The sequence below is a fragment of the Lates calcarifer genome, linkage group LG3 (genome assembly GCF_001640805.2).
Source record: "Lates calcarifer isolate ASB-BC8 linkage group LG3, TLL_Latcal_v3, whole genome shotgun sequence".
Lineage (NCBI taxonomy): Eukaryota > Metazoa > Chordata > Actinopteri > Centropomidae > Lates > Lates calcarifer.
In genome coordinates this window covers 22240900-22464849 of record NC_066835.1, presented here as the reverse complement: position 1 = coordinate 22464849, position 223950 = coordinate 22240900, and the positions used below count along the sequence as shown (strand labels likewise).

The 223950-nt window shown below is 43.2% G+C and overlaps 3 protein-coding genes and 2 long non-coding RNA genes across 6 annotated transcripts in view; all 5 read right to left on the bottom strand.

Moving 5' to 3' along the window:
- The window catches only part of LOC127142298 (uncharacterized), a 9538-nt gene extending 6991 nt beyond the window's left edge, over positions 1-2547 (bottom strand). The window contains exons 1-2 of the long non-coding RNA XR_007812828.1: positions 2384-2547; positions 731-909 (exon numbers count right to left, since the gene is read on the bottom strand). This is a non-coding gene — a long non-coding RNA (uncharacterized LOC127142298). The remainder of the gene's footprint in view (positions 1-730; positions 910-2383) is intronic.
- A 557-nt stretch (positions 2548-3104) lies between these two features.
- LOC108891784 (uncharacterized) lies at positions 3105-7405 on the bottom strand. Of its 2 annotated transcripts, none has more exons than XR_007812831.1 (3): positions 7213-7405; positions 6671-6877; positions 3105-3467 (listed from the first exon to the last, which is right to left on the bottom strand). It is a non-coding gene; the product is annotated as an uncharacterized LOC108891784 (long non-coding RNA). The 2 variants fall into 2 exon arrangements; XR_001962364.2 differs by lacking the exon at positions 7213-7405 and adding an exon at positions 7039-7163.
- A 2287-nt stretch (positions 7406-9692) lies between these two features.
- Positions 9693-164167, bottom strand: LOC108891786 (glutamate receptor ionotropic, kainate 5). The gene is made up of 21 exons (XM_018689104.2): positions 163457-164167; positions 150475-152421; positions 65895-66053; positions 53980-54144; positions 51329-51426; positions 49638-49803; positions 46959-47137; positions 44289-44342; positions 40286-40447; positions 37139-37291; positions 34926-35030; positions 33053-33160; positions 32733-32936; positions 27614-27727; positions 23003-23112; positions 22375-22548; positions 19498-19663; positions 18596-18821; positions 15656-15784; positions 14029-14150; positions 9693-12923 (listed from the first exon to the last, which is right to left on the bottom strand). The coding sequence occupies exons 3-21, from the start codon at positions 66001-66003 to the stop codon at positions 12150-12152; spliced, it is 3318 nt and encodes a 1105-aa protein (XP_018544620.1). The 5' UTR covers positions 66004-66053; positions 150475-152421; positions 163457-164167; the 3' UTR covers positions 9693-12149.
- A 35705-nt stretch (positions 164168-199872) lies between these two features.
- Positions 199873-208160, bottom strand: LOC108891785 (GATA zinc finger domain-containing protein 14-like). The gene is made up of 4 exons (XM_051069258.1): positions 208002-208160; positions 201527-201602; positions 201122-201194; positions 199873-201033 (listed from the first exon to the last, which is right to left on the bottom strand). Exons 1-4 carry the CDS (start codon positions 208158-208160, stop codon positions 200343-200345), a joined length of 999 nt encoding a protein of 332 aa, XP_050925215.1. The 3' UTR covers positions 199873-200342.
- Positions 208161-218836: 10676 nt separating this feature from the next.
- The window catches only part of LOC127142154 (prestalk protein-like), a 12750-nt gene continuing 7636 nt past the window's right edge, over positions 218837-223950 (bottom strand). The window contains exon 4 of the mRNA XM_051069254.1: positions 218837-219085. Within this exon, the coding sequence (XP_050925211.1) occupies positions 218837-219085 (249 nt within the window). The remainder of the gene's footprint in view (positions 219086-223950) is intronic.

Sequence of the window (223950 nt, the reverse complement as noted above, 5' to 3'; positions counted from 1 at the left end):
TTTGATGCCATACTATACTATGACATTTTTATGACCATTTTTGACTGCCATACTATACTATGACATTTTATGACCATTTTTGACGCCATACTATACTATGACATTTTTTGACCATTTTTGACACCATACTATACTGACATTTTTTCATGTTTTTTGACGCCATACTATACTATGACATTTTTTGACCATTTTTGCCGCCATACTATACTATGACATTTTATGACCATTTTTGACGCCATACTATACTATGACATTTTTTCATGTTTTTTGATGCCATACTATACTATGACATTTTTTGACCATTTTTGACACTTTACTATATTATGACATTTTTTGACAATTTTTGACGCCATACTATAATATGACATTTTTTCATGTTTTTTGATGCCATACTATACTATGACATTTTTTGATTTTTGATGCCATACTATACTATGACATTTTTTGATTTTTGATGCCATACTATACTTTGACCCTGTTTTTGTTTTTACATTTTTTGACACCTTAGTATGACATTTTTTGACCATTTTTGACACCATACTATACTTTGACGTTTTTTGACCATTTTTGACGCCATACTATACTATGACAGTTTTCGATGCCACACTACATTTTTTGACCTTTTTTTTTTAATGTTTTTTGATGCCTTTCTATACTGTAACATTTTTAGATGTTCTTTGACATCATTGCTCTCTCTTGGACAGTTGATGTAAAGGTATTTGTGAATTACATGGAGGCCTCTGTCCTGGCCTCAAAGAACTTCTTCATTGTACCAAGACACTCCGTGATCATGGACTACATCTCTGTGATTGTGGACGACGTCTCTGTGATCATCGAAAACATCTCTCTGATTGCGGACAATGCCGTCAAATCAGGGAACTCCGTCACTACCGACTCAAGTGGTGATACCTGGAAGAAATCAGAGAAATTTACAAAGGAAAAAGGAAAATGATCAATACACTACTACCTATTCCTCATCAACAGTTTAACCATGAAAAGATAAATGTTCAACATTACACCTGAACCACAACATTTAACAAACATTAGAGGCTGTTTCAGAAAACCAACATCACCTCCTCACCACCAAAAACAAATATTTGGGAAAAAGTAAAATGATTATCAATTGTGTGTCAATCAACTCATCATTGGATGTTACTGTGAACTGCACAACGAGAAACACAATCAGTAAAGTCAATTTTGAATGCAGGATTTTAACTTGTGTTGTTTATTATACTTCAGCAAAAAGTAATTTTTTCCACCACAGATGGTCACATACAGAATCATTATTTCATATTTCGACCTTCTTCTTATTAACACATATTTAAAATGTCTTTGTTTTGTGTTTTGTTTAATGAATAACAACCAAATTTACAAATGTCTTAACGGCAGCTTATGTGAAAAAGTTTATGAAAATACAGGGGATGACATTGGCTCTCCAGGAACATACTTTTAATTTGGCAAATAACAGTAAAAAAAAATACTCTCTTAATGAAGGAAATGAAATGATCTCATACAAAAGTAATTTATTAAACAGTGGGAGGTGCAATCAACTGGCCCAGAGTCCTTAAATAGTGCATCCTGGCCAGCAGGACAGTTTATAATGTCAAGCTGTGAAGTAAGTGTAGAATTGGCTGTTATAAACTGATATTTATGACAGATATAAAGAGATTTTTAAATCACCCTCTGACCAACCATTAAAATTAACACACTTATGAACAACTCACTCCAATATTTAGAACACTTGATATTGTTTTGCATGGTGTAGTCTAGTGTGTCTCGCACATGCACATAATTAAGAATTTCCAATCATGTCCAACCAAACTGAATTTTTCAGTTCAGTTCAATTCAATTTTATTTATATAGCACTGAATCACAACAAGTCATCTGAAGGCACTTTTCATGAAGAGCAGGTCTAGACCGTACTCTTTAAAATATGTTACGGTATTAATAAGATATTTTTCAATCCCATTTTGACTGATCCTGAACAATAACAATCCAAAACAGAACATTTAGCGTTTGTTGGTTCTGATGTGTTTGATATAGTTTGATGAGAAGGTGAGGAGAGCTACAGTCACTTTGTCCACAGACAAAACACTCAACAGTCAGAATGTATTTTTCCAGCCTTTAACACCAAACTGTGCTCGATGAAGCATCAAGTCCAAACAAACAAATGACTAATCACTGATACACACAACAGGAGACTGATAGATTACTACAAAAACTCAAGGAGACGCAATAAGACTGCAAAACAAGACACAAAAAGCTGACCATAAATGTTTAGAGCCAGGTAGAGACGCAGACACAGGCCCAAAACAAATCATTAACAAGGAAGGCTAACGCTGCCCGTGATGCTAATAATGATTAGTTAGCTCGTTAGCCTTACCTTTGCTCAGCGTCCAGCTCAAAGGTTGCTTTTAACATCCCGGCGTGAACAGTAATAGTCTCACAAACCAAAGCGACGATCTGACCGTTGTTTTCTTCCACATTTACACTCGTTTTTCCGGCGTTGCCTGCCGCTCTGCTCTGCTTCCCCTGCTGCCGCCGGTCACGCTCAATGACGACATGCGTCGCGACCAGTGACGTGACACTGAAGCCAACATTGGCAGGCAAACGCTGATTGGTCGGCTCGTTCTGCTCCGCCTAGCAACCGGTTGTGATTGGTCAAATATATTTGTTGACATATTTTCAAGCTGGCTCCATTAAAAGGTTTTTTTTTTTTTTTTTTTTTTTTTTTGTAATATTCCGGTATTCTTTGTCCAGTTTACAGTAGTAATAATACTGTATGCCATAGTAAAGTAAGGCATAAAAACATCATGAACTGAGCGATGTTTAGTTCTGATAAATATGTTTTTAAACATAATATAATAGTAATATTCAGATTTTAATGCTTTAAAAAATGATTTGTGTTATTATCACCTGTATTGTGTATGAACCTTTGTACTGCAGTGTATTGAGTGAGTTTGAGGTTCGCCTCAGTCGGAGCACTGTCCTGTAAAAAATGAGTTTTGCAGGTGAGTGAATGACTTCTGTGGTTTCTATAAACAGAAAGCAGAGCAGCCACACTCAACACACACACTCACACACACACGGAAAAACATTGTTCCTTCATTTAAAGCTTTTTCTTTTATTATCAATCCACTTTATCCAATTAAACCATTTTATTCTATTGATCACTGTTGTTTAATACATATTTCTTCCATTCTTTTGCCCCCATCTATTATTTTGCTTTGGTAACACACATGCAACATGAACCATGACCTGGTGCCAGGTGTCAACAAATTCAGTGTGAGATTAGAATCTCTCCGACAGGTAAATCCTGCTCATGAATAAATGCAGGTCTGTGTGAATATTTTTTTATCATCAGGGAGATTCTCAGCATCTCGAAACACTTCTTGTTTTTTCCTGGAGGCAGGGAGGCATGTCGCGACGTCACAGCTGGGTGAGTTTTCTTCATGGTGATAAGTTTTCTGGGGAAATATGTGAGATAAAAAAGGAGTTCAGTGCAGGAGAAGCACCTGTTTCCCTTCATGATATCTGTGAGATAAGGACAGAAATCCAAACACAGGCAGGACTCCTCACTACACAACACTGCATGTCATCTGTAGGCTGGCTCAGGATGCAGGAGGAAAAAACAGCAGGTGTGTCAAGTCTGAATGTTTTATACTTTTACATTCTTCTGTCCAGACTCAATTCAGTTCATTATTATGTGACTTTCAGTGGTGGAAGAAATATTCAGACCCTTTACACGAGTAAAAGTGCCACACAAAAATAGAACTTTTTATTAAAGAGGAAGATCCTTTTAGTTCAACCAGAAACATCTCTATACATCACTACCAGACTCCATTGACAAAAACAGGGATTTTACTGAGCAGAACACAGGAGCTGATATATAGAGATGTTTCTGGTTAAACTAACAGGATCTTCCTCTTTAATAAAAAGCTCTGTCTCTGTAGGAATCCTCTCATCATGTTGTCAGACACTAACACATCTAAACACATTTTACACCTGTCCATCTTTTGTACTGATTATTCTACGAGACTTTCATGTCCATCAAGGTTGTGGCAGAGCTTCAACTGTCAGTCATGTAATTGTCTCTAGGGGATCTTTTCCACAGCACCTGGCCTATGTTTTCAAGTTCAAGTCTTAAAAACAAAGATGAGGGCTCAGTGAAAGGTGTGTTCATCCAATCAGGTGTCGGAGGAGGCGGCTGCTTGAACGACCTACTACAGTTTAAATAAGGTCTGTTTTGCAGGAAGATGACATCTTACAGGGATGACACTCATTTAAACTTAAATCGCCTCTGAGCATCAAACCTGCACAGCCACACAAAATGATACCTTAAATAAACCTACAAACCTGAGGTGAAAAAGCAGGAACGTCCCTCCTCCACTTTCCTGCACTATGTGTGTGTGTGTGTGTGTGTGTGTGTGTTGGATCAGGTGTAGCTGACAGGACTGAACACGCCCGCAGCATTTAGTCAGGAATGTGTGTTGCCTCTGTTTGAGTCAACAGGGAGGGGGGGGCGGCGTACACCAGCCCTCCATTTTCAGCTCCTCAGGATGACTGTTCAATGAGATCAGACCTTTAACTAAAAAACACATCAGATCAGACACTGTTTCTTAAAAATGTTCATTGCTCTCAGGACACTTTGACCTAATTATCTCATCTTTTGAGACATACCTACTGCTAAGGTCGTGACCTCTGTCAGGTCTGCTGTTAAACACACAGGTTTGGTTTTAAGGCTGACTCGGATATGTTTTTAGATTTGGGAAGAGGTCGGACTCTGAGACAGCTGCCTGAAGGACCAACACCTGGAGGTGCAGAGAAACACATTTTAAAATGTAGGGAAATAATATTTACACAAGATTTAACTGTTGAGAAAAATGAGAAAATAAAAAGTGAACTTTTATGATTTTATTCTTTAGTTTTTTTGGTCAGATAAGGACCAGTATTAAAACACCAAACCATTATTACTCAGTTTTTTTCCCTCATATTCATAAATAAATCTTTTATTTCATATGATGTTGAAAAGATAAATAAAAGGTAAAAAAATGTCTGTTTTTATCCTCAGGGGTCATTTTTAACTGAACAGGATGTTTCAGTATCTTTATCGCCCCCTGCTGGTGGTGAAGCAGTTTACAGACTCAGTTTGACTGGAGGTGGTTTGGTGTGTGTTTGCTGTAGAAGCAGAGAGCGACGTTGAGCTGTAGTTAGTGTGTGACTGACTGATGTAAACACACTCTGAGTGGAAACTGATGAGTGTGATCCTTTTACACTGCAGGAGGAGCAGCCTGTAAACCAGTACCAGCAGGTTACACTCTACCTGTGTGTGTGTGTGTGTGTGTGTGTGTGATTACAGGGTAGAGTAATAATGGCCTTGTTGGGTGGAATGGCAGAATGATGACTCCCAGCTAAATCTCTGAACATCTTTTTTTTTTTTCCTTTCTATGGAAGTTCACTGAGGCCAAATTTAATAATTTCATTTAATTTCATTTTTGTTATATAGACTTTAGGCATTTACATTGCTCACAACAACTGACCCAAAAATCAGCTTTTTCCCTAATAGAGTCCTGCAGTGATGATGTGTTTCTGTAGTCCAGTTCTGAAGTTAGCATCAGCCTGGTTCCTCCACAAAATGTTATAGTGCTATAAACCAACTCCACCACGGTCACATGACGTCAACGTCTCCACCACTAAGCTTCCAACTGGTCATTTCATTTAGCTCTGAGCTCTTCTACAAAAGCCTTTCTTCTTAGAAAGTTAGTGAGAGTTTGAAAGAGCGTGAGTAGAAACACAACGAGGCTGTAAAGGTGGACTGGTGAGTAGATGGGTTTTCATGTTAACGTCCCCGACAACCTCTGTAGTCTCATTTAGACACTCGTTAGCAACCGCCTTTTTTAAGACACGGAAAAGCTTCAAACATCAGGAGTGGGGGATTTACTGACCCATTTTATGTCCGAGAATAAAACCTGAAAATGTCTTGAGCTTGTGTTAAAACCACAGACCTTATTTCAGACATTTAACCAGAAACACACTGACTCTGGGACGAGGGAACAGGAAGAGCTAACATGCTAACATGCTAACTTACTTCCTGGTTCTAGGATCAGTCCTGGACAAGCTGTCTCCAATTAACTGGTCTTTAGTCTGAAATTTGTCCCCAAAAATATCCTGTAACACACACACACACACACACACACACACATACACACACACACACACACACACACACACACAGGTACATCTGCATGTATATTTACAGGCAGGTAGATACATGTGTATGTGTTTAAAATTATTGCATTGATTTCACAATTCATGTGACTGGCAGAATCACTCAGTTTATCTCCATGACTGGATTTTCCTCACATACTGTCAAAGGTCAGCCCTCACATATTTGACATGTTTGGAAACTCTGGGACCTCCAGAGACGTTTATACTGAACCTCTGCAGGTTTCAACAATCCAAATATGCAATAAGTAAATAAAAAGCTCAGAAATCAAATCAAATATTCCAGGAATGTATTTAATCTCCAGGGTGTGAAAATCTCACCTGGCACAGTGAGAGCGGAAGATTTGTCCTGACATGTTATTTTGTGACTGATGGGAGTGAACAACAACAACAACAACATGGGGATAATTAACGCAGGTTAATCTGCACGTATAAATATATTTACCTTCAGTGAACTGTCACGGTTGTGGAAGTGGGGATCAAACATGAAACAGCAGGCACGTCTCCAAACCCAGACTCAGCAGGAGTCGGGATGTCTCCTCAAGGAGCTGATAGAGGGATCGGAAGGAAAAAGGGACTCCTGCTGCCAGGTTCGGTCTAATTGCTGGAAATATTTGGGCAATGACTCATCTTCTGATTCAAATGTCAGCATCTGTGTCAAAGAGGAAAAACATTAAGATGGGTTCCTTGGTTTGAATTTTATTATTATTGCTGCACAGTCATTGGTGTGACTAAAAACACATTTTATCTCTTTAATGTTCTTAATTTCTGCAATAATTAATAATTAATTGAACACAGGACTGAAGATTTAACCTGGAAAAGTAAAGAGTTTTATTCAAAGAACAAGAATCCAGGACAAAAACAGTTTCAGATCCGATCCCTTCTCCTCGGCATGGATGTGAAATGAGAGAGAAAAAGCTTCAGAAGTGCTGAATAAAGTGCTGGTGGTGATAGAAGACAACCACCTCTGATCAGAGCTCCACCCACCTCCAACCTGAGCAGACGTCCAATCAGAACCACTGAAGACACCTGCGCACTGTTCTTATATTTCGCTCTCGATCTCACTGACCCTGACTCCATGTATGCTAAGAATCATGGGATACAAACCCCTCTCCTGCCTGTGAACAGTCTCTTATCAGGTTGCTGTAACAGTTTGTGGTGGTGATGACAGGTCAGAGCTGATATCACTGTGTCTGTTTAACTGAGGAGACTGAGAGGAGCCACAGAGAATCTGCATCAGTCTGTTATTTACATACAAATGAAGAGATAGAGGCTGAGGGAGCGACTGGATCTGACTGCACTGTAATAAAAACACACTGAGGTTTGAAAGATTTAGGTCTCCGGACTCTCTCAGTGTAAAGGATTTTAAGATCCCAATTTTTCCTTTTTTATGCCAAAAACCTGAAATGTCTACCATGTTCGTTCCTCTGTAACTTTGGCTCAGTGCCTCTTCTTCTTTTTAGTTTAGTTTTAAAAAGACACCAGGGTTAAGACTGTAACTTAAATCATGAGCTGATCAAACCTATAGTGGTGTTTTAGTGTCTTTTAACTTTTTTAAAAGAATTTTTTTTAAAATTAACACGTCATGCCCTGATAGTCAGTCTATCAACCTGTTGGTATTTTGCAGAAATTGTTTTATTTTTGAGCTATTAAATAAGAAAAAAAAGGAAATAAAGTCATCTTCTCACATATAACAGAAAGTTGTCTGGGTTAAAGTTATGTCACTGACCACAAACCACAGATTCAAGTGAGGATCTGAACTCCAGGATTAAACAGTCATATATGGAGGCTCATTTCTGACAGAAAAAAAGTTGGTTTGGTTTGTTAACAGTGTGAAAAACTGTTTAGGATGTTTTAAACCTTGAGACCAAACACAAGAAGTTGAAACTCAATAGAAGAGTAGAGAAGAAGAGGAGATTAAATATTTAACTGTAATTAGTAAACTGGTTTGTCGGAGAAATGAAAAATCAACTTGAAAAACAAAAGTTCTTTTCTGAGAAGATGAGACAGAGACAGATTGTTCAACTGAATCTGTTACGATTTTGACTCAGTGTTAAAAGACTGATCCAATATCTTATAATTTTAAATGTCATTACTTTTACAACTGTAAACATGTTAACTTATATATATATACTTTGTCAAAATGTTGACTCAACATGAGGATTTTTCTTTCTATCACGTCTGACTTTTCACCCATTTCTCTTCTATTCCTGGCACGAATTGGCCTCCATAGCCACGAGTCACATCAGCACCTGTTTACCAAGAAAAGGATGAGGTTCACACTGACTCGACTGATGCAACAAGATTATTTCCAAAAGTGGATTCTGTGTAATCTGAATCAGAGGACTCAAGGCTGTGGAATCATCAGAGGGAGTGTTTGTTGATGAAACGTTGGCGTCACTTAAACCTAAAGACAATGATCCTGACGCCAAGATTCCTTAAATATTTCACTGCTCCTTTAAATGTGACCCAGTTGTTTTTTGTGTGTCGGGTCGAAGGACATCGCTCAGCCTTCGGTCAGATTCTGTGGTTCCACGTATCTCTTATTATCAGGATTATGAGCAGGAAATGAGCTGCGTCTGTGTTCAGGAGATACATGTGTGATGCAGCAGCAGCTGATAGGTGTGGACATTTTGTTCCTTAATGAACAAATGACTTCATGTGTTCATTTTAAACTGCTGAGAAACTGTGTCTGCTCAGAGTGAATCACATGATTACTGACATTTCAAACTTGTCAGTAAGTTGTATGAACTGTCTTGAGATGATTCATTAGTCTACACTTCCTGTTTTATTGGCCACATTCAGTTTTCAGATGTTTAGACTTCACTTGGAAAATAAACAAGCTGAATTACAGACTGTAATTGGATTTAATAGATTGTAAATCAGCTGTTTATCTCGGTGCCATCTGTGCCTCTTATTCACTGTGATGTGAGAATTGGCCTTGAAGGGCCAAATTCAATCATCTTCATTAGGTCAAATTAACAAACAATTCTTATTAAGAGGTGATATATTCGTTCTGCTTGAGTGTTAATGGAATCTGTGTCTCACAGGTGAAATGTTAAAAGTTGCAGGTTTTACTAAGAAAGAAATCAGCTGGAGTCTGTGTAAAGTCAAATAAACTCAGTTTCTTGCCTGTGCTGTTTTTCCTCTGGCCTACAGCGCCCTCTGTTGGTTCTTCAGTGGTGTTACAGCAGCGAGTCCTCCTGACTTCTTCTGTGGTGTTAAATAAAGCTTTAAGAAGATTTCAAGCTGCAACAGCTCAGAGTTAGTCTGATTAAAACAAACAAACAAACAAAAGATTAAAAAACAAGTTTAAATCAATAAAATTAACAACCAAACAATCTCTAAACTTCCAAAACCAAACAAAAAACCTGCAACAAATGACAAAAACATTCAAAAACAAAAACTAACAAACCAACAACGAGGTGAATAAAAACAAAACCAGCCTGTTTTTGGCACATTGACTGTTTTTTTTTTTTTGGTTTTTTATTCCAAACGTGTGTCTATATATTGAACATCAGAGGGCAGGTTCCCTCCTACAGTCACCCCACACGTCAATATCAATAATAATGATAACAACAGAATCATCAGAATAATATCCATCTGTCGTCTCTGTCCTACTGATCAGCTGAGCACTGCTGGTACAAATCTGAGAGAAGGAGCAGAAAAAACATGAAATAAACAGCTGACGATATGATGAAACGCACAACACACATACTCTCTCTCACACACACACACACACACACTCACACCCATTTAAAGTCACAGTTTACATCAACATTCCTGTGCGTTTTTGTTTATCATAAACGTGTTTTTCACCTCGGCTGCTGCTGCCGTCACTTCTCCACAGTTTCTATGCAAAAACATAAAAAAACAAAAACTACAGGCACTGATCTTCAACAAAACAATGTTTCATTAGTGTGTGGTTACTGAAAAAATGTGTAGGAGTTGATTTATATTCGGCTCCTTTTCGTTTTGTACACTGCGACCAGGCGACTGTAAAGCAATCACATGTGGAGCTGACGATCAATAGTTGTGTTATCGGTCGATTCTGATTTGTTGATGTGTGTGTGTGGATCTGGGAGTTTGCCGGCAGCTGAACTTTAAACCTCAAAGTGGTGAATGAATCATTATCATGACATCGATTTAAAACAAAGAAAAAAAACCTCAGAGACTCAAGTTTCCCATGAAAAAGAAAAAATAAAGAAAACGAGTCAGACTCAGATCAGACAGGAAGGAAAGTACAATCACAAATTTTGTTTTTTCTTCTTTTGCAGTTCACCCTCCAAAGTTAATGTGTATGTGTGTGTGTGTGTGTGTGTGTGTGTGTGTGTGTGTGCAGCTTTAAAACTCCCTTATTATATAGAAAACTACTGTAAATGTTCTTCTGTTAGGGACTGTATAAAAAACATTGGATTTGGACTTGAGAGGGTTCAAACCCGACAGTCAGCTCTGAGACCAAGGTTTCTATTCCTAACTGAGATTCTTGCAGTTGTTTGGTCAGTAGTTAGGCTGATAACAGGCAGCCATGTTGCTAATGCTAATGCTAGCTGGCAGGAACAAACAGATGTCTGTTTGATAATCTGAAGAAATAACAGGTTTCCTGGTGGTGACCTTTCTAAATGAGAAGTGACAGCAGCACCAACATTAATACCAACCAAAAACACAACAAACAGAAATAGTAAAAATATAAAGACCCAAAGAACCGAACCTAATAATTTTCATACAGTCCCTTCCAGTCCATGTGTGTAGCAGTTTTTCAGACCTGAACTCTTGGCCGTGCTCTGGTTCTGTATCTTTGAATATAACCTGATCTGGACTGGGTTTGGGGGTAACTCCAATTAGGAGCTGCACCAGTACTTTAGCCGTTAGCTGGAATAAATTTTTTAAGGGGACTTTTACTTTGAAAATCAGCGCAGTAGATACTTCCTGGCTCCGTTCACTCTGTTCAAACCTTTTAAAGAACAGATCAGCATTTTGGAAAAATATGTTTGTTTTCTTCTGTTTCTGAGAATGAGATGTCTGGGTGTAGTTAGCCTAGCTTAGCATAAAGACTGGAAACGGGGGGAAACAGCTAGCCTGGCTCTGTCCGACCGTCAGTAATGCACCTACCAACAGCTACAGCTCATTAATCAGTTCTCTTTGTGGCTTTCAGGGGGAGTTATGTGCTGGAAACGGTTAGTTACTGATCTCATGGTCACATGGTCGAATGAACTTGGCGTTTTTCATTTTGTCTCCTCCCTGTCGGCCCCGTCATGCCTCGTCCTTTATTTGGTGAATCGGACGCTACATGTAAAATAAGAACGACGTCAGCGCGGCCTTGTGGATCACAGCACCGCTCAGCAGGAGTCTGTACAAACACCAACAAGAGCTACATCCTCCACTGACGTCCAATGATTGACAGATGACCGTGAGAACTGTACAGCTGCTCTGCTACTGTGTGTGTGTGTGTGTGTGTGTGTCCTTCTGTACAAACACCTGGTTCAGTATTCAAACAGTAAAACTCAGTCTGTCTCTCAGTGTCCTCCTCGCTTGGCACGGAGCGTGATGATTGGCTGAGGCAAGAGGTGGAGGACTGAATGTGGGGTGTGACAAACCAGACCCCAGGGTGGCGGCCATTTTGGCAACCATTTCCTGTTTGTCCGTGCTCTGCAGACAGCGAACACCTCAGCTGGTTTAATCCAAAGTGTCACGTGTGTTTTGTTCCTGTTCAGCCAGAGTGGTTTAATCCGTCCACCCCTGTGGAGAGGTCACTGGTATGATCCGTGGAGCTGAGGTGGTGCTGTTCTAGTCAAAGACCCTGCAAACGGGTCAGAATGGTTTCTTCCCTCCACCCCTGCGGACAGGCCAGTTTGGACCGGTCCAGCTGTGTCGTTGGGGCTGAGATATAAAGTTCACCGACCCCTCTGACTCCGTCCCTCAGCTCAGTCGTGCCCCCCAAGTAAGTCCGTTGGCGGGTGTGTCGGCGTCTTGGTGGGGGGCACTGGTCTGGGCGGAGGAGCCGGTTTGGTTTTGCCCCACTGAGGACTTGCCGTGCCCCCGCCCCCGTCACTGTCGGCTCTGTCGGTCGACAGCGGGGGAGGCGGTGGCGGAAGGCGGGGCAGCGACATGGAGCCGTGGTGGTAGTGGAGGTGGTGGGGGTTGTGACGGTGGTGGTGACCTGGCGTCGCCACCAAGGGCGGAATCCTGGAGCAGGAGGAGGCGGAGGAGGATGAGGAGGGCGGAGGAGGCGGGGGAGGAGTGAGCGTGGCCGGCCGCAGGCTCTGGATCCGCCGACACTCCTGGCAGATCCGCACGTGGCTGCAGCTCTGCAGGAAGCTGCGCGGCGGGGCGGGAGGAGCCACCAGGGCCGACCCCGGCGGAGGGGGAGGAGTCGTGCTGGTGGTGGTGTTAGCGCCCAGCGGGTCCTCCAGGAGCCTCTGTGGCCCCGGGCCCAAATCGGGGCCTCCACCCATACCCGCCCCCAGCCCCGCCAGCCCGCCCGTTAGTGGGCCGGCGCCGCTGTACAGTTTGCCGTTGCTGAGGCGCATCTCGCGGACCAGACGGATGGGGCGGGGCGCGGCCAGAGCCAGGCGGGACGGGTGGCGCAGGACTCCGCCCCCGGCACTGCTCAGAGGCCGGCGGCGACGAGAGCGGGAACTCTTCTTACAGGAGACGGCGTTCCTAAACTCTGTCAGCATCTCCTGACAGACTGACACCTGGGAGACACAGACACACTCAATACATCACATCAGCAATAAAAACGACTGTTAATACGTGTAATTAATGTGCTATGCTCTGTTTTCATTGGTTATTTATTATTATTCATTCTCTACACATTTATCTCATGATCTGTTTAATTCTACAGGAACGGCTCTTTCTCTTCACAGAAACACAGTCAACTGAATTTGAAGAGGAAACTGTAAAATACACGATGAGGGGAGAGAGTGTGTGTGTGTTTTTATCTGAGTGTGTGTGTCTATGCTCTGCAGCTTCCCGCCTCAAACCAGTGTTATCTGTAAACATGTTAGTGTGTGTGTGTGTGTGTGTGTGTATAATCTGTCCTATGAAGAAAAAGCAGCGGGGGTAGAAAGTTCAGTAAATGACAGATAAATAAAGAGCAAATCAAAGTCAGAAACAAAGTGAATGTTCAGAGGATGAACAAACACAAACAGACTGACTGCTGAGAGATGCGTCTGTTTGCAGTGATGAGTCTCTCAGGTTCACATTAAGCTTCTTCTTCAAACTAATCAATATTTTCACATTAAGCTATGATTTGTTTGTCTGTATCTAGTCTGTTGTATCAAAACTCCAGACTCACTCACAGCCAAAAACATGGAAAATAAGACCCAGGTCAAAACATTACATTTCCAGCAGTCACTGCAATGTTCTCATGTGGCCAAGAAATCAACTGAAATCAGCCAATGAAGGGTTAAAAAAACAGTGGTTCAGTGGTTTGGGTGGGAAGACTCAGGTTCAGCTGTAAAGTCTTCAAGCCCATGAACCTGTTTCTTATGACACCATCTCATTCACTGTCATTTTATACACATTTACTTCAAATTCAGTTTGACTCCACCAGAACTGTCGGGTCTGTGGGTTTGAAGACAAACAACAACAACATGATTCTAATGGTGGAGGTTAAAATGTGATTTTTCTGAATGAACTTTTGAATGAAGCTCATTCTGAGGACACTGGACAGACACACAGACACGCAGGCGGACGACCTACTGAGGTGTTTGAGCTGAGGTTGAGGCCGGGGGCGGGGCAGGAGGAGGAGGAGGACGAGAGAGGAGGAAGAAGAGGAGGAGGAGGATGAAGGTTTACCTCGTCCGTCTCAGCGGTTCGACGCGTCGACCACACAAACTCCATGATGGCCACAAAGACGGCGATGATGAGGCCGCAGATCAGGACCACAAAGATCCCGCCGATGTTCTCCATGCCCAGACCTAAAACACACACACGACAGCACGACAAGTCAGATATTAAAGTTCATCCTGAGGGGAACGTGGATGATGTGCTGACCCCTCCCAGGTCTCAGGTCTCAGGTCTCAGGTCTCAGGTCTCAGGTCAGGGTACAGTCTTAAAATCATTGCATCAGTCTGAACTGTGATGAAGCCTCCTGCTGCTCCCACGATCCTGCTCGATGCCTTTATAGCTGCATGTTTAAGTCACAGTGAAACAGCAGTTATTCTAGTCCACCATCATTCATCTTTGCTTTTGTTTTCTATACAAATAAATCAGTTTATTAAGATAAGATAGATAATCCTTTATCTAACAAGGTTCCTACCTCAGTGTGGAAAAGGAATAATTGATCAGCAGCCTCTAGTTTCCACATGTTTACTGAATAATCAATGAAGATAACAGATGTTAGCGACTCGTCTGTAAGACCTGAGCTCAAACCACCACACATATATTTATTCAGAGAACAGACTGAAACGCTCTTCATTTGGGGGATTTTCTTTGTGGTTTCTTTCTATCTTTGTGAGGACATGTAGAGCATACAGTAACACACACACACACACACACACACACAAAGCTGTGAACAGATGACAGAGGGCAGTGGATCAATACTCAGACAGGACTCCTGTTATGATCGACTGCTGAAAACATGATCAGAGTCGATGAAGACAAACGCTCTCGTCTAGTAACAAGTAAAGGAAAAGAACAACATGTTTGTGGGTCAATAAAGGAAACACTGAGGGAAAAACTCAGTCATCGGAATCAATTCAGGACCAAAGGAGGAGAGTCGACAGACGCAGACAAAGGCAGAAAAACAAGACGTGGATTTAAACAATAAACATATTAAATGTTTATTGTTTAAATCATAAACTGCAGTGCAGAGATAATCAATCAACTGGAGATGAATCAAGAATCCAGAGAATCCTTCTTTAAGTCATTTTTCAGGCAACTTGACCTTTGACCAAAATCTAATCAGTTTATTTTTGAGTTCAGGTGAAAGTGTGTGTCAGATCTGAAGAACCTTCCTCCAGGTGTTACTGAAAGACTTCATATCATCAGAAATGAAACAGTTTGGGATTTTGGACTGTTGATTGAACAAATGAGATGTTTGAAGATGTTGCTCTGGCTCTGGGAATATGATGGACGTTGTTGTATTTTCTGACATTTTATGGACAAAAACATCAATTAATTTAACAGTCGACAGATTAGTCGATAAGGAAAATAATGTCTGTGGCAACAAGTCTCACACCTGTCCTGATGTTAAGATTTTAACATTTGAACCTGAGGCAAAATGAGACACAAGCCTCAACCCAAAAATAATAAAATAATTCCTTCACTTAGAAGCTTCAGTATCTGTCACTGTAAAGGAAGAAAAAGCCTCATTGACTGTCTTGCTGAGAGTTAGATGTGGAGATCAATACGAGTGCGACAGTGAAAGGACAGAGCGCAGCCTTTGTTCTCCTGACGTGAAGAAAGGTAAAGTGACACCCACCTTTGGCTCGGTGGTCCTCCTCTTTGGGACACTGTCCTCCCTCCCACCAGCGTCTCTTCAGGATCTCCAGCCTGTTGCTCTCCTGCAGCTGTAAAATCCCCAGAGTGATCTCATCTCTGTACGGAGAGCCTGAGGAGGAAGAGGAGCTGAGTGAGTCACTGTCCTACTCTCAGATTCAGCCAAGACCAAGGTCAACACGTTGGGTTTACACAACTGAAATCCATAGCTGTGGATTTGACCTTTTTCAGATGATTGCTGCTTTTTCTCTGCTGTCAAACAGTGGAAGTGAAAGTGAAGTGGGGAAAGCCTACAGGAGAGTCTGCTGACTTTATTTCAAACAAACCAAAAGCTGTAAGAACAATGGCTCAGTGTTTAGTAAATGTCCATGTTGTCCTGCCAGTGAGATTACTGAACACCGACTTAAAATCACTGCATCACTGACTCTGTTTGTTAATGTCCTCAACCAAATTATCATCCAGGCTGTGCCTCTCTCTCTCTGTCCTCTCTCTTCATCATTCTCTCATGTTGTTTTGTGCTTTTCATCTCTCTCTCCTCTTCTCCTGTCCTTTACTGCAGGTGGTTCTGCCTGGAGCTGCAGAGTCTGATCTGTGATGAAGCCTCCTGCTGCTCCCACAATCCTGCTCGACAGCTGTTCTTACATGGCCTCCCACCCTGAGTCTGGTTCTGCTCGAGGTTTCTGCCTCTTAAAAGAGTCTGGTCTAGACCTGCTCTGTATGTACGGTGTAACCAAACATGAAGAGACAAACTGTGTGAGATGTTACAGAAGAAGAAAACCAGTCAGTAAAAGCCACAGTTTACCTGCTCACCTCTGCTTTGTTAAACATGTGTGCTGTTTAATATTGTGCTGATAAAGTCAGACATGTTCAGAGAGCAGAGGAAGCTGAGCTCTGTGCTCAAACTAAACACAGACCTCTGCAGCAGCAGCATGTCTCTGATTTTACTAATATACCACAGCAAATATGTTCTGGGGAGAGACGCAATATGGTTTAAAGAGAGTGTGATGTTCACATGATGAGAGATGACGGGGATGAGAGAGGAACACCTGAATCCTCTCCCAGTGAAATGGCCACATGACGTCAGAGAGAGAAGGAGGTTTCTGATGCTATCTGACCGTCCAATGAACACACATGCCACAGTTTTAAACCTCTCCACCTCCACCTCCACCAACAGGATGTTAATGACACGTGAAAAGATAAAGTTGTGTAGAAATGACTCATGAAATGTCCTGATAGTTGTGTGGGTTTTGTTCAAAATCCCACGAGATCACGTTAGTTAAACAGTTCAGGTTAAGTTTAGGGAAGGTTTGTGGTTCAGTGAATTGAAGCAGGAGATATGATGTATTTTTACTTTATTGACATTTATCTAAATCCACCATCTTTCTTTTCTTAAACGAGTTCATGTTCATCCTCTCTCCTTCATTCATCCTGTGTTTTATTCCATTAAAATGTGACACTGACTCAGAGTGACAGACAGCAGGAAGTGCGTGGCTGTTTTTCAAGCTAAAAGATAAGTGAAGTCTTTGACACAGTGACACTTTTACTGCTTAGATACTCCATATTTTACAGATACAGACTGAATCATTTGTCACCTTTCTTTTTTCTTTTTGCCTTTTTTTGGAAAGATAACTCAAACCCTTGAAGCCAAGTTCCTCATTTGACAAGTTTCCAAAAGAAGAACGATCAAGTTCAGCTTCAAAATACCTTTTTACACTCTTCAGGTTTGTTCTTTCCATAGTTTCACTTTCCTCTCTCCACCTTTGTCTTGTCAGTGTTTCACTTAGAACTGGAGAAGATCCATCAGGAGGAGCTGGACGAAGCAGTTCCTCTGGACCAACTGGACTTTCAGCTCAGAACACAAAATGACTCTTTACTTTTAAAGCGGCTGCACGTTTCCCATGTTTTTAACACTAATCACTCACTGTCAGTCAGCACAGTTAACATGGGAGACGACCGCCTCACCGGGGCACCCGGGCGACTCTGCTGCTTTTATTTGCATCACTTAACGGGTGGAGGCTGACTGACAGGCCGCTCTCCCCAAAACTCCTCATTTTCCTCCCTCAGTCTCCCTGCTGCTCCCCCCCTCCATTAACTATGCTAATCTATGCACTAACACTTATCAACAGAAACAAGTCTGAGGCAGACGACAAGGTGAAGCCCGGCGTCGGCAGAGGCAGACCGACGCCAAATTGGAATCAGGATGGATTTAATTTGCCAAGAACAGCAGCTGCACAAAGAATATGACCTGGTTAACGGCTAAAACAGAACCGACACACAAGGTGATGGACGAACCGCAACACGGCCTCAATATATTACAAACAATATGTGATGTGACAGCAGACTAAACACAATTACACTTCACATCAACACAGTACAATGAAAACACACAAAGACAGGTTAGTGTTTCCTCTTTTTCTCCAGGAGGAATTAAAACATTCAGGTCTGGAAAACACTCGTTGAACATCACTTCAGGCCGTTCATGAGGCTGACAGACAACAAACCAGTGTTTGTCAGACCAGCAGGCAGCTGTACGAGTTGTGTTACAAGCTTTAAACCTATCCCCAACACAAATTTGCAAGTGAGCAGCACAAACAAATAAGTAGCATGCGTCAATATGCCTCCAGGCTTTGTGTTGGTTTTCAGTAAAGCACCAAAACAAACAAGACTTCTGCCCAGAACCCTCCAGGATAAAAAATCCATCTCCACAAACACAAACTGAAAACTAAAAAATGTCATTTTCAGCCATCTCATCAGGTGGATCCAACACCGGAAAGAGTCGACTGCAGTCGCCCAAACATGTCTGTATCACAGCTCATACAGTACGGCATCCTGTGCCCTTACACCAGAGTTCATGCTACAACTAAAACTGCTCATCACGTACTAACTGACCTCCTGAACTGACACTATATTATGGTCTGCTCACCCAGAGGCATGCCGATGCCGTATCCTTTGGTGTCCAGCAGTCCTCCGATCTGCGTGAGGTTGCAGTTGAGGCTGCGGTAGTACTCGTTCATGGTGCTCTCCATCAGGAAGGCGTACTTGGAGTTGAGGACGCGGGCAATGCCCTCCTCGGTGCTCTTCACGAACACGCTGGGCTGCTTGGAGTACATGTAGTTCCACATCCGCTGGTACGTCTGGTACCGCGAGTTCTGGAAGAAGAGGAACAAGAAGCCGAAGAGGAGAGAGAGTCACAGTCAGTGGTCTCGTGATGAACACGAGTGAGTGGAGGATTTTCAACTGATTCACCCCGCAGTGAAAAAACCCAGTGAGATCCAGATACTAATGGAACATTCCTGGTTCCAGATGTTGAAATCAAAGAGCTGATTTTCAGATCTCACTGATTATGTTTAGAGCTCTTTACAGTCTCTCTCTCTGTTATATTTATTACCTTGGAGTAGTGTGCAATCCGACAGAAACAGAGCTTTTTATTAAACATCACTACCAGACTCCATTGACAAAAACAGGAATTTTACTGAGCAGAACACAGGAGCTGCTGGAACACCACTGCCTCCACCTGTTAGTTTGTGTTGTTGTGTGGTACATGTAAAGTATCTGATTACTTCTTCCACCACTGAAAGTCCCACAGTAACACAGACACACTAACAGATGGAGGCAGTGGTATTCCAGCAGCTCCTGGTTAAATCCCTGTTTTTGTCAATGGAGTCTGGTAGAGATATATAGAGATGTTTGTGGTTAAACTTTAATAAGAAGCTCTGTCTCTGTGGGAATCCTGTCATCATGTTGTCAGACACTGATCAGTGAGAAATACTTTACATAAATAAAATCAATAGAAATGAATGACAGTAAAATCTCTCCCAGTCTCACCATGAAGAAGGTCATGGTGGATCCTCCGTGGATGGTGCCGTACTGGATGTTGGTTTGGTCGGCCAGATCGTCCGCAGACTCGATGGGAACCTCCATCCTCTGGACGGTGAGAAACGCCGCCAGGTTGGCCGTGTAGGACGAGATGATGATGAGGGTGAACGCCCACCTGAGAGGACCAGAGAAGAAGAGCAGCTTTAACCTTCATTTAGCCCGAGGAGCTTCTAAACCCTCACTCACTCCTTTTTTCCCTGCTTCTTTCCTTTCATTAGGAGCTGTGAGCAGAAAGCAGGAGAGAGACAGATGGAGAGCTCTGCAGGAAACGTCAGGACTTTTAGGTAAAAATCATCAACCTAAAGATGAACTCTGAGACGAGCGGGGCGCCTCCGCTGCAGAGGAAATGAGACGGAAGTGATGAGCAAGGGAAATTAGGAAGGGAGGAGCGTTTGAAAGAGAGGGAGATGGAGGCAAACAGAGAGATGGAAAGATGGAGAGGAGGAGCATGGCAGGTGAAAGTGGAGAGACGTGAGGAAGCTGACAAATCAGACAGAGAGCAATTATCCTCGCTGACAAGTATATTCACATTGAAACCAGACTCCATCGACAAATACACTAATTATACCAGGAGCTGCTGGAATACCACTGCCTCCATCTGTCAGTGTGTCTGTGTTACTGTGTGACTCTCAGTGGTGGAAGAAGTAATCAGATACTTTACTGCAGTAAAAGTACCACACAGTAACACAGACACACTAACAGATGGAGGCAGTGGTATTCCAGCAGCTCCTGGTTAAATCCCTGTTTTTGTCAATGGAGTCTGGTATAGAGATATATAGAGATGTTTCTGGTTAAACTAAAGGATCTTCCTCAGACAGACCGACTCACTGCACACCTTTATTTAAACAAGTCACTGGTGTTACAGTTGACGTCAGGCCACCAGTTCTGTCAAGTCTAATGTCACCAGATTCATCACTCGAGTCCAAGTCATGTGACAAGTCCATCATCCTACAGCTGCTGCTTCATTTATACTCATTCATTTTCAGTAAATGTGCAGCCCCACCACAGCCAGACAGACAGACAGCCAGACAGACAGACAGACAGACAGACAGACAGACAGACAGACAGACAGACAGACAGACAGACAGAGAGACAGACAGACAGACAGACAGACAGACAGACAGAGAGACAGACAGACAGAGAGACAGACAGAGAGACAGACAGACAGAGAGACAGACAGGCAGAGAGACAGACAGGCAGACAGACAGACAGAGAGACAGACAGAGAGACAGACAGACATCAGCATGCTGCAGTCTATGCCACAGCCATCATGAGTTTTTATGGGGCTAAGAGCCTGGAGAGGCTGAGAGCTGTCAGAGGAAAGATGCTGATGGCCCCTCCAGTCCCTCCAGTATCAGTCCACCATCTGTCTGACTGCAGCCACTGGGACTGAGGGAGGGAGGGAGGGAGGAGAGGTGAAGGAAGAAAGCAGGAGAGAGAGAGAGGACAGGTTTTGGAGAGTAACTGTAGTTTTCATCAGCAGCTGCTGCTTGAACTAATGGAAACACTTGGGAGAGTGACAATGAAAAAATGACAAGTGGTAAAATAAAAGTCTGCGATAACAAAATGACGTAAAAAAAGGCTGAACCTTCAACCAAAGAGTGAAGTTAAAGGCAGAAGAAATAAAAACAAAACGAATGGTTTCTCTACATCAAGCATCTGAGTGCTTTTAAAAGCACTGTCTAAATAAAACATATTATTCAACATACGTTTACTTGGGTTTAAATGGGACATAATGTACCTATAATCTGAAAATAAAAAGCTGAAAAGAGAGGGGAGGGTCAGGGCAGAGGAGCGTAAATAAAAAGGGAAGAGAAACCAACATCATTGTTGGTCATGAGGGCCACTTCACCATCTGTTCACCTTCAGCTAATCTTCCTGAGGAGCGAGGGATGGACAGAGAGGAGAGGAAACACTGTGGGGGGTAGCTCCATCCTACATTTTGGTTTCTATGCCTTTATGTCTTAAGGTTCAGTCAGGTCAGTCTCCATGCATCAGTTAAGCTCAGTATTTAGTACCTGTTGTCCATAACACTGACTCTGTTGGTTCTGCCTGGAGCTGCAGAGTCTGATCTGTGATGAAGCCTCCTGCTGTTCCCACGATCCTGCTCGACGGCTGTTCTTACATTTCAGATGTGCTGGTGTTATTAGCAGTCTTATTGCTATTGTCTCTACATGGACTCTGTATTATTCTGTGTTTTCTTTCTCTCTGTATCTTCGAGCCTCCACCTGCACTGACTCCACTTTTATGAACCAGTTTCCTGGTTCTGATCAGACCCTCTCAGGTTGTGGTTCAGGGAAGGATCCTGGTCTGATTTAATACAGAAAATGTTCACAGTGACTGTATATTTATACTGAACCAAAGCCACCATCTCTCCCTGAAGCCGAACCACAGTCCTGCTCTCTGTACACCCACCATCCACCTCAGCTAACCCCCAGTGACTCAGCTTCAGGTCACAGATGTAGCTTCATTCAGTCAGAGATTAGTCACCACAACATACTCAGTGAAATCATTTAGTAACAGATAAACATCATTTCTGGGACTCAGGGTTGCAGCTTTATCCTCCAGTCTTAATTCTGACTGATGAATTACTAATCTAATAAACTATGCTTATGTTTTTCTTCCACACATTCCCCCATTGTTGCCGTGGTTTGTTCAGAATCTGACCTTCTCCTCTACACCCACACTTCATCTGCTTAATTTCATCTCACTGATAAATTGAGCAGGTGCACGGGACAGATGGACACTGTGCACGAGTCAGAGGCGAGTGTACGAGCCTGGAGAGACAGAGGTACGACTGTGGAAGATGGCGCTTCGGGTACGAACCAGACTCCGCTGACGCAGCGGGTGGACAGCGCCCGGGGCATGATCTCTGAGCCCTGCTGCATGAAGCCGCCCACCGGGAACCACAGACTGTTCCCCAACGTGTACTGGTTCTCCAGGACGTCCCGCCGCTCCCGCAGACACGGGTGAGGGTTGTACCATTCATAGGGACTGAGCCTGGAGAGGGGGGAGGAGGAGGGGGAGGGTGGGAGACAAAAGGCATGATTTTAGATTTGTTTTTTCTTTTTTTACGCCTTAAAAAACTGGTCAGTCTGCATTTTTATTGGACTTTTCAACCTGTCGTGCATCACAAAGAGCTTCCCCTCCAACAGTGATTACTCTCAGACAGACGAGGTTTCAGATAAACGGCTGTGCACATACCGCTGAGATGTTAAATGTGTGTTGGTGTAGGAACAGGAAAAGGTGTGAGATAAATTCAAACCTTACACACAAAAGGAAACAACATAATGACATAAATATGTGTTTAGAGGCTCGACTGGAGCCTGGAACAGTCTGACTGAGTCAATTTTATGTTATTCTGAGCCACTAAATTACAGATGGAAAAAGAAAGAGACAGAAAACACATCTAGTGTTGAACAATCGCACACACACACAGAGGCAGGTGTGTTACCTGGCGGCGAGGAAGAGGACACAGCTGACGGCGAGGTAAGCCAACAGCATGAAGAGCCAGACAGCCGGAGAGAAGGGATCCAGGAAGGAGAAGTAACCTGGTTTACGACCCTGAAACACACACACACACACACACACACACACACACAGTTATTCTTAAATGAAGATTATTCATGTTTAAAAGGTTTCTGTAAAGTTAGTTAGACGTTTTCTGCTGATTCTCTAAAATTCAACATGTCTGGAATCAGAGTTTTTACTTTTAGATTTGATTGGTGACTTTACACATTTATTATCACTGTATCCTTTACATTATTATGATTCATATTATTATTATTAATATCAATTTTCCATTGAAAATGAATGGGAAGTTGTTGCAAAACAATCAATCACCCCTCACTCTCCACCACCGTCAAAACACCAAATGATTATCTTGTGAGATGCTGGTGTTTATCGCTCCAGTGGAGTCAGTGCCAAGGAGGACTGAACTACCTTACTACAACACGGTTTTCCTTAAACATCCATCTGTATGTGTATTTGCTGATTAGGTCTAGTTCTGAACGTTAAATTCAAGTGGAAAAACATCAAGTGCAACATCAGTGGAAGTTCTAATGTCTCCAGCTGGCAGGACTGAGTTGTGATAATGACCATCTGCCAGTCACAGCCCACAGAAAACTGTCAGAGTCTCAGGCTTAGAAACACAACCCCTGTCTTTCAGATTGACAGCTGTGCATTTTGGAAAATTACACTGTTGGAACTGGATTGTTTTCCTTTTTGTTCCTGGCTTGTCACATTTACTCAGCACGTGAAACCTGCAATTGCAATAAAGCAACAAAAACAGGATAAAAGTAGTAAATTGCAGTTACAAGCTTTTAAGGTGTTAATGACGGTGAGTTCACGTTCCACGGTTCCACCGTCCCATTTCATCACTGCCCCTCCCTGCTGTTTACGATGCTGCCCCCCCGTCGACTGGAAAAAGGATTTGGCAGCGGAAACAGCGAAGGAACTCCCAGATTGGATCAAATTAAAGCAGACGACTGGAGCTGTAATTGAGGCAATCAACTCATTTAAAAAGACACCACGCGAGGTTGGCGAGAGGCTGAGAGAATTATCTGATGTGAGGCTACTACATGTTAAAGGCAGGTGACAGCAGGTACGTCCAATCAACTCCCATCAGTCTCATGGTTCTGACTCCGTAAAACTTCTTCCTGCTGTCTCTCAAAACATTCAACAGTGTTTTTTGTTCTATCTGCCTCTAACGCCTGACTTAGCCTAGCTTTGCACAGAAATCGTAAGCAGGAGGAAACAGTTAGCCCAGCCCAGAAACACAAAAACACACATACAAAAATATAAAATGTTAAAGGGGCCTTAGCCTACTGTTGGAAGGCTGAGGCTAGTTTAAATGCTTTTTGGCAAGCTACAGCTGAAGCTAACATGCTAAGTGCTAAACATGAAATCAGTGAACCCTTGGCACTTTAAACATTGTTATATCTCAAGATATAACCAAGATTTGGGAGCTAGCTACATCACCGACTGATGGTTAGCTGTAACACCCCCCCCCCCCCAACCACACACACACAAAATCTCGTACCATATATACTAATATAACATACAACAAATGCAGTGCATGGTGCTGAGAGACGGGTTTGACTCTGTTCTCTCTCTCTCTGTTCGTTCGATTCATTTGCTTTGTGTGAGTCTCTTTTCAAACTGTACACAGAAGAAGAAAAACAACATTACAAAGTCTAAAGACAGTGGTAGATGTCTTTTAACTCGACAGCAGAAGGTAATCTGTAGACAAACACTATGTGTTCTTCCTCAGCTGGTGGTGACGTTTCCTCATCTCTCTTACTTTTGTACATAATGAAAAACAGACGGAGGTCAGTCGACCACAATCCTCAGAGTCTGTTCTAACCTCATGAGGTTCACTGCATCAGGACGTTTCAGCTGAGCATCACTTTCCCTGTAGCTGTCTGAGCTTTAAAGTTTTCACTGCAGATCAATTCAGGTGAACCAGAGAAAGAGGAAGCTCCACATGAAAGGACCAGTAGCACTAAATCTCAAAGTTAAAAACAAACCTTACATGTGCCTGTAGTGATGAAAAAGTAAAAATACTTCTACAAACATCTATTGTCAATATATTGATATCTGAGATTTATAAAATCTCACAGCAACAACTGGGTCAGTATTCATTTTGAAAAAGTAATTTTTAAACTTTTCTTCCCCTGTGATTTCTACCAACTCTCTGCACCTGGTTCTAGAAGTAAACATCCTACAACTCCCAAGGTGCATTTCACCAACAACATAAATAAAACTTGACTTTTGTTCACTGTTTGCTGTGAAGACAGTGTGTTCTCACCTCACAGAAACACAGCTGAATAAACTGGTGACGTGAAAAATAACTAATAACTGCTTGTTATGTGACTGCAGCATTAACAGACACCACAGATTCATCGATCAATAACTGAAGCATGAATGATCTGTCAGCCTGATCACATCCTGTGAGTGACACCTGTTTACAGTAACAGTAACAACAACAACAACAACAACGCCGTTGCCAGCTGGTATCTCCTCGCCGATGATGTCAGAGCTTCTTGTACGCGCCCTAATAAACTGCTGTGCCTCAGATGCAGTGAATAGCAGAGTGATAATATATTGAGTCCTAATGAATTGGGAGCAGCAGCAGACATAAATTTACACCGTTCAGCACCGGGGGGCAAGAACACTGATAAACACGATGGCACTTCACTAATGTGTGTGCATAAGTCAACAGCTTGAGCAATTAAATAGATTACCATCTTTAAGTGTGCTCGCAAGCTATTTAGATACATGGTGCATGTGTGTGTGAGTGTGTGTGTTTGATGATGTGCATTAAGCTCCTTATACTTCCATACATGACTGCATTGTTTACCGAGCTGCTCTGAGTCACAGAGTTGCTGTGTGCTGGTGTGGCTGTCCACGAGGCAATTTAATGTGTCGATACACGTTTCCATACAACTACAGCTGCAGGGAACAGAGTGTGACGGTGATGTTCAGAGGTGGGCGGGGCTGGACCGTACTACAGAAACAGATGCAGGTGAACACTGACAACATGTCGCCGTCTGTCCATCAAACCCTCGTCAGTAGATCCAGGCTAACCAACTAGCTAAGCAGCTACGAGCAGCTTTGGAGACCCGGGTCTCACTGGACTCTCTATTATTCTCTATTAGTCTCAGTATTATGGGCCCAGGTTCACATCCAGGTAGTAGTTAGTGAGAGTCAGAACGATCCTCCAATAAACACTGAGTCGATCCGGTTCTGACAGAGGACTGGATCAAACATGGAGGACGGGTGGTGGAGGTGACACATCGTTACTGACGACAACAGATCAATAAATGTTAACATTTACTGTTAGCTCCAATAATCAGTTGCCTGTGGCATTCTGGGAACTGAAGTCAAGAGAACAGATTCATAATAAAAATAAGATTTAACCCTGACGTGTATTACAGCTGTGGATTCAGCTGCTGTGTGTGAGGAGCTGGTCGACTTCAAAAACTGTTTTAATGTTAAAGTCAAAGACTGAAGCTGAAACCTGCAGAATCTGCATGTTTGATATCTGATACGTCGGGAACCTGCAGGATTAAAGAACCCGACCAGATTATCAGATAATCAGATTTATTTTCATGAATCAGGCCGCTGGCTGAGACCTGTGTCATCTTTAAACACAGTCACTGACAGCAACAGTTTACCCACACAATCACAATCACTTCCTGTTTGGTTATTTTGTCTACAAAATAAAAGTGTGTGAGTTTTCTTTTGAACTTTTATTCTGAAAATGAAAAACCTTCCAACCAGCAGGTAAGCAGTGATCTACAGATTCACACCTGTCGTCCACACACACACACACACACACACACACACACACACGTGATTTTTCCTGGCAAAGCCTTCTTTCATCTTAAAGACTCGGACAGATGAAGATGAAGCTGCAGCAGCTTCACAAAGCTTCTTGCAGAATTATTGTTTTGTGTTGCATCATATTCTCAGGTATTCGTCCGTCACCTTTCTGTTTTCACACAGCAGGAAGTGGAGAGACAGGAAGTCCACGTTTCTTATTCCAGTCAGGGAGGCCGAGTCACAGATCCTCCCTCAGAGGCTGTAAAACTCAAACCTCCGAAACATGGCCTCTAACCCCCCCATCAACCCCACCCCACCCCACCCCCGTCTCTCCCGAGCGGTCGGAGGACGGTTGTTGCCTCCAGCAGCAGAGCGAGAGAGAGAGAGAGAGAGGGAGAGGGAGAGAGAGAGAGAGAGAGAGAGGGAGAGAGAGAGGGAGAGAGAGAGAGAGAGGGAGAGAGAGAGAGAGAGAGAGGGAGAAAGAGAGAGGGAGAGAGAGAGAGAGAGAGGGAGAGAGAGGGAGAGAGAGAGAGAGAGAGAGAGAGAGCTACAGGCGTCTGTACGTCTGTAAAATCACAGACGGACAGACAGAGACCACAGACGACCCAGACTCAGAACTAGGTTTGGTTCTGGTTTGGGTCAAACTGCAGAACCAGGCCGATGTGTAAAATCAACACCTGTTCAAAGGTAAAATATTTTTTAATAATAATAATTATAATAATAAAATCTAAATAATTACCAGATGGACTCGGTACAGGATGCTGATCCCCAGAGTCATGAAGGGTTTGGAGAAATCGATCACCTTCTCTCTCTCTGAGGTGATGGTGAAGCCGGCCACAGCCAGGTCTGCTTTCTGCAGGGGGGGGGAGAGGGGGAGGAGGAGGGAGGGGGGGGGGGGGGGGGGAGGAGGAGGGAGGGGAGGGGGGAGTTGATGTTATTAACAGTAAATGTTTTCATTTTAGCCACAAATGTCACTTTAACATGAACCTGCAGAGAGAGGAAGATGGAGATAGATGGATAGATAGATAGATAGATGGATAGAGGGAGGGATAGAGGGAGGAAGCGTGAGAAAAACAAGACGAAAGAAAAGAAATCAACATCAAAGAAGAGAAAACTGGAGGAGCTGAGAGGAAGAGGAAACAAAAGGAGGTGGAGTGAGGTCAGAGGTGAAAGACAGGTGGAGAAGAAAAACAGAAAGACAGGTGCAGATTAAAAAAGAGTTTATTTCTGAGCTAATGTTGAATATAATCTGATTAAAAACCACAAATATTCCACATGAGAATAAACAGAGTGAATAATAATGTGAGAGCAGCTCTGAGATCACAGAGGGACAGACTTTCATTTCTTATTCTGTTCCTAATGGCTCCTCATTTACTCTGTAATGAGCTCAACCACCTCCAGTGAATTACAGTCATGTTCAGCTATTCTGCATTAACAGAAAACACTGTGAGGGAAACAGAACGCCTTCAGGAATAATGTTCTCCTGTAATGATACATCCCAACACCTCGTCCCAGATCACTGAGCGCTGTTTGTTTGTTTGTTGGTTTGTTTGTTTGTTCACAGTGAAATCACTGAGATGTCAAACTGGATGAGTCTATTAATCATTAACTATCAGTGATTATTCTTCTTTATCTGTGAGTGAGGACTGTAGAGTTATGAAGGCGTTTCCCATGTAGAGGAAACGGCGGTCGGTAACTATGGAAACGAGCCCCGTTGTTAGAGGAGGTGAAGAAGGTAAAGAGGGAGAGAAAAAACAAGAACCTCGGGCTACATCCATGCTAACGTGCTAGTTTTAAAATGCATCACTGTTAACAGAGCTGCAGGATCCTAAAACCAGGAAGTCAGTTAGCATGTTAGCATGTTAGCTCTTCCTGTTGTCAGTGTGTTTCTGGTTAAATGTCTGAAATAAGGTCTGTGGTTTTAACACAAGCTCAAGACATTTTCAGGTTTGATTCTCCGACATAAAATGGGTCAGTAAATCCCCCACTCCTGATGTTTGAAGCTTTTACGTGTCTTAAAAAAGGCGGTTGCTAACGAGTGTCTAAATGAGACTACAGAGGTTGTCGGGGACGTTAACATGAAAACCCATCTACTCACCAGTCCACCTTTACAGCCTCGTTGTGTTTCTACTCACGCTCTTTCAAACTCTCACTAACTTTCTAAGAAGAAAGGCTTTTGTAGAAGAGCTCAGAGCTAAATGAAATGACCAGTTGGAAGCTTAGTGGTGGAGACGTTGACGTCATGTGACCGTGGTGGAGTTGGTTTATAGCCTAACATTAGCTTCTTACTTCAAACATCAGAACAGTGGTGTTCATCTGTGAAGATGATCTGATCAACCTGAAGTTAGCTTCACTTCAAATCCTACAATTTTTCAAAGGTGGAAAATCAGAAAACATTAGTTGTGTTTTGCCTTTTTCAGACCAGGGTTTCGAGTTCAAACTGTCTGCATTTTTTGTCGTGTTTTCAAGGTTAATGTCGTCTCTGCTGCAGCGTGAGCACAGATGATGATAACTGTCTGTTCTGACTGAACTCTGATTAAACAGCCGTCTCTTATTATAAGGTTGGACGGCCACAGAGGCTGCAATTAAAGGCATCACGTTTGTTCCAAATGTTTGAACCTTTTTGCAGAGATTCTGGGCCTTTTAATGAAATATTGATTTTTATTGTACAGGAGTCATTGTGGAGGACGCCGCTCGCTGCCGAACGCTTTACAAGTTAACAGTGAATTGTTACTGTGCGGCTCCCGGGGGGGCGGCACTAAACCTGCCAGATAAAAGCTTTTGTTTCTGGTGGTGCACTATGGGTAAATCGTGGAGCTCATACTGGTCCCATTTAATTTAGACAGGGACTCACACCAACACATTAAATGATGTAGTGCGGTGAAGAAACGGACGAATAGGAGGTCAGGAAAAGACCTGCACGCCCTCTGTTTCTCATTCAGGAGCGTCAGGACTTCATATCCCCGCGCTCTGAGGGAGCTTTTAAAGAAGGTTAACTTCAGGTAAACACTGAGATTCTCAGTGAGCTGAGGACTTTGCTCCTCATTACAGCAGGACTGTTCTTTGTTGTGTGTTTCACTGTCATAATGAAAATCCAAATGTTTCTTTAATTTCCCCTGGCAGTGCCGGCGTCGCTCCGCTGCAGCAGCTGCAGGGAGAACGCCTTCTGATTTTCACTGAAACACCTTCCTGGACCTTCATAGAATTCAAAGCGAGCAAACAGAAGCAGAGCGCCGGGTTTAACGCCGCTGCACGTGAATAAGGAAGCTTCACGTTTGGAGTGTGGGTTTAACCTTGCTGCGTAAACACGGCAGAGTGGATTTAAAGTTGATAATCTCATTAAGGTTAAAGTCAACAGAGAGACACAGAGTGGATCCATAGTGGAGCGTTTATCTGGACCCCAGACACCTCTCCGCTCCTTAATTAACACTTAATTGATTAACGAGTAGACACTTGTTAAACGAATTTCACCCACTTTCATCAGACTCCTGGGCCTCATGGAGCGCACAGCCTGAGTGTGTGTGTGTGTGTGTGTGTGTGTTTGAAAGCATCCGGCTGTTTTAAGAGCTTCCACGCCTGAGAGAGAGAGACGGTGGAGCGAGGTAAGACAGCAACAGAGAGAGAGAGAGAGATAAAGAGCATTTGTGACTTTTTATGCTTTTATATAAAACACATGAAGAGGCTGCAGATAAAAGTGTGTGAATACCTGCTGGTCCGTGTGTGTGTGTGTGTGTGTGTGTGTGTGTGTGTTCGTGCTGTGTGTGTGTGTGTGTGTGTGTGTGTGTGTGTGTTCGTGCTGTGGGATCCCGCAGTGTAATTGAAACAGCTCTGTATAATTAGTAAGAAAAAAGACAGTTGATTAGCCTCTTAATGGTCTGCTTGTGTTCCCCATTTTCTCCACACACACACACACACACACACACACACACACACTCTTGCAATCATCAGCGACCATCACCATTATCATCACCATTATCATTATCCTCTGTGTGTGTGTGTGTGTGTGTGTGTGTGTTATTAGCAGTATTAGACAGGAGCACCAACGTGACAAACAGCAGTGTTTTTTATATCAAACATGGAGTAGCTCTACACACACACACACACACACACACACACACACACACGGGTTGGTCTACAGCCGCTGATTGAGCCTCAGGGCTGAGCCACCTTCACACAAACCAACATCGCTGCTTGGTTTTTAGGTCTCTGATCCTCTCGTGCTCTGGACGATGGTAATCATGTGACCGGTGTGATTATCGGTGCTGTGCATCTTTATTGATCTCACGATTCGATTACAGTTATCCTGTCAAATACGTTTTAAACATGAACTCTAGAAAAGAGCTTTAGACTCAGTGTGAACTTATGTGTTGATGTTGTATGGAGTCACAGAGAGCTGATAAAGAAATAACCAATGATCTCTACCTGTGTCCCACAGGGAGGCACCGCAGGCAGCTACTGTATCTGAACAGAGCTGAGGAGGCAGGTAGAGAAACACTTGGGTTTAGCTTAACTTTAGTTCACAGCTAGTCTAGCTAGTCTCGCCTCGTCACAGACGTGGACGTCTCCGGATGATCTGACAAACAGACGCAGAGTGGAGACACTTTCCTTAACCAGTGAACACACTGCAACAGCTGAGTTTTATCTGTTGTTTCATTGTTCACTGAAGCAGAATATCACACACACACACACACACACACTGGCGCTCTTCCATGATTGGAATCACACTAACGTTTGGTTCTGCGGTTGTTGTTATGGTAACAGGCGGCGGCGGCGGCGGGTAGGCGCGAGCAGTGCAAGACATGGGCTCCGAGCTGTTGACAGTGACGGCACCCTTAACTGCAACACAAGAGTCGGCCAATTACACAAGTGGTGGAGCGTTAGGAAGCCGCTCGGCCCTGAGCAGCAGAGACACACGGAGACGCTGAGGACGTATTAAGTGGCTCAGCTGAAGCCCAATTTCCCCCATTAGTTGTTTTCTCAGGGAAAGTGGCTCATTTTAAGTCAAGTTGAGTCTAATTAAAGCTGTGCAGAGAATTGCCTGCGACAAGACTGCAAGAGACAGTAAAGACGAAATGTGGTTAAGTATGTGTGTGTGTGTGTGTATGTGTGTGTGTGTGTGTGTGTGTGTGTGGGTAATGATGCAGTTTATTTTTGTGAGGACCAACTTGATTTTAAGACCTGAAAACCAGGGACATGTCCTGTCCTCACCTCTTCAGTGGGCTGTTTAAGGACGATTCAGCTGTTTTAAAAAGTGGGGACATGTTTGAAAAGTGAGAACGTGACAACAGTTTTTGTTAAGTGAGGATGTTGTAAAAACATTTTAGGAAAGTGGAGACATCTCAGGATGGAGAGGACGTTTTTTACATTTGAGGTGAGAGAGGAGATTGAACATGATGGAAAACTGTGGCTCCATTTAGAAGAATAGAGGCATTTCAGAATAGTTGAAGGAAGAACATTTTTGGAAAGTGAGAAAGAATTTTGGAAGGTGAGGAAATTGTTGTCCAGTTGTGACGTCTTCAAACGGCTGCTTCAGGGTTAATATCTGATTCTAGGGTTAACACTAGGGTTAGTTTATGTAATGAGGGTCCTAATAAGTATAGAAATAACAACACTGAATTATTTAGATCTGATGTTTGTCATCACATAAAAAAGTAAACTCATAGGAAATCAATGAACTTCTGACCATTTCCTGAATCATCAGAGTTTCAGTTTCTTGCTTGTATTTCTGACTCTGTGCATCTGTCTGAAATATGTATTGATTTTCTAACAACATAGTTCTTGTCCTCCAGTCCTAACTTTTCTTGTGAAGTTGCTCATCAGTGTGTTGTAGTGTGTGTTGTTCCTCCTCCTCCACTCACCCTGTTGATCAGCTCTCCCACCATGCCGGTCCAGCTGCCGTTGGGCTCCGGGGCTCCGTACAGGCCGTCGTCCACCAGCTTGATCTTGAAGGAGAACTTCAAGATGTCGGCTAACTCCCGCAGCATGTCCACACAGAAACCCTTGTACTGGTCATTGCCCTGGAAGTCCTGGTAGTTGGCCTTACGCATGACGTACGGGTTTTCCTGTCAGAACAGGATGCGAGAACATACAGCTGATTCAAAGAAGGAGGAACATGAACCAGAGATATTTCACACAACAATACAAACACGTGAAAGCTTTTCCTTTTCTTTTCTTTTACCAGTATTGTGGTGACGATTAGCGTCTTGTTAGCCAGCGTCTCTGATGCGTTGAGGTCCAGGGAGGTGGAGTTCATGGCCAACGTGTTGTTGGAGTACCAGATACCAATCTGTTCAACCAGGAAGAAGAGGAGGACAAAGATGAGTGAGGAGGAAAAAGAAGAGGTTAAGGTAGGAGATTTAAAGCAGCAAGCCTCTCAAATTTGTTATCTGTTGTTGTTATCTGTGTGTCCAGGTTTGGCCCAATCCGCTGAACGATGGTCAGCTGTTTAATGGTGCATTCAAGCCTTTTTAAGAGACTCATAAAATCAGTAACGACTGCACAACCACCATATATTTCCTGTGGTGTTGTTAGGTGGTCACGTGTCACAGGGACCAGGCCTCCGATTTTATGACACAGATCCTCGACCAATCACCACCAACAGCACAGCCGGCAGCAGCCTGATAGAGCCTGAAAGTGGCATTTAGTATCAGTTCAAGTTCCCAGAGAAAAAGGGATATTTGTCAACCTTTTAAGGTCGACATCCTGAGGAAAGAACCTGACCTGAACTTCAATGCCTCTGTCGTTTCCTGCGTTGAGACTCAGATATATTGTTTGCTTTAAAGTGGCCTAAACGGTGATAAAACTTTCTGCATTCAGAAGTTCTCTTAAAAAATATGGATGTGCACAAACAAAGAGAGCCGGAGGGAGATGAATGAATGCCAAAGAAAAGATCAGAGAGATAGGAGGAGGTAGGAGAGCGAGGACAAAGGGCAACAAACAAACAGATAAAAATCATACACGTGTATAATAAAAGGCAGAAACAGAGGCAGAGGAAGCTCCACAGTCCTCTCTGCAGAATCGATGCTGAAATCGATGAGGGAGGATCCTGCTCCTCCCGGCTCATTCAGCAGGTTATATAAGGTCATAAATACAAACTGCAGCATGTTAATGCCCATCTGCTGACCTAACACCGACCCCATCGCATCTCCTCACGCCCTGACCTTACCTGACCTCTTGTTTGTTGTTTGTGTATTTATTAGCTGATAAAGAGCCGGGGCCACTCCCTCCACAGCCGTCGTCCTGAGGTGAAAACTCATCTAGGTCAGGAAGGTTTCGTCCGTCCCACCATCCTCCGCTCACTTAAATCATTCCCACTGTTTCCAGTCTGTCTTATTACCTTTCCCCTGACTTGTTTACCCATAAATCCAAGTTTTAACCAAGGCCTCAGCACGCAGGACTTCCACTTTTTCTTTTCTATCACTCAATCAATTTGTCATTTTCCGGTTGATAAATGTTATTCTTAAGCTTTCACATCATTCTTACGGTGGATTAGACCACACAGTTTATATGTTTAAAGAAATATTTCAGTGCTTTGTAAAATGTGATCTATGTAATGAAGCCAGCAGAGATTAGAAATGGAAATTTGTGCAGGTAAAGATAAAGCAGGTCAATCTGCTGGTTAAGATCATGTGATGTGATCGAAAAGCTCCAGAACAACCAGTAAATGGACCCTGGGGTGATAAGATCACTCTGAACAGAAACACTTAACCCTGAGGCCTGAGAGCCCGTTTGACCCTGTGGTGACCCCAGTTGATCTTTGACCTTTTAATGTCGATCTAAGGTCATAAACCGACACTCAGCCCACATGGACAAAGTCTGTTTGTATTGATTTCATCGACAGAGCAGTGAGAGAACTGCTTACTGTGGAGCCACAGTCAGTGAACACAACATGACTGTAACCCTGAACTCACCACACCTCTGTTACACTAAATTAAGCACATTATTCTTTCTACTGCTTCTTCTCTTGGGCAGTATTGTCAAAACAGCTGCAGCTGATGCTAACTCAACCTCTGGCCTGTCTGCCTCCCACTTGACCCCATTTGACCTCTGACCTCTTTATGGCCCCCGGGGTGTTTCTCCAGGATCTTCAGGGTGTAATTGGTCCTCTGGCCTTTACTGTTGAACTCAATGTGACCCGTCAGACCGTCGTACTCAACCTGAGGAGACAAACACAGAGAGAGAGAGACCAGAATGCATTGTTAGATGAGCCAAGGCTGCTCCTAAAGCAGATCCCAGTGCAGGTGATCCTGTTTCCTCTCAGTCCAACAAAGTTCTTGTTTTTACCACTGACTGTTATTCTAAGTGTCTGACAACATTATGGACAGAGATAGAGCTTTTTACTGAAGAGTACAATCCTTTCTGGTTAAACTAACAGGATCTTCCTCTTTAATAAAAAGCTCTGTCTCTGTAGGAATCCTCTCATCATGTTATCAGACACTGAGAAGAACAATCTGAGTCTGTCAGTGGTAAAAACAAGAACTTTATCCTGGCGTTTTCCTACTACAGCTGCTACTGCAGCTACATGCTAACGCATGCTAACATGCTAACGCTGTGACTGTACTGGAGTAAATCCACACAAAGTTTTCATGTAATTTAATTACATTTTGGTGAACTCTGACACACAAGTTCACAGCAGTGATCAACAGCAAACTAAAGCTATGGTAGCTCATTAGCTGCGTTGCTCCTGCTAACTGTGTTAGCATGTCCCATTAGCAGCCGAGCTATCGAGTTCACTGGCCTCAGTCTGAGCTGCTGCAGTTTAATGTGACTCAGAAAGAAAACGACAATTATTGATTCAGAACGAGAAAAACAAGATTCATATTAGAAGAAGAAACTGAGCAGACAGTCGATCAGATCACAGAGCTGCTGCTGCTCAGGGTGTGTGTGTGTATGTGTATGTGTGTTTGTTTGCAGGATTGTACAAATGAGTGTGATGCATGTGCAGTCAAGCGTGCATTTTTTGCCTGAGTTCATATGAGTAATGTGTAATTGAGTGTGCGTACAGTACTAGTGTGTGTGTGTGTGTGTGTGTGTGTGTGTGTGTGTGTGTGTGTGACTCAAGATGAATTACATCCCAAAAACTCTGCGGCGAGAGAGACAGAGAGACAGAGAGAGAGACAGAGAGAGAGACAGAGAGAGAGAGAGAGAGAGAGGTCTCTGGTTGCTGCCAAAAACAGTGTAGAGATGATGAAGTGATCCACTGAGAGCAACAAAAACAATATGGAGGGAGGGAAGGAGCGAGAGAGCGAAGGAGGGAGGGAGGGAGAGGGAGAGGGGGAGGTGTCCTCAGTGGATGGCAAAAACAAGAAGTGGCAGACAGACAGAAACAGACAGAACAAGACGAGAATAAATTAAATGAGCATGGAAATGAAAGAGGAATGAAGGAGGGAGAAAGGGAAAGAAGCTAGAAAATAAAGAGAGAGACAATAACACCCCCTCCCTCCCTCCCTCCCTCCCTCTGCCCAGTCTAACCATCAGCTCAGATCTGCCGCAAGAAGGAGACGACTCCAACAGTCCAACATACAAACCTCCATGAAGACTCTGGGATGTGAGCAGCAGAGTCACAGTCAGAGTCAGTTTGTTGACCCATCCATCCACACAGGGTTTAAGCCTCTATAGCACTTTGTTCCTGACAGACTGCAGCACGGCCACTAGAGGTCCCTGTCAGGTAAACACACACCTGAGTGTAATGTGTTCCTTCCAGCTCATGGCAGAGAGGAAGGAGTGTGTTCTGTTCTCTCTCAGGTCATCACTGATGGACCGACTCTGCTGCTGAAGCCTTAATGACTGTTGTGAGTGTGAAGGACACTCGTCCCCGCCTCTCACAGTGAAGCCACTCGTTCACTTTAGCATCTAAAGTTATTAGAGACCAATTTCTGCTGTTTTATGTAATATCCTACAGCACACAGGCTTTGATTTACACAGTATTAAAGGATAACTCCAGTATTTTGAACCTGAACTGCTTTGTTTAAGCAGAAACATCACTATATATCAGTACCAGACTCCATTGACAAAAACGTTAATTTTACCAAGCAGAACACAGGAGGTGCTGGAATACCACTGCCTCCATCTGTTAGTGTGTCTGTGTTACTGTGTGGTACTTTTACTGCAGTAAAGTATCTGATTACAGCTCCTGTGTCCTGCCAAGCTAAAATCCCTGTTTTTGTCAATGGAGTCTGGCAGTGATATATAGAGATGTTTCTGCTTAAACTAAAAGGATCTTCCTCCTTATGGTCTATGTCACATGTTGAATATGTGTGTTTACCATACGCAGGTAGTTCATCAGGCTGGTTCCGTGCTGCCAGATGAGCGGGGAGGTGCAGCTCAGCGGCTTCACTCCGATCTCCTGACTGCGGTTCAGCTCCCGCACGGCGCTCACCACCACATGAACCGCATCGAACATCAGGGCCGACGACAGCTGCGACAAAAAAGATTAAAATAAAAGAGTGGATTTTCTTTTTTTTGTGAATTCCTTAAAGATGTTTGGAAATCACAACCTCCATTTTTGTCTTTTGTGTTTTCATTAAAAAAAAAAAAGAACTAATTCAAAGACTACAACATAAAACTCTAATTTGAAAGGTGAGGTTTGGAGTTGACAGTGCTATGTAAAAAAATCACACACAAATTCACAATTTCACAAAAAAGGAAAAACTCAATGTGATTGAACAAATAAACAAAAAAATGCTTTTCTTCTAAATTTTTCAATTTGCAAGTGCTAATTCATAATTCAGATTGTCGAGTCTGTGCACAATTGAAATGCATGAATTCTTAAAGTAATTTTATGGCTGTTAAAATATTAAAAAGGACATGGAGGAAAAAAAATCAAAAGGTTGAAAAAACAAAAACAAAAATAAGGTTTCATGAGACCTCGAGATCTTGCAAAAATTTTTCAAGATATTGATAAAGTTTCTTGAGATGTTGCAAATGTTTCTCGGGGTTTCTCTTAGTTCCCAGACTCCGTAGTTTAGAGAGAGAGCAGACAAAAAGATTTTAATTATAAACCACAAAGTGAACTGTGTCGTGCAGTTAGCTTGTGCAATGCTGACAATAATTAGATAAGAAATCTGTGGTTATTTGGCCACTAGGGGGCAGAAACACACCAAAACAAGCAGCAACACAAGCAGCACTGCTTCTCCTGTTTATAATTACTAACCAGCTATCAACTTCCACCTCCAGCAGACAGACCAGCTTCTCTCTGACTGCAGTGGAAACACTGAGACTGAACCAGACGGTCAACGACCACAAAACCAAAAGCAGGAGCTAAAAGAGGCTGAAAAGCTCTGAGGATTTTTAGCCTCTGACTGACCCCCTTTCACAGCACACTAGTCATCTGATTGCATGCTGAGTTGTAAACAGACAATAGAGAATCATGTTTATTGGTGCTTCTACAGGCGAGGACGTCGGGGAGTGATAGCAGAGAAAAGAAGCTCCTGCTATCGGCGGCGTTCAGCATGCAGCTCATCGATCCTATCACAGTCTGATGTTCTGGTCCACTCGGTCAGCTGTCAGTCAAACCCAACACTCTGAGGGAATCAGACAAATTGTACAGAGGCAGAGCTGCACAGTCTGTCGACGGCTGATAAAAAAGACGGATGTATGACTGCGTGTGATTGGACTTGTCTCCGAGTCGATAGTTTCAGGGCTGGACAACGATGACTAATTATAGTTTGAGGAGAGAAAGATAGACGAGGGAGACGGAAAGAGGGAAAAATAATTGGTAGCTGTGATAGTTTGGTCCTGCAGGTGTTTCCTCAAGTTCAACTGATTTAACATTATGACGTAGCTGTGTTGTGCTCACAAATCAGCTGCCAAAGTCCAGCATTTATTACACCCACCACCTCCTTACGACGTCCATTTGGCAATTTCTAGGAGAGTTTTCCATTCGAGTTGTACAGGAACAGACTGTGGCAAAACAGACAATACTCAGGATAAATTCACTTTTTAATTAATGATAAAATATATAAAATATGACCAGCCTCCTCTTCAGGGAAACATGAAGGCCACAGGGTTTAAAATGTTTTGTCACATCGTTCATTTCAGGCTGAAACTCTTCATCTGATCCTGAAATAATGGCAATAATCATCACAAACATGAAGCTCATAATGTTCAAAAAAACCTCCATATTTATGGGTCATTTCAGCTCCTCAAGTGAAGAACTATGAGTAATAAACCCTGAGAGGAGGCTTATCTGCGTCTTCAGTTAATGGGATGAACTCTATTGTCATTACGATTATCTTTATTAAAGCCATCTGCTCAGGTGTTATTATTCTGTTGATATCAGAGCTGTGAATGTGGAAAAAAAGCTGTGAAGAGACTGATTTGTCCTGATGGGTCTATTCATTATGGAGGAGGAGCGAGACACACAGAGATCGTTAAAGATTAGAGGAGAGAAATAAGACAACAACACAGCTGCACAACATGTAATCAAACCTGAACCTGCAGAGGCTCTGATTTCTGTTTAATATACCATCTTCTTTTATAAGTTATGTCATGATTTTTAAACGTTTTTATCAAGAACGTGACCTAATTATTCTTATCTGAGGATGAGAGGTGATCCTCAGGCCTGATTTAGTTTCCTCATTATCACCAGATGTAAAAAACATTGTCATGATCACAATTAATCATTATTAATGTCATTAATGATTCATTATCCAGAGATGTGGAGACCTAAGCCTAAATCCAACCTCCAGCAGTAAGAAGCTAATGTTAGGCTATAAACCAACTACACCACGGTCACATGACGTCAACGTCTCCACCACTAAGCTTCCAACTGGTCATTTCATTTAGCTCTGAGCTCTTCTACAAAAGCCTTTCTTCTTAGAAAGTTAGTGAGAGTTTGAAAGAGCGTGAGTAGAAACACAACGAGGCTGTAAAGGTGGACTGGTGAGTAGATGGGTTTTCATGTTAACGTCCCCGACAACCTCTGTAGTCTCATTTAGACACTCGTTAGCAACCGCCTTTTTTAAGACACGGAAAAGCTTCAAACATCAGGAGTGGGGGATTTACTGACCCATTTTATGTCCGAGAATAAAACCTGAAAATGTCTTGAGCTTGTGTTAAAACCACAGACCTTATTTCAGACATTTAACCAGAAACACACTGACAACAGGAAGAGCTAACATGCTAACATGCTAACTTACTTCCTGGTTTCAGGATCAGTCCTGCACCACTGTATTATTCAAATAAAATAAGAAAAACGATCACTTTCTGGTTGAACTGGTCAGACCCAGTGTCAGGGGCCTCCTCCAGCAGGACAGTGCTCCCATCACACCACAACAGCTGCTCAGAAATGTCTCGAGGAACACGACAAAGAGCCAAAGGTGTTGACCTGGCCTCAAATACGTTGTGAAATCAACATAACTCTCTGGTTCAACACTGTATCAGTGTGTATCACTGTGGAAATGTGTCTCACCGCTGGTCCGGGGTACGGGCTGATGAGGCAACCCTCCATCCAGGACAGGTTGAGGCTCCTGATGAACTCCAGGTAGAAGGGATGGCTGCTGTTCAGCATGGAGAAGCCCACAATGTTGGACTGACCGTCCACCACGTCGTCCAGCCGCAGCAGAGGGAAGTCCTGAGGACAGACAGAAAGAGAGGAAGAGGAAGGGAAGAGAGAAAAAAAGGAAGTTATATCTCTGGCCTGTCTTGTGTGATGTGTGTTAACAATTTGTTTAAAAAGCAGCAGTTGTGAGATGCAGAAGCAACGATCACATAAGATGACAGCGGGGAGAAAATCCTGAATGAGTGAAGGATGAAAGAAAAGCAGAGGGAGGAGGAAGAGAGAGACAAATGGAGAGAGTTTGATTGGAGTTTTCTTTTGCGGGCTGCACAACGTCAAGTTGAATTTTTAAATTCTGAGCAGGGAAGCTGGGAGAAAAAAGGTTTGGGGGAAAAAAAAAGATGGACATCAAACACCGGGGAATTTCAAAGAACTTCAAATAGTCCTTGAAGGCGAGTCGGTGTCACGCTGAGCTCTGCCGCTGAAACAAACCAGAATCAAACTGTTGCTCGGCCCTCGGAGGGTTTGTGTTTGCTCTGCAACAGATGCTGACGATGAAACATTTAGCTTTAGCTGTTAAGCGTTGAGAATCCAGGCAGGTTTCTGTTTGGAACAGGCTCTGCATCCTTCAGATTCAGACCGACTCAAACCAAACATTTCACCAGCTGCTTTCACCTCGTACCTCCTCCCAGCTCCAGTTGTGTTGTATTAATTATGCTCATTCATAAACCAGCTCTTATTCTCTTGCTTCAGCTTCAATTATATAAATACGTAAAAACACTTCCTCGCACCAGAGAAGTTAAAACGAAAGTATTTGACCTTTTTACTTTATAAACCACTTCAACAATTATCACCTAAATCAAATAATCATTTCAGTTTTACATTTGTTAACAATGTGTTTGTCTGTTTTGTCGTTTGATTTCTGAAACTAAAAACTCCCTCCAAGTTTAGACAGAGATGTGGTCTGTAGCTGTGGACCACAGCGCTGGACAGACGAGTGTCATCATCGTTATTTGGCGGCGTTTCCAGAGGGGTAAAAATAATCTGGCACAGAATCTCTCCAGTCTGCAGAAACAGTATGAGGCAGTATTTTTCAGCTCCGTCGAGATCTGAACTTCAGTCAAACACCCTGAGAATATTCAGACCCAGGAACCTTTCCCTGCCAGCTGCTAACCTGTATGTGAGGTTAATTCCCCCCTCCTCCCCCACCTCCCAAATCTCTCCGACACTTATTTACTTAGCCACGCTCCGGCCAGTCGGGAAGCTGCTGCTGCTGTTGTTGCTGTTGTTGTTGCTGGTGTGGTCGCCAGTTGCCAAATCAATTTCAGCTACAGCCAAGTCTGCTGTCAGACTGTAGGCCTGCCAGCCTCGACAAAGAGCAGTTGGCTGGAGGAAGTCGCAGCGAGCCGGCCAGCTCTGCTGAGGGAGGAAACACTGCGACAGCGTCCCAGAAGGACAACACGCCGCCGCCAACGCTGCAACCGCTTCAGACAGGATGTTCATTTACAGAGAGGCAGGTTCTGAGCGTCTGAGGAGGCCGGCACAAGGTCAGCCCTGAACGCTCTGAAGGAAAGATGCGACAGTCTGAACATGGCGCAGATTTGTGTCAGTTTGAAAGAGCAATAAGTAAGATTTAGATTCTTCCCTGCTCTGCTCTGGAGAACAGGACCATCATAGATCTTCAGGGGTTTGATAAGGATACTGATCAATACCTGTGAGTCACTGATTACTTCACAGAGAGCAGACAGAGTTCTGGCTTTTGAAACTTCTTGGTTTGAAGTCACTTTGGGACACACTGACCCCAAACTGGATTCACCATCGTCCTTCTTCCTACGGTCAGCGTTCATCCTCAAAACAACCACAAAACAACCAGCTCATATGACGTGTTGTCTGACTTTGTTGGAGAGAGAGTGTTGAAAGCTTTTCCAAAGGCCACACTGGAAGGCGGTGTGAAAAGCTTGTCGTCACAGTGAGGAGGGAGATTTTTAAATGTCATTTAAATGTGGAGATAACGGGGATGAACTCTCCTGGAGGACATTCAGTGTTGTCACGTGAAAAGAGATCAAAAAAGAGCCTCATAGAGGAGTTTAAACGCTGCGTCACCTCCTCACAGCTCGGATGAAACGTCATCAAAATTCATCCTGAGGGGAACATGAGTGTTTATTCTCATGGTTATCTGTTCAGCTGTTGTCAGGTGGAGCAGCTGACCCTGACTGACATACAGCAGGCACCTGACAGGACATGGAAACAAATAAAGGAGGAGGTCCAGATGGTGTCGCTCTGGAGAAAACGTGCGATCCTGCAGGCGATTAGATGAAATTTAATGAACTTTATCTAATGTTTGGTTTGACCCTCATTATACACAGCTACTTCTGTATGATCCAGTGTCAGTGCAGCTGTTGATAAGAGAGCCATCCATCCATCCATCCATCCGTCCATCCGTCCATCCGTCCATCCATCCATCCGTCCATCCGTCCCAGGCCAGATGAGATATAGAATCTCTCCAGTGAGTTCTGGGTCGACCCTGAGGTCTCCTCCCAGTTAAACATGCCAAGAAAACTTCCAAAGGATGGAATCACCACTGTACCATGGTGGGGGGGGTTTGGGTGCCCCCATTAACCTGGGAACTGATACTGTTGGGAACATTAGCCCCACATAAGGCCTCCTAAAGCAAGGAGGAGTTTGAGCTGAGATTAGTCTGATATTTTAACAGTGGTTTGAGGGATCAGTGCAGCATCCTGCTGCTGTGTCTTTCACCTTCCTGTAAATCCTGTTTCTCCATCGTCACTGAACTCAGACGTCTCGCAGCCAAACGGCGGCGGTGAACTCTACATAACGTCTGTCATCTGAAACCTGCCGGTCTTGTCGCAGTCAGCAGAGCGTGTTTAAAGCAAAGTTAAAGGTAGGTCAAAGACAGCGCTGCAGGTGTGTGAGTGTGTGTGGAAGTGGTGGAGCGGAGGAATAATTTTGCTTTTGGTCCCCATCCAGGGTTCTGCTGTGGGGAGGGGGAGAACGGCGGTTTCGCCCTTGGTTTGCGAGCACTGCGTGAAGTGCCCTTGTGAACGGCTCAGTTAAAGTCTGTGACACGACGGTGTTTAGAGACGAGGCGGAGATCGAGACGAGTTATTATCCACGCAAAGTCTCTTCGCACAAGGGCACGGTACCGGACAGGGAAATTATAATGATGACAAACGGCGGCGGGACCAGCATGCATCTCTGATGAGAGGAGGAGGAGGGGGGGAGTTATGGGTGAGGAGGAGATACATGAAGACGGGGGGAGGTGGGGGGACGAGGGAAGAGAAGGAGAGAGGAACGGGTGACAGAGAGACGCTGGGGGAGTTTAGTTTTAGGACATGACCCAAAAACAATCTTAAAGGTGCAACAAAAGGAAGAAAGATGGGGATGGTGGGATGAAGGAAAGGAAAAGAAAGGAGAGAAAGGACAGAAAGGAAAGGAAAGGAAGGGAGAGGAAAGAGAAATTAGACAAAGTAAGAAGACGTGGGGTTTAGGAAAGAAAATGAAAGAAGAGAAGATGGAAAAAAAGACGGAAAAGGAAAAAAGAAGAGAGGAGAGGAGCGTATGGATTTAGGAAAAGAAAAGAAAATGAGAATAGAAAAAAACAGGAAAGGAAAAGAAGACGTGGAGGAAAACAGAAGCAGAAAACGGAGTGAAAGAGGAAGTGAAGAAAGGCTATAAGAGAAGAGGAGGAGGTTGGCGGGAGAAGGCTAAGCGAAGCAGTGCAGGAGAGGAGAAGAAAAAAGGATGAAACCTATCTGCAGAGAAAAAAGTCAAGGATCATCGTCTTTACGAGGAAGGATGGAGGGAGGAGGAAAGAAGAGGATTTTAATGGACGATGAGTCTGAGTGGAAGGAGAATCCAGGTGAGTGGATTTGAAGACGGGGCCTGAAGCTCTCACCATGGTGGTGAGGATGTACTTGTAGAAAGCCGACGTCATCCCCAGCTCGTTCGCCTGCAGGTCAGAGAGAGAAAGAAAAACTCAGTCAGCGCTGCGAGAGCAGAAATAAACATCCTCAAACTTTCTCTGAAGAAACATGAGACACAGTTTATTAAAAAAGAGGAACCACCTGCTCCATATTTTCCACCCCACACACTGTGGATTGTCCCAAATTGGAGACGATTATGTTTCACTCTGACAGACTGTCGGAGCGTTTCCTGCTTGTTGAATAACATGAAACAACCTTGAAACAGCAGCTTCGTCTCAGGATCCAGCTGCAGCGATGAAAAGACGTCGAGACATCTCGATTTAATCTGCAGCTAAATTTACCTCGAAACATCACGTTCCCTCAGTGTCTGGGTTACAACCGCTGGGGGGTTTTATGGTCGTATGTAACACAGACATTTGAGCTTTTAACCCAGACGTCTGCGTCGATTTTCACCATGACGATCTCGTCAGTTTCACAGCACACTGTGCAGCAGTAGGTGGTAGTGAGCTGTTTTCATTCAGTTTGTTTGGATTTCAGCATCAAGGTGAATTACTGTGTTTTACAGGAGTGGCACTTGTCAATACAAGTGCTGCTGCTGTTTTTCCATGTGCAAACCCATATGTTCCACTCACTCACTCACTCATACTGAAGAGAGCGTTTGGCCCACATTCATTCACATACCAGAGTCAGACAGCAGAGACTGTTTGTCACCTGTACAGGTGACTCCTACAGTTCAGATTAGTTTTGCACACTGACAAATAAAAACAATAAAAGATTCACTGCGTCATTTCTTACCTCTGTTATTGTCACGTTAAAACATACAAGTGAAACATGTAGCATCAGCACAGTTACCATCAGTGAAGCAAAACGTGTTGATTTCACAAGTCTTCAGCTTCATGTCGTCGACAGCTTCATATTTTGGAAGAAAGAAAAATTGTAAAACAAAAAATGTTTGTTTGTTTGTTTTATGTTAACACGGGGAAAATTGAGAGATCAGTGCATCACCCAATGAAGACAGAATCCCCGTAAGCTAGCACAGTCCTTTTCTTTGCTGCCCTGCTAAAGCGAATAAAGCTAACCTTAGCTAGCTAAGGTGAAAATAGATGAGCAAGAAACACCCTGCTAGAACACACATCTTCGTGTTTCAGTGGTCAATCCTTTTCTGTGCTGCTCAAAAATAGCTAAAGTAGTTAGCCGAGGTTTTTCTATTAGCTAGGAGAAAACAGCTAGCTAAGGTTAGCTTTATTTTAGTTTACGGGGATCCTGTGCTAGCCTTGATTGGGTTTTTAAACCCGTAACCGAGTTCTTATTTTCCCTGTGTTAACAAAAAATAACATAAAATTGTTTTCTGATTTGTTCCAAAATGAAAATTGGAAAACAGCTTGTTTTTTGTTTCCAGTTTCTTATTCCAAATGAAAAATCGACGGGCCGTTGTGTACGTGGAGCAAGCATAAATTGCTTTTCTTCTACTTGATATATGTCGTTTTGGTGCCCTGTGGCCTGAAAGGTGAGCAACACCCAACACTCCTGAAATACTCTAAAGATCATGAGATTTAAAGGTCTGCATGTAACAACGAACGTCCTGAGATGACAAGATACGACTAAAGGCAAACGCTGGTCACTCTCGACACCGTTATTTGAGCATCACATCGAATCAGTATCAGGTCTGGATGTGATGGTGTGATGTGCAGATTTCCTTTTGTTTCCTAAACCTGCTAAAGCATCACATCCAGCATCCAAACAAGTCAGGGTTTCAACTCCTCTCAGAGAGGAGCCTGGGCTTCTCAGGCCTCCCAGGTTTCTGAGCAGCGAGTGAAGTTACAACATGCCAGGAGCTGGTGGATTTAGTTTGGGGCCAGTTTGGCAAGAAAGCAGTGTGTGTCTGAAGGTCCTGTTCTGCTCTGTAAACACCACAGAGGAAGAAGAAACACACAAACAAAGCAGGAAGTAGAGACAGAGGAGCAGGACTGTTCAGTCCCAGCTGAGACTCTTTAAAAGCCTGTTTCAGTTAAGTGCATCAAACAGCGGATCCTTCAGCTGCGTCTGCTCAGTAAAATAAGCTAATGTTTGCTTTGGGACACTCGTCAACAGGAGCTCACTGCAGAAACACAAAGACTGCAGGTTACATCTGAAACTCTGCAGCTCAATAATCAGGCTAAGTATAAAACATTATGTCCTGATCTGAGTCCTCTGAATCCTGTGGAGTGGGTTTTTCTACTCAAGCTTATGGCATCGTCACTGTATGTCTGTATGGTTTTCTACAAGTGCACACAATGTCCACAGAAGTACAAGTCATCCCATCTCGTGTCTGTAGGTCCAGATTCAGGTTTCTACCGGGAGCCGAATAATCCTCAGACGTTTCAGGGCGTCAGTAAGAGGCTGACGGCTGTTAGCTGAGCTGCCGCTAACGTTAGCGTATCGTACATACAGTGACAGTGACGGGAGGAGCGGTGAGGGACAACACTTAGTTAGGCTGTGAGCAGCACTGTACATATACGAGAACTTTTTCCTGACACTGAACGTCTCAGGGCTCCTCTCAGCTCCCTTCTTTAAAATAACCCTCTGTCTGATCACTACTTTTCTGATAATGCAGGGAGCGGTGAGGTAAAAGTGTGGAGGTGGTGTAGAACCCTGGCCCTGACCTTCCTGAGGATGTGGTAGGAGATGGAGGCATTGGCGTCGATGATGATGGTGGCCACTTTGTCGTCTCGGATCTCCTTCAGCAGAGGCGTTGGGTCCAGACTGTCGTCCAGCATCCGCACCGACAGCGTCTCCCTGGAGATGAGGAACCGCCGGACCAGCTCCTCCAATCGCAGCAGGCCTACAGGGGCAGGAAAGAACCAGAACCAGAACCTCATTAACCAACATCAATAAATATGTCCGGTTTTCATAAAGATGGAATTCTGTTTGCGTTAAAACTCTCAGGACGTCTGTGGAGCTGAAACGGAGACAGGAGTCCAGAAATGTTTCTCGAGTGTTTATCTTGTTTACTTGTAAAATTATTGCTTTGACTTAGAAAAAAAGGGCCCAGGAATTGATGGGACTCAGAGTCATTAGAGAGACAAATAACTGTTGCTGCTCTAAAAACTTCCAAGCCTGAAAAGAGGCAATAAACACACACAGGGATAATGGCGATTATGTGGAAAGTCCATTAATTTTCCCCTCAGAGAATCAACATGGACCCATGAGTCCTCACAGAGGAGACTGGATTCACTTTAACTGCCCATTAATACAAAGTGACATTTTTAAGCAGAATATAAAGTTTCATTTCATGTACTATTTAAAGGATAACTCCTGTATTACTGAACCTGGGTCTCTGGATGTAAATGATCGATTGGGACAAAACTCGGTGCAGTAATCTAAAGCTGCTGTAATGTGTAGTCATCACTGTCAAAGCCACTGACACTGACAGACTCAGACTGTTATTCTAATCATCTGACAACATTATGAGAGGATTCCTACATCTTTTTTAATAAGGAGGAAGATCCTTTTAGTTTAACCAGAAACTGTTAGTGTGTCTGTGTTACTGTGAGACTTTCAGTGGTGGAAGAAGTAATCAGATACTTTACTGAAGTAAAAGTACCACACAGTAACACAGACACACTAACAGATGGAGGCAGTGGTATTCCAGCAGCTCCTGGTTAAATTCCTGTTTTTGTCAATGGAGTCTGGTGGTGATATATAGAGCTGTTTTCTGATAATAACAGAGTAACAGAGAAAACTGTTCCCATCCTGCAGGTTATAAAATCCCCTCATGTAACACTGGGACTACTTGCAGGTTTCACAGTATTGGATCTAGTGGTGAAACTATTGATTAGCTGATCGTTGCCTAATATATCAGCGACAGTTGCAGTGATGGATTATTGGCTTCATTCATTTTTCAAGCAGGTTCCAGTTTCTCAGATGTGAGGATTTTCTGTTTTACATCAGTGTTTCACATGACACTGAGCTCTGGGACCTGATGATGAAACCTTTTTCAAATCTCATCAAATTCTTTGGACCAAAGTGGTTTGAATGCGTTTTCCTTCTCTGCTGTTGTAACTGTTTGTCTAAGACACAGGAACATGATGAGTGTGTTTTATTGAGTTGATGGTACAAATATGAAAATATAAATACATTTAACGGAGGAGAAGTAGTTTTTAAAAAGATGTGGAAGTTTCATGATTAGAATATTTCCTGAGTCACTTTTAGAAAAGGCTGCTGCGCTTGCATCATCTCGGTGTTAACATTCAGAGGCGGTCGGCCTTGGACTCGTCTCCTCGTCGTCCCTGACAGAGGCAGCAGGCGTGTCTCCACTAATCGCCGCCATAAAGCGTTCATCACGGCTCTGCTGGGTTTAACTGGCTGACAGCACCGCCTGCCGCAACAATACAGGCCCGTTAAACGCCGCCGTTAACGGGCCGAGGATACAGCTGAAGACTGAGGGAGCAGAGGAGCATTAAAACAGTCAGCCGGGGCAGCCCAGCCGGGTGGAAAAACAGGGGAGGGGGGTGGAGGAGGAGAGGAAGTAAGGGAGGGAGGGAAGGAAAGTAGGAGATGAGGAGATGAGATTACTGAGGAAATAAATAAATAAATCAGCATCTTTACACGATCGACCCTCAACAATCCAGCTCATCAGAGAGACTCTAATCCAGTCTGAGGACTCTGCTGATCCACAAACTGGTTTAAGGTGCTTCTTATGTGCTGGTTGTAGAACAAAAGCTCAGAGAAGTCCATCTCCTCCTGAAATAAATGATGCTGTTTTTTCTGCATAATGTTAAAACACCCGCAGTGTGTGAAGGCAGAAATCACATCTTTGAACAGTATTGATCTAAATGAATCAAACCTTTTCTCTGCTGATGCTGCTGTCTGCAGATACCCAGTATTGATCCCATACAGATAATGTGGATTGATCTGACTAATATACAATCGACGACGTGATCAGTCACACTTTATATTTACAGTCTGCTTTTACAAAGTGTTTCCCTCATTTAGTTCACTGTGTCCAATCAGCCCAACACACCTTAACAAATCAAACTGCAGTTCTTTTGAAAGACAAAACTCATTTTCACGTTTCATCTTGAAACATCAGGGAAGTGCAAATGAACTTTATCCTGTCAGACGAGTCCAGTTTCCAGCAGAAAACACTGCACAGACTCAACATCCGGAGCGGAGCAGATAAACAGGACTAATCAGACAGGAGCAGCAGAGAAGCTGCAGCGGCTCCAGAATCAAACGTTTTCAGCCTTGAAGTAGACGAGGCTGTGCTGTCGCCACCGAACAGAGGAAATAAAGAGATGCGGAGGAGAAAATACAAACGCACTCTTCACAGACTGACTCACACTCTGCTTTAGCACAGATGAGGCTGGCCGTCGGGTAGCCGAAGGAGCGCAGGATGGATCCGATGGCCAGACTCAGGTCCTCGTTGCTCGGGTAGAGCGTCACCGAGGCGAAGCGAAGGTACGGCAGCTTTGGGGTTTCCTCCGGACCGATCTTCACATGAGGGATCTGAGGGAACGAGGGAGGAGGAAGAGGAGTTATTGGGAAAAGAAAAGAAAGGGAGAGAAGGCAGCTCAGGGGTTTAATTCAGGTCAATCTTCATGTCAGGAGAGGACAAGAGAGGAGGAGTGAAAAGAAAAGGAAATGCACATAAATCAAAAGAAAAGAAGAAAAGAAAAAGGGAGGTGATGACATCAAGGGAACAAATATTTAAAAAATCATCAAACCACACAAGCTTTACAGGAGCTCAGATAACAGAAATGAAAGTTTTAATCAGCCTGACACTCGCTGATAATCGAGTCTTTGTTCTGTTTCAAAAAGAAAATGTGAAATCAGAGCGAGGCCCCGATCATCAGCGATATTAGAAAAGTGTTTCATGCAGAAATCAATCACAGAGAGAGTTTGAAGTTCACCTGCACACAGAGAGAAACATTCATATCAAAGGATTGATGGGGAGGATTATTTTGGAGGTTCGTCAGATTGGAGAGTTTGTCCTGATGGAAAGATGATGAGTCTCCCTCTGGTGACCATGAACCTTAACCTTAACTGCATCTTGTTTTCATTTGACCGTGAGAAGAGGCTGAGGAAGCCACAGAAGTTATTTCAGTAAGAGTTTAGGAAGCTGCTGACTTATTTTGTTGTTTAATTCGAAACCAGAGGCCCAGGAACCATTTCAGGGAGTTCAGGAACCGTGAACCAGAGCAAAGGTCCTGTGACTGACAGTTTCTGTATTCAAGCTGAAAAATTAATGACAAATTGAAAAATTAATCACATCAGTGATGAATGAGAAACAGGGTCAGAGGCCAAATGTCCTGTGTGATCCAGCGCTCGGTGCTTTTAACCTCAGTTCACACCTGCAGAGCTTCAAACGTTAAACTGTAATTAGCTCAACTGGGCTTTGCTCTGATCTGCACAGCTTATTTTAAATCCAAGCTGAGAATTCAATAATATGAGACCTGTCAGGGAAGAGGAAAAGGATATGAGGACGGTTAGAGGCTTAAAGAGAGACGGACGTGGACTCATGTAGATTCACTCAGGCAGGAAAATGGTTAAACAGAAGTTAAACCCTTTAAAAATCCATAAAGACATTTGGCACCTGCTGCCTGAGAGGTGAAGGGTTTGTCTTTGTCTCCATACCAACACGTCTGAAAACAGATCACATGATCCTTCACGTACACTGGACACATGTACCTCAGTGTAAACAGGAAGTAGATATTCTGTTGGTTGTTCAGTTGCAGAAAATACTACAAATGAGAAACAGCAACGGTGAAAAGTAAGAGCAGAGATTTCTTTGCTTGGATCGAGATGATGCATCAGTTAAGCTCAGTATTTAGTAAATGTTGTCCTGCTGACGATATTACTCTGAACTGTCTTAAAATGGCTGCATCACTCTGTTTGTTGTGCGTCCGGAGCTGCAGAGTCTGATCTGTGATGAAGCCTCCTGCTGCTGCCACGATCCTGCTCGACTTACATTTAAAATGTATTAGTAGGTAATGGTAAAAACTGACTTAACTTGAGGCCAGATGTGACTCACCTCTTTCTCCCCACAGATGTGACTGATGGTGGACCCGGAGGCGGGACTGGAGGCGGGTCCAATCACTGCGACCACACCTTTGGGCAGAATCTGACACACTGACAAAGAAAAAACAAAAACACAGGTTTGCATCAGATGTTGAAATAAATTTGACGTCTTTGTGTTCGGGGGGTCGAGCCCGAGAACATCGTCCTGTCAAACAAACCAAACCAAGAAGAAGTCACAGCTGCCTGTAGAGAAATAATGTCTGGTAACTCTGAGAGACCAGCAGCAATAGAAAACAAGTAGGTTTATAAACACAGTAAATGTGATGAGGCAGCGTCCTTTGTCTGTATATAATGAATAAAGGTGCTTGGATGAGGCAGGTAAACAGTGAAAGTGCAAACAGTGCAGTATGAAGTGTAAAGCTGTACCCTGTGAGTGTACGGTAATATTTCACTTAGTCAGTGATGTGATGTAGTTACCACCGGGGAGGTTTCAAGTTAATGTTGAAAACTTTATTTTCCAGGTTCAAAGATCTCGATCTTTGGTTACAGGTACAGTTACAGTTACAAGAGAAACGAGAACAGGTGAGTCAAAGATGAGAGTGACACAGAACGAATGTTCCTGTCGTCATTAATTCAAACAGCGACTTGATGTTTTTCTGTAGCCAGAAGCTCTGGTTTCCTTTTGTTCTGATCTACAAAGACGAGAGGACTCTGAAAGATACACCCACTCAGCAGGCGAGAGACAGAAAAGCTTTTAGGCAACAGAACTGATTCAGTCTCATTTAGACTGGAACATCTGCTCACATCTGTGCTTTTTTTTTTAGACTGAAATAATAAAATAAAAATTAAAGAAAAAAAACAACCTTGTTTTTCTTGGATTTAAGAACAGAGAGAGAGAGAACAGAACGTACGTGGACCTGACTCAGTGTGGATGATTTTATAACTGCACTGTGGCTCTATTACTTACTGTCTGTCCATGACTGTACTGTACACTTTGTACCAGCTTCCTCTCAGTTTATATCTGTGTGTGCTGCTCTGCTCTGACTTGAAAACATTAACTGTCTCTCCATCTGGAAGTCTCTCTCTCTCTCTCTCTCTCTCTGTGCCGCTGGCAGTTCATAATCAATAACGTCCTCAGCAGCTGCTCGTGCAGAACGCCGCGAGCTCTTCGGTCACGATGACCCCGCTCCACACTCTGAATCTGTAAAACACCATCCGTCTGTCCTCCTCTCTGTCTGTCTGTCTGAGCAGATATGAACCAGTTCTGGTTTGATCTGTCACTGCAGTGCAGTCAGGCGTTTTCTGCCTCCATTGTTTTGTCTCTGTTCTCGTTCATCCTAAGAACTTTTTGTGACCAGTTCAGGTTTAATCAGCAGCCTCACACCTGTGCTGTGTGTTCACACACTAACAAGGACGAACACAAGAGTGTGAAATGAATCGAGTCAAAATCTGGAGTCAAGAATTCATCAAACATTAACATCTGTCTGTTAACAGTGTGCATGGAATAATAAGTATGTAGGGGGAAAAGTACATTTCTTGATTTTGACTCAGCACCTTAGCAAACCTTTCTCACAGCAGACTGAGAGCAGGACAGGAGGAAAATATCTGATGCTTCTTTACAGCTGAAGTGCAAACGTAAATCTGTTTTGTCTCCCAGTGTCAGCTGAGATCATCTGCTCGATGGAAAACGTCATGGAAAGACGTGAAGGACTGATGAGGAGTCAGGAAAAGAGAGAATCTGACTGTACTCACACTAGGTGTTTTTTTAAACTAACTTTATTTATATCACTTGAAAGACACACAGGCTACAGTTCAATGATGTTTCCTGTCCAACACTATAACAATACGGAGCTCCGTTGTGTCTACATGTTGGTGGATCTGCAGCAGTGCGTCGCTTTAAACGCTGCAGCCGCATGGAATGAAAAGGAAGCTCCAGTGTCTCCTCTGCTAAAGGAGATAAGATAGGAAGCACTGAAGCTCCTTTCCTTTGACATTTAGAGACCTGGACCAGCTCTGATCATGGCTGACACTCAGAGACTTCAGGGTCATTTCCTGGTTCAGGTTAGAGAATGACCCACAGAAAACATTCACAGTGACTTTGGACACAACCTGAACCACAGACTGGACTCAGGATGTGAACCTGGTCTCTGGTGTCAGGTGGTGTGTGGCTGGTTTGTACAGTACAGGTTGTATTTACAGAATAACAGCAGAGCTCCCACATTATGTTTTCACCAAGCACCGACACGTAACTGCTGCGACGGGGTTGTTAATTACACCTGTACCTTTTCTGTTGTGACAAGTCAATTATCAGGTGCTGGTACAGATTAAAGGATCATTAAGGTGTTTTTCAGAACATTTACCTCCTAATTTAATATATTTGAAGGCTTGTTTGCTCCCTGGTGTGCAGCTCTGTCGAACACATGATATTTAAAGTGCAGGTTCACTGAGTGTAGAACAGCCATTTGCACCCCCTGCACTATTGACCTGCCTTGTTAAATAAAGGTTGCTGCTTTATCGCTGTGCTCTGCCTCCTCACAGAGAATGCTTACTGAAGTTTAGCTTCGCTGGAAATGTCAGGAGAGCAGACTCAGCTGGAGGGGAAGCTCGGCGCCACCGCGTTCAGGGAGATGAGGAAGAGACAGAGGAGAGAGGAGAGAGACTCACTGGTGTCGGTGGTGTCGTACTGGGAGTCCTTCTGCAGCTCGTAGACATCCACCTCCACCCTCGCCTGGGAGGAGCCCTCCATCAGACTGTTGATGTTCTCCCTCGCCAGAGCCAGCGCCAGACGCTCGCCACGACCACACGCTGACTGGTCGTCCAAGATGGCCGCTGCAGGGAGCGAGAAGGGAAGAGATTAGAAAATGTGTTTGCTTTGGGTCATGTAGTTCACTTTTCCAATTCTGCCTGAGTTCAAAATCATAGAGTTAAAATGGCTTCAGATCCACTGTGGAAACTAAAACACTTTATTTTCAGACAGAAAACTCTTTTTGCAGTAGTGAGGTGGAGAAACTTTTCACTTCACACCCACCTCTCCATTTGCATTTTCTGTTTGACTGAAGAATATCGCCCCACAGCTACGATACGTTGACAGCCAATAGGGCTATTTATACGCATCCCCTTCATCCCAAAGACAGGCTCTTCAGATGCCATTTGTCCTCAGTTCTTTCTAAACTTCCTCACTAAAACACACATTGACAAGTGCCATTGTTCTGATGGTATTTTTGGACAGAAGATTACCGTTTAAGATACTGTTTTTGGAGGCTGAGGAAACAAACAACCTGAATTCTAGTGTGAAAAATGTGGATTGTAGCGATACTGATGAGAGGATGATGTTGACTCTTACATTGAGTCATGAAGTCATGAAAAAATCAAATAAACAATTTGATATCTCAAAGTAAACTGTCACAAAGTAGAGGAATTATCAGTATATGTAGCCTGTGCGCTAACATACTGTAATATATACTATTTACTGTAATAACACTTTATAATTTGCAGCATTTTCCCACACATCATCTTACATGAGAAGAAATCACTAACATTAATGTGGGGTCTGAAAGCAGCAAACCCCATCTGTTTATATTAGCTATTTGAGCTAGCTGTTAGCTATTAGCTAACATTAATACTTCACATTCATAAAACAAGCATCAAACGCTATGAATGAGAATCAGCCTAAAATAACTGCATATGGTGCCTTGTTACAACTGTTACAACTTGTTCTGACAGTAACGGATTCCGACAGTAAAGCTGGTACTGCCATCTACTGGCAACAAAGAGTACAGCACTACAAATATTTCAGGTGAGTCTTTGCCTGTTTAACAGTGACACAAGCATTTTAAATAATAATCAACAAAAAATAATACGGGCACCACAGCTACCTGCAGCTGAATATAGACATCATTTATGGGTTTGTTGTAAACATATAAACACCAGGGGGCCAAAACCTTTCCACTTAAACTGTGTTAATGCACAAAGACAGAAATATTCAGACACACTCTGGTCATCAGATTTGTATTTGTATTTACACCTGGTTCTGTTTGAACAAGTCTCGTTTCTACTCCAGCCATTAGACAGAAATGGGTGAAGACTGTTGGTGGTGGTTGAAACAATTGAAATTAAAATGAAAAGATAATTATGGGGAATAACGGCTCTAATCTAAATAAAAACAATGATAACATTCTAATTTCTTCCTGCAGATATTTCTAGAAAAGTGTCTGGTCTGAGGTCTGTTTTAGTCTTTTATAAATACCAGCTTATATGTAGGAAACAGAGTACCAACTGGGGCAATGATGCTTGGATCTCATCCAGGTGAAACACAACCTGTGCACAGCGAGAGGAGAAAGCAGAACCAGAACCAAAAACAGGTTCTTCACTCAGAGGCAGAGCAGAGTTCACAGCAGCTGCAGTGAATAAAAATCACTCGTCATCATTTCTATTTCCAACGTACTAGAAATGGTAAAGAAAAGAGAAGCCGCTGGCAGCGTACAGTAACACCTGCCATGTTTATTTTAGTTGCCCCCCCCCTTCCTGCTGACCCGCCTGTTTTGCATATTGAGCAGAAAAAAGTGAAGGGTGCGATCGGAGAGCGCGCAGAATGCAAACGATGAGAACGCTCACAGAGAGCAGATGGAAATGCAGGAGAGAGTGTGATCAGGTAGTTTATTCATCCAGAGGCAGATCACACTCTAATACCAGGAAGTAAATAATATCTGCTGCTGCAACCTGAGCTGAATAACACACCTGAGCAACACTTGTTTACACAGAATTCCAGGCTTAAGACTTGATTATGAGCCTTAAGATGGATTCTGTTTCCAGTCTAATTCATCCTTCATTTCCCTGTTTGGGTGGACACTGAGCTGTAGTGCTGCAGAGCAAAGACGCTGCACAACAAGACTAAAAATCAAAGTGAATGTGCTGCTGAGACTCAATAACAAGCAGAAAGTCTGCTGCTGCTGCCGGGGTTTGCTCGGGATTTGATTTGTGTTTCTTAAATAATTAACGCCTCTCGGGGCGAACTAGGAGGCGATTTATCGTGTCCTTCCTAAAAAAGACTGTTGTGGGTTTTTTGCAGTTTAGGAAAACACAAAGAGAGCCAGATGGTTTGTGCTGAGCAATCTGATGCTCTGTGAATCACTGTGGCGTGTTCAGCTCCTCAGGATTACTACTACTAACAGGATAAACAAACAAAGAAATACGATCAGGAACCGTCAAACTGACACAGACAGATCTGAGTCTTTTAATGCAGTTATAAGATCTTCAGTGGTAGAACAGTATATGTATTTAAATCCTTACTTATGTAAATGTAGCATGACCCCAGTGTAATAAAAACGTTCTGAGTAGGTGAAGAACTAGATGAAGAATAAAAGCTGGCTTTGCTGTTGAGCAGAAAACTCAGCCTCCAGTTTTGGGGAGTAGAAGAAAAGGCAAGAACAACAGAAGTCAAGGTTCTCTCTCATGCAGGCCGAGTAAATCCTCTTTTCTTTAGTTAATCCCTGATTTTCCTGAACCTACATGTCTGTAAAGGTCTGTGTAACTTCAACATCTGCCCACGTCTGCGAGTCTGTGAACAAAGAGTTCACTTAGTGTTTTCCTTTTTAAGGGGTGGGAGGAGGTGGGGGATGTTTCTGACTGCTTCAGTGTTTTTGCGTAGAAGTGATGGAGCAATGAGCTCAAACAGGTGACCTCCGATTTGTTGTTGGCACCTGTTGACTCGCAAAAAACCACAAGAGTCAGACGCAGACAGAAAGGACTGGGCAGGTTTATATCTGAACAAAGATTGAACACTGTTTGAACTACAAAACGTTACAGCATGACTGCACTTGTGTGGAAAATGCTGCCGGACGTAGGAACCCAACGAAGTACACTGAGCCCTGAGAACGTCCAATGAACGTCAGGGACTTGGCGAACTTTAAGGCCATTGGTGTTCTGCGACAATCAGAGTCTGGACTCTCAAAATTCCAAATCTCACACGGTCACACATGACTTCAGAGGAAACAAACATGGCGGAGGACGATGTCTCTCGTTTGCTGTTCTTCTGTCTTCAGTCAGCTGCTTCCTGATTGGCTATCGTTCCGTTCCACAGGATGATCCACAGAGAGCGTGCTCGGCTTTCCTCTGTGTTTCCCCCACACAACAGGATTTCTGATCAGAAATATTGAACATCGATGGTCTTCAGAGCAGATCAGGGAGAGTAAAATCACTCTGAACACACCTCACACTACAGGAGAATCTGAGAGCATTTTGTCTCATGGATCTCATGGAATCTTTGGTTTCCTGTATTTGTTTGCCCAGCGAATGGATGAAGTCATGTTGAATTGGACCAGAAGCTGAGGCAGGTTTTGGCTGGACGAGTCAGTGCTGGTTTGCCAGGCCCTCCAGCTGCAATGATGAACCACTGTTTTTCTCAAAGAGTTCACGTCAAAGAAACAAAACTACAATATTTTCTTTTGGAAGAAGAAATGAAAATATTGAAGTGCTCAGGTTTCATTTCTGAGTAAATCTACTTTGTTATTTCCTCCTTTTTTTGTCTTTATCGTTCTCTGCTCTGTGCTGTTCTGCACAATGTTCCCACTTTATTTGGAAAACTCCAGATGATGTTTGTCGGTGCCGAGACACAGCTCAGTATTCTCCCAGAATGCCCTGTGCTCTGAGGGATGGAGGGGGAGGAGGGGGAGGATGAAGATGAGAGGGGAGATAAAGAGTCTTCTTCAGCAGCCTCAGCAGCGTTCAGACACTATCTCTGTTTACACAATATCTGGTTCTCTGGGTCACTGCGACCACACACACACACACACACACACACACACACACACACAGGCTTGTTAACGCAGCGAGCGAGAGAGGAGGAAGATGAAGAGAAGTAATCACACAGGGTCAAACACTTGAACTCTGTCCTAAAAGTTTCTGGAGCGGAGCCACTCTCTCGTCTCTTGGTGTTTTCTGTAATGTGAGAAGCTCCATGGCGGCCATCTTTGTTAGCAGCTTGGCGCTCATTAACATTTAACTATCAGGAGACAGAAAGAGCTGAGACACACCAGGAAAGTCTGAGGGGAAGAATGGGCTTGAATTATTATTATCCATTAAAAATAAAGCAGTGCAGGGACTTTGACCATTTCCCTGAATTTTCCTGAATATGAGTTCTCTGAAGAAGTAGTTAATCTCTCCTCTCTGCTCCTCACAGTCTGACAGAGGTAATGAAGCTGCCATGATAACACTGAACTGTTATTGGTGTTTTTATGGTGTGGTGATGTCTGGTTAAGATCAGAGATAAAGGAGGAAGTTGTATTGATGAATCTGACAAAAAAACCCACGACACAATGAAGTTGCAGAGGTGTTTTCTTAAACTGTTCGCTCATCGATAGAAAATCAAGATAAAACACCCTCAACTTGTTTTCGTTACAAAAGATATTTGTGAAACAAAAGCAAGACTGTAAGTCATTATTTATGTTGGTTTCAGATGGAATATGGTGGCACGAAGGTCAACACTTCAGCATGAAACATGAGCTTAGTTTGAGGTTTAACGAGTCCAATTCCTGAATATACAGAGACAAAGGCAGAAACTAGAGGAAATGAAAAAAGAACAAGAGGCCTTCCCACGTTTTAAACATCAGTGTGAGTGTGAGCTGTCACACAAACATCAGCCTGACTCCACACATTCACACACTGTGTGAACATCTGTAACATCACATGGTAAATTGGATGTTTTGGCCGAGTGAACACAAACTGCAGAATCAACACAACAGTCACATCAGTGTAAATAATAAGAGACAAAACAAATCATGTTTGTTCTGGACACAGCAACATGGCTGCTCACATCAACCACACATCACAGAGTCCATTCACACCTGGAATTAAGACATGTCTCGTATCCAGACTGTGTCTGGAGATGATTTTAACCTGATTGACAAACACCTAAAAAAACAGACTAGAATAGAGGAAGATGGTGGCTGTGTTTACTGGCTAACTCAATATCCTCCCTATCTTCCCTTCCGTCTCTCTTCAGATGTACAGATGAGGTTGGGAGAAAGTCTGGATGTTGTATGTGTAACAAAATGATCCACCTTCTACATTTCCAGAGCTTTCAACCACATCTCATGGTCCTCTTCAGTGAATGGATGAAATGAATCTGTCTTAAACTCTCATAAAGTGTTCATATTCTACCATGAAGGTCTGTAGTAGACACTGATTTAACTCGAATACAGAGAGTAAACCCCAGGAGCGTGTTTGACTTTTTCATAAAAATCGATGTAGGAAATTCTCAGTGTGTGACTGTGCTCAGTTACAGAGGAGACACCAGGGCTTCAGGACTATAAATACAGATATATCAGCTGGGGTGAGTTGAGGACATTTTCACAGTAAATGAAATTAAAGAAAATGTTTCACTAAATTCAGACTCAGGGCTTTTAAGTTTTATTCCTGCCTGCTCCTGTCACATCCACTCATGTACTCCAGCTCCTCTGTGTCATGTAGAGTAAAAACTCCTGCTCTGACCCCATTTGTTGCAGTTTGTGATAAACTTGTTCTTCCTCTGTTTTTACTCCTCTCTTTGTGTCTCCTTCTGTTTCGCTGTGAATTACCTGCTGACAGCCCTGTTTACTGACTGAGCTGTAAAACAAGCTCTGCTCAAATTTAATATCAAATTATGCTGTTTCAACTTCCCCTTTTTTTACCCTGGTGGTGAAACGCCTTCGCTCCCGTTTTCCTGCCTGCTGGTGCAGAAACGTCATCTTATATTTATGTAATGAGGTTGTAGAGTGAGTCAAACTGCTGCCGCCGCCGCCGCTGTGCGTTTTGTTCCAGATTTAACCTGAGACACAACGATAATCCTCCTTTTATATTTCACCCCTGGAGGCGGTGTAACTTCACTAAAAATTGACTAACAGGTTTTCTTGTCACTTCCCACCTCTGAGCTCCATGCATTTGACATTCTGTGATATGAGCGTGGATGTCTGGACTCTGGGGGCTGCAGGTAGGTCGACAGATTCAACGAGACAAGACAAAAAGCAGAATAAAAACAACAAATCGCTCTGTCGGCTGGTGGGTGGAATCACAGCGCTGCAATCCTCCGGTGGCCGCTGTCCTTTCAGAGGCAAACAAGATGCCTCTGTGCACACGTCGTCGAGTGTTCGTCTGTGTTTTTACCAGACGTATTGATTTTCAGGCCGCTCTGATGATATAAAAGTTTAGGCGAGGAAGTGCGATGTGGCGGGAAAACAGTCCCGTGGTGAATTCAGTTGTTCTTGCAGGGTAAACTGAGAGGTGAGAGCTGTGGGACCTCCATTACTTCTTCATCTGTCCTTTAGTGACAGAGTCCTGTCATTTTAACATTAAATCTGGATGTTCAGCTCTGATTTTTCCAGGGATGGTAACTTCAGTTCAGACTGAAATATCTCAACAACTGTTGGATGGATCATGATGAAATTTGGACATTCATGATCCCCTCAGGATGAACCATGATAACTCTGGTGATCCTCTGATTTTTCCTCTAGTACCATCATCAGGTCAAAGTTTTAATTCGTCCGGTACTTTGGCACCTGTACAACTAATGACACTCCCATCAGCCTCAGCTGTTCTTGCTGTTCAGTGCTAATTGGTAAATGTTAGCATGCTAAAATGCTAAATGAATTTATTTATTGTCTTGCAGCCGACTAAGAAACAGTCCATACATAACTATGCATGTTGACATTATACTTCAGTTACTGTAATGTTGAACCAAAAGAGACATAACTGTATTGATCAGTGAGCTTTAGAGTTGCTGGTTGGTGGAGCCAAGCTACATCTTTCCCCCAGTTTTAACTCTTTATGCTAAGCTAAGCTACCTGGCTGCTAACTGTGGCTTCACAGTAAACAAACAGATCATCTAACAGGGCAAGAAAGTCAATAAGCATATTTAAAAAATGTCAATTTATGCTTTTAAAACCACCCAGACACTCAGCTGAACAGAGCTACATTTACCTTAATGGTTTCTGCCCAGTTTCTGACCAGTTAGTCCATGTGATCCAACAACCTAAACCCACTTTATATCAATAACAAAGAATGACACCATGGAAAGACTATATGACATGCAGAATATACTCTGCAGATCTGTGTTTTAATGAATTATGGAGAGAAATCCCAGTTTCCTGCGCTGATATAATCCAAACAAGTGATCATTTTTAAAGCCACAAGAAAACATTCAGCACTATCAGACACAAAGCCTGGAGTGTTAGTTTGAGGGTAATTTAGCAGAGATACTTTGTTAAACTGGAGCCGCAGGGTGTGTTTGTAAAACTTTGGTACTTTTCTCAAAACAGCAAAATCCTTCAGACTAAAGCTGCAGGCCAATGAAGGATCTGTTTACTTCTCATTTCTCTGCTTCAACTCTCTGTCGTCGTCTTCTTCTTGTTTTTGTGTCCATATTCTATAAAGTTTCTGACCTGTGACATTGAGCTTTAGGCTCCAACACTAGTTTCCTCCACTAGATGTATGAAATTTATATTCAGCTTGAGTTTTTCTCCAAAATGAAAAATTTGCTTTTTGGAATAAAAACTGACACCTTCACTTATAAAATGACTTACACCCAAAATTTGAAAAATGTACTTTGCGTTAATTCTTCAGAGAACTCTTAGAGCCGTCCTGCGGTGACAAACTACCTTTTACAGAAGCAGCTCCTCTGTAGTTTAGAGATATTTAATGATGAAAATAAGCTAATGATTCCTTCAGAATGACTGATAGCACAGGTAGAAATAATTCATGGAGGTTTTTATCTGCAGCTGAAGGACATTGATGCTACTGAATTGTTAAAATCCTTCACTACAATATTTATGTACTGGACTTGATTTTCAGTCGTGCTGGGGGAGAAAGTATCTGCATGATGATGTCACTTTAAAAGATTTATTTCATGCTCTTTTTATTTTGTAAGTCACATTTTACATCAGTGCAGAGGGTGGACATAATAACATGATTTAAAGGACTCCATCATTCTTACACATATTTGAATTACAGAATCCACATAGCTTGATTATACATTATAATAATAATCTTTAACCAGATGAAGGATTTTAGTCATTGGATGTCTGGATCTTAGGTTATCAGAGAAACTAGCTGAGCAAACAGCCTCTCCTGACAGCAGAAGCTGTTATATTGTTTGTTTTTACTGGGTTTAATCACCTGGTCCATTTGTCGCCCTCTGTGAATAATTCAGCTCCCAGTAGAAACCTTGTGAACAACGAACACTGAAGGAATCCTAACCTAAAAACAAGCTGAGCACTTAGAAACAAGCTTAGCTAACATTAGCGGCAGCTCGGCTAACAATCTGAGAAACACTGATGTTTAACGTCAAACCGACTGATTTAGTTATCAGGTGTTTTGAAGAGGTGGAGACGTCTCTTCAGTCTCCAGTACAGACTCCAACCCAAACTCCAAATAAACACAAATATAGGAATAGAATGATTGGTCTGTGAAGTCTTTCTGGACAAACAGGAATGTGACTGACAGGGAAAACTAGGGTCAACATCAGCAGGTGTTTGTTTCCTGGCCAGTTAATGGTTTCATCTTTGTGTACATTAACACTGTCTGAATCAACAGTCTTCTGTTTCTGTGCAGTGATAACTTTGTCAACTTTCTGATTGATCTCATATTGACTCCAGTTTCTGTTTCTCTGAACACTAATTGGCAGAGTAGCTGGGATTTATTGACCTGTGAGCTGGTGTGGCGGCTCGGCCGGAGACCTGAGACATAAACACACAGTTCCTCTAATTACAGCCGTCATCTCTGAGCTCATCTAGGTCGTTTCTCAGCGTGACGGCGATGAATCTGCTCATTAAAGGTATGTGTTTGATAATTAGAGCTCAGTCATTGTTCTGTGATTTGATTGCTGCTCATGTGAAGGGCTGGTTAGAAAAGAAAAGGTTTGTTTCTGTGGATAAGACGAGGTACTGACGGTTTGTTCCTTCAGCTAATGGCGTCAGGTTCTCTGGTTCTGACCATTTGTGGCTGAAGCCTCGACTTTACCATGAAGAATAAAAGAACTGGAGATGAAATTAGCACCTGATAGATGTTAATGCACCTCCTGATGTTTGGTTACCTGCCACAGCCGCAGGTAAATCTGCCCTTCAGTGTCCATCACAGGACAAACTGTACCAGCATTCGACTGCTGCCAGTTTCCTAAAACTGTTCTTGAATGACAACACTTTCACACAGTCCTTTTTTTATTCCCAAGTCAGTGAATCATGAACCTTAAACATTTGGTTATAGCTGAGTGTGTTGGAGTGGAACTAAATTAGATTTTCCACCACCTGAAGAGAGAAGTGCAGCTGAAAGGAAACATTCATGCACCTGAACACAGTCGAACGGTAGATTTGGCTGAATTTAAACAAGCAGCAGACAGTCTGAGTTTTTTTTTAACACAACTGATGTCTTTCAACAACTCGGAAAAAGCATGAGGTTTAATTTTGACCTTCAGCTGTCTAAGGGACGGCAGCTGTGACCCACTGCGATGATTGGTTCGTAGTCGGCCAATGAACAGCTTTGAGAGAAATATCTTGCTCACAGGCAGCTCAACAGAGGTCACTGAGAGAGGGAGAACATGGATTATAAACTGTCACGTATCTAGTTGAGTTAGCAAGTTAATTTTAATGCACATAACAAAATTGTTAACGTTCGTCTTCATATCTGAGAGGTAACGATGGACTGTAGATGACTTCTGGTAAAAATAAATAGATTTCTTTCATAAGAGAAATTAATGAGGGAATTTATGATGTGTTCGAGAGATGTGCACAGCAAGAACTTTAAGTTAAATGAAGGTGTGACTTTTTTACCCATTGAAAAGGTTCTGAGGTTCTACAGACAGAAAGTGTCAAAGGCTGTGTGGTGTTTAAAAATAAAACTGGTATGACTTTTTTCTTTATACACAATATGTGTCTTATCAATATTTAATATTAACTTTTAGAATGGGCCAGTCTCACTGATGTGAGATGCAAATAATTATCTGATTGCCTCTGATCAATGCTACAAAAACAATCAAACACTGAACACTGAATGTCTCCTACTAACAAACATTGTGTGAGTCCATTGTGTCCAGGTTTATTAAAACTACTAAACATATGGAATCATATCGGGATCATCTTAATTACATGTTTAAGTCTTTTTCTGCTTCATAAATAGGCAGTGAGGACGGAGCTTTCTGCTCGTTGCTGAATTCAGTCTGTCTTCTCTATAATGTCACCTGTGAAGGTGAAAGTGTGACCTGTGTTACTTTCAGCCACTCCACTTATCAGACTTGAAAGAAATGGTATATGTGTGTGCGTTTGCATGTGTCAAATATAAGTGTGTGTGCGGGGCTCAGTCAGATGTTATTAATGGAAGAGTGAAAGGTGAGCCATTACACATTGCCAGGCGACCCCGTTGCCATGGCAGCCTGGATTTAAGTGCCCGCCGGTTTTTGCCAGTCCCACGTGATAAAAGCAACAGGGATTTGAGCTCCAGGGCCATCGGGCGGCCGGGAGACGAACAGGAAGAAAACCCTTATCTGCTGCGAGGAGAGAGTTGACCTTTTGCCTCTGACGTTAAGTCTCTGCTGTTATTGGAGTTAATCTTCCTCTGCGGGGCGCGATGAGGAGCTGATAGCAGAGCGGCGCTCGGGCCCTCGCCGCAGATCACGAAGGGAAGTCACGGAGATGCTACCTGATCTAGTTTCAGTGGAGTTTATTTGCGCTTACAAATGATCCTACCTGGGATGGAAAAAAAACTAAACGAAGACGGAAGAAGAGAAAGAAGAAATGGAAACACGGAGCGAGCGGCAGGGAGACAAAGGGAAGCCTCGAGGGGCTCGTAAAAAGACAAACAAAGCAAAGAGATAGTGTGAGAGGAATCAAGATGGCAAACAAAGACAGCAGTGGGTGGTGAGAGGAGAAACAAAACGATACGGAAACACAAGAGAGAGGAAAACAAAACGGAGGAGTAACGAAGGAGGAAGGAGAGTTTAAAAATAGAGGTGATGCAGAGGAAGAGTGTTTTTGTCTGGTAATATGTTCAAACAGGAGACAGAGGATTAATACACAGAAGGTGTTAGTGTGTTTTTACTCATAGAAACAGTTGGATTCTGGGTAAACAATGACACTTTCTACTAGGAGCATGGGCGTATTTCTATCATCGGGCTGCAGCCGCCATTTTTTTTGTTAACAATTTGAGACCGAGGATCACGTGAGTAGACCTGAGACTAGTCTATACACAGAAATCATATTTTGGCTGTGAAGTCCTGTGTCAAGTCCCAGTCAATTTCCAAGTTCCAAAGCATGTTCCAGGTCAAGAGCCACAGGTCCCCCCATCAAGTTCCAAGTCAAGACCAAGAAGTCCCACGTCAAACCCCCTAGTCAAGTCTCAGGTCAAGTTCCAAGAGTAACATGTCCCAAATCAAGAACAAAACGTTCCAAGTCAAGACCAACAAGTCCTGAGCCTAAAACTGTAAATACCAATTCATGCCCAAGTCAAGACCAACACCAACAGGTTGCTGCTCTCCATCCCTTCTAATCTGTAACTTAAAGTGGAGGCAATGTGACATGATTAAAGGGGAGGAACCACTTCCTGGATCTGAGAGTACTCACCCATCCGGACGGCAGAGAGGGTGTTGGCCTGGCTGAAGGAGAGCGGTGCCATGGTCAGCAGCAGGACGGCGATGTAAATCGACAGCAGCAGTGCTGGCAGAGCCGGCATCTTCCACTGCTCCTCATGGAGAATGGTCTGCTGGCTGCCTGTACCGCCACCTGCAGGACAGGAGGAATCATTATCACTCAATCTGGAACATATATTATGTCTTAATCTCCCACACGTTACACATTAAACGCCGATTTTAATGGTTGGATTTAACTGCTGCTGTTCATTTACAGGGTCATTTATTACCAGCCACAGGCTGTAAAAAACATCCAGACATACAGTCAACATGCAGCAGCTGCTCAATGAACACACAACTCATAACACAGAAACACTCTTTACGAGCTCCACGGCATGTTGTCATTGCATTTACTGGCTGCAGTGGAGGGCAGAAACAGCAACATTATCAGCCGTGAGGAGTTTAAGGGAAAATCTGACTTGTTATCCGTATCCAGTAAATTAGATTTGTTAACGACTAAGCTGTGCTGTCAAAATAAGACTCTTGGAAGGAAGAGAAGGCAGTCTCTGAGACAACAACCACAACCAATGGCAAGGAATGGATGATAAATGGATTATAAAGAGCTGGCTAAATTTGAAAACATCTCATATCTCTGTCTTGTTCCTCCATCCACACTAAGCCAGTGTTTTAATCTGACCAGTCCAGCCTCGCATGGTCTATTCACACACATTTAACTGTCCCACACACAACTCTAACACAAACCAACAACATCAGTGCTATCGTTAGCGACACAGCTACGTTTTGAATGTCAATTTTATCTTTTGTCTGTTCCAGTGCATCTTGATTTTTTTGCTGTTTCGTCCTGCAGCAGTTAAAAACCTGAACATTACCACTGAGGCAGATCATGTCAGTTTTCAACTGTATTCTATTTAAAGGTAAAAGTGTATACTGTAGGTGTGTTGCTGTCTGTGATTTCTTTTGTTTAAAAAAGACAAGATTGAGGCAATGAGGCAGTGTGGTGTGAATGTAGCCTGAGAGGAAAACAAAGGAGACAGAAAAACCTGAGAGAATATGAGAAGGAGAAACAAAGAGAAAAGAATATGTACACGAGACAGAGGAGGGAGAAAAACAGAAGACGAGACAGAGAGGAAGAGAAAAAGGCAAGACAGAGAGAATCAGACGGAGGGGAAAGAGAAAGGAGGAGGCTTGAAAGGAAATATTAGAGAACAAAAGTGAGGGTGAGAGATCAAGAGACTATCACATGTTGCAGAGAGAGAGAGATTTAAAATGGCTGAGTGAGGGAGCATGACGAAACGAGTCCAAATCTTCAAGTAGATTAGAGCGACTGAAGCGAGATTTTTTCATTAGTATGTGTGTGTGTGTGTGTTTGCATTTAACTTCTCAGAGCAACAACACAGCGAGCGCAGATCCCCAACGACCATCTGACACTGTTCAATCCCATCATGCAACTGCTTCATCTTTTCATCTCTGTGTGGACAGTTATGTTCCTCTAACCCTCCCCCCACCCTCCCCCGTCCTTCCCAAAAACACACTCTTGATTTGTTTTACCCGCCCCTCGCTAAATGTTTATCGCCACCCTGCCAATGAGGCGTCCCACATGAATTTAAATGAGATTCACAAATGGAATTTAAATTGGCTGGAGTCGATCGGGACGAGCTCGATGGCAGAGAGCGAGACACGACCCGCCGACGCCGAGAGATGGAGAGCGAGAGATGAAAGCCGTCGATGGAAGAGGAGAGAGAGGGAGAGTTTCTCTTAAGAGCGACACAGACGATGATGATAATGATGATGTAACTGTTTTCAAGCTAATATAACACACAGATTATTATCTGCTGCTGTGATGACGGTTCCTGAGCTCTGTCTCTGTGCAGACTGATCACTGGCAGAAAAATGTGTTAGAGAAGCAGAAATAAAACACAATGACAAACACACTAACAGATGGAAGCAGTGGTATTCCAGCAGCTCCTGGTTAAATCCCTGTTTTTATCAATGGAGTCTGGTAGAGATATTTAGAGATGTTTCTGGTTAAACTAAAAGGATCTTCCTCTTTAATAAAAAGCTCTGTCTCTGTAGGAATCCTATCATCATGCTGTCAGACACTTATAGACAGACACAATAATCTGAGTCTGTCAGTGCTTTAGTGGACAGTTGTCCATTGGATTACGTTGCAGCAGCTGTTGGTTGCCTGGTTCACTGTTCCTAATAAATACTGCACTGTCGCCAACGATTTCTATCCTTATTAATCACTAACTGCCCAAATACATAGAAATAAGACCCAGGTTCAAAAACAGCAGACTTATCCTTTGATGGGAATTTGCTAAAATCCACCTCCTCTAGTTGCCACCGGATACTGCAACCAAATTAGACTTAGACTAAGACAGACTTTTATTGTCATTCAGTATGCAGCAAGTGTATACAGAACAACATTTCATTTGCAGCATTTAAGCAAAACATGGTTTACCTCTTTGTGTTACTGTTCTCCACGTGGAAACTGAGAGAGGGACTTCTGCACTGAACAGAAGGAAGAAACCCGTCTGATTTGTCCAACTGAAGCTGTATATTAGCTCCAGATGAGCTCTGTGAACAAAGTGATTTTGTCTCCATCTCTTACACTGAAACAGGCTCAGGGAGGGAGGACAGACAGGTATGACAGCTATCTGCAAGTAAACTGAGATCGATGTCTTGAGAAGAAATCATTCCACACAAAATGTCCAACTGTCCCTTTAATCTCGTGCTGAATAAAACTATCCTAAGCTGCACGAAACGAAACGAAACGAAACGAAACGTTAGGCTGGTGCTAACCGAGCTGCCCAACAGACTGATGGAGATAGAAATTAGAAATTAACCTTCACTCTAAACTACCAGCTACTTTTAGACTTTAGCCTCTAAAATGAAAAACCTGATGTTTGCCAACAATCACGCTGGCAGAGCAAATAATTTAAACGGAGAGAAAAAATGATCAAGAACAAAGGAGAAAGTGTGATGGAAAAGAAGACAGAGGAGAAAGCATGAACAGAGGGAGAAAAATAAAAACAGAGAGATAGAAAATGGCAAATGGGAAAGTGACAAATGAAAAGAGAACGGGGAGAATATGGAGGCAACGATCTGAGTGACAGAAAATTGGGCAGAAAGAGACGTGATGTGGAGATGAGACAGGAAATGAGGAATGGCTGCAGGCAGGAATAAACAAATGATGATAACAATTAATTAGGGTCTTTCCTGCAGGAAGTGCTATCATGTCAGCGAGCAAACAGAGCCGACGGGACCCCGCTGATACCAACCACCACTGCAGTTCACTGCAGCAGCTCTGAGGCTAATCACAGCCGCAACTCTATTAACTGCTTTCAATGCCATTTTACATCGGAGGCATTTAGCTGACACTCATTCACAGCAACTTTACAGCGGAGAGCGGCAGAGCAGGATGCTTTAAAGTCCCGGTTCATCAGCTTTACAAGTGAAGACGGCGACGGTCAGAACAACACACCAAACAAATATTCCCTGAGACGTTGGAGGCCGTGTCTGAGTGATACGTGATTTTAAGATCTCAAAGATTGTGGTTTTCCAGACTGGGACTGTCAGGGAGAAACATCCTGGACGGACACACTGCTGCTAATATCTCCTGGTAAAGTGAGGTTCTGATAAGCATCTGCCGAACAAACCCAGTCCAATACTTGTTTTTATAGTTTTTTTCCTGCATGTAAGAGCTCCACACTGAGGCCACAGGAACCTGTCATTTAAATACAGTGAAGAGATTTAAACCACGACAGCAGAAATCAGTCGGCGTTTAAAAGCCATTTCAGCCGTTTGAAGGTTTCCTGGAATATTCGTGTGACATCTGCAGAGGCGCTGTCTCCTCACATGGTTGAATACTTAAAAATCTAACCCCTCAAACACAAAGCTGGGAGATCAGCGTTGATTCATCTGTCCACCACCACGCACAGACACCACAGCACGCTCCATAAACATGACACATTTTCTGTTTTGGGCCTCACTTCAACCAGTCAACAAAAATCCGTGAAGAGGAGCAGCTTTAGAGGTTTAGCTCAGCAGGACAAAAGGATCTCCAGCATTTTAAACCAAACCGAAGCCACTTCGGTCAACATGAATACATTTTCCAACACAGAAGGTTAGAAAACACGCCTTTTAATCTTCAAAAACCCAAACTCTCCCTCCCCCTCCCGTCTGCAGCTCCGACATCACAGCAGTGCCTTAAAGGTTATATCGTAAATTTGACTTTCCTGCTGCACGCCCTGACCTGCTGTTAGCTCATCTCATTCAGCTGAAAAATGGGAAACATCAGAGCTGGCTGTGAGCTTTTCTGATGTGAAGGATGATACCTCCTCTGCTTCTTTTCAGTTGTGATAAAAGAGAAAAAAAAGCCTCCCACCCAACAAAAGAGGAGCGCTCCACATAAAGCACTTTGTCTGTCGGGTAATGGCCCTTAATGCTCATCTAAATATAGGATATTAGCTTTCTCTTCCTCCGGGGGATAAGGAGATTTTGTTTTGCAGCGGCGGCATCATGAAGCGCAGAGTGTTGCTGACTCAAACCACTATAATGACATGGTAATCCTCTCATTTAGCCGCTGACACACGATACATTTCTGACTCTGAAAACAGCAGGGGAGGCGAGAGGAGGGAGGGAGGTTCGATTCCTGCACATAACGTCACCCTGCTGCAGGATTTCACAGAGCGAAGGAAGGTGTGCTTTTATTTGATCAACTATAAACTGTGGTTACAGCCTCAGTGAATGAAGGGAGCTCGTATCCACCCAGGCAGCACCAGCTTCTTCTTTCAATAACAGGAGATATTTTGCCACTCAAATAACTGCAGTGGTTGAATTTTTAAAAAAGTTATGAGCGATAAAAAGACGTCCTCTAACAATGCAGCAGGTGTCAGAAATCCTCAGAGAATTTTGCTTCTCAGACAAAGATCTTCCAGTTCTTCTTTGGTCTGAACCTTCCACCACACTTCAGTGTCGGACAATGAACAGACACGAACCCTCTCATTAAAGGTGAGCTTCACTTTGTAACGCTGCTCATTCATCAACAGACATTTCACTTTGCTCTGATTCAGTTTCTCTGAGGCTGTTTTCATTTTGAGTTTCGACTGTCTGTTTTCTGATCCACACTCTGACTGTGCTGTGTTCTGTATCTTTATTTATATTAACATGGTGAGACAGTTACAAGTCTGACACCACCCATACAATCTGCAAAGAAGAACAAAGTAAGTGCCCCTCAGCAACCACCACACATGGTTTAAATTAAGGCTGGAATATTACTCTCACAGAGAAGTTTGATTTGAAATCACACCTGCACGTCCAGGTGAGGCGGCTTTATTCAGGTGAAAAAACAAAAATGTTCACATCTTTAAATTCTCAGTCAAACTGCTGTGAGATCTGGGTACAGAGCCAGGGTGAAAGCGACGTGAGATTTCAGAGGATGCTGTCCACAAATACAGGAGCCAGTTCTCTAATTAAACAAGTTCTGGCAAAGTGAACAGTGCTGCTGGTTTGTTTTTAGTTTGCTGGTGCTGCAGTTCGTACTGAACTGTACCTGTACTCAGGTACTCTCAGAGACATCGACCAAAAACACATTTTAGTCTCAACTTGCCACAGGTTATTTAACAATCTGTTGTCATTTTCCTTTTTCACTCAGGATGACTCAAATTTAGTTTAATCCTCCTCCTCTTCCCCATCTGAAAATCTACATTTAAGGATTCCAGTTTTTCCCAAGAGGCTTTGGGAAATCACTAAATATTCCCGTTTTAAATCTGTGGTGCAGAAATGAACTGCGAGCTCCTGATGTCGCTGCAGCCAGTCTAAATGCAAACTGTCAAAATATCCAGGAACCAGTGTCACCTGTAGCAACGTATTTATTGAACCTGCAGAATTAATTAAGTCTGATTGTGATGAACCTGCTGAACTGTGAACCAGGCAACAATGAGCGCACGTAATTAGTCATTTAGACTCACATTTGCATTTAATTACCTCAGTATGCCTCCACATGATCACAGTTCATTCACACTTATGAATAAAACAAGACTAAATACAGAAGTGACTGGGACCTTGAATGCAAGATGTCCGCTGGTCTGGTTTTCTAAACCTCTGTGCTGCTGCCGAGGAGCCAGAGATGGAGGGATGATGATGACAGAGAGGGAGGAGAGAATATGGGAGGAAGTACCGACAGGTAAGGAGGAAGCGCAGCAGCAGACGAACAAAGTAAAAGAGCTGATGTGAAGAGGCAGAATGAAAAGTTGAGTTTCCTGCTGTGTGATGGTTTTTATCCACGTCGTGGAAGAACAGAGTGAAACATCATCCAAAGCTCATCACTCAGCAGCAGAAGAAAAAGCAGAGGAATCTGTCTTGGTGGCACCGGCGCCGAGACAGTTATCGACAACCCAAAGAGTTTCACGGCACATTATTCATCAGATAATTTAGAAAACAGCAGCGGGAGGTATCGACAGAGGAGGCGGACGCAGAGAAGAAAAAACAAGGAGCGAGGAAAAGATTTCCAGAGATGTTAAACTGAAAGCTGTTTGTCTTTTTTTTTTTCCTTCTTATGACTCGTTTTGATGTGTGTGTGTGATGGATGCTGAGAGGTCGAGATCTGCTGACTGAGTAGTTGAACTTGATGAGTATTAGAGGGACGTTTCTTATAGACCACAGCAGCTGCTGCTGATTGAAGGTGCATTTGATGTTCAGTGTTTTAGCCCCAGATTCACAGCAGACGGACTGAATGTATTGATTTATTGATTGTGTTCCCACACACAGCTCCACACTGTACACCCACAGTGAAGATTAAACCCAAAGTACACATGAGAATTAAACTAGAATCTGGTGGTTGAGTACTGCAGCCCGGTCTCATTTCGGGTGCTGTCAGTGCACATGTTTTTTAAACGCCTGTCCTGAACCAAGACGGTGGAAAATGTTCCTTTTGGCTTCGACTACCAGTGGATAGTGAATTTGCTAGCAGCTGTTGTGCAGATAAATTCTTACATTTTACTGTTGTTGTATTTTCTTTAACTAAGCAACCGACGGCACAACCTACTTCCTGTTTACACCTACACATGAATGCCCAGTGCAGATGAATGGTTACGCCATATGTTTTTAGGCGTAGTGGAGCAGGTTATTTAGGAGCTTAAACACTCTTCTGGGTGTAGACTGTTTTTATTTTAAAACACTGTTTTAAAGTGAAAGCGTGTTAGACTGGACACAGCCTTAGAGTCAGGGCTGACTGCGACTTTAGTAGAAATGATTCTGTAGTGGAGAGTTATAGTTACAATTACACTAGTAAGAATAAAGTGATCCTTTTTTGACTGTAAGTTCCTTTAGCTTTCATTTATTTGCATTTCAAAATAAAAATGAATGAAACTCTTTTTTGAATTGAATTCAGATCATTTTTCCACAACTTGCTCTAAAAGACCTACAACCTTTCATCAACTCAGTTTGTAGAAAAATAGAAAAGGAAAGAAAAGATATAATTGAAACTAAAACTTCTTCTGCATTTTGCCCTGTGATGAACTGTGCCGTTTAAATCTGAGAGGTGAATTGAACTTGTTTGATCATTGAATACACCAGAAACACTTCAAAAAAACCTTTTCATGTTGCTGTCATTGCTCGCTCAGTTACAGTGTGCTAATCAAATTAAAGTGATCCTCTCTTCACTGTGGAACTCTCCCCACCTGTGGACTTGAAAGGTAGCAAAGAAATTAAACGTCAATCAAAGACTAAAACGTTCTGTCCTTTCTAAACAGCACGTAGCTTTTAGACCACTCTGACATGAATCACTGCTCTGTGTGAGGCTGACGGCCTCCGACTCAATCTTCACACAGTCGTCAGGTTTTAGTTGTCAGGTGAATTTCACCCTCATTTGCATAAAGTTCGATATTTTCAACTTTCAACCCCGTCCTTTTATCGCCTTACACCACCAGAAATCCCACAGTGCCTTGCCAAGTCACTCACTTATATTCCATAGAAAATGAATGGATAAAATTTTTAAACACTTTGAGTGGGTCTTTATCCATGTGTGAGTAAATGCAGCACAGTTGCTGCCATGATAACTTTTGACATCTGATAAACCTTTACCACTACGTCATTTTAACGCAGGTTTGTTTTCACTTTGAATCCCCACTAAAATCTGATGTTTATTAAAATTACTTCATGTTGATGTTTCACAAAAGCCTGTTTAATAAACTAAAGAACATGAAATTCATGAAAGAATATATTATTTTTTAGAAATTTAACTGATGTAAAAACAGACTGGGTTTTCCAAGAGGAACAAGTGTTAGTTTTGTATCAGCAGATTAAAACAGAAGGCTCATACTAAAATATGAACAAATATAACTCTGCAAATTTGAATTAAAGGTCTGGTCTTTTTGAGTTGATAATAAAAATCTGACAGAGGAGGTTTCATTCGCTGTCAGAGTAAATGATTGTCAGGTCACTTAAATAGAAGCAGGACGGCCCGTGAAGGGACAGGATGGAGATGATGAATGGGTGATGAAAGGATGGAGAGATGAATGAAAAGCAGAGAAAGGTAACACAGACAGAAAACGATAGGTGTTTCATTTCTTGAATTTATTGTGATTATTTCTTCCAGATCATGCAGGAGACAGAAGAACCTTTGCGGCAGGAAGTGAAGGAGAAAGATTAAAAAGAAGGGGTGAGAACAGATGGATGGACAGAGTGATAGATGAGTGGATGCATGGAGGGCAGCTGCAGCAGTGTGAAGGTGACAGATTGACCCCTGGGTCTCCTCTGCACCTGAGAGAGTCGGACCGCCGGGGTGAAAGCTCCGGAGGCGAGCCAGCGGGGAAAACAACAAACTCCACCGTCAGCAGATACAGACGAAGAGGAGGAGGAGGAGGAGGAGGTGGATGAACGAAGAACAAGGAGAGAGGTAGAGAGAGGGTCAATTAGAGAGGGAGAGGAGAGAGATGTGCGGAGGTGTGGATGGATTTATTGTAAGTGAGAGAGGAGGGGGAGGTGAGGACGAAATGAATGTGAATGAGAGAGGAAGGTGAGAGGAGAGGAGAATGACCGGAAGGGAGGAAATAAGAGAGGAGAGGAGACACGGAGAGCAGGATGGAAAACGAATGAATCAAACGGAATGAAAATTTCTTTCATTTAATTTTATGTTACAATAGTTTGAGAGCAGATATTCCACTAACACTCATCTGAGCATAAAATTTAATAACAGCAGAGACGAGCTTTAAGATCCAAAAAGTACTGAACAAAAGCCAGAAGCTTTAAAGGATCATTCCAGGTTATTACAGCGAGGGTCTGTTTTTGTAGCCTGATCGTCAGACTGCTTGTGATGTTCCCAGGTAAGTACAGAGTTGTTATGATAGAAATGGTTGTAATAAACTGGGATTAACCCTTTGCTTTTTCCTCAGTGTTGGCCCTGAAAATAAGACTTTCCAGAAAGGTCTGCAGCGTTTGTATTATGTGAAAACGCTGGGTTAGCGTTGTTGTAAGTTTGCGGGAAAATGAAGCGCTGTTGCTGACCAAACACATGGTGGCAGTAGTGTAGCATTTCATTGTTTTCTTGCGATGAACAAGCTTGCTTGTTTCTGTGGCTGGCTTTCATGTGTGTTCTCCAAACATGTGCAGTATTGGCTTTTTCCTGTGGATGAATTTAATTGCAGAAACGAGCTTTTAGCCGGCTAAACGTCGACATAGCCAAAGTTATATACTGAATACTGTTGCAGGGCCAGGCTTGTTAAGACGAAGCTGGTCGGCCAGCTCTTGGACTTTTTGATTTCTAACAGTTTCTATTACGTCACCAGTATGTGAGACTTGTGATATCAGGTGTTTACAGAGGAAGGAATGCAAACAGCTACAACAGAAAACCCAAAGAACATTTTCTAGGTTTTTACCTAGCCTTGTCTATAAGTGTTAAACTCATTACCAAGGTCTTTATTAGACATTATTACACCATTGAATGGTGTCTTAGTGTTTAAGCTTGTGTAACCTGATCCAGAAACAAGGACTAGTTTAGTGTTATTCTATATTTTTCCTACAGTCAGTAAATCCTCTCTCAACTCTGTCTGGCTTCAGATTAATCCAGTGATCCAGTGAGTACTGGGGCTTGAAGGACTGTGTATATGTCAAATTTGGACAATAACAATATCAAGTCTTATTATTAAGGTACAGTCATTGTTTTGTTCTTTTCCATGGGATTTATTCATATTAAGAAATCTGACTTTTAGTTTCACAGCAGCTGAGACTCATTTATGAATGGATTTCACTTTGGAATTAAATTCTTACATAATTCTGTCTTGATCAAGACTCATCTCAGCTCTCTGTGGCGTCATCTTTCATTTCATGGAGAGCACATGCTCCATTGTCAAAGGCTGACCTTCACCAAACAATATAAAGAGACAGAGGCTGATAGAGTGATGCAGATGGAGAGAGAGTGATTTGGGGGGAGGGCAGTAGTGAAAGCAAGAGAAAAGAGAACTAGAGTGATAGACAAAAGAAAAAAAGAGACATTATTCAAAGCAGACACAGACATAGTCGTGTGGATGAAACAAACGATCCAGCGAAGATATGACTTCATCGTCTCCATACAAACGACTGAAAACGTGGAAAAGGAGCTCAGAGTGATTGAGCTGTGAACAAAGCCTGTATTATCACCACAACAGCTGTGTTTATCTCTGTAGAAGCTCAGTGAACAAGGAGGGAGATAGAAAGTGAGTGTTTTGAGGTGAAGTATGCATTGTTTCATAAATCCTCAATGAGAACGCTTTATCTTTAATAACCGCAAATACGAGATACAAACAAAAACAATAAAAAGCAAGAGGTTTTCTTTGACACTCAAATCTGCTTTAAATCTTATTTTTAGAGCAAGAATGTTCAGTTCACTATTGTGTGAAGCTGCACAAATCAGTATTTTTCTATTGATAAAAACAAGTCAAACTGCTCTCTCATTTGAGAAGAGCTGCTGAGCTATGACCAACTCTGCAGTTCTTAGCTTCTTTTAGCTCAAATATTTGGTAACATGACCAGCTGGTGAACACGTAAACCAAACTCATTTTCAGTTTGACAAAAACAAAATGAACAGAGAATCGTCTTTCAGCTCTTTGCAAAGTCGAATCTCACAAACAAATTTGATTAGTTCCTCAGACCAGATCTCCAGGACAGACGGTATTTGCAGGTGATTAGATTGGACCTGTGTAACCAGACATCACCAGCCTATCTCTGTGTAGAGTGAAAATGCTCAGCTGGACAGATACATCATACACTCCTGACTGATCACAGCAAAAGAACCACATCAGCCAATGTGAACACGATGTGAGGCCGAATATTGGAGTGAAAATGAGACGGCAGTTCAGTCTGATTATCGTGCCTGTACAGAACTGAATGAATGTACTTGGTAAGTTTCCACCACTGCAGCAGACGGAGAGAGACGGTTGGCAGAGGACAGACAGAATGAAAAAGAGAGATTAGAGACAGAGAGGAGTAAGAGAAAATAAAACACATAGCACCGGCGGCCAGAGAGTGAAGAGGAGGAAGATGAGAAAAAGAAGAGCAGAGCGCTGAACAGAAGGTTTGTCTCCTGTGGGATCGTTCACACCTCCAACAGTCTGAGGTTCGCGCTCCTCTGTGACTTCAGCTCCTCTACAGGCTAACACCAACAGAGAGGAGAAGAAAACCTCTGGAGGAGCGTCTGCGGAGATAAAACACAGGAAACACCGAACGCCCCGACAGGTCTCACACTGCGGAGGAGGAGAGCGCTGCCAGAATAACTTTATTTTTATATTTGTTGGTTCAGGCTCAAAAATGTGAGGATTTCCTATTCTCTCTCAGAGTCATTTTCAGTGGAAGACTTCTTATTATATCTTGTCATTATTATTATTATATATTAGAGCCCTTTCTCCAAACAAGATGGTTGATATTACCTCTTTCTGCAGTGGCAGTTTTGAACTGATTTCCACCTGATTTCACCACAGTTTAATGCTTAATAACTCCTCATGTCAACATCAAAGAACCATGGTTAATGGCTTAAATTTAGGAAGACATTTATGCTATTAAACGTATAAAGATAAATGACTGTACTAATTTATCCCCATGAAAATATGAATCCTTTTCTTGGAAAATAAACCACACTGAATTTTTATGTTTGTTAATTGGCAAACCAACAAAATCTGAATTATAACACTCTTTCAATTTTACATTTCCTGTTTTCCACACTTCTTGTCCACAATTGTACCAAAGTCCACGCTGATATGTAAAACTACTGAGGCTGTGGCTGTTTGTTTTTTAACAGATAATCTTTTGGAGCTAATGGCAAACATTTAAAACTCCAAACAACCACAAAATTACAAGTTAGTATAGAAGATGAAGGGATGTGTTTGTGTCTATCCTAAAATCTCCAAACAACAACATGAAGCACATCACTGAAATTAATTTAATTGGTGCTTTTATTGTATAATTTAAATAAAAATGTAATTAACTACCTTAAATACAGTGCTTCTTCAATGTATAACTTAATTAATGGCTCACTCCAGTATAATTATTAAAGCTATTCACCTTACTAATGGAAAACAGGCTTTAATATTCAATAGTCGTCTAGTTGTTGTAGTTCTGACAGTACTTTAGAATTAATTGTTTTCCTGTGTGACACACAAACACACTGATCTGAGAAACACAACTCTTCTGATTCTAACTGCGCAGAAAAAAGAGATTGTTAACAAATGGAAAATGAGTTCTCTGATGCTGCTTGATCAGCTCAGATAAAAACTAGAACATATGCTTTGCTTCCATCAGTAGAACCAACGAGGCTTTAATTCCAGCAGGAACCCAGATGATTTGACTGCCAACACACTCGCTGGTGACTGGATGTAATGCCAAGCTGCTTTCATTTGTTTCAGATAGTGTTTGGACTGAAACGCAGCACAAAGCAGACTGATGAGAGAAAACTGTTTCAAAAACTGCTCTGGCTTTTTATTGTTTCTTTGGAGGCTTCGTGATTTGGAAATGTTATTTGGATTACAGACCCTCTGGTGCAGCCGAGCCATTTGTTTCTAACACTGTATGTTCTCTGTTTAAAAGAAGGTCAACTTAAATCATAAACGTGACAAAGGTCAAAACAAGTCTAGTTTTGTGTTGAAGGATCACAGAAAACTAAAGTCCTGGTCTCATAGACTCTGTCTACTGAGAGGAATACAGTTTATGTTTTGCTGGATTGGGGTGATGACTCTTTTAATAATTTTACCCTAAATTTAAGATAAAAACAATAACGTCATGGCATCTGACTGACGGCACTGCACCTTAACACATTTGGGTTTTGGGTCAAAGGACTGTGGTTCCATTGATAGAGGAATCACACTGGATAGCATGTTAGCAGTTAGCAGGGCAGCTACATTAGTTCAGCTAATGTTTAAATCACCAGTATGTCATCAAAGTCCAGAAAACGAGGGGAAAAAAGCCCCAAATATAAAAAGCAAAGTAGTGAGAGGTACACTTCTCTGAACGGGAGGAAACTGAAAAATGGATGTTGAGTGAGTTAGCAAAGTGAAACATCTTTTATAGAACTGGCGTCTGGTATAATTTTGAGGTTTTGTTGGGTGCAGTACAGTGTGCACATTTGTGTGCTTTCTTTTATCAAATAAAGTCAATCAACCAGCCTTTGGCACCTCACCGGGGACCAATTTGTCCAGCAGTCACACCTCCAGGTCTGAGACTGCGGTACATTGAACAACAGATCGACAGTGCTGTTAGAAATTTGGGCTTTGTACCGAACTGTGACTGCTCTTTTATCTGAGCCTGAAGGCAAAACTCTCAATTTCCCAGTCGATCGTCTTTCCAAGCTTCATCTACAGTCCTAAGCTCTTGGTAGTGCTGGACAGGATCCTCCAGAAGCACCTGGAAAAGAAGCAGGTCTGGGCTACCCAGCGTGGTCTGCTGCCATGGTAACCTGGACTCAGGTAAATGGCAGAAAACGGATGGATTATTTCCTCCATGTCTCTGGTTGCAGTCAGTGTTTCAGACTTGTCTTCTCTACACCATTGTGTCAGATTTTATTTCTGACTCAGTGTAGCATTAAAATGCTGATCATGTACTGACAGATTCATTAGCTGTCTCATAAATATTGATTTACTGTCTATTAACCATTAATAAATTCCTAAATAAATATTGAATTAATGTAAGGTTAAACAAGACACCATATCAGCATGCATCATCCTCTTTCCATCCATCCATCCATCCCTCTGTCTCTCTCTCTCCCTTGCAGCAGTGTCATCCTTCCTTTTTCAGTCGCCATCTGCCTTTTTCTAACCCAGAAATGATGAAGTGATTGACAGTTCGCCTTCCTTTGCCCTTCGGCCTGTCTGACCTCCGCCGGCCTGTCATCGGGACGAAGCTCGGAGTCGTAAAAAAGGCCAGCGAGCCGGGCAGGACGTTAATCAGACTGGTGCTAAAATTAAAACCTGACTCTCTGCTCCGCCGCTGATAGAATCTTCCCCATCTCTCTGGGAACTGTTGAACGCTGGCAGGGAACCAAACGGCTGAAACCTTTCCTTCCTGTCTGTCACTGTCACTCTCTGTCACATTCTGAGCTTCTGTTTATCTGCCTATGAGCTTGTTTCCTTCTTTATGTTCTTGCTATTGATCTGACCTGGCTCTCAGTCCGTCTCTTTCTTCCCTCCTTTCTTTCCGTCGCCTGAAAAATCTGCCGTCCGCTCACATTAACAGTTAAAGTTGTGTGAGGAAGACGTTTCTCGACGTGGAGCCCAGAGGTAACAGCCTGAACTCTGAAGACTCGAGCGCGCAGGGAAACGTTAGCGTGACGGTGCATTTGAGTTTCTACTCTGCTGCTGGGGAAGCTGTGGTCCTCTGAGTTTCCTCCTGCCCCTCTGCCTCCTCCTCCTCCTCCTCCTGCACTGCTTTGTTTCCGTGGCAACACATCCTCGACACTCGCTCTGTGGATGTGACTGGCGGCCAACACTGAGGGACGTGCCGGGCTTTCTGGGTTGCTGACAAATCGCAGCCATGACTCAAATGTTCAGCTGGAGGTGAGGTTATTTAGACTTTCCCAAAAATATATTTTGACTATAGTTAACTGCGCGTGGGTCAGTCATGTTTACCCATGATGCCTTTGAAAGATGAACACAACAGAAAGAGGAATGATAAAAGATTAAATTATTTTACTAAATAAAAATAAATCTAGCTCAGGGTCACGGGGCTTCATGCTGTGGGGAGAGCCCCTAATGTCAGATTTAGACTGTCCAGTTTCACAAGGAATTAAAGAAAATGTGGTGATGTTCATCAAGTAAAACCTCAGTCTCAATAAATGATAATAAAAACACGGTTCATGTTCTTGAGAATCTTATTTCACTGAAATTATCTTTAGCTTGATTCATTTCCCTCATATTGTTAACGCTATAAAAATTTAATTCGTTTTGGTTTCCTGACCAGAATCAAACTAGAAATGTTGTGTGTACACACACGTCAAGCCACTTAACTACAAGGACGCCCTGGGGTTTTTTTTTAGTCCATTTCATGTCACTTTATTCATTCATTTGAATATTCTGTCTGAATCACTGAACCAAATGGAGGCACTGAGTGGTGATTCAGACGTCTTAAAACAGGATAGAGCATGACCATAACATTTAGAGAAGCACTTAACTCAAGAACAGCGGAGAATGAGCAACAAGTGCTGCTGAAAAATAATCAAAAACTAAAGAGAGCGAGCACACTGTTATCAGAATGGAAAGTCTAAGCACACCTACACCAGGATACGTGAGGTGGAGGAGAAAGAAATAGAAGTAGAAAACAACCAAACCAACATTTTTCTAGAATCGATTATAGAATAGCTTTTAATTTGAAATCACATGAAGTCTTCAACAGCCAAAGCTTAGATCTTGGTCAGAACAGTTTAATCTACATCAGGACACTGTTCAGGACTCAGAGAAACTTCAGCAGTGCAGCCTGTGGAGGACATTTTGTAAAGATCTGTCGAAGGTTTCCAGACATCTAACGCAGGAGCTACAGTAGAGAACCTGGAGGATGGATTGTAGTTTTTGAATTACAATGTAAACCTTATTGAGAATGTAAATATCTTTAGGTGTGTGAGATTTACTGAACTCCCCTTTAGGAGTTTAAGGTGTTATGTTGTTTTCTCTTATTATCAAAGTGATATCAAACCTCAGCGTCAGTTTGGTGCAGAGAGGACTTTTATTTAAATAATAAAGGACTGTTTGTACAAGAAACATGCTCTGTGATAGACTGGTGATCTGTCCGGGGAGTACCCCGCCTTCCATCCAACGTCAGCTGGGATAGGCTCCAGCCCCCAGCGACCCTTAAGGATAAGCGGTATAGATAGTGGATGGATGGATGTTCTAGTATAGCTGTACTTGTTTCCTGCCTTTGGAAATCCATACAGATGGTGGATGTAATGCAGCTGCTTGAGTAAAGCCATTAGCTGTACAGTGAAATGTCAGCAAAGGTTACTAAGGTTCACAATCGAATATAAAAGTTCCATTTAGGATAATAAGACAGGAAATGTGGCCCAGTGTGGCTTTAAAATCTGCCTGCTGGATCACAACAACAAACACCTTCCTCCCCCTCCTCCCCCCTCCATCCTCCCCCTTCCCTGTCTCTGTATTTCATTCCCTGTCTAGTTAACTCAGCTGAAGGAGGAATATTAAGATGGATGGACGAGCCGGACAGAAAGCAGTGGGTACATGGAGGAAGGGAAATGAAGAGCGATGGAGGAGTGGACGATGTCATTTCTGCACACACAGGCAGCAAAGTCAAATCACAATCTGTTCCTTTACAGAGAACAAGTCGAGAGAGGAAAGTGTCTGAAATCCGACACAGTAATCGACCAAACTGACGTGTGGAGTGACTGAGTGACAGACGGCACGTTTAAAACAAATGACGGAGGGTTTTTGTGGAGCAGCAGGTAACTAACTGGTGTCTCTGGATTTCTTTAACTATGAATGATGAAAAGTGAAGAATCGGCCGCTTCAGTGGTTCAGAAGTGTTGAGTGACGGACCTGAGGTGATTAAGTTTTATCACTTTTGATGAAGATGAATTAACGAGATGAAAGAGTTGCTGCTGACGGGGGAAGAATCTCAGATATTTTACAACCACGCTGACTGACACTTTAACAAGATTTAGCTTTTAGCTCTTTGCTCACAATTTGAGTTTATATTCTTGTCACTGAATCTTGTTATACCAGGACCTGTCCTGGTGGAAGCGAGCGGAGGTTCGGCGAGCAGACTGAGCTGTGTGACAGCGTGATCACGCCGTGTTAGCAGGCTGCGTTAGCATCCTCTGCTGCTCCGCTGTCGGACATTAAATATTTACAGGCAGCGCTAATTAGAGGAGGCACTGAGGATCAACACACACACACACACACACACACACACACACACAAAGATGTAAAGTAAACTTAAGCCAACAATTCATGTTCATACTTGCATTTGCACAAAGTATAAATCTGTACTTTTAGCTCTCTTGCACACACACACACACACACACACACACACACACACACCTCCTCCCTACCGACCTTTAGAGAAGCTGTGGATGGAAATCCTCTTAATTACTCACACACACACACACACACACACACACACTCTTCCTCTCTGTCCACTGAGGCTCTGAATTATTCCTGTTTGATGAGGAGAGCAGACAGCTGCTGAACTTTATCACTGCTGGTGAAATAGTTGATTAATGGTGGTAATATGTGAATCATAATAATGCAAAGTATATCAAGTATTACAGTATTACACTTCCTGTCCATTCATTAGAGAGTAAAGAAGCATGTTTTCAAGCTGCAGCATCCAGACTCAAACCACTACAGTCGCTCTGCTGAGTGCGGCGTCGCTGGGCTCTGCCGTCCCATAATGCAACACAAGACAGACATAGAGAAGCCACTCGTACAGTATGAGTACACTGTCAAAATAAGAACACAGGAGACTGCCCACATCAAACACTTTGAGTAATATTATGTATTTTACCTTAAACTCTCAGCTTCAGAATCACTGCAGTGGTTCACTCATTCCCTCTCTGCTGCCTGACCACCTGTTGTTTCTCTGTGTGACTCTGGTTCTTCAGGTTGGATCTCACTCTAACCGAGTGACAGACTCAAGGCAGAATCAGACCCAGAGAGTTCAGAGAAGTCATTAAAAACCAGAGTTCATCTCTGATATCCAGGAAACTGACGGAAAGATCAAGAGTTAGAAACAGAGTTTGGTGCATTTGTTTCATTCAGTTTGGACAGACTTGTTGTTGTTGTGCAGCAGACAACAGATTTTATCAGCTTTTGAAGATGCATTCAGTCTAAACAGGAGGCTAATTTTTACCTCATGTCACTGCTCACGTTCGTCTCTGAGCGCTGATGATTACTGCAGCGATTCAGATTCAGTTATTGTGGAGGACTTTCAGTTGTTACTCGCCTCCATTTATTAGCATATAGCTGGTGCTGATTTCCATCCAGAGGGAGGGAGTATTTCCTGACAATTATGGTAAAAAAAAAGGTGAAAAGATAGTGAGAGCTTAATAATATACTGTGTATAGCGTACACACTGTATAGAAAAGGTTACAGTCATTATGTGCACAGGAGTTATAATACACTGAGCTGTCAGCACAGTTACAGTGAAAAGGAGAAGAGGAGGGTGGTGGGGGGGGGACGTGTCAGCCAAAAGTGGTGGTGCTAACGCTAATGCTTAAAGACAGGAAAGAGACGGAGGAAAAAAAGAGACGTGTCCATCGGAACATCCTCCGTTAATCACATGTGTCAGTAAAGAGGAGGGCTGCCATTTTCCCCACACGTCACCATGCTGGGTAAAAACTGTCTCCAGAAACGGCAGCTCCGATGGGAATGCGATGATTACTGTTCTCTGTGTTTGATTGCCACTCGCTCCGGAGTCGGCTGGTGATGGAGAGTCCACCTCTCATCTGCTAACAGGCACAGAATAACCCTTCAATTAACCCTTAACGAACAACCCAAAGTCACAACAGTGGAGATTCTTAATCCAGATGTGACAGTTGAAGAAGTCGCAGCTGTCTGTTGCTGAACTGTATCTGAACTTTCGCTCCAGCGGGGATTAAAAACCTTTGAGTCTTTCTGTAGCTGCCAGACGTGGAGAGGAGCTGTCGAAGGAGCTGACTGCTGGAAACCACCTGTGTTTTGTGCCATAAAGTAATTTGGCTCTGATGCAAAGATGCAACTTTCTGAGAGCCAGCTCCTTAAAGCCAAACTGAAGTTTGAATTCACTTTTTGTGGACGGAAATAGAAACTGTCATGACACAAAGAGGATAAAACTGATTTAGGACATGTTTGTGGAAAATGTCGGAGCTTCAAGCCTCAACAACACTCTCCAATGTCAGGGGACATTGGAGAGTGTTGTTGCCATTGGCGGGGTGTGTGCTTGGTTTGTGATGATATTTAGGTGGGTGGTACGTGACAAAGTAACGTCCAGATGAATGTCAGGACCAAAGGTTCCTCAGCAGAACATGGTGTTATAGTGAGATGGTCGATGTTATTCACCAGACAATAACTTCGCCACAATTTTTCATTCAGTGGACGAACTCTCCAGAAAACTTTGTGGAAATTGTTTCTCGGTGTGTTTGCACTGGGATGAGCTGAAACTAACAGCTGCCTGTTTGTTATCTGAGCGGCAGAGATGGAGTTGACAGTGTTGCTGACGGTGTTGTTTCCTGTGCTCAGGTGGGAAAGATGCAGGACACTCACACAGGAATGAAGACTTTGACAATGAGTTGGAGAAAAACTTTAAACTGTGTGGAGGTTTAGGAATCCAGTTATTCCCCTGTCGTTCTGAAGTTTTATGCAAACTGCATTATTATTGTTTAAAAATCAAATCATCAGTTTCCGTTTTTTTCTTCTAGCTTCTTCCTTTCTTCATTTTTAATCTCCATCATGTTCTTCCTGCTTCAGAGCGGCCTGCTTTACATCACATTGTTTTCATCACTTCATCTTCCCTCTGACTGAACTTTTCAACGAACCCATAAATACTCTGCTTTAAAAGCCTCCTCTTCATCTCCCCTCACTGCTGCTGCTGCTGCCGCCGCTAATCTGCCCTCACTGCAGCTCAGACATTAATAACTTTGGAATAAAATATTACAGAGGTGAATTGGCAAACGTTTAAGTGAAGAGGCTAAAAGAAAAAAAAAAATCCAAAATGCTCAGACTCCCACGCGTTCTGATAAAGTCCCAGCTTCTGCTTTCTCTCCTGGTGTAATTATCTAAACCAGTCAGATATCACGCCGCTAAATGCCAACTCTCTTATTAATCACCCGTACACACACATCATTTAGCCTGCACACACACACACACACACACACACACACACACACACACACAGTGTTACCTCATGATGAAGCAGTTGTAGAAGCCAAACTTGGTATTAAATGTAAAAATCCCCCAATTACACATTTTCTATCCTCCTCTCCTTTTACATCCTTCCATCTCTCACTTCAATTCAAACATCCCCATGGTAAGATTTTCATTCACGTTGCCATAGTAACAAAACAACAAAATTAATATGGGCAAGAATCCACCTGATAGGAAATACAGTACTCCCCCCCCCCCCCCCCCCCCCCCCCCGTCCATTTCAACCTGGCTCGCCCACTACATTTCCCTCCATTATGAAATGACCCATTAAGGGGAATCAATCTCTTTGATGTGGTTTGCCTCATCGTGCTGCTGCGACACCAGCTGAGCAGTAATACCTGAGAGGATGGTCATTAAGGGGATTATGGGTACAACAGGAGGCCGCGCTGCAACACTCAAAAAGCCATAATGACAGAGCGCGCCGTCCCCGAGGGCGTCATGACTTCAGCTCCGCGGTTAATGATGCGGCGTGACGGAGACATGGACACAGACGGGTTTATTTGTCGTCTATAACAAACATAATAATAAATGGTCGTCCACCAGTCACAAGGATGGAGGTTTGACCTCCTGCTCCTCTTGTCTACACAGTGTCAAAACACTGCACTTTCTACAGAGGAGCTACATGAAATAAAATCACTTCTCTCTCTGTCAATAGACAGAAGCTTTTCTGGTGTATGAGCTCAGTGAGTAACTTTAACTGGACATGAAAATCTACCAAAGAGCTGAGGACTTCCATCATGGCTGCCATAAGGTGAACGTCATCACCTGGAAGCCTTTCATTGACCTCAGTGAGGTGCACTACTTGTCTTTTTCACAAAATACAGTATCTCTCTGTCTGTTCCTGACACATTTATTCCCATCCCCTACATAACTGCAGAGTTGTGTAAAATGTGAGGCTGTAAAAACATCCTCTCTCTCTTTCTCTTGTTGTGTTGGTGACTCAACAAACAGACAGGAACTCCTTGAAAGAAGGATGCATAAATTACCTATCTGCCTCTCCTCTGTCTTCCTCTCTCTGCATGTCTCCCCTGACGCTGTGTAATCTTTTCTGTTGGCTCTATACACAGGAGAGTTATGTACCAGCTCCTCAATATGTTGTAGGAAGCAGCGGGGAGGATGGAGGTGGCGCAGCGGGTAATGAAAGACAGATTCATCAGAATAAAGAGGTTGAGAGTTCAGGAGAGAGAGGGAGGTATGGACCCGCAGAGAGATTTATTGGGGACGTGAAGGAGAAAAGAACTGTTAGATTGAGTGGAAAAAAGAGAGAAAGATAAGGTGTAGAGGTGAGTCAGACAGAAAAGCAGATTTCCTGATGTTCTGACTGAGTCTGACTGGATTTAAATGAACTACAGCAGCATTTGTTTCTTGTCACTGACCTGTTTGACCCGCCAACGGCTGCGACAATGGACGGCGAGTCTGGTCCAAAACAAAACATCCAGACTATTTGTTGGACAAATAAAAACCTGAAGTCAAGGTGCACTCTGTGGTTTTTTCTCCAACCTCATCTAAAGGTCTTTATGAGAAGTGAAAGCGTCAGAAAACAAGAAGCATGTGTGCTTTAGAAAGTGAAAGGCTTGTTCATTTTCTCATACACAATGGCAGGTGACACACAGTTTGGGCTCTTCAAGTCATGGATGAATATCAGTCTCATCTGGTTAAATCATCAACACAAAAATATCTGGTTTCCTGATGAGAAGTTGGAGGTACAAGTTTGTGAACATAAAATCTAACAAAGAGTTACAATAACTACCTGTTTCCAACTTGAAATATTTTTAACTTCAACATTTTATTGAAATTATGGACACATCATGTCAGCCAAAGTTTGCAGTTATAGGTAACTTAAACCAAATTTAACAAATATATTGTAGTACTGTATGTCAGTGCATAACATCCATGCAGGTGTTATCTAATCTAAGCAGTGTCATTAACTAAAATATGATTAAGGTCTGAGTAATGTACGAGACACATGCTGTATTTTCAGGTTTCAAATTATCTCAGTGTCTAAAAAACCCACAAGTTTATCACATCTGCTTCTGGAATCACCACATTCTGATTAAGGTTAAGATTAAGGAGTCCAGGAATCCAACAGCTGACCCAGAACATGAATATGACAGAGAAGTGACAGAGCCAGAGACACAAGAGAAGGAAAAACTGAACACAGAGAGGAGGGAGTTTTATATCGGTGGATGGTATTTGGATTTGGAGATAGAGAGGAAAGACGGGGGGAGGAAGATGCAGAGAGCGGTGTCGTTTCCTTTTCACTCCTGAGTGAAGTGAACGTTTCGGCGGTGAGATTTCCCTGGGCGTGAAGCTGAAGATAAGCAGAGTTAAAGCGAGATTACAGGAGCGCAGGAAGCAGATTACAGGTGCAGTGACAGCGTGGCAGAAATAAAGCTGGATTACAGGAAGGTCTGAAACCCCAACACTGAGACAGACGCAGACACGGCAGGGGGAGAACAGTCGACTCCTCTATTCTCCTCCTGACATTTCTCCTTCTCTTCCTTTTACCTTCACGCCATTCATTCTCCCTCTTATCTCTCTACTTTCTGCAATTTCAATTCCTTCACTCTGCCATCTTTACCACTGTAATTTCCTGTCACTCACTTCCTCTCTCTCTTTCTGCCACCTGTCTCTTCTTTTCATCCATTTATTACACTTCTTTTGTTTTTCTGTCTTATTCTCTTTGTCCATCTGTCCATCTTTCGTCAATCCAACCCAGTGGTTCTTGTGAGTCCTTGGAAAGTCTTGAAACTAAATTTTTGAGAATCGTTTCCTATGAGGCCAATGAATTGAGATTGGATGCATGGAACATCAGGTATTCAAGCTTAAAAGATCAATTATATAATCCTAAATACTCTCTCTCTGAGCCTTCAACTTCCAGGGTTTAATCTGGTGAAAATTTAGGTTCAAAGCTTTTATACAGCTGCTTATTTTAAGTGTGATATGTACCAGGTGTGCTCTGCTCTCAGGGAATAGCCTCAGCCTTGTTGAGTCTGACACTAAGAAAAGCTCTCACCTTCTACCACCTACTTGGCTTTTAAATGTTACAAAAACTAATGGCCAGAGATCAAAGTAACAACCTTAAATGGTGTTAGAGACTCACTCAGTGCTGAGTGACACAGTTTAGCTTGCTTTAAACAGTCTGAGAGGCCCACAAGGAAAACCCCTCAATAGCTGTACATGTTTATTGTCCCAGTTCAAACTGTTCGGAGCCGTTGATTAAGAAATAAATTGGTTCGAAACCTGAAACATTGGTTCCCAACTGGGACCAAAAAACAGCAGGTTTTGCAAGCACAAACTGTGACGACAGTAAAGGTCGGATATAACATGCATACGAGTTAGCAGACTTTTAACAACTGTATATATTACCATCAGTAAAACACTTCATGTTTTTAGAAGGTATTAGTTCACTGTATTTTGGAAGGATAATGAAGCGCAGTTCCCTTCACTCAATATACGCAAAAAAACAGAAAATATTTGATATATTACCGATATCTTACCATATGTAGAGAAGCCTTAAACAATCAACAGTGTGTTATAACAACACCAGCATATGTAGATGTCTGACTTTGTGAGGATGTGACATTTACACTCGGCAGCAGCAACAGAAGCAGACAGAGAGAGAGACATAAGGAGGGTGTGCGAATAAGATTTTGGGATATGACTTCCTGCCGGGGGGGGGGGGCTGTGTTTGTGCCGCAGCCCGGCGAGACTTCTCTGTGGCGGGAGGATCAGCGGATAGACGAGGGCTCAGCTGGTCTGACCGCTGGCACAGAGCGGAGGGAGGATGGAAATACAAAGGACAGACTGAGGGATCACAGAGGATGAAGGAGAGAGAGGAAGACAGATATGGAGAAAAGGCGATAGAGAGAGAGACAGAGGGATGGAGGGGAGGAAAGATAAGGGAAAGGACCAAATCCATAGAGAGCAAGAAAGGACGATAAAATGCACAAAGAAAGGAAAGAACTGACAACAGTAGGTTTTAGCTACACTAGCAGCATTTTTCCAGGGATGTCAGTTCACCATTTTTGTCCAGACCAGGACAGTGAAACGTGGTTCAGACGTCCATGTTCCCCGCAGGATGATTCATCAGGTCAAATGTTCTACAGTATTTCTCCAGTACTCTGATTTATCACTAAACGCCTGCAGCATTTCAGCTGCAGCAGGATAAAACTCTGATATAAGGATTCTTCTGAACTCAGGTCTGGCTCCGGCACAGAGACCAATTACATCTGTTTTTAAAACTCTCAGGTCAGTTTTGTTTGCTTTAACTAAGATAGAATTTATTTATTTATTTTGTGGTTCAGCCAAGCCGTTTGGTTTGTGTCCTGGTAGGTCTGACACACATTCGCACAAAGATTTGTGACAGTATTTGTATTGTTTTTTGACAAACTGTGGTCATATCAAAAATCACTGTCAGCTTTGGTATCTTTAAATGCTCAGGGTACATAAGGTAGATAAGGACTAGGTATTTGAATTCCCTTCCCTAATGTAGTTAGAGGACATTAAGGCATTTTTTGTCGGACTGTTCTGGATAATAACTGGATCATTTCTCTTTGTAAACTGCTGTATTCAGTTCGTAGCTAGCTTTCTTGTAGCCTTTTTTACATTCTTGCTGCCATTTTAATGACTTTTTACTGCAACACTAAAATTCTGTTCAGTGTAACATGTAACATTATTCAATATAACTGCAGCTGACGGTCTTTTGTCCTTGTTTCTTTTTTGACTGTTTTATTCTGTACACCAAAGAATGACATTTCAATCCCTCATAGAGAACAACAATAAATTCTACATTGATCTTGACTTAATTTGCCCGAATCTGAAAAGACCCGCAAGATCTCATGAATATAGCACTGACTGGTTGAATCTGCTTTAATATTTAGGTTCACTCACACATTCCTGACAGGATTAAGAAAAACACAGTAGAGCGTCATCTGCGTATTGGTGGTGACTGATAATGTGATAACGCTGTCTAGACAGAGCAGGTATAAAGAAAATCCCTGTCTCTGCCTTATTATTTCCCTGTTTGCCTCCTTCTCTTCAGTTGAATTTTTTCAGATGTGTGTGTGTTATAATCTGAGGGCTACCCTTTCAACAGGTCGTGAAGCCTTTGAAGTCGGCCTGTTTTGAGGAGATGTGTTCTATATCAAAAATCCAGAGACGAAGGGTTTTATTTTTTGCAGTGAGGATGGTGAAGATGCAAACCCCCCCCCCCCCTTAACCTTTTGCATGTGTTTTTTCCTTCCCTGCCTTCACTGGTTTTTCTTCTTCTTCAGATTTCTGTCTCTCTTACCTCCCATGTGATCTTTTCCTCCATTCCTCTCTCTCCCTCTTTGCCCTCACCCCCTCTGACCCTCCCTTTCTCTCTTCTCTCTCCCCTCTCTGGTCGGTTGACCCTGGGTAACTGAGAGGATGACAAGGTGTGAAAGGTTTCCTGAGTGGCAGCAGCAGTGACACACAGTCTGCCACTAGCTGGACGACCAGTCAGCCAGATGGTGACTGCTCTTTGCTTTGCCCAAAGGCTGCAAACTGCTCGGCCTGACCAGAACAGAACTGAAAAGAACAGAGTAAAATCCCAGCACAGATAGATCGATCGATAGAACTCAGTGGTAGAAGCCTTCGGAGGGCTGAGCATCTGTTTTCTCTAAATACTGAGAACTAATGTGAGCAACATTTTCCCAACAGCCATCAATATTTTAGGATCTGTCATTCACTCAGTATGAGATATAAATAACTGCACATAATCGCTGTGTGGTGAGAAATGTATTTCTCTAACTTAAGCCCAGGAAATATATGGACTGCCTGAGAAAACATTATCCTACCTTTTCAGGTTTGAAAACATGTCACTAAACCACATGATGTGCAGTATATTAAAACACAACCCCACTCACACAACTAAAGGTGGGAACACTACAGCACACACCAACCTTTCATCTCCTTTTAGAGAGGAGAAAATACAGGTGAAAACATGTTGGATGATAAGCAGCACTCCTGAAATCCTGCACCTACACCTAGATACCCATCAAAAACAGGCTTCAGAGGGAGAACACTGACCCATATCCACACTGAAACTATAAGGCTGTAACCAAATCATCATCATCCTTTCATCATTTCTTTAGACTCAAATCTGATTCACCAGTTTTGGACCAATGCTTCAGATTTTCAAAGAGGACTGAGGACTGTCAGCATGAGCAGCAATCATATTGGAGACCGCTGCAGTTTAGTCTGGTTTGGAGATGGTTCAGTCAACTTGACCACCGCTGAGCAGCTGAACAGAGTGGATAGAAATAAAAGCGTGATTAAAAAAATCTGGTTTGGTTAGGTTTAGACACAAAAACCACCTGGTTAGATCACAGTTTTGGGCTCTGAGTCTGAGCAGTTCATTGGTTTTCATGTACAGAAATATTCCCCATGATCCCTGGCTCCTGCAGCAGGAAGTGCTGTCGCTGTAACAAACACATCAAACTCTGTTTCTAATTCTTGATATTTTCAGTTTCCTGGCTGGATATCAGAGATGAACGCTGGTTTTTAATGACTTCTAAGTCTCTTTAACTGATCTACAGTTCAGCATTAAGGCCTTTTGTATAGTGATTAATTCACACATCAATTTATTTTTTCAAACTGTTGTTGTGGGTGCTTTCACACAGAACGCACTGCAGCTTTTGCACCATGAATAAAAGCGTCACAGTCACACAGCCTGTCAGAGGCTCTGGGTCAAAGGATCCTGGTAGTTGATCCGCTGCCTCCTGAAATGCAGCGGTCGCCTCCCCAACAGGACCTCAAACTGTCCCACAAACATCCTAAAAAACCTATCTGCAACCAGCTGCAGTGGAGCTTCAGCTTTTGTACATTCGCAGGCAAATATCTCACACTGTCTGTATCTCTCTGGTCTGATTCCAGCAGTTTAAGCCGCTGACTATCTCAGTTAGAGGGAGATCGAACCTGAAAAACCAGAGTTACACAGAGCAACAGCTGTTCAAGGAGCAGAGTGGGAATGACAGTGGCTCTATGATGAATAAGTAAAGTATATTTTCCTGCTTCCTACACATTAATCGGTAATTTTTCTCTAAACGTTGCTTTTCTGTTGCGTCCTCTCCTGAAACCCAGTCTGGAGAAACAAGGTTTTTACTTTCACTTGCACACTGCGACTCCTGTGTGAGAGGTTTTAATAGCAGCTTCTCTCACATTAAGGAAGAAGCTTAGGCTTTAGGAGGTTTTTTCTTCTTCCTTCATTGAAGTTGTTGTTGTAAAATGAGACATCCATCACTTGAAAAATGCAGCTCTGCCTCTTAGAAAACGACCGCTGACACAGAAGTGATTCATGGAGGAGTGTTATTGAAGCTATTAGCTTCAGCTCACACACACACACACTCACACACACACACAGATGAATGAATGCACTTACATAAACAAACACACTCTGGTGTGCAGATGCTGGTACACACACACACACACACACAGAGGAGAATGATAGTGTGCTAATGTTAAACTAAATTACATATAATTACACAGCCAAATCTAATTCTCAGTTACAGATGGAGGAAAAACACCACATGCCTCCAAATCTGAACAATTAGTGCAGATCTGCCACCATATTTCATGTCACACAGACCTTCACTTCATTTGCATATTGAGCTTCTTTCCCTGAAAAACTGGCTCAATCCTCAAGACTGGACTTTCATTTTCAGGAAGGCAACTCTTTGGAGTCTACAATCAAAAAGTCTAAATTAGATTTAGACTTTACGTTTCTTCATAAAGTGGTTTTTCTGGCTGATAAGGAGGAGGTGGGTGTTGGGTGGATGGCTGGATAGTTTGTTAGCAAAACGTGAACTTGCATAAGAACTGTTTGAGACCAGTAAGCCGACATTGGTGCCTGTTTTAATCAACACTGCAGTCTCGCTCTAATCCTAACCAAGTGGTTTAAACAAATTGACATGTACAGTTTGAAAGTGTAAAGCTGTGTTATTTATTCACAGACAGATGAGAGAAACGTGTGTGACATGATTTCAGGAACTGCAGATGACAAACTCTTTCAGCGAGGTCGGCACATAGAGAAAATGAAGTAAATAGATCACTGTATCCTCTGCTCTCCTGTTTATAAAGCAATGATGTCACACACAACGAATGCTGCAGTGTAATTAACAGATAATTTATGACTCAGTTATGAAAAAAAAACCTTTGAAAATGATCTGAAACTTTCAGGTTTAATTAAAATCCATCATGTATCAATAGAGATGCGTTTCAAAAATATATTATTTGTTGGTTTCCTGTTACCATAGAAACCAGCAGCGCAGGTTCAGGTTTTAGTCTGTTCAGGTGCAAAGAGGAATCATCTCAGCAGGGGATAAAAACAAGAAGCAGAGTGTGAAGGAAGGAGAATGAGCTTTGATGTGAGCGTTCAGGACACCAGAGGATACAACCTGAAGCTGCTCACACTGTATATTTATGTTCCATGTTTGTCTCCTCTCTGTCTCCTTTACAACCAGTTTAACCCATGTGAACCGTACAGAGCAGGAAAAACCAGGAGTAGTGCTGCTCTCTCTCAAACCCTGAACACATCACACAGCCAGGGCTGCTGCTGTTTCTCTGTCTGTTCTCGTTTGTGAAAATAAACTGAGCCATGTGAGCTTCCTGTACGTCTGTTCTGGATGTGTGAAGACCTCAGACTAACTCTCTTTAAGGATCATTTCCTTCAAGTGAAAGGTTTGTCAAGTTAAAATACTTTTGTGAATAAAAACAGAAATCATGACCTTTTAATTTTTTAGCTTACAACCTAGACAGCTAGCCTGCTAATGTTACATAAGCATTTTTATTATTAATTATTTTAGAGTTAGAGAATCATTGTCTATGCCCAAATACTTTACTGTAACTCCTCTCTGTGTTTAACGGATTTTGTGCCATAAAACTAAAATCATTGCTCTCTATAAACTATTTTAATAGATACTAGTAGAAGAAGTGTTCTCAGCGTCAAGAGGTTCTGCCTGAAATCTACGTCCAGAAAACCCCATTTAAATTATGAACATTTAGTGTGTGATCGAACAATCAGTATCAGTTTTGAAAACGAATCCTCCAACCTGAACAGCCATACAGGTCACTTGTTCCAGCACTCAGGTACAACCCACAGTAGGGTGCCAGCGACAGGTGTACCAGAGCTTTGTTGCCATGGTTACAATAATAAGTCGGGGCTCGTTTTTTTTACCAAAGGACAGCATAAGATTGAACCTTATAATTCCAGGGTCACTGCATTAATGTTTTTCTTTTCTATATAACTTCACTTTTTGTTGTTGTTGTTTTTAATTTTTTTGGCCATTTAGAGTCAACAGTGGAAAGATGACAATTAAGGCCGCCAGGATGAGCCCCAACATTATATTTCTTACAATGGGAACAAAAAAGGTCCAAATTCATAAATAAAAGATACAGGAATCTACATATCTATTTGGCTGAGACGTCAGTAACATTGTGTTGGAAGCGTCTGCATGTGTGGAGCACAAACATTATCCAAAGTCTGAAGCTAATAAGTTTAGTACAGTGTAACGTCTGAAAACATTTGGGAGTGCTGTAGTTAGTGGTGTGGTGCTCACAGAGAGATGAAGCTCATCTGGTTTGTATTTTAAAAACTCTCGGACTGCTCCTTTAAAAGAAAAGTGCAGAGAAACTAAGTAAGAGGGATGAACCCTGAAGAGCAGCAGCAGGGATTTTTTCTGTCTTTAAAATAAGAATATCACAGCGAACCGAGAACAATCAGTGGAAATTGGATCAGTGAAGGAGAAGGTGACCTGAGGTAACTTCTGCTTCTCTTGTCTCTTTGGTTTTTTTTGTTTTGTTTTTCTGTTTTCTGTGTGGGTGTAGTGAGGAAGAGGGTTGTCACCTCTGATCAGAGTTTGGAGGTGGTGGGTGGTTGGTGTCCTCGTCTTCAGGGTGTGAGGAGGGGGTGAAAGATGGAGGAATGACAGAGGCACTGGTGGAGATTTGGGAGGCTGAGCTGCTGAATCGCTCATCAGGATTTTGTGTTGACGTTGTCGCTCCTTGTCCATCATCCATTTTTTCCTCTTCAATTCCCATCTCTCCTCTGTCTGTATTTGTGTGTCTGAAGATTTTCTCTTTTCACCTTTTCTCTCCTCTCTGTGTCTAATCCTCCATCCTCACCTTTCTGCTGCTTGTTTTCTCTGTGTTTGTGTCTAATCCCTCTTCTTTTCTTTTATTCTTACGTCTGGATGCCTCATTTTTTGTTATCACCGCTTTCTTTCTCCTCTCTGTCCTCTCCCGACCTTCATGGCCGTCTGCGCTGCTTCATTTTTCTTGTCTTGCCCTCTCTCGTCCTCATCACCTCTCAGAGCTTTGTTCTGGACACAAAGTAGGACATCATAAACAACTCCAGACTCACACACTCTCCCGTCGAAGGTTCCCAGTGAGGTGGAAATGTAAAAGCACACAAAGAGAGTAACTTGGCAGCAGCAGCGATCGACTGCAGAGCCGAGACGAGAGTCTCAATCTGCAAATCCAATCAAATCAGAGACGGAGAGCCAGTTGTTTTATTCCAGCTGGAGTGGAGGAGAGTGGAGTTCTTCACGGACCTTAACTGAACCCTGAGCTGAATCTGTCTGTTTTACAGGAACAGTCCAGACACATCGGGGCAGAAATGGACCAGTTGAATAGAAACGAGTGGCATCATATTTCTGAAGTGTGCACCAGTTCCTCATACTGATTTAATCAAAAGACTCCAGACACTTGCATAAAATGTGGCTCAGAGGAGGGGACAGTGCCAGCAGACGCAAATTTTATGGGTAAGAATAATAAAGTAAAATAATTCTTTAACTTGAACTCTCTGTCCATGTCTTTGCATCTTAGGTTTCTTTCCTGATGTCCTGAAGGCTGCTGTGTGCTACTAAAGGCCTCACAGAGATGGTCAAATGAAGAATAAAGGTTTTTTTGTCTGTCTGTTTTTTCCTGTGTAGTAATTTCTGTTTCGTTTCACTTTTTATTTCCTTATTTATGTGGAAAATAGTCCGTTCAACCAGGAACTGCAGCTCCACATTAATTTCAAAGAAACCACTTTGTTCATACAGCAGGGGTCTCAACACACAGACTGTTACTAAAGACCACCTGAGGATTCTGGAGAAAGTTGAAACACTGGTTTGTCCTTTATCTTCAGGTCTCCCTGGAAAATGAGATTCTCAGTCTCAATAGGTTTAAAAAAAAGGTTCTGTACAGACCTGAGACCTGAAGCCATTCAAGTCAGAACTGACCAGAACTGAAAACCTGAGACCCAGGTTCACGAAGAGTCCTCAGGTTTTCAAAGTTTAGAGCCTGTCAGAACACCTCAAAGGTGGAGAGGAAAAGAAAAACACACACACACACACACACGATCAAACAGCGTGTCATGACACTGGTGTGAATCTGTTTGAACGCCTGTTTCTGTGCAGATTAGAGAGCGTATCATTTACCTTGAAAAGGTCACTGTACTTAAAAATGAACTGACTACACAGTGGTGCACTGCCTCAAACACTGCAAGAGTCACGTCTTCATGCACACACAGCTACAAGAACACAAAACACAAACGTGACGTAAATATGTGACACAGGAACACACACACTTTCAATTCAGTTAAACGGTACTGAGACAAACATGATGCATGATAATGATTATTCATTACTGATCATATCAGTATGATTTTTGGTATTTTTGTTGTTATTGAATTAAACTGACTCGTCTTTCTCTGTAAAGAAACAGGAAAACTCAGAGCTTCAAGTCGATTCTTCAGGGACAGAGGAGCAGAAATGTTGAGATATTATGACATATGTCAGGAAACCTTACGCAGATAAAACTGTTTTCCTGACAAATTATTAGTATTTTTATGTATCCATAATTAGTTAACAATGTTGAAGATAATAAAATCATAAAAAATACCTGGTGCTGATTGATTTCAGACTGTGATGAGCTACTTTGTGTTGTTATTTGTTCCACACTGTCTTTTGTAACGACCTTCAGTCTAATTAGCTTGTGTGAATACATTTCCCAGAAGACACCACAGAATGTGTCTGAACTCTCAGCGGAAAGAAATAAAGTAAAGGCGCTCTGTGGCAGGGGCATCCCCAATGGTCTGTGACACAAACCGTGTAACCTCAACGTCCCCGGTTTGATTCTCTTTACTTATACGACAAGCCATCATCAGTCAAAGGGAAACACGAGCATGGCGAAAACACCTACCACACCAACCACCTGCACACCAGTGGTGTCCTAACCTGTGACATCAGTCCAGATATGACACAATAAAAACAAATCAGTGATAAGATTTTTTAGATCTGGCAGCTTCAATCTGTCAAATGTTGGATGGACTGATGTGAAAAAATATCTCAACAATTCTTGGGTTAAGTCCAAATACCTGCAGAACTACGCTGTTCTTTATTTTAAACTGACGCAGAGAACTTGTAACAAGACGAAGTAAAAACTTACTAAATGGCTGGACCATGTAAACACAGTACTATGTCTGACTGACTTAATGTGAAACTAATAAGACTTAACTGCTATAAACAGTAAAATTAGCAGAGTGTTCACTGCTATTGATGTGAGTAGCAGCCATCTTGAATTCTTATGTCGGGGTTGGTGGGGTTGCTTCAACTTTCCGAGTTGGAATTCCTACTTCAGGTTCAAACTTCTGACTAGGAACTCTGAAATTCCGACCTCTGAGTATCGGAACGCACCGCAAGTTGCACTCAAAACTGTTCGCACCAAATCGTTTTGACCAAGAGCCAAATGGGAAAAGTCAAACAGCCGGCTGACCAACGGCATTACTCCATCACTCACTTTGCGTTTCACAGACTGGCCCTATTGTTGCTGTCCAACCAAAAACTACACCTTGACATTAGTCTTAGCATGTTAGCTTTGTCATTGTGAGCATGGTAGCATGCTAATGTTAGCTTTCAGCTTAAAGAACTGCTTTGTCAAGATACAGCCTGTCAGAGCTGCAGAGAATACAGAAATATACAGTTTCAGCAGCATGTAGCTGACTGCAACTACAACATACAGGCAGAACCTGCTTAGCATCTGAATATAGACACTGAAATGCTGTTGAAACAAGTTCTAAAAAATCTAGATGTGTAAGTAAATGGTCGAGGGAAAGAATAACTGAGTGAAAGCAAACAAGGAAAGTTATGCAGTATTTGTATTTGTGTTACTATATGGAGGCTCATTAATGACAAACACACACACACGGTCTGAAGAGACAAATGTACAGTGAAGCTGGTCATTGTGTGATGATGTTACAGAGAAAAGAACTATTCCACATAAGTGTGACAGTGAAAAAACTGGATTCATTTTTAGTTTCAACCAGCGACTGAAGTGGGATTATGCAACCAAGCGCACGCGCACGCACGCGCACACACACACACACACACACAGAGCCTCTGGTCCCAGACTCCAATCTCATCTTCAACAATCTTCTCCCCTCTCTCTATTTCAGTCTCTCTCCGTCACTGTCTCTTTCTTTCTCCCTCGTCCCCTCCCTCTTCCCTGCCTCACTCCCCATCCTCTGTTGCCACGGCAGCAGTGTGAAGAGGAGCGATGGAGGGAGGGGAGGAGGAGGAGGAGGGAATAGTGTCGCGGGAGGACCGGGAGGTGGTAGAGGGCAGAAAATGTCATCTCAGTCATGTTGATGAGCAGTAAAAATCTGACTGTTCGTTCTTGTTGTCCTCGAGTTTGGTGCCAATAAAGGTTGTTGAATTGAAACAAAATTTATCTTTAAAAAACAAGAGAAACATTAAAAGTAACAGGGAGGACACTGGATTACATTTCGTATGCACATTTAGTTTCTATCCTCGCTTCACACACTTTACAAAAACATATATGTTTGTTACAATGCAGTAACACCTGCACACGTAATGTGAGGTCGTCTCGTTGGACAGTGGAACTTTTGGTATTGACAGAACTGAGAACTCAGGACTTTAAATCCGGTCTTTGGCAGCCACACACATACTCACTGCTTTCACCCTAAAAATGTATATTCTCAGTCAAATGTCCACAAGGTACTTCCAACTGTTTCCTCCTCCACAGAAATGCTCTTTCTAAACTTCCCGTTTCCTCAAAACAAAGACGGCTCTTGAACGAACCGCACCAGAGTCCATCTGAAACTCTACCAGGACCATCCTCTGCTGGTTATTGACTGACAGCTTTCACAGCAGCCTGAGAGCTGCAAACCAAAAGGACTGGATGTAAAAGCACCTTTCAATATCAGTCTGACACTTTCCAAAAACACTAGACTGGATATGCGAAAAAAATAAAAGTTACAATTTGATACTAACTCTTGAGAAATGAAAAGCGATAGAAAACTGTGTGCTATACAAACACGAAGAAGTGTGCTGGAAGGAAATCTATCTCCAAACTTTTCCTGACAAATTTTTACTGGCCAAGAAAAGGGACTAGAACCCTTTCAAAATAGATTCTAAAATCTGAAAAATACATTTACTCAAACCTTAAAGTGAAGTTGTCTTACATGGCTTCCACAGGACAAAGAACTAAGAAATAATATGTTGGAAATTCCTTTTGCTGATGACAAACCGCTTTTTGTGAATGAACACGTGATCAGATGTGTTCAGTGTGTTTAGGTCAGTGTTTGGTGTGATTGTGCCTTTGTATGTGCTTGTGTATTAGTGTATCAGTGATGGTCCTCCTGAAGACTCCAGGTATAGTTGTATCTGCAGGCTATGAGCTGATTTTCGATAATGATGGAGTTCAGGTGGAGGACAAAACTCGCCTGAAGAAGTCCTCACTCAGCAAGGAGCTTCAAACCATCCAAAGCCATCATTACTGTCTGTCAAACTGCTGCCTCAGACTTCATATAGATCAGCTTTAACTCTTTGAAGCTGTTAGTTTCACTCCTTCTTTCACTCCTGTGGGTTTGTCCTGAATTTCTCTGTTGGTTTTACTATATTTATTTCTTTTTTTTTCCACAAACTGTAGCATTAAAACAAGATGCTTCACAGTTAGTGGTAGCATCAATCTGACGGAGAGGCATTAGAGGTTGCCATGTTTTACAGTTAGTTTCTGGACATGACTGATGTCCTGTGGTCACCTGTAATGAACAGGCACACTTTCTGAAGTTGGCACTTAGGCTCAGCAGTGCTTTAAGCTAACATGCTAACATGCTATACTGGTGTTGAGAAGATCCCTCATTACGCTACTTTTGCTTGTTAAGAGTGGTGAGACGGAGTAACGCCACCACATTTCCTTCTTGAACAGGCTGCATTAAAGGAGCTCTAATTTAGCATGTTAGCATGCTAATATCTGCTAATTAGCACTTTAAAGGAAAATACACACACATTCTTCATTTCCTCTCATTAATGATCATAATGATGGAAACACACATCTTGTCCTGGTATTCTGCATCACCTCGTGTGTCCTTTTAGCACACATGGTCATTATGTAATTTGGCTTTAAATATCACATTTAAACAGTCACATTTTTGGGGCGAGCTGCTTGTTTTCCAATGCAGAAAGAAAATTCCTCTGAAACAACCTTCTTCACTCCAAATCTCCCATGAGAAACCTGAAAAAAAAATCTTTTCAACAGAAGCAGCAGCAGCTCATTTTCACTGAATCAACTCTCATCACAACTTACTTTCTTGCTTGTTCTTCCTCTTCCTCCAGCTCAAACAACTAACTTTTATTTCATTTCTTCCCTCTGTACTTTTCTCTTACAGACATACAGCCCTGATGACTGTTTATTGTTTGTCATTTTCCTGACTTGTGCGCTGAAGTTATTCCTTCTGTTGTATAAACTGTACATCTCTGTGTCATTGAGTCTCTCTGTGTCCCAGTGTCACCCCTGTAAGCGATTTTCTTCTCAGCTCTTTTTCTTTGTTTTCTTGTTTTCCTCCATCTTGTCTCCAGTTGTCATTTAGTCTCTGTCAGCCAACACAGTCCTGTCTTCACTTGTCAGCTTGGCTTTTTGTTTGACTTTTTTGTGTATTTGGAACTTTTTTCATTGACTTTTTTTGGTTTGTTGTCAAGTACAAAAGTTGTGTACGTTCCTTGTTTTTCTGTCACATCTGATGTTTTTGTGTGAAGAAAGTAAAACTAAAAAGGTTAAACTCAGGAGTTCTTGCAGTGTCTGTTTTAGTCTCTATGATACAGCACTGTTACTTTGTATTAAGACCTGAAATCCAAGATGGCCCCCGTTCTTTCAAATTAAAGCTGTTTGTCCAGAATATGTGCTTAAAGTTTTCTCATTAGTGGCGTTCTATGTGGCTCCAACTGCTTCACTTTGCTTTACTTTGAGATGATGTTGCGAAGATCACCTTTCTTGCTCTCAGAAAGTTTCACAAATATGAATGATTAAAAACATATGAAACAAAGAAAAAGCTGACCATACTTGGAGTTGGGGATGTCCTGTCAATAGTTTATAAGACACATCTTTTGTAATTGTGGCCTATAGGATAAAATATTTTGAGGCCATAGGGGATTCTTTTGTTGCAGTTCCACAGTTGGCCACTGGAACAAACTGGCAGCAAGGCTAATGGCATCTGATACAGATGTTAAGTAACATTCACTTTTACAATGACACCTTTTATACTTCACACAAACAAAAGTAGGGCGACACTCAAACAGCATTTTCAGCAGCCATTCACATGTGGTTTTCCAACACAATAACTATCAATATGTGCTAACAGAGCTGCCTGAAAATCCAAGCACCCCACTAACGTATCTCAAAGTGTTCTTTGAGTTTGAACAAATCCAGCTGCTCAGCATCAACATCTACAAGCCTCTCCTCTATTTCATTATTGATCTGCTCAGAGTCGAGTGCATAAGCAGAAGAGAGTGCAAACCCACAGCTTCGTCAGACTTGTTGCAACTGGTCCCAGATGCTGGGCTGATGTTCCAATTCAGACAGTCCACATCCCATAATCCCTACAGCACCTGAATACACACACTGTGAGTCAGTAGTGTGTGAAGTGTTGCTGTGCTCAGCTGATCTTTCCTTGGACCTGTTTCAACAAAGGCTAAAATAGAAATATCCCCCTCCCTCCCTATAGACCCCCCCCTCAAAAATGACCCGACATTGGCCGCCCTCCCGTCTCTCCTCTTCTCTGCTGTTTATCGTTGGCCGGATGCCGTCTGGACACCGCATGCTGACGTTCCAAGAAACACTTCATTCCAAGACTCACCTTGGTCCAAGGCTCACATTTAATTATGGCTCTGATTCATGGCCCCTTTGTTATTACTGTCAGCTTCACTTTCAACCTCCAGACCAAACAAATGGCTGTTTCCTCCACACACTTCTTCCTCCTTAACCATACCTCCTCATCACTTCTGCCACCTCTCCCCTTCCTGCCTTCCTCAGTTATCATCTGGTAACAGTTAAAAGTTTTAGTTTTGCTAAAACAACGTCTGAGATTTGGATTTAAAAATTAGATTTCTCTGTTTTTTTCTTTTGTTTGCTTTTTTGTTTGGTTTCTTCTCAATGATCATGGATTAAAGACACAACAGTGACTACTGGGTTCAAGTGGGAACCAAACAAAAATCATCTGCGTTAGAGTCCTCTGTTTTGTTGACCCATCCATCTATTTTGTTCCCGTCATAATTGCTACAACCACTAGATGTCACTTAACGACAAAACGTAAGTGTGGGTCATAAAAAGCTGCTGCACAAATGAACTATGGGCTCCAGAATGAACGCAAAAAGTCACAAAAAGACCACAAAGAGATGCAAAACAAACAGAGACACAAAATGACTAGAATAGCGTGAGTGTCTTGTATCTACAGAAGGACAGTGGGAGGGCTTTTATGCATCTTAACACAGGGGCTGATTACCCAAGCATAAAAAATTAAATGTTGAGTTCCCCAAGGCTTGATTCTCTGGCATCACCTGTTCAAAGTTCTAGTACTCACAAAAAAAAAACAAATATGCAGACGACACACCAGTTTACACAACAGTATCAGCAAATGATTGACTGGACTGACCAATAAGAGATTGGATGTTAATACAAAACTAAAAACATTGCACCCAAAAAAACGTTGCTCAGCTTCAAGTGCACATCTTAAAGACCACAGATTGTGTGGTCACGGACTCACTTAAATTTTACCATCTATATTAAGAGCCAAAATACATCTCTCACTCAGATCTGCTTGGGGACAGGTCTGCTTGTCAAAGCTAAACCTGGAAACTGAAACTGAAACTCACACTTTAATTTCACCTTTCAGTGTTTCAGAGTTTCCAGCTCTCTTTGCTACAGATAAGAGTTCAATCAGCAGTTAAACAACACAGAGGTTTGATACCCAGCAGCCACACTTACAGTACATCTGTGTTGTTGCTGTTGTTCATCTCATAAAGCAGCAGCTGGAGATTCTGCCAAACCCCAACGGACGAGAACATTTGGAGGGAGGGACTCCATCTCTCTCATTGATCCTGTCTTTGATTTGTTCCTCTGCTTTATTGCCCTCCCCTCTCCTCTCCTGTCTCTCTCTCAGTCTCTGCAGTTTCATCTTTTCCCAACATGACTGAATGCTGATAAATTCATGAGTTTATGTTGTTCTCCACTCGGCACAAAGCAGAGTGGTTTGTTAACTTTGTGCTGACTTCTCTGTCGGCATTACTGCACTGTCCTCCATAAAGATAAACACTCTCAGTATTACTATTGATTCTTAATGGTTTATATAGTGCAGTACAGTTCGCTAAGAAGGGCGGTGGTTCGATCCCTGGCCACAGTCGAAGTACTTCTCTATTGCACACATTCATACCTGAGAAGCACCGTATGAACGAGTGGGTGAATGACTCTTAATGTTAAGCTCTTTGACTAGTTGTTAAAACTGGAGAAGTGCTATATACATGCTGTCCATTTACAGTTGAGGTTGAGAAGGTGGATGGCTGTGTTTATCATTCAGGCTCACAGTGTTAATATTCTGATGACTGCACCATGACTCTCATTAAACTTTAACCAAGTAGTTTGAGTTATCTAAATTAACCCTTTCATAAACATCCACCCCTCTGTTTTCCTCATACTTCACTGCCAAAATCAAATTTTACATGTTTCCCAGATGAGCTTCAAAACTTAAAGAGCAATTTTGTGCCCAGTTTTATTTGGACTGCGCCATGTTTTTCAGTTTTCTGTCTTGTATTAACTCAGCTGTCTAGACTGGCTGGTTTTCCAGAGTCTGTTTTGGTCTGGACTCTGTTTCCTCTGCAAAAAGAACTGCTGATATAATGAACACAATAAACTGTGACTAGGTTTAATGTCTGTTATACCCAAGTCAGGACTGAATATACAATCGTAGTTGGATTTTTATGGCATTACAATTAACCTACTTTCAAGAGACACCGAAAAATGAATATCTGTTTTCCCAGTTCTAAGTCCATGCTGAAGTAAGTTAGCACTCTGCAGGTCAGTGCAGCCTCTTTAGGTCATTGTTTGGGTTCTGTGGCTGCTGGAAGTTGTCTCACCACACTCAACCTTGACAGATGCTTTCATTTGTAACATTGCTCATATTGTAATAAGAAAAGTTAACAGACACGATGGTAGGAAATCTATCTGTACAGACATTTGCGTCTGTACTGCAGAATGCTTTTTGTTTTGGCTTTTTAAATGCGACTTTATATGTTTCAGGGCCAAACAAGGTGCTCTTTGAATTGTTTGCGCTTCTGTGCTTTAAAACACAAGGGCACCCAAATCAAATATTTATCAAGCTTATACGTACGCCTGTCAAAGAAAATTCTTAGGGTAGAAAACTGAACATCAAAAAAGCCTTTCAGCTGCTGAAGGAAATGTCAGGGAGAAAAAAAACGACAAGCTTACACAGCTCGATACAGGGTGTGTATTCTGTGTGTATTCATGCCTTTCATCAGATGAAAGCTTGGCTTAGATTTGTAGACATACGTAATAATGCTCTCGGGGTGCCAAGGTTTCCCTCTGCATCCCTCCCTCCCAAATGTTTCACCATCTTGCTCATTGCAGCCATGCCATATCTCTCTGTGTTCACTGCTCTCTCTTAAGCCAGCCTGCCGAGACGGGGGAAGTTCCTCAAAAAGGGAACAACACTGTTGTTCCGGAGTCTTTTTAGAAAGTGCTTTACGTTAATCCTTGGCAAATCTCTCTCCTGTCACCACATCATGCCTGTACACCAGTGCTCAGTGTCACACAACAAATGCAGAGGCATCTTTCTCAAATCCCCCTCATTTCTCCAGGAATGACACTCATCCATCTTCACATACAAAGCAAGAACCAAAAGCCCCTCTAGCTGCTTATGTCAGATTGTTCCTCTAATTAAAACCAAAGCTGTGTCCAAATCCATACTACATACCCAATAAGAACAGGCAGTGGGGGTCCTCAGATGTCATTCTGTCACAGAGACATGTATACATGTATATAAAAGTACATGAATGGAAACAACACCAAACATGGATATTGAACCAAAGAGCTGGCAGCTTTAGAATTTCTGCATTTTCAAAATGTTGACTCTCAGTGCACAAAATGAAGCTGAAGTCAGGAGAAAAAACACAGAGTTCATGTGTCTCCACTGATTTTCATACAGTCTATTAATGCAGTTCGCCTTCAAATCAGCAGGACCGTTCTTTTGCCTTCAACTGGTAAAAGTTGTTTGTCAGTCAGCACAGGCCGACATCGAGGCCCCACAGAGTGAATGGAGCGGCTCCTCACAGGTGGAATAATTACATCAAACAGTTGCAGGAAGAAGAGCTCGTACTGAAATATAAATCTTTAGGAAAGGAATTTGGTGTCATTGGTTGCAGCTTCACAAGGTCACTATTTGTGTATCACTTCCTGCTGGCAGGACACACAAAACACATTCATTCTTTGTGTACTCACTACACTAACACTCTACAATGACAATTAGCATGTAGTAAATAATGAGTCCTACAAGAATAGAACTGGAACACAGTTCCAGTCTCATGGCAGATTTACTAGCATGATAAATATTACTGCCCTTATCATCTTAGTGATAAAAGGAGGCAGTCTTGTAATAATCTTTTAGCCCTGAGTGCTTCTTTTTACAACTTTAATTAACCACAGGGATGTGTCTGAGCCTGTCAGAGCCCACAAGCCCCCAAATACTATCACAATGAAAGTATTCTAAAATCAAAAATGAGACACCACGCCACAGTCACCTGAATCTTTTTACTCCCTGCTGCAAAGTTGACGTCATTGCTCACCTGCCCTCCATGTTTGATCTCTACACACAACGAAAATATCTGCAAAGCCAGTTCTTTTTTTTTTTTTTACAGCTAGAGGTCTTTTTCCTCTTCCCTGCCTTTTGCTGATGCACTGCTACGTCTCTGTGGAACAGGTGAAACCGTCGGCAGGAATGTGTGTGTCACATATTGGTTCTCATAGTAAGACCGTGTGACTTAAACAAACAGGGACGCTGCTAATCAAAGCATCACTGTGTAGGGTGCCAGGCAGGTATCAGGTTGAGTATTTCCTGCCAGGAGAAACGCTGTCTAACTACGTTTAAAGATTTCAAACCAAATCTAATGGCAAAATCTTGATAGACACAAAGTAAAACACCTGTAAAAAGTCTTCTCTGTGATGATCTGATGTGTCAAAGCTACTAATGTGCTTCCAATTAAATATTCAATTTGGCGCCTGAACACTCACCTTTTAAAGCTTTAATGTAAGCGATGTCTGCAGAGATTAGCTTTTAATGTGTATTCTTGTACCTTTGATCTCCCTTCAATTGAATATCATCATAATTGTTCATGTTACATCCTCCTCTGGTGGTCTCAGAGCTCGCAGCTACACGGCAGGTGCCCCCAAAGAATGAACCTGCCAGCTAAAATAAAAATCCCCCAGGGTTATTATGTCATTAACTAATTGTAGAATCCATTTAACTGTCAAATCCACACAATTGCTCCCCAGTTGCTCTACCTTCTGGTCGTGTAAGTAATCACACAAGTTGACTTTTATGTCTTTTGTTTTACTAGACAAAGGTGCATTTTGTTAATATTACTTTGATGCCTGAGGGTGTTGTTTCCTCTTTAGTACTGAATCATCGAAGCATTAACTTTACAGTAAACGCTTCAATGATTCAGATATATTCAGAATGCCGGTACAACACAGATCATTAGAGAAATTTATATAACATACACAGAGGATTCAAATTGAGATGAATGAAGAGTTTTCAAGGTGTCGGACTAAATCAAAAAAAGGGTTCATCCTCTGGTCAGGTGTGTTTTTCTGGGTAATTAGAGGAAAACTTCACAGCAATCAGGCTGGTAGTTGTAGATATATATATTTATATAAATATATATTTATAAATATTTAGCCTTCAAAGAATGCAGCAGAAAAAAGTCAGAGAAACATCATTACTAACAAACAAATATGGCATGGAGCCGGGGATCGAACCGACCCTCTGAGAGGTGGAGGACCCACTCTGAGTTTAGTTAAAATGGCTGCTCTGAACCAGTCAGAGGTAAAAGCTCCTGTTGATGTGATGTCAGGCTCGGAGGATGGAGGACTATTTCATATTTCATGGATGTGACGTTGAGAACATGGATTAATGTTGTACGTTCTCAGTTTAAGTACCAAACACTAAACACTGAGGATATTGATGGTATTGCAGACTGCTAGGAGCAGGATTCATCATCTGGGGACCATGAACATCTGTATCAACTTTCATATAGATCATCCAATATTTATTGAGATACTTAGGTGGTGGACCAACCAACCGTCTGACATTACTATCCTAAAAACCACACCGACGTGTTTCTGCCCACACTGGGACAGCTCTGGTCCCTGTATGGACGTAGGACTGACTCAGCTTTAGGGGTGGCTCAGAATCAGTTGCAGTCTGCAGTATTGGTCAAGCTCTGCATCAGTGTCTTCATCCAGATTCAGACCAGCATTCTCGGTCTGATTCTGGCACGTTATCCCCGAACAGGTTTGGGACCTCGGTGTGCCAGATAAGAACCTTTAGATGTTTCTACAGTGACATTAGACGAGAGAACAGAGTGTTTGACTGGATCGACGCTGCAGCTTGCTGCACAGTCTGACCTCATGACCTTTCGGCTGGGCGACAGCCTGTTTGGCTGCAGAGCTTCTGGGGACGGAGCGGACTTTAACAGCTCTGAGGGGACGCACTGCCAGGGAACTGATAACATTTAGATTTGTCAGGAAAGAGACAGAGAGAAAGACAGACCGAGAATTCACTTCACTCTTTTCCTTTTGGCTCCATCTTCCCCTCTGTCTCTCCATCCTTGTCGTCTCTGCCACGAAATTCAGATCAGTCCAAGAAGCTTTACAGCACTTTTCCCAGAATATCTGACTGTGATAAAATGAGGTAATCTCATAATACCTGACTTTAGTTCTGGGGTCTCTTTTTAAAATCTTTATTCAATCATTCGTGACTCTCCCCATTCTTCATTTTCACCCAAAGTCAGAAGTCAGATGGACTCAGAGTATTTCTCTGAGTCATCAGCACTATTATCATTCATCACAAGTTCAAACTGTGGTAACATCACATAAAACAAGTCAAACAGCTCAGGACAGACAGTCTGTTAGAAACATCCATCACAGTTTACAAACCCACTTCCTGCTTCAGCTTTGACTCATATATTTCAGGTTTGATCATCTGGATCAACTGTTGGCTGGTTTACAACCTGTCTGACTTGAACATGTTTTGTGGACTAGTTTGTTCCCAAATCTAGTGAAGTAATTACTGAAATAAAATATTATTTTACTCTCTTACTAATTCCATTTGCTGATGAAGACCTTCAGATGCAACTGAAATCTCTAGAAAAACCAAGTAAGCAGACCTAGAAATCACAAGATTCCCAAATTTCTGGAAGCACTGATTTACAGAGAAACTTCATTTCAGTCTTTCCTCTACACACCTCCAGGATTTAGTGATTTTCACTGATTTTTCCAGGCCTCTCGCTCCGTTTAGACTTTTCTTCTTCTTGCTCTGTATGTGTGTCTCCTGCTCTGCTTCCAGTTCCTTCTCCCTGTTTCTTGTTCTCTCTCCACTGGTAATTAAGCAGGCAGATTTTATGCTTTGCGGTCTGACAATAGCAGCTCCTAAGGCAGCTACATCAATGCCAGGGCTCACTGTCAGAGAGCTGCCAGATAAAACACACACACACACACACACACACACAGGGGCAATTAAAGGGTATAGCATGATCCAAAACTTATGTGCATACATTGCAGATGTACACACTCACTCTCTTGAGCTGTACATGCATTTTAATGATGGTATACATACTTAATCACAAACACAGACACACACAATACGATGAAGACAAAAGAGAGACTTCCTGTAATCAACCAGCCTGTCAATCAATGTCGGTCTGTGTGTGTGTGTGTCACAGTGGGAAAAGCCAGTCAGCGGTCAAATGCTGCCAAACACAAAAACCCTCTTCTCTCTTCTGTTCTTTGTCTCTGTGATCATTTTATCTCTGCTCCCTCTTTTTATTTTGATTCAGAGTAACACTTGTCTTCCATCATCCTCGCCGTACGTCACACTCCAGCGGTGGAAATCAAAAGAGTGCAGCGTCCATCGGCTCCGATGTCCAGCCTCATCAGAACACTTGTGCTGTTGCTAGGAAACCTCTCGGTCCAATCCTGGTCGGCTGCCGGCTCAGAGCAATTTAATAAACAAAAACACCTCACAAAGATGCTAACTATCAGTGTTTCTGTGCTGCTTTCAAGGACAGTCCAAACAACTGGGGCATAAAAGTCAGCTGCCAAACAGCAACCTTCACTTTGTTCCCTTTTCACAATGTCAGTGTTTCACTTTCTGTTTGTTTCTGGATGTTGTTTTAGCTCTGCTCGACGGCAGCTGAAAATCAGCACACAAATGTTAATGTGACCTTGAAAGCACCACCGAAGGGAGTTAAGGAAAAGGTGCTGCTTGAAACTCTGACATAAATAAAACAGAAATCTAAAAGAAGTAGAAGGTGAAATCCAGTGTCTGGATTGAATATCATGATGATTTAGAAAATGATCAGTGATCACTGGAGGTACTCAGACTCTATTTTGTGATTTGTCATGACAGCCAAAGCTCAAAATACTCCATTGTAAAAAACACACAGCAGTGAGAAAAGCTGCAACTAGCATGACTGATGAGAGCATTAGCATTGAGGATTCTCCCACCACTTTTAGATCAGTTGTGTGGCAACATTTTGGATCCAAGGTAGAAAAAATAAACAGCGACAGAGTCTCTAACAAGATAAGAACAATATGTAGACACTGTAAGAAAACAGTGATGTACACTGCGGCTAACACGAGCTAACACACACGAGCTAACACACCATATCTTAGTCTGGGCTGCGTAGCTGTAACCAGCTCTGGTCTGTGTTTGTATTGAGTCGTAATTTGATTATTGTTTGCACTTAAAAAATAAGAAATGTAGCAATGTTATTTACTGTTTTTATTTCTTATGATAATTTGTGGAAAAGAGTTCAGGTAGAAATACACAGACATTTCAAAATACTCCTGCACTGTTTTGCATTTTGTGACTTTCAGTCAAATAAAATACTTTTTTCCCAGTCACATATTTGTCATTCTCTTAAAATCTCATCTTCACACCCCCATTTTTATCTGATGTACAGTTCAGCATCAGTCTGAACTCTCTGGTCTGATTCCAACAGTTTAAGCTGCTGACTCTCACTCAGTCAGAGGGAGATCCAACCTGAAGAACCACAGTTACACAGAGACACAACAGTGTTCATTCTCCCTGTTACACGTCCATGAACCATCAGAATGATTCTGAAGCTGAGATTACATAATGTTGATTTAAAGGCCAAACCCATGTAACACAAGTGGTATGTTTTTTTTACTGTGAAGGTAAATACTCATACAGCAAAGGATTAAAAGTGTCCTGCAGCTGTGAATGAAAAAAATCTCCACCTGCTCTCTGTGACCACTCCACTAAACAAGCTGAAATACCAACAAAAAAGAAAAGAAGAAACAGAATATTTGAAGTATGTGGGTCACCAAAGACAAGCCTTTGGATAAAAAACACAAACACTGTGTGTGGCATTTGAAGCAGCGAGCTGCTTCAGAGTGTATTTATAATCCTGTATCGCTCTGCTGGATTTTATTGTGTGGAAACTGAGGTCATTTCACAGTGTTAGTTACCTGAGGGAACCTGACATTTAAATAGGCCTCCTCGTTATCGCTCACTTTCTCCCTCTCTCTCCTCTTGCTCTCTATCTTGCTCTCTTGCGTCCTTGTCCTCTAACACCTGATATTCATTCAGTTTTCTCCTCTATAGCCTCCATCCGTTTATCCATCCTTTTTTCTGTCGTTATTCCATTATTCCCTTGCTTCATTTCCTCCTCCACTCTTCCTCTCCTCTTTCTTTTCCTCCTCTCTGTCACTCACCTCACCAAAACCAAAGAAGCAACAGATCGAAAAGTCTCCGACCGGCAACCTAGCAACCAGGTAAATGCACAGGAGATGAAGAAAAAGGCCACTGAGCAGCACCGACAAACTAAAATAAACATCCACAGGTGAAGCTAATGGACACAAACTCGGTGGAAGAAGTGCATTCAGCTTTGCTGCTGGAGGAGGAGATATTGACAGCCCTTTTTTTTTAAACCTGAATAATTCATTTGAAAGCTACTTTAAGGTGAAGCAGCTGAATCGGTTCATGCGGGTGGATGTGAAATCACATTTAAATTGGTTTAATAGCAGCCAGTAAAACACAAAACGAGCCTCGGGGACAAAGAAAAGGTTCATTAATTAAGGTAATCAATGTGATGAAGAGCAAATATTTTAATGTCAGCCTGCTTTTTTTTTTCCTCGCATGTTTTCATACGAGCTCTGTTTCTTAAGGCGCTGAAGGGTTGTAGTGGTTACAAGTGTGCACAATAATTTTTCATTAATATGCAAATGTAGACACCAAAGGGTTCCCTGTGGTCGGAGGATTAGCTTTGTTTTCAGGTGTTTTTGCTTTAGTGTGTTCACAACAAACTTGACAACAAACAAGACGGTCACCATGACAACACACTGCCCCACATCAAACAGGCTTATACCAAAACCCCGCAGGGACGGCTCGGAGGCCTTGTCCACACATACGCAGGTGGTTTTTTAAATATCGGTGTTTTCACATGTAAGGTGCATTTTAGATCACTGAAAACAGGCTGAAGATGTTCAGAAACTCTGATTCACCACCGAGTCTGGACTCTCACAGCTCCAAATCTCACAAACTGACTTTAGAGGAAACAAACATGGTGGACCAGGGCATCTCTTGTTTGTCAGCTGTCGTCAGCTGCTTCCTGATTGGCTATCGTTCCGTTCCATTTTATTTATGTCAGAGGTCTAATGAGAACAGCTGGATCTGATGCTGCAGCTGCTTCCTGTGGTGTCAAACATGTCATCAAACGTCGCCGCATGTTATCACGCTCACTTCACTATGGATTTCTTTTTTCAGAGCAGTGATCAAAGTCACACTCTCTTTTCAACACCAGCTTATCTAACAATCCAACGCACAGAAATAACAACTGTACACTTCTAATTATTAAAAAAAAAAGCCTGAGGCTGCAGAATTCAGAATTCGTTCTACAGTAACAGTGACATCGATGAGAGGAACTGGTTTCACTGGGAAAACTACAGCGGATGTTCTTCAGCTGTGACTATGATGTGGAGCCTTTGGATGTACATGAACATCACAGTGAGGTGATGAGCTGTTCAGTTTTTACACACAGTCCTAATTTTTTTTTTTTTTTTTGACCAAAACCAAGGTGACGAGTACTTTTACCATTTGTGCAAGCTTTGACAAAGATACAAAGAGGTTAGACAAAAAATATAATAGGATTAAACAAACATTTTAGAAAGGTCTTTGAGTCTGTCAGGTTTGTTAAAATATTAAAGTCTAAGATCTTAGCCAGGTGAGGCCAGAAAACCAAATCCATCCAGGTTTAAACATCCACACATCTTTTGTCCAGCATTCATCAAACCGACACTCACTGAACAATTATGCTTAATAACTCTTTTGTACAGAGTGAACATATATTGCACCTAAAAGCTGCTAAAACCTCAAAATCCCCAGAAAATTACCAAGGACAGGACCCTGAATGCAACTCAAGAGTCCAGTTATATAAAAGACATTAAAATGTATTATACTTTTTGGTATACCCACAGAGCAGAACCTTTTACTGGAGTCACAGAGTGTTCTCGAGCTCTGGTCATCTATTGTTGGTGGCACCATATTTCACGTGATCATTAGTGTGATATTGCAGGTCTTTACACTGTCAATCCTGCTGCTGCTGTACAACAGAGAGCCAGCTCTGTGTATGTAGAGGATTAACCTTGTGAATAAAGCTCATTCCGGTCATTTCCATGGCTTTCACTCAGGCTCAGGGAGCGCAGGGCTGCAGGCACGTGGGGGTTCATGATACAAGTTTCTCTAACAAGTAGCAGGAAGAGAGCACTGAATTAAAATGCCTTGGTCAAATAAAATACACTGAAACAGTTAATTCAAATGTAGCTGCTTCTGCATTAAATCTGCCTGATATTAATATTGGGTTGTTTATATGATCCTGTAGTAAACTAACTGTAAACCATGTTAACATTAAAGTTTAATAGAAATTATTTTGACCTGAAATGGAGTTGAAATTTGAATATTTTTGGCTCTTCTTTGGGAGTAAAGAGATAAAACATGAATGTGTTATCTGTGCCACATGTGAAATGTCATGGGACGAGAGAACAGCTACCACCATGGCTGACTGTGTCCCTGAACATAGCACTGTTTCCGAGTATTAAAAACGACCTTGAGGGGAAATGTCCTGACACTACAGATTTTTTTGCCCGTTGCTTTGTGATGTGAGCTGTAATCGCTGCCTGGATTGTGTACAGTGCTAACAATGTTTCTTGTTCTGTGTTGGGTCTAGGCTTCATAGTAAACACGTCCTCACCATCTATCTCCAACCTTAATTGAGTGCTGTGGCTACCTAAACATAACCAAAAAATGTTTAAACATGAACAAATGAAATATATTTATAAATACATATAACAACATTTTAAGTTCCAGATGTATTGATTAAATAAGTTTCCTATTCATGTTGATAAAAGCATGATCCATAATTTATTGGTTCTAGTGAGAAACTTGTCTGCATTCTGTAATTTTAATGAAATTTTCGATGTCATGGAGCATGGAAGGTAAATCCTCCGTTATGAGACCTGACAACCCGAGACACTTCATCACATCGATGAAAAAAAAAAAAAGAAAAATCCACAAAAATCCAACACTGCCATAAATCAAGCCTGATCAGTGATTTACAGCATTGCCCACAATGTGATGTCAGGTACGCCCAGAGATATTACAGGGACAGCATCTCACAGTATATCACCACCTATCATCCACAGCTTTAGGTCATCTCTGCAGTGTGAATGCTGAACATGCTCACACACAAAAACAGGACACAGCTCTTCATGCTTCATGTTTGCTGCTGATTTGAACAAATGTCAATGTCAAACTGTCCTTGAACAAATTGTGACTGTTAATGTCTCAGAGGAACATTGCAGTATCCACTCAGAGCACTTAGCAAAGTATTGGAATGTACTGAAAGTGAATGAATATACCAAGAAACAAATGGTGTGGGCGGCAAACACCCCTGTCTTTTCTCAGGAATCGTACAGGATATTACCTTGGCTTTTTAGAGCCTGTTATTCACAGTAATTACTACATGGAACTGGACTTTGAGTAAATATTATTTATTGTAAATGTTTTAAAATGTGACACAAGCAAACACACCAAACTGTTTCTAATTCTTCATATTTGCGTCAGTTTCCTGGCTGAATATCAGAGACGAACGCTGGTTTTTAATGACTTGTATGTCTCTTTTTAACTGATTTACAGTTCAACTTTGCTTTTGAACTCTCTGGTCTGATTCCAGCAGTTTAAGCTGCTGACTGTCACTCAGTTAGAGGGAGATCGTACCTGAACAACCACAGTTACACAGAGAAACATCAGGTGTTCAGAGAGCAGAGTGGGAATGAGTGAACCATCACATTGCTTCTGAAGCTGAGAGTTTAAGGTACAAAAGTTACATAATGTTGCTTTAATGTAAATAAAGTGTAAAAGCAGTCAAATAAAAAAATAAAAAAGTCAAATTTAGACTGGATGAAGCCTGTGCTCTGGACTTCTGGGGCTTTTGCTTATGTCTCACATCAGATCTCACATTAAAAAATAAACTTTGCCATCAATAGTTTTATTGATAAATATTAATACCAGATGAGTAGCTCCTGAGTGTGGAGGTATCGATCACAGAGGCATCGATCAGCTCATTCCTGTTGCTGAAATCATGGCCGGTTCAAAGAGCAGAGTTACCTCCCGTCTCCAGCTGCAGACCGACTCACATTACACCCACATCTCTGCTCCACCTACTCCACTCGAAAAATTCATCATTACACCTGTACCCACTGGCTTTCAGCATTTTGTGACTCAGCTGAATGAAAAGATAAACAGCAAAGAACAACTTATCTGTCAGACCACTTCTGTCTTTTTCCCTTTTGCATGCACCTTGGAAATATGGGATGTTGTGCCAGAGTTCCCTAGTCTGCTTCTACTGACCCAGCCGAATCCTGAAAACTAAAACTACCAATATTGTACCCAGTTACAAAGCCTTCTGGATACAGGCCCAGAGCCTCTGCATGAAGTAACAGGTCACAGTTCTTTGTTGAAAGTCAAAGAACTAGAAAAGATGATCCCAAAGGGAACAGCCACAAAGAGATGGAAACAACTAGAAAGTCACAAAAAACTGCGAACAGACGCAAAATAAAAGATACAAACGGACTAAAAACAGTGTGTGGAGACGTAGTGGCGGTGGATGGATGGGTTGACAAAACACACAACTTGAACACAGGAAATTGCTGTTTGTTGCTCAGCGCGAAACTGATGTTAACAAGGTTTATTATTGTAACCATGACAACAAAGGTCCAGTACGTCTACTTCTATGGTTCGTATCTGAGCGTAGGGACAGGTGACCTATGAGGAGGACTTGCTGGTCTATGTCCCGGGGCTGTAGCTTGTGTCTCAACACATTTTTACTCATTTTACAAATGTGCCCTGCCCCCATTGAGCAGTGTGACCCCGCCCCTGACCACGAAGTAGAAAAAAAAAAAAAAAACACCTCAGGGTCAGACTGTCTCCATAAAAACAAAAGAAAACACACCACTCAGCTGCTTTAATTCCTTTTCATCTCCTTTCTCTTTCCCTCTTGGAGCGCTTCGACCTTGAGCTCCTCGGAGTGAAGAAATAACATCGGCACAGAGCTCTTTTGTCATGTTGTGACCGCAGCCGTCAAACCCACCAGCCCTCTGCAGGAAGCCAGGATTTCCTTCAGCCTCAGCCGGCTTCAGCCCCGACACGGATCTGACTTACGTTGTGATTAAGACAAGTGTCAGTGAAGTGAAATAATGTTATGTATGATATTGTTGCCTCCCTGTCTGCCTTGAGGACACAGATCATGTTTTTCCTTCTTGTTCCATCGAATCAGTCTGTTTATAGGTACGCTGCAGCACTAATGCAGCAGAGGTGAAGGTTCCCAACCCCCATCTGAGAGGCTCACATCATCTGCAATCGTAATTAGTCCAATGACCTCCAACGACTCCATTTGATGAAACACATTCACTGAAACCACCGGGACACAGGCTGCTGGGCTAAAGTTGAGGCTGACTGTGGTGAAAATGTATTTAAATTCACCTGAACTGTTTGTTCATAGCAAAAGAAAAGTCATCAGCAAAAAAGGGAAAACAAATCACTGTGTTCAACTCACATGATGATGTGGTGAATAAACTGTGTTAGAGTTAAACCTTTAATCAAAATTAGTGTGCAGAGCTGCTTTCAGTAAACACTCCTGTCCTGGAGGGCCTGGAGAATCCTGTAAGCAGCTACCCAGTCATGGAAACGTCCTTGAAAATAAGAAAAAAAGAGAATTTTTGACTAAAATATCCTTGAAAACTGAGCTGGTTGCTTTAAGCCTTCAGGACTCCTCATGAACGGTCTGATTCCCAGAATTACAATTTAACCACGAAATCTACTTCATCAAATACAGATAACTGAAGTTGGACTTAGAGTTTCAGCTCAAATTCAGGCTTAGAAAGACACAAATTAAAGCAAAATGACTTTGGAGCTATTTGATGTTTATTGATAATTATTGACAAATCCTCAACCCAATAGTGTTATTTATGGCTGCTCCATTCAATCATCCTGCACCATTTCCCCCAAAATTCAGCCTGGAATATTCGGATCTCCACTAGAAATTCAAATCCAGAACAGTTATTTAGAACGAGCTACAGACTGATCCACAGGCCGCTTCAGTGGAGATAAAGAGAGAAAGAAAACATGCTAGGATCTTGTTCCTGGAAAATGGTTTCTTTAACACAGCGGTGGCAGCATTGTTTTCTGAGCAGCATGTTAGTTAAAAGACAGACTCCTCTGAGCTCCTGAATGTGCCAAGGAGCCGTAATGAAGCTCTTGTGGCTACAAAAGCATAATAAAGGCTCATTAAAGAGTAAACCAGAAGCGCCTTTTTGTATCTGGTGGTTGAGTAGCGTGAAACATCTAATTAGACGGTTTTGGCGAAGCTCAATTAAAGTCTCCTTGTTCCTGTTTTTACCATGATAATTATCATCACCTTGCTTTTGAGTGACAGCGGCTCTGACGCAGCTTTAATGATCCCGTCCCCCGTCAGCACTAAATAACGTTACTCAGCCTTGAGATGCGAAGCCAGAGCAAACAGCAACAGGAAGCGCATGCAGGTGCTGACCTCAGCTCGTGCTGATTGTTAGCGACAACAGGCAAACCAACATCAACCCCTGGTGAAAATCTTCCATTTACACAATCAATTCCTCACGCTCGGGCCTCTGTGAATTCATTGATCTTCACATCACATGGATGAGCTGGGCTCAAGTGTGGAGCATGAAGGCTGAAGGCCGTCATGCTCTTGTAGTGCATTGATTGGGTGCGAGCCGGTGTTATATGATTACAAGGCTCCAACTCTTGAAGGTGAGGACCACAAAATGAGCAGTAATTCCCCGTATCCACCAGGCTTCCACCAGAACAAACATTCATCAAGGTCTGCTGATGAAACTCAGAGACAGACAAGGTTTGAAAGCGAATAAGGGATGCCGACATGTCTGGTTTGTAGATGTCACTAAATCCTGGAAATCAGGATTTGTTTTAAAATGAAAGCTGGCAGCAAACTCCACTTTGCACTGTTTTTTTTCTTTTTAGTCACAGGAGGGGAAAGCTGCAGTAAAAAAAATCAACTCCAAGGCCAGCAGAGATGGACAGTCTGCTTCACCGTCCATTACTGCAGAACAATTTACTGTCAACTGGAAGGAAAAACAACACATGGACTGCCTGCTGTCGCCTGCAGTGTTAAATCTGTACAAATCATCTGAGTTTAACCTCATACAGTACACTAGGTTAGTCTTACTTTGTATGACATGAGAGGTGAAAGCCAGAACAAAAATTGCCTTTCCTTTACTGACAGGTAACTGGAAACCCCTCTAAAACCCAACTAAATTATTTACTGGTAATATAAATTTTCTCTACATTAAGTGCTGGAAAGATTGTGATTCTTTGGTCTCTTCAGTTGGTAGTTATCGCTACCCTTCTAGCTACCCATGCTAAAGAACCTGTTAGCTGCTCACTTTATGACTGTAACCTGTAACTACCCTGTTAGTTAGTCATGTTAGCCTACTAGCTGCTCGAGCCATGTCAGTTGCTGTGTTTGCAAATTGCAAGTCCAAGCTGTTCATGCTAACGACACCATCTACTGTAAAGACCTGTCAGGCGCTCTTGACTTTGTTAGCTGTTAATGCGAACTTTCCTGTCCGTTGTTTATGCTACCTTCCTTTCCCAGGCTACTAACTTTTTACTTAACTATCAAAGTCAGTTGTTCCTGACCCAGTTAGCTGCTCATGCTAACTACATGAGAGATTAAAAGTGTTTGACTGCAATAAAAGCAAAAGCTAGAGCTATTATTAGCTCAGTTTAAGCCATTTGAGATTGATTACTGCTGAATCCAGAGTGATTATTTCTACTAACTGATGCAATCTGCTGTAATACCACTTAATCAGTGCATTGATGCAATGAAAGGATCATTACATTCTTACAGTGCTGCTGACAGAGTATCAGAGGATGAGATTTACCACCTGTGTAGAGTATAATACGCATCTCTACGTTGAAAGGAAGTGGTTGTTTTGCCTCCCACTGATCCAGGAACAGTTGTTTCCCACAAAGCTTCATGTTCCTCACAATAATAAGACTACTCTCCAGTTATCGAACCTCGTCTTCTCTCGCCATGACCTTGTCAGGGTGAACGCCGGGCTGTGTCGATCCTTGAGGCTTTTAAATATTTATGACCATGCATTGTGACGGCAGCCTGCAACCTTAAATCCTTAAGGGGGAAGTCCATGAATGTGATTTCCAGGGCTTCGTGTGCGCACCATATACTTTTTCATTATCTCTGGATGGCATGGAGGCGGATGAGGTCAGCTCAGGTTAGGTGAGGGGGCAGAGGGAAAGGGTGGCAACTTGAAATTAATGAAATTATTTGGGACACCTATGCAGATTGTGCCCTTGGGTGAAGCGAGCAGTATATCACCTGCATGAGACCAGTCAGGACAGGATGGATAGCTGTATTTCAAATACTGTCAGCCATCACTGTCTGTCTGCCAGACTTCCCGCCCCCCCCACGCTCCCGCTCGGTTACCTTTTCACATTTTTCTTCGAGGGTGGTTTTCTTTACCAAGGGAAGCATCACACAATTAGTTTGGGGGATGATGAGCTCTCCTGAGCTTTCCATGACCCCTGACGATATCTAATCAATTTAGAGATTTTTTTCCCTTTAATTAATTAAAAGGAGATCAAAGAGTCGAGATAGAAGCTGCCGCCATGCTGCCACAGAATGATTTCAGCAGCGCTTTTTAAATGAAGATGAAACATTCACGGTCACACACACACACTTTCATATAGACACTTATCATAAACTCATAAAATTCACTCGCATGCATTCACACACACACTCAAATACAGCAGGCCTCCTGCTCTCCAAACATGCAGCCTTATGTTTATTTATGATATGCCAATATGAAGCACTTCAAAGAATTGTCCAGCCCTGGAAAAAAAGAAGACAAAGAAGAAGAAGAACCCTCCTCTGCCAGCGTAAATTAGACCCATAATCCTCCAGAAGGAACCAGCGGCCAGCGAGCCGAGGCTCCACTCGACTCCCGAGTCCTTCAAACCCAAAGTGGTCTCAGAGAAAAGACAAGAAACTCATCATCACAGTGATCTCTTTGTTGTTAATGCTGCTCATGATGCAACCATGACGACAGCTGCGACAGGAGCTCTGACTCAGGATTCACCCAAAGGGAGAGAAACTGACACCGATCAAAAACACAACAGAAGGCAGCATTTCACACACAAACCTGTTTTAGCAGCCATTCCCACAACTCTATTGTCAGAGCAACATTATGCAATGATTTTACCTTAAAGTCAAAACTTCAAAACCATTTTGATGGTACAAACATCTCTCTGTGCCCCCAACACCTGTTCTTGCTCAATGTAACTTAGGTGGAGTGAGTACGATCTCCCATGAGAAGTGTGTAAGGCTTTAAGGCACTATGTCACACACCACTAACTGTGGGTCTTCAATAGGAAGAAGCTAGCTTGATACTTCTGACTTCCTTTTGGAAGCTAGCTCCTTGCATCTACATTTTAACACACACCTGCTCTGGGTTCAGATGCTGAGGTGACATGAGTGGACAGAGACTTCTGGTTTGTACTGAGAGGATGATTTTGTATTTGTTGCCTGAGCGATTCACAGGCTAAGGAGACATGGATATCTGTATCTAACTTCTTGGCAATCCATCAAGTCGTTGTTGAGATATTTCAGTCTAAACCAAAGCGGTGGACAGACAGACAGACAGACCGCTGTCATCATGCCTGAAAAACTACAAAGATCATCTTTGCTAACGGACCGGTGGAAACCAGAGTATTGACATATCGACACAAACACCTGAAACAACACGATGCAACCTGAGCTAGAATTTGGACCTGGCATGAGTCCTGGATCTGTACCTGGTCTGAATGGAACTGCTGTGGTGACATCGATGGACCAGGGACCCACGTCATTTGTGGCTTGTGAGTTGATATTTGCATTAAGTCCTGCCTCAGGACAGTTTGAAGCGATCTGTATTAATTCTGCGTCTGATCTGACTCCGACAGAAAATACAAAAAGCTCTTCTCTGACAACTTGCTTCCTTCCTCTATAAATAAAACAGAACAAGACACATTCTGTGTGTGCAAACATCACAAGCAGCACGAGGTCACCACAGCAGATGTGCTGCTTTCTAGGAAATAACAGTTTAAGAAATCATTTTGAGCAGGACCATAAAAACAACCTCAGCCCTGGATCACCACTAATATCTCACCCTCCATTAAACCTTCTTGGTGAGGGTGAAATCATGTGAAAAATGCTGTAAAATTAAAGTATTTCCAGCAGCAGACGTGTTGCATTTCATTGTGTTGCAGAAATCAACAGTGTGTAGCGGCAGCAGGTCTGTGCTGTTTGCTGGAGGCTTTAACCCAGAACGTCTGACAGCGCTGTTAGCCGAGACATTTATAGCACGAGCCGCCCGGTGGGAATCCAGATGCCACATCAGTTCCCTATCAGCAGCTCTCCTCGAAGACGCCTTCCACATGATCACAACACGTCCTCCCCACAGCCGCTAGAAACTCCGAGAGCAGATGCTACTGCAAACGAAAAACCACAACTGTTTGCGTATTCATGTACCTCGCTGTTTTCTGTCTGTGCATTTGGGTTGGTGGGGCAGGGGTGTCTTTGGTGGTGTTTTTTCTGCCGCCTCTGTAGACAGCAGAACAAACACTCACCGCATGTTTCGCCCTCCAGCCCGCATTTGCATTTTTGGCCTGGGCACACGGCGCTATCAGCACGAATCAGCTCCCCGCGAACCGAGAGACGCAGCTGAAAACAAGCTCAGGTAGGCAGTCCAGTTCAGAGCAGCAGCAGACAGGTTTCTGTTGATTCACCCTGACACATGCAGAGAATTTACATTTGTATGTCTTTACTACAGTTTAGCTGGTTGTTTCTTATCTGAGGTGACTTCTAGTTTGTGTAACAGCAGAAATGGACCCAGATTCGTTACGTAGTTCAGGAAAATGTTTTACTTCTTGTAAAAGCTGTTTTCTTCTTTGCTCTGCTGCTCTCAAACATCAAATACACTGACAGCATCATCAATCACACAGACTAATGAACAGAGTCCACCATCACCACACACATTCATATCACTGTTCACTGCTAAGATAATGCTAATGCTAAAGCAACACTTCCCTCTGCTTCACGTTAAAACACCTAAACTGGACAAACACAGTGTTGTTGTCACTGATGTTAGCGCTGACTGCCATCGTTAATCAAGAATGTGTCTACAAAAAACAAACAAACATGATTTAGGTCATTTCGTTGTCAGTGGATGAGTTGTAAATCTGTCAGGGAATAATGAAAGACTGAGATGTTCCTGACAGGCTCAGCAGTATAACTGAGTCCGTTAATGATGGCTGTTCATGACATGATAGAAAATGGCAGCATGATGACTTGCATGATGTCTTTTTTTTTCTAAATTAAAACAGCCTGAATTGTTTGGCTGCACTATAAACACACAGAAGCTGCTTTACTGTTTCTGTTTCTTAAAAAACTCGACCCTACAAAGAGCAGGTTTTGTCACCTGTGAGTCAGTGTTTAAGTCTAAATCTGTTTGACGACTAACAAAGATCATGATCCTTTCTCTGCTTTAATGAGTCACTGTTGGCTGTTTGGTGGTAGAAATGTGTCCTCTGTCTGAGTGTTTGACTGATGTGTTTAATAAAAACATTTCACTGAAAGCTCATTATCACCACGTCATCCTTCAGTTATTCACTACAGACGCCTCACACTGTACAGAAACTCATACCAACACATCCATTCAAAACTGGATGAACTCTACATTCATTGGTTCTTTTTTGGTTTATTTGTTAAGTTTCTTCATTTCTACATTTGAACCTGTAATACCTCAATTTATTAAAACAACTGAGCAAATCCAGACAAGCTGAGAAGATTTCAGCCTGTTTCCAAAGCAAATCAACTTGTTTTAAACATTTTTAAAAACAAGTTTAAATTGTATTAATTCCAGTGCAGCACCAAGCATCATACTCCTCCTCGTTACAGGGCAAAGACACTCGTTTCTAAAAATACAAAGTTTTGTGATTCCTGAGAGAAACAGGGTGATATATTCTCGCCGCGCTGGCAGCTTTTTTTTCACTTATTTTCTTAGTACTCAAATGCAGACAGAAATGACTGGAGTATGTGGAGAGTTATTCCAGTGCACAGAACCTTATTTTATATTCTAGTGGAGATCCCAAAGTTTCCAAATATGCCAAATCTGTCAGGCCGAATTTTGAGGAAATGTGTCGGAAACGTTGCAGCAGAATATTTCCACTTGATGGAAAGGGGCAGAGATAAATAGTTTGGGTCTCAGCTTTGAATATTTCACTTAGTATAAACATCATATATCTTCAATAAAAAAACGCTGGGAGATGCAGATACAGAGGATTTACATGATTTGGAAATCAGTGACCTTTCTGACTTCTCTCTGGGCTTTGTCTGATGTAAACAAATCAGCCTTTGGGTTTTTGAGTCTGAGCTGCACTGGAAGTCCATGTTGAATCATGTTAACCCCAGAATACAATATATGAAATATTTATAGTCATTTCACTTGTCTGACCTCATTCTGTCTCACAATCCACAAAGTTGAGGATCAGCCGAGAAACACACTTCCACAAAACCTCAAAAAGTACAGTCTGCATCATGCAGAGAGGAGGGGGCGTCTCCCCAGCTGAGCCTTTCTAACATTTTAACAACATATCCAATATCCACAAGGAAAATTAGAATTCTTAGAATCAGGTTAAACAACTTTAAAACCAGAGACAGGATCCATCAGAAGAGGAGAGAGTCAGAAATCCCTCGGACGTGATGGACACAAGGCCTTAAAATGCAAATAAATCTCGAGCTCCGTCCCCAAAAGAGGAGAGAGAAATCCACCACCGGAGGATTACACAGGGGGAATCTCAGGCTGCAGCTGAAAAAGTGAGGAGTTTCTGGACGAGGATTCATGAGGAAAAGTTTTAATTTCTTTCCTCCAAACCCAAACCTTAACTGAACTTTACCCAGATGCAGTTCAGAGTGAACCAAGCTCAATTCAGCTGCAAAACAGCGAGGACCAAACCTGATGGTTTATGACTTTTAAGCAAGCACCATCAACCAAGGAAGAACCAGGGATATCTACAAAACTACTTTTCTTTTTTTTTTTTTTTGGTCAAACTAATTTTTACTGGTTGCAGGTTCAGATGAAGTCAATATTTGATTCTTATGCAGTAAGTCCATGTCAGAAATGTCATTTTTTAGCTTTTAATGGGTATTTCTGAGTCTTTCTGTATGCAAAACTAATAAATAAATCTATAAAATTCAGATTTTTTCAGAAGTAAATTAATGTTCATTTTGTTTATTTCTATGAAACTGGCAATTTAAAGAAATTAATTTGGCCTCTGAGAAATTCTAATGAACATTTTTATCTCAGTTTTACACACAAACACATTCACAGAAAGATAATGAATAGATGAACTGAAAATCAAAATAAAACCCAAATCTTCAGCCGTAAAATAGTCACAGAAATTATTCAACTTAAAGAATAAATCTATGAAACTACAGAGAGAAAATATATCCATTTAATGACTTTATTGAAATACTTAAAATCTTCTTCAGTCGTCCATAATCATCAATTACTTTTTCTAAATTTAAAGACATTTTTAAAAACAACTCCTTCATTTAAATTGGACAAAAAAGTCTGTTCATTTAAAAGCAGCTGTCTTTCTCAGGCTCAACCTACACACTTAACATTTTAAATAAATTCTTAATTACCTGGTGTTTTGCACCTGAATTAGATATTTCTCAGATTAATTGATTGATAATTGATAATTCACTTCATTGTCACGCTCCACAGCTTCATTTCCTCACAACAGAAAATTAAACAAATTACAAATGAGCAGAGGCTGACTCATGTCGACAAACAAAACCGCCTTAAAAATGTCTCGGTTTAATTATCGCAGGAAAAACAATGACTGGTCCTGATTAAAACGTCGGGACTGAACGACGACGTTCAGCTTAATAAAAAACGACACGCTGGATTTCTGAAACGCTGACCTTTGGGAGAAACATTTTTCATCCGACCCCCGACAATGAACATCAAACTCAACAACTGTGGACTTAATGAGGTGACTCAGCTGCAGACTCCCCTGTCCTTTAAATCTGTCACACACACACACACACACACACACACACACACACACACTTACCCAGAGTCACTTTCTGCTGTGTAACATCTCGTCAATCAGCTGCCTCTGCACACACACACCTGCTGAAGTGACTGAAGAGCATCTCTGCTCAATAGGCTCTTATTCACTAGTGTGTGTGTGTGTGTGTGTGTGTGTGTGAGGGGTGGAGGAGGTGGAGGAGGTGGGGGCTCAGAGGTAAGATGCTGGCAGATAATCGATGCCGTGTGATTGGCTCGTGACCCAGCGGCTGCCGGCGGCGCAGGCTCGTTGTCGTGACGACGTGACTTTAACAGGATGCTCATTCGCTAGAAAACTGGTTCAAGGCTGAAGATTCTTTTAATTACTCTGTGTGTGTGTGTGTGTGTGTGTGTGTGTATGCAGGGTGGTGTCACAGCCGTCAGCGTGACGTCTAAAATGAAGGTGGTCATGTTGATCAGAGTCTTCTTCTCAGGCCACCTTAACCAACACATGATGACACTGTGACTGTGGTGATAACAGTGATACAGCGCAGTTAACTCCTTTTATAGAATAACATATTCTTATCTCAGTCGTGTGCAGATGTTGGTGGAGATTTTACACAAGGTGTTGAAAGGAGGGAAAGTGCTGCTGGAATATTCCACCTGATTTTCTTTCAGGTAATAATAAAGTAAGAGGAATAGAATTCTTAAAAGGTTTGTACTTTGGTTTTCAGGCCCTGGAGAACTCTGGCAGAGATGTGCTTGGGAGTGCTTCATCCCAGTGTTTCACCAAATAAGAACTCATGTTGTATGAGAGGTTCACCATCACTCCTTTGCTTTATACAAATACTTGTTAGACATTGTTTTCTTGTTTCCTTTCAGTGTTTATGGAGTGTGTCTGACAGCCGTGGAGCGAGGAGGGTGTGTGTGCATCACGGTGAACATCACTGACCCAGTCGAATGAGTTTCCCGATTAGTTGCTTGAAAAGAAGCTGCAGTGACGACACCAGCATTTTCAGAGAAGTTCAGAGGTTCTCAGCTAGAAGCACTCTGAAGAGACGCTTCATCACTGCAGCATGTACACATGGTTTAATTTAGACGTCCATCTTTCACCTTTTACCCTGAGCATAGAACACTGGTGCTGGAAGTATGGGAGGAAATTGTGCTGAATCTTGGTGATATAGTTAAAGAGATAAAACCTAAGGTTAACCTTAAGGTTTGCTATAAGGCTGCCCTGCCATCAGATAAAAGAAGTCATGTTCATTTCATTTACAGCCATTTTTCACAAACATCTGAACATCACTCAACTCTAAAGTGCTATTTACTAGACTGATATAAATGTATAGAGAAACATTATGAGGGTGTTTTGAGCCCACAGTCGAGGCGGAGCGTGACGAGGAAAATGAAAATCGCCACACCTGGAGATACGAGGTTTCCCTCAGCTTCAACAGTATATCACTCTCTTATATATACATGTTTCTGTTACTGAACAAAGGCTGTGAAAACCCTCAGCAGCTCTGTCTTTATCCCTGGCTGCAGCTCTTCAGGGAGCCTCTAAGTTGGACAAGCTGATTAAGTTGCGTTTTTCTTGACCAATGGAGTGCAGCGACAGACAATTAGGACGTGGACGTGCTGCTCTCTGTGGTTGTTATTTCTCAGGCCCAAAATGACCTCCGGGAAAGACTTGTGGAGGGAGGAGGGGGGGGGGTGAAGATAGCCTGCCCAGCATGCTGCTCATCATGGTGCGTTTGATCTATTGCCTGCCACCTCCCTCCTCTCCTCCCCCCTCGCTCAGTCATACTCTGGCTGCTTGAATGCCACCAGCCACCCATATATTAACCACCAACATCCACTGGATGTGATTCAGGGAGGTAAAAATAACTCCCCCCTCCCTCCTCCTCCTGCGCTACCCCCTCTCCAGCTTTCCATCTGTCCATCCACACGTCTCCTCCTCTCGGTCTTCCCGCCACCTGCGCCCGAGCAGATCAGCAGGTAAATCAGCGCACCTGCACCTCCGAGGGTTAGAGGTTCCTGCTGCAGGAAAATGAACACACAGTGTTTCCTGCTTGACACGATGAGGAGTGACAACTGATGGGACAAACTGGAGACGCACTCAGAAAGGAAAAAAGAGAGCGTTAGCATCCACGAGACAAAGCTGCAGCTAACTGCATCTTATATTATCTGTGGACCGACCAGCAATCTGAAACCTCAACATCCAACTTTCAATCTTAGAAGACAGAAAAAGCAGCCAATTCTCACATGTTATTTTCCAGGCTCAGTCAGTCTGCTCTAACTCTACCAATTCAGCAGGCTGGGCCATCGACCTCAGCACAACATGGATGCCAAAGGAACACCTCCTGTCTGAAGTCTGGTTTGTTTGTTCCAGTTCAAAGCCGGGTCCATAAAGAACTGATTTTCCCAGGACTCGACTGACCTGCACAGAGCTCTGACCTCAGCCTCATCCAGCACCTTTGGGATGAACTGAACACTGACTGACATACCTTTTGGTCTCACAGCGTACAGTACAGCAGCCTGTTCTCCAACATCAACATTAAGTGTTCAGTCGCTTCAGACAGGGGCTTCCCCCAAAAAACTCACCCCTCTCCTGTCACTGATAAGGAAGGAGAGGAGGAAAACAGGACAACAGCTGCCAACACATTTCAGCCTTCATCAGAGCCTCACAGCCCCCAGACTGAACTCTCTTTACACTGGAATTCTCCAACACACATTTGCACTTGAAAAGGGATCCAAATATTCAAAATAACTCCTGGAGGGCGCTCCTGATTTAATGCGTGAAGGAGGCTTTACTCAAATATTGTCCTGTGGCCTGATTTAGCGTCTCCTGAAAGTCGCAGAGGAAGGATGGGCTGTGTGTATTTTTGACATGTTACAATTTATCCACGCTCTGGCTTTGTTCCTGGATCGAGAAACATTTTCTGTCTAATCTTCTAAAGCGAGCAATTTTAGTTTGAAAGAGGCAAAGTAGTCCTCTTAAGTGTTTTTCATTTTTCTTTACAGAGACCGTTCAATAAACGCAGAGACAATCAGCTTCAGGGTCAGTTTGGATCAGAAAATTCAAAATAAAAAATTAAATCTACATACAAAGCGGCAGACTCTGCTGTGATTGACTTGCCAGCCTGTGTTGTTACCATGACAACCAGAGTAGTAATGACAGTAAGTGTTTATAATATTTAAACACATAAATCCAGGCGGCTCTCCTGCGAATTAAGAAGCGGATGGTCAACAGTTTTCAATCTGGACATGTTTCCCCCTCCAATCTGTTTCCATTTTAACAAACCAGTCTGCAGACTCTCTCCAATATGAAAGCACAATCCATTCACAACCATAATCTACATGTTCCCACTCGATGTGTCTTTAATATCTGCGTATCGTAGCTACAGTACGGTCAGAGTTAAGGTTGGGGTTGGCAGTGATGAGACAGGACAGGAAGCTGGGACACCAACACGTGTGTCCTTGTCCTGGGTGAATGTTGAAAATGCAAAAAGAAAAGAGAATTTATTCAGATCAGGGGTATTCTGGGTTAATTTGGTTGTTGCATACATCTGTTTGTTGAACAGTATTATGGTTGATGTGAAGACCCTGTGAACAACATGATCATATGGAGTCTAGACATAAAGGTTTTATGTCAGATCAAGGTCTTTTCATCTGGAAATCACTGACTCGGTGTTCACCAGGAGGAAAACCAAAGTGTGATCAGCACTGATTATCACTGATTATCACTGATTAACTCCACTGGTTGGTCAAATTAAACAATTACAGAGGAAACTGTCCACCCTTTAATGTGCAGGAGAGCGTTTTGATTTTGCAGTTTTAACAGGTCTTAATAAAAAACGACTAAATGAATATAAAGACATGTTGTGTATTTCAATCAGACATGACTGAAGAAATCCAACCAGAGCTACAAACGAGCTGCATTAGCTCTGTAATTTCCATCTAATCTTGTCGGTATAAAGAAACAAAACACCCCAGGAGACCTGAGGTTGAAAACAGCAGTGTCACAGCTTAAAAACTTCCTCACTGAAAACTGGGATTTGCCTGCAGCATGAGGAGATTCTGGCAAAATTCAACAGTGTGAGCCAGGAGGGATCATGTGACTCCGGACTGTTCACCACTGCAGCATCGCTGGCAGCAAACAGAAAGATGAACACAGCTCTGAGGTCTCTGCAGGGAAACCGGCACTGTGCACGTTCGCTCTCGCTGCTATTTTTATCGACTGGATGTCTGGGAGGGTCTCGCCAAAATAAAATAAAACTCCTTTCCCTCTTTGACTTAACGCCTGTGTCCTCGGGTGAAGGAGAGGAGCCGGGGGAGTCGTTCACAGGAACGCCTTCACCAAGGCCACCGGTGACCACGGGGAGGGGGGGGCGAGGGGACAGTATGGTTGGAGCCTTGGGAAATCAGACCATTATTAAAAGGCCAAAGACCCCCCCAGCAGATGGTAACCAGGAGAGTGGAAGGAGGCAGGGAGGGGGAGGAAAATAAGGAAAATGAAACAGCAGAGGGAATGGAGAAAAAAGGGAAGAGGCAGGAGGGGAGACTGATGAGAGGGAGAAAATGGAAAGAAAAGGGGAGAGAAAATTGAGATTGAGAAGGTAGTGAGAAAAAGAGGAAGTAAGAAAATGATGAACAAAAATGAGGGAGAAGAAGAAGCAAAATAAAAATGAAAACTGAAAAAATTAAGATGAAATAGCTACAATAGAAGAAGGGGAGGAAAGAGGAAGAAAAGTGAGGGGAAAGACGATGAAAAGATGAAGAGGAATAACGCAAGAAAGATGGCAAACTGGAGGCAAGAGAAGGAGAAAGAAGGAGATAACAAGACACAGAGATGAAGGGTAAAGAAAGAGAAAAGACGAAGAAGAAGAGGGCGCAGATAAGGATGAGAAGGGAATAACTGAGAGAGATAAAACTGAGCAAAAGCAGGTTAAAAGACTGAGAGTCCTGCAGAGAGAAATGAGATGGAGACTGAGAGCTGGAAACACAGGCGAGATAAAGAGAGGAAAGGAAATGAGAAAAGGAAGCGTGAGAAGTGAGAGACGTCATTACCGAGCAGAGAAGAGTCGACATCGCAGCAGGTGGCGTGTTGACCTCAGCAGACAAACACTCGGCTCACTGTCGAAAACAGCTGCTGGAGCAAAACCAATCACTCTTCATAATAAACCAAGTCGTTCACAGACACGAACACGAGGCCAGAACAGAAACATCACGTTTAACCTTTAACCCAAACTCTGAAGAGACTCCTTTAGAATCTGCAGCATTTTTTACACACCAGCAATTTAGAAACCACTTCATCTGGTTCAGTTAATGTTTCTGAGCTGACCAACATGACACGGAGTTCCCCAGGGTTCAACCCTCGGTCCTCCTTGATTCAATATTTACAACAAACGATGCATTTATATCTCTGTCCCTGAGCCATTACAGCCCTACATATTATTCATTATCAAGTGCAATTAACAAATGAATGACTAGGTGTGAATGAAGCTAGCTTAGCATCAACCCAGTTTACTGCATCGTATCATTATCATTTGATTATTGTTGAAAACTGAAACTTTTCTTTAAAAGTGCAACGATACTTTAAACCTGTCATGACAACTGACCTTCAGTTTATTGAGACTGAAACAGTTACAAGCAAAGACAGCTTAAGTGTCAGTGACCCAAAACCCATCTTAACTGTTGGTGTAATTTCTGTTATCACATTAAATCAATAGCAAAGTCTGCTTGTTGTCATGAAAGGAAAATAACGCCCACAACAAAAACAACGATAATCAGAGTTTTCAATTCCAGGCATGACTCACAAAAATCTAATCTCCTCTATGCATTCTTGCCTTGTAATAGTCTCTTTTCTGCTGTCCTCAAAAACACTCTCAGAAAACTTCGGCTTATTCAGAGGCTGCTGCTGCTGCTGCTGCTGGAGTCCTGACACACAGAAGAAAAGAACTCCCTTTCTACTCTATATAGTGCAGCTAGAACTATATTTACCCTCAGCCATTTATTTCAGTGTCTGAACTCTCACTTTATTTATTCTGCTAACAATCCCACACCCTCACATTTTGAGGATGTGAAAATTACAGTCACCACACCTGTCAGTGACGATGCATAATCTCACTTCATTGCTCAGTATAGTGTTTGAGTGAATGAGTGAAGGAAGGATTAATTTAGGACTAGGTTTGGTTTATATGAAGCTATTTGATGTGAATATTTCACCCTTAAATATCTACATATTCCAGCAATGTTTTCTCTTTTCACCGGTCAGCTGAAAGAGGAAAGAGACCAGCAGGAGGCATGATGTCACATCTTTTCCTCGTGAGTCACTTTTTCCATAAAAGGCTCAACAGCAGATTTTACTTGGTATCACACAGATTGTAGCCAGGTCACAGAGTACAGCTCATACGTTCAGTTCAGACGTCTCTCCTCTGTGACAGGAAGAATAAATGTCAAGGGGAAGCACTGGATGGATCAAAGCACGTCTTCCTCTGCTCTGCGTTACGCCCACTTCCTCCTCTCCCAGCAGAGCGGCGACCCGCCCCGGCGTCGTGACTCTAATCTCCTCCACATGTCTAACTCCTCCACACTATGTCAGCTCTAATTGGCCATTACAGCAGCCTGGTGTCATAGCCCTAATGTAGCCCTGGCTGAACCTTTAGCCTCCCTGATTAGCCGACATTAGCCTTGTCACTGAAATCGGCAGGCGGACGCTCTTTGTGATGGTAAAGGGTTCGTGTGTGTCATCGCTGTAACGTGGGAAGAGTTTGATGAAGCTCAGACGTTTGTGCAGTTTGTCCGCCGACGTAATGACACTGCAGACCCCAAGAAGGTGAGACGGAGGCGGTGAATATGAATCAAGATTGACCGGGGTGTGTCGATAAGTGCTCAGGCAGCACACAGCAGGTAATTCTGTTAACCTTTAATTGCCTGGTGAAGGTTGATGTGACATGGACAATGCTTTTTCCCTAATGGGTCAAATAAATCTGGATGTAAATGTGTCTGACTGGGGGCAGATATGGACCACCAAGTTCAAAATGAGGTAAACGTCAGTGACAGCAACAGCTTCCAGCAGAGGACAGTTTATTGAGGCCTGTAAGTGACATGAGCAATAAAGTCAAACGTTTGTTCTCAGAAATGAATGACTGATAATGTGTGTAATAAAGTTTTACAGAGGGAGCATGGCTGTAATAAAAACATCTGATTTGACCTTTAACTCAATAGGTTCAGTAGGATAATTGGAAATCTGCAGAATCTTTTACACACTAAAAAGTTGGCAACAACTTGTGTGTACGTGTCTAAACCAACCAACATGACATGGAGCTCCCCAGGGCTCAATCCTTAGTCCTCTTTGATTTAATAAAGTAAAAAGTATAAGTTAGCAGAGCTGAAAGTGAAGCCCTGAACTGTTATTCTCAACATGAAAGACTAGAGATGTGATGCAACATTCAGGAGCATTCAGCCAACTTTTGCCAAAAGACAGCTGCCAAGTTTGGCTTGGTGTTTTGGGTGCACACTCAGACGTGTTTGGACTGTTAGCTCCAGCTGGCAGAAATCGGGCTAGCTTTGTCCAGCGTCAGCACCCAGACTCAAACCAGGTTACTTTAATCTGAATTTGATGAGCTAGCATGATGTTGTCTGCTGTGGTGGCGATGTATTTTGGCTTCCTTGGGTGGTGAAGAAATGTTTATTAAAAACTTTATGAAGAAAATTATTCAGTTTCCTTTAAAACATCTAATTTCCATCTGCAAAAATCTCAATTTTATCCAAGTGAAAAGTTGTAAAGCCGTTTAAAAAGTTGTTTAAACTGAAATGAAGTGTCTTCACCTTTAATTGAATCACTGCCTGCTCGTATTTGCAGCTGCACCCAAACGGTTGTCTGCTGCCTGTTCATTTTCATGTCAATAACACCGAGGGGGCTGAACACAAACAACAACAACCTGTCCCTGAATACACTCTATTAACTTTGAGCAGAGCTGTGACTCAAAGCGCCTGATTTGCAATTTACCAGTAGCTGAGGGCCAACAGCAGCTAGACTCATTAACAACAGCATGAACACACAGCAAATACACAGCACGGGCTTCTCTGGCAGCCTAGCAACAATGTACCTGATTGAACTAATTACACACTATTACGCTTTTGTGTTCAGACCACCAGTCCTGAATTAATGTAGAGCTTAACTGTTTTCTTTCACTTTGAAAATAGAATGTGAAGAATTTTAGCAGGTTGAAATATGTCAAGAAACACATTCAGTGAAGCTTTAACAGCTTCTGACGCTTCCAACTGAATCATCTCTCATTTATGATTTAGACTTTCAAGGCTCAGCATCAAAGAGTGTGTTTCAGAGTGGAAAATGTCTTCAACACCACAAACACAGAGTAAACAAAACCACAAGACTCTCTCTAACACCATGTTTGTGTAGCAAACCTCGAGTCAATCTTCTGTGACAGACGGCAACAAATAATTCAGCTCTGATCAAATGTTAATGCTGCTCATCAGAAGGTCCAAAGTGTTTTTACTCACTTTTAGTTCATCTTTGTCAGGATCTGTCTGAATGATCTCCCTTCAATGTGCAGCTAATAACCTCCAACAAAGTTCATTTCAGTGTGAAAGGGCTGATTTTTCAAACTTTCCAAAAAGAAGCAACTTAATTTGGTAAACTAAAACCAACACATCAACACAAGTGAGTAAAAGAGTGTTTCTGGGAGGTGATTTTAAAATGTTGCCATAATCAACTGTAATCAGAGCACCTGCAGCCTCTCAAACAAAAAGCCTTTCCACCACTTCAGGTGAATTTACTGGAGAGCCATGAATGACTGAGGCTGCTGGCCGCTGGTTCAGAGAGGCACGGTGGGACTTTGGCAAGCAAACAAACAAACAAACAAACAAACAAATAAATAAATAAATCCAACATCACCACCACAGAGTAACTGTCCTCAAACCACAGACGTCACACGACACATTATTTTTACTAAACGCTGAAAGAAGAAGGAGAAGTAGTTTAGAGAGGTGGAGGTACAGCAGCCAGTGATGAAACTAGCTGTAGGTGTTCACACTGAACATTATGAAGGCAGCTGTTATGAAGTGTGTTATACGCTGCACGGTTACGCCACAACAACAGGAGGAGCACCCATTTATTTCTATGTAACCCTGCACCGTGTCAGGACATATTGACCTGTTTCCTCGTGTTATACCCTGACTACTTCTGTCTGTTTTAGGTTTCTTCGACCATAAAGTATTTATATGTATTCAATGTTTCTGTCGATAATGTTTTTAAAGGACACCTGACAAATGATGCAGCCACTGTGTGTTGCACTTTTTTTACTCAGATTAATGGGTTGGCTGGTTGATGTGCACGTAAAGCTACATCTGGTGATGTGTAACATGAAGAAACTTGTGCACCAACAAAATGTGCAGAAGAATAAGAAACTGCTTTTGACCTAAACAATGGTTGATGGTTTTAAAAATGGGGCTTTGCAAATGTTTGATGAGGAATTAATGGTTTGTTACACTCTGTCTCTCAGCTCTGCACTGAAAGGAACTGGTCTCACTCTGAAATCCACCAACACACACACAAAGATTCATGAAGAACCAACTTAGTTTTTACCTCTGTTTATTTTAGGAAACTTTACTGAGAGCAACAACGCAGCAACATTAGACAGCCTCTCTAACCTTCAGGCTCTACTGCTACTTGGGACTGACTTTCTCCTGACAGATTCAAAAGCAGCTGTCGTAAAAACCAAGAGACATGAAGTTCAGAACTCAGGTTTCTAAAAACACTACAATACAAACGTCCTCCGCACACATAGAGCAGAAACACAGCACCGGAGCAGAGATGCGTCCTCTGAAGCCGCCCGCCTTCTCTCCCCTGCCGAGGCGCTGCAGGACGGCTCCCACCACACAAATGACAAATTAAATAGAGACGGAGATCCATAATGATGCCTCCCAGTGAGGAGCAGCTCCTGCAGACCTCCTGCTGCTCTCAGTCGTGTGAGTGAGTGTGAAGCACAGAGAGAGGTGTGTATAAAACACTGAATATCCTTCTCTCTCTGTTTGTATCACTTCTCTTTCTCTCCTGGAAGCAGCTGATACTGGGATAAATGCAATGTAATGTCACGATCAATCAAAATGTTTTAAACTGTCTCTTTAAATGGGGAGAAAATGTAGTAAAAGTCTTTAATGTGCTGAAATAAACTGGCACATGATTTTCTTTTCCTAATGATGTTATTACATTAAGAAGCACTTCATTAATTTAACGAGGTTTATTACACTTCTGACTTGTTCACAGGGATATTCCATCACATTCAGAGCATTTCTCCTGTTATCACATGCTGCAGCTCCACATCGTCTTTTCTCTTGACATGTCACAATGAACCAGTTTTTTTCTGTCTCTATGACCTACTGTACTGCAGCACTGAACCTCAACCATCCTGTCTGTCTCCTCTGGGCCTTCAGGGACCTCCTACGGTGCCTCTGAAAGGACAAAACACATCCACGAGTGAAGCGTGAACACACTGAGAAATTCATGCAAGAAGAAGAGCTGCAGAGAGAACAAACTCCGCAGAGACTTTTAGCCTCTGTTAGCTCCTGGTTTTGGTCAGTGTGTCGTCAAATCATTTCCAGTAAACAAGCTCTGATAAATCCTCTGTTCTCCATTCTCAACAGATTCTGTGTTAGTCTGTTTATCCTCTCATCACAGCTGCATGTGTAAACGCTGCCAGGAAGACACTGTTAGTGTCTATGACATCTGAGCAAACTCCATCCACTGATTGACTGTAATCACCAAACAAGTTAATAATAAACTGAACAATTTCTTGCTGTATTTGTGCTGAATTTTGCTCCATGTCAAAGGGGGTTTTGTATTTCTGGTGACATGCACTTTGTGTGATAAGGCTGAAAACTTTGGCAGGTAGGTGGACTGTAATGTCATTTTACTATCTCCGAGGTCAGGACTGAATTAGCATGTTAGCGTTTCCTCAGCACAGTAAACAGCACAAACAAATACAAGTAAAACACAACTGTGTGTCTGAGACCGAATGTGTCAGATAAAGTTTCCAGCTTCTCCTCTGCCACGTTCGACCGTAACGGACACGTTGACATGAGGAACTGTGAGAAACCACAGGAGGTCCTGGTTCTGTTATTTGACAGACACACTGACTAACTTTTCAGCTTTGGCACACACCAAACTGTCTCACAATGAGAGACAGTCTTTTCCTACCAGCACTCTACTGATTCAGTCTAATGCTCTGTGTTTCATGTCGTCCACTAACTCAGACTCTGTCTGAGTCTGTGGCTGTGTGATTGTGTCAGGTGTGCTGCACAGAAGCTGCAGGTGTGCTGCTCCTCCAGGAAACTGTCAGAAACACAAATTCATTCTGACAAAAGACACACATACACACGCACACATGGTCACACACAACAGAGAACACGACACACTTCAGCAGGGTGGAACTGCTGCTCTGACCCCAAACCTCCAGCACACATCCATCCACTGCCTGCAGCACAGCTGGCAGACGGCAGGAGGGTGTTAGTGAGTGAGTGTGTGTGAGTGTGTGTTACTCTTTTCAACATTTACCAAGCACCCAGTTACAGTACAAAACACAACAACAACAACAACAACAACAAGAAGTCTCCGAGCTGCCTCCTATTCAGACTGCAAAACTGTGATGACATCAATTTCACCAGAGATTTATGGTTAGAGTGTGTGTGTGTGTGTGTGTGTGTGTGTGTGTGTGTGTGTCCTGCAGTGCTGCTTCAGTTGCTCCCTCCATGTGCTGCAGTAAAGCAGCCAGCAGTGCTGCGACGCTCCACTGAACAACGTTGACTAAGCAGCTCATTGAGTGTGTGTCTGCCATTGTCAGTGGGCAAACACACACACACATACACACACACACACACACACACACACACACACAGAAGTGAACTGGCAGTTGTACAGTGTGTGTGAGAGAGAGCTGAGGTTGTGTTTACATGTATTCAGAGTCCTGAACATCAGTTATGAGGATCAGGGTCACGGTTGGTCCTGAACTGGGACTAACAGAGAGGATTTCTCTGTCCCTCATTGTTTCATCTGTCTCCTGTCTCATCTGGTTTCACTGTGACAAGGAAAAAACTGTTTAAAAATCCAGTGAACATCAAATTAAGACAAAAGTGTTTAATGACATAAAATAATCATCTAATCCATCTTTATTTTAGCTGCAAAGCAACATATTAAATGAGTTTTAATTAGTGTTTTGATAATTACTTCACTGTTATAACATTAAACTTTACTCAGCTGTATGATTTATCCTTCTCTACTCATTTTCTATTTGTCATTCAGTCACTTCTTTTCTCAGGTTGCTCCTTTATCGATCTCCTGCAGAATAATTACCTCTGCTGTTTGATTAGTTTTATTGTGGAAAACACTGAGGCACAGCGTCCAGTTAGAAACTAACTTCCTAATTAACAGTTTGTCTAACAGAATAACAGTGAGAACATTTTTCATACCATTTCCTGCTTCCAAAGGAAAATCCCACAGTGAGGACTTTGTGCTGTGGCGTCTTATCTGGTGACTCTATGATTATTCACTAATGAACACAAAACACCAGTGTGTGTGTTTAACTGTGCCAGTGAGTTGACAGCAAAGTTGTTAAAACTCCTCTAAAGTTCTGCGTCCTGTTTGTTAGCACACTGTGCCCTGACAAAATACCCACAATCCCCTGGGAGACTGTAATCACACTGTGCTGTTACTTTCTATGATTTAAAGCCCAAACGCTCTGTCGGCGATAACTGACCCGAGTCATGTGACGCCCCTCGTTTGGCTCCTGCTTTGGTGAGACTGCAGGCTGCAGAGGCATCAGCATGAGCGGGTAATTGATTTTTTATTGTTGCCATGGGTAACGTAAGCGTACGGCGGGTCTGATCTGCAGCCTGAGCGTCTGTGGACACTCTGTCTGAATAATCACAGCTCATTCTTCACTGCTGGTTAGCATCGATTGTCCTGAAACAATTACCTGAAAAGTTGGAGGAACTGTTGAAGAGTTTCTTTCTGTTTGAGCCTTTAAAAGATCAAACTGCCTGTTTTTTTGCATCGGAAACCCTCTAAATATATTTCATGTCTTCTCTGCAATTCTGTTTACTCTTTTTCTAAATCGTCCCATCAGTTTCTGGAGTGACTTTGTCTTTTTTTCTCTCACTGCCTCTGTTTGGAAACAGGAAATATGACAAATGTCCATGAAGCTCAGGGTTTGTCTGCATGGGAAGTAATAGAGAAACAGTTCTGTACTGTTATGCATTACTTCCTTTGGTTTATTGACCAGCTCTTCATGTCACCATCAGCCCAGACTTTCAGGGTGGTCCCTGTTCAGAAGTACATTCACCTTTCTTTTTTCAGTAGTTTTCAAGCTTCTGCAGGTTCAGTTCGGTAACGTTAAATATACAGAACTCAGGATACAGTACAAATCTGATGCACACAATGTAGCGATAAGCAAAACATCTTCAAGGTATGATAGTGCATTTAACTGTAATACTGTGGATACACCACACCACACCAACTGGACAGTTTCAGTGCTGTGTTCTGTTAAGTTTTTAGCAAAGCATTGAGCTGGTAATCAGCTGCCCAGCGGTGCTGTGACTAATGACTTTATTTTATCTTATTAAGTAACTGTATAGAGACACAGCCAGAGCACAGACTGTACTGGACTCGAATGTATTTCTTCTAATCTGTTTTAAAACTTCAACTTTTTTTATTTAAGAGTTGATTCAATTAAGAGAAAAAGCCTGTCGCAAAAAGAGAAACTAGAGCCTGATTTCAGCTTCTCTTTTCTGAGCTTCTGTCTTCACCATTGTGATATCTGGACTGTCCATTTACTTTGACCATTTACATACTGCAGTAAACATTATGAGCGTGTTTGAGAGAAAACACAGGGCAGTTCTCCAACTCACAAACCTTCCAACAAGCGAACGAGCATCTTTCACAAAACGAGTTCCTTTCAGCAGAGAAAAACGGGTGGACTCTGTGCAGCCAGTAACTGTGCACTTTTCAATCTGTGAGTCAAGTCCCAGCTCATTAAATACTGCGGCGGTTCAGAATCTGGTCGAGTAAGGTCTTTCTACTTGATCAACACCATAATCTGGACAACTTTCCATATATTGAGCTGCAGCTTCTTTACTCGCCACTCTATATTCTCAAGCCTCTTCATCTCCATCTCTCTTCATACCTGAAGTGCACTTAAGAGGCAGAATCAATAAGAGATCAGAGCTTGCAGGGAGGATTCAGTGCGTTTCATGGAAAGGTCAGGGCGTCCATATTTAGTGACGTGAGCAGAGGCAACGCTGCTTCAACGCACACGGCGCACTCAGACAGATTTATACATCTACAGGTTCATAATGCTCATGTGCTAATGTTCACGGGCAGACACACACAGTTTGATAGATGCCTCTATCAGGCTGCCGTGATGGGGTTCCTGTAGAAATTCATACGACTTCATACGGAGGAAACGACTGAAAACAAATCTATCACGAAGGCAGAGGCCCACAGGCCTGGTTGTTAATGCTGCTGCCGCGGGTGTGAACAATGTATGGAATTAATTTTAACATTTAATTTATGGGGCTCGGTTCAAACAGACTCTACATCCATTTTGTGCTCACCAACCGTACCTCCTACAAATTCATTCATGAGCAGCCTTGTGCCGTCAGCAGGTAGATTTCAGAGGAAAGCTCAGCAGCACAGATTATGTTTTTACCTCCATTAACTCACTTTCATCATCATTTATTTGTTTCACAGTATCTGAGCATAAAAACTAAAGCATGATTTCAGATCTGGCGACTAAAACCACTTTACAAGCAAGTCTCTTCCACAAGTGACTGATAGAAATGACGCTACAAGAAACTACTGAATGCAACTGGTTGCTACAGGAGACAACTAATGAATACTGGGGACTGTGGGTGACCAGTGGCAACTACTATTGGCTAGTGAGGACAACTCTAAGACGACTTGTGGCTTCTGCATAGAGACAATAATGCTCCAGGTCTGCTGTTGCCTAGTGAGGACTTCTAAAGTCTACTTGGCTACTGGGACCAATTAATGACAAACTGGGCACGTGTGGTAACAACCAGAGAGGACAAATACTGGCAATTAGCTCTTACTGGGACCTACCAGGGATTAGTGGGACTCACTTGCAGCTGGGTGATGGTAATAACAACTGGTGGTGACACTGGTGTATACTTGGGACAGTTAATTACTGGGGCCTGCTGTTGGTCGAGGTCTTCTAGGGTCTATTGGCTCCTGGTGGCTACAGAGGACTAATTGGAGACAACTAGCCTGTACTGAAGACCCCTGGTGATTATGCGGACCGCTGTTGGTTAATGAGGACTATGGGTGAGTACTGGTGTTTACTGAGATCCACTGGTTGCTACTGGGAACCATTAATGATGACTATGGGCCACTGTTGGCGAGTGAGGACTAATACTGGTGGTTATTTGTGAACTACTGGCACATTACTGGGCAAAACCCTGCAATACAGATGGATGAAATATTGATATATTCATTAAACAAGTGTTACAGACTCCAGCTTTAAGACAAAGGTTTAAACACTTACACTGTGTTACTTACCTAATACAAACAAATGGAAAAACTGGTGGACACAAACTGCTTTGTACCGAGCAATTTACAATGAGTATGAATAAGTAATGATGTTAGTATATAAATGCCAGGTTGGCTCCAGTGAGAATCAAATCCAATAACCCTACAAAAAGTGTTTTTATCTGGAACAAGACGAATAAAAACCATAACACACAATGACACTAATTTAGAGAGCAATAAAAGAAAAGTCTCTGCACAGGACCTTTATGCAAACGTTCGACCTGTAAAGCATCACAATTCATCACCGAGCACAGAAGCATTCACAGCATCATCCTGCAGTTTCACCGCTTCAGCTCCACTGAACCAATCAGTCAACATACATCCACTTCCAATAGGAGTCAGCACACATTACAGCCCCTTCAGATTTATATGAAACCGTATGAATAATTCAAATGCAGTCTTATTACCGACACAGTTCGCCATAACTGAGACATTATGTTTTCACGATGAAAGATAAATCAACATCCATGTCAAATTTGATCTCTCTTCTTCCCCTGCCTGAGCTCTGACACTGACCTTTTTAAAACACCAACCCGGCAACACAAAATCAAATGTCATTTTAACGTCACTGCCACATCAAAACAATCCACAGAGGCGATGGGAGGGTTTGGTTTAGTGTTACCCTCCATCATTTGAAACATCTCTAACAAAATAAAAATCTACTTTTGGACTTTGATTATAAAAACAACCTGGCAAATAAATGGACACTATAAAAACTCTTTGTTCCAAGTAACATATCTACAGTTTAATAAAACCTTTCATGTTTAAGGGCAAATTCAATTATATCTGTAACAAGAATAATTCTCTCTAAACAAGGTAGCTGATAAAATAACTGCCAACAGTGTATAATTGTTTGTATGCTCTGAAGTAAATTAGTGAGAAGAAAAATTAATATATAAAATCACATAGAAAAAAGTTTAGACCCAGTAACATGTATGGAGTAAACACTGGATCATTTCATGCAGTTATTATACAGCAGCAGAAAACCATTTATACTGTATCACTGCTACTAAAATTATGTTTTCTGATCTGACACTTGTATCATTATGTTGATTTGAATTAGACAAAACATTGTTGATGTGGTTTAAAGAAAGGATCACTGCCTGTTGGCAGGAAACCAGGAACAGTGTGAACAGTGTGTCCTGTGCCAACAAAATGTGGCACAAATGTTCCACCTGAAGTCATAATTCACTCTGGGCCAACAATGGTCATTTCAGTAACAGTGGACGCTGCCTTGAACAACATATTTAGGTACTTTAATTTATGGCAGTGGTTCTTAAAGGGCGGCACAAAATGTCCTTTCTGCTTTATTTACTAGACATTTTAGCCTAACTTTACACCACATAAAACACAGTTTTTATATTCACGTTTACAAAGAACACCTGAGCCCATGTTGTCTTGTTTCTCCTTCACCTATATGCATTAGCCTATATTTTAATCGTCTTGAGTCTGTTAATGCACATCTATTAAACTGTAAAACCACTAATATTGCTGCATTAACCTTTATTTAAAACACATCACCTCTACAACAACAAACAAACTGGATTTATCTTTTCTCTCAGAGAGAGGTAAAATAAAGGTGTGGTACCTTGATGGTGAGTCCAGTCTGCAGAGGTTACCGGTCTCTCGGTCTCAGGTGAAGAACAGGTGTGTGGTCTCTCTCTCGTCCTGTGAACGTGTTGCCGCACTCTCTGATAAAACTGTCCCACATCGGAAACGGTGAGCTGGAGCCTCTAGCATTAGCCGAGTTACCTGTACACAGGCTAAAAGCCCATTCACTTTGCTATTCGATGCTAATACTCTCAGTAAGCTAACGGAATAACGTAATCGCGCGACACTAGTTCTCACACTTTAACTGTGCGACAAACTTCGAGTCGAAATATCTCCAGCTGCTCCGGAAAATGTCCCGGTGACGGTTGTCGAGTAGATAATCCAACACAACAGCTACATGTTTGTCTGCGCAACCGTTCACACGCCGTTTTCGTCGCGACGTTCTTGGTCAAGTTATCTAAACTTAACGCTCGTGTTTACTTCCGCTCTCTCTTCCTGTGGTCCAACCGCCCACAGCCAATCAATGACCAGCATACTCTTATTTTGAAATACTACTTCCTCTTACAACCACGGACTCTTCACAACAAAACAGAATATTTCTAACTTTACATCTATATCTTTTTAAACTTTCATGAACACCATATTTATGATGCATCTATTAACTGTATTTAAAACATTACCTTTATCTTATCATCATTTTATTACAATGTGTGGTATTTTCAACCTGGTTACAAAAATCTGAGCAATAAATATTGATATTTCTGCCTTAAAAATTCTGTTAAATATGCAAAGACTGGAAACATGACAGCTGAGGGTTGCTTGCTTTCTGGTGAGCAAGTTTTCAAGGTTCACAGACAGAAATAGCTGCTGTCAGATTAAACAATGAAAAGATTGTACTGCCACTGTGAATAGTCTACACAGTGTTAAACACAGTCTGACACAGTCAAAACAGCTAAATTCATGCCATAAGGACACGTCCCTATAAAGGGGTGGCCTGGTTTTCTTAAGCAGCACATTGGTCCAGTCCAAAGACATGCAGGTTGAATGGTGATGTTTCCAGGATGTACACCGCCTCTTTCCTTGACCCTCAAAGGATGAGCTGAATAGCTAATGGATGGATGGATGGATGGATGGATGGAGGCTCAGAGCATCTGTAAAGTTCAGCCAAAGTAAATATGCTCTAAAGTTTTGATAAAAACTAGTATTGAGGTTGGATCCCCAGCCTCGTTATGATCACAGTCGCCACTGAAACCAGAAAACAGGCAGCAGCACTGATGTAATGAGAGCGTTCTGCCGCACAAGTGGCACTTGTCTTGTTTATCTTGTTTATTGCTGTAGTAGTTCAGCTTCTGCAGCGAAAATAATGAGAAAAATGAAGGCAATTCTGTAAGAAGAGCACTGTCTACTTGACTCTGCTTTCTTTCCAACTCAAGCCTGAATAGTAGAATTAAATCCTTCTTTATATGCTGTGATGCATACTCACGTCTATTTTCCTTTCCAGGCTAATTTCAATGTGAACTCCCCCCGCCGCCCTGAAGCTGCTCTGCCTTCTGTGCAAAAGCATCCGTCTCCACTCGGTGCCATTATCAGTAAATAGGGGTGATTTTCCTTCATCGCAGCCGAGCAGGATATCAATACAGCTCCCTCAATTATCGACGGGATGCAGCGTGCGGCCCAGACAGTGACGGAGGAGGTTTGACCCCCTTAAACCCTCCATCCACCGAGCTCTCTCCACCTGTGGTTTGTGCAGGAGGGGAAGTGGAGGAAAAATGATGGAGGCTCCATAATTGTTATCTTCCTCCGCCGTGACTTACTGCAGGTAATAGTGTCCCCAGACAGAAGCTCTTTAGGAGCCACAGCTGATTGTGGCGTCTAATAGAGTCAGGATGGATGTGGCCGAGTCTAAAGGCGGAGACGTTCCGAGTCAAAGTCACTCCATGATAGTGTGTTTAATAGCTGAAGGATACAGCCTATAAGCTTTATTAGAATGTCCCCATTTCACCCAGATTTGCTTCAAATATATTCCTGCAGAGTTTCAGCTGTTTAAAGTCCACATGTGGATGAATCAGTTTTTGCAGCCGGTCTAAAGCAGGACGTCTCACTTCCTCTCTGTACAAATAAAATCTGTGTATTTATCACATGTGGAAGCGTTTCACATGACACAGGAACACGTGATGAAGATACCTCACATGGTAACTACAGCAATTCAGATATTAATAATAGCATTACACACGTGAAAACATGAACTTCATGTGTCCACGGCATGTGGGTGAGTTAACCTCTGAAATAACGTTCACAATAAAAAACAGGTCATCATGTGGGTGGAAGCAGATGTGCAACAGCAGCAAACCCCATTTATGGATAAACAAACACTTTTAATCACTGGTGTTAAACACAAATCATTTGTCTTCAGAAGAGAACAGGAAACTGCATCAGGCCTTACTGTCTTGTCACGTTTCGACTGTAGTTATTGATTTCATTTTATTTGACAGAACAAAATCAACAGAAAAATAAACAGAAATAACTAGAAATGAGCCTGAGTTTGTCTCATCTTATAAATATGTAAATAATAGAGAGAGATGCACACGATAGAGCAGCACACATGCACAAAGCAAACGTTTTCATTCTACTTCCTCTCACTGACTCTGTTTACTCTTGTTTCGCTCTGGCTTTGTTTGGTCTTGGCTCCTCGTGTCTCGTTGCCTTGTTAGCGCTGCCTTAATGTTAAATGTAATGTAGCTCCACCGGCCCCAGAGAAACAAAATGTCAGCTCTATTGTGTATATAGATGGGTTGACAATCAAACCCTCCAGAGTCCAAACTACAATCAATACTGTGGAAGTACAAATGGGAAGAAGGACAAATAAAAAGAGACAAACAAGGAAAAGATTGTCAGAAGATGGATGGAGACAGACATGAAGATGGCAGCAGTGAAGACGACCTGTATCCTTGATGTTCATAGCTTCACCTGGCCCAACAAGGGCTGACTGATGCTAAGTGTGACTCTGTGTCTGCACCAAGCATTTATGCTACAGTTTTTGGCACGGTGACACTTTCCTCAGATCGTCCAATATGTTGTTAGTCTTTTCTTTTTATCCTGAATTTGCTGCCAAAAAGGCAAAAACACATAAAATCACATCGACAAACTGAAAAACAGCTACATCTGTGTCGAGATTACTACACCTCCTCCTCCACCTGGTATAACCAAATGGAGGATGAATAAGACGCCAACTTCCTGAAGCCATTTCACTACACGTCATCACTTCTCTACCTCCTAACCTCCAACCCTCCACCTGAACCTGATAAAGAATCCATTGAAACTGATAGGTTCCAATCAGAAGCTGTGTGGTTCTATAAAGAGACTGTGTACAGGAAACACACGCTCCTCCATAATCACCCAATCAACTCCTGCAGGAGCTCATTTCAACACACAGCTCGCCTCGATTATTTCAGATCAAAATTCAAATCACACACTCACAGTCCGTCTCAGAGCCTCATACACACACATACACACAAAGGGATATTTACACACACACACACACACACAGATGAAGACACACACACACAGGGTTGCACCAGTTGAATAAAGCCTTATTGATTCTCTCTTCCTACGCAGGAACATTACTTCCGAGCCTCGTACTATTATCAGACATAAAAAAATGAAAGACTGAATGCAGAGAGCACGGTGCCTGACCAGACGCCCACGATGACGCACTCCAACACGCACTGAGGAGGAAGAGGAGCAGGAGCAGGAGGAGGAGCAGGAGGAGGAGCAGGAGCAGGAGGAGGAGGAGGCTGAGATTTAGGATGCAGGGGAGATTCAGCCGAGAGATTCAGGAGGCAGGAGAGGAAGGGGGAGGAGGAGACTGGGAGGGAGGGAGGGAAAAAGAGGGGGTGACGAAGGAGGAGAGGGTGATAAGTAAAGCCAGGAGAGGAGGAGAGGGGGGTGAGGAGGGTGCACACTTCATTATACAACATAATATTAATTTCAAAGTAAAACTCCAGCAGTTAATATAAAACCACCACCGACGACCATCTGCAGCTGCAACAGCAGAGAAACTCAACATTCGCTGACTCTAAAAGAGGAGGAAGTGATGAGCAGCAACACAGACGGATGAAGGAAACGAGGAGGAGAAACCCACCAACCTGTGAGTGTAGGAGAACAGAGCTTTCTCAGGCTCTCTTGTGTAAATCCTCTGTGAGCAGAGTCACTGAGTAAGTCCATGTAAAGCAGCTAACTAACTGCTCTCAGCTCAGTGTTTAACATTCAGATTCAAACAGCATTATATTCACTTACAGCTCGTTCAGAGCAGCTCAGCGTCACAGTAACGCTGAATCAGAGGTGAACAGAGTGAGGAGAAGGCCTACCTGCCCAGGACACCACAAGAGGCAAAACAGGAAGTAAAGCTAGCAGAGGTCCATACATACACACCCGTAAAAATAAAGCTACACTTCAATATGAAGAGTATCATCTGTCCTTTCAAAATAAAGTTTGCACTCATTCACAGCATCGTCACAGCACTGCATCACACTAAGATGAAAAGTCACTTTTAATTTAGTCGTTTTAATTGGCAAGCAACTGCAGAAAAGAATCCCAGTCATGAGGAAGTGAAAAGAAAACCTATAAAGGTAAAAGAGTTTTCAGTGATGGATTATCTCTGCAGCAGGTCCCAAGTCTCTGCAGGTTGATTTTCATAGAAATGAACTTAAACCAAGAGCTGCCCGCGAGGGAGGAAATCAATCACAGAGCCGATGGCATGATTGAGAAGCTGTGAATTACGTCTCCCGGGGGGACTCTGCAATGCTATCATTTTCTCCCATTAAAAGTTCTCACAGTGTGAAAGTCGCGGGGGGGGTCTGCTTCCGGTTGCAGCTTCACCAGGAGACACTTCAGAGAGAAGTCCCTGAACTCACCTGAGCTCGAGGACGGTGACAGGAGTCAGTGACTGACATCAGCTGCTTCATTCACGTCTCATCACTAATTCATCAGCTGCTCAGCTGAACAGGTAGCATCCAGTCACAGTCACACAGGTGAACACAGCTGCCTTTATAACCACACACACACACTCTGCAGTTTGTGGTTTGTCAGATCTATTGTTGTTTGTGTGATGGATCCTTGTTGCTGCTCATGTCGCAGACAAATCAAAGTGAGGGATCAACAGTCAAAGAAAAGAATGAGAAGTCTAAAACCTGGAAAATTAGGCTCAGGTTATCCTTTAAATCTGCTGGCTGTTAGCCTGTTAGCCATGCTAGCTCCAGCCTTTGATGCTGTGTTCAGGGTCCTGATGGTTGTCTGTGTAACAGTGAGTGAACATTAACTCTGATATGACAGGAGCTCAGCATCATGTTCCTGTCTGTCCACCTGAGTTTGGATTCAGCACCTGAACACGGCTAACATGTGTGTGTGTGTGTGTGTGTGTGTGTGTGTGTGTGTGTTCTGATTGAGAGAATGAACAGATAACAAGTTAAACAGGAAGAGAAGAAGTGAGGGTGTAGAAACGTCAAAACTCACCAACAGTGACTCAAGATCACAATCTCTGACTCCCACAGAGGAGTCATCTCAACACAAAGTGAACATCATGAAGTGCCAGGTCTTTGTGTTGTGTTTGTTATTTTTGTCTATTTATCTGCCGTATCAATCAATCACAGACTCTGCAGGAGGAATAGAGGAGGAGAGACAGAGAGGAGGAGACAGAGAGGAGAGACAGAGGGAGGAGAGACAGAGAGGAGGAGACAGAGAGGAGAGACAGAGAGGAGGAGAGACAGAGGGAGGAGAGACAGAGAGGAGGAGAGACAGAGAGGAGGAGACAGAGAGAAGAGAGACAGAGAGGAGGAGACAGACGGAGGAGAGACAGAGAGAGGAGGAGAGACAGAGAGGAGAGACAGAGAGAAGAGAGACAGAGAGGAGGAGACAGACGGAGGAGAGACAGAGAGAGGAGGAGAGACAGAGAGGAGAGACAGAGAGAAGAGAGACAGAGAGGAGAGACATAGGGAGGAGAGACAGAGAGAGGAGGAGAGACAGAGAGAGGAGAGACAGAGAGGAGAGACAGAGAGGAGGAGGAGAGACAGAGGAGGAGAGACAGAGAGGAGGAGAGACAGAGAGGAGGAGAGACAGAGAGGAGAGACAGAGAGGAGGAGAGACAGAGAGAGGAGAGACAGAGAGGAGAGACAGAGAGGAGGAGACAGACGGAGGAGAGACAGAGAGGAGGAGAGACAGAGAGAGACAGAGGGAGGAGAGACAGAGAGAGACAGAGAGAGGAGACAGATGGAGGAGAGACAGAGAGAGGAGAGACAGAGAGGAGGAGAGACAGAGAGGAGGAGAGACAGAGAGAGAGAGGAGGAGACAGAGGGAGGAGAGACAGAGAGAGACAGAGAGAGGAGACAGATGGAGGAGAGACAGAGAGAGAGGAGGAGACAGAGAGGAGAGACAGAGAGAGACAGAGAGGAGACAGAGAGAGGAGAGACAGAGAGGAGAGACAGAGAGGAGACAGAGAGAGGAGGAGAGACAGAGAGAGAGGAGACAGATGGAGGAGAGACAGAGAGAGGAGAGACAGAGAGAGAGGAGGAGACAGAGAGGAGAGACAGAGAGAGGAGAGACAGAGAGGAGACAGAGAGAGGAGGAGAGACAGAGAGAGAGGAGACAGAGGCTGCCGAGCTGCTGGAGGAAGGAAACATAAAGACAAAAAAGTCCCAGGACAAGAGACAAGTACTCACAGAATGAAGATGACGACACCAGGAGCCGATATGAAAAGATTCCCTCGGATGATGGAAGCCAGTTTAGTCTGGGCCGGTCCGGGACAGAGTATAGGATCCACAAGGAGGAGAGCTGGAAAAAAGCTCCGGGGAGAAGATGAATTTTAAAAAGAGGAAGTGAAGCTTTGGGGACAGTCGGCGGGAGCCTCGGGGCGTCTGGGACTGAGGAAGCCCAGTCTCTGCTCTGTCCTCTCCACACTCAGTCCTTTGCTGTCTCTCTCTTCTTTTATTTTTCTGTCTATCTGTCGCTTTTTGCTTTTATCTCAGGCTCGGTGTGGAGATTGAGGAGGCAGGGGGGACACTTCCAGATAGAACAGGTCCACACTGGGAGGCAGGAGAAGACGTCTGGAGGAGGGGATGAGTCTGTCTGTGCTGGACTGAAGTGACAAACACAAACTGAAAGTCTGTTTTCTGTCAGTAAGAAAGAAGAAAGTGAAAAATGAACATTTCAGGCAGAAACAGGGCCTTTCCTCTCGTCCTTCCCTCCTCAGCCTCCTCTGTTTTCCCTCTTTTCTCTGGAGGAGCCTCCACCGCTCCTGCCTCTCTGAAAAGACAGATCTGGTTTGTGGACGAGATGAAGAAAACACACGATCGGGGCAGAAACACACTCAGTTACAGACGGACAGAGATAATGGTGTGTGTCGGAGGCACCTGCTCTGCCTCCTCTTTCTCTTCCTGTCTGCTTTTCCACCTGACTGCCAAGATTAAGGCATATAATCAAATTCTCTTAATTGGCCCTGATGGTGGCGACTGGCCAAGAGTCTCTCCTCTCTCTCCCTCCCTCCCTCGCCCACACAGTGCAGAGAATGACAATGAGTCCTGGGAGGCTGGAGGACCTGCCAGTCAACACTCGGGGCTCTCGCAGTCCACTCTACCTGCTGACTCACAACTAGTCGTTATCTTGTCCACGGGCCGCCGCCCTGATCTCGCCATACCCTCCCCACCGCCCCGCCCTCTGCTCCTCCCTCCTATCGATCACTCAGGATGATTGACAGGTCTGTCTTTAGCCCCTCCTCCGCTCTGCTTTTGCCACCGTTTCAGTTCCTCGCCTGTTTTTTTTCCCTCTTCCCCTTTTACCCTCTTTGTGTTTGTACCTAATCTCTCCTGCTCTTCCTGCGTCTAATCCCCATCTAGATCTGCTGTTGCTAATTGGTTTCAGGTGTCTCTGGCGGCGGCGGGAAAGGAGAGTGGGGAGGGGGTGGCAGGGAAGATTTCACGCCGTCGTTGCCATTAATTAAAAAGATGATTACTCAGAATACAAAGATTAAAGACGAAAATAGGAAGCGCCGGGGCCGATAATAACCTGGTAGCACTTTCTAACTCCTCGCTCAGCTTATCGAGTGTGTGTTTGTTTCAGCTTGATGACTGTGTGTGTGTTGGTACATCCAGCAGCTCTCAGCTCGTTAAAGGAAAGTTTCTGGGAGGTTTCAGCGGGTCGCCGTGGCTACATGGTAGCATCACCTCCTGTGACTCGACATCTCCAAGAATCTGGTCCTTTTTTATGTTCGGCTCCTGCACAGCACAGCACATCCACTGAGTCCAGGCTCGGGTTCACTTACACTTGTTTTTGCATCACAGTCCCCAAACAGGATCCAGGAAAAGGAAAATCCTCCCACAAGCTCCCAGGCTCCTCTGCGACTGGAGAACCAAGTCCATTAAAAACATCCAGAATCCTTTGCTTCTTTACTCTTTTCCCTCCTCGGCGTCCTCACAGCAGCAGCTGGGGACCACAGAGCCTTTGAACGGATGCGGTTGCCATGGCACTGTCGAGGAAGATGTGTCGATTGGCTGAGAGTCAGGAGGCGTCTGACAGGCGCTGATGGTCGATGGAGGTTACCTGGAGGGGTCAGACCCGAGGCATTCTGGGAAATGATGTTCGTGGATGCCACAGTGAGGACGGGCTGAGACCTGTAAGAAGAAGAAGACGGTTTTTATTTGGATGCTCTGCTGTTCCACCCCCGATGAAACAGAATGACTGAGTGTGGGTGACGTTCGCTCTGAATTTATTCTTAATGGAAATTAGGATCTGATCTGATGTATGTTTTGTGTTGTATGAGTTAGTATGGCAGCAGTTCATCTGAAGGTTTCCACACAGCACTCAGATGGTCGACGTTACTTTGTTTAGTTTTTTAATGACGGTGAATCAGGCAAACACTAAATACAATAAACACAAGTGTAGAGATTGAAACGAGATAAATCACAGAGAGAGAAAACAGAAGAGATGCAAAGACAACAACACAGAGGATTATGGAAATCTCAACTTCTTCAAGCCCCAAAAAAAGAACAAGAAAAAGCCCACACAGCAAAAACAAAATGAAGCTGACAAGTGTAGACATGACTGGAGTCAATGAAAGCATCTAAACAACAAGAGGAAGAACACGGTGGGAAACAAACGACCCAAACAGAAGAAGACGCAGAAACCTGAGACAGAGGACGTCTCAGGGGAGTGGGAGGAGTAACGAGCTTTCTGTGGAAAAGAGCAAAGTGGGAGAGAAAACACATGTTGGTGATGTACAGACGAGAACATAACAAGTGAAGAAGAGAGGAGAGTGGGAGGAGGGAGTTTGTTTTTAACTCTGAAGCAGGAGACTTCAGTTAACTAATGTGAGCTGTAGGTGGGAGGAAACACGCCGTCAAAACTGAGGTGACATCTCACTCTGAGATCTGTGTCGTCCTAAAGAGTTTCCATTCTTTTACTGAGGAACCGTTGGAGGACGTCCTGTAGAGCTGTCTGAAATGGAAACAATGGATCTGTGATCTCCATGAGAGCTCTGCCTCCTCTGGACGGTTTAAACACCACCAACCACACAAGCTAATTTAAATGAGATGTTTTATCTGATTACAGAGGATGGGTGCAGAGCAAAATAATCAGTGAATGTCCTGAATGTTCAAAGTCAGATTAAATGAGAGGAGATATTGGAGAATTGTGGACTTGGCAGCAGAAAAAGAATTTCTTTGTAATATTTCTAATTATTTTATTGAACTAATCAAACGTCAGCAGTGGTTTGTCTGCTTCCTTCTGAATCTCTGCCAGCAGCGTTTGTGTTTGAGGCCACGTCAATAAAAAGTTTCTGAGCTGAAGAGAAAAAAAAAACTAACTTTCAGTCACTTTGTGCCACAAGTGCAGCTAATGGAGGAGTTTGTCTGTCAAGGTGAGAATCGTCTCAGAAGTGAGAGAGTCTCTGTCCCTGACGCCTCCAAACACAACAACACCGACCCATAAACATGAAGGTTCATGTGTCGCCCATAATGCACAGAGACGAACCTCCTGTATGGGATGAAAATGTTCTTCAAGGTGATGTTTGCACCTGAAGTGAGAGCAGGTAAAGTCAGAGGGCGCTGACTCTGCTGGTTTCCTCAGTTCAGCAGCACTGAGAGCCAGATCTGATCTCGAGTACAGACTCGCTCTCACGTCTCTATAAATATGATCGTTGCCATGACATCAGCAAGACAACGGTGTCCTGTGTTACAGAGTGGGTTTAGAAGTTCATTTATCGTCACTTTTCATTCCCTTCATTTACACGGAGAGGAAACCTTGGAGTTATGATGTCGATGGTTTTTTTTGGGGGGCGTGGTGATTTATCGACATCAGAGCGACGACAGGAAATGAGGCTGAGATGATGGAGAATGTTGATGCGATGCTCTCTGCCCTGGCCTTCGCCTCTCAGGCTCGTTTGTCTGAAGGAAGAAGAATACTTCATCAAGTTGTACTTATGATCATAAAGTACAGGATGTGATGTAAACCTAAAACCTCCTGATGTCTATACTTTCAGTTTTATATTTAGCTCATTTATGCTTTGCTTCCATTAATGCTCTCAGTAGAAATGATGAATATGAATCAGGCACTTTATGTACAGGAGATGTGATTACAAGAGAAGAAGAGAGAGTGTGTTCTGTGTGTGGAGAGAGAGAGACGCCCACCACAGAGACTGGAGTAGGAATAATAATTACAGCACAATTTCAGCAAATGTGCCTGGAGAACACACAGTTGTCACACTGTTTGAAATGATTGCGATTACACTGATTTAATATCAGAGCACAAACTCAGTTCAAATGTAACCTGCACTAGAATTATCATTAATACTCAAACAGGGAGGATGAAGAGCGGAGCTGTTAGAGACAGAGAGGAAAATATGCTGCTTTACTGCTGCTCAGTAACTTCTTGCATAACATCACCTGTTGCGTGTTCTGTGCTGTGTGACAGTTGCGGCAAATAACTGGAAATGTCAAAGTGACCGTTGCTTTTCAGGTCGTAGCCCGAGGACACACTCCCATTTCAAAACGACAGCACATTTTTCCACTGGATTTGAAGTCAGTCTGCTAGAACACTGTCTGCTGCGACCGCACACTTCACAACAACTTAACGTCACAAAAAAGCAAAGACCAGACCAGAGAGACAAAATCAGCTCTTGTTCAAATAATCAGCCCAAACTGGCCGTGATCACTCCTGACACGTTACTGGGCTTCATGTAATCCAGCTCAAAGAAGAAGAGCCATTAGTGGCAGGTGTTAATAACTGAGGGTCATTAGATTTACATCAAAGTTCTGCAACATTAAACTGCTGAGCTGCTGGTTTAACACTGAGATCATCAAAGTTACTACAGTTCATCCCAACAGGAGCACGAACGTCTGAACCAACAGTCCATCCACCAGTTGACGAGACTTTTCTCTAAAAAACCTAAAATGGTGTCATTAGGGCTCATCCTCTGGAGACCATGAATGTTTGGATGCATTTCATGGCAGATTCGTTCAGTTCAAGCTGTTGAGACAGACAGCTGACAGCTTCAAATCTAAAGGGTTCATCCTCTGGGAAGCAGGAACGTGATCAGTAAACTCCAACTGTTAGTTCCTAACACGTGCAGCTCTGACACCACGACCTGATGGTGGATGTCTGCCATCAACACACGGACTCTCAGGACTGTTTCCTGTGAGACAGGGACATGTTACAGTAAAACCATGGTGTAGCTGAGGACTGTTGGAAAAAAGCGTCTGTTTTATCTGTTTTGGAGGATCCCTCTCCCCTGAGGAGGGTCTGAGCCGCTGCTGCATTATGTTTATGTGATGTAACATACAGGCTGCCAACTGTAACAAGCTTCTCTCTGCAGCGCTTCAGCCCAAGGTCATCTGTCAGCAACATTCGGGGTACGGGAACACTTTTCACCAACACCGTCCCAGTTACATAACGGGGTTGACTCCGCGGTGGGGGGGGGCTCGATGGTCAAGTGGAGCTGCTGTTTGGTTTCACATGGAGAGACACAGTTTCACAGCTGACTGACTGTTTGTGCATATTCATGTTTTAAGCTCAAACTACATGTCCCACAATGCAACGCAACGCAACGTCCTGACAAGCCATGACACTGACTCACACTAAACACAGGACTCATGACAACAAGATGGCTGCATGCTCAAAAGGAGAGAGGACACACCACCTCAGTGATATCAAATCAAACCCACTGCAGTTAACAGTGGATCTTTTGTCAGCCGCCATGTTGGGAAATCAGACCACTGAGCAGCTCAAACTGCAGACAGTCGATCACAATGTCTGAACTCTGATCGTTCAGAACGTTCTGAAGTGTTTACATTAAAATCTAATGTTAACAGCTGAGGTGTTCCTCAGCACCGTTACCTTCAACATCACAACAGCAGAAGAAAAGTCTTTGTGTCACAGCCACACTCACTGTTCCACTTTGAGATCTTCAGCCTCGATTCGCTCGTTGACCGTGAGCTAATCGACCAATTTCCAATTCACATGTATTTACAGTGTGTTTTCCTTTCGCATCTGTTCCTGCTGACCTTCTCACAAACTGCACTTCCTCCTGTTCTCTCCCTGAATGAGTCACACAGACCAGATAATACGACACAGATCTGACATCAGTCCAGAACAGATCAAACTTCTAATCACCTTTGTGCTTCAGCAGCTGCAGTGTGTTTGCAGCTCAGCTGGGAGCAGCAGGTCATTAAAATGAGCTGTTTAAAAAGCCCCTGTTGTTGACCTGTGCTGCGTTTGAAAGAATACATGGAGTGAATAGCTAATGCAGTGGCACCGTGTGCTCAGATTCTTCACAGATACTTGAGCCAGAGCGGCTGTTAAAGAGTCCACTTTACTCTGAGGTTCGCAGGGCGACTGACTGAGGCCACTTTGGCCAGTTTTGTTAAAACAGCAGAAAGGTGGATCGTACGTTTTCACACTTAAAATGTCACTGCTGTACAGTAGACACGTAGAGGTGTTTTCACACTCACTGTATATATCACATGAAATGACAAATGAACTCTACACTCAGTTTAGACTCATGAGTCATTCCTGCACTTAGAAAATGTATTTTTAGTGGAACTGTAACTTGGTTGTCTGAGCTACAGACATAAACTTCTGAAACTTTTCTGCTTTTAATTTAGGAGAAAGCTGAAGGACAACTTCACTTTATAAGTACTATTTATTTTGGTGTACATGTTACATAATGTAGTATTTGTGTTTTTTCATGCTTTTTTCAACAAATACAGTTTATTTTCTGAAACTGTATTTGTCCTTGTGCCTCTGATGCAGTGACGTTCAGCTGTCAGAAAGGTTTATCTTCTTATTTCTCTGCAGAGGATGATGTTGGAAAGTTTCTCAAGATCTCTCAAAGGTACATCTTGAGAGATCTCGCAGAACTTTCATGAGATTCCAAGAAACTTTTGTGAGATCTCAAGAAAGTTTCTCTGGATTTTGCATAAGTACATTTTTGTTTTTTTCCCTCCATGTCTCCTCCCAGGCTCCACAGTCCTTCTGTATTCAAATACTGGACCAAACAGTTGTTGTGGATTCAGTGCAGTCAGTCTGAGCTCTGTTCTTTTCTGTTGTTCTTTATTTTGGGAAATTAGCATGGTTAAACATTTGCTGAGTCAGCTGTTAGGAGTTCCTGGATGTTGCTGATGTTAAGGTCAAAGTTCAGCCTGTTTCAGCAGCAGATGGACGCTGTGGTCAAAGTGCTGAGGACTCACTCCTGATGTCCTGTCAGCATCAGAGACGTTTCTATCCAACAGAACACGTCTCTGTGTTCACTCTGTTCCACATTAGCAAACATTTACCTCATGTTGTGTCCTATTTAAACTTTGCTGTGCTGTTTGTTTGTCCTGCTCTGTTTGGCTCCGATCATCTGAGACACGAACCATCTGTGACTGAAAACCTTCACTCTGAAAATGAATGTGCTGACCAGACCGTCCCCTCAGAGTGTGATTTGTTACAGTTTGTGAACCAGAGTCAAATTTAGTTTTGCTCTAATTTTGCCCCTCTTGCTCACACAGAGGATCAGGATCAGCTTTCAAAGCAGCAGCTTCTGTAACATCACTGAAATGTTTGAGCTCTCTGGTTTGTGTCCACATCAGGGACAGCCAACACTGACACACAGCTGCCTCTCAGAACTATTTTCTTCTTCAACATTTTTTCAATTTAAGTAGCGAGTGTGTCCAGAAAGAATCATTATCCACATCATATTCTCATGTCATTAAAGTGTAGCTGTGAGAAGGAGAATACAGCCTGTAAGCTTCCTCCAGTCTGAAGCAATAAATCTGGACACAAGTTAGAGATCAGATAAAGTCTCCACAGAGGTTACCAGATGTTTTTATCTGGTCTGGTTCCAGATTTCTGAATCAGTCAAAGTGGTCTGAGTCTGGTGAGTTCAGCAGGACAAACGGAGGCTGACTGTGGGGGAGATGTTTACAGCTGTGCATGTTCTCTTACTCTGAAACCTCAGTCAAGTTAAGTGCTCCTAGCAACTGTTGCTGCAGTTGCTAAACAACCAGTTAGCCAAAAGCAACCAGCACCTCTGAAGCTCGGTGACTCACAGGGTAGATTCTGCTAACATCATCTGGACCGTTTCATTTCTGGGCACAGTAACCTTCTGTCATGACTCTAAGCTACTCTACAGCACTGCACAGTAACCAACCAACAGAAATCCCAGTCACGTTGAACTGATTTTAACTGATGGACATATTAAAGTTTCCAGTCGTCTCCTTCAGTGACAGTGGGAGCTCAGCTGGTTAGTCTGCCGTGCCCTCCTCTCTACAGGTTTTATAATATCTAACTATTTTAAGATAATTGCAAAGATTTCACAAACACCTGTAAAATCTCCTGCACCTCAGATTGTCATCGTCTTAAATCGTTTGACAGTGAGGGCGTGACTCTGTGTTTAAAAACCACTTCCCTCCATTCAAGAAAAACCTCTTTGACCCTTTAGTCATTTCATTCCATCCATCCAGTTTGACTGAGAGGAGACAGCCTCCAATTAAAAACCACCATTTTATTTCCCTCTGTGCTGCCAGTCATCTCTCACACATCCACTTTGTAAAAAGCTGCACACATATGCTTTAATTACGACATAAAAGTGTGAGGCCTGACATCTCTCTCTCTCTCTCTCTCTCTCTCTCTCTGTCTCTCTCTCTCTCTCCGGCCAACATAAACTGTGACGGCTCATTCTCACCCGACAACAGCAGCCATTTCCGTCGCGCGAATGGCTTTTCAAATGGCGGTGATCGAGTTTCTAACTGATGTCATCTGGCGTCTAAGAGATGATGAATGCTCGTCCCTATAGGAGGCGAGCGGAGGACGGGCTGAGGGGTGAGGGGTGATGTATGGCTGCTGGCATCATGTAGGTTAATAAACTGAAGTCACACGGAGACGGAGGGGACGGAGGGGACGGAGGGGACGCTCCCGTCACAGATCTGAGCCCCTGATATCATCTGACGCCATCTGGGGAGAATCTACAGCTCCATCAGTCAACAACCTGTTCTTAAATTTCTGTCTAAATCTCTGTGGTTTTTCTTTCGTTACCTTGCTGGGCTCGAGGACACACTCGTTATCATTCTCTATGTCTCTCGGCCTCGCTCTCTCAGTGTCTGTTTGTCTCTCTGCCTTTGTTCTCCTTCACTCAGGTCGTCAGAATACCTTCAGAAACAAGGCAGCTCGCTCTGAACACCGTGCATGAGTGTGTGTGTCTTCCTGAGGGGAAACGCTCTTTACATCTATTCTTTTGATCGATCGACTCAGCGCTGAAAACAAGCTAATCTTTCTACTGAGGTTTGTTATGAAGAGCATCAGTACAGACAGTCCTGGATTAAAAACAGCTCTGACACTCAGCTTTTCCATCTGAACGAGCTGCTGCCACATGATTGGCTGACTGGTTGACTGCATGGATGAGCAGGTGTTCCTAACTGTGCCTTCGGAGTTAAGTTTCCTCCTTCTTCTCAGGTCCACATCAGCTGATCATGTTAACAGACCCTTAGAGGTTGTTCTGTTGTTTGTATAAAGAGTCAGCCCATGAAATATTGAATAGGAGCCTCGCATTGTTTAAAGTATCTACATTTCCATTTCTCTGTTGGGTCAACTTCAGGTCTGATTATCTGACGATCTTATCAGATTCTCCTGTAGTGTGAGGTGTGTTCAGAGTGACTTTACCCTCCCTGATCTGCTCTGAAGACGATCAATGATCAATATTTCCCATCAGAAATCCTGTTGTTGATTTTAAAAACCTTGTGGTGTGACAGGCTTTAGGTTCAGAAGAAGCCACATCGCTGACAGATAAAATAAGATTCACACGTGTGATGTGAACTCATTCGTTAGAGTCCGGCAGTAGATGAGTGGTGAGAAGCAGCCAAAGTAATCAAACATAAAACACCAGGAGCACAAACACACTCACTACCTCCATCAGCATTCAGCACGAGCTCACACACAACATGTTGATCCGTCAGTGTGTGTAAAGGAAGTTGTTGACACCAGGAAGTGGACGCTCAGCCTGAGGCAAACAAACTGAAAAGAGCAGATTGGTTAATTTAATGTGAAACGTGGCTGACCACACTTTGATCTCAGCGGGTTAAACAGCTGCTGGACACTTTGAATCATTACGCTTTCTGTAAGAGAGTGAAATGACCCAGAGTGGACGTGAACCGTTTTGATCATTAACCTTAATCTGAGCGACCGATAATCGATCGTCTCTTCACTGTGCTCCTCCCTGCTGCTGCTGCCTCTGTGTTACTGATCTCTGTTGAGTCATGATGCATTTGGGTGTGAAAAGGTGCTGCTGGTGTGTGTGTGTGTGTGTGTGTGTGTGTGTGTGTGTGTAGGTTGCAGCAAACATTCCCTCTTGGAGCCAAAGATGTTTTTTCTTTCTGCCTGCAGTCGAGCACTGAACACACACACACACACACTCAGAGATGCGCACATTACATATCACACACATGCACCTACACATGTGTAGGCAGGCATACAAATATACACACACACACACACACACACTTATGTAACCATGTGATTATTCCCAAACATACAAATGTACACACACTGAAAACACACACACAAACACCTGCAGCCTCTCGACGCTCACACACAACAAACGTCGACTCCATCAGCCGGCGCCCGTCACCTGCAGCGACAGCAGCACGCTAACGCTCTCTGGAATAAAGCGCGCATACATTAAATGTGGAATCACTCAGCCACAGCCTGATTATCCTTCCACCCAGCGCTCTCACATCTGATCGCTCTGATTCCCATAACGACGCTCAGATGCAGAGGCTTCACCTGACACAGAAACACTAACCATCCAGGGTCCGAGCAGCGCTGGATTCACGACGTGGCTCAACGTCCTTCTGCTACCAGAGGTGCTTTAACGCTGCGTCTGAGCAGTTACCAGGTTCATTCTCCATCCGTCCTTGAGCAGCCGTTCAGCTCGGTGGTGTTCTGCTGTCTAAACACTGAATTATCCCGCTCCACCATGTGGTTCAGTGGTGACACACCACCTGAGAGACTGTTAAAGAGCGCCGTCGGCAGCACAATCAAAGCAGAGAATGTCCTCGAGGGAAGGCCCACTCAGCTTTACACACACACATGTGGCGATGAATACACACTCAAGGTATCAGTCATAGAAGAAGAAAATAAAAAAACAAAGCAGCACTGTGAAAAAGTTCTTCTCTCACCACCGCAGCAGAAACGAGTCCAGTTCATCCAGCTGATGAAGGAGCCAGTTTGTATATGAGTTGATGCTGGCAGACAGAGTTTGGCAGAAAGGTTTGTAGAGGATTTACATCACAATCCTTTTAAATCAAAATGTCCCTTAAACTCTTTATACTGCTCAGTGCATCCTCAAAAAGCTGCCGGAACAAGGCGACGCTGCTTCAGCTCGGAGCTAGCTGTTTAATTCATCACTACTGAAACAGCATGAAGTGAAAGCTGTGCTAAAGCTAAAGCACTACTGAACAGCTAACACTGACTTGGTCTAATCCCACTTTCATCCAGAGCGAAGTTACAAACAGCTGATCATATAATCACAGCTTCCCTCAGTTAGACTCTGTCGTCTTCCTCATCTCTGTCCACAAATAACTAAACAGTGTTAAAGGTACAAACACAGGAAAGAGCAGCTTCAGGTTTTAATCATCTCTAATGTAACACTGGCAGGTTTGTCTGCTGTACCAGCCACTCTGGCACACAACCAACCATCAGCTGGAGCCACTTCTATTTTAAAACCTCTGCTGGCTCTAAAGAGGAGTCAAAGTGGACGGTGAATTTCTGAAGCTGAACCTGTCACCTTGGCTGGAAGATAAAAAACAGACAATTCACACTTCACTTTATGAGAAATTCTAAGTAGAATATTTTACACTGGGTTGTTGTCAGTTGTCAAAAAAGAGTGTTTAAAACGTACAAGTAACAGATGAATGATCCTGTTAGTATCCTCTGTGTTTGGTCTCCTCCTCCTCCTCAGTTAAATCTCTGCCTCCTCAGCTAATGCTGCACCAGGTAAACAAAGGTTGTGTGGTTCATTCACGAGAAATAATTCATTCTGTCGAGTGTTAACAGGTTGAGTTTAAGCCCCCGTTTTAATCTCTGTACATTACTCACCCCCCCCACCCCCCACCCCCACCCCACCCCCCCGCTGAAGGACTCGTTAACAATCAGGCCAAGAAAACAATTAAAAAACATTTCAGCTGCAAATTGGACCACATGGGATGTTTCAGGATGTGAGCACTTTTCATCTGATGAATAATTTAGCACGTGAATGAATCAGCTTCCCGCCTGTTTTCTGTATGTTTGTATGTGTGTGTGTGTGTGTGTGAACAGCAGTGATCAGGTGTACTACTGATGTTCAGCTGTTAACACCAAGCTAACTGTAGCATGACTGGCGTTTATCAGGCTGATGCAAACTGGTCTGTGTGTGTGTGTGTGTGTGTGTGTGTGTGGAGGTACTGCTCCTCGTGGATGGTCATTGTCAGCATGGTTAGAGGAACTGAAGAGGAGGTTGATGAGTATGGAGATGATGCCGGTGGTTGTGGATTGTGTGTGTGTGTGTGTGTGTGTGTGTGTGTGTGTGTGTGTGTTGGAGGGGGTGATGAGGCAGCAGAGTGATGAATGAAGAGAGAACAGGAGGGATTATTGGGGTTCAACCCCCAACTGTCGATTTTATGTCGAGCCCAGCGCCTCCCAGCTTTAAGTGTTGATGACTTCCAGGTTACGATGCATGAATGTGTGTGTGTGTGTGTGTGTGTGTGTGTGTGCGTGCGTGCTTTGTCTGGCTGCTTGGCTGATGGTGTAAATGAGTGATGGCTGCAGGAAAGAGGAACGAAGGAACAAGATGAGAAGATGGGAAATGTGGAAAGCGAGGAAGGTCAGGGACTGAACAGAAGGGGGGTCGGGGGGGGCTCTGAACGTCTGATGGATGGTTTGTTCGAAAACGATGGAAGGCGAAGTGAGAAGGAGGGAAGAGAGGGAGGCGATGGTGACTGATGGAGGAAAATGAATGAAGAAGAGGAGGAAGAGAAGAAGAGAAAACGAGGTGAGATGAGAAGCGACTGAGGGAAAAAAAGGACGAGAAGCAGCAGAAGAGAGCAGGAAAAGAGCAGCCCCCCCCGACCCCCCCTCCCACCATGTTCCCTCCAACACACACACTAAATCACACTCGCACACAATCACACACACACTTACCCATCTGCCTCTCCTCTCCCTGGGTGAGCGGTCGTGGTCCCGGCACAGTTACAGCAGAGCCGGCTGAAGAGAGAGAGGCGAGCGAGCAGAGCGCGGCGGCTCACTCCTCTGCACCGGGAGGAGCGGGAGGAAAAGGAGGTGCAACAGACAACAACACCAGCAAGCGACCCCCCCCCACACCACACTCCTCCTCCTCCCCCTCTTCCTCCTCGTGATCAAAATCCCAGGTTTTACTCCAAATCCACCTGAGGGACGGATCCTCAGCTGTTGATGGTTGAACACACACACTCAGAAACACACACACAGCAGCAGCCACTCTCCCTCGTTCAGCGCTGTCGCAATGACACCGTCGGGCTGCGAGGCTCCTCGGGCTGACGGTGCGAGAGGAGGCACGGACCTCCTCCTCCTCCTCCTCCTCCTGCTTTACCTCCTGCTGCTGTTTGTCCTCTTTATCCACAGAGGAAGAGAGAGAGGAAAAGAACAGATGCTTCTCTTTCTTCCTCTTTTCTTTCTTGTCCTCCTGCTGTCTCTCCTCTCTCTGTGTCCTTCAGTGTCGGACTGAGTGGCTGCTGCTCCACAGCGCAGAGAGGCTGGACTGCATTCCTCCCTCTCCCTCCCTCTCTCTCTCCCCCCAACTCCAACCTCACTCCTACCTCTCTCGCCCCCTCTCTTCTCTCAGCTGCTCTGAATGTATCTCCATACCTCTCTGCTCCTCCTCCTCCTCTCTAAATGTTTCCATCAACCTGTTTTTAGGAACACTTTGAGTGAATGTTGAAGACCAAAGTGCAGCAGGCAGCAGCTGCGTCACATCATCTGACAACCACCAATTAACGCCCGCAGCACATGAATCATCCATAAGAAGACGACATAGGAAGAGAACGTGTAAAACCAAATTCTGGGAGGTGGGAGGAGACGTGTGAGGAGGACTGTCTGTGACTGAGTGATGAAGTTATACCATCAGTCCAGTGGACGCTGCTCTTTAAAAATCAACTGGCACCAACAGTCTCCATTACATCAGGCAGTGCTGAGAACACTGTCGCCAGATTTACAGACTCTTCAGACGCCTCCAAGCGTCAAATCTAGCAACTTTCCAGACAAACCTTAGCTACTTTGCAAAGAAGACGGTCACCAGTATTTCCCTGCGAGTGCAGAGTCTGACTTTCCCTCCACACATACGTCTCCACGCAGCTCATTCAGCTGACATGCTGCGTTCCATAGGAGGTCGGAACTGGGAGTGACGTAGTTGAGAAGTCGGAAAAGCTTGGACGCTCAGAGCTTTAGACAATTTCTAAAAAAAATCCACCTGAAGAAAACCTCGTTAACATTTAAAAATTACATGAACGGTTTCAAAAGCACTCCGTCATTGCTAATTTGTTAGCAACAGTTGCTAACAGCGCTCTACAAACAGCGTAGCAACATGTCCACAGATAAAACCTGAACAGTTCTCTGTGTCTGACTGACTTCATGTAAACTAATGAGACTGAGCTGCTATAAACAGGAACATTAGCAGAGAGTTCACTGCTGCTGATGAGGAGCAGCCATCTTGGATTCTGATGTCAAGTTGCTCCAACCAATAAACGTGAACAAGGTTTTAACTTTCTCTCTGATCATTTTACAAGCAAACAGCTGAAATACAAAGCAATGACTGATATGCTAATTAGCACATTTTGCATATTTCTATTTCAAATGTTTCTTCAAACTTTAGACTATCCTGGGATGACAGTAATCATACAGATCTGTGTGTGATTTTGGCAGATTCATCAAAATACTACGATCCAAAAATGGACCATAGCTAGCTACGGCTTTCTGTTCACACCTTAGCTGGGCGAAGATAGCTAGCTACGACCAGCTTTATTCACCTGAGCTGGGCAGGACAGAAAAGAGCCGTCAACAGAAACATGAAGATGTGGACTCGCAGCAAGAAACACCCTGGAAAACCCAGAGCTTACATCAGGTGTACCCGCTTTTACCAGCAGGTGCTACAGTTAGCTAGGTTAGCTCGCTGTTAGCTCAGTGATCAGACGTTTCACAGCACAATGCATCATGGGAGTCTGGTCACTCGGTCACAACCACTTCACATTTAGTATCTTCTAATTTATTTTTGATCAATGAAACAGTGAACAATCAACCAATAATTATTTAAGAGAAATCTTCACGTTAATAAATCTGACATCAACCTCTGCTTCACTTCATTCTGTCTTAATTAATAAGCTGCAACTCAACCAAGTTCAATGTTAGATACAAATTCAAATGTGCAAATGTGGTGTCTCCTGCTCATCATACAGAGTGAGTGTGTGTGTTATTATAGATATCTGTACACTCACAGGTCAAATAATGTTTTATAAGAGAACATGTCTGTGACACACACACGACACACAAACACACATAAAGCTGCTCAAAGCTCAGAGAAAAACTGCATCTGGTATTCTCAAATGACGTGAACCACACACTCACACAATCTGCTGTACACACACACACACACACACACACACACACACACACACACACAGCTACGTATACTCAATAAAGCAGAGTCCACAGTGAGTTCTGTGAAGGTAAACAGTCCAGTACTGACAGTGGAGGAGCTTCAGGGAGAAATCACTCACTGGGGAATCTGTGTATGTGTGTGTGTTTTCCTGGTTGTGTGTGTGTGTGTGTGTGTGTGCAGTTTTCTGTGTATGCATGTATGAGTCACTGCATAAAATCTCCATCTTAATTCATCTTCTCTATTTCTGAAAACCAAAATCGTATTTTCTTGAAGCTGCTTTTTTTTTTTTGCCTCGGGGGCAGAAAACTCCACGAGCTGAAACACTGAGAGTCGAAGTGAAGCTAGAACTTCTCGTTACTCTGCTACAAGTGAGAAAACACACTGACATTTATAATAATGCAAATGAGTCAAACTCCGGCCTTGAAACGGAGCCGGGCTCAGCTGTGTGTTTGTGGGTAACTCTGCAGAACTGAGGTGACTTCATGTGTTTTTAGCCTTTAATTAACACAACATCTCACAACTGCAGGTTTGAACTAGAGCTGCAACTATTCACCAAATATTCACCAACTATTCACCAAATATTCACCAACTATTCACCAAATATTCACCAACTATTCACCAAATATTCATCAAATATTCATCAAGCAGCAACTGTTTTGTTTCTAGAATAACGGTTGTAGTTATTTTCGAAGCAAAAGTGAGAAGCGTTTTTCCAACTTGTCAGATGTGAGGATTCGTTGCTTTTCTTTGTCTATGTGACAGTAAACAAAACAAAAATACTTTTGTTTTGGGTTTTGGACTCACACGACTTTCTGCAGCAAGAGTAAGAAAAATCCAGAGAATAAAGAGTTCAGGCTAAAACGTCCAGTTTAGTTGACGTGTTCTTGTCGAACTGGACAGTCAACGGGAGGTTTGATCAGTCACAGTTTGTTCCCACATTAAAGACCAGAGTCTGTTGAATGTGGATCTGAGTGAGGAGGTGCACATACACCTCTCTGTGAAGGGCATTGTGGGTAACTGCAGAGGCTACAGTATCTAACAAACCTCGACAACACAGTGAGAAGACCTGCAGGTCGACATCCAACAACATCCAGCTTCTGTCAGCGAGTGGGTTTGAAATGGAGAAGAGGAGTTCAGGTTTTGACAGGCGTCTCTCCTGACTGTTCAGACTGATCAGGAATCAGATGCAAACTAATGAATCACAACGTCAACGCAGGAGTCAGAGCTGAGGGTCTGCAGGAAGCAGCTGGAGAGAGGGAACAGCTGATCACACAGGGACCCTGAGCTCATAAACCTCCACCACCACCTCCCTCACTATCTGTTACCCCCCCACCCCATCCTCCACCCTCTCTCTCTCTCGCTTACACTGCATTATCTCTGTCTGTCTCTCGCTCCCCTCTCATCTATCTCTGCCATTTCCTTCTCTCTCTCTCTAAACAGAGGGCTCCCTGGGGTATAGTACAGTGTGTAGGAGCAGCCCCACCCCTCCCACACACACACACACACACACACACACACAACCAGGAAAACACACACACACACACACACACACACAACCAGGAAAACACACACACACACACACACACACACACACACACAGTATTATATTTTCTCATCCTATACCAGAAAAATCACTGGTGCAGAGAAAATCTCTCTGTCAATTCTCATTCTTCTGATATATATATACTCATATATATATATATATATATATATATATATATATACTCAGATATATTTATTTGTGTGTCTCGTCATTTATATATTTTATTCTATTGAATTGATCCATATTATCTGTATGTCTTAGATGGAGTGTGTTATTAGTTCATACAGTCTCAGTGGATTTATTTATTCAGCAGCAGTTTGACAGTGAGTCTCTGCTGCTCAGATATTTACAGCTCGTTTAAAAAGATACAACAGAACAAGTGAAACATCCTTAAGATAAATGATTTTTAGTTTTAAATCTAGTTGCAGAATATATTTTCAGAGATGAAGCAGCTCCTCATATCTGCCTTCAGACGTGTCCGTCTCATTTTCTTGATAAAACAGATCATGTGATGTGATGAAAGCTCTGGAGCAGCTGCTAATGGACGTCTATTTCAGGTTTAGGATGATAAAGAATTTAAAGACCTCAGATCGAGCGGGTTCAGATCTGATGAAGTCTGTTACCACTTTCTACACGTCAGTGAAAAGCAGTGTCACATTAACACGATGAATACTCATTACTTTTAGTTGAAATCAGTAACGTGATTGTTTAGCTGTTTCAGTGATCATCAGGTTTCAGTCTGTTTCCCACAGTGAGTCAGTGAGCAGGTGAAGCTCAGCCACAGGAAATATCCTCGTTATTTTAACAAGAACATGACGGTGAAATGCAAACTGTGCTTGGGTGATGAGTGCGTTTCAGCTGCGAGCTAAGCTAAGCTAACAGCTCCACAACACAATGCTACAGCTCGGTTTCAGTTTGGATAAAGTTCAGTTAAATGACTGAGGAGGCGTCAGGTTCGACAGCGACAGAGAGCAGGTCTGAGTCGAAAACGACTGAACACATGACGCAGTCTTTAGAAAACTTCTCCAAAGGAAGGTAAAGGTCACGTGTCGGGTGGTTGACGTGTCCGAGTCGTGTTGAACTGCTTGTTCTGCTGTGCGACCTGCTGCTGCTGCTGCTGCTGCTGCAGACGTCTCAGGCAGATGAAGACAAACGACCACTGCTGCACAATATTGACAAACAAAATCACATTTGGATGTTTTTGCTGAGCGCTCAGGGTGTGACGTGAATTCTAACACCGCTCAGACTCCAGGATTCGTCTCATTCGTCTCTCACTGGGAATGAAGTGAAGCTACTTCTACACGTCGGAATATTAAAATGACACCGTCTCCTACGCCTCTCCTGACTGGAGAAAATGAAAACAAACGAGTGCTTGCAGGGGAAAGTACTTAGATGAGAGAAGCAGTTGCTGTAGAATTAAGAAGTGTTAAGTGATCAACTCCCTGTAATGATTTTTCCCCTGTGATGGACTTGAGGCACTTTGGAAACGAGCTCAGCCGTGACCGCTCCTGGCAAATCTGCAGCCACAGCGGCCAAAAAATTGTCCAATTGTTTGTACAGCAGGTTACAAACGAGACTTCTCTGTGGATAAGGAGGCGAGGGATGACAGCAGGAGGAGAGGACGTGAATCTGATGCGAGGTGACACCCAAGTTCAAAAAAGGAACCACAGGCAGCAAATGAATGGGAACAAATTGAGCGGGGCTGTTTTAAAATGGGATCAATAGCAGTCAGGTAGTGAGGATGATGAGGCGTGACGAGGGGACACACAGCCCGGCTCAGGCAGGATACATCAGCACTGATTAGAATGAAGATCAGGATCTGTTCATTCTGCAGCTGCAGCTCTGACGTTTGACTTCACAAACTCAGCCTGTGTCTCACCTGTGTACAGGTGAAAACATCCCATCATCACAGGATCAAACGGACATGATGAACATCAGGTAAAGACTCTGACGATGGAATCAGTCCAGTCTGAGTCACTGCTGTTTGTTTCCATTAGGAGTTCATATCTGGAGAGAAACAACATGCAGTCGTCTGATCCATTACTTATGTGGAAATATTGATCACTACAGTTGAATGGATCGGCAGAGACGCAAATAAAATGTGTGCAGTTATTTCTAGAACTCAGAAATGTCCAGAGGAGTAAGAGTGTGATGAAATAACTCTGACTTTATTCTCAACATTTTATCTTCACTGAGACTTCACAGGTATCACTTGAGACTGTATTCCTTTTTCTGAGTGTTTATTATGTTCACACTGAGGTGAGTGTCGGTTCTTTCATTGCCTTTTTACACAGAGTAATGAAGAAGACTCTCTGTCTGTTCATGACACCTGCTGATGTTTGAAGCCTAAATCCAACCTCCAGCAGTAAGAAGCTAATGTTAGGCTATAAACCAACTCCACCACGGTCACATGACGTCAACGTCTCCACCACTAACTGGTCATTTCATTTAGCTCTGAGCTCTTCTACAAAAGCCTTTCTTCTTAGAAAGTTAGTGAGAGTTTGAAAGAGCGTGAGTAGAAACACAACGAGGCTGTAAAGGTGGACTGGTGAGTAGATGGGTTTTCATGTTAACGTCATCGACAACCTCTGTAGTCTCATTTAGACACTCGTTAGCAACCGCCTTTTTTAAGACACGTAAAAGCTTCAAACATCAGGAGTGGGGGATTTACTGACCCATTTTATGTCCGAGAATAAAACCTGAAAATGTCTTGAGCTTGTGTTAAAACCACAGACCTTATTTCAGACATTTAACCAGAAACACACTGACAACAGGAAGAGCTAACATGCTAACATGGTAACTTACTTCCTGGTTTTAGTCCATCTTCTATCTTCCTCTGATCAGGCGTTTCCCTCTCGGAGACATCCCCATCCCTGACCACCACCCCCGTGTCTCGGCTCCAGGTTGAGGTTTCCTGCATGTGACGGCTTCCCATGCTGATCTACTTCCTGTCAGGGTCTAAGCACCAAAAGACTATTTCTCCTGTGCACACTACATTTTATTCAACCTCATCCTGGTTGAACTGTCGATGTCCAGAAAAGACGACGCAGAGGACAAAGAATAAAATACTTGAGAAAACATTTCTTCTCGCCCTCTGTGACCTCAGCAGTTTTTAAAAGTCACAGTTTGATTGATGTCTTTTTTTTGGTAGCATGAACAGCAGAGTGACAGAATGAGGACTCCAGACAAGAATCGAGGTGTTTACTTGAAGGCCAGAAGGTTCAGTGCAGAGAGGCAGGACAACAAGGCTGGGCTGAGGATAGGGCAGTGCTCAGAGGGAAGGACGCACACTGACAGAGGGGAGACAATGAGACACAGGTGCAACATGTTAGGTCAATCACAGGTAACACATGAGGGCAGGGAGTGGGATCTGAGACGAGGGAGAGGCCTGCAGCACTGGACACGAAACAAACCGTACGAACTCCAGCTGATCCTCTGTGTGTTCCCGAGTGTTTTTAAGTTCATTACATTTTCAGTTTAAGTAAAAAGCTGCTTTGATTTAAATCCCTGTTTTGAGCTAAGTCAATCAAACAACTGAAAATGACGTTTTTCTGCAGCCGTCTCCCACTACAACGCTTCAGGCCACTCTGTTATTTTGTTTGCCTCCATTTCCCTCCGTCCCACTGAGCTGTCGTTAGCACCTCATGGAATAAATGTCCTCCGAATGACTCGAGTCGCAGAGACACATTCAGACTCATTAACTCAACACGTCTCAAATCAAACAGCTTTGTCCGGGACTGTGGAGGAATTTGGGCGGTTGATCATCAGTCGGCTTTGTCGCTTCCTTTTTTCTTTTCTTTCGAGTTGTTCTTGTGAAAATAAAGGAGAAATACAATGAAACATGGTGAACTGAAATGACTGAAAACACCATTTATATTAACATAGAGAACAATGATATCTTTAGAATGATTTTAATCCTGAAAGAAAGGAGTTGAATCTCTGTGTAAACTGCTGTGTTATTAATCTACTCTGCCGTCACTTACAGCGATCGTCCTGTCATAGCTTTGGATTTCTCCTCACGTTGAGTTTGGAGGTTTGAAAAGTGCGGGTCGTCCTGTACTTTCTGACTGATGATGTAGACTTAATGCTGCTGGGCCAGCGAGTCTTTCAGAGCATTAACAGGGTTTGGTTCGTCCAGTTCGTGCGTTGAATGATGTGTGAAGACGTGTTCATGGCGTCCTGACGCCTTCACTACAGGAATGAACCACAGAGAGAATGTGAGTTACAGCTGTCAGTGACGATGAGCTCAGAAAGACTCGAGTCTGAAAACCTGTCAGAGAAAATGACTGTGAAGCTTCAACAGTCTGAGAGGAGAGAGAGAGACAGGACACACTGATGGAGGTTTAACACACGACTTCATGTTTCACTTCTCCTCAGATTAACTCCAACAGGACGAGTGTTAGAGCAGAGTCCTCTTCTCAAGAACAGTCAATGTCAATGTAGTCAATGTACAGTCAATGTAGCAACAGGCCAGCAGAGAGAGAACGACAGTGAACCATCACAGTGACTATGCAGCAGAGGTTTTAAGGTGAAATCGTTGTGTAATGTTCATATTCACGAGGATGAGAGAGGAACATGTTCAAGAGAAGCTCCAGTAAACAACATGTTTCTCTTTACATTCACTCACACACTGAGTGTGAACGGCCTGTGTCTGTCTTTTCGTTATCTCAGCGGTGGTCTGCTGTTGTTTTCATCATCCCTCGCTGTTCACACAGGAAGGAGGGAGAGAGAGAGAGAGAGAGAGAGATGGAGGTGAATTGACACTCCACCCTGATTCCTGCCGCTCGCCGGCAGAATAATGATTAGCTGCTCTGCATGCTGGTCACATCACCTCCACTATCAATGAGTGAGAGAGCGAGAGAGCAGGGGAGTGACAGAGGAGAGAGAGAGAGAGAGAGAGAGAGAGAGAGGCAACAAGGTGAATAACAGACACAGGGAAAGAGAAAGAGAGAAGAGAAGAAGGGATGAGTGAGGTAGAGAATGAATGAATGATGGGAGAGAGAGAGACAGAGACAGACAGAGAGGGAGAGAGAGGGAAAGGTAAAGATGGAGGGGAGAGGAGATGAAGGGCAGAGGTAGACTGAGGGGGGGGGCAGCTGAGTATGATGAATGAAGATTTATGGGAACGCACACACACATAAATACAGAACACACACACACACACACACACACACACACAGCAACAAGCCATAAAGAAGAAGCAGGCTGTGTCAAATGTGAATAAAAATAGAGATTTATTGTGTTTGTGTCAGTGTATAAACATGCAGCAGGTACCTGCTTCATATTTACAGTACTACATGTTTAAAGTCACATTCTAACAGATCCAGGTTCAGTGGTTCAGTGAAGCAGAATCCTCCTGGTCTGAGTGAAGTCACAGCTAAACACACACACACACACACACATGTACGACACTGAGCAGTAAACACAGCAGATGATAACCACACGACGCTCGATGTTAAATGTCCATTGTCAGTTTGCAGACGTCATGTGTCCACAGCTCCAACATAAAGCAGGAGGCAGCGGCTCAGTCTAATATGAACTCAGTGGGAGGCCGTGAGTGAAAGACAAGTGTTGATTCTCATTACTGCTTCGCTGTGAAATGACTTGTGACAGAAGAAATGAGTGAATGTGTTGAATCCTGCAGCTCCACTGAAGCTTCAGTTCCTCTGACAGAACCTCGGCCCAGCTGTGTCAGATCTTACAGATACAAGGAGCCGACGTCGACTGGAAGTTACTCACCAACATCACACTTCTGTCACTTTTGTCCCGGACAGACAGCGGCCCTGATTCTCAGAGACACAGGATGTGCTGTCAGCTTAATGTAAGAACAGGTTATTTCAGGTATTTTCCAGGAGAGCTCATGTTCTAGTCTGAAAAGGAAAGACCAGTGACAATCTAATCACAGTGAGCTGTGAGGATTTAACACAGATTTGTCGTGACTTTGGAAATTTTGACTTGTCAAACAGAAACTGGACTGAGTCAGTAGCTTTCCCCAGGTAGACGAAAAACTGCTTCATGTACGTCGTCTTCTCCTGTGCATCAGTGAGGCAGCGTGGAACGATCAGTGGATGCAGGTGAGCAGGAGCCCTTTCCTGAGGCACTGTTCGATGGTGTTAGACAAGGATCAGAAATAAGACAGGCTACGTTCAGTTGAAACTGAAGGTTCGTTCTTGACTTTGTTCAGACGTGGCAAAACAGGCAGCGCAAAGAAAGACCAGAAGAAATTCAGTTTTTACTACAGATTATCCAGAAACCGATGATCGATAAATTATCGCTCCAACACACACGAAGGCAGATTATAAGCATTAAATCAAAATATCCACAGAATGATTGGCAGCTACAGAACACGCGAGTGTTCATATCTGTCTGACAAACAAAATAAATACAGTTTAAAGATAGAAAACAAGATTCATTTTCTAATCAGCTGAGTGGTTCATATTTTTACTTTCCTACCACAGCAACTGTAAAGGTCAAAGGCCGGACGGATCCTCCTCTGTATACGTATGTATTACACTCAGTTTAATTAAAACATGAGACTTTCTTCTCCTTTCAGCCGGCTGTCAGCGGAGTGTTGAAGTACAGCCGCTCTCCGGGGTTTAAAAGCTGTGACAAAACATGAAATATAGCTTCAATATGTCCCTGCAGTTTTATTCTGCCCTTGTAAACATAAATCACACATTGTTAAAGTGCAGCAGCAGATTATACAGCAGCCCCCTGATAGCAGCATCAGTTAAACAGCTGCAGTGTAATGCAAATGTAATGTCATGAAAGAACGACCACATTTCGCCTGCAAAATTCTATTTAATACGAGATAAAAGAGTGCAGGGAGCCATTAATGCAGGTCATTTGGCAGCGCTCGCCACCATAACCATTACATGCAGGTTCTGGCCCATACTGAGCTGATTACTGTGTGTTACTGGTGAGAGAGGGAGCGCGGCAACAGACCACACCGGCTTCATAAATAAGTCACTGACAGAGCGACGGAGGTAAAAGAAGGGAGATGAGCCCTTTTCAAAAAACAAGGCGAAACACACAAAGGTTTGTTTTTAACCTTGTAGAGTCCTCCAGTCCCTGTAATGATGCTGCTGGTTTATTACCAGTCATCATCACTTTGCAATTAAAAATCTACAGCAGCGATTTACTGTTTCATCACACACATGGAGGAGATGTGTTTTAAAACAGAAAGGCAGAAGCTGAACTATCCAGACCTTTAGGTCCTCTGTACATTTGTTACAGTTTGACCTTTTCACACGACGACTGTGAGAGTAATCTTCTGAAGACGCCACCCTCACCATCTTTTCACACTTTCCTGCAGTTAACTTGAATGTAAATGGAACAGAACAAATATTACACAAAGAAAAAAGCGTCAGAATTTGTCAGAGGCAGCGGGACGAGTTTTGCACTTTCACATTCTTAATTTGTGTGTGAAAAGGCCTTTACACTGTGATGACACTGACCCACCTCACACATGGCTGTTAGCTTTCCAGGCTAGTAGCCATGTGCAAAGGCAAAGAACAACAAGAACAATGGCGGACTATCGAGCTGTGTTTGTGCTGCACACTCCAGTCACACTGCCACCTACTGGACTGGTCATCACTGTGTTTTCAATCATTTTTTTCAGATCAGTATGAACACAGTTCGTATTCAGGTAACCAGCTCCAGCTCCAACATGTAAAACTGGTGAGTGACACTTTAAAGGTTAAAAACCGAAAATTAAAAAGGTTGATTTAATATTTGCAGACTCACAGGTGCTGCTGATAGTGTGTGATACCTCTAATTGAATTAGTTGTTGTTGTTAGAGTGTTGCAGAGATCAGGCATTGTCAAGGAAACACCACAGAGCAGAACAAGCTGTGTTTAAGGACACAAACACACTCATCTCTCCCGTGATTGTGATCTGCATGATTAAGAATCGATCTACTGCCTGAACCAATCAGAGCCATGCTGCACAGCACAGACTCGCTCCCTCATGGGCCACATGGTGTATTTGTGCAGGGTCGGCAGAATTCACAGAGCAAGAAAAACATCCTTTATTCCAGCTGTAGAGTGTTTATGCGTTTTCCCAGGGTGGTTAGCTCAGACGCTAACCTTGTAGCTGCAGCAGATAAACAGCAGAAACTAGCTGTTTGTTGTGTTTCATATCTGTGGAGTGAACCAGATCCAAACAGTTTCTTTATCCTGTGCCGAGCTCAGTTCTTTCAGTTGCTAACGTCTCCTGTTCTGCTAAATTTTTGCCATTCAGAAAAATGGAGGGAATTCAAATCCTCTGAACTTCAACCACTTCAGTTACTTTGTGTTAGAGACACAGTGTTCTTCTTTAAACTTTCAGCTGTTAACTCGTCATTCAGATTTTTGATATCTGCTGCAGACACCAAGACAAGTCTGTGCTCTCTCTCACAGTCTGACTACTTCAGCTGAGGCCGATCTCTACACTGAACTGAGATTCAAACTTGCTTGATTAGAGCTCCGCCCACCTCAGTCAGCTCATCAGGTTAAACTCCTCTGTGCGATTTCACAGGAAGCTTTCATTCACCTGATTTCCTCTGTTAGAGAAGTGTCTGTAGGTGGCGCTCTGCTTCTGCTGCTTCCCCTCACACTGCTTTTAGAAGAGAAGGGTTTATTGATTTAAAAAGAAGAAAAGTGGCAGAAAGAGAGAGAGAGAAACAGACAGACAGACGGATGAACAGTCAGAGCAGACACACACACAGCTGTTTATGTGAGCTGCATTTTTATCGGAGGATTTTCGGAGCCTCGGAGCTCAGTGTGTGTTTGTGTGTTTTTACTTGGATTCATGTTGCCGGGACAAAAACCTGCTCATACAGCCTGACTGTGTGGACCCGAACATGTGGCTCCTACAAGTGTGTGTTTTAGGATTAAGACTGTTTATCATGAGCCTCAGTAGAAGTGTTTTAATTCAACGGCCTTAAGATCTGCTCCAGCTTATTGTCCACACTGCTCTGAGAATGACTCACAGGGTCACTGCAAACTACAGGACGTCAAATACACAAGTACAGAACCAATGAGGTGGAGTCACTGTGTTCTCTGTGTACTCTGTGCACACACACACACGTTGTCCTCGGGTTGTGGTGTTCGGGATCAGACGCTCATGTTACAGCCTCCTGTTGACGCTGCAGACGACCTCATGGATGTAATCAGAGCTCCTCAGTGAGAGTGACACCTGTGATTACTGAAGTCATCGTGCACTCTGTGTATGAGATAATCTGAAGTGGATTTAATTAAGTGAAATTAAACTTTTCCTCATCTGGTGTGGGAGCTCCAGGAGGCCTGTGGAGGGCCCTCCGAGGGCCCCGAACCTGCTTCAGGAGCCGCTGATCTAATCAGCCTGTCAGACCATGAATCATTACATTAATCAAAGAGTGGATCAATCAAACAGGAGGACAGTCAGTGAGGGTCTTATTCAATAATGACCTGCTGTTTGATGTCATGATGTTACATAAACTAGACTTTCAATCTGGGAGCTAATCCTTTGGTATCGTCCCGCGGGCCTCGCTGCACGCTGCACGCCTCTTTTCACCTGAAAACGCTGCTCGATTATTATTGGATTTCGTCTCAGCGGGGATCCCCGGTGCTGTGTGAGAGCAGCGTCGTCGTACCGGCGTCGGTATGAGTGTGTGAATTATGCAGAGCAGAGATGAGGCCTGCAGCCGTGCAGTCTGCCGAGCGTGATGTGATTCCTGTGACAGCGGAGGCAGAGACGGAGACAAACTCGATTAATCGTCCCTGGTCGTGGTCCCGGGAGGAGCTGAGGCTGAGAGGAGGCGACAGATGAGGGGAGGAACTATTTAACCCCCAGCTGATTCCTGTCAGCTCCCGTCCACGCTGCGGCTCTGACAGGACAGTAACTGTGTAAAAAGACCAACTAACGCACACAGTGAGGACAGATTTAAAAAAAGAATCACTGATCAGCAAATACATCTGCTCATCTTCCCCGACGTCTGAACAAGGTCAAGGACGAGATCACGGATACAGGCGGCCAAAATGAGATAAGGTGAGGATCCAGCTCGGAGTGGACTCGCTGCTCCTTCATGTCAAAAGGAGCTGAGGTGGTTCAGGCACCTGGTTTGGATCCTGGGCGGCTTCCTCTGGAGGTTTCCTGAGGTAGACCCACCTGGCCTGGGATCCCCCCAGGAAGAGCTGGAAGACATTGATGGGGAGAGGAAGGTCTGGAACACTCGACCTGCCCCTGGATATGAGGAAGAAGATGATGATGATGAAATCTGAAATAAATACACAGATTAATACAGAAGCTGAGAGGATTGTTGCTGCACAGACCTGAATCCTGATGATGTGAACTAATCCATAGAGCTGTGACACCCCCCCCCTACACACACACACACTGATACATAATCACGTAACCACATGTCAACCTGTTACAGCGCGACACACAGCCTCATGTTCTGCAGCTTAGCTCAGATTAAAGGTTAATTAGATTTATTGGGGCTGACATATTAACATACAAAAAGCTAATTATATTTACACAAACACACGTGCACACATACGTGCACTAAAACACAAGCAGCTTAGCGAGTGTCGACAAATTAAACCCGGAGCTGTGAATATTCAGACGACTCTCCAGCGCTCAGGCGTCAACAGCTGAACATGAGATTGACATTAAAGACAACGCTGCTCTGCTCAGGGTTTGTCTCCACACACACACACACACACACACACACACACACATCATGCAGGATATGAATATGCAGAGCACAGCTAAATTTGGACATTTAATTTCCAATCGGAGAGGAGCAGCAGCTGCTGCTTCCCTCACCACTCTGTGTTTACTCTTCACATTTTTACATTAAACCTGAGATGAGTTCAGTAAAAGTCAATGTCTTCAATCTTTCATCTGGAAAATGTCAAGCGTTTGAGGAGTTGTGAAAAGCGCTTTCTTTATCTGAGACAGAGGTTGGAGGAGTGTGTCAGCCTTGAGAGAAGTGTGTGTGTAATCCTGCAGCTCATCTGAAACTTTGAGAATCCTTCAGCCTGGAGATATGAGTCTCTACGTGTCAGAGAGCACGTGACGCTGCGCTGCACAGAGTTACACTCAGACTCTGCTGCTGCTGTACGAACACCTGTTTATGCTTTAGAAAACCTTTCTCTCTTTTTTTTTGATCATATTTGTGCAAACTGTTTAAGCTTGGGGTTTCCATGGCAGCCGTTGACTGACAGCTGAGTGCAGCCGTTGCTAGGAAACGAGCTGACAACTTGTGTGATGATTATTTTCTGTTAAATCTGTTTTGTTATAATACCTTCACAGACAGCAGATCTGTCTCTGATGGATCTGATGCTGGAGTCTGAGGTGGTCTGACGTGGTGTGGCAGAGGGAGGAACAGATCCCACTAAACATCTTGAAGCTGAAGAGCTGATAGATAATGATCCAAAGCACACCTCTAAATCCACATTGGCTGCTTGTGAATGTGCCTAAAAAACCTCGAGGTGATCCGCCGGAGGAGCAGGTGAAAAAAGACTGTCAGCTGCAGAAAGCGTGTGTGAGCTGTGATATGAGCCGGAGTGGAGGAGGTTACTGAGTACTGACCTCTGCATACAGCTGTGTGTTCTCAGAATAGATCCATGGGAAGAGTGCAGGTGTTAGCAATTACAGTAATGACAATGCAGACAATGCATGTTAATGGGATGGATTCTTATTCCTACCTTTGACAGAGGAAGCTATGGAGAGAAAAAGCTCTTCTGACCACAGGCTTTTGTTGAGTCTGCATATTTTGAATTTTCATGGAGACAGAGGTCAGTGTCAGTGACGGCTCATTTTCTAATCGAGGCTCTTTGCCGTCAGCCGTCACATAAAGTGATTGGTTCAATAGAGCAGCAACCACAGGAGACATTTACCTTTAATCCTGTTGAACCTGTGCGTCCTTCCTCTCTGCAACAGTGGAGAAACCTGAAGTCACTTCTGATGTTGTGTGATGAGTGTGTGGCAGGATGGGATCGGGATGACACCATTTGGCCTTGGCAGGGTTTCTCCCGCTATAAAAAGTAATGCCCACACCTATTAAAAAGACACTGAGTCAACAGTTTGGGTGACAGTGTTTTATTACAAATCCAACAAAATCTTGGACAGAAATCAAACACAGTGCTCTGTTTCTGTTTCTGAAGTCTGCTCCATATTTCACATACAGAGGTGAAGCTCACACCATGTTTTTTGGATTTATTTAAATGGAAAACCTTAAAATCCTTTTCTTTTTTGTGGTTTATCTCCTGCTCAGCTTCCTTGATCTTCCATAGACATTCCTCTGGGATTAAACAGACATTTAATGACCTAAAAACAGCATCATTTCTGTGAGTGGTGAAGCCCTCAGACACCTGCCGACCTCCCTGCCTGCCAGCACTGGACAACAACCACAGACACTAAACACTGTCAGTCCCAGAGGGACTCTGTCTGTCGCTGTTTCTCTCTTTTCTCCATGTTTTCTCTTCTCTCACTTTCCTGTCTCTCTTCTTCAACCCCCTTGTCACCCACGTTTTCTTCCCTCCTTTCAGACCCGAGCTCCAGGAAGTATTCAGTCTGTAACTCACACTCTGTGGAGGAATCATGGTGGGCTGACTCATTCAGAACCAATGACACGACACATAAAATGTATGGATTTACAGACAAACTACATCAGGCCAAACTACTCTGACAATTGGCCTTAGTTTATTGGGTTTCCAATAAAAACTGGTGAATTGTTGGAGAGACTGATTACAGCCTGAGTCCTGAACTGGTTGTTTTTCTCCTGCAGAGAAAAGAGAAAGGTTGGATATCAAGAGTTTTTATTTCATGTATTCAAAACAGAATAAAATGAGCAGAAATTCTCATTAAAAAAAAAAAAAAAAACTGGCCAGTTTTATTGGACAAAATGTCCCACTGATCAATTTGAAACACTGAATAATTATATCTGTACAGAACAGAACAGTGAGTCAAGTCAGTTTTAATTTACATAGCACCAAATCACAACAGACGTTATCTGGAGGCACTGTACAGACTATAGGATTATATTTACAGAGAGAGACCCAACAGTTCCACCATGAGACAGTGGAGAGACTTCCTTTAACCTCGAGCAGAACCAGACTCAGGGTGGGCGGCAGGAGCAGGATCGTGGAGCAGGATTGTGGGAGCAGCAGGAGGCTTGACAGAGAGAGACAGAGGAGGAGAGAGACGAAAAACACAAAACTACAGGAGAGAATGATGAAGAGAGAGAGAGAGAGATTCAGATCCTTCACTAGAGTCAAAGTACCAATCCACCTCTGACTGATGTAAATGTACTAAGATAGTCTCCACCACTGCAGTAGAATTGAACATAATGAGTATTACAGTAAAGATCATGTAAGAGTCAACATCCAACTGTGAAAACAAATAATACAGAAAATACACTGATCTGTTTAACGTCAACACGAGAGGGAGAAGAATCTGAATCCTTGACTTAATTAAAAGTAGTTTAAAACGCTGAATCTAATAATCTGTCGGATGAAATGTTGTGTCTCTGTGGTGAGTAAACAGACAGCCGAGGGTTCAGCTCTGACACGACTGGACATGAAGTCGTTTGATAGCAACTTATTTAGATACATGACTGAAGATAATTCAATTTATTTAAGCAAATCTGAGTCTAACCACACACACACACACACACACACACACACACAGTGCTGTCTGCTGGATGAATGGGATGACAGAGTTAATGTCTCAGCTGTATGTGGCCATAAAATTGGATGAATCTTTACGGCTGTGTCATCCCATCACATAATAGTCCTTCAAGCTCCATTTTTCTCCTCGGAGCCGAACCGCAGCTATTTCAATTTAGGCGATTCAGTCATTTCAATTCCCTCTCTGAGACCACAGAGTGGCGAGAAGGAGCGGCGCTCACCCCTCACCTCTCCATACCATTAATATTTGTGTTTAGTCTCCGTGGGTTCATTTATTACAGCAGCTGAGACCAAAAGGGAGCACACAACCCAAACTAACGACTCAGACCTCATTAAGAGAAGAAATCAATATTTAATCACTTGTTCTGACTGTTGATATTTTGTGTATGAGGTGGAAAACCCTTCTAAACATTGTGATGCTCTCTTCACAGCGTGGATGCACTGAACTGTAAAATCAGACAAAGACCAGTTCCACCTCTCTGAGTGTTCAGCTCTATCCAGCCTCTATTTTCTATACAGCAGTTACATGACAGTTTGCGTGGGGAGACGGGCGTTTAAAGGTGAGTTCAGACTGAACTGATGTGTTTAAAGGTGAGTTCAGACTGAACTGATGTGTTTAAAGGTGAGTTCAGACTGAACTGATGCATGTTATTTGATGCCTGCAGCGTGCAGACAGATAGAGAGAACTGTCAAGGTACAGTAGCCTGAAGGTGCCAATCAGGAGCGTGAATGTGATGAGATTGCTGCGTAGGAAAGAGGACGGTGCAGACTGATGCATAAGATGCTGCTCTTATCAGAGGAGTGGATTACGTTGAAGTGGCTCCAGGCGGTGCTCTAGTCCTGAGTTCAGACTCGACTGCATTCGAAAGTTAATTTAGCGTAAGATTTGTAGCTATACGTTGAACACTGTTTACCCTGGTAGTTCAGTGTTTTGTTATGTAAGATCAGACCATATTTACCCAGTGTTAATAAGGTAGAGTCAGGTCCATACTGAGCAAAGCATATTAAGATGTAGAACATGATCATGTGTTATAATGGCTGATAAAGAGCTGATCAGCTGTAGCACTGTTCTTCACCTGTCAGTGGTTTTAACGTCGTGGCTGATTGGTTTAGTTTGTCATTAAAGTTACAGAGAAGTTGAACATTTATCTGTTTTTCATCCAGTAACGAGACTCTGAGGCCTCATGAGCCAGACCTGGACTATTATTCAGATTTACTAAGTCATGAACTGAGATGTTTGACTTCCCACAGCTGTTTCCAAGTCTTTACTGAGTAAAAGCCTCCAGTTGACAGCTGTGCTTATATTAACTTTATACAAGTTCTGACACGGTACCAACAGTGTTGGCCTTGAAAATGCAGCTACCTATTTAACTGCACAGCTGTTATCTGCTCTGACTAATGTGCACTCACCACAGCTCTGTGTATGTGTGTGTTGTTTCTGGATTATCATGTGTACACACACTTCACACCTTTATGAAACTCTCATTTAAATTCAAATGTATTTGTACGGCACCGTCTCATACAGGAAAAACAGAATAAAAGCCAGAAATACTCACATACATACAGAGCATACAGTACATGTTGTACAAATACAGTGTGATCGTTTGAGGAAAAGCTCGACTGAAAAGGAAGATCTTCAGTTTGGATTTAAAAGAGGACAGGTTAAAGAGCCAGCTGACATCAAGGACAAACTCTGCTTTTTCTTCTCTCCTTCAGTCCGTCGCTCGTCTCATCTCAGACGTGATTGTTTCACAGGAGTTCAGTCAGTCCTGGCTCTGTAAAGACCTCGTCCTGCCGAGACCTCGTGAAGAACGAGAGGTGACGATCTGCCACTCAGACACCGTCCTTTTTTGAACCTGTGATATTTTTTACAGTGCAGACTGTTGACAAAGGCCCAGTGCTTGCAGAGATTAATAGGATGATAATTTGCCATTAACAGCTTGATCCCGTGCACCAGCTGGTCTGGAGGAGCACCAAATAGCTGCTGTCTCGTCCTAAATCTCCGGCTGAGCCGTGCACAACAAACTGTTGAAGGGATGGCGGCCAAGCGGCGTTTGACCAGGCGGCGTGCTGCTCAAATTATTCTACAACACACACACTAATGGTTGTGTGTTGTCATTCAGAACAGCTTTTAGTTTCAGTCTGTTCCTCACGTCAACTGAATTACAAGTAGAAACAGCTCATTATTAATGTGTGGTTCATTCCGGACGCTGATGTGAAGGAAACTGTGGATGTTCACAGTTTGGTGCTGTGAACTGTCTGCAGCTTGTTTCACTTGGACGTGTGAAGGAAGCACTGGTTGCCTTGCTCCCTGCGGCGCTGACAGTTAATCATGGAAGTCATGGAGTAACACACGTCTGGTGGAGAAATATAACCACAGCCACACTCTTAAATGTCAGTCTCTTTATTTAAATCCCACTAATAGAGAAGTGATTTACAGACGTTGTTCTCACGCTTCTAAAAACAAGCAGCGCTGATTGGAAACCCAGCGGAGTCTTCACCTTTTCACTGGCTCAGACATTAATGTAAATAAATGCAAAGTGTCAGCAAACAGATAGTAATGTTCCTCAATTACAGCAACATTACACAACAATGAAATGATTCACTTCCCTGGTAAACATTCATCAGAGGTTTGAAATGAGAGACAGGAGGATGTTAGAGGGATCGTCTGAAGGGGGTTGAATACTTTCTAAAACAGATTTAATGAGACAGTAATCGACAGTATCACACACCGCTGATTCAAACATTTCCCCATAGCACAGCTGATCAAAACCTCCACAGGCCACCTTTAAGTAAAGGGTCAGAACATTTTACTCCTGTCTGTTGTAGTCTAATTACTTTACCTCCTTCTTTTCTTCATTGCCTTCAATGTTTTTACTTTTTACATTCTTCAGTATTTCTTCTTTATTTTTTCCATCTTTCTGTCCTTTTTTCTGCACTCTCTCCTTTTTAAATATTTCTTCTGAAAACTCCAGGGTCGTGTTTTAGTCCGGATGATGACGCCCACGCTCTCTTCCTGATTGGTTCTTATCACTCACAACGTATGATTAAGACTCAGCTACCAGTGGTGAATGTAACATAGCTAACAAACGTTCTTAGTACGTTGGTATATTTCTGTGTATTTCTGTATTTCTGTTTAACCTGTAGGTAAAGGTGATAAAGAACGTCCACCTGTACCTGCCCACCTCTCAGCTCCTTTGTGAAACAACAGCTCTCATTACTGGTCCTCGGCCAGCTGTGATCAAACAACTGGAAGTTGGGAGCTCTCATCAATCCACAGCTAATGGGCTGTGCAAAGTGCTACTGAGACTCTTATCACACTGGAGATGGAACTTGAGGATTTCTGGGCTCCTGCCCGGGCAGGGACAGCTATTTGGCTTCCATTTGCATCAGCGCGTGCCCCCATTTAAACGATGGCCAGTGAAAGGATCATTTTTCACCACAACAGGCTCCGACAAAACTGAAAAAGAAGCTGAGATCGACAGTGAGTGATTCTCCCCTGGGTCTGAATTTACCCTGGATCTCTGTGTGTTTCATAAAACTTTTAACTTCTTCTAACTTTAGAGGAGCTGGGCTCGTAGCCCAGGAGTGACTAACATTTACTCTAATGCATTCTAGGCCTGATTTCAACCAAAGATTAGTCACCTCGGTGCTGAGCTACAAACTCAATTTCAGAAATGAACCCGGAGCTCGAAGGCACAGAGCAGCAGAGCGTTAGAATAAGGACACCTGAGAGATGAAGGATCAGCAGGTGAGAGTAGAGGTTAGAGACAAGACAAGAAGGGAATGTGAATCCACACGAGAGGCTGAGTTCACTTTTATTTAAGCTCGTTACATATAATCACAATCACAGTTAAAATCCCCAGAACACAGCGCACAGCTGGTGTGGACTCAATCTGTGATGCAAGTTTCTTTCCAGATTTAAAAGGAGAGGGTATTAGCTGTTCCCGGTGCCAGAGGACATTAGCTGGACAGACATTAGATTAGATTAGATTTTTGTCTTCTGTGTTTGTTAATTAGCACAGTGGTGCAGAATAGCTGCATCGTTTCCTTGTTAAAAGACAAATGAATTGATCTGGTTTTCCATTATACATCCACACTGGCAAGAGACTGAGGACAAAACTGCACTGCTGAATCTGCAACTCCAGCTCAGCTCGTTGACATTAGCAGTTGCCGTGTACGTTGCCAAACTCATTATCACGCTCGTTACCACATACGACACAGAGACTTTGAACGTGGCTCAAATCATCCGCCATCGCTGCTTGTTGACACAGAATGCATTCTGGGATATGTTTCTTCCCCAAGGCCACACATTCTGCTCATTAGATCTTCACTCGGCTTCATGTGGACTGAGAGAGACCTGTGTCCCAGGGAGTGTCCTCATTAACAATCAGTAAATCTTCATCCTCCTCTGCTCCAGTCTCTCATGGTGTACCCCCCCGACTCTATTTTCACTACTTCCTGGTTCTGGTAACACAGTGTGAGCCTGTTGTGGTTAGAGTGTCTGAGCGTTTTCTGTAGTCGTGGTATAATTAGGCTTTAGGCTTCAGAGTTTACACAGACATTTTATTCCAGTGCATCGCCATGGTAACACTAATAAAGGCTGCAATTACGAGCCTTTATACGGCCTGTGAATGTCACGACTCCGTCAAGAGTTACTGTGTGAATATAAATAATAATTTGTCTGTTAAATTGTATAAACTGACCTGAATCCTCAAAGTCAAGTGAACACGTGCTGCTCTGCTGAAATCCCTCACAGTGACAGAGGTCAACGGGACCATCAGCTCCAACACGATAAAACAAGACCTCCACCCGCTGTCAGCCGCGTCCTATCTGATCGTCTACCTCTTATCTGCTAATGAAGGCTCGTAGAGGAGAGCGAACTGAATACCTTATTAACACAATCATGCCAAAATAACTAACTGACTGTGTGTGTGGGCAGAATCAGAGCAGAGGGCAGGCTGGGGAGGAACATATGGTCGACAGTCGACAGGCGTATGGATACATGTGTGAGGAAACAGGCAACCTGCCAACAGCTGCAGTAAAGAGGCGAGCAGACGGCAGGGTTAGGGCTGCAGAGGAGAACTGACAGGAGCTGCTCAGATGTAATGCAGCACAAATATGAACAGGGTTTAGGGAACAGGGTTCACTAAAGTGAGAGAATCTCAGATTGAGGTCCATTCAGAGACGTCCCCTTCACCACAGCTGTTTCTGGAAAGATCCGTCTGATCTGAAACACTTTAAGACTAGAACATTTCCCCAAGAGACCATTAGTCCTCAGCCCTTTAAGTCTTTAGTCTCGTAAGAAAGAAACATGAAAAACTTCCATTAAAGCAAAACGTAAATCTCACATTTGTGTAGCCTGACAGCTTCGCAGATCAATACTCACTCTCTGCTGCCAGGCTCCTGGAAGCAATCAGAACAATTCTCCCAGTTTAGCATTCTTCTTCTGCTCTTTATCTTCAGAGTCTGTGACGGCCATAGTGTTCATTCTTGGCTGACTGACAGGTGAATTGCTCCTTGTTCTGTTTCTGCAGTGAAGACTTCGGCTGATTCTTTCCACTCATCTGGAATTAGCCTGATTTCCTCTGTGGCAGAAAGTCGTTAGTACGTTACACGAGCCATCACGAACTCTTGAGTTTAAACTAAACTCTAAAACACTCTGGACTAAAATAACCACTCAGCCTAGCAACACTTAGGCAACAAACAACTGAATTCAACACTCTTTATTCCATGAAGCCTCACAGATTTCAGGAAAAGGTACATATGCAAAAACAAAGGTATTTATCCACTTTTTCACTTGAGAGATGAACATGTCCAGTAAAAGACTGTGATAGTGATGCTCTCTGAAGCACTGAGTCACGATGAAGCAGTTCTGTTTCACTGGTTCAAAATGGCGACATCTGCCGGCTAAATCCTTGGTACTGAAATTGTATGAAATCAAATCAAATCTGAGACCACAAAGAAACTGAAACTGTATAATAATACAAGTGGTCTCACGTTTTGGATGGTCACATGACTTGTGGTTTGATGCGTCTGCTGCGAAAGGTCGATCATGTCGAGTACTCTGCTTCAAGCATGACGTCCTTACTCTCTGATGGCGTGTCCAGTGGACATGAGGGGCACTTGAGGGGAGGTTGTAAAAATGGGAAATGGAAAGCGAGATGCAGCACAACTCAAAGGTTTTTTCATCACACACAATTACACCAACAATAAAAACAAGGATTTAATGGCCTGCTCAGTTTTCTGTAAATATCTGGTCCATCATCAAACCCTGGCTCACGCCTCATTCACCTGCTCTGCTGCAGTGCCCTTTAGCAACACAGTGAATCTGCGTAATTGCAGTGGTGGAGCACTGTAGCTGACCCTGACCTCTGACCTCTTTATGTACCTGCAGAGTGAGTTTTTAAAGGCAATGACAAACATCTTGTGGATTCAATAAACCACAGGAGCAAATGACGTTTGCGCTGACGTTAGGTCAGGACCTGCAGTAAAAACTGGAATCAACTTGCAGCTCCATAAAACTCATGACATGAACAGCACACACACATACACACACACATGCAACACACATGTGAAGTAAAGCAGGTGAACAGATATCGAACACACGAACAGTTCACAGGCTCCATTGATCTGATAAATAAACTCACTCCCATGGATTTTAATGTGACCTCCCAGAAACTGCAGCAGCAGAAAACATGATGTTCCCTGTTCGTCTCTGAGCCTGACGGAGGAGGGAGACTTAAAGCCAGTCAACATGGACGCTGTTTTGTTACAACTCCTTTCTGAGAGAAAACAAGAGCGAGTGATGAGGAGGGAAAATGAAAGAAAAACAAACCAAAAAAGGGTTTTATATATACATATATATATATATATATGTATATATATACATATATATAATATTTTCCATTTGTGCAGGACTGTTGTGTGTCCTAGTTTGCAGGTTAGTGTTAGTGTGTGTATGTGTGTGTGTATTAACGAGCTGTTGCATTCAGAGGGTAATACAATCAGAGATCCCTCAATGAAAGGTAATGAGTCGAATCACCGTTATTAGTCCCTTCTTCCCAGTAAGGGCCACACACACACACACACACACACACACAGCTGTTAATTGTGCTCGGGCCGTTTGATGGACAGCCGTGTGTTATCAGGGTTTAAAGAGGACCTCATCATCACCACCGTGCTAATGGACCAGCTGGGAGTGAACCAATCACACTAATGCACGAGCAACAAAGATGGAAAACAGGAGGAGGACGAAAACAGAGAAAAATCTGCCTGTAGTAAAAACACCGGCTTCTGTTTGTGGAGGAGAAAAGATTCAAACGTTCAGAAAGCTCATTAACGGGCGCAGGATGAGAGACGCTGAAGACAAAAGGTTGTGTGCGCTCAGTGTTTTCAGCTCTGATAAGATAAGATAATTAAGATAATTGCTGCAACGTTTCAACTCATGTCAACAAATATGTTGAGAGAAGGATGATCAAAACAACATGTCTACTCACTGACAGCAAATGATGGAAATTATGAATTTATTTTCATAGTGGAACAGTCATCATGCAGTATGAGCTCATTCATCACCAGCAAAAGAAATAATGAACTATTTTTCAGTAAATTGAATCAAGCACATGCCCAAGATATTTCCCCATGGTCATATACTGTGAAGTAATGTTGACAGTGACAACAACGCTGCAAACTGCAACTTAGAGAGGAAGTATGTATATTGTCTTTGTCAGTCAGTAGTACCAGTGGATCACCAGCAGGTGTCACTACACACAGTGTTCGTGCAGAGACAGTAACAGTGAATTCTCAGTAAATCAAACAATGAAGCTCTGTGTGCGAGACGAAAACAGGGTGGGACCCAGGGTGGGGCAACGACCCACCAACGAGTCACACCTGGGCTCATGTGACCCTAACGACTTGCATAACGACCACGACCACCTTGAAGAAATACAGTTCCACTGAGGAAACGGTGCTAAGAGTATTTAACCAAAGATTTGATCAGTATTTGGTTCAATTCTTCTTCTCTGTCTGTGAAGCTGTTTGTTTTGTCACATTTATTTTACAGTCAGATAGAGATGGTTAGATATCAGCAGGCGTGTCGTTTAATACAGCTCGTGAGTAATTTCACTTTTAGTTTGCGACCTGTGAGTCAGTTCCTGTCTGTTTAAATCGTTCTGCCTTAAGTGTTTTTCCCTTTTGTTATCATAAAAAAAACGAGTCCTGTTCATAAATCTCCTGGCTGTGGAACCAATGCGACATGATTAAACTCCTCACACAACTTTTATCAGCAGAGTGTAATGACGTCACCTCTGCACCTCCTGGTTCTAATGGAAAGATGATCTTCAAAGGGAAGGTTGTTCAGGCTGTGTGGGTCTGCACCTGGCTGAGGGGAGTCGCCACCTTCTACTGATGCAGCTTAAAAAATATCAGAACAGAAAAAACAGACTTTTCTTCTGCTCATTCAAACATCAAAGCGGTGAAACAAAATGGAGGCTGGACACATGAGCTGATGTTCAGCAGTGGTCCCAGGTCAGCCTCGTGTCCTTATTAGTTCATTACCTTTTGCTGCAGAGAGCTGACGGTTCAGAGGAGGACAGTTTATCTTTCATGTCATTTGGCAGAGATTGCAAGTGAAAATTACTCTATTGTTCTCTTTAATGCTCCTTCACACAGTGAGCTGAGAGCCGAGTGAGTTTTACAGGAAATGACCTCTTTTTCAGCTCGTTGGGTTGATTTAGATGAATAAAAACTGCCTGTGAGTCTCATCTGGAACATGTGACGTCCTGTACACATCAATCCTGGAACTAGGAAAGACTCCGAGCACGCTCACCTCTACCAGGACTCCACAGTCCTCTGAACATCTTTCTCTCATGTTCATTGAAATAAGCTCACAAATAAAATCTGGCACATGTATTTTTCTATTTAAAGCAACATTATGTAACTATCTAACCTTAGAAAATCGGCTACAGAATCACCGTGATGGTTCACTGACTGGCTCTGTGTCACTTTGAGAGGCTGCAGTCTCTTCCAAGAAGGGCTGTCACACACACCAACTATGGCTCACCAGCTAGCTAATGGAAGAAGCTAGCTCTGCAAGCAGTTTCAACTGGAACGCTCTGTGAAGTTGAATTTCCAACTCAGAAAGTTTGAGTGTTATCAGCTAGTTCTGCTAACAATGGCTAGCAGTGACAACAGCTAGTCCAGGACACATTTGAATCAGTTGTCTGTCATGGCTAATTTAGAACGTTCTGAAGTGTTTTTATTAAAATCTAATATTAACGACTGTGTAAATAAACACAGACTAATATTAGCTGGCGTGCTGGGTTTGTTGTTACACTTGTTTGATGTTTGGCTTTGTGGCCCTCGTTGTGTTGTCGTTAAACGCTGGTGTACAGCTGTCTATGTTGGATTTACAACAGTGGCGTCAAAGTGAGTAGCGCTGCAGAACTGTAGGGGGCGCCAGTCACAAAAGATATCAGTTCTTGGAAAATAGAGGCTGATTTCTTCAGCCACACAAGCTTCAGCTGAAGCGGGAGATGGAGTGTCACTAATCTGATAATCTGTTGTTAATAGACATTTTATTCAACTCAAAGACTGAAATAAGGACTGGGGTTTAAAGACATGCTGCTAATGAGCAGTTAAACCTATATGGCCTATAAGAGTGACACAGTGGTGGAGCTAATAAATAAAATGCAGTCAACCTTTAAAAAGTGGGCCTGAGGCTCAGAGTGGAGCTGCTTTAAATAATGCTTCAGTGTTGAGGATGATTGATGGCCCTGTTTGGCTGAAGGATTTATTAAATCTATAATAGAGTTGATGTTGCGTCCATAATGACTTTCCCAGCTTTAAAAAAAAACAACATCAGAGAGGAAGAGGAAGAGGAGGAGGAGGACGAGGAAGAAGAAGAAGGGGAGGAGGGGCCACATCAGCACGCCGTCTTCTTCTGTGCCATCTGACCTTCTGCAGTCGCAGCATTTCAGCCGCTCTAATCTCTTCATTTAACCTTTATTAGCTGCAGCTCTGTGTGTGTGTGTGTGTGTGTGTGTGTGTGCGTGCTCATGCTGCTCAGGAGAACTAACGGCAACAAACAAGGAGATGAAATATTTCATTGACAGATTCTCTTTGTTCCAGCAGAGGTTTCACCTTCATACGTCTCTGACACCATGAGCTCCTGTCCTGTGCTTCAGGTCCAGTATTAAACCAGACCAGGATCTGTCCCTGACCAGTGAGGGTTTAAACAGCGTCTTCACAGTGGCTGTATAAACCTTCACTCAGAGGCCTTGTTGGTTTGTTTTTCTCCTCTGTCATCGTTGCAGCAGCTGCTTTTCAGGCGTCCATCCATCCATCCATCCTTTCATTGCTCCACACATCTGTCCATCTGTTCATCCATCACCTGTCTATTTATCCAGCTATTCATTCATTCATTCTTTTCTTATCTGTTCATTTATCCACCCATTCATTTCATCTATCCCTCTAATTATCCTAACACCAGTTCCTTCATTCAGCTGCTCTGATCCATCCATCCCTTCATCCATCTAATTATCTGTCATCCATCCCTCTCTCTCTCTGTTAGTTTGAGGTTCCCATCAATGAAGCAGATGGCTCTTCACTGTTTTGGTTACACATACACACACACACACACACACACACACACACACACACACACAGATAAAGTATATTCAAATACACACTCACTAACACAAATGGTGCAGCATGTGTCTGTGTGACCTATTATACAGCACAGATTGTTGTCTACTCTCTCTCTCTCTCTCTCTCTCTCTGTGTGTGTGTGTGTGTTGTGCAGTCTGACCGACTTTCACCTCCATCAGTGGATCTCCTCCTGCAGTGTTCAGTCACCTTGATGTGACTCGTCCTGCAGCTCCTCTGCATCATCCTGAGCAGCTCAACATCCAACAGCAACTACAGCAACAGCAACTACAGCAACAACAACAATAATAACTACAGCAACAACAATGTGTTTTTCATCAAAGTGTAGAGTGGGTTAGGTCAACATGTTCATGAAGAGATGGCAGAATACTGCTTTTACTGAATACTGAATGAACAATCATTAATATGTGTCAGCTCCATTCAGACTGACTGTAGGATTAAAAGTAAAACTGATCTTTATCCTGTAAAGATGTGACTTTTCATCCTGATAAACTGGTTATTATCCATCTGTTAAAGCTTCTGAACATCCTGAGGGAGTTTTTCTTTCTCTGTCTGAGAAAACAAAACACAGAAATAAAACAGAAAATGATTCTTAGTTTTCTAAAGCTCACGTTGTTTGGACTCGTACCTCGCAGCAACAGATCAGTGTTTTCCAGCCTGCTGTTGTAAACTCTGTGTGTAATTTCCTGTCCTGTCAGAGCGGCTGAGCAGTGGCAGGTGAAGCCGAGAATCCCTCTGAGGAGATAACAGAGAGGGAGAGATCAGATCTGGGTTCTCATTGGTTCACAGTGTGTCTGAACGCTTCACTGCTGCCGGCTTTTGTTTCTGCGCTGTCAGACATGTTGGGTCTGTGATGTTCCCACTGCTGCAGCCGACAATGCAACTAATTAGAAGTAACCTTGGATGGAAGAAACAGAGTGTGTGGGTGTTTGTGTATCTGTACAGTATCTGAACCGTTTCCACGCCACAAACTCAAACGTCCTCACTGATTTGAATAAATGATGATCCTAACTGCTTCTGCCTCCCAGCCCGCTCTGCCCACATCTTCCTCAAAACCAGAACATCAAAGCAGCCGGTTTGATGATTTTCGCCTTTTCTCTAAAGTCAGCAGCGACAGAAGCAAAGACCGAAGACCTCAAAAGGAAACAGGCCTGAAGCTGTTGGCACGGCGGCCGACGGGCAAAGCAAGCAGAGGAGAAGGTGGCGAGAGGAGGACTTGGTACGTCCACGAGAAAAACACTTAAAGAGCTGCAGGTTCAGCTGATTCTCACTCTGAAACAGGAATAAAGAGGAAGCAGAGAGAAGGCACGAGATAGGAGACATGTCAAAGAGCAGGAAAGATGGAGGAAAGAGATGAAGGAGGCCGAGGGAAGAGAGAGAGGTGGAAATGAGCTTTCTAGGAATCAAGAGTTCTGTTGTCAAACAGGTCAAAGTGAGTTAAAAACACAGATTTTTAAAGAGGCAGCACATGTGTATCTGAGCTGTTTGTTGGTGTGAATAAAGCAGCAGCTGATGGAGGAGGCGGTGCAGCCCTGCAGTCTGACACTGAAGAGCCTCTAATGTACAAACGCTTTGTTCTTAATCCTCTAAAAGCTTCTGGAAGAGCAGCCAAGTTGGCTCTCGCTCTTTTTTTTCTCTCCCTCTCTCTCTATTCACTCCAGTGAAGCATTACAGATGTGACTTCTTGATCAAAACACATGTTTTCAAAGCGTGTACAGTGCAGAAACAGAGCCCAGTAAATATGCAGAGTGGAAATATGCAGTAGGTGGAAAGAAAGAGTTATCTGCTGTTGAGTGTCATGAAGCTCAGAGTCAGATGTTCCACATGTTTGCAGCACTGACTTCACAGGAGAGGACGAGTCAAGTTGTTTCTGGTGTGGATGGAACCAGGATTTATGAACTATGATCTGATGAAGATCAAACTTCCAGTTCTGGTGTTAAATGTTTGATCCATAGAACAACTGTACCTGTAACTGAGCAATAAAAATGTCTGGTGCACATTAAACTATGTCCAAAACAATTCCTTCTTCTTCATTCTCCATCCATCCACCAGATGGCCTCAGACTCTCACCACAGGCCCAGTCACCTGAGGCCCACACCCTCCTGCTCACCTGTCACTCATCCTGCAATCACTCCTTCTGTATTTAACCGGTTCAGCGGCTCTTTCCCTCTGTTTGTGTCCCTGCACCTGCAGATTTCCCTCTCTCTGGTTCACCCTCAGTGAGAGAGACTGTGGAAGATGCTGCCGAAGCTTCAAATGTTACAGGACAGTTTCACAGAAAACAAGAAGCAGTCTTCATGGAGCAGATTCCTGGCAGTTATTATGGAAGAAATAAAGTAATTAGTGCTTTTGTAGTAACAGGAAAGGATACAGAGCATTCAACAAAGGCTGTCAATCAGAGTGAGACTTTATAACGCTGCTGCTGACAGAGGAAAGTGTTTGTCCAAAGATTTCATATTCAATCTTTTTGATTTCTAAGTGGTTCCTGGAGCTGCGTCACTCCTCACGTCCTGTTTCTGTTGTAGATCAACAGTCTGTCTGCTTTTACTGATTTCACTAATTGTGTCATTTTCCCAAAGTAAATGTGGACAGAATCAAACAGTCGTCCCCCTCACATCACTCCCAGCCGATCAAACAGCTCCCAAACCCCAAACCAAGGAAACAAGAAGCTCATCTCATTTTGATTTTCACTGTTTCTCAGCATCTCCACTCTGGCATTTCTAAAGCACACCAGTGTCTTCCAGCATATTTTTTCTTCAGTCCTGACAGGTTGACATTTTGGAGATTTTCACTCGGCTGCAGTTATGAATTATTTCTCTGTTCCATCTCTTGTTCTTAAAAGAATAATGAAGCATGAAAGTGTAAAACACACTCTGCAGCTGAACGAGGCTTTGAAGTGAATGAGTGCAGGCGTCACGCTCTCTGCATGTGATCATGTTAACAAAGTCAGTATACACACAGTTTTCAGTGGGACTCTCACAGTTTTATCCACAGTCTCTGATGTCCAGGATATAATCCCACTTTAGTCTCAGCTTTTATGTTGAACAACACTCATCTGTTCATCCGTCCCTTTCTCATCTCAGGAACGCCTTCAGGGAATTTCTTCAAATTTGCCTGAAACAGTCACTTGCACTCAGAGATGAACTGATTAGATTTTGGTGGTCAAAGGTCAGAGGTCAAGATAACTGAGACCATTTTTTGCTGTGCTAATTAACTACAACTAGACCAAACAAACACGAAGCTGCATCAGATGTTCGACATGTCTCCTGCATCGTTTCACCAACATGTTTGGTATTTTTGGAGATGCTGGGGCCTTGAACCGTGGAATTTAAAACTCATCTGCGTGTTGAGAGTCTGTTATGAGAAGTTTGGCAGGTTGAACCGATGCAATTTGAAAAAACTAAATTTTAGAAAATATATTCTGCTATAAACTGCTGTTTATGAACCAGACTCCATGAAGTCTCTGCATGGTAACACTGAGGGTAAATGGTAAGAGAAGTGGCTGAACCAGAGCTCTGGGTGCTGCTGCCCTCTGGTGTTCTCATGATCAAACTACAGCTGATGGGTCACGTGACTTCTTCTGACTCATCAGGTTGTGTTTTGCAGCTCAGGCAGATCACAGATCAGCAGACAGGAATGTGAAGAATCTGTGTGAAATGAACTGCAGCCAAATGGTTTCACAGTCACTGCCAACATTTTCTGCTCAGGTGTCTCCAGGAGGCGTCGCTCACTGTCATCACTCCTGCAGATTTCTTACTAAACATTTAAACAGGCCTGTGAGATGATCATTAAGGCCGACTGCTCCTCTGTCAACAGTAAACCACAGAGTGTGACAAAAAATGATCCAAGGTCGGTTTTTTATCATGTTGACAAATGGACTGAGAGGATGAAAGACTGATTCAGATGTTCACAGATGTTGCTAGAAACATCTGGGTGGAGAAAACATTTACAAAATCAAAGCTCGACTCCTAAAGACAGAGAAATGATTGAAGATAAATGTCAGAAAACAGAAGTTAAAACATAGAAGAAAACATTTTCTGTTTAATGACAAAAACGTCTTGACTCCAGCTCCACTTACTGACTTTTCCTCCATCTTGTGGTCTTCCTCAGAGGATGAAGTTTCTATCAGGTGTCATGGAGACGTTCCAGGTGTGGTGATATACAGGGGGAGGGGTGGTGGTAACATCTGTCTCTGCTCAGTGGATATGCTTTTAATTTTATTAATCACTGATTTGAAACAAGAAGAATGATTTCCTGTGTCTTATTGAAAAGAAAAATAATAACTCTGCACACCATCACTGTATTCACTCTGTTTGTGACGTATTTCCTTTCACTGTCTGATCAGGTAAATACTGCAGATGTCAGGATGTTTCCAGAGCTGCAGCAGAACTCAAACATCCAGCTGAGGTGGAACAGATACACATGGTCACAGATTAATTCCTGGGATCCATTAAAGAGCACAGACAGGTCATTCACAGTGTGTCAGCTGACTGGATCCCTGCTGTAACTCCTCAGTGCTGCAGTGAAGCTGCTCTGGTTAAATAAAGGATCAGACATCTCCCTGCTACAGCTCACAGGTGTGATTTATGTTTAAAAACAGAGTCCATACTGAATCACGAGAATAAAAGTGACACTAAATGCTCTTAATTCCTCAATAACTCTACATGAGACAATAAAAACTCATCTCAGTTTCAGGAAGCCTGATCTGATCTGTCATGTTATTCAAAAAACATTTTCACATCAATCTCTGTGTTCCTTATCCTTCAATGTTTTCTGACGTCTCACTTCAACCACAACACCTGCGTGTGTGTGTGTGTGTGTGTGTGTGTGTGTGTATGTCTGCTCACACCCAGATTTTCTATTCAGCTGTGTAACCACCAGCAGGGCAGCTGGGAACAACATGGTCACAGACTGTACTAAACAGGACTCCACCCAAAGTGAATAAATAGAGATAAAGATGTCATCTCAGTATTTATTTGTGTTTGTTCTGAGGATTTTTGTTGACCAGTCAAGTCAGCCGTCACATCGATGGAGTTTGAATAGGAGACGATGGAAGTGATACTGACTGAACCTGAACAAAATACTGATTACTTTTCTTCTGTAACTCAAATTCTGAACTTCATCTGCTCATTATCTAAAGAAAGTATGTGGTCAAAAATGTGTTTGTTTTCTGCCTGAAACTAATTTAACTGAATTACATTCTTATGGTTAACATGACCAGTAAATTATATATGTTGGAGACAATTTGCTTTTTGTCTCTATTGATAAAAAATTATTCCAAAAGTAGAGTTAGTGCAGTGGTTCAGTTGAAGTAGCGATAAAAAATGTGGTGGAGGATGGTGTGGAGGTTTCTGTGACAGCTGAACAAAAGCAATCACTGGACTGAAACCAAATCTGGAGCAAGAACAAACAGTGAGAACCTGCGAGGCATCAATTATAACATGACATGTTGTTTCCAGGTCACTGAACTTCACATGCTGCATCGACTGCAGGAACACACTGCACACCAGACACACTTCATGATTCAGATTCAGAAGAATGAATTCCTTCTCATCTTTTTTACACTGTTGGATTGATCCTGTCAGTCTTTGTATAAGACTGGAGATGTGGTGAAATCTCATTTTACAGCCACACTCTTTGAATCCTGGAACAATCATTTCACTATTCAAACACCCGTCTGCCTGAAGCCTCTGTGAACACACATTCCACCAGTCCCTGAAATATTTGCAAGATCTTGCACTTTCTCTTCAAATTCCTACAGGGTTCCTGCAAAGGTAGTAAACACCAGTTTCACCAACTTGTCTTCTTTTTGTCTTCCACTTCTAAATTGACCAGGACTTTTCCTGCAGTGCTGCACAGGTGACGTACTGGACCTCAGTCAGAGGGTTGATCCTGGACTCTGCTGGTCCTGTGTATTTAGCTCCACACTCCAAGGCTCTGTGTATTTCTTGGAAACACACCAAACTTCGAGGCCTTTTTTTAAGACTCTACTGGAAACACTCCAGACTCTCAGGTCCTGTGAACAACCTGTGAACAAGGATTTTCTATTTGCTCTTTTTGTGTCAATAAAGAATTTGCATACAGTGAGTAAAGCTTAAAGTCAAACCTCTTTAAACCTCCGTCTGTCCAGACAGATTAACTGAGCAGGTAGTCTGTGTTTTTTTACTCTGATCAGATCAGCACACTTAAACTTGGCAGGTGCCCAGGATGAAATAGTGTTTTGCTGCAGGGCCTCTCAGTTTATGTTAGTCCTTTTTTGTAGAATGGCAAAGTCAAGGACGATGCCCTTGTCTTTGGACTGTTCTTTTTATTGGAGAAATTGCTCACAAACACTAAAATAGAGATTTCAAATAACCCAATAAAGTCTAATAAAAGACATTGGAAGTCGCAGTGACATGTTTATTTGCCAACAGATGTTATAAATCAGCACCGTGCATCAGGATAAAACACTGATGGATTCATGAAAGGGCCCTGAAGGGTCTAGGGGCCCCATGTCCCATCAGGTTGAGGTGACTGTGATGATTTCCTGTTGGAAAATCAGTGACACAAAGCATACAAAACAGCTACATCAAGATACAAAACCACTATAAAGAGAAAAATAATGGCTGTCTCATTTGTACTTATTCAGCATCTCTTTGAGTCTGAATGACTTACTCCCTTGTAGCAGGGGTGGAGGGAGCCTTTTACATGCCTGTGCCTGGGGGCTCAATGTCTCATAATCCCTCCATGGGTGAAAAGGTCTTTTATTGTGTATAATGTAGCTACTGCATTTTGTTCCTTAGTTCAATCAAGTGGCTTCAAACCTTCAAATCCATTATTATTGGCTTTTTTAAAAAGGCAGTGAGACTGTGGAGAAAGGGAAACAATTAGAAGCCTCTCGTGTCTTTTGTTTGTCAGGTTGAATGGCTGATTTCATTGTTGGACTGTTGAGCTTTTTGAAATGAAGGAGGAGAGTCTGTAAACCAGTTTTACACACTGATGCCAGGTATGGACCTCTAAAAGACATGAGCATGTAACAGGCAGGGAGGATCTGATGAAAGACACGTTTAAGTTGCATTATGGGAAATGTAGGCAAGCCCAATGAGAGACTGTGTCTCCAATCAGATACTCTGTGGCACAGTGTGTGGATTTCGACCGGGTCTCAAATCGAACGCAGCTGAAGTAAACGCACCAGAAGAATGCAACAGCTGCTTTGCTCATGTTTTACTTTCATGTTTGATGCAGCAGGTGAATACACCACCATCGGTGCAGGCAGCATGTCCTCCTTTCTCAACCGCCATCATGACAGTTTACACTCACATCTGACTGTTACATTGGGTTGGTTGGGTTTATTTTTCTTTGTTCCTGTTGTGCACTGTTTGGGTTGCTGTAATATTTCTGACCCACCTCCTTCCTGAAACACACAGGTTAATGACTTCATCTGTTGTGAGAGCTCAGAGCTGAAATGAGGATATAAAAAGGAGATGACGGTTTTTACTTCCTTTCAGCTGAAAGTTCACCTTGATGAAAAACTGATCCTAGAGTCAAAGGAATCAATGTCCATCAAGAAATCTCATATCTGCCTTTTTAAAACAGGTTCATCAAGAGCATCAGGCTGAACAGTGTCCTCATACTGCAAAGTCTCCAGAGCTCTCAGCTGTATCTCATGGTCTTCAGGAGCAGACAGAGTTTACTTTTTCATTTCAATCAAATTCCCATCCACTGTTTTCAAATTGAAATATGCTACAATATACCTCTGTTGCTTCTTGTGATTCCCTGAACGATGTGGACATTCAGCACTAAACCAGTGGAGTACTCCCTTTAATACAGAACATAAATGATGAGCACTGGTTGAAGTTGTCTCTTTCAGATCTGGATTGACACAGATATTAATGTGTTGTGTTTGCTCTGCCTGGTCACTGACTCCTCTGTGTTTCTGCTGCAGCTTGAGTTTTTCTGTTCTTTTATTATAATGATGTATTTGAAAATACAGTGCTGTGAGCATCTTTACTGTTCTGGTTTGCAGTTACAGATGTTACAATGTCAGGCTTGTGGAATTATCATGTGACAACTTAACAACTTAATATACAACTTACACAACTTTTATTGTAAAGAATCTTTAAAAGCAATGTAAGGACAGACAGAATATTACCATCAAGCTTCCATTAGACAGATTCACTCACAGTGCTCTGAAGCAGGACCTGCTTCCCATCACAGATGCTGGATTAAATGAAATTACACAACACCTCCAGGAAGCTCATGTGCATTTTCTGATGCACCAGAGATCAATATTACAAACACACACATAAACAGAACAAATTAGCATATCATCTTATTTATACCTTCTTTAAATCCTTCATTTATCGCTTCATTTACAGGATGTGAACACCTTCACAATATGAGCAAAGTGCATGTGCCATCAGGGCCACGACGGCTGATAGGAGACTGATGTTGTTGATGAGGGCAGAGGAGGTGGTAGAAGGTGATGTAGAGGAATTTATGCCTGTAGTTGTGTTAGAAGCAGTTGTAGTTGTGTCAAGACCAGTTGTGGTTGTGTTAGAAGCAGTTGTGGTTGTGTTTGAGGCAGGTGTGGTCATTGGAGCAGCTGTAGTTGTTGGAGCAGCTGTAGTTGTTGTTGGGGCAGCTGTAGTTGTTGTTGGAGCAGTAGTAGTTGTTGGAGCAGCTGTAGTTGTTGTTGGAGCAACAGTAGTTGTTGGAGCAGCTGTAGTTGTTGGAGCAGCTGTAGTTGTTGTTGGAGCAGCTGTAGTAGTTGTTGGAGCAGCTGTAGTTGTTGGGGCAGCTGTAGTTGTTGGAGCAACAGTAGTTGTTGGAGCAACAGTAGTTGTTGGAGCAGCTGTAGTTGTTGGGGCAGCTGTAGTTGTTGGAGCAACAGTAGTTGTTGGAGCAGCTGTAGTTGTTGGAGCAGCTGTAGTTGTTGGAGCAGCTGTAGTTGTTGTTGGAGCAGCTGTAGTTGTTGTTGGAGCAGTAGTAGTTGTTGGAGCAGCTGTAGTTGTTGTTGGAGCAGCTGTAGTAGTTGTTGGAGCAGCTGTAGTAGTTGTTGGAGCAGCTGTAGTAGTTGTTGGAGCAGCTGTAGTTGTTGGAGCAGCTGTAGTTGTTGGAGCAGCTGTAGTTGTTGGAGCAACAGTAGTTGTTGGAGCAGCTGTAGTTGTTGGAGCAGCTGTAGTTGTTGGAGCAGCTGTAGTTGTTGTTGGAGCAGCTGTAGTTGTTGACTGTGCGCTGCAAGAAGCTGTTTTGAGTAGAAAACATTTGATCAGTTTCAGATTCAGTTCCACATTTCAAACTGATTAAACTTCATCAGTGAAAGTTTCTCTCACCAACAAACAGCAGAAGGACGACAAAGATCTTTACAGTCATGGTGAGGTGGTCGAAGCTCCTCTTCTCTGTTACCTGAAAAATAAAAGTCAAAATATTTGCATTTTACTCAAGTGATAATATCTTATTTTCATTCCTCTATTTTGATGCTTTGAAACAAGTTTAATACTTAAATTTTACAATATTAGAAATAAAGTGTTTAAATTTCAAATAAATGGCAGTTTCTCATGCTAAGGGTCTCCACCCTGTAAGAGGTGTCTTAATTGATTGTAGAATAATATATGGTTATTTTGTATAAATGGAGCATTGTCAGCTGAAAACTCTGATAATTTTAGAAAATTATCAACATTTTTAATAGAATAAACAAATAAAAAACAAATTGCCTTATAATATGATAACAGACTCACAGATTGATGTTCTGTGCTCGTGTGTCGTCGTTCTCTGCGGTGGATGAAGTTGTGATGTTCTCTGGGTCCAGATCCTCTTTTATAAACAAAGACCACGACGTGACATCAGGCTGAGGACGACGGACGAGGAACGTTCGCTGTCATGGTTACAGGTGTGTGTAGGAAATCTTTAATCACCACCACTCTCTGCTTCAGTTCTGCTGATACCATCATCACCAACCATCTTCACCAATTCAGCCATGAAGATGTCATCCATGTACTGAGACATTTTTCTGACATCTGACTGTTACATTGGGTTGGTTGGGTTTATTTTTCTTTCTTTGTTCCTGTTGTGCACTGTTTGGGTTGCTGTAATATTTCTGACCCACCTCCTTCCTGAAACACACAGGTTAATGACTTCATCTGTTGTGAGAGCTGAAATGAGGATATAAAAAGGGGATGATGGTTCCTACTTCCTTTCACCTGAAAACCCCTGAGTTCACCTTGATGAAAAACTGATCCTAGAGTCAAAGGAGTCAATGTCCATCAAGAAATCTCATATCTGCCTTTTTAAAACAGGTTTATCAAGAGCATCAGGCTGAACAACGTCCTCCATCTGCTGCTGAAGATCCCTCTAAATTTATCCCATACTCCAATGCATGCAAATATTTTATATGACAACTTTCATAAAGGAAACGCTCAAACAACTGAAGGAAGAGGCAAAATAGACATTACGGAGAGACAGAGATGATTACAGAAAACTAGAATGACTAAATTAATAACGTACAGTATGACTTGCATGGTGGGATCTGTTGGGTCTTTCTCTGTAAATACCTATTTTAAAGAGTATGGTCTAGACCTGCTCTATATGAAAATGTGATTCTGCACCATATGAACAAAATTGAATTGAATTGGATTGAATATGTGATTTATTTTGATGTAACTTGAAAATGAAAGGTATACAGTTTTTTGGTTAGTTTTATTTTACAGAATGTTTCTCATTGAAATAGTAATCTGCAGACTCCTCTACTGTGGAATCAAGAGTCAGCTTAAAACTTTCCTCTTTGATAAAGCTTATAGTTAGGGTTGGCTCAGACTTGAACCATCCCTTAGTTATGCTGCTATAGGCCTAGACTGCTGGGAGATCTCCCATGATGCACTGAGCTTCTCTCTCTCTCTCCATCACTATGGATTTATATCCCATATTACTTGTCTTATTACTCTGTGTTGACAAGTCTTCTGCTGCTAGAATTAGAAATTACTAGTACTGTTACTAGTATTACTGCTACTATTGACATTACTACTTTAATTATCACTACTGTCATTACTACTGCTGTATTATTGGTATCACTTTACATTTTTTACATGCAATCCATGTTATGCTATGTTCTTTGGTCGCTATTCTTAGACTGTAAACCAAAATATACAAAAGACGTAAAGAAGAATGAAATAGAATACACATATGTACATACAAGCATCAGTACATACATACACACACATATATTTTTTATATATGCATACACTCTCACTGTATATATACACAGAAAGTAAGTATTCAAAATATGAATATTATATCTGTTTGGTCCCTCTTTAACAGATACCATTGTTTTAACAGTACGGACCCTTCAGGAGATTTTAGTGAATCTGATTTTGAACTGGTGTCATGACGACAGACAGGCAGTTAAAGACAAGGCTTCATGGTCGTTTGTGTTTTTGTTACCATCAAATGTAAAAGCTCAGTTTGTGGTAAAATGCAGTATCAACACATTTTCACTTCAACATGTCTCTTCTCTTTTAGTATTTTATTGTCTTTGTCCACACTTCACTTTTCTATCATGTCTTATTCTCTTATTCTGATTATTAAATGTTTTTATTCTGCCTCTGGTGTTTCCTCAATATACATTTATGAGTTAATGATCTGGATGATGTGGTGGCGTCCTGCAGTTCCTGTTTTTCTTGAATTCCTTCTTTCTTCTTTCTGGTTTATTGCTTTGTTTGGGGGGGGGGGGTTATTGTTGTTATTGAGTAGAGCACTTTGTGTTATATTATGTTACTTTTAGAGAACTTCAAATATATGTAGGTGTGAAATGTTTGACAGGGTTAAAAGATTTTTGCAAATAAATGTCATCTAACAAGCAGGTTATTGTTTTTTTTTTTTTTTAAAAAGGTATCGGGTTTTAGTTCCCTAACCTTCATCAAAGCAATTCTATTCTAATTCTGTTCTAAAGCAATTCTGTTTTTGGAGCCAAGTCAAATGGTTCCTTTTTGAAGACAAAGACAAACTAGTTATTTTATTGTTTAAGTGTGAGGGCTCTCAGGAATATTTTCTCTTACAGGTTTGTCAGGATCCATTCCCAGAACACTCACAGCATCTACCAACAAGAAAACACTAAAACTACACTAATCATATGCATTATCATTGTCTTAGAAATAGCTTTTATTTATTTATTTATTGGTTTATACTGCATAAACCAAGATGTCTTAATGACATCTGCTTACTGCATGGATTACAGGGCTTTCATTTCCTAAACTAAAGCACAATATTAATATTTCTATGTTTTTTTAGATGTATAGGGAGCAGGCAGTCTAATTTACAGCAATGTTGTGTTATGTAAATTGAACTGTTTTTAAAATAATACACAGGTAAGAACAAACTGGACTGCATATAGAATTTGCTGTGCTGACTGTGACGATTCCTGACTCAGGCTCTGACTCTTTATTTTTGGCCTTTCTGCGTCTGACTGCTGCCACACTCCATACAACCACTAGATGTCCTCACACTCTCCTCCATGTCTCAGTCACCTGACTCCACCTGCTCACCTGTTTCCCATTCCCTGATCATCTCACACTCTATATCTTCCCCCACTCTCTCCGACCACCTGTTTCAGTCGCCAGCTGTTACTCTCACCATCTCCTCCAATAAAATGACTGAACTGTTCCGGCCCGCTGGGTCTGTGTCTGCGTCTGCAAAAGGTAAAGAAAAAAATCCCCTATGATGGCAGAATCTTAGTCACAGCACAACCATGAGGTCAAACATTTGACATTTTTTAACGACTGATCTCACATGTTTTCTGAAACAAGTCTCAGAATTTGCTCTTCATATCTCCTGCAAAATGAAACACTGCATTCAAAACTTCTTAAACACCAGTGGGGGCTACAAAACTGTGAACTGTGGATGAGGAAACCAGTTTTGAACCAGAACAGCTCAGTGAAAACTTCACTATAATGTCCCAGCTTACCATACAAATTATCATAGGCCTGTACTAAAGCATTGATTAATTAATTCATTTGTTCTTGTGTCTTGGGTGGAGAATTGTTTGCAGTGTTTTGCAGGAGATGAGGAGTGAAAAGAAGAGAATTAGGTCATGGTTTTTCTCTTTGAGTGACAGGTTTCAGAAATGATGCGACACATAAATGCTTTTTGTGTAAACAGTTTGAAAAACCTGACATCTCACATACAACCACAGTACCAGTCTGAAACCCAAAACCTCAACTTTAAAACAACATTGACTGTTATCATCTGCAAAATGTTTATTCATTTACAACTTGTACAGGGCTCTTGCGTGCTCATGCCTGGGTCAGACTGGGCTGTTTGTTTGTAATCAGTGAAGTGTCTCAAAAGTAACATGACAAGCTGCAGAAGATTATCGCTAAAAAGGTTAGTCAGTCAGTATTGGAACAATTTACATTCACAGACTGACAGGTGACCTATTGTGTCTTTTAAGAGTGAGGACTTGTTGATATATGTGACTTTAATCACATGGAGATTCACTCAGCTTACAGGGAGAACTGCTGACTCATCACAGGCTGTTGGTCCCACCTAACAGAATAATGGCAGCCTGAATAGGAGACCGTGTTTACAGAGTATTCATCCATTATCTATACCAGTTTATCCTGTTCAGGATTTGCATCTGGTCAGACTAGTGCCCATCCCAGCATGCAATGGCCTACCCACAGACTGTGACTTGCTTGAGTCAGAAAGCAAAGTATCTGTTACTCTCTGGCAATCTTTCAAACATTTACTGCAGTTCAGATCCTCACAGATTCCTTTAACATCTGGATCCAAAAATATTCTGTCTGGTTTATGATACAAAATATTTTTTTAACCTAGTTGAAACTCTACAGTTGCCAGAAGTGACTTCTATTGCCCTGTTAAGTTTTTATGATGCAGACAAAACTTGATCATTTAATGATCATTTAATTAGGTGTCACCTAACAATAGAACATGACTAACGGTGTGAGAAAGCATCAGTCTCTTCAGCAAATGGACAAAAATGACATTTATATTTAAGTGACAAAGCTGAATGTGTGTTTGCTGTTACTGCAACATGTTGGACTGAAAGACGCTATTTTGTTCAGCTGTATTCTGTCTGTGTTGGGAGACTGGGTGGATGGATGGGTCAACAAAACACTGGACACGACTCTATTTGTTTCCCATTTCAAACTGTTAGTCAAACCTTAATCCTGTTTATTATTGGAACCATGACAGAAATGGTCCTCTAACGATAACAAGGTACTAATTTTAATTATGATTTTATTTCAACCTGACAGTCGGTTTTTGTGCCTAATCCTAAACCTTTACATTTGAGTTTTTCTTGTGAAGTGCAAGTTCATATTCAGTTTTTGGTCTAGGATTTTAAATGCTACAGCATACAATGATATTTTAGACAGTGGTGTTCTTCAGATTTGAGTCATTGGTTTGCGTTTCCCCAGTTTTGTATGGAAGAACCTGAGTGACCTGCAGTAACATCAGTGTTTGACCTCACTTTAGTGATTTAGCAAATTAGCAAATACCTGCAGCCAGATTTCACATTTGTGACTGAAACCAAAGGAGTGGCTGCTGTTAAAGCAGGAGAAGAATAACCGCACTACATGTTCAACTATTCCATGTGGGTGTGCCCCACCGACAGTTATGTGTGCCCACATGCTTTAGGCCATGTAGTGCATTGGTAAAACCTTTACAATCTGCCTAACTTCTGTGAGAAACTAGCCGATTTAGAGCTACATTTCAGTCCAGTCTAAGACCAGTACAGGACACATAGTTAAATGTTTTGGTTAAATTTGAAGTGAAATGAATTAATCATTAAATTAATTAATCTAAGTAAGTGCAATAGCTGAAGACAAATGATCAAAAGTGCTTTAGCCCACAACATTAAGAATCATTATACAAAATTCTTGGCATCTCACTTAACACAAATTATTTGTTCTTTTGCTGGTGGCCCAAACCTCAACCTCAATTAAGTATGTTAAATGGCTCTTGAGCTCTTGACATATCCTGCTCAATATACAACAAAGATCGAGACCTAGAGGATTATAATGACAGTCAAATCACTCCTCTTCAACAACGTGACGGAAAGTTTTTAATGTACTGTGAAGTATGTACTGTATATACCACCTGCACGAAATATGATCATACACATAAGAAGTCTCCTGAAACGAGTTGTGTATTTGTTGTGATATGAAAAAAAGTAAAATGACTTGGGAGCGTTACTGCACACAAATGATTTCTATTGAATTTTCACTCTGTCATCATGTTCCAACAATGCTCAGATCAGAAAGTGGCTGATGGAATACCGTTCCTAAGCAGCACACCACTATTGTTTTGTGGTGAGCTGCTGCTGCTTTTGGTGTTGGACATGATCTATGACATGTTGCTGCTGTGTGCCACAAATGGTATGTTCTTCCACCCTTAAATTCCACCCATTAACTGTAGACTGTTAAAGCAGAGGATAACTACTTATTGTAGGCAACTATCACCAATATAATGAATTCTACCATCAAGTATACTTGTTATACGTGATGGCTGAGGTGGGAGAGTTAGTCATGTATAGCGAGCATTGGAGAAGTGTATGTGGTAGATTTTTGGCTCTGAAGATAAAATTTATCTTATCATAATGTAATGCAATATATGCCAATTCAGCTTGAGCTTAAACACACTAGGAACAAAAATGAATGCAAGAATGACTTAAGTAAACATAAAGGTATATTCAGAATCATTTTGAGCATTTTGATCCAGTAGACAAACAATCAAACAATCTCTGTGAAAATCAAAAGTACATAAACATAAACAATTGTATTATACAGTGATATTTAGTCCTTTGTCCCAGTCAGTCATTAATTCTAGACAACTGCTGTAAGAACTAAAACAATGACTAAAACAAAGCTTATTTTGTTGATGGCTGCAGAAGAGGCAGCAGTGGTTGGTGCTGCTTCTGCTGGTGGTGCTGCTGTAGCTGCTGCTACTGTTTCGTCCACTACTGGAGCTACTGTTGTTGTAGTTGAAACTGTGGCAGCTGTAGTTGCTATTGGAGAAACTGTGGTTGCTGTTGCTGAAGTTGTGAAAGTTGCTGGAGCCACTGTGGTTGACAGGGCTACATCAGTTATTATTGGGGCAGCTGTAGTTGAAGTTGAAGCCATTGTGGTTGCAGCTTTTACAGCTGTGGTTTTTGTTGCTAAATTTGTGGCCACTGTTGCTTCAACTGTGGGGGCTTCTGACATTGTTGTTGGGGAAGTTGTGCTTGTTATTGCTGAAGCAGCGGTTATTTGTGTGGCTGTTGTGGTTGTTGCTGTAGCTTTGGGTATTGTTGGGGCCACTGACTTTGTTGCTGCTACAGCTGTAGTTGTGATTGCTGAATCCATGGTTGTACTTAGTCATGGTTACCGTTGTTGTTACTGGTGCTGAGGAGAATGTTGTTGCTGCAGCTTTGAGTCATTTGTGGATGTAGTTCCTGCTGTTGGAGCAGTTGTGATTGTTGTTACTGCAGCTGTAGTTGTTGCGACTGTGGTTGTTCCTGCAGGTTGCTTTTGTTGTTGGGGTACTGGTCATACTTGTTGGGAAGGTTGTGGTTGTTACTGATGAAACTAAAGACATTGTTCCTATGGTTGTTGCTGGGACTACTGTGGATGTTGGTATGACTTCTGATTTGTGGCTGTTGTTTAGGCATTCCAAGCTGTAGTAGATGTTTGTTTCAGATGCAGTTGCTGTGGTTTTGTTGCTGAAGCCATGGTTGTTGCAGCTGGTGTTGTGGTTAAGGTAGTTTTTGCTGGTGAAGCAGTCTTTGTAGTTGAGGGTATTTTATAATGTATGCTGTTTTTGTGACCATGAAAATCTGATGCTGGGTCTCGGTCTTGTTCTTTTGCTTTAATTCCCACAGTTAACACAGTAAAGAAAAGAAGCCATCCAGGGGCCATGTGAAGTCTTCACTTAGTTGTCACACCCATTTGTTAACTCATGTTTGGATTTCAAGATGTTATGTTCACCTGGATTGTTAACTTTGCCTGCCAACTGTATTTTGATATTCAGATGATGTATGTTTGAACACAGTCGACACAGAAACGTTTGTGGGTGGAGGAACTTGATGGGAGAGGCAGGATAAATCTTGAGCAACTCACTGGTGTGTCAGAGTTCAAACACATAAAGATTCACATGGAAGGGCTTTTTGAGTTTCTAGTGGCATGGCTCTCAGGATTGCAGTGGCAGTCTCTTGTTCAATTTCTATCTATTCAAGGGTGTTGCTGTGAACGTTTGTACACTCATGGTCCCCAGACAATGGATCTTAGGGCATTGGTGATCCTCCAACATTTCAAACATCTCTCCATCTAGCAGACTGCCACAAATGTTTGCAAATATACAACAAGAATATGTGTCCTACTGATGCTGGTGATCCTGATTTTTATTTATTACAGCTCTAAGGTTAGCACAATATACGTTATTATGTATTGTTCTAATGGCATTTTACTTTTAAATCACTTCTTTTATGTCACAGGGTGTTTATGTCTGTATGTGATCACCTGTTACCAATACCAATCTGATGCATGGATAATAAGGAAAGCCTTGCCTGAATAATTAAACCAATTATCCCATTACTAACAAAAAGATTTTATTGTATACACATACTGGTATTAATCACCGTAGCAACATTATTTCAAGACCACAAACACTTCATCATCTGAGTCAAGTAGTATTGTGCAAATATTTATTAACAACATCTTTTACAGGCTTAGAAATAGGTCTACAAGTAGACACAAAGGTGAAGACACCTTACTAGATTTGACAACTAAGACTTTGTCTCATTTATTTTTCACTCAGTTGAAAGTTTAAGCAAGCATTTACAACATTCTAGAAAGTATTCACACAAGTTTTTCACATCTCAGAAGCATCTGATTCTAGTATATGTGTCTGCATCATTGTATAGGACTGTAAAATAGACTTTTCTTCAAAGCTTGAGGATAATAATAGGTGTTGTTCTACTTAAACAGTGTGTAAAAAAAAAAAAAAAAAAAAAAAAAAAAATCATGTTTCTTGTCAACTTGTATATCTGGAAAATCATGCTCTATAGTTAACAAGAATGAAAAACAAATCATATATATATATATATATATATACCATCAGTGATACTTAATACACAAAAAATTCTAATTATTTTGAATTTACATAGTTTAGGAAATGCACATGGAAATGCACGAGACCATGTACAATACTATATATTAATGTTTATATATTCCATTTCATATAATGCTTGTTGTTACACATTAAGCTGCTATTTAGTCTATCTTTGGCTGCAGTGATGGAATGAATGTGTTTTAAAATGGTCTGTGAGATGGTCAACAAACATGGAGGTGTTACAGTTGGAAATGAAATAAAATCAATGCTGCATCATGTTGAAAAGAACAAAAGGGTCATTATTTTTTCATTGCAATTTGTGGTCTATTACTATAAATAAATTAGGACTAATAACATACATATCCAAGTATAGTCTAATGATAATATAAAAATATCATTAAATGAAATGTAATCCTTCAGTCTCTTTATGTATAATAAATAGTATGTGAAATGCTACAAAGATACTGGTATTTAGTACCTTACCCATGTGCAGTTCTTGATTCCAAAGAACTGCAATAAAAACCACTCTGACTGTCAGGAAGCTTGTTTTGTAGATTGTAGACTGCAGAGGATGATACAGTTGTTGATTCTGGTGCTGATACTATACCTGCTGCTACATTTTATACCACTTCCAGAATGAGGGCGGCTGTGGTTGTTCTTGGGGCATTAACATGGACATACAAAATATAATCTAATGCTCATAATAACACTAAATTAAATTAAATCCTTTAGTCTCTTAATGTATAATACATAGTATATAAAATGCTACAAAATTGCTGGTATTTAGTTACTTGTCCAGATCCAGTTCTCAGCTCCAAAGAATTGCTGTAAAAGCTGCTATGACGAAGAGAAAGCTTGTTTTGGTGATAACTGTGCAAGAGGCAGCAGCTGTTGGTTCTGCTACTGCTGCTGCTGCTGCTGCGGCGGCGGCGGCGGCTCCTGCTGCTGGTGCTGCTTCTGCTGCTGGTGGTGCTGCAGCTGTTGTTGAGGCAGGTGTGGTTGTTTTGTTGATAACTGTAAAAGAGGCAGCAGTTGGTGGAGCTGCTGCTGCTGATGCTGCTGCTGCGGCTGCTTCTGCTGCTGGTGGTGCTGTAGTTGTCATTGAGGCAGGCATGGTTGTGGGGGGAGCAGTGGTTGTCATTGGAGCAATTTTGGTTGTTGTTGGAGCAGCAGTGGTTGTTGTGGAGCCAGCTGTGGTTGTTGTTTGAGCAACTGTGGTTGTTTTTAGAGCATCTATTGGAGCTGCAGTTGTTGTTGCAACAACTGTTGTTGGAGCTGTGGAAACTGTGGTTGTTTGGGCAGCTGTTGTCGATGTGGGTGCAGCTATGGTTGTGGTCGGTGCAGCTGTGGTTGTCATTGGAGCAGTTGTGCTTGTCGTTGGGGCAGCTGTGGTTGTGATTGGTGCAGCTGTGGTTGTGGTTGGCTCAGCTGTGGTTGTAGTTGGGGCAGTTGTGGTTGTTAAGGCAGCTGTTATCAACATGGGAGCCGCTGTGGTCGTTGTTGGAGCAGGTCTGGTTGTCGTTGGGGCAGCTATGGTAGTTGTTGGTGCAGCTGTGGTAGCAGCTGTGGTTGTAGTTGGCACAGCTGTAGTTGTCGTTGGACCAGCGGTGGTTGTTGTAAATGCAGCTGTTGTTGACAAGGGGGCATCTGTGGCTGTAGTTGAGGCAGTTGTGGTTGTCGTTGGGGCATCTGTGGCTGTAGTTAAGGCAGTTGTGGTTGTCGTTGGGGCAGCTGTGGTTGTTGTCAAAGCAGCTGTTATTGACATGGGGGCAGCTGTAGTTGTTGTTGGAGCAGCTGTGGTTGTCGTCTGGGAAGCTGTGGTTGTACTTGGAGCAGCTATGGTTGTTGTTGGGGCAGCTGTGGTTCTGGTTGGGGCAGCTGTGGTTGTCGTTTGGGCAGCTGTGGTTGTCGTTGGGGCAGCTGTGGTTGTCATTGGAGCAGCTGTGTTTGTTGTCATGGCAGCTGTGGTTGTGGTCGAGACAACTGTGGTTGTTGTTGGGGCAGTTGTGGTTGTAGTAGAGGCAGCTGTGGTGGTAGTTGGTGTAGCTGTGGTTGTCCGAGGGGCAGCTATGGTTGTGGTTGTCATTGGTGCAGCTGTTGTTGTGGTTGGGGCAGCTGTGGTTGTGGTTGTCATTGGTGCAGCTGTTGTTGTAGTAGGGGCAGCTGTGGTTGTGGTTGGGGCAGCTGAGGTTGTGGTTGGAACAACTGTGGTTGTCGTTGGCGCAGCTGTGGTTGTGGATGGAGCAGCTGTAGTTGTCATCATGGCAGCTATGGTTGTGGTTGTCATTGGTGCAGCTGTTGTTGTAGTGGGGGCAGCTGTGGTCGTGGTTGGGGCAGCTGTGCTTGTGGTCGGGGCAGCTGTGGTTGTCATGGCAGCTGTGGTTGTTGTTGGGGCAGCCGTGGTTGTAGTGGGGGCAGCTGTGGATCTGGTTGGTGCAGCTGTGGTAGTTGTTGAGGCAGCTGTAGTTTTAGTTGGAGCAGCTGTGGTTGTGGTTGGCGCAGTTGTGGTTGTAGAAGGGGCAGCTGTGGTTGTTGTTGGCGCAGCTGTGGTTGTGGTTGGGGCAGCTGTGGTTGTGGTTGTCGTCGTGGCAGCTATGGTTGTGGTAGGGGAAGCTGTGGTTATAGTTGGAGCAGCTGTGGTTGTGGTAGGAGCAGCTGTGGTTGTGGTTGGCGCAGTTGTGGTTATCATTGGCGCAGCTGTGGTCGTGGTTGGAGCAGCTGTGGTTGTGGATGGAGCAGCTGTGGTTGTCATTGGCGCAGCTGTCGTCGAAGTAGGGGCAGTTGTGGTCGTGGTTGGCGCAGCTGTGGTTGTCGTTGGGGCAGCTGTGGTCGTGGTTGGGGCAGCTGTGGTTGTCATTGGGGCAGCTGTGGTCGTGGTTGGGGCAGCTGTGCTTGTGGTCGGGGCAGCTGTGGTTGTCATGGCAGCTGTGGTTGTTGTTGGGGCAGCTGTGGTGGTAGTTGGTGTAGCTGTGGTTGTAGTGGGGGCAGTTGTGGTTGTAGTGGGGGCAGCTGTGGATCTGGTTGGTGTAGTTGTAGTTGGAGCAGCTGTGGTTGTAGTTGGAGCAGTTGTGGTTGTAGAAGGGGCAGCTGTGGTTGTTGTTGGCACAGCTGTGGTTGTAGTAGAGTTAGCTGTGGTGGTAGTTGGTGCAGCTGTAGTTGTAGTTGGAGCAACTGTGGTTGTGGTTGGCGCAGCTGTGGTTGTTGTTGGAGCAGTTGTGGTTGGAGCAGCTGTGGTTGTCGTCGTGGCAGCTATGGTTGTGGTAGGGGAAGCTGTGGTTGTGGTAGGGGCAGCTGTGGTTGTGGTTGATGCTGTGGTTGTCATTGGCGCAGCTGTAGTTGAAGTAGGGGCAGCTGTGGTTGTCGTTGGGGAAGCTGTGGTTGTAGTAGGAGCAGCTGTGGTTGTGGTTGGAGCAGCTGTAGTTGTCGTCATGGCAGCTACGGTTGTGGTTGTCATTGGCGCAGCTGTTGTTGTAGTGGGGGCAGTTGTGGTTGTTGTTGGAGCAGCTGTGGTTGTCCGAGGAGCAGCTGTGGTTGTCGTTGGGCCAGCTGCAGTTGGAACAACTGTGGTTGTCGTTGGGGCAGCTGCAGTTGGAACAACTGTGGTTGTCGTTGGGGCAGCTGTGGTTGTCGTTGGAGCAGCTGTGGTTGTCGTTGGAGCAGCTGTGGTTGTAATTGGGGCAGCTGTGGTTGTTGTCATGGCAGCTGTGGTTGTAGTAGAGGCAGCTGTGGTGGTAGTTTGTGTAGCTGTGGTGGTAGTGGGGGCAGCTGTGGTTGTTGTTGGAGCAGCTGTGGTCGAAGTAGGGTCAGCCGTGGTTGTGGTTGGCGCAGTTGTGGTTGGAGCAGCTGTGGGTGTGGTTGGTTCAGCTGTGGTTGTCATTGGTGCAGCTGTAGTAGGGACAGCTGTGGTTGTGGTTGGAACAACTGTGGTTGTCGTTGGCGCAGCTGTGTTTGTGGATGGAGCACCTGTGGTCATGGTTGGGGCAGCTGTGGTTGTCGTTGGGGCAGCTGTGGTTGTTGTCATGGCAGCTGTGCTTGTGGTCGAGACAACTGTGGTTGTTGTTGGGGCATTTGTGGTTGTAGTAGAGGCAGCTGTGGTGGTAGTTGGTGTAGCTGTGGTTGTAGTGGGGGCAGCTGTGGTTGTGGTTGTTACAGCTGTAGTTGTCGTCATGGCAGCTGTGGTTGTGGTTGTCATTGGTGCAGCTGTTGTTGTAGTAGGGGCAGCTGTGGTTGTGGTTGGGGCAGCTGTGGTTGTAGTAGGGACAGCTGTAGTTGGAACAACTGTGGTTGTCGTTGGCGCAGCTGTGGTTGTTGTCATGGCAGCTGTGGTTGTGGTCAAGACAACTGTGGTTGTTGTCGGGGCAGTTGTGGTTGTAGTAGAGGCAGCTGTGTTGGTAGTTGGTGTAGCTGTGGTTGTAGTGGGGGCAGCTGTGGTTGTGGTTGTTACAGCTTTAGTTGTCATGGCAGCTGTGGTTGTAGTTGTCATTGGTGCAGCTGTAGTAGGGGCAGCTGTGGTTGTGGATGGAGCAGTTGTGGTTGTGGATGGAGCAGTTGTGGTTGTGGTTGGAGCAGCTGTGGTTGTAGTTGGTGCAGCTGTGGTTGTGGTTGTTACAGCTGTAGTTGTAGTCATGGCAGCTGTGGTTGTGGTTGTCATTGGTGCAGCTGTTGTTGTGGTTGGGGCAGCTGTGGTTGGAATAACTGTGGTTGTCGTTGGCGCAGCTGTGGTTGTTGTCATGGCAGCTGTGATTGTTGTCATGGCAGCTGTAGTTGTGGTCAAGACAACTGTGGTTGTTGTTGGGGCAGTTATGGTTGTAGTAGAGGCAGCTGTGGTGGTAGTTGGTGTAGCTGTGGTTGTAGTGGGGGCAGCTGTGGTTGTAGTTGGAGCAGCAGTGGTTGTGGTTGTTACAGTTGTAGTTGTCGTCATGGCAGCTGTGGTTGTGGTTGTCATTGGTGCAGCTGTAGTAGGGGCAGCTGTGGTTGTGGTTGGAACAACTGTGGTTGTGGATGGAGCAGTTGTGGTTGTGGTTGGCACAGCTGTGGTCGTGGTTGGGGCAGCTGTGGTTGTTGTTGGGGCAGCTGTGGTTGTTGTCATGGCAGCTGTGCTTGTGGTCGGGGCAGCTGTGGTCGTGGTTGGGGCAGCTGTGGTTGTTGTTGGGGCAGCTGTGGTGGTAGTTGGTGTAGCTGTGGTTGTAGTTGGGGCTGCTGTGGTTGTGGTTGTTGCATCTGTAGTTGTCATCATGGCAGCTGTGGTTGTTGTTGAAGCAGCTGTGGGTGTGGTTGGTTCAGCTGTGGTTGTAGTAGGAGCAGCTGTGGTTGTCGTTGGGGAAGCTGTGGTTGTTGTCATGGCAGCTGTGGTTGTGGTCAGGGTGGTTGTGGTTGGAACAGCTGTGTTTGTAGTTGGAGCAGCTGTTGTGGTTGTAGTGGGGGCAGCTGTGGTTGTGGTTGGTGCAGCTGTGGTAGTCGTCAGTTCAGCTGTGGTTGTCATTGGTGCAGCTGTTGTTGTAGTGGGAGCAGCTGTAGTCGTAGTTGGAGCAGCTGTGGTTGTCATCGGGGTGGCTGTGGTTGTTGTTGGAGCAGCTGTGGTTGTAGTTGGGGCAGCTGTGGTCGTAGTTGGCGCAGCTGTGGTTGAAGTATGCACAGTTGTGGTTGTCGTTGGAGCAGCTGTGGTTGTGGTTGTCATTGGTGCAGCTGTTGTTGTAGTGGGAGCAGCTGTAGTCGTAGTTGGAGCAGCTGTGGTTGTCGTCGGGGTGGCTGTGGTTGTTGTTGGAGCAGCTGTGGTTGTAGTTGGGGCAGCTGTTGTGGTTGTAGTGGGGGCAGCTGTGGTTGTGGTTGTTGCAGCTGTGGTAGTCATCAGTTCAGCTGTGGTTGTCGTTGGAGCAGCTGTGGTTGTGGTTGTCATTGGTGCAGCTGTTGTTGTAGTGGGAGCAGCTGTAGTCGTAGTTGGAGCAGCTGTGGTTGTCATCGGGGTGGCTGTGGTTGTTGTTGGAGCAGCTGTGGTTGTAGTTGGAGCAGCTGTGGTTGTAGTTGGTGCAGCTGTGGTTGAAGTATGCACAGTTGTGGTTGTCGTTGGAGCAGCTGTGGTTGTTGTTGTCATTGGTGCAGCTGTTGTTGTAGTGGGAGCAGCTGTAGTTGTAGTTGGAGCAGCTGTGGTTGTCGTCGGGGTGGCTGTGGTTGTTGTTGGAGCAGCTGTGGTTGTAGTTGGGGCAGCTGTGGTCGTAGTTGGCGCAGCTGTGGTTGAAGTATGCACAGTTGTGGTTGTCGTTGGAGCAGCTATGGTTGTAGTAGGGGCAGCTGTAGTTGTCGTTGGGGCAGTCGTGGTTGTTGTAGAAGCAGTTGTTGTTGTCATTGGTGCAGCTGTTTTTGTTGTTGACACAGCTGTGGTCGTAGTTGGGGCACCTGTGGTCGTAGTTGGGGCAGCTGTGGTTGTGGTTGGAGCAGCTGTGGTTGTAGTTTGGGCAGCTGTGGTTGTGGTCGGGGTAGCTGTGGTTGTTGCAGCTGTAGTTGGAGCAGCTGTGCTTGTCGTAGAGGCAGTTGTGGTTGGAGCAGCTGTGGTTGTAGTTGGGGCAGTTGTGGTTGTCGTAGAGGCAGCTGTGGTTGTGGTTGGAGCAGCTGTGCTTGTGGTTGGAGCAGCTGTGGTTGTTGTAGAAGCAGTTGTTATTTGGGCAGCTGTGGTTGTGGTTGGAGCAGCTGTGGTTGTTGTAGAAGCACTTGTCATTTGGGCAGCTATGGTTGTGGTTGTCATTGGTGCAGCTGTTGTTGTTGTTGACACAGCTGTGGGTGTTGTCAGGGCAGCTGTGGTTGTGGTTAGAGCAGCTTTGGTTGTGGTTGGGGCAGCTGTGGTTGTGGTCGGGGTAGCTGTGTTTGTGGTCGGGGTAGCTCTGTTTGTGGTCGAAGCAGCTGTGGTTGTCGTTGGCGCAGCTGTGGTTGCCGTTGGCACAGCTGTTGTTGTCGTTGACGCAGCTGTGGTCGTAGTTGGGGCAGCTGTGGTTGTAGTTGGCGCAGGTGTGGCTGTTGTCATTTGGGCATCTGTGGTTGTAGTTGGGGCAGCTGTGGTTGTGGTTGACACAGCTGTGGTTGTAGTAGGCGCAGCTGTGGTTGTGGTTGGTGCAGCTGTTGTTGTGGTTGGAGCAGCTGTGGTCGTGGTTGGAGCAGCTGTGGTTGTGGTCGGAGCAGCTGTGGTTGTCGTTGGCACAGCTGTTGTTGTCGTTGACGTAGCTGCGGTTGTAGTTGGGGTACCTGCGGTTGTAGTTGGGGTACCTGTGGTTGTGGTTGGCGCAGCTGTGGTTGTTGTCATTTGGGCATCTATGGTTGTAGTTGGTGCAGCTGTGGTTGTGGTTGGTGCAGCTGTGGTAGTCGTTGGGGCAGCTGTGGTTGTGGATGGAGCAGCTGTGGTTGTAGTTGGGGCAGCTGTGGTTGGTGCAGCTGTGGTTGTAGTTGGGGTAGCTGTGGTTGTTGTCGTTTGGGCATCTGTGGTTGTAGTTGGTGCAGCTGTGGTAGTCGTTGGGGCAGCTGTGGTTGTGGTTGGAGCAGCTGTTGTCGTCGCTGGGGCAGCTGTGGTTGTCATTGGCGCAGCTGTGGTCGTGGTTGGCGCAGCTGTGGTTGTTGTCATTTGGGCATCTGTGGTTGTAGTTGGGGCAGCTGTGGTTGTGGTTGGTGCAGCTGTGGTAGTCGTTGGGGCAGCTGTGGTTGTGGGTGGAGCAGCTGTGGTTGTAGTTGGGGCAGCTGTGGTTGGTGCAGCTGTGGTTGTAGTTGGGGCAGCTGTGGTTGAGGATGGAGCAGCTGTGGTTGTCATTGGCGCAGTTGTGGTCGGAGCAGCTGTGGTTGTGGTTGGTGCAGCTATGGTAGTCGTTGGTGCAGCGGTGGTTGTGGTCGGAGCAGCTGTGGTTGTCGTTGGCGCAGCTGTTGTTGTCGTTGACGTAGCTGCGGTTGTAGTTGGGGCACCTGTGGTTGTGGTTGGTGCAGCTGTGGTAGTCGTTGGGGCAGCTGTGGTTGTAGTTGGGGCAGCTGTGGTTGTGGTTGTTGCAGCTGTGGTACTCGTTGGGGCAGCTGTGGTTGTTGTCATTTGGGCATCTGTGGTTGTAGTTGGGGCAGCTGTGGTTGTGGTTGGTGCAGCTGTGGTAGTCGTTGGGGCAGCTGTGGTTGTGGATGGAGCAGCTGTGGTTGTAGTTGGGGCAGCTGTGGTTGGTGCAGCTGTGGTTGTAGTTGGGGCAGCTGTGGTTGTCATTGGCGCAGTTGTGGTTGGTGCAGCTGTGGTTGTGGTTGGTGCAGCTATGGTAGTCGTTGGTGCAGCGGTGGTTGTGGTCGGAGCAGCTGTGGTTGTCGTTGGCGCAGCTGTTGTTGTCGTTGACGTAGCTGCGGTTGTAGTTGGGGCACCTGTGGTTGTGGTTGGCGCAGCTGTGGTTGTTGTCATTTGGGCATCTGTGGTTGTAGTTGGGGCAGCTGTGGTTGTGGTTGGTGCAGTTGTGGTAGTCGTTGGGGCAGCTGTGGTTGTAGTTGGAGCAGCTGTGGTTGTAGTTGGAGCAGCTGTGGTTGTAGTTGGGGCAGCTGTGGTTGGGGCAGCTGTGGTTGTGGATGGAGCAGCTGTGGTTGTCATTGGCGCAGTTGTGGTTGGTGCAGCTGTGGTTGTCGTTGGTGCAGCTATGGTAGTCGTTGGGGCAGCTGTGGTTGTAGTTGGAGCAGCTGTGGTTGTAGTTGGGGCAGCTGTGGTTGGGGCAGCTGTGGTTGTGGATGGAGCAGCTGTGGTTGTCATTGGCGCAGTTGTGGTTGGTGCAGCTGTGGTTGTGGTTGGTGCAGCTATGGTAGTCGTTGGGGCAGCTGTGGTTGTGGTTGTTGCAGCTGTGGTACTCGTTGGGGCAGCTGTGGTTGTTGTCATTTGGGCATCTGTGGTTGTGGTTGGTGCAGCTGTGGTAGTCGTTGGGGCAGCTGTGGTTGTAGTTGGAGCAGCTGTGGTTCTAGTTGGGGTAGCTGTGGTTGGGGCAGCTGTGGTTGTGGATGGAGCAGCTGTGGTTGTCATTGGCGCAGTTGTGGTTGGTGCAGCTGTGGTTGTGGTTGGTGCAGCTATGGTAGTCGTTGGGGCAGCTGTGGTTGTCGTTGGAGCAGCTGTAGGTGTAGTAGGTGCAGTTGTGGTTGGCGCAGTAGTTGTAGTAGGGGCAGCTGTGGTTGTCGTTGTTGGGGCAGCTGTAGTTGTGGTTGACTCCATTCTGCATGAGGCTTGCATCATCAAAGAAGGTTCAGTTTCACATTTTTGCCTTTATTCTTATTTTTAATTTTACGCATTCTTGGAAATGACCTGTTTTTACTCACCAACAATCAACAGAAAGATGACACAGATCTTTATCATCATCATTTTAACAGATTCTTCTGTTGAAGACATAATTAATTATATTCATTAAACATCTAAAGAACCTTGAATTACTGTATAAGTGAAATCTTTTAGTCGTTAGTCTCTCACACTTGTTAAAGTAGAAATGTAATGTTTCTAATGTGACAGTGTATCATGTCTTAATTTTGCCATCAAATGTATCACCTAATATCTGTAACTGTTACATTAATGTCTGTTATAGATGATTTCTAACAGTGTATTGTAATTTTCTAAAAACAAACTTATCCAAAATTATTTAAAAGAAAATAAATTAGCAATGTGTAAGAACATGAACTTTGTGGTAGTATTGTTTTGCACCCTTGTAAAACAGTAGTAATGAAGTTAGAACTATGGACACACACAGTATTTTCTTCTGTCTATGTTAAGAAAAGAACATAGACAGAAAAGAAATGTACAAGATGCAGATAAAATCCAATCAGAATATAATAAGTCCGCTATAGTATGTATTTAGAGCATAAATGACAACCAAAATGATTATTGGGTATTATATACTGAAAGACTTACAGATTGTTGCCACCGCTTGAATTGTGTCTGTTGCAGTGATGGAGATTTTAATGCTCTGTTATTCCACTTGCTCTGTATCCTTTGCTGTTTGCTTAGTAGTGTCGTCCAGTGAGAATACAACAGCTTTTATAATGAGACAAAACATGTGAAATGACGTCCAAGTTACCACAAAGACAAACGTATGAATATGTTTTTCAGTTTCAATTGAAGGTGTGGTCAACCATTTACTGAATTAATGTGCCTTTTATTTGAGTATTGCTTTTATTAAATAAAGAAACTTGTTTAGTGAGTTCTTGGATATGATATTGGATATAACATTGATATTTGTGTATAAGTATCAAAGACTGGATATTCTTCACCCATGGGAGAGAGAGGATTTATTTTAGCCTGAGGAATACAAGTTTTAAGGGTGAGGTCTGTTATTGTCTGTTGTCTTTGGTCAGGATTACACCAGAACTAAATGAACTGTACTTCACTCAGATATTGCTTGTTTTGTGGATTCAGAGCCAACTAATAACTGCAAACCTAACTTTACCAAATCATGCAATTCGTGGCTCTATCTTTTTTTCTGCCATTTTGACTACAGGAATTTTCAGTGAAACACCTCTTGTCAGTCATCATTTCACATGCACTATTAACACCAATAACATCATCATTGTGGTAATGTTATTTTTTGTTGTTGCTTAAATGCCCATTGAGATCCTGGCACACAGAATATCAGCATATCAGGTCCATTCCACCACAGTTGAGTAAAAGGCCCATATATGTTTAAGACATTAGTCTGTTCTCCTCCAAAAAACAACTTCAGAAATCTGTCATATCCACCACATTAAAACCACCATTAATAACACCGATCATCTCATTAAAATACAATGTTCTGCTGGAATTCTTGGATCTTGGCATTAATGTGTATGTTATTTTTTAACTACTATTTAAAGATTTTTATCAGTTTTATACATAATAAAAAATGTTTACCGTTGACTCACACTGCATTATTATTTGAATAAATTAGCTTCCTATATTATTTTGGAAATGTTCTTGGCAGCTAAACTTCCACATCATATTGTATATATAAGGAGTATAAGTTGCAGAAGAAGAAAATTACTAAAAATGTTTTTTCAAGGAATGTTGATTAACAATTTGAACCTCTGTCATTGAAAGAATATTGAATAATATCAGCCTTGGTATTTATTTATTTTTTCTCAAGGGTACAGCACTATTTTTTAGGATTTACTGTTTTCTTTATTGCTTCCTAATAAGTAAAACTCTATCCATTAGACACACTATTAAAAGAAAAAAATATGGTGAGTGTGATGCTGTGTTATGCAAAAAAAATTGCAAATTTTGGTTGTTTACATTTCATACATTTAATACTTTACATGGCCCATTAACATGCACGTCCAAATGTAGGTATAGAACAATCGTCTCAGTATGTGGCACAGGGTTTCCATTCAGCAAATGCCTTAGAGCATAACACAATTGAATACAAACAAAGAAACTAGGAATGTTAAATATCTTACTGATTAAATTAGACATGAATCTACACTTGTCGCGTCCATTCACTTCAAAAGGTTCATATGGCTCTGTGTAGATGTTAATGCTAGTTCGTAAAAGTTGCATCTATTGTAGTCTTGCGTCAAAAGAATAAATATTATATAATAAAATATTATGAAGTCAATATTGTGTTTGAAAAAAGTGTAAGTCACAGTTAAAGTAGGTTCAGAAATGCTTTACAAAATTAAAGTTACCCATGATAAATAATTACATTAAATCATGTCAAATCCTTCAGTCTCACAAAGTCTTCATAAATACATTATAGATGTTCTTCCAAACCTTAGTGGTAATTAGTCTCTTATCCAGGTCCAGTTCTTAATTCCAAAACGCTGCTGTAACAACTGCTACAACTAAAAGGATGCTTGTTTGGTTGATGGCTGCAGCAGCAGTGGTTGTTGTTGGGGCAGCTGTAGTTGGGGCAGAAGTAGTTGTTGTTGGAGCAGCTGTCGTTGTTGGGGCAGCAGTAGTTGTTGTTGGGGCAACAGTAGTTGGGGCAGCAGTGGTTTTTGTTGGAGCAGCTGTTGTTGTTTGGGCAGCTGTTGTTGTTGGGGCAGCTGTAGTTGGGGAAGCCGTTGTTGGGGCAGCTGTAGTTGGGGAAGCCGTTGTTGGGGCAGCTGTAGTTGGGGCAGCAGTGGTTGTTGTTGGGGCAGCTGTAGTTGGGGCAGCAGTGGTTGTTGTTGGGGCAGCTGTAGTTGTTGTTGGAGCAGCCGTTGTTGCTGGGGCAGCTGTAGTTGGGGAAGCCGTTGTTGTTGGGGCAGCTGTAGTTGGGGAAGCCGATGTTGTTGGGGCAGCTGTAGTTGTTGGAGCAGCAGCTGTGGTTGTTGCGGCAGCTGTAGTTGGGGCAGCAGTAGTTGTTGGAGCAGCTGTAGTTGTTGGAGAAGCTGTAGTTGTTGGGGCAGATGTAGTTGTTGGGGCAGCTGTAGTTGGAGAAGCTGTGGTTGTTGGGGCAGATGTAGTTGTTGGGGCAGCTGTAGTTGGGGCAGCAGTGGTTGTTGTTGGGGCAGCTGTAGTTGTTGGAGCAGCTGTAGTTGTTGGCGCAGCTGTGGTTGTTGGAGCAGCTGTAGTTGTTGGAGAAGCTGTGGTTGTTGGGGCAGAAGTGGTTGCTGGGGCAGCTGTGGTTGTTGGAGCAGCTGTGGTTGTTGGGGCAGCTGTAGTTGGGGCAGCAGTAGTTGTTGGAGCAGCTGTAGTTGTTGGAGAAGCTGTAGTTGTTGGAGAAGCTGTAGTTGTTGGGGCAGATGTAGTTGTTGGGGCAGCTGTAGTTGGAGAAGCTGTGGTTGTTGGGGCAGATGTAGTTGTTGGGGCAGCTGTAGTTGGGGCAGCAGTGGTTGTTGTTGGGGCAGCTGTAGTTGTTGGAGCAGCTGTAGTTGTTGGCGCAGCTGTGGTTGTTGGAGCAGCTGTAGTTGTTGGAGAAGCTGTGGTTGTTGGGGCAGAAGTGGTTGCTGGGGCAGCTGTAGTTGTTGGAGCAGCTGTGGTTGTTGGGGCAGCTGTGGTTGTTGGGGCAGCTGTAGTTGTTGGGGCAGCACTGGTTGTTGTTGGAGCAGCTGTGGTTGTTGGGGCAACTGTAGTTGTTGGGGCAGCTGTAGTTGTTGGAGCAGCTGTGGTTGTTGGGGCAGCTGTAGTTGTTGGGGCAGCACCGGTTGTTGGGGCAGCTGTAGTTGGGGAAGCCGATGTTGTTGGGGCAGATGTAGTTGTTGGGGCAGCTGTAGTTGGAGAAGCTGTGGTTGTTGGGGCAGATGTAGTTGTTGGGGCAGCTGTAGTTGGGGCAGCAGTGGTTGTTGTTGGGGCAGATGTAGTTGTTGGGGCAGCTGTAGTTGGAGAAGCTGTGGTTGTTGGGGCAGATGTAGTTGTTGGGGCAGCTGTAGTTGGGGCAGCAGTGGTTGTTGTTGGGGCAGCTGTAGTTGTTGGAGCAGCTGTAGTTGTTGGCGCAGCTGTGGTTGTTGGAGCAGCTGTAGTTGTTGGAGAAGCTGTGGTTGTTGGGGCAGAAGTGGTTGCTGGGCAGCTGTAGTTGTTGGAGCAGCTGTGGTTGTTGGGGCAGCTGTGGTTGTTGGGGCAGCTGTAGTTGGGGCAGCAGTAGTTGTTGGAGCAGCTGTAGTTGTTGGAGAAGCTGTAGTTGTTGGAGAAGCTGTAGTTGTTGGGGCAGATGTAGTTGTTGGGGCAGCTGTAGTTGGAGAAGCTGTGGTTGTTGGGGCAGATGTAGTTGTTGGGGCAGCTGTAGTTGGGGCAGCAGTGGTTGTTGTTGGGGCAGCTGTAGTTGTTGGAGCAGCTGTAGTTGTTGGCGCAGCTGTGGTTGTTGGAGCAGCTGTAGTTGTTGGAGAAGCTGTGGTTGTTGGGGCAGAAGTGGTTGCTGGGGCAGCTGTAGTTGTTGGAGCAGCTGTGGTTGTTGGGGCAGCTGTGGTTGTTGGGGCAGCTGTAGTTGTTGGGGCAGCACTGGTTGTTGTTGGAGCAGCTGTGGTTGTTGGGGCAACTGTAGTTGTTGGGGGCAGCTGTAGTTGTTGGAGGCAGCTGTGGTTGTTGGGGCAGCTGTAGTTGTTGGGGCAGCACCGGGTTGTTGGGGCAGCTGTAGTTGTTGGAGCAGCTGTGGTTGTTGGGGCAGCTGTAGTTGTTGCGGCAAGCTGTATTGTTGGG

Coding starts and splice junctions, on each gene's coding strand:
- LOC108891785 (XM_051069258.1), bottom strand. CDS start 208,160: ATGACTAAGTACAACCATGGATTCAGCAATCACAACTACAGCTGTAGC. Junction 201,195..201,526: donor CGAGCACAGAACATCAATCT/GTGAGTCTGTTA, acceptor TTTATTTTTCAG/GTAACAGAGAAGAGGAGCTT. Junction 201,034..201,121: donor CGTCCTTCTGCTGTTTGTTG/GTGAGAGAAACT, acceptor TACTCAAAACAG/CTTCTTGCAGCGCACAGTCA.
- LOC108891786 (XM_018689104.2), bottom strand. CDS start 66,003: ATGCCGGCTCTGCCAGCACTGCTGCTGTCGATTTACATCGCCGTCCTG. Junction 18,822..19,497: donor CCACCATGACCTTCTTCATG/GTGAGACTGGGA, acceptor CTCTTCTTCCAG/AACTCGCGGTACCAGACGTA. Junction 15,785..18,595: donor CGGCATCGGCATGCCTCTGG/GTGAGCAGACCA, acceptor CTTCCTCCTCAG/GCTCTCCGTACAGAGATGAG.